The sequence below is a fragment of the Lacerta agilis genome, chromosome 5, assembly GCF_009819535.1.
Source record: "Lacerta agilis isolate rLacAgi1 chromosome 5, rLacAgi1.pri, whole genome shotgun sequence".
NCBI lineage: Eukaryota > Metazoa > Chordata > Lepidosauria > Squamata > Lacertidae > Lacerta > Lacerta agilis.
The window spans coordinates 92159122-92425009 of record NC_046316.1 but is presented as its reverse complement, the minus strand read 5'-3'; the positions used below and the strand labels follow the sequence as shown (position 1 = coordinate 92425009).

The 265888-nt window shown below is 45.9% G+C and overlaps 6 protein-coding genes and 1 long non-coding RNA gene across 12 annotated transcripts; 5 read left to right on the top strand and 2 right to left on the bottom strand.

Moving 5' to 3' along the window:
- The first annotated feature begins 3498 nt into the window (after positions 1–3498).
- On the top strand, positions 3499–9927 carry LOC117046353. Its single transcript, XM_033148148.1, has 5 exons — positions 3499–3799; positions 4636–4740; positions 6529–6661; positions 8271–8380; positions 9523–9927. The coding sequence occupies exons 1-5, from the start codon at positions 3797–3799 to the stop codon at positions 9868–9870; spliced, it is 699 nt and encodes a 232-aa protein (XP_033004039.1). The 5' UTR covers positions 3499–3796; the 3' UTR covers positions 9871–9927.
- Positions 9928–26126: 16199 nt separating this feature from the next.
- LOC117046352 lies at positions 26127–28425 on the top strand. The gene is made up of 2 exons (XR_004426573.1): positions 26127–26168; positions 27750–28425. It is a non-coding gene; the product is annotated as an uncharacterized LOC117046352 (long non-coding RNA).
- Positions 28426–29076: 651 nt separating this feature from the next.
- Positions 29077–60085, bottom strand: MUC4 (mucin 4, cell surface associated). The gene is made up of 12 exons (XM_033148202.1): positions 59961–60085; positions 48069–54533; positions 46670–46803; positions 45329–45493; positions 44781–44936; positions 43184–43314; positions 40692–40780; positions 36720–36899; positions 34383–34535; positions 33225–33344; positions 30968–31018; positions 29077–29257 (listed from the first exon to the last, which is right to left on the bottom strand). The coding sequence occupies exons 1-12, from the start codon at positions 60019–60021 to the stop codon at positions 29253–29255; spliced, it is 7710 nt and encodes a 2569-aa protein (XP_033004093.1). The 5' UTR covers positions 60022–60085; the 3' UTR covers positions 29077–29252.
- Positions 60086–89100: 29015 nt separating this feature from the next.
- Positions 89101–104947, top strand: LOC117047595 (deoxyribodipyrimidine photo-lyase-like). Its single transcript, XM_033150899.1, has 10 exons — positions 89101–89213; positions 91491–91954; positions 93799–93944; positions 95577–95759; positions 96970–97128; positions 98274–98472; positions 100215–100367; positions 101681–101802; positions 103520–103679; positions 103877–104947. Exons 2-10 carry the CDS (start codon positions 91615–91617, stop codon positions 104029–104031), a joined length of 1617 nt encoding a protein of 538 aa, XP_033006790.1. The 5' UTR covers positions 89101–89213; positions 91491–91614; the 3' UTR covers positions 104032–104947.
- A 3869-nt stretch (positions 104948–108816) lies between these two features.
- On the bottom strand, positions 108817–154279 carry RUBCN (rubicon autophagy regulator). Of its 5 annotated transcripts, none has more exons than XM_033150893.1 (22): positions 154125–154279; positions 145641–145794; positions 142848–142931; positions 141899–142058; positions 137551–137657; positions 136461–136614; positions 135804–136355; positions 132934–132978; positions 130492–130587; positions 129926–130041; positions 128676–128877; positions 126432–126533; positions 124703–124777; positions 120618–120678; positions 119525–119657; positions 116504–116649; positions 115378–115442; positions 114214–114452; positions 112517–112578; positions 111195–111348; positions 109554–109647; positions 108817–109464 (listed from the first exon to the last, which is right to left on the bottom strand). In XM_033150893.1, exons 1-22 carry the CDS (start codon positions 154151–154153, stop codon positions 109304–109306), a joined length of 2991 nt encoding a protein of 996 aa, XP_033006784.1. In that variant the 5' UTR covers positions 154154–154279; the 3' UTR covers positions 108817–109303. The 5 variants fall into 5 exon arrangements, with proteins under 5 accessions (XP_033006784.1, XP_033006786.1, XP_033006785.1 ...); XM_033150897.1 differs by having other exon boundaries at positions 109329–109464; positions 111221–111348; XM_033150895.1 differs by lacking the exon at positions 124703–124777.
- A 5558-nt stretch (positions 154280–159837) lies between these two features.
- On the top strand, positions 159838–180920 carry FYTTD1 (forty-two-three domain containing 1). Of its 2 annotated transcripts, XM_033150891.1 has the most exons (10): positions 159838–160049; positions 166902–167033; positions 168022–168167; positions 171550–171662; positions 172003–172099; positions 174523–174584; positions 177625–177699; positions 177773–177775; positions 177972–178095; positions 179415–180920. In XM_033150891.1, exons 1-10 carry the CDS (start codon positions 159866–159868, stop codon positions 179508–179510), a joined length of 1032 nt encoding a protein of 343 aa, XP_033006782.1. In that variant the 5' UTR covers positions 159838–159865; the 3' UTR covers positions 179511–180920. The 2 variants fall into 2 exon arrangements, with proteins under 2 accessions (XP_033006782.1, XP_033006783.1); XM_033150892.1 differs by lacking the exon at positions 177773–177775.
- Positions 180921–183386: 2466 nt separating this feature from the next.
- On the top strand, positions 183387–264886 carry LRCH3 (leucine rich repeats and calponin homology domain containing 3). Its single transcript, XM_033148201.1, has 22 exons — positions 183387–183702; positions 211801–211945; positions 217418–217544; positions 220101–220206; positions 220929–221065; positions 224037–224146; positions 228142–228235; positions 228695–228815; positions 231175–231239; positions 235821–235897; positions 238424–238519; positions 238822–238873; positions 238965–239114; positions 240234–240281; positions 242255–242308; positions 247322–247402; positions 249932–249980; positions 251020–251142; positions 252081–252199; positions 253736–253873; positions 255234–255311; positions 264652–264886. The coding sequence occupies exons 1-22, from the start codon at positions 183387–183389 to the stop codon at positions 264802–264804; spliced, it is 2439 nt and encodes an 812-aa protein (XP_033004092.1). The 3' UTR covers positions 264805–264886.
- The last annotated feature ends 1002 nt before the right edge of the window (positions 264887–265888 follow it).

Sequence of the window (265888 nt, the reverse complement as noted above, 5' to 3'; positions counted from 1 at the left end):
CAGGTAGGATGCAATCATTCCCCCACCCCTCGTTTTCTTTTCCATTCTTTTCAAATGATGCAAGATTATGGATAAAACATTTACTGGGCTGCGGCGGTCTCTTGCAAAATGATTCATTATTTACACAGCCCCATTAGTGTTCGCCGTGTCTTGCATTGTATCATTGTTATACTGCACCCCAATTTCTGAGCGATGTTTCAGGGTTTCCAATGTACACTTAAGGTCAGTTTCCTTCAAATGACATCATTGGAGGTTTGTGCCTATTTTGATCAATGGTATTATTTGCCCAGATCTACAGGCTGAGCATAACTTAACTCCAAAAGATGTCCCAAAGTTTACATATTTAAATAATTTCTATATCATAATTCATAATTCCCTCTAAGCAGTTTACAGATTAAACAGAACATTACGAAATGCAACAACATTACGAAATGCAACATTACAAAAGATCAAATATACCTGTAGAATACAATAAATATGCTAGTGTTTTTTTTTTGTTTGTTTAGTCGTTTAGTCGTGTCCGACTCTTTGTGACCCCATGGACCAGAACACGCCAGAAGTATAATTAAAGAAGTATAATTAGTGTAAACATAACTTGGGGAGAAACATTCCAAATAAAAAGCACATACAGTGTCCAAAACTCAGTCTCTCTTGATCGCTGATTTTGTGTGTCCAAAATCTCACTCTTTCATCCCTTCTCACGTGGACATTATAATGACAAAAAAGATAGGAAAGTATCTCCAATCATTGGCTCCTATGGCAACAAATCACCAACACGACCACCTTCATTCAATGAAATTGAATTTTGGAAGAGTTGGGACAGATTAAAGGAGGCACTATCTTTACACGGCGCACAGTTAAACTATGAAAGTTGCTACTGCGGTCTCTTTTCCCACTGAGGGCCACATTCCCTTCTAGACAACTTTCCAGGGGCCACTTATGAGCTGTATTTGTTGCAGGATTTCAACAGGATGCTCTGTTGGGAATCTCAGGTGAGATCCACACACAATGGAAGTCGCTCCCAGTACCAGTCACCACACGGAAACGGCTTAAGATCCAAATAATTTACTGTTGCAGAAGATATGGCTCACTAAAACAGTTCTGGACATAGATAGACACAGCTTGTAGGCTATTGCAGCTACAGATATGTACAAGTGCAAAGTACTTTAACCCATATTATGTTTTATTGTAATTTTATTGGTGTTAGGCTCCCTGAGCCCAGTTCTGGCTGGGGAGGGCGGGGTATAAATTAAAATTTATTAATATTATTATTATCTCTGTTGCTGCAAATAAACTCCCATCAATTCAAGATGTTACGGTGGACAAGTAACACCAACAGACACTGATGTCTCACATACTAACTGAGCCGACACGCATTAATCACAGATACAGTCGCGAACGCCCAGTGCCTAGGCTTGCTAGCATTCATGAGCCAATATCAACATTCCCCCAGCAGTGCTTTCTGCTAAACGAAACGGAGAATGTTTTGGAGACAGTCATTGCAAGAGCTCAGTGCTGCTACCTGGGAAGACGCCACAAGCTCCGTGTCTACGCCCAAAAATGCAGGTAAGCTCCACTCGCTGGTGGCACAGTCATAGGGTGCTTCCAGAGGGGTGTTCTCCGGTGATGTTCTTCCTCCACAGCTGGAGGCAGCAATGCTTCTGGATACCAGTTGCTGGAAACCGCAATAAAGTGGAGAGCGCTTGCGTTCAATTCCTACTGGAGGGTTTCCTGTTTGGGGCATCTTATGTCCTCATTCTTCAGAAAAGGAACCATGTTTTTGAAATCGCTCTTGAGTCTGCTGCCCGGAGAATAGGTTTGTCTTAATTGCCCAGTAAAGTTGGAGTTCTCATTACAAAATACACTGAAATAAATATAATTAAGAACTCCGGCCGGAAGTTTCAACCAAAAAGATGCGTTTACTCGTGTGTAAATACAAATATAGTACCAATCCTGTTACAAATTACAGTCTTAAATGAAGAAATAGTTTCACATTGAAAAATCCCTTGAAAGTCTTTTAGAAGTTGATGTAAGGGCTTCTACGATGCGTGTCAGATGTATAAGGAGACCAGGACAGGGCCCCGTTTCGGCGTAGACGCCTTCCTCAGCTGGCAATATCAAATAATATTAGATAGTACGGAGTACAACAAGTTTCAGTAATTAAGATTTTACAAGGATCATTATTAAACAGCATCAAGCGAATTGTATCAAGGTTTTAAAGTATCATTCACTAAATAAGATTTAATAAAGGTCATCATTCAGCAACATCAAAAGAATTACAAAAGTTTTAAAGTATCATTCTGATAAATATACCAAAGTAGCTTTTCATAGTATTTGGTTCCTTACCTCGTTTTTTTGAGAGAAGTATATAAAATATATATGGTTTCTATTTCTTTGATTCTTGAGAAGATGTAGCGTCTGTAAATCATGGATAAGAACGATTGTTACATATCTCCCGTTAAATTGTGTACATGTGTACACACGAGTAAACGCATCTTTTTGGTTGAAAATTCCGGCCAGAGTTCTTAATTGTCTTAACTGCCAGCACAAATCGCAACTTTGCACATGGAGGCTTCTTCCACTACGTCGGGGTGCAGAACCTCCAGACTGCCAGAGGTCCATTTTGTCCCATCAGGCCATTTTCCCCAAACCTGTACACCTGCCCTTCAGCTGACAAGATTGGTGGCATCACAGGTGGGAGGGAAAGGTTTAGTTCTGTCTCTGGACAGTTCAGCTGCTCAGAGCGTGGTGCTGATAATGCCAGGGTCTCAGGTTCAATCCCCATATGAGGCAGCTGCATATTCCTTTAGACCAGGGGTAGGCAACCTAAGGCCCAGGGGCTGGATGCGGCCCAATCACCTTCTCAATTCGGCCCCCGGACGGTCCGGGAATCAGCATGTTTTTACATGAGTAGAATGTGTCCTTTTATTTAAAATGCATCTCTGGGTTATTTGGAGGGCATAGGAATTCGTTAATATTTTCCCCAAAATATAGTCCAGCCCCCACATGGTCTAAGGGACGGTGGACCGGCCCACAGCTGAAAAAGTTTGCTGACCCCTGCTTTAGACGCTTGCTGAAAATTTGTCTGTTGTTTAATTGTGTTCCATTGCTTTTAGATGAGTTTAGCAGTTTTTAAATATTTTAAATTTGTTTTGTTTTGTTTATAATTTATTTTTTTTAATACTGAAGTGTTTTTTGTTGTTGTTTTTGCTCCTTTGGGCTCCTCTGGGAGGAAAGGCGCAGTATTTACTTATTAAATTAATAAATCTTTTTTCAGATTCGCCAAGCTCAGACTCCTCCCAGACAACATTTAGTTCTGCAACTTCTGAGGGAGACATGAGGGCTGTCATGCGCTTCATGCGCCAGTTTCTACACAAAAGCCACCAGGTAGCTGCACCCCAACCCTGCCCTCCCTTAAAAATGGGGGGGGGCGCCTTTCTTCCTCCAGTCACATAATTCAGGAGTACTGTACTTTGAATTGGGCTCTAACCCAGCAAAGTAGGCACGGCCCTGGAATAAAACATTCCCTGCGGAAAGCCCCCAGAAGAGTCGCAGTTTCCAAATCTTTCCGGGGGGCAGCCCCGCAGAGAGCATGTTGCGGTAGTCAAGATGGCTTGCCGCTTTTGCTAATCCTTCTTGAACTCATCTTCCTGTCCTTGGTTGGGGAGGCTAGGAATTATCCGAGAAAGTCAAGTTCCTGGACTGCGTAGATCTCATCAGCGCAAACCTCGACAGCAGTAAGGTGGCCTACATTGGTCAACATCACTACAACCCGACCCTGATAAGAGAAACTCTCATGGTGAGTTTGCCGACCCGTGTCCATGTGAGTGCAAACGATGAAAATAGCCCTAAAAAAATATCCTTCTAACGGAGCCCAAGGAAAGATTAGCACTAGAAGCCCACAACTTTATGGTTTTCCCGTTTTGATCCTGCCTTGGGCTCTTTAAGAATGACTTGGTCTTGGTACTGTAATTGTGTCTCTGTTTGGCTATGGGAAAACCATCATAGGAAAACCTCATAAAGGGTATCATTGAGATAGGGCAGAAATGGCCTAGGGATGGAGCCACTCCCCTAGGAGGAAAGGTTACATCATTGGGGGCTCCTTAAACAAAAGATGCTAGCTTAGTCGGTAGAGCATGAGACTCTTAATCTCAGTGTTGCGGGTTCGAGCCCCACGTCGGGCAAAAGATTCTTGCATTGCAGGGGGTGGGACTGGATGACCCTTGTGGTCCCTTCTGACTCTACAGTCCTATGATAGTATAAGTATAGGGGGAACTTGTGCAGCCAAAACAGCACCACCCATTCATAGAGAGAGAGAGGTGTGTAGCCAAAACAGCAGCACCCATTCATAAAGAGAGATGGAAAAGCACAAACCAAAAAACACAACTCCACGAGGGGGAGAACCTCTCAAAAACAGCCCAGAATAGGCCGGGCATGTTCAAGGGCTTTGTAATGCTTGCAGACCTTGTGGAGAGAAATGGGGAAGCAGGTTGGAGGGGGAATAGGAGAAAATGCCCTAGAGCCCTTCACGCTGCAACTTTGGGTTGCAGCTCCCACTTGCGCCCTACAAGAATGCGTCTCATGAAACCTCCATGTATTCTGCTGCAGTACGCCGTCCTTTCTTTGCCGTTCCAGTTCCTTCTTCCTGAAACGGGCTCCCCGTTCGTCGAGGAGCGGATCATGGCCTTGTCCAGAATCACCAAGCTGGTCTGCTGCATCACGTCCCATTGCACACCCAAAGTGAGGTTCAGTCGCCCATTCCCAGGCTGGCTTGGTTTAGCGAAGTTCGTGGAAGTAGTTCAGAAAACCTCCAAACTACACCAGTTCCCATACAGTAACTGCTGAACAATTCACCTGCAGTTTTTAGGGTTGCCATATTCTGAAGAGCAAAAAGAGAGGGCACATTTGCAGATTTCCCTACTCTTAGCTATGGATCGCTATGGCGACTCATGAAAAAGAGGACGTGTCTGGGAAAAGAGGACATATGGCAACCCCAAGTTATGTGAATTAAGTTCCTTTTGGGGGAGGACTTTGAATGATTCCTGGTTCGAAGCTTGCGTTTGTTTTTGACTCTTCAGACTCTTTGGTCCTTTCATCTGCTGGGGGGAAATAAATGGAGCAATTCACTCTCTGCACGTGCTTTGAGATACTTTCTCAGTGTTCTTGGGTACAGTTCTATGCTTCTATGGTTTTACACTCCAGCCCAGAAGCTTTTAACCTTCTGCGTGGCGGGGATTATTTGAACTTGAACAGTTTGTCGAATCACAGAATCAGAGTTCGACATGAACCAAATTTGCTCACTTTGTTAAGGGACGGGCGTGAACGGGAATAAGTTCATTTTGGGATGTGCCAAACTTCGGATTAGAACTAGTTCCTTTTCAGAATGAGCTTTCTGAGCTCAGTTGACACCAGTCATCAGGATTAAAATGCCCGTCATGATGACTGACAGTCTGTGGGGGGGTTGGGGGGGGAGGAATTTATATATATGTAAGGAGTGAGGACTTGTTTAGTGCAAAGATTGCCTGTGGCATTGAGCTGTACCCCCATTAGGACGTGCTGGATTTTTCAACTTTCAAATTCCCCAAATGAGGGGTGCTAAAAAAATTGTAACATGACTTAGGAATTCAAAAGATATTTTGGTTAAATTAATATAATTTAGTTTTGCTTGGTGAGTAAAATGCGTGTAAAATTGCATAGAAATCATTAGAAATGATTGCCAAGTACTTGCAGTTATACTATATATTAATATTACATTATTATTATTATTATTATTATTATTATTATTATTATTAAGAAATACCTGGAATTTTCAGAAGGTAAAATTAAAATTCTTTGGTTTTCCAAAAGCCATTTATATGTTTCTTCCTCAAGTTAAATGTTGTCCAGTCACAAAAATAATAGCAGATTTGAATTCCTCACACCCAAAACTATTTTTTAAAAAGATCCCTCACTGAAGGAATCTGCAAAAAAATTCACCCTGTAAAATAACACACTCTAGTAGCCCATGTCAGTGTGCCACCTTCACAGGAAAGAGTAGCCTAAAGGGGTGCATTTGGGGATATCATGGCAGCAGGGTCCAAATCCAGAGGGAGATTGAATAAGGCCTGCTTTTCTTTGCACCAGAAAATGGTTGCTGTGGGGTGCGTGGCATGACACAAAATGGCTGCCGTGTGGTGCGTGGCATGACACAAAATGGCTGTCATGGAGTGCGTGGCACAACACAAAATGGCTGCCGTGGGGTGTATGGCATGACACAAAATGGCTGCCGCGGGGCGCGTGGCATGACACAAAATGGCTGCCATGGAGTGCGTGGCACAACACAAAATGGCTGCCATGGGGTGTATGCCACGACACAAAATGGCTGCAGTGGGGTGCGTGGCACGACACAAAATGGCTGCTGTGAGGTGCGTGGCATGACACAAAATGGCTGCTGTTGAGTATGTGGTATGACACAAAATGGCTGCCGCACTTGAAGAGGAGTAGAAAATGAGGTACTGCAGAATGAAACCCCCTCCCCCTCTCCTGCAGGGAATGAAGGACTTCAAGATGGGGAAGCTGGCGGGGCACCTGGCGCTTTGCAGCAAGGACTCCAGCGAGAGCGTGTGCCACTGGGCGGCCGACGCGCTCCACTGCCTGTACACCCTGATCCTTCACCAGAAGAGTAAGAGCAAGGCCTTCCCCAGGGCCGTTCATGGCGGGGAAAGGGAAAGGGGTTGGCATGTTCTTCGCTTGGGCAAGGGGGGCTTCGCCATCTCAGCCTGCCTGCTGGAGGCTTGTTTCATGGCTGCTCCTGCTATTTCCCCAGGCTGACTGTCAGCCCAACCCTGCCCTTCTGAGGGCCAGGTGGGGAGCCTGGAGGGCCACCTTCCCTGCTGGCTGGCCTGAAGGAGTCTTGGGCAGCCTCCTTTCCCTCCTCCATCCCCTCTCCGCACCCTGCTTAGGGGTGCGCATGACCCTTGAGCTGACCCCCAACTCCCCCAGCTCCACTTCCTTTTGGGGTGACACACTGGGGAAATCCGTGTCACGTGGTCCTTCAAAACCTCCAAAGGCCACCATCGTGGTCGTGCAGATACACTTCATGGTGAGTATTGGCACCTATTTTGGGGGGCAGTGGGTAATTGTATATCTATATACATCTCTCTCTATAGATAGATAGACAGATAGATAGATAGATAGATAGATATACTGTATATATCTGAGTTTCTTTGTATCTATATCTATATATTGCTATCTATCTCTCTAGCTCTCTGTCCATATATAGATATACCAAATATATCTGAGTTTCTTTGTATACAGGTGAAACTCGCTAAATTAGAATATGGTGGAAAGGTTCATTTCTTTCTTTTTTTTAAAAAAAAGATATTTTATTATTTTCGCATTGAACAACAATAACACAATACATACACAAATAAACAATAAAAAAGAAAAACATAATAAACATTTTAAACAAAAACAACAAAGAATAAAAGAAAACTTACCTACATAAACAAGAACAATAAACTATCCTTATTCAATTCTAGTTTCTATCTTCTTCAAAAGGGGGACTTCCCCCGCTCCCTCAACTGCGTTCAATATCAATATACTTTAGTAACTTTGTATCTTTTTTCTTAACATTAACCATTCTTCTTAATAGTCTTTGGGACATAAATTATTCAAATATAATTCATTACTTAAACAACCTATCCTAAAACATTCGTAAACATTTAAATCATTCATAACAATACTTCTTGTATACAATTTTATCTAACATCAACTAGCTAAAGCCAATTCACCAAGCTAATTCTGCTCAAATGTCCAATTTTACGGAAAGGTTCATTTCTTTCAGTAATTCAACTTAAAAGGTGAAACTAATATATGAGATAGACTCGTGACATGCAAAGCGAGATATGTCAAGCCTTTATTTGTTATAGTTGTGATGATTATGGCGTACAACTGATGAGAACCCCAAATTCACAATTTCAGCATTGGGGTTTTCATCAGCTGTGTGCCATAATCATCACAATTATAACAAGCAAAGGCTTGACATATCTCGCTTTGCATGTCACTAGTCTATCTCATATATTAAACTCCAGTAGCTAATGAAAACAATTGCTTACATAAATGGACTTTTCCACGATATTCTAATTTTTCAAGTTTCACCTGTATATCTATATATTGCTATCATCTATCTATCTATCTATCTCTCTATATATAGATATACCGAATATATCTGAGTTTCTTTGTATCTATCTATCTATCTAATCTCTGGGTTTCTTTCTACGCTTCTTGAGGCATGATGAAGCCTGAGAATGACACAGAATTTATGGAGCTTATGCAGGATTGGAAAGAGGAAAAGATCTTCTGGCTGGCTTGGTTCTCTGACATCAGCACCACCACCATGGTAAACCTTTTTCACCAGCTCCAACAAGTGTCTTCTTCACACCTGGCTATTTTGGGCATGGACCTGTTTTACAGGTGCAGCTGAAACGAATGTAACCAACACAGGAGTTGGGAAACCCATCCAGTTAGTCTAGATTAATAAAATTTTGTTTTGTTTTGTTTTTTTAAAAGGAAGCACATCCATTTGCACACAGGCACATGCAGAGAGGCATGGTGTTTACCGTGCAATCAAGGGCACACCTGGGTTTTGAGCTGGTGATCGTATAACTGAGCCCAGGACTGTGCTTTGACTGCCAGTGGCTCTTCAAAGGTCCTTCCCTGCTCCGCTGCTGTATCTGAGATCGTTTCAATGAGAGAGTTTTTAAAAAGAAAGAATGCGCATGAAAAATGCCCGGCACTCAGAACACTGAGTGGGGGGGGGGGGCAAGCAGGGATAAAAAAACAGAGGGAGAGAGGATGCAATGGAGTAGTATCCAAGAAATGGCCCGGCTGTCTGACTGTCAAGTTGGAATCCTGAACAGGACCATTTAATACTGTAGATTTTTAATTCCTGGTCCCAGTCCCCACTCAGAGGGCTCATCCACACATCCACTTGCCCCACAAGTAAAACCGATTTTTACTGCTGAATCAAAGCAGATGTCAATTGGTTGGCCTCCATTTTTAGCACTGGTTGGAAGTGTGGACGAGCCCTAACACTTCACTGTGGTCTTTCCTATACATGAGGAGAGCACTGCGACCTTTCCTGCAGCATCAGAATCATAGAATTGGAAGGGACCACAAGGATCATCTGGTCCAGGGTTTCCTAAACGTGGGTCTCCAGCTCTTTTTGGACTACAACTCCCATGATCCTTGAGCACTGGTCCTGCAAGATAAGGAAGATGGAAGCTGTAGTCCAACAACAGCTGGAGACCCAAGTTTGGGAAACCCCGATCTAACCCAACCCCCTGCACTGCAAGAATCTTTGGCCCAAAGTGATGCTCGGACGCACAACCCTGGGATTAAGAGTCGCATGCTCTACCGACTGATCTTAAGGAGGGTCCCATAGCGAGTCAGCTGATCCCAAAATAGGATCCCAACCAGGGCGGATCCCAGCTCTTTGGTGTAACCACCACCAGGCTTCCAATGGACCCCCTCCGTTTTCAGAAATTCAAAAAATGCCTCCATGCCGACGAGCAGATGGACTTCCTCCTAGCTGCCATCAAGGGCATGAGGGACGACAACCTTTACCACACGAAGGCTGCCATCCTGATGATGAAAGCCATGCTGAGGGACCCCCAGCCTGTTTTCATAAAGGTACGCTGCCTTGGAGCCTCCTGTTCCCCCTTCTCCTCTCTCCCCGGTCACCTCTTCCCACCTCTTTCCCCCCGCAGGTGCCCAAAACCACCAGGCTCCTGTATTTCAGTCTGGAGCACATCGGAGACCCACAGGCCCGCCTGGAAGTCTTCAGGTACCTCTTACTTCTGGGGAAGAACCGCCCTCAGGATGTGGTGAAGACCCTGCTGGCCTGCTCTGTCCAGTGTGACAGGTGAGCGGGATGGAGAGGGGGATTTTTAAAAATCGACTTAAAATCCTTTTCGTACTGGCTAAACCAGTGGTTCTCGAACTTTTTTCTCTCGGCCACACTTTCAGAATAAAAATTTGTGCCTGCGCCACACCGGTTTTTTGTCGATAAAAATATATTGGGAAACAAAAAGAAATAACTCCTAGCGGTGTTTGATTTATAACACAGAACACAACTACTTTGTAATATGATCATGGGATGTCCAGAAAGTATCAAACAATGCAGCTATGTAAGAAGGTGATGCATTTCCAAAATGTAATCATAAACAAGCATGAAACTTAAGTATGTATACAAACTCAGTGAGAGGTGTGAGCTTGCGTTTACCAGGTAATCTTATTTATACCAGGGTGGAATCTAGACACACATTAAAAAAACACTGTGAAAATGCTTTTTTTTAAAAGCGTTTTGAAAAATATATTGAATTTGCCATAAGCTCATCACTGCCATCTAGTGTCATGTTTGTATGATTCAGGTAGGTAGCTGTGTTGGTCTGATGCAGAAGAAATATATTTTAAAAATATAAAAATTGTCCAGTAGCACCTTAGAGACCAACTTAGTCTGTTCTTGGTATGAGCTTTCGTGTGCATGCATCATTTCTGAAGTAGTGCGCATGCACACGAAAGCTCATACCAAGAACAAACTTAGTTGGTCTCTAAGGTGCTACTGGACAATTTTTATGTATTTTTTATATATTTCTATGTTTGTATGATGCACTTAAAACGCACTTAACACGTTATATTTGCAGTGTATAGCTGAGTCCCGGGTCCAATTTGAGACAAGCAAACTCTCATCTCATCAACGCAGGGACGCCTTTCTCTTTTCCGATCTCTCATATTTGTCAGAGCTGAAAATAGGTTGTGGAGAAGAACAGCCAATGCTCTTTTCCTTTTTAAAAAAATTTAAAGCACATTTATTCACAAGCTACACTCCATCTTTCTCCACTCCCAAGGAACGATCCCTCCAGTCCTAAGTCCCACATCACTGCCTAGCCAGTGCTCTTGAAGAGAGGGGCACCACACACATACTGGTCTAAATCGCCTTTGTCTTGTTTCGCCAACGCATTTCGTGCGCCAACCGAAGCCCCTGCTTCTCCCCCCCCCCCACAGCACCGCCTCCACCATGTGGAACAGCTTAACCTGCTTCTCTGACACTTCGCAGAAGGTCCTCGGTGTGATGCAGTCCATCCTGCAGGAGCAGCCTATCTACTGGGATGGCCACAGGGTTAAGGCCTCCTTGAGATCCTTGGCAGTAAGTGCTGGCAGGACTCTGCCCGACAAGAAAGCACCCAAAGAGCAAATCGGCTCTGTGTGTGACATCACCAAGGCCCATCCCCGGGGCCGGCCTGCCCACGAGGCAGAGGGAAGCCACCTGCCTCGGGCGGTGGACTTCCACGGGGCAGCACCCCTGCAAGCGCAGCACCCACCCCTGCCTCTGCTGGGTCATGCAGTGGCAGCAGCTTCTGGCTTCCTCGCCCGAAGCCGCCACACAACCCCAGTAAGGGAGGTAAGGTGGGGGGACACCCTTGCCTCAGACGCCAAAATGACACAGAGCCCAGAGATGCCCCTTTGGCCTCCAGGTGGCCATTTGAGGCACCTAAGGACGTGGCCGGGAAGGGAAGTGGGCACGGAATTCCTCTCCTTGCTCAGGTACGATCAGGTGCCTTGTCTGACCTCCCAGGCCATCGCAGCGTTTTACGAGATCTTGAGGCGCCCGTCCCCAGCCTGCCGGGAGGTGCTGAGAAATATGTTCACCACCCTGTCCATAGCGGTCCTCTGCCAGATCTCCTTCACCGTGTACTTTACACCAGAGGAGACGGATGTCTACACGAGGGCCTGCATCCGCCAGGAGATTGACACCCCTCCTGCTCCTTTCAGGTGTGCTTCCTTCGGCTCATCCCAGACTTTCCCTGTTTCTCACAGGCAGGGTTGACTGACACTGCGGTAGCCCTGTAGCCAGGGCAGCCGGACGCACACAGCTCCCTGCTGAGCCGGACTTCGCTCCTCGTCCGGCCCAAGGTTGTTTTTTGGGAAATTGTCTTTTTAATTTGTGACATGACACACAGTGATACCCTCAACTTAAAGAATGGCAGCTTCTGCCTTGTTGTGCCAGGCTGTGCTTTCGCAAGTTTCTAGTCCTCAAGGCTGCATGCAGAAAAGAGCTTGAAAATGCATGGGTGTTTTCTTCGAAATGCTTAGCGGCGTGGGGTTCACATGCGAGTGACAGCGGCCAGGATTGCTGTGATCAAGGGAACAACTTCAGCACAAGTTGGTATCCACACCCCAACACCTGTGGTGCCCGGGACTCTGTGGGAGCCAGCTATCTTTTACCAGCATAAACTATGAGGCACAATGGCCTGCCCAAATTACTGAGGTAATGCATCCCACCCTGTGGAGGAATCGCTGTAAACCCAGCGCAAGAAATCCATTCTAATACGGCTTTGGCTCTGCGTGCAGGTCTGCCTTGAAAACTTTCAAAGGCCTCATCAGGCGTGCAGGAGATGAGGACCACATCCTCATCATGAACAAGAGGAGAGGTTCAGAACTCCTTTTGCATCGCAGGACCCACCTGAAAGGTCTCTCTCTCTTTGCCAGGTAAGCACATCGCTGTTAAAAGGAGCAGCGAGATCTGAAGATGTTCCGAAAACCTTTGGGGGAGATCCCTAACGTGTGGCACTTCATATCAGCCCCATAGGGGGCTGGGTGGCATTGAATGTGGACTAAGGGGGCAGGGGACCTGGCAGCCAGGTGGGAGAGTGAATGGAAGCAAGCACCTTGGAAGGGACGAGGGAGATAGCAACTCTGAGGTCTAAAACCATCTCCTTGTCGAGATAGGTCGTTTCTCAGTTTGCACGAAGAAGCCGTTTTCAAGTGTCTCCAAAATAGGAGCTGCCCATAGACTCTGATAGGGACCCAGGTGGCGCTGTGGGTTAAACCACTGAGCCTAGGGCTTGCTGATCAGAAGGTCGGCAGTTCGAATCCCTGCCACGGGGTGAGCTCCCGTTGCTCGGTCCCAGCTCCTGCCCACCTAGCAGTTCGAAAGCATGTCAAAGTGCAAGTAGATAAATAGGGACCGCTCCAGCGGGAAGGTAAACGGCGGTTCCGTGCGCTGCCCTGGTTTGCCAGAAGCAGCTTTGTCATGCTGGCCACATGACCCGGAAACTGTCTATGGACAAACGCCGGCTCCCTCGGCCTATAGAGCGAGATGAGCGCTGCAACCCCAGAGTCGGACACGACTGGACCTGATGGTCAGGGGTCCCTTTACCTTTACCTTTATAGACTCTGATGGAGAAATCAAATATTTAATCATGACTGGGGTTGGGCCACTAGCATGTCCAGTCTCACCCATTCAGCGAGAATGGGATCCACTCTGCAACAGTTTGCTGCAGGGCCTTCCTTGTGCTTCCCAATAGCTAGCTCAGGTGGTGCGTTATGACAGCTCTGTAGTCAAAGCAGGAGGGCTGAGAAGCAAGAGGGGGCATGGAACAGAATATCGGGAAGATATTGGCTGGATCATGGGAGAAGAACACTCCATATTGCGATGCTTTGGGACACCCAGTGTTTCTGTTTTTCAATGACAAGAGAGATAGTCAGGGGCGAAGGAAGCGAAATGATATTGCCTTACTTGCTGGAGATTCTGGAAAGCGAGGGGTACCCGAAACACATCACTGTGATGCCTTTCTTAGTTGAGGTGAGCCTTGTTTCATGGAGGTAGGTGGGTCTGATTAACTGTACAGCTAATAATCCGCCCCAACCCCTCTCAGACTCCCGCCTGCTTCCCCTCAAGAGCATCATAGGCACCCCAAAGCCATGCCCCCGACCCACATTTTTGGCAAATCAAGCTGTGCGCGGTTGTTTTCAGCGGACTGCAAAGGCTTCCAGAGCCCAGCGCACAGCACCTCCCAAGCCACACAACTTAGCTGTGGTCACCTGTGCTTTGCGAGCCCTGCGTCTCGGCTGCTTGAAGGAGTTTGCAGAGACCAGCGCAGGGAGCTTTGCAAGCCCTGACGCCACATATTTGGCCCTTGTGGGCCAAACAGGGAGGTCTGGCAAGCAGAGCTGCCCCCCCCCCATGAGGCACGGTGAGGCAGTCGCCTCAAGATGACACACAGCTTGCCACCTCTGTTCCTCTTTGGTCTGATCCAGCAGGCTCTTCTCATGTTTTCATGTTCAAGGCCTACTGCTGCCAGTTCTGCATATTCTTCTTCTGTTCCAGCTCCTTCGTAAGGAAGCCTTAGCGCCAGCTATGGAAGATACCATCATTGAGCAGCTGTGCCGGCAGGTGAAGGCCAGCCGGTTGGAGCTCAGATCCCTAGCTCTCGACGGCATGATTTGCTTTTTGGATCATCAGGAGAAGGTGAGAGAGACACAGTGATCTACCAGTAGGTCTTCCCAGTGGGTGGGGAGCCTACCATCCTCTAGATCAGGGTTTCCAAAACTTAGGTCTCCAGCTGTTTTGGGACTAAAACTCCCATCATCCCTAGCTAGCAGGACCTGTAGTCAGGGATGATGGGAATTGTTAGAGATTTCAGAGTTGCCTACGTGCAGAAATGCAGCTGTCTATCTCCAAGCAATTAAGCAATTAGCTAGTTGGCAGAAAGCCCAGATCTGCTCTCTCTCAGACCCTTAGCAACGACCTGTGATTGGTCAATGAGTTCCTGATAAGGTGAGCTCTGTGTGAGAGCTCTGTGGTTAGTGTGTGGAGAAAGTGGTCAGTGTAGAGAGAGAGAGGAAAAGATTTTATGTTTTGTTTCTTTTATTTTGTAAAGTCTGTAAATAGTAACTTATGGATGCTTGTTGCTTCAATCAATAAATACTGTATATAGTTATCCAGTGAGTTGCTGAGTTCCTGCATTGTGCTGTCCAGTCAATTACACAACAGCCAGAAGCTTCCAGAAAAGTCTGCGTCTAACTCTGCGGTGTCCAGGAATACGTTATACTCCTGACACTAAATCTTAAGAGGAATTGTAGTCCCAAAACAGCTGGAGGCCCCCGTTTGGGAAACCCTGATCTAGATATTGATATCTAGAACCACAAAGATAAATAAACAATAACAAAAATTCAATAATTTATCCAACTAAAGGCAGGGCATGCAAAACCTAAACGAATTGAATAATAACACACAATCTAAGATACTGACAGCCTCATTTCTCTAGAGGGCATGGGGATAGATACCTGTAAGTCTGAAACTAACCTATTTGAAATAAAATCCCTCCACACAGAGTAGAAATGACCAGAAATATTCCTGTCCATTAGAAACCCACAGCTTATGTGTTACTTTTTCTGATGTAACTAAATTCCAAAGATTTTTATACCATAATGTCTTCATGGTACATGTCCACATATTTAGTAGGGAAAATGGAGGAGAAATCTGAATATGTGTTTTGATAATATTTGGTATCGCCTGATGAATTAACTTCCAGAATAAAGCAAGCTGTGGGCATTCCCACCAGAGATGGGGAAGGGAAATCCCTTTGTTCCCACAAACTCTCCAACAATTTGGTGAACAGGTGTGGAATTCATAAGGAACATCTGCATGTGCAGATGCAGATTTTTTAATGGCGTGGAATCTGAAGTACTTTCTAGCCCGTGTCCTCTACACCACCATTTTAATCTTTTTGACAAGGGAGGTCCAGAGGAGGGCAACCAAAATGGTCAAAGGCCTGGAAACAATGCCTTATGAGGAACGGCTTAGGGAGCTGGGCATGTTTAGCCTGGAGAAGAGAAGGTTGAGGGGTGATATGATAGCCATGTTCAAATATATCAAAGGATGTCATATAGAGGAGGGAGAAAGGTTGTTTTCTGCTGCTCCAGAGAAGCGGACACGGGGCAATCGATTCAAACTACAGGAAAGAAGATTCCACCTAAACATTAGGAAAAACTTCCTGACAGTAAGAGCCAGTGTGGTGTAGTGGTTAAGAGTGGTAGACTTGTAATCTGGGGAACCGGGTTCGTGTCTCCGCTCCTCCACATGCAGCTGCTGGGTGACTTTGGGCTAGTCACACTTCTTTGTAGTCTCTCAGCCCCACTCACCTCACAGAGTGTTTGTTGTGGGGGAGGAAGGGAAAGGAGAATGTGAGCCGCTTTGAGACTCCTTTGGGTAGTGAAAAGCGGGATATCAAATCCAAACTCTTCTTCTTCTTTGACAGTGGAATTTGCTGCCAAGGAGTGTGGTGGAGTCTCCTTCTTTGGAGGTCTTTAAGCGGAGGCTTGACAGCCATCTGTCAGGAATGCTTTGGCATCTGTCAGGAATGCTTTGGTGGTGTTTCCTGCTTGGCAGGGGGTTGGACTGGATGGCCCTTGGGGTCTCTTCCAACTCTAGGATTCTAGGCGGGGAGCCAGCCATGAGGTTTTGCTTCTCTGCAAACCTCTTGCACTGTGGCATCTTGTGTTCTGTTCAAAGCTAAAGATTCCCCGGAAGAAAGACCTCCGCTACATACCTGTCACTGTTGTTTCTCTGGAGATCTGTGACTCAGCCTTTTGTGTCGCGCAGATGAAAAAACTGAAGCCTGCCTTTCCAGATATTATGGCTAGGGTGCGCGAGGCCGACCGAGACATCAACGTGAAGGCTCTCAAGCTCCTGCCAGACCTCCTGAAGAGTCAGAACAGGGACATGAACTCCCTCACCGTCGATGTGGCCACCAGCGTGATTCCACTTTTTGACGACGTGAGTCAGGCCAGGTGCAAGTGGGGCAGCACCCATGGGTGCAAGGCAGGCCCCGGTGGTTGGGGGTAGAGTTGGTGGGAATGATCTCTCGGGGAGCCACCCCATGTTTGTGTGTTTCTACAGCTTCCCCCTGCCATTTTGTGCTGCACTTTCATCCTAGCACTTTGATCAAGATATGAGCACCATCACCTTGGGATTCCCCCCCCCCCGAAATGCATACATATCTCTATTATCTATACTTTGGGGGGCTGGGAGTTAAAGGAGCCGGAACTGGTTGGGGAAAGTACAGCCAAGTGTATCTTCATAAGGGTTGGGAGTTATTTCCTGGTGTATTATTTCCTGCTCCATCTGTTTTGCTGCCTGGGATGAAAATTTATGACGCCCGACTGAGCTGGATAGCTCAGTCAATAGAGCAGGCGTAGGCAAACTCGGCCCTCCAGATGTTTTGGGACTACAACTCCCATCATCGCTAGCTAACAGGACCAGTGTTCGGGGGTGATGGCAGTTGTAGTCCCAAAACATCTGGAGGGCCGAGTTTGCCTACGCCTGCAGTGGAGCATAAGACTCTTAATCTCAGGTCCATGGATTTGAGCCCCATGTTGGGCAAAAGATTATTGCATTGCAGGAATTTGGACTAGATGGCCCTCGGGGTCCCTTCCAACTCTAAGATTCTACGATTCTCTCCCCACCTTTCCCTTCTCCTGCCGCTGTTGTGTGCAAGGCAGGATCAACAGTTCTTCCTCATGGATTTCCATCCCTCACCACAAGCCTTTTTCTGTGGTCCATACATATTCTAGCCCAGTGTTTTTCAACCTTTTTTGGGCAAAGGCACACTTGTTTCATGAAAAAAATCACGAGGCACACCACCATTAGAAAATGTTAAAAAATTTAACTCTGTGCCTATATTGACTATATATAAAGTAATTTTTCAGTTTTTCCCACGGCACACCAGGCAACATCTGGTTGAAAAACACTGTTCTAGCCAAGCAAAAGCAGTGTGAAGCAGGGCCAAGGAGGGGGTGTGGCCTGTGGAAGGTGGGTGTGGCCTGCAGAGAGTTCCCTGGACAAAGCAGCCTGGAGAGCCAGAGCTCAGGGCCTGCGGTTCCTTAGCCCTTCCCTGGAGATCTGGGAGGAATTGTGTTTCACTCCTGAGGGCATTTCATGATCCTGGAGAACTCATTGGCTCTCCCGCCCCCAGCCCCATTGCCCCCCACTGCATCCGAGCTTGGGTTGGCCCTTGAGGCAGACAGCAACCCTCCACTTGCCTTGACGGCATTCCTCCCCCCCCCCTTCTCGGCACAGGCGTCCAACAAAGTGAGGCTGGCCGCCATCTCCACCTTCAGCCACCTGTTTGAGATCGTCCGGTGGGGAGGCAAAGAGCAGATGAAGGAGCTCGTTCTCCAGAGCCTGGTCCCCCTGATGGTGCATCTCCAGGACAGTGTCCCAGTGAAGCAGGTAGGCTGATGCAGTGCATTGGAAAGCAGCAAGTCCTGGCTAGTAAAGGTAAAGGTAAAGGGACCCCTGACCATTAGGTCCAGTCGTGTCCGACTCTGGGGTTGCGGTACTCATCTCACTTTACTGGATGAGGAAGCCGGCGTACAGCTTCCGGGTCATGTGGCCAGCATGACTAAGCCACTTCTGGCACAACAGAAACCCGAAACCAGTGCAGCGCACGGAAACGCCGTTTACCTTCCCACCAGAGTGGTACCTATTTATCTACTTGCACTTTGACGTGCTTTCAAACTGCTAGGTGAGCAGGAGCTGGGACTGAGCAATGGGAGCTCCCAACCATCACAGGGATTTGAACCGCTGACCTTCTGATCAGCAAGCTCTAGGCTCTGTGGTTTAACCCACAGCGCCACCCCCATCCCCACCAATTACATGCCCTCTTAAACAATCCAGTAGTAAAATCAGCAGTAACCTGGCCCTTGACAACCTTCAGAAACCTCTTCCTAACAACAAAGGGACATGGCAAAGGGATGGTATCTGCAATATACAAAATACTACTACAAAATCCTACAAACCTGCTAGACTAGGGGTCAGCAAACTTTTTCAGCAGGGGGCCTGTCCAATGTCTCTCAGACCTTGTGGGGGGCTGGACTATATTTTGAAAAAAAAAAAAAATGAACGAGTTCCTATGCCCCACAAATAACCCAGAGATGCATTTTAAATAAAAGGACACATTCTACTCATGTAAAAACACGCTGATTCCCACACTGCCCGCGGGCCGGAATTAGAATGCAATTGGGCCGCATCCAGCCCCTGGGCCTTTGTTTGGGGACCCCTGCCCTAGACGTAATAAAAAAAAGGGGGGAGGACAACATAGGCTATGAGATTAACCCCACCCAATGGACTAGAATGTGGTCTAACCCTCCCTTTAAATCCATATCAGCGAAAAGGAAAGAACTTGCTCTGAAACTCACAGGTGGTACCTAACACCACGGAAACTAATGCTAATACACCCAGGAGCCTCACCAAAATGCTGGAGAGGGTGCACCTCCCCAGGCACATACCTCCACATGTGGTGGGAATGCCCCAAAATCCAACTCTTCTGGACAACAGCCATAAAAGAAATATGCAAAGTAACTAAGCAAGTATTAGAAGTCACCCCAGAACTGGCCCTCCTAACCATCTTCCAAGACAATAATGCCCACTCACAACCAAGAGCTCATAACCCGCCTACTCCCAGCAGCCAGAAGCATCATAGCCAGACACTGGAGAGACCTGTCAGGAGTAAGCATGGACCAATGGTACCAAGTAGTATGGGAAACAGCCTTATTAGAAAAAACTAACCAACAAACTGAAACTGACACAGGGACAAATAGAAGATGCCTTCACCCCGGTATGGCTCCCCTTTAACACATACACAACCCAATAAGACAACGATATGAATCCGCCAACAGCACACAACCCGATTCAAACACACACACACCCCACTCACACATGAGAACAAATTTCACTAGAGCCAAAGACAACCAACCACACCCTAGACCACCACCAACCTCTCTCACCACTAAAGAAATTCAAGCAACTAGTAATGAGAACCCACACAAGTGACGCTGACACAAAACCCCACACTAAGTAGAATAGAAGCATTGCCCCCGGACCCCACCCCACCCACCATTCCCCCCTCCGCCTCTTTCCCCCTTTTCTTCCTAATGTAACACTAATGTCTCACAAGAAATGGAACTGATCTGTAGAAAACGGAACATGAAAAAAGAGATATTGCACATACTTTTATAAACCGAGAAATCTTTAATTAAAATGTAAAAAAGAACGCAGCAAGTCCTCTCGGCTAGGATGTCAGAAACTGGTGTCCAAGCCCTCGTTCCATTAGCGCAGTGATTTAGTTTTGTCAGTTTTTAGTTTTTGATTTAGTTTTGTCAACGGTAGAGCTAGCCACTTGGGCACCCGGACCGGAGATCCGCCCACAACGGCCAATTGGCGTGTCGCGATCCGGTGGGGGGCCAATTGTGGTGCGATCCTCCTGGTAGGGTCTGATCACGGTGCGGTTATGCGATCATCCCGGCAGGTTTTTTTTAAAATATTGTTATTTTTTTGTTTTGAACCTCCCCGAGATTTATGCAAGTTGTTGTTGTTCAGTCATTCAGTCGTGTCCGACTCTTCGTGACCCCATGGACCAGAGCACGCCAGGCACGCCTATCCTTCACTGCCTCCCGCAGTTTGGTCAGACTCATGTTGGTAGCTTCGAGAACACTGTCCAACCATCTCATCCTCTGTCGTCCCCTTCTCCTTGTGCCCTCCATCTTTCCCAACACCAGGGTCTTTTCTAGGGAGTCTTCTCTTCTCATGAGGTGGCCAAAGTCTTGGAGCCTCAGCTTCAGGGTCTGTCCTTCCAGTGAGCACTCAGGGCCAATTTCCTTGAGAATGGATAGGTTTGATCTTCTTGCAGTGCATGGGACTATCAAGAGTCTCCTCCAGCACCATAATTCAAAAGCATCAATTCTTCGGCGATCAGTCTTCTTGATGGTCCAGCTCTCACTTCCGTACATTACTACTGGGAAAACCATAGCTTTAACTATACGGACCTTTGTCGGCAAGGTGATGTCTTTGCTTTTTAAGATGCTGTCTAGGTTTGTCATTGCTTTTCTCCCAAGAAGCAGGCGTCTTCTAATTTCGTGACTGCTGTCACCATCTGCAGTGATCATGGAGCCCAAGAAATGAAATCTCTCCCTGACTCCATTTCTTCCCCTTCTATTTGCCAGGAGGTGATGGGACCAGTGGCCATGATCTTAGTTTTTTTGATGTTGAGCTTCAGACCATATTTTGCGCTTTCCTCTTTCACACTCATTAAAAGGTTCTTCAATTCCTCCTCACTTTATGCCTCACTTTATGCAAGTAGGGCTGTATATTAGTAGTAGTAGTAGTAGTAGTAGTAGTAGTAGTAGTAATAATAATAATAATAATTTTATTCTTCAATATTCTGCCTGAGTTTTCAGCAACTGCAGTGGCAGAAGCTGTTACTCCCACCCTCACTTCTTTTACAGATGTGTTGGATCACTCTGAGAAGAGCCGACAGGTTTCTGAAATCCTTCATGCAGTCGTCGATCCAGGAAAACGAAACCTGGAACTTCTGCAAAAGTCTTGTGAGCGCCTCTGGTTTGTGTTGTTTTTCAGGGAGCCCACAGCCGGAGAGCGATGGGGAAGAAATTGGGTTTTGATATTACTGTTGTTGTGTATTTTGTGTTTTTATACTGCAAACCACCCTGTGATCCTTGGTTAGCATATAAATTTAATGAATTAATAAAAAATAAAAAGCACATATTGGTGGAAGTAGCCTGCATTGTACAGCAGGAAAGTGGTTTGGGGGAAAATGTTTGTGTGAGGCAAAACTGCATACAAATACCGGTATGTGTCTATCTGGGCTTGGGCTGGGTGTTCATCAGTATGCGGATGATACCCAGCTCTACCTCTCTTTCAAATCAGAACCAATGAAGGCGGTGAAGGTCCTGTGTGAGTGCCTGGAGGCGGTTAAAGAATGGATGGTGGCTAACAAATTGGGGTTGAATCCTAACATGACAGAAGTACTGTTTTGGGGGGACAGGGGGCGGGCGGTTGTGGGGGACTCCCTGGTCCTGAATGGGGTAACTGTGCCCGTGAAGGACCAGGTGCGCAGCCTGGGAGTCATTTTGGACTCCCAGCTGTCCATGGAGGCGCAGGTTAATTCTGTATCCAGGGCGGCTGTCTACCAGCTCCATCTGGTACGCAGGCTGAGACCCTCCCTGCCCGTGAACTGTCTCGCCAGAGTGGTACATGCTCTGGTTATCACCTGCTTGGACTACTGCAATGCACTCTACGTGGGGCTACCCTTGAAGGTGACCCGGAAACTGCAATTAATCCAGAATGCGGCAGCTAGACTGGTGCCTGGGAGTGGCCGCCGGGAACATATAACACCGGTCCTGAGAGATCTGCATTGGCTCCCAGTACGTTTCCGAGCACAATTCAAAGTGGTTGGTCAATACCCTGCTTGCGGGTTTCCCAGAAGAGGCATCTGGTCAGCCCCTGTAAGAACACGATGCTGGCCTGGTCCAGTACGTTCTACTGATGTTCTTGTGCAGGACTGGTAAGCTTGGGTCGATACTGCCCAGGCTCCATCCTTGGTCGTGAGGAATGGCATGCATTGGAAGGAAGGGAGAATTTCCTCACACAGCTCCCTTCTCTTTTGGACCAGGTGAAGCGCTACAGAGAACAAGGGGAAGCCATCCTTCTGGATCAGGCCTTTACTTACCTGGAAAACCCCCGAACCACTTTGAGAGATGGAGCCATCAGGCTGTTAGGCAAGTTATGTCTATTATGAAATTATTCATTAGTAATGGACATAGTGCTTCAAACAATGTTTCTGGGAAACAACAGCAGTTCCCTACTCTTTAAAACTTCCAGACCTCCTGCTTATTAAGCATGTGTGGGGAGTGTGTAGTGCTGCCCAGGGTTTTTTAAAGAAACCCTAAAATATTGTGCTTTTTAAAAATGGATACAAAATTTTTAAAAAAATCTTCCAGTAGCACCTTAGAGACCAACTAAGTTTGTTATTGGCATGAGCTTTTGTGGGCGTTCTCTAAGGCGCTACTGGAAGGGGGGGAAATTATTTTGTTTCGACTATGGCAGACCAACACGGCTACCTACCCGTAATTAAAATGGATAGTGTGATTTGTGAGATTCGACCCATCACATCATAAAGCAGGTGAAGCCACACCGAAGTTGGTCTGCCATCTTTGATTCAAAATGGTGCCCAGTGTCCACAAAAACTGCCGCACCCGCCTCAAGAACTCTCACGGCGAGTTTGGCGGCAATATCTTGAGAGCTGGCCAAACGTGCCAAACAAGCAGGTACAGTCAAGGCAAAGTCACATTTGGGTCTCTGCCATCTTGATTCAGTATGGTGCCTGGAGCCTAGACCCCTCATGTCAGGTTTGGTATCCCAAGGCGTCAGAATGCATAGAAAACAGGCAACGTACAAACCATTTTCCATAATTATTATTATTATTATTATTATTATTATTATTATTATTTCCCCAGCCACTCTGGGCAGCTTCCAACAGAGATTAAAATACATGAAAATATATAGCAGATTCATCCTGATATATTTGCAGCATGGTTGGCTATTTAATAAGCGCTTGTTCTGATTTAAAACAAAATAAAAAATTCTTTCCAGTAGCACCTTAGAGACCAACTAAGTTTGTTCTTGGTCTCTAAGGTGCTACTGGAAAGAATTTTTTATTTTATTTTGTTTTGACTATGGCAGACCAACATGGCTACCCATCTGTAACTTGTTCTGATTTGTTTGTGAGATGGTTAGATGACGTTGGGTCAATGCAGGTCATCTCCCACACTTTCCAGTTGCACTTTTCCTTACTGCAGAAAGTCCAATATTTTGGGAAGGAGGGTTTGTTGCACAAATACTGTAGCTGCACAACCTGAATTTACCAAGCACCAGAGGAAGAAGGGACAGAAAATCCAGTCTCACATTCTTAGCCTTAGGTTTTAGCTGAAGATGAATGATGGAATCGTAGTGTTGGTCATTTGGTTCAATCACCTGCAATGCAGGAATCACAAGGGCAGGATGAAGATGAAAGAATATGTTTTCCATAGTCATGTACAGCTTTCATTTGCCCTGTCAGTGGCTATCCTAAATGAGTCCATGCTGAGCCAAGCCGTTGATTTTTTACTTGCCTCTAGAGCGAGTTTGGGGCAGAATGTGCCAGGGAAGTGAAAAAAAGCTCTAACCATGCTGCCATTTCCGAAATAACGTGGCTAAGCGTTGTGACTTCTCCTAACTGAACCCGCCGCCTTTGGCCTGCGGAGACATGTGCTCTGCCATTGGGCTACTGCAGTTCCCTTGGTGGTGCTGGAATGGGGAGCAAGGATTCGGCTCCCTTAAACTGTATTTACCCCTGTAGCCCCTGGCAAAACCTGTTGCTGGCATCTCTCGCTGCTTCAACATTTGTTCAACATTTGTCAATCGGGGAGTGGCAGCCCTTTCTGACCAGGCAAACGGTGGGCATTTCTATCCCTAGAAATCATCGCTCAGGAGTCAAAGCGCCAAGGAACAGTAAATGCCATTGCAACCGGTGAGTAGGAATGATATTTGGATGCCTCTGCCCTGCCCAATTCTGGCTCTGCCACCTCCTTCTATTGGCAAAATAATAATAATAAAAAATCCTTCCAGTAGCACCTTAGAGACCAACTACCGGTAAGTTTGTTCTTAGAGAGCCAGTGTGGTATAGTGGTTAAGAGTGGTAGACTCGTAATCTGGTGAATCGGGTTCGCTTCCCCGCTCCTCCACATGCAGCTGCTGGGTGACCTTGGGCTAGTCACACTTCTCTGAAATCTCTCAGCCCCACTCACCTCACAGAGTGTTTGTTGTGGGGGAGGAAGGGAAAGGAGAATGTTAGCCGCTTTGAGACTCCTTTGGGTAGTGAAAAGCGGGATATCAAATCCAAACTCTTCTTCTTCTTCTTGGTATGAGCTTTCGTGTGCATGCACACTTCTTCAGATACACTGAAACAGAAGTCACCAGACCCTTATATATAGTGAGAGTGGGGAGAGGGGTATTACTCAGAAGGGTGGTGGGAATGGGTGAGTGGCTGGTAGGTGTTTGGAACCTGTTGATAGGTGTGGAAAACCTTCTATCGGGTTTCTGATTCTACTTCTTCCTTTTTTGCATTGGATATATACTCCACCTTTTTTTCTCCAAGGAGGTCAAGGGGGCGTTTGTGGTGGTCCCCCTCCTCAATTAATGGTGACAACGGCCCTGTGAAGTACAGTAGGTTAGGTTGAGAGTGAGTGGCTGGCCCAAGGTCTCTTGAGCAGAAGATTGGGGGTGATGATATGCACAGGGTGGTGGGAGGAGCCAGGGGGTGAGGCCAAATGCCGCAACAGTACGGATTGTTCTCAACATTGAGGGGACCTGGCTCCCCAAAAAAATTGTATTTGGGGGGCCCAAAGGAACCTGGGCCCCTTAGAGTTGGTATCTATCCTTTGTATACATGGTCTTCAGAGCAGGAAGTTTCCTTATCCACCTTTTCACAACTAGGTCCCAGGATGGGTTACAGCAATGTAACCAAGTAGTTATAAATAAAAGGAAAAGCGTTTCAGTTATAAAACTGTGCATATTTCTTTAGTGTCTTGATGGAATTATTTTACTGTGCATCTTGATTATGAATGTGTTATGTACTGTTGAATAGGATCCAAAATGCAGCAGTCTGATTGGTCCTAGAACAATAGGATTCAGAATGCAGCAGTCTGATTGGTCCTAGAACAATAGGATTCAGAATGCAGCAGTCTGATTGGTCCTAGAACAATAGGATTCAGAATGCAGCAGTCTGATTGGTCCTAGAACAATAGGATTCAGAATGCAGCAGTCTCATTGGTCCTAGAACAATAGGATTCAGAATGCAGCAGTCTCATTGGTCCTAGAAGAATAGGATTCAGAATGCAGCAGTCTGATTGGTCCGCAGGAGCCACCCAATCCAGCTCCAGGTGGAAGTGAATCCGCAACCCGATTGGCATACAGGAGTAGCCCGGAATTAGCCAATCACGTGGGGCCCATTGTGTAAATAGTGTATATACATCAGATGTTTTGGGGGAACTGCATTCCTCACTACTATGAGCTGAATAAAGAGCATGAAATTCACACTTGACTCCGGGTATATTTCAGAATGTATGTACATAGCTGTATCTAGATAGATATATCATGGCTTAACACTTGTAAACTGTTTAGAAGCCACCTTGGCAACCAAGATGTGTGTAAAAAAACCCGCAAATAATGCTAATAATATATTTTTAAAAGAAAAAGAAAAAAGGAAGCAGTGAAAGTGTCTCTCTGTGGCTGTTCTCTGTGTTTTCCTTTCCCTCCTCGCTTAGTCCTGGATCTTGTGAGAGTGGAAAATAAACCATCCAACCTCAAAATGGTGGTACCCGACATGGCGGAGGCCTTGGGGCAAGAGGAACAGCCTTCAGGAAACTTCCTGGGAAGATGCATCAGCCGACTCACACTGATCTGGAAGAGATAGAAGATTCTGCTCTGGAGAGGCGTGGGGGGAAAGGTAAAAGTTGGGCAGGGGATGAATCACTTGGTGGGGGCTGTTCTCTCTTCCTTCCCCCCCAGCAAATTTGGACTAACTGTTGCAGGCAGCCATCTTTTTTAAAATAAAAACCAAAATAAAATAAATTTTTATTGGTTTTTTAACAAATACAATAACCATGAAACATCCAGCAAGTGTTTGTTCTATCCATTGACTTTAGAGATAAGCTCACACATTTAGTGTTCAAACCTATTACTTAAAGCAGTGTTTTTCAACCACTAGTGTGCCGCGAGATGTTGCCTGGTGTGCCGTGGGAAAAATGGAAAAATTCAAGAGAATTACTTTATATATAGTCAATATAGGCACAGAGTTAACTTTTTTAACATTTTCTAATGGTGGTGTGCCTCGTGATTTTTTTCATGAAACAAGTGTGCCTTTGCCCAAAAAAGGTTGAAAAACACTGACTTAAAGTAACCTCCCCACGGAGAAGGCTGAGGAGCTGTTATAATAAGGTCTTGTTATTCCTTTATTTCCTTGGTTTTGATGCCGCCCTTCTTCCCAAAGGAGCCCAGGAGAGCAGCAAACGAAACAATTTAACAAATGAATATTTTAAAAACAGCCTGGCAGACAGCAAATGATGAATTCCTGAATGAGCTACGGAAGAGCGCCTAGTCTGGCATCTGCTCATGTTGGTTTTCACAGCCTCTCCTTCCGCAGACCTTGGGGGTGTGGGAATGATTAGGAACGTGGATGGGGATATATTGTCAGATCTATCCTATCCCAGCTTGTGTTAGCAAGCTCCAAACTTAGCAGAGTTTCATTCCCTTTTAAAACACACATACAGCAGATACGCTTGCACAGGCTTGCTAAAGCCTAAAATAATATATATATTCCTGGTATAATTCCCCTATATCCCTCTTAAAAGACTGCACACGACACAATGTATCTTAAATGAATAAAAAGAGTTTACTCACATTCTTCCTGAGTTACACAGCATTTCTCAGAAGGCAGGCTTGCTCAGTAAAAAGTATTTACATGTGGTTGCTGCTCCCATAGGGAAAAGTAGCTCCCTTTGTTCTCTTGGCTGAGAGCCAGGAGAACATGCTTGTTGCTCCTTGAAGAGACGAGGAGAAAATGGTGACTGGTCTTGGGATCTTGTTCCCAGGTGAGACCACACCTGCTTCTGGTCACAGAGGAAGTTAACTCAGTCCAAGTAGCAGGAAGTTATGCCTGGAGGACTGAGTTACCTTCATGTCCACTCTAGCAATGTTGAGTTTGACTGCTCTCTGTTTACATCCCATGGGGCGGGGGGGGGGCGGGGGAGCTTTGTAGACTCCAGTCTAGTGGTGCTCCCCTTCTCCCATGCCTTCAGTTTGGATTAGGCTGGTTTTTCAGACAGTCCTTCTCGAGGGCTGAACCCCATCAGGACCTGCCACTGTACAGTTTTGACCACCACCTTTCAACCCAAACATCCCCTCCCCTACAATCCCGGCTTCCCAGCAATCGACTCAAATCGCAGGGGAGCTCAAGGTCTGGAGGGGAAGGGACCAAACGTCCCACGGAGTGGTCCACATACAGTGTCCTTTTCTCCTGTAAATCCAGGTACCTGTGTCTTCTACTCCTGCTCGCCTGCCCCACCAGACCTTGTTCAGCCATGACTTGTCTCCATCTCAACCTTGACTCACCCAAGCTATCTTCCATCCCAGGCCTGCTCCGCCAGAAACCAGCTCCATCTCAATCTAGTAGCCACCACCACAGGTTTGTTGCTGTTGGTTTGCCAGGACGGACTCCCTGTTTCCACTTCCTGGGGTTTGACCAGGCCAGTTGTTCCTCGATGCCCGCCTTGGCGTTTGGGTTTGAATCATGCTTCTGAGCCTGCCTACGGCATCCGTATCCACCCCCACTCCAAATTGCTACTGGGTGTTTTAATCTCCTCTGCCTTCCTCAGGTTCTTCTCCCCAACAGCACCTCATAAAACTCCCTGACTTTGCTCTACTTACAGGTGTCTGTTCAGCTAGCCCAGGCGAGAAATCGGCCATTATTCTCTCTAAGAACTTTGCTCAGCTCCCCCTAATAATCCATTTGTGCTTTTCGTCCTCTGTGGCGTCTCAATTCCAATGAAATTTCTGGGATATGCTTATCGTGAAGACAAAAGCTTTTCATCCTCAAATCCCTCCATTATTTTATGTATTTATGTGTGTGTTGCAGTATTGATGTCCTGCCTTTCAATAGCAAGGCATGTTCAAGGTGGCCTACAAAATAAATGATGTGAAATTAAGCTGAAGTGTAGTCTCTGGTTTTATGTGCTGGCACATCTCAGCATGTGACCTTTGTCGCTCCATCTTCACCACCCAGTGGTCTCCGGCAACCTCAAAAGACTCTGTCCTCCTCCTCTCATCCACAAGGCCTTTGGCACAACCCCTGTAGCAAAGCTTAAGGATGCGTAGCTGAAATGGTTATGCGTTCTTCCCATTTACTAGGGATGGTGGAGGAATTCGCTTGGGATTTTAACATAAACCACATATTCACCCTCCACAGAATTGTGTGATGCCGTTCTCTAACCAAATATTTTGGAGGGAGGAATGTGTATTACGGGAAAGTGTCCCCCAAAATGCATCTATTAGTGAACATCACATATAAAATGTGTCACACTGGGAGAAAATGCTTGCAAAAATGTGTATATTAGGCAATATTGCATTGAAAATATACACTAAGATGTGGACTGAAGGTTTTTACGCAGAGGTTGTGGGGCTATTTGTCATGGATGCATTAGTTAAGATTCCTGCATTGCAGTGGGTTGGACTAGATGGCCATCGGGGTCCCTTCCCGCTCTACGATTCTATGATTCTACGAAGATGCTGGTGAATTTTCATGAGGACTTTTTTCCTTCCCAGCATTATGACTGGGGTAATAACTGCAGACAGAAGTAACGAGGCGTTGAAGGCATTTTATTCAGCAAAGTTGATCATTTCAGCCTTAACGGATTTGGAAGCAGTTTCCCCATTCAGCTCCTACATAAAACAGAGGAGCAAAAAGGATTCCGATGGGCGAATCATTGACGTTGATCTGCGGCAAAAACAAGGTCTGGAGGAGGAGGAGGAGGTCTCAATCTGGAAGGTAAAGAAAGTAGCAGCATTATCTGCTTCTATAGAAACGTCAGCATCTCTGCTTTATGACAGATACCATGGTGATGTTGACTAACTGGAGAAAGGCAATTGATTCTATTTCTGGTTCTCAGACTTTTTAGGGAAATCTTTGTCTATTCCGTTGTGTGTTGCTGATGACCCCGGTACAGTTTTGGCAAGGTCTGCAGTACCCCCATGAAGGGATGTGGGTGGCGCTGTGGGTTAAACCACAGAGCCTAGGGCTTGCAGATCAGAAGGTTGGCGGTTCGAATCCCCGCGATGGGGTGAGCTCGCGTTGCTCGGTCCCTGCTCCTGCCAACCTAGCAGTCCGAAAGCACGAAGTGCAAGTAGATAAATAGGTACCGCTCTGGCGGGAAGGTAAACGGTGTTTCTGTGTGCTGTTCTGGTTCGCCAGAAGCGGCTTTGTCATGCTGGCCACTTGACCCGGAAGCTGTACGCTGGCTCCCTCGGCTAGTAAAGCGAGATGAGCGCAGCAACCCCAGAGTCGTCCGCGACTGGACCTAGTGGTCAGGGGTCCCTTTACCTTTACAATGCCTCCATGAACCCTGGAATGCTTTCCTGGAGCTGCCCTTTGCAGCAGAAGACCAGAAAGCTGTATTTCAAGGAAGGTTGCCTGCCCTCACCCCTCTTTTCACCAAAGCAACAGAATATAGACCAAGGTGATTTTCTGAGAGTTAACAACCCTGAGATGGCAACCGCTGAGTCCTGTATTATGCCAACGAAGTCTCCTTGCTTAGGGGATCCTGTGCTCTTTCACAGCTCCTGTTCGTTTCAGCGGGGCTTGTTATCCTTATGGCCAGCTTGCAATCAGCCCCAGGGCACTTGTGCAACCAGACGGAGCTTGGTCTCCACCACCAAAGCAAATCTTAGGTTGTTTGTAAGATAACAAAGTCATTTTGGGAATTGATATACAATGAATTGGGGGGGGGGATGTTTAAAATAACATTTGTCAAAAAACCAGAAGCCTTTGTATTAGGAATTACAGGTGCCGACATCCCCAAAGACCAGAAAAGACTGTTTATGTATGTATGCAACAACAGCTGGATGGATGCTACTAGCCCAAAGGTGGAAGGAACCAACTGTCCCGACCAAGGAAGAATGGCAAGGCAAACTGCTGGACTATGCTGAAATGGCAAAAACTGGCTGGGAGACTCAGGAATCAAGAAGATAATGACTTTTTAAAAGAATGGGGGGAATTCATAACTTATTTAGGAGACCATTGTAAACAAATAAAAACGTTAGCTTTACAATAACTTGTAAAGGAACGAAAGACATGGATAATTTAGAGAGATGAAGACTGTGGAGAACATAATGATACGTAGTCTTAGAAAAAAGTATTTTAAGGACCCACGCAGGGGACGGGGGGAAGTCAGGAGATTCAGAGAACCTCATATATGGATAAGTGTTTTTTTTTTTTTTTTTTAAATTTGTTCTTGTAAAAACCAATAAAAATATTTTAAATAAAAGGTTCTTAACAAGCCTAGGTAAAAAGGTGCTTCGCCCTTAAATAAGTTGAACTGCTTTGCTTCTTCATAAAAGCTTTTTCTCACTGTGTGCAAACGTTCTGTACACTTGGAAGCAAGAAAAAATGCCACACACGAAGCACAGGCCATGTTCAAAAATGTGCACACACACCGAATCCCCTGTATTCCTGCCCACCCCACTCATTCTTACCTCTGTCTTCCTCTGATTTGCTGTCCGCCTCCTCTTCCGATGAAGTCGCTGCTGTTCCCAAAAAATAAATAAATCAAACATTAGTTTATGCCAACTCCGTGCAATATATCCACCTGATCTGTATGTTGGTGACAGCAGAGGGTTCACCAACGGGAATAAGGATCAGAAGGCCAGCCCCACATATTGGAGAATGATGGTCTTCTCTGCAGAGCCACATGTGCGGCCAAGTGCATTCAGTAGGGCAGGGCTAGCCAGCCTAATGGTGCCCTCCAGTCCATCTGGAGAGCGCTATGTTGACTACCCTTGCTGACAAAGGTCCGTATAGTTAAAGCTATGGTTTTCCCAGTAGTGATGTAGGGAAGTGAGAGCTGGACCATAAAGAAGACTGATCGCCGAAGAACTGATGTTTTTGAATTATGGTGCTGGAGGAGACTCTTGAGAGTCCCACAGACTGCAAGAAGATCAAACCTATCCATTCTGAAGGAAATCAGCCCTGAGTGCTCACTTGAAGGACAGATCCTGACGCTGAGGCTCCAGTACTTTGGCCACCTCATGAGAAGAGAAGACTCCCTGGAAAAGACCCTGATGTTAGGAAAGATGGAGGGCAGAAGGAGAAGGGGACGACAGAGGATGAGATGGTTGGACAGTGTTCTCGAAACGACTGGCATGAGTTTGGCCAAACTGCGGGAGGCAGTGGAGGATAGGGGTGCCTGACGTGCTCTGGTCCATGGGGTCACGAGGAGTCGGACATGACTGAACGACTCAACAACAACAACAACAACAACAACAACAACAACAACAACAACAACAACAACAACATGTTGACTACCCCTGCATTGGGGCCTTTAACTCATGCAGAGAACCATGTCTGGTTTGGAGGGAGGAAATGAAGGATCAACTTGCCCTTCAGCCATAACAATCTCCGGCTGTCAGGGAATGGTCTGGATCTGAAGATTGGGGAATGCAGTCGCAGGCGGATCAGCTCCTCTCAGAAGAGGAGGGGGAATATTTGCGTGCCCCCGCCTCCAGAAGCAGAGAGAGAGAGAGGCAGACACAGATTTAGAAGCTGAACAGATTAGGGAGGAGTTACCCAGCTACAAGATAATGACAAGAGATCCAAAAGTGAAGGGGGGCAGCTGCAAGACACATCAGTTGAAAGTATGGGGGAACCCCCCCTCCCCATGGACTCAGAGGTCCAAACGTATCAGAGATCAAAAGAGGCAGAGAGGGGGAGGAACTTCCGTTGGAGTACTCCTTGCTGCGGAATGAGGATTCAGAGTAGGCAGCTGATCTCCTTGCGGAGGGTTGTAAAAGGACTATAAATCTATCAGCTGCTTGTTAATTCTTATCTGTGAGCTACTGAAGGGAGAGGGGAACTTCCATGCTTGACACTGGCTGACCTTGCTCAGCCGCTGAAACAAAATGATGTTGTGCATTGACATGCTTTGTTGATATCCTTAATTTTTATGTCACTGTTTATGCTTGTTCTTGGTACTGGTGCAGGAAAACTTAAAAACTGTGCATGAGAGAGAGAGAACACCCCCCCCAAATAATAATAATAATAATTGCACACATCCAAACCATAGCTGTCAAGTTTTGGATTTGAAAATAAGGGATCAGCAGTCTCACCTATCCTGGGGACAGTCACATGTCAGTGGTGGGCGGAGCCAGAAGCAAAATTGGGTGGAGCAGCAATATAAACTCCAAGCAGGCTCGGCCTCGGAGCGGAGCAAAGAGGAGGGCAGCCAGCAATGAGGAGGGCAGCCATGTGCTCTGCGAGATGGAGCCCCATCGTCTTCTTGTCTGATCCCATCAAAACAGGACAGGAAGCAGCAGCCAGGCTCCGCCCGCCAGCTAACCCTATTGGCCGGCTGAGGGGCTCAGCGGCAATGGATAGGGGCTGATGCAGGGGGAGGAATACACCCCCCTGTAAGCACGGGAAACGGCTCCCACTTGCTTTGAGGGCTGAGGCTTTTCTCTCCAAGTAGGCGAGGTCTTCCCACCCAGTCCCTGGCCAGCAGGGGAGGAGCTGCTTCCATTAAAAACGGGAAATTTAAGGGAAATAAAAAATAAGAGAGAGCAGCGGGAAACTGCTTGAAATAAGGGAGAATCCCGGGGAAAACAGGATACTTGACAGCACTGATGCAAAGATGTGTGCAATCCATTTTGCATCCTGCGGATATGGCAGAATGAATGAACGCCATCTGCTACTGATCCCAGGGACTCTGTCCCTGCCTTGCAAAGATCGAGTGCTCACCCCGGATTGGAGGCCTGTATCCGTCACAGCTGATCTTTGGCCTTTTCTGGCTGTACTTATCACAGAACTGGAGGTTTCCGGTCTGGTTACAGCACCAGTCATATAATTTCAACTCTTCGTCTGCAAACAGGAATTGCGAGAAAGAAAGGAAAGGAAAGGAAATTATCAGAGCCTGATTTGGAAATATTTCAGACCAAGAGCCTGACTTGGACAGAAGGTGGGAGGTTCTGCTGGGAGATTAATAAATAATAATAATAATAATAATAATAATAATAATAATACATTTATTGTCAATGTACAACCTGTGTACAATGAAATTAACCAAGTCATCAATTGATAATCATAAGGTTATCAATGACCACTAGTCATGATGGCCGTTTTCTACCTCACAGTCAGAGGCTCTATGCCGCACAATATCTTTTGCTGGAAACGGCAAGAGGGCAGAGTGCCCTTGTGCTCAATTCCTGCTTGCTGGTCTCCCACAAATATCTGGCTGGCCACTATGAGAACAGGATGCTGGACTAGATGGAGCATTGTCCAGATCCAGTAGGGCTTCTCTTGTGTCCAGCTTCATGTAACCAACTTGCTAGTGCATGAGGGTTAATACTATAGAGTAAGCTGTCCTGCCAGGCTTAGCTAAGTCCATTCCCTCTCACCTTGGAAGGTCTCCCTTATGAACTCAGTTCTCACAAGCCATCCTTGTGTTCCTATGCCCATAATTTAGGAACTTTTACCACTTTCCAACTAGGTCAGGTTTTACTGCCTGTGCAACTTTTCTGACTGATGTATGGAAAAGCACATGAACCTGACCTTTGAAGAGTTTGTAAGTAAAACATTTTTTTTTTAAACTTACAAAACGTGTGGTCTTTTCCTATGCTGGGGGAAGAGGGAAGTTTTGGAACTCACAAGGGCATAGTTTAAAGGTCTAACAACCTATAGTTCCACACTTTGTGATTTTGAATCTCTGCTGTGGGTTCTCTCACCCTAGAGCACTTGCCCTAAAACTGGATCTTGTCACCCAGGGAATTCTCCTTTTATAGATTATATATTACATTTCCCCCTCCTCCTGCACCAACACCTACAACCTGTTGTTAACTTGAAAACTTGTGGGTCTCTTCAGGCAGATCTCCGTTGCACAGCCTCCAAAGTACAGCTTACCGCTGTTGGGGGAGCTTTTCCTTGAACCCTTCCAGACTCTTTCCTGGTGACCTTCCACAAGCTGGTTTTTGCTGTTATAAAGACACCGGATCCCAGCGCCGAACTTGTTTGGGGCAGAGGAATACAGCATGGTTAAGCGAGAGTCCAGCAAACCTGCAAAGGTTAAAGACGTTAGTTCTGTGTTGCAGATCTTCAGGAGGGGACGGGTGCGCAGGAGAAGAAAGTCACCGTTCTTAAACCCTTCAAATTTGCCCGGCTGAAAATTCCCCTCTTGTACACCTCTGTCCTTGCACCATGGATAACTGCTTCAAACGTCCCCCAGCTCCATTATTATGCATACTTTTTCACTTGTTGGATTCCTTTCGCTGGCTTCTGAAGTCTCCTATGTCAGTAAACTGATCATTATGTTTCCTTTTTTAAATGGAATGCTGAATCTCACAAAGCATCTGGATAATCAGAGGATAGCTCAGTTGGTAGAGCATGAGAATCTTCATCTCGGTGTCATGGGTTCGAGCCCCACGTTGGGCAAAAGATTCCTGCATTGCAGGGGGTTGGACTGGATGACCCTCGGGGTCCCTTCCAACTCTACAATTCTATGATCATAGTTATCGTGGAAAAGCTGCCCTTTTCCGAAGAAATTCAGCAACTTGCGACTTTTATTTTGTGGGTTGTCAGGGACGCCTCTGTGTGTGCATGTGTGCAGAAAACAGAGGCCATCTCTGGTAAACGTAGAGAGATCTGGAACGCACAAATCTCCAATGTAACTTCTTGGCAAGGAGTAAGGTCTCTATCACAATTTCCCCCTTCTGATGCCTTCCAGATGTTGTGGGCTACAATTCCCATTACTGCTAACCACTGGTAATGCTAGCTGGGGCTGATGGGAGTTGTAGTCCAAAATTATCTGGAAGCACCATGTTGGGAAAGGCCGATCTATGGCCTGCTTTTCTGTGGAAGGTTCTACACCACCTTCAGCTTCTCCCATTGGCTAAGCTGCTGTGACATTATGGAATGTCCCCAAACATTCTAACTACTCAGGGTGAATTCCCCAGCAACTGAAAGACGACAAACTTTGCAGCTTCTGTGAAGCAATTGGAAGTTTTGCTGTAAAACATTACACAAAGTGTAAGGACAAGCTGAATTCACAGAATCATAGAATCATGGAAGGGACCCAAGGGTCATCTAGTCCAACCTCCTACAATACAGGAATCTCAGCTATTAACACACAGTTTTATCTTGTAGAACCACCCTGAGATCTTTTGATGAAGGGCAGTAAATAAATCTAGTAAATTAAATAAGGGAGAAAGTGAGGGTTTCTTTGACCACTGGTCTTTAATTCATGTGTATTGTTATTTGACGTCTGGGTCAAGTAATTACTTCACACCAGCTCTGGATGAATCCTGTATCACGGAAAGAAGAAGAAAGTTTGTCAAGTTCACACTTCTGCTTTCTTATATCTGACCACTGCTGGAGGCAGTATGCCTCCGAATACCAGTTTCTGAGGTAGAGTGCTCCTGCCTGTGGATTCCCCATAGGCATCTGGTTGCCCACTCTGAAAACAAGATAGTGGGGCGAGATGGGCCTTTGGCTGGATCCAGCACGCTCTTTTTCTGTTCCTTATTAGTCCATTCAATGCAGACCACAATCTGGCCTCGGGCCAGTATTCCTGAAGGAGCATCTCCACCCCCGTCATTTAGCCTGGACACTGAGGTCCAGTTCCAAGGACCTTCTGGCGGCTCCCTCACTGCAAGAAGTGAGGTTACAGGGAACCAGGCAGAGGGCCTTCTCGTTGGTGGCGCCCGCCCTGTGGAACGCCCTCCCATCAGGTGTCAAGGAAATAAACAACTCTCTGACCTTCAGAAGACATCTGAAGGCAGCCCTGTTTAGGGAAGTTTTTTAATCTTTGGTTCTATTTTTAATACTCTGTTGGGAGCCACCCAGAGTGGCTGGGGAAACCCAGCCAGATGGGCCAGGTTTAAATAATAAATAATAATTATAATTATTATCTACAAGGCAGGAGGAACCATGTAGGGGCATCAGAAATTACGAAATGCAGAGAGAAATGGATGGGAATGCAAAGCTGCCTTACACTAAGCCAGAACACTGGTCCATCTCACTCAGCATTGTCTACAGTGGTTCCCCAAGGTTTCTTGCATTTCGCAGGGGGTGGAAGCGTACGTTACTCTGCACGAAAACGTGCTTCGCCACGGACCTATGGGGCCGACGTCATTTGAGCCACACAGCAGCTGAACTGGAGAGCTGCTTTCAATGCATTCAGAGGTCCGAGATTGGCTTAAATCCAAGCACTGTGTCCGAGTCACAGGGCTGGCGGCCACGCACCTTTGTTGCTGCGGGAGAAGCGATCATCCGACAGCCCCTGTTGCAGAGAGCAAGGGCACGGAGGCAGGTCCTTGTTCCAGGCAGACGGCTGCCGCTCATGGCTAAGCCAGTCGAGACACCTCTGCCTGTAGTTCACACGGATGCGGCTGTCCAGCTTGTATACCCAGAGACCACGCACACCTGGAAAGAGGGTGCAAGAAAACAGGAGGGAAATCAAAGCTGTGAAGCTTAGTTTACGTACATCCCACCCCGCCTAGCTGCCCTAAGTCTATCGAACTCCTTCCAGATCTCTGCCATCATCCTGGTATAACGTAATGGAATAATCCAAACAAAAAAAAATTTAACAAAAAATTCCTTCCAGTAGCACCTTAGAGACCAAATACATTTGTTCTTGGTATGAGCTTTCGTGTGCATGCACACTTCAGATACACTGAAACGAAGTCAACAGACCCTTAAATATAGTGAGAGGGTGGGGAGGGGTATTACTCAGAAGGGTGGTGGGAATGGGTGGTTGGCTGATAGGTGTGGCAAACCTGTTGACGACTGTTAACGACTGCAATTGGTCTTACAGGAAAAAGCAAGGGGTGAGGTGGCCAAAAATAGCTTTATCATGTATAATGAGATAAGAATCCAATGTCTCTATTCAGACCAGGTCTCTCCATGGTTTTAAGTTTGGTAATGAGTTGCAATTCAGCAACTTCTCTTTCCAGTCTATTTCTGAAATTCCTTTGTAATAAGACAGCTGTCACAGGAAGAGGGAGCAAGCTTGTTTTCTCCTGCTCCCAGTTGGTCTCTACTACTGGAAGGAATTTTTGGGCCATTCCAACCATTTTTTTTAAAGCTAAAGACAAAAGAAGTTTAGTTTATGGACCTTCTTTTCAAAAGTCCACCCACATAGTCTTCACAGTTGTGTTCAAGTTAAAAGTTTTCTGATGGTTGTCCCACCCGTGACAGCATTTTTTCCTTGATTTTGTATCGTAAAATTTCCTAAACTTAATTTCTGATTGCATAGTTGTAACCAATAAACATTGGTTTAAACAGATATGCTGAGTTTATCATTGATTCACCTCCCAACTCACAGAGTTTTTCCATAAATCAAATTTATCTCAAGCTCCATGTCCTTTTTTTGTCCCACCCGTGACAATACTTTAACATTTAATAAAATTGTCAAAAATATCCATAAAAATAATTTAAAAAATTAGTAAAATGTTCAGTATCTTATTAAGAACATAGTTTAAATTTTGGTTGTTAATTTTTATGTATATTTACATTGTTACACATGTGTGAATACCCAAAAACATTTTCCAAGTGTTCCACCCGTGACAGTGGAATGGCCCTGTTTTTATTTAGTTTTTATTTTGTTTTGACTATGGCAGATGTTATGTACTGAGTTGAATAGGATCCAAACTGCAGCAGTCTGACTGGTCCCAGAACAATAGGACTGAGATTGCAGCAGTCTGATTGGTCCGCAGGAGCCACCCAATCCAGCTCCAGGTGGAAGTGAATCCGCATTCCGATTGGCATACAGGAGTAGCCCGGAATTAGCCAATCACGTGGGGCCCATTGTGTAAATAGTGTATATAAAGCAAACGTTTTGGGGAAACTGCATTCCTCCCTACTATGAGCTGAATAAAGAGCATGAAAGTCACACTGGACTCTGAGTATATTTCAGCAGATCAACACGGCTACCTACCTGTAACTGGAATAATCCAAGTGTGTGTTGAGACTCCCACCCTGACCTGGGCTACGAATTTAGTGAGAAGCTTTTAACTGCTCCGAAAAGTTTCAGAAGAGGCCAGCCAAAATGATCACGGGGATGGAGCAACACCCCTCTGAGGAACGGTTGCAGCATTTGGGACTGACAGAACCAGAAGACAAAACCGCAGTTTGAAAGAGGGTAAAGGCTGCTTAGAAGCTTCCTGTTTTCAGACCCTCCAAGTGTCTCTATTTTCTTTTTTTTTTTAAACATATTTATTGATTTTCCAACATATATTTCCAATTACCAAACAAATTACAATGCCAAATTAATTATACAATTCCAATTATAACAATTCCAATTATGCCAAATTTTTAACTTGTGAATTCCCCATGTCTCGGACTCCGGAGCGCTTTCTTATGATCTTTTCCAGTTGCTTCATAAAGTCAATATTTTCACAGCCTCTGATAAATGCCAGCAAGCAGACACTCTTATAGTAAATAATGTCTCTGTGTGGAAAAAGCCATCCTCTCCCAATATCGCATTTCGGCTGACGCCATCTTGAAAGTCTCTCATAAATCAAACTTGTAAATCAAACTGCGACACACCAATTTCTTCCCCTGTGAGCCGTCCCCACTCCTTTCCGGGAGGGCCAGACCCTCGTAAATTCCACTATCAATCGTCCATCAAATCCGGCTTCTCCCTTTGAAGTGGTGTACAGCTCCACAGGCTATCATCAGCACTCGGCAGTTAATTCTAGCTGCGTCACAGCCAGCCGAGGATCCTCCATTTCTGTTGAGTCAAGTCCAGATCAAGTTTCACCTCCACACAGTTTATTTTTGTAATTTCCATTCTAATTTCCATTCTGTCTTTAAAGTCCACTTGCCATTTGCCTGTGAAAGTGGATTTTCTAGGGGGAGGTTTCGCCCGTGTTAAGTAGATATTGAGGCAAAACAAACGGAGATTCCAGAGCTTACCCCCCCTTCTTTTCCCTCCTTCACATACCAATGTAAAGTCCGCGTCTTCTTCCAATCTTCATTCTTAATCACTCAGGGCTGCAGTTAGCAACATTCTTCCCACTCCTTTGTCCGAGACATGCCCAAAATCTTTAAACAAATTTATATATCCAATTAAAGGGAGCGTGCACGAACGGGGCCGGCTCCAGGAGCTGCATCTGAAAACGAGCCCTATGTGCCCAGACTCCCCCACCGGTCCCGAAGGACCCAAAGCGGGTTAAGGAGTACCGCGGGCAAAGGCAGCCCTCCCCGTCGTCCCGGGGAGGTGGGAGGCTGCTTACTCCCATCGCAGCCGCCAAATTAACTCGTGATAGATAGCAAAGATGTTAAAGTCCGCCATCCTCCCGCTGTGCACGCCGGGAACTCCAAGTGTCTCTATTTTCCAGGGACAGTCCTGGATTTACAGAAGCCGTTCTAATTTCTGATTTACTTTTCCTTAGGACGTCCTTATTTTCATCTGAGAAAACGTGGAGGGTATGGAGTTACACGACCCCTGAACCAAGGAGATAAGAAACTATGCAACCTTTAGAAGACATCGGAAGCCAGCCCTGTATAAGAAAGGTTTGTTTTTAATGTTTAATGTATTATGTTTTTATATGGGATACAGGTGGCACTGTGGGTTAAACCACAGAGCCTAGGGCTTGCTGATCAGAAGGTCGGCGGTTCGAATCCCCCCGCAATGGGGTGAGCTCCCGTTGCTCGGTCCCAGCTCCTGCCCACCTAGCAGTTCGAAAGCACGTCAAAAGTGCAAGTAGATAAATAGGTACCACTCCAGTGGGAAGGTAAACGGCGTTTCCGTGTGCTGCTCTGGTTTGCCAGAAGCGGCTTAGTCATGCTGGCCACACGACCCGGAAGCTGTACGCCGGCTCCCTCGGCCAGTAAAGCGAGATGAGCGCCGCAACCCCAGAGTCGGACATGACTGGACCTAATGGTCAGGGGTCCCCTTTACCTTATTTTTTAAATATGTTGGAAGCCACCCACAGGATTTGGCTGGGACAATCCATTCAGTTGGGCACAGTATAAATAATAAAACTGCTATGATGATGATGATGATGATGATGATGAGAAATGTCGGAAGATACGGATTTTGCTGTCTGCAAGCACAAAGGAGCTTTCATGCCCCTGACAGGATATCATGGGGAGGGAGCAACCTTCAGGGGGCCACATGTCCCCTGGGTGGAGCTTGTGTTTTGTTCCAGCAGACAGACAAGAATCTGGTTTGTTTGTGCCAGTGGGTTTCTTGCGATGTGTCGACCGTACCTGTGTTGTAGCCCTCGGTTTGATCTGGCCGGTATTTCTCAGCTGGCGTTTTAGTTATCAGGTCGTCGTTTTTAAAATATCCGTCACCACTGTGGGAGAAAAGAAGAAGAAGAAGAAAGCGGATTTTTATCTTTCCAAGGATACACAATATTTTCCTTTCTCAAACCAGGAGATCGTTCAGATCTCATGTAGCTGAATGCAATCCTTTCAGAGAAGAGACCATCCCCGCATTACATTTTGGGAGAGCTAGCCTTCCACATGCTTGACCTCTCACAGTAGTCATAACCAACTCATGCACCCCACCCCACCCCTTGCTGTTTGTAAAGAAGGCTGATTGCCAAAGAATTGATGCTTTTGAATTATGGTGCTGGATGAGACTCTTGAGAGTCCCATAGACTGCAAGAAGATCAAACCTATCCATTCTTAAAGAAATCAGTCTTGAGTGCTCACTGGAAGGACAGATTCTGAAACTGAGGCTCCAATACTTTGGCCACCTCATGAGAAGAGAAGACTCCCTGGAAAAGACCCTGATGTTGGGAAAGATGGAGGGCACAAGGAGAAGGGGACAAGAGAGGATGAGATGGTTGGACAGTGTTCTCGAAGCTACTAACATGAGTTTGGCCAAACTGCGGGAGGCAGTGGAGGACAGGAGTGCCTGGTGTGCGTCGGACACAACTAAATGACTAAACAACAACAAAAAGCAGCAGTTGGGATCAGGGCTGGATTTAGGTTTGATGAGGCCCTAAGCCACTGAAGGTAATGGGGCCCTTTATATGTCCAGCTGTCCTTTGTCGCTGTTTTTTGTGTTGAATATATGCTATATGGTAATTGATGGACCTAATAGGTATCTAGAGCCATTTGCACATAACAAAATATGTATTTCATCAAAGTAATTGTTGAACTTATCTTATATTTTGGAAATGTACATCCAGCTTTTTTCCCCTTTATATTATTTTGAGGCCCTCAAGATCACGGAGCCCTAAGCCAGTGTTTTTCAACCTTTTTTGGGCAAAGGCACACTTGTTTCATGAAAAAAATCACGAGGCACACCACCATTAGAAAATGTTAAAAAAATTAACTCTGTGCCTATATTGACTATATATAAAGTAATTCTCTTGAATTTTTCAATTTTTCCCACGGCACACCAGGCAACATCTCGCGGCACACTAGTGTGCCGCGGAACAGTGGTTGAAAAACACTGCCCTAAGCTATACCGGTAGCTTGTTTAGCTTATACGTATCTCTGGCACTGGTTGGGACTTTCGACAAGAAATTGGTGAATATGTAGTTTGGCCCCATGATTTCAAGTCCATGTGCAGGAGCCAAAGTCTCCCTCTTCACACACACATAGATATTTTAATTGGCAAATCTGAAAATTTCCCATTCAGTCCAATGGAGGAAGCAGTTCCAGGTGTACATTCCTTTGCTCTCCCACTATCCAAAACATAAACACATTATTTCAACGTGCACAGATCTCTGAATCATGGCAACGGGGGTTGACCACCAGTGACGAAGTCCTCCTATTCCTGGCTCGCTCGCCGCCCCCCCCCCATGTCTCTTTGGTTAAGTTACAGGTGGGTAGCCGTGTTGGTCTGCCATAGTCAAAACAAAATAAAAAATTCCTTCCAGTAGCACCTTAGAGACCAACTAAGTTTGTTCTTGGTATGAGCTTTCGTGTGCATGCACACTTCTTCAGATACACTGAAACAGAAGTCACCCAGTGGGGAGGGGTATTATTCAGAAGGGTGGTGGGAATGGGTGATCAGCTGATTGTCAACAGGTTTTCCACACCTATCAGCTGATCACCCATTCCCACTACCCCTCCCTCACTATATATAAGGGTCTGCTGACTTCCGTTTCAGTGTATCTGAAGAAGTGTGCATGCACACGAAAGCTCATACCAAGAACAAACTTAGTTGGTCTCTAAGGTGCTAGTGGAAGGAATTTTTTATTTTGTTTTGTCTTGGGTTAAAAAATTGATGCTTTTGAATTATGGTTCTGGAGGAGACTCTTGAGAGTCCCATGGACTGCAAGAAGATCAAACCTATCCATTCTCAAAGAAATCAGCCCTGAGTGCTCACTAGAAGGACAGATCCTGAAGTCGAGGCTCCAGTACTTTGGCCACCTCATGAGAAGAGAAGACTCCCTGGAAAAGACCCTGATGTTGGGAAAGATGGAGGGCACAAGGAGAAGGGGACAAGAGAGGATGAGATGGTTGGACAGTGTTCTCGAAGCTACTAACATGAGTTTGGCCAAACTGCGAGAGGCAGTGAAGGATAGGCGTGCCTGGCGTGCTCTGGTCCATGGGGTCACGAAGAGTCGGACACGACTGAATGACTGAACAACAACAACAACAACTTCCGTTTCAGTGTATCTGAAGAAGTGTGCATGCACACGAAAGCTCATACCAAGAACAAACTTAGTTGGTCTCTAAAGTGTGAGTGGAAAGATTTTTTTGTTTTGTTTTGTCTTTGGTTAAGGAACTCCACATACCTGGTCCACCCGATCAGCACATTTGCAGGAGAGATTCTTCTGTAATCCCATTGCATTCCACCGTTTTGATAAAGGAACAGCGTGTATGTTCTGTATCCATCAGTGGTTAGGATGGCTTGGTAAGTGTTGGTCTGGAAGATACATAAATAAGAGGTGAGACAGTTTCCCCGCCATACTATCCAGGTGCACATTCAAAGCTCAGGAGGCAATGTTCGTAAAGTGGCGTTTCTTAGTCTACCTTCACATATAAAAAAGGAATAGGGAACTCCATGCACATTAAGCAGCCACCACAAGTCAAATGCACATTGCTGCTTTAAAAGAAAGTTCTCTCCCTCTCCTTTCGACATCTGGAGGGCACCATGTTGGCTAATCCTGCTCAAGAATGACTCTCTCTCTCTCTCTCTCTCTCTCTCTCTCTCTCTCTCTCTTTTTGCGAAATCTCCAAAAAAAGAAGAATGAGGTTTTGAGCTATTTTTTAGGAAATTCGCCAAAGAATCAACATTGGCTGCCATACAACCAGGTTTCCCCAGACATTTTAACCAATTTTTGTAATTTCCGCCTGGACGCTATTTTCAATAGACGAATCCGCGATAGGTCCAGAAAATCCCAGACGTATGGCAGCCCCATGAAATATAAGAGGTAATATGTCCCATGGAAGAAGGAGCAAGATTGTTTTCTGCTGCTCCAGAGGGCAGGATCTGAACCAAAGGATTCAAGTTACAGGAAGGGAGATTCAGACTCAACATCAGGCAGAATGTTCTGACTGTAAGAGCGGTTTGACAGTCAGTGGAATGGAGTCTCCTTAATATAGGAGACAATTCCTAGGGGCCAAGGCCCCTCCCTCCCCCCCCCAAAAAAAATTGAGGTGGCTGCCCCCTCCCAAGTTGATGGGCATCACATTTCAAATGGTGTACATCAGGGGTCAGCAAACTTTTTCAGCAGGGGGCCGGTCCACTGTCCCTCAGATCTTGTGGGGGGCCGGACTATATTTTTTTGGGGGAAATGAAATAATTCCTATGCCCCACAAATAACCCAGAGATGCATTTTAAATAAAAGCACACATTCTACTCCTGTAAGAACACCAGGAAGGCCCCACAAATAACCCAGAGATGCATTTTAAATAAAAGGACACATTCTACTCCTGTAAAAACACGCTGATTCCCGGAACGTCCGCAGGCCGGATTTAGAAGGTGATTTGGCCGGATCCGGCCCTCAGGCCTTATTTTGCCTACCCATGGTGTACATGAACCACACCATGTGATCAGTTATGTGGGGCAGGACTTACCTGACACCCCCCCCCCAATATTTTATTCAAATTGGCACCCTTGCTCCTTCCTTGGAGATATTAAAGCAGAGGTTGGATGGGTCTTCTGTCAGGAATGCTTTAGTTGTGATTCCTGCATTGCAGGGGGTGGACTGGATGACCCCCCGGGGCCCCTTCCAACTCTGCAATTCTAGGATTCTACAAAATAACGAAACAGGCTGCCACGGAATATATTTGCAAGGCTCCTGAATATAAGGCACTTGTGTTACTTGGATCTTTCTTGGAATACTGAAGTACAGTAATAGCAGTGTTCTATTGCTGGAGACAACTCACTCTGCCGTTCTGTCCCTGCGCTGGGTAAGGCTGCGCTTTCACCCAGGTGATCTTGAGTGTCCAGGTAGCTGAATAGGAACACTTCAAATATTGGCGAATCTTTGCTTCCACATCACGGACAACGGGGTGTTTCGCAGAGGTCTGGGTAACATATTCCTGCATGCAACAGAGGAGTGTATTACAGATAGGAATCTCACGCACGCGTTTAGACTTAGGTCACGGAAATAACACACAAGGACACATGTAGCTCCAGAACCACTTCTGAATTTATCAATTTTCCACCTATGAACACTTAGGAGCATTTTAGTATATACAGTTGTACCTCGGGTTAAGTACTTAATTCGTTCCGGAGGTCCGTTCTTAACCTGAAACTGTTCTTAACCTGAAGCACCACTTTAGCTATTGGGGCCTCCTGCTGCCACTGTGCCGCCAGAGCATAATTTCTGTTCTTAACCTGAAGCGTCATTTCTGGGTTAGCGGAGTATGTAACCTGAAACGTCTGTAACCCGAGGTACCACTGTATATATTAAACCACCCCAAATACTCACATGGTAAAAGATGGTTCCTCTGCCTCTGGAGAAATCAGCATTGTCCCAAAACACGGCTATCATCGGTACTTTCTCGCGGCCATTAAATCCTTTCGCAGGTGGGTTAGGATAGCTGGAAACATCTTTATCAGAAGCTGGGAAAATTATTTGTCCGTTGTCCGTGAACTAAATGAAAGGAGAGGTGCAAATGAGGTCCGGCAAGATGCAGCAAAGTAGATGAAGTTCTGCTTTCAGGATTGGGTTTTTCTGGCAAATTCTAATTGTAAATGTGTCAGAAATGTAAGCTTCTGCTTTTGTGCTGGTTGTTGCTTACATTAACTCTGTAATGCACCATGGGCATTTGTGAAAGTTGCCTGATTGCGGCTTAGTTGATCCAAATTGTGTTCCAGCAACCAGAGCCTGGACCACAGGAAATGTTGCTTATATTGTCAGGATGTCCTACACACGAGTAGGACCTTGGCAAAAACACATGCCCGACTGGCATGTTCCCTCCCTCCTGTGTGATCGTTCGGGAACTTCAAAAGCATTCCTCAGCCCGAATATCACAGCGACTGATGCTGGAAGACATCAGCACACTTAGGGATCCGCAGAGGTTTGCGCAGTTGCGTGACAGAACTCAGCATTTAGGCTAATCTACTTTATTTACATATAAATACACAAGGAGCTCTGCAACATGGCTCCATCTCTCTCTAGCATCAGACAGCAAAGTGAACGAACAAAGGACAATAGTCCCACTGCAGGAAACACAGTAAGACAAACATCCTGTCTTCGTCACATCCCATTCCTGTGGAATCAAAACACATAACCAGTCATGTGATAGACAACAATCCCATGACTGCACACGAGGAATGAATCTCCAACATATAAGTTTGTGCTGCTGATACCAGGGATGCACACAGGAAGTTGCAATGCTAAGAAGCATCTCAGCCTAGAATGCCTCGATTTTTTTGTGTGTTTAGTATGTGTGTTTAGTATTGCCAAGTTTATCCAAACTTGGGTCCACAAACCCCCCTGGTGCTACAAAGGTTAAACAGGTAATATATGTCTGACCAGGTAAGCAATCTACCACCTCCCTTAAAATATTCTGGAAGTCCTTCCTGGTTCCAAGTGGCAGCCAAGCAAATTTGCCAGAGAGCCAAGGAGTGTGGCATCATCCTGCTTCCCGTCTGCCCATCCAGACCCTCTGCCTCTTTGAAAGACGCGGCGAAGATAAATGGGGAGGGTGGCTCAATGCCTTCTCCACTCAGGATTTCCCTTTACCAGCCCCCCCCCCCATACCGAAGATATTGGTCTGCGTGCCTGGTTGTTAAAATGGATCCCAGCAGTTTACTAAAGACTCACATAGAGGGAGGTGCGCAGTGTTTTTCCCAGCGGGATTCCAATCTCGGGCTTGAACAGAGGCGAAGTGAAATCCACTTTCCTTTGAACGTATTCTCTGTCGTTCGCACTTGCTCCGTATGGAAAGAGGGACGCCGCTGCACATCAAAACACAAGAACATTACAAGGTGAGTCTTCTGGCGAGGCCTTCCCATCCCTCCAGGGTCTACCTGGCCTTCACCTCTGACTACGACCATGTCTTATGTCCTCTGAGACTGAACTAGACAATTGGTAATATCACTCAGTGAGCAGACTCTGTGAGCAGACTTCTCCTGCTCCCCCCTGCAGATCCACATGAGAGGGGGGCCCAAGATTTGGGGGAGCGGCAGGCTGGAGGGACTGTAAAGTGGGGAGAGGATGCGGGTCCTGATGCACAAGTGGAAAGCTCTCCCTCGTGTGGGTGGCAGTATATTGTGGTGTTTTTATATTTTGTTAGATGCCGGGGCAACCCGGTCAGATGGGTGGGGTACAAATAATAAAATTATTATTATTATTATTATTATTATTATTATTATTATTATTATTATTATTATTATTTGGATGCCACACATTGTAGGAAGCGTGGAACTACCACCAGTCGGAGGGGTCTTTCCTGTCACCTCTGCTATAAAACAATGCATGTTGGTGACACCATTGCATCTCCCCAACTCTGTGAACTGCATTCAGCTAAGTCGCACAAGGACTTCTGCTAATGCAATGGGGCTTTTCATCCCTCTTCTCCTTCTTCTCCTTCTCCCACACCCATGCCCCCCCCAATCAGCTTGGGAGGGGGTGTCAGGAGACCTCCTGGAACAGCATGCAGGGGGAGGATGGGGCAGGTCGTTCCATCAGGGTAGCAAATGCTTACACTGGCGAAGTGATCTGCTTAGTGCTCCGTTGAATCCCCCCTAGTAGGCTGCTTGTCAAATACTACTCCTGCTCAGAGTAAACCCATTGAAAATGACAGGTGTGACTTGGGCCCGTTAATTTTAATGGATGTGCTCTGGGTATAACTCGGTTGGCTACAACCCTATGCCTCTCAGACTTTTGTTCTTCAGCTGGTGAGTTGGGATGCACAGCTGGATCGCACAGCCTGACCTAATGCCACCACTGTACACATGTACATAAAAATAAATAAATACATAGCATTAAGAAATGAGTCCCCAAATTCATGGTTGGGCTAAAGATGGGTCCCTGGTCTTGTAATGGCTGAAGACAACTGTCTTAGCTCATCCCTGTTTGGCAGAGCCAAGTATTTGCAGGGGGTTGGACTAGATGACCCTTGGGCTCCCTTCCAACTCCTCCGTTCTATGATTTTATGATTCCAGTTTAACGCAAGGAGACGCTTTACCTATGGCAATATTAAATGCACTTGCCAGCTCACCTGGTGATGATGCAGGAACTGGAACCGCAGGGACGCGGCCTGACTTTTCTGAGTTTCCATTGGCAGTTGCTGCTTTCCTGTCCTTGGAATTTTGGGATCTCGAACTCGGCTTCTTCTCTGTCTTGCCGGTGGCTTCTGAGGATTTAGTAGCTCCTGAGGCGGCAAGGCGGACCTCCGATTTCCCCTTGCTATCAGCAGGTGCAACTTTGCTTACGCCGACAGACGGCTTTTTCTGCGTGGAGGAAGGAGACAGGGATGAGGTGCCGGAACCGGTTGAAGACCCCGACTTTGTGGGCTTAGAAACTGGAGAGCTGCCGCCGGATGTTGCAAGGGCAGAGCTGGGTGCTTTCCCTGCGGAGGAGGGTGTTTTGCTGTTGTCAGATGTGTCTTTGCTCACACCGACAGCCGGCTTACTCTTGGCGGAGGAAGGAGGCAAGGATGAGACGCCGGAACCAGTGGGAGATGCTGGATTTGGGGGTGGCTTAACACTTCCTGTGACTTCAGACTTGGAGGACAGAGGAGACACCCCTCCTTTGATCTCGGGTCCTGATTCTTCCCCAGAAGGCAGTTTCAGGGTATTCGCTGGACTCAGTTGCGTGCTAGACAGGGAAGGACTTGTTCCACCAGCAGTGGATGTGGTGGCTGGACCCTTGTCAGCTGCCGAAACCGAGCTGTCTGCATCGCCTCTCCCTTCGGACGCTGTGGAAGAGCTCAAAAGCCCATTGGGTGAGGGTCTGGATTCTTGGGTCTTTGAATCAGAGGGGAAAGAGTCTGTTTTTCCTGCTTCTAAGCCAGCTGGTGCCTCCTCTACCTCCTGAGAAGATGAGCCACCAGCAATGACATTTCCTGTGCCTTTGACATATGAGTTGGCGGGTCCAGAGGGCAGTGGGTTACTGGGAGGTAATAAGGCAGAAGGAGATTCCTCTCTATTCAAGGACCCTGGACCATTCCCCAAATCTCCTCTTAGAATCTCTGTGCTGACTTCTGCCCCTGGAGAGGAAGAATCTGACCCACCCAGAGCATCACTGTTAGAAGGAGCAGGCTGTCCACTTACAGACTTTTCTGAACTTCCTGTGTTATCAAGACCTGCCATGTTGTCACTAACCTCTCCACTCCCTGGAGGTGGTTGTGAAGACTCTGTAATGCCAGAGACTTGGTTTGCCCCTGCATTGGTGGCCAAGCTCTCATCAGAATATGCAGAAGCAGAAGGCAAGGTTCCTCCTGAAGCTTTGCCGATCATTGACCCGACCGCAGAAGAGGGTTGAGGGAAAGATTCTGCACCAGTTATTGACCCAGATTTCTCTTCTGGCTGCTCTGCTACGTTTTCTGGGCTCAGGACTGTCTCTGTGGAAGAGGTGGATCCCTTGGTGGCTGTTGATCCCAAACGGGCAGCTTCCACCTCTTCAGTGGGAAGGGATGGTTCTCCATCACCAAGTCCTCCAGAAACATCTTCACTTGTCAATGTTCCCGGGGATTGTGATTCTGTGGACAATGCATTCAATGTTGCGTCCTTCCCGCTCATGCCCTCCTCAGAAGCTCCTGCTGTAGCTGCATTGTCCGCAGATGGTTGAGATCCTGCGTTTGTTGCTGTCCCCAAGCTGGGTGTTTCTACCTCTTCAGTTGACAGAGAGTCTGATGGTGACTCTGCAGCCAATGGAGCCGATGATTGTTCCTTCCCACTGGACACTACTGTTGCTGCATCATCTAGTGATGGTTGGGGTGCCTTGCTTGCTGCTGACTCTGAGCCGGCTGTTTCCACCCCTTCAGTGGTGAGGGAGGAATCTCCATCACCAAGTCCTTCAGAAACCTCATTGCTTGCAGATGTTCCAGAAGATTGTGATGCTGTGGACAATGCATGCAAAGATGGCTCTTTCCCACTCACCGGAGAAATGTCTTCTGATACTCCTCCCTCCTCAGAAGCTACACCCTCTGCTGCACCATCTGGTGATGATTGAGATCCTGTGTTAGTTGCTGGCTCCAAAATAGGTGTTTCTACATCTTCAGGAAGGAGGGGGGATTCTCCAAGCCCTCCAGAAACATCTTCACTTGTAGGTGCTCCAGAGGATTGTGAATCTGGTGACAATGGGGCCAAAGAGGATTTATTTTCACTTATTATTGATTCTCCTCCCTCCTCAGAAGCTACAGCCCCTGTTTCCATACCTTCAGGGTGGGTGGAAGATTCTCCACTGCTAAGCCCTCCAGAAACTTCTTCACTTGTTCCAGGGGCTTGTAATTCTGTTGATGTTGGGGCCAAAGAGGATTCTTCTCCCTCCTCAGAAGCTACTGCCCCTGCTGTTGCTCCACGATCTACGGATGGTTGAGATCCTGTGTCAGTTGCTGGCGCCAAGCTGGGAATTTCCACCCCTTCAGTTGACAGAGAGTCTGACTGTGGCTCTGCAGCCGATGATGGTTCCTTCCCATTGGACACCCCTGCATCAACTAGTGGTGGTTGAGATCCTTTGCCTTCTGCCTTCTCAAAGCTGGCAGGATCCAGCCACTCAGTGGAGAGGGAAGGTCTTCCTTCAACAAGCCCTTCAGAGACCTCTTCATCTGCAGATGTTTTCGGTGATTCTCCAACTGATGAACCCAAAGGCGTTTCCTGCTCATTTGCGGCAGAAGAGTTTCCCCATTGTTCTATGCCTTCAGAAGCTCCAGATCCTGCAGCATCTTGAGATGGTTGAGATCCTGCATTGGCTTCTGATTCAGAGATGGCAGTTTCCATGCCTTCGGTGGAGGCAGTTGCTGATTGTAACTCTGTGGCCAATGGAGAGAATGATGGTTCCTTTCCACTTTCAGCGGAGGTGTCTTCTGATTCTTCTCCCTCCTCATAAGTGACAGGTCCTGCTCCCACTGTATCACCTGGAGACAGAGGAGACTCCTCGCTATTGACTGGTGGTGATCCATCAATTTGCACCTCTTCAGGGGAAGAAGAGGAAACTGGTGGCTTTGAGGCTGATGGAGCCAAGTATGTTTCCTTGCTGCTGACACTGGAGGAGCCTTCAGATGGTTCTGCTCCCTCATTTGTTGCTGTTGTAGCATCTTCTGGAGAGAGATGAGACTCCTCACTACCTGCCAAATCTGAGCCAGTGCCCCCTATCCCATCATTGGAGGGGGAGGCCGATGGTGACCCTGTGACTACTGGAACCAAATCCTTTCCTTGCACACTAAAAGTATCTTCCAATCCCTGGGCCTCCTCAGAAGCTGCAGAGCCTGGTTTTAATGCAACATCTGGAGACAGCTGATAGGAGACTGGAGAGCTAGTGGACCCACTAGGCTCAGCTCCTGATGGCTCAAAAACAACGGAAGGCAGGGATTTTTCACTTGGGATGACTAAGGGAGATTCTTCTCCTGAGGCCGTGTTTCCTACTAATGTCTCGCCATCCTCTACAGGTGGTTGACTTGGGGTTTCTCCATCAGCCACAGCTCCTGGTGGTCCTGCAGGCAGCTCTGATCTTTCGGTGGGGCCAATATCTGCATCTGAAAGTGGGAGATCCGTTCCGGCTTGGCCCTCGCTGTTGGTTGTCCCAGCTACTTCGTTTTCAACCAATCCAGTGCTGCCCTCACCATCCCTGCTACCTTCTAAAACATCAGTGCTTTGGGGGGAAGGACCAAGGCTGTCAGAAGCTGGGCTTGGGGAGGCTTCTCCTTCTTCGTCTTCTGCACTGAAGGACCCAGAAGAAGATGAAGAAGAAGAAGGGGGGTTTTCTGATGACTCTTGAGCTTCCGTTGATTTTCCAGCACTCTCAGGAAGGGGTGTAAGATCTCCAGATTCTGCATCTGTCACCTCTGCAGAGCTAGGTGGACTGTTCTCTGCTTCACTTCCTGGACCTAGCTGTGGCTCTGGGGGCAGAGTGTTGACTTCATCCAGAAAGCTGCTGCTATCTGAAGGGGATTCCACATCAACTGCTTTCTCTGAGGTGGCTCCTACTGTCTCTTCTCTGGAGGGTAAGGCTGATACCTTGCCTAGGTCTTCAGAAACATTTCCATCCTCAGCAGGCTCTGTTTCTGCAGGAGCCAGTTCAGGCTCTGCGGTGGACACTGGGGAAAGAGATGCTTCCTCCCCATTCACAGCAGCAGAATGTCCTAGATCCTCTGGCCCCGTGGTGACCTCTGAGCCTGCCCCCAGGTCATTGTCTGGGGTTAGGTGGGAGGAAGATGGAGAGCCAGGTGGTCCATTTGATGGAGCTTCCATTGCATCTGTAGCAGAGGGACCAGAAGGTGACTCATCAGGAGATGTGGAAGGAAAGGTGGATTGTCCTCCCGATGGATCTGTTACCACCATGTCCTCTGCAGGTGACAGACCTGAAGATTCTTCAGTGTCTAAGATCTCTGATCTTCCCACAGGTGGGATAAGCTCCACGCTGGAGAGTGGGGAGTCTGTCTCACTCTGGCCTTCGCTGCTCGTTTCTGCGACTGCATCAGTTGTGGCTGATCCTGATGCAACATCTGGTCCTGTAGCTGCCTCACTGCCTTCAGGAGAAGAACCAACCTTTCCAGGTGCTTCGCTGGGGGAAGTCTCTCCCTCCTCCTTCTGAGAAGGTGTAACACTGAGAGACATAGGAGAGGGTGTTTCTTCAGATGACCCCTGAGCTTCGGATGCTGTTTCATCCTCCAGGAGAGAAGGAGGGGATGTTTTGGTGTCGGGCAAAGTCCCTGGTACCTTCTCTGCTACCCCAGCTGAATTTATTGTGGTCATATCTGAAGAGGGCTCACTCTGCGTTGATACTGTGGGCTGCTCATTCTCTGCCACCTCTGAACTATCTGTTTCCACACCGGGATTCAAGGGGGAGGTTGCCCCACTGGCAAGGTCTGCAGAAACTTCTTCTCCAGCAGGGGCATCTGTTCCTGAAGAAGCTGGTTCTTGCTCTGGAGACACTGAAACAAAAGATGCTTCCTTGTTGCTGTCTGGGCTTCCAGAATCTTCCTCTGCCTCTTCGTTAGTTGTGGAAGATGCCTGGGCCTCACCATCCTCAGGTAACTGTGAAGCAGAACCCGACCCCAATGGGAGTCCAACAGGAGAAGACACTGTGGCATCAGAATCCAAATCTGAAGGCCCAGAGGGAGCATCACTGGGAGATAAAATGCCGGGTAGACTGTCTAGCGTTGACTCATCTACTGGAAGGGAACCAGACGATTCTGAACTCAGCAGGTCTTCTGATTCTCCAGTGGGCACATCGGCTGTGTTTTCAGGGCCAACTTCTGGGCCTGCAGAAGAGGGAATTGCAGTTGGCTCCATATCACTTTCGGGCTCTCCTGCTGACAGAGAGCTATCTGCATCGCCCCTTCCTTCTCCAGGAGCAGATTCTACATCCAGAGCAGCTTCACCGACAGGAGGCAGTTGAGTGGAAACTGCAGCAAGCTCACCGGGTTCTGATGACTCCGCAGTTGTGTCACTGGACGGCAACGAACCGGATGGGGGCAATTCTGGCGGTGGCGTTGCAGCATCTCCCTCTAGAGGTGGCAGAGGAGAGCTTCCACCAGCAGGAGCATCTCCTGCTTCTTCTACAGGCAGCTCTTCTGTGTGGCTGGAAGGGTCTGCTCCTGGGCTCAAGGACGGGGCTGCAGGATCACTGCCAACTTCTGGAGAAAGATCTGGAGTCTCCTCGCCTGGTTCTGGGATGACGCCTGGCGTTTCCTCCCACGAAGCTACGGTGGAGTTGAGCTGGAAACCCACATTGCTTCTCCCGGTGTCCGTGTCCATTGCCTCCTCGTCTCCAGCAGCCGGTGGCAGAAAACTCATTTCGCCGGAAGCAACGCTATTTGCACCTTCCTCGGAGGAAGATGCCTGTACCCCTTCACCACCGGTCGCGCTGGGAAGAGATGCGTCCGTTGCGCTGGGGTACCACTCTGTTAGAAGCTCTGTTCCTTCAGGCTGTTCATCAGGAGAAGCAGAAAGCAAGATGGGTGCTGTGGCTGTTTCTTCAGTCCTCTCTGCGGGAGATTCAGCTTCCTCTTCTTCCTTAGAAATCAAAGTGACTGGAGTGGCTGCTTCCTTAGACACCACTGCAGCTGTTTTAGTTGTCCCTTCTTTCAAAGAAGAGTTCGTCTTGGCCGGGAAGGCGGCCTTTTCTTCGACATAGACTTCTGTCGTTTCCTTGGCGTTCCCTCCTGGGGGTGTGACTCCTGGTTTCTTGGACCCTTCGGTGGAAGAAGCCACGTTTCCTGCAGGAGTGGAGGCCGACTGAGAACCTGATGCTTCTTCCTCCACAGGACTGGAAGAGTTCGCTGAGCTAACAGAACCCAGGTTTCCTTCTGGTTTCCCAAGGAGAGGGCTAGGTGTATAGAATTCTGTGGCTTGGGTTTCCTCCGTGAAGGCAGGCGCCTCCTCTGTGGCCAGAAGCACGGTGGGCTCAAAATAGTCACTGTCTGTGCCCCAGGAAAGGCCATCACTGGTGGTGGTGAAGTCGCCCAGGTCTTCTTCTTCCCATTCCGTGGGAAGTGGGACGGCAGCTGTTCTCCCAGGCGCTGCAAGGAGTTGAGAAAAATAAGATTGAAAGTTACACATTTGCATCAGCAAAGGACTTGTCTATCAGTCTAGATAGACTTGTCTATCAGTCTAGATTGACTTGTCTATCAGTCTAGATTGCTTTGTAAAACAGTCAGTGGTTCCAGACCCTCCAAGTGTCCCTATTTTCATGGGACAATTCCGGATTTACAGAAGCCGTTCTGGTTTCTGATTTGATCCTGGAATGTCCTGCATTTCCTTAAAGTGTCCGACTCTGGAGTTGTAGCGCTCATCTCGCTTTATTGGCCGAGGGAGCCGGCGTACAGCTTCCGGGTCATGTGGCCAGCATGACAAAGCCGCTTCTGGTGAACCAGAGTAGTGCACGGAAACACCGTTTACCTTCCCGCCGGAGCGGTACCTATTTATCTACTTGCACTTTTGACGTGCTTTCGAACTGCTAGGTTGGGAGGAGCTGGGACTGAGCAACGGGAGCTCACCCCGTCGCAGGGATTCGAACAGCCAACCTTCTGATCAGCAAGCCCTAGGCTCTGTGGTTTAACCCACAGCACCACCCATCCCTATTTTCATTGGAGAGATGGGAGGGGGTGTGGAGTTATGTGACCCCTGAGCCAATGAGATACCTGTAAGTAACTATACAACTTTTAGAAGACACCTGAAGGCAGCCCTGTATATGGAATTTTAAAAAATGATTTATTATGTGTGTGTTTTGATAATTTTTATTAATTTTCCAATTATAATCCAATCATAGCCTCATTATAACAATGCCAATTTATAATACAATTACTAATATCAGTCATTCAAATACCAAATTATATAATTTAGACCAGGTGGTCCCCCATGTCCTAGAATTGACGATTTTCTTTATTTCTGCATTCCAAAACCTTATTGATTTCAATTATATTCCACTCATAATAATAAGCCCTTATACAACAGCTGCAATACTTATAACATCTATTCATGTTGACACATATTTTTCATGTCCTTGTAAAATGTTATGTCTAACTTTTCCTGTTTGCTACTGTTGTCCGTCATGTTTTTATCTATGTTGGAAGCTGCGCAGTGTGGCTGGAGCAAACAATTCAGATGGGTGGGGTATAACAACAACAAACAACAACAACAACAACAACAAATAGGACAGGCATGTCCAACAGAGGATGAGATGGTTGGACAGTGTTCTCGAAGCTACTAGCATGAGTTTGGCCAAACTGCGAGAGGCAGTGAAGGATAGGCGTGCCTGGCGTACTCTGGTCCATGGGGTCACGAAGAGTCGGACACGACTGAACGACTGAACAACAACAAGTCCAACAGATAAATCGTGATCTACCGGTAGATCACTGGACGTCTGCGGTAGATCACTGGTAGATCATTGGCTCCCCCCCAAAGAAGCTCCTCAACATTTTACCTCTCCCCCCCACCAAAATGGGCCTTCCTCCTTCCTAAAAAAGCTCAACAACTTTGACCTGAACCCCAAAAAAGGGTGTAGATCACTGCCAGTTTTTAACTCCATGAGTAGATTGCATTCTCTTGGGAGTTGGCCACCCCTGGGAATAGGACAACCCTGTTTTCATCAGAGAAATGTTCGAGGGTATGTGGTTTTTATTCAATTTAAATGCAGATTCCATTTAGCTCAGAGGTTTCCAAGGATGAATCTACTATGAAACTAATGAAGCTTAAGCTTCAGGGCCCTGAATCCCAAAGAGGTCCCGGAATAATAATAATAATAATAATAATAATAATAATAATAACAACAACAACAACAACAACAACAACAACAGAAGCAACTATAGTCCACATCGCTTAAAATTTTTGGGTCTAGCATACCCAATTTGAGTTGCAACTGTTTGCATCAAAATTATTGATTTTTTGGGGGGGTTGTATATATTACAACAATCCCAAAATATGAGAGTCAGTAGCACAGATGATGCAAAGGTGTGGCGATCTGTCCTGGAACGGCCCCATTGAGGAAGGTAACAGTGGTTACCCAGACCCCATTGCTGGTTGAGAAGGGGCCCCTATGATAGTCCAAACTACAAGGGGCCCCAAATGTAGGTCAGTCATTTGCAGTTCCCAGATTTTTTTCAGGTTACCCCCCCCCCCGGTTCCATAAACTCAACCCCAATGTCCCCTACCCCAGTGTTTTTCAACCTTTTTTGGGCAAAGGCACACTTGTTTCATGAAAAAAATCACGAGGCACACCACCATTAGAAAATGTTAAAAAATCTAACTCTGTGCCTATATTGACTATATATTTTTCAATTTTTCCCACGGCACACCAGGCAACATCTCGCGGCACACTAGTGTGCCGCGGAATAGTGGTTGAAAAACACTGCCCTACCCTATGAAAATAGCATTATTCCCAAAAGGAGTTTGCATGTCCCACTGAAGAAGACAATAACGCAATAAAATTAAACATTTAATTGCATGGCTGTTTAAAATACAGTCCAAACCACTGAGTGCAATTAATTCAACAAAACAGATGGACTTGATCCAGAGACAGCAGCTTTTCAAATTCTGGTAGTCATTTACACCCGTAGGTAATCCCACGGCCCCCTTTGGGAACCACTTGCTGTCAAAGTCATTTAATGTTACATAAAATGGTGTGTAATTGTAATTGCATTTAAGTTACCGTGAATAATGTATGATCGTATGATGAAGGCTTGTGTTTTTCCATTGCAAAGGTGGGATGGGCTAGGTTTTATGACTGAGTCACGGGTTTTTGGATAGGATTCCCAAGGACACAAAACTGTTTTTTTCCCCAAGGACACACAGATCTCCCTGCGCATTAGCCAAAATTCAAGCAAGCTGTGAATTATTATTATTATTATTATTATTATTATTATTATTATTATTATTATTATTATTATTATTATTCTGCTCTTCCTCTGAAGATCTCAGGGTGGTTCACAAGATAAAAATACAGGATAAAAAGAGGAGTCATATTTCTTTTGATTTTTAGCTGGAATACTGGTTTTTTGGCAAAGATGTGCTATTGAGGCTTATACTTAAAAATTCTATAAAACTTTTTAAAATCTGCATATTTTTAATTGTAATTTTATTAAGCAGATACCAATTATATGAATTGGACTGTACAGTTTTCTTGCTGGTCTTTGACCGTATTAAAGATTCATTATTACATCATAAGAGGTTTATACTGGGATCAATCTATGTAAGAATGGAAATAAACAGCCGAGGCAATATATCGTTTATTGTTTTTGCAATTATTAAACCAAGGTATTTGCAAGCAAAGCTTTAAAACCTTTGTTGTTGTTATGAGAATTTATTTCTACACAGAAGGTCAGATCCTTAGTGAACTGTGCAAAGTGCTTTTTATGAATAATTTTTGCTATAGGTTAGGCGGGGGCACGAGGGATGTTTTTATGGAGCCAAGGAAGGGGGCAGGGGCTTGAAAAAGTTTGGGGACTGCTGGCTTATACTGAATCAGACCCATGGACCAACTAGCTCAGTAGTGTATAGTGAGTGTAGGATTCCTGCCTTGCAGGGGGGTTGGACTAGATGACCCTCAGGGTCCCTTCCAACTCTACAATTCTATGAAATCACAAATTATGAAAACTAAAACAGCAGCAAAAAAGGGGGGTGGGCAAACACACAAACACTCACAATGAGTACTTGAAGCACCAGACTCACAATCTTGTTCAGAAAGGAGAGTTTCCAATTGCCGGCAAAACACAGATACAGAGGAAGATTGTCTCCTATTCGTATTTTTATTACCTCAACATGGTGGGAGGAGGTGGTAAAATCTTACTTCATTTTATCTTTGCAATAATCTTAGCCAGCTTCCCTTCTGACAGCGTATCATTGCAAGAGCTGCTTCCCTGAACAAAGTTGCCAATACACAGTCATTTTAAGTTAAAACATTCATCTTCAATTAGACTCTTCTGAACCCCAGAATACGGATGGATGAGACCTGCCAATCTCAGCCTCTCATTTTCCCCATCTTGGATTCCGTTCTCCAGATTTCCACAGAGAGTTTGTGATTTATTTTTTATGACAACTCATCAGTGCAGTTTCCCCTGACATATATGTTATATGCTTTTCTATGTACGCTTTCCTCCGACATGTGTACTTTTGTGCACATCACGCGGTTGGAGGACGGCATTGCGGAAATCGGAGAAGTGTGCATAGATAATTGTGTTTCACTCCGCGTATTGGTTCAAGAAGTGAAGTTTAGGTGCTTAGAGCCAGTGTGGTGTAGTGGTTAAGAGCGGTGGACTCGTAATCTGGTGAACCGGGTTCACGTCTCCGCTCCTCCACATGCAGCTGCTGGATGACCTTGGACTAGTCACACTTCTCAGCCCCACTCACCTCACAGAGTGTTTGTTGTGGGGGAGGAAGGGAAAGGAGAATGTTAGCCGCTTTGAGACTCCTTCGGGTAGTGATAAAGCAGGATATCAAATCCAAACTTCTCCTCAAACTCCTCTTTCATGTTAAAATGCAAGCAGAATCAAGCTTCTTCCTCCAGCCCTCCCTCGGGCACCTTGCCTGACTTTCTCCCTGGTCCAAGTCCATTTTCTCCACCTATTTCTATATCAAGTTCACTAAGTAACTCTTAAGGAGTTACTTGAAGGAAGGAGGAGGAGGAGGAGGAGAGAGTGTTGTGCTGTTGCTCTTAGGCATCTTCTGTTTACTACACAGCCATTGGGTTGAACAACTTCCACCCAAACCAGTGCTTTTCCGCAGTGATGCATAACGCTGAAACTGTCAAGAGGAACTTGGACTTGGCACACACATTGCCAAAAGAATACAAAATTTAGCAGGAATTAATGAAAATAATTCTGAGGTCGTAGTACATCCCCAGACCGCAGCTACGTGTTTTTAATGAAAGGTGGATCCTGACTGCCACTGCTTCTTGGCAGGGATTCGAGCGCAAAGCAAATATGACTTAAAAAAAAAAAAAAAAACCAGACTGTTTGCTGGTAGGAAAGTGACAGTGAATGCACTGGAAAGTTTGGGATGGAGAAACGCAAGCAAATCAGGACAAATGCTCAATGCATTCCTGTATAATCACCCCATAAGCAAATCAGAATGAATGTGCAGTAAAGATCGGACATAGTCTATATCCTAATAATAATAATAATAATAATAATTTATTTGTACCCTGTCCATCTGGCTGGGTCTCCCATAAAGCATAGGCTTTGTGCAAGCAAATCCAGTGGATGCCGAATAAACAGGAGCCCAAATAAAGTTGGGAGAGAAAGAGGGGAAAAGGCAGCACCATGACACCAGAACCTGTGGCCTGTCATTGCTGGTGTGTGGGTGCAAGCAGAAAGTTCTCCTCTTGGCCCAGAGGAAAATGTTTCACTCTGCATCACCAGCTTAATATCTTAGGCTGGCTGAGCTCGCCTCCACCTCTTGATCCTAATTGGAGCACATTCACAGACAGAAGCCAAAAAAAGGAATAAACTCACCGCACAGAAGCCATGCCCAGAAACCTGCGAGGGCCCAAAGCATCCCTCTCTGACTCCCCATTTGCCCAGCAAATCGAATTTGTTAAAGGGGGCTCAGTCCTTCGGCAGGACTTGCGTGGACTGCCTCTCAGGAGATTCCAGTCATTTATAGGATATACGTGTGTGGGTTGGAAGCCCTTGACCACTCCCATTCTCTCCCCCCCCCCACCCTCTTTTGCAGGAAGGCTGGAAGGGGCTGAATTTAATAAGCCAACCTCCTCCTCCTCCTCGACCCCCCCCCCCACCTGCGAGACCTTCACTTCCCAGTCATATGCAATGCATATCAACCAAAATGACACAGTGCTGCAAACAAAGAGCTGGAACAAACCAGGTGCACCTTGCTAAAGGTGCCTGCAAGAGACAGAATATGCGATATGAAGTCAGATGGCCAAAACGCAATTGCTCTCAACGGCAGGCCCCTGGGAAATGGGGGAGCAGAACCACCTCTTTAATTTGGCGAGGTGTCTGTTGTTGTTGTTCAGTCGTTCAGTCATGTCCGACTCTTCGTGACCCCATGGACCAGAGCACGCCAGGCACCCCTATCCTCCACTGCCTCCCGCAGTTTGGCCAAACTCATTTTAGTAGCTTCGAGAACACTGTCCAACCATCTCATCCTCTGTCATCCCCTTCTCCTTGTGCCCTCCATCTTTCCCAACATCAGGGTCTTTTCCAGGGAGTCTTCTCTTCTCATGAGGTGGCCAAAGTACTGGAGCCTCAACTTCAGGATCTGTCCTTCCAGTGAGCGCTCAGGGCTGATTTTTTAAAGAATGGATAGGTGTCTGAGTAATTCCCAAATCGTGTCTTCATCTAGCATCTGTTTTTCGTTTTAAGAAAAACACAACATTATTTTATTATTTCCTCACACGTAATGAACATGATTTAAACTACAATAAACGACGACAGTAGCACACCTAGTCTGTTTCTTGGGAAAACGCATAGCTTAAAGTTAAAGGTAAAGGTAAAGGGACCCCTGACCATTAGGTCCAGTCATGGACAACTCTGGAGTTGCGGTGCTCATCTCGCTTTATTGACTGAGGAAGCTGGTGTACAGCTTCCGGGTCATGTGGCCAGCATGGGTAAGCCGCTTCTTGAGAACCAGAGCAGTGCATGGAAACGCCGTTTACCTTCCCGCCAGAGCGGTACCTATTTATCTACTTGCACTTTGACATGCTTTCGAATTGCTAGGTTGGCAGGAGCAGGGACCGAGCAACGGGAGCTCACCCCGTCGCGGGATTAGAACCGCCAACCTTCTGATCGGCAAGCCCTAGGCTCTGTGGTTTAACCCACAGCGCCACCCGCGCTTAAAGTTAGACCCACATCAAAGACTCTAAGTTTCTCCAGAGGTGTCTGTGGGTCTGGGGAGTCTGCCTTGGTTGACTGCCGTGTCTCATACAGGAGATGAATGGATGGCAGGTGTTGTAGAAGGATCGAGGCCTCATCCTGACCTGGCAGGTCAGTTTCTCGGCCAGAGCAATGGGCCACATCTGAGCACACCGTGAGTCTATTGGAGAGCCTGTGGCAGGGCTCGCATATTGGGAGATGGCATGGCACAATTGGCACATTTCCTTCTCTCCGCATGGATTCCTAAGTGCCTCAACATGCGTGGGTTAATGCCTGCTGATATAACATCAGTTTGCCTCTCAAGAAATACTTGGAAGCCTCATGGAATAAAAAAAAAACCACCATGAAGTTGCGCAAATATAATCCTTTCAGGAATGCATGGTCAGAGGCAGCAATACTTTGAAATGCCCGTTGCTGCAGACCACGGCAGGGAAAGAGTTCTTGTGCTCGGATTGGCCACTGTGAGAACAGGATGCTGGACTAGGCAAGCCACTGGCCTGATCCTGCAAGATTGTGCCAGAGAAACCAGTCTGCTCACGGTCCATAAGCACCTAGAAGTGGCAAACACATCCCTTGTTGGTTCTGGAGCCTTCCATCACAGACAGGTGTCACTTAGGGACTCTTTGTGCTGGCTTGTGTGTCAAGCATCATAAGAACAAAGGAAGCTGCCTTATATGCAAGCCATAGAATCACAGAATGGTAGACCTGGAAGGGGCCCCAAGGATCATCTAGACCAACCCCCTCCAATGCAATAATATGCAGTGCCCGGTACGGGGATCGAACCTGCAACCTTGGCGTTATCAGCACCGCACTCTAACCAACTGAGCTATCCAGGAAGGATATAGTCTCGATGCAGCAATAATATCACCTGGTGTAAAAGCGGAGAAGAAAAAAGCTTGCCGTAGTTGCAACCCAGCCAGATGGGAGGCATAGAAATACTGTAATCAATTATTATATTATTATAATGGACGGCTTTTGTAATTCTGGGATGTCCCGGTTGAAACGGGACGGTTGAGGGGGATGAGATGGGCTTTTGGTTTGATCCAGCAGCCGGGCTCTTCTTGGCTTATTTGCCCCACTTGTGGGGGCCTTCCCAGAGACGTGGGGTTGGCCATGGTGTGAAATGGGATGCTGGATCAAGAACACCCTTTGGGTCCTGATCCAGCAGGGGCTCTCCCTGCTTTCTTAGGGAACCCGTGAGCAGGGGCAGACTTTGGTAACATGGAGCCCCGAGCGAGGACCAAATCGGGTGCTCCCCCTAAATATTTCTTATTCCCCAGTTTACCCGGAGAGACAATGCCCCTGTGATTCTGGACATATAGAAACAATAGAGCATGTGCTTCTGCAGTGCCTGTATTACAGAGACATCTCCCCACTACTCCGTCAGTACCCAGGGCGCACGGGACAATTCTATACCTCCTGGCTGCTTTGAGATACCAACCCTTCTACAGCGCACAATGTTGCCAGGATCTGCACAGCAACGTTCAGAACTCGTTGGCTGATGACATGCGCCACAAACTAGATTTAATGAACACTCATATTGGAGCGCTTTGTAAATTGTCAGCTATAGCCTTTCATATACTAACCTTTTAGGGAAGCTTTTAATGTTTGATGGATTATTGTATTTTAATATTTTGTTGGAAACCGCCCAGAGTGGCTGGGGAAGCCCAGCCAGATGGGCGGGGTATAAATAAATCATTATTATTATTATTATTATTATTATTATTAATGCTCTTCCACATCCGTTTAATGCTCCTAACCCTTCTTTTATATTCGATTCTTACAGTCTTTTTTATATACCTTCTGTTTTAATAATTTTAGCTTTCCAAAACGTTTTACAGATTTTAAATGATTGTACCCCAACCTACTTATGCTGCTCTATGACCGTAATAAAGATTTGATTGATTGCTTACTCCCACATTAACTCATTTTTTAATTTCGTTATTGTTTTGCGCCCCCTGAGCTCTGCCCTAAATCCGTCGCTGCCACAAGATGCTTCCAAGGAATCCAGTAGCCAAAGGGGTTGGCAAAACCAGTCCCCACCGGGGGTTCAGGGGGCACTAAAATCACCTATCAGACTATGGGGTGTATGACGCATATGTGTACCCCCACTATCGCGGAATGGTCAAATGCAGAAACTTCCCATCCTTCTCACACCGCATCACAAAGGCGTGCAATTTTTCCCGCCTTTCCTCCTTGCCTTACCCTAACTCCGGACGCTTCAAGTACTTGGGTCTTGTAAAATGTAGAGACATCTCCCCACTACTCCATCAGTATCCAGGGCGCACAGAACAATTCTATACCTCCTTGCTGCTAATTTCTAATTTGGCTAGTGGGGCAAAGTGATTTTTTTTCTGTGTGTGTGTGTGCGTGCCGATTCAGCTCCTTGCCAAGCGACCCTCGCTGCACCTCTGCTGATAATTCCCCAGGCGCCGCCCCCCCGCCAAAGCCTGCTTTAGCGGGAGGTGGGGGTGGTGGAGAGGCAAGAAGCAGCTTCTCCACTGTCCGGGGGAGAGCGCGGGTGTCGCAAGCACCAGGCCGCCTGTGGGGGCGGGGGGGGGAGGCCGCCGCCGGGGGCGCGTGGCTCCCCCCACTCACTGCGCTTGAAGACGGGGCTGGGTGGCCGGCTCATAGCCCGCCCGGGAGCAGCATGGGCGGCAGCAGCTATGTCGCCGGCGCACGGGCCCCCTGCCCATGGGGGCAGGTTGGGGAGGGGGCATCCGGTATGCTGCCGGGCTCACGGGGGCGCCCCTGGTGGGGCCGGCTCCCTGCCGCACCGCACCACCAGCCCCAATGGACGAGACGGGGCTGGTAGCCCATCCCGCCCAAGCCTGGCCAGCGCCCCCTCCATTTTGGCGCCCTAGGCAATTGCCTAGTTCGCTGAACTGGACGCGCCGGCCCTGCCAGGACGTGGTTTCCAAACTGCTAGATCAGGCGTCGCGTTTTGCTTTGGAACCCTCGAGAATCCCCAAAATGCAGGAGGGGGTCTGGGAAGACGCAGCTTGGCACGCATGCCAGCCGCCAGCCTCTCCTGCTTGCAAGCATCGCCCACTCCAAGCGGGCGAGGAATGTTCAATGAGCCTCTGGTCACACTTGAGGAGCCTCGGAGATATAAACATGCTAATTCCGCCCATGCCCACACGGCCCATTAACTCTGCTGATGAGGTCACAGACCGTGGGTCACTAAGGGCTCTCCGCTCAGCTGGAACAAACGCCTTGGCCGAGTCTTGCAAAGGGAAAGAGAGGGCATTATGTCACCAGCCAGTAAAAGGCAGCATCACTGATAACAGGCACACCTTGTGAGCAGGCCAAACGTCACAGCAGCGCCTCGCTGCTATCGAAAGAATCTTGAAAGGTTTAGATCGATGGAGATATTCCTGGCTTTTCAAATGCTGAATCCCGGCTTACACTCGCGCTCCAGGTTCATAAGTTGCCCCTTTTCCTTTGAGGTCCCCCATCTCTGCTCTAAGCTGCTAGAGAATAGAACAGGCCGGTTTCCTTTCCCTTCTTTCTCTCCTCCTGGTTTTCAGTTTCCATTTTTCAGCTGACACTCTGGCTGGGTTTCCCAGAGACACTCTGGGCTGCTCCAATCATCATCATCATCATCATCATCATCATGGGCTTGAGGGCATCCTGATCAAGTTTGCAGATGACACTAAATTGGGAGGGGTGGCTAATACCCCAGAGGACAGGATCACACTTCAAAATGACCTTAACAGATTAGAGAACTGGGCCAAAGCAAACAAGACAGCCATCTGTCAGGAATGCTTTGATGGTGTTTCCTGCTTGGCATGGGGTTGGACTGGATGGCCCTTGTGGTCTCTTCCAACTCTATGATTATATGATTCTATAAGATGAATTTTAACAGGAATAAATGTAAAGTACCACACTTGGGCAAAAAAAATGAAAGGCACAAATACAGGATGGGTGACACCTGGCTTGAGAGCAGTACATGTGAAAAGGATCTAGGAGTCTTGGTAGATCATAAACTTGACATGAGTCAACAGTGTGATGCAGCAGCTAAAAAAGCCAATGCAATTCTGGGCTGCATCAATAGGAGTATAGCATCTAGATCAAGGGAAGTAATAGTACCACTGTATTCCGCTCTGGTCAGACCTCACCTGGAATACTGTGTCCAGTTCTGGGCACCACAGTTCAAGAAGGATACTGACAAGCTGGAAGGTGTCCAGAGGAGGGCAACCAAAATGGTCAAAGGCCTGGAAACGATGCCTTATGAGGAACGGCTTAGGGAGCTGGGTATGTTTAGCCTGGAGAAGAGAAGGTTAAGGGGTGATATGATAGCCATGTTCAAATATATCAAAGGATGTCATATAGAGGAGGGTGAAAGGTTGTTTTCTGCTGCTCCAGAGAAGCGGACATGGGGCAATGGATTCAAACTACAAGAAAGAAGATTCCACCTAAACATTAGGAAGAACTTCCTGACAGTGAGAGCTGTTTGACAGTGGAATTTGCTGCCAAGGAGTGTGGTGGAGTCTCCTTCTTTGGAGGTCTTTAAGCAGAGGTTTGACAGCCATCTGTCAGGAATGCTTTGATGGTGTTTCCTGCTTGGCAGGGGGTTGGACTGGATGGCCCTTGGGGTCTCTTCCAACTCTAGGATTCTAGGATTCTATGATTCTATCATCATCATCATCATCATCATCATCATCATCATAGGTAAAGTTAAAGTAAAGGTAAAGGAACCCTAGATGTTTAAGTCCAGTCAAAGGTGACTATGGGGTTGTGGTGCTCATCTTGCTTTCAGGCTGAGGGAGCCAGCGTTTGTCCACAGACAGCTTTCCGGGTCATGTGGCCAGTGGGACTAAACCGCTTCTGGCGCAACGGGACACCGTGACAGAAACCAGAGTGCACGGAAACGCTGTTTACCTTCCCGCCACAGCGGTACCTATTTATCTACTTGCACTGGCGTGCTTTCGAATTGCTAGGTTGGCAGGAGCTGGGGCAGAGCAACGGGAGCTCACCCCGTCGTGGGGATTCGAACCACCGACCTTCTGATCAGCAAGTCCAAGAGTGGTATAGACATCAAACATTAAACACTTCCCTAAACAGGGCTGCCTTCAGATGCCTTCTAAAGGTCAGATAGTTGCTTATCTCCTTGACATCTGATGGGAGGGCGTTCCACAGGGCGGGCGCCACCACCGAGAAGGCCCTCTGCCTGGTTCCCTGTAACCTCACTTCTCACAGTGAGGGAACCACCAGAAGGCCCTCAGAGGTGGACCTCAGTGTGCATGTTTTAGAGCCAGACCAGAAGGCTGGGAGAATTCTCCTGAAGGATGGCAGAGGAGATTCTTACTAGGGGGCACATTCATCTGTTAAATGCTAGTCTCCAATTTATTTTCACCTAGCGCCAGATTGGTTGATTTGTTTGTCATATTCTGTGGGGGGGGGGGATTCAAAACAACTTACAACAGGAAAAAGCATCTTAATGCAATTCATAACCAATATGTCATTTAAAAACAGCAATAGTTAAATGTGCCTCTTTTGCTCTCTTTGATAGAATTTGGCTTTTCAAAATTGGCTCATGAAAGAACTGAATTAATAATAATAATAATAATTTTATTATTTGTACCTTGCCCATATAACTAGGCTTCCCCAGCCACTCTGAGCAGCTTCCAGCATATATAAAAACATAACAAAACAGCAAACCTTAAAAACAGCTGCCTTCAGATGTTTCCTAAATGTTATATAAATACTCATCTTCTTGACATCTGATGAGAGGGCGTTCCACAGGCTGGTTGCCACTACCAAGAAAGCCCTCTGCAGGGGTGGAGCAAGGGGAGCGGGGGCCGGCCACCCCGGGTACCGCCCTGGGGGGGGTGACACTTGGGGTGGTGCCCTGCCCCCGCAATCGGCAGCGCCGGCGCACAGCAAGTTTTAAGGCTGCAGCGTGCGAATAGCAGCACAGCATCTGTGCTGCTGTTCACGCGCTGCAGCCTTAAAACTTGCCGTGCCACCGCACGGAAGGGGTGCCAACCGCTCACGCCCGCCACCCAAGATGCGTGCCTTAAAACTTGCAGTGCCGTCCCACGGTTGGGAGGAGTGCCGGCCGCTCATGCCCGCCATCTTGGGTGGACTGCCCATGTCCGGCGCATGCACTGTGACGTCAGGGTGCACGCGCACGCTAGGGAGCGGCCCCCAGCAGGGTGCCCCCCGCGTTTGCTGCCCTGGGCAGCAAAGCGGCTCCCTACGCCCCTGGCCCTCTGCCTGGTTCCCTGCAGCTTCACATCTTGCAGTGAGGTTAACGCCAGAAGGCCCTCGGAGCGGGACCTGAGTGTCCGGGCTGAGCGATGGGCGTGGAGACAGTCCTTCAGGTATACAAGGCCCAGGCTGTTTAGGACTTTAAAGGTCAACACCAACACTTTGAATTGTGCTTGGAAATGTATGGGGAGGAAATGACCCCATAGCTGTCGACTGAGACAATGAATCTAAGTCCACAGCCCGCAAGCGTGTGAGTTTCCCTATGGGGAATATCCCATGCAGATATTCCCCTGCCTCTTCCCCATGGAAAACTGTAGGAATCCCATGACTTGAGGACCTTCTGTGATGATGTTCACTGATTTAGAATCATAGAATCCTAGAATCCTAGAGTTGGAAGAGACCCCAAGGGCCATCCAGTCCAACCCCCTGCCAAGCAGGAAACACCATCAAAGCATTCCTGACAGATGGCTGTCAAGCCTCTGCTTAAAGACCTCCAAAGAAGGAGACTCCACCACACTCCTTGGTAGCAAATTCCACTGTCCCACGGCTCTCACTGTCAGGAAGTTCTTCCTAATGTTTCGGTGGAATCTTCTTTCTTTCTTGTAGTTTGAATCCATTGCCCCGTGTCCGCTTCTCTGGAGCAGCAGAAAACAACCTTTCTCCCTCCTCTATATGACATCCTTTGATATATTTGAACATGGCTATCCTATCACCCCTAAACCTTCTCTTCTCCAGGCTAAACTTACGCAGCTCCCTAAGCCGTTCCTCCTAAGGCATCGTTTACAGGCCTTTGACCATTTTGGTTGCCCTCTTCTGGACACGTTCCAGCTTGTCAGTATCCTTCTTGAACTGTGGTGCCCAGAACTGGACTCAGTATTCCAGGTGAGGTCTGACCAGAGCGGAATACAGTGGTACTATTACCTCCCTTGATCTAGATGCTATACTCCTATTGATGCAGCCCAGAATTGCATTGGCTTTTTTAGTTTGGGAAGCCTCTCTCGGATATCTTCCCTGAGCTTCTTTTCGAAATCTGAAGCTGCCACCACCAAAGCATTTGACTTTCCTCCAAGGTGACATTTAACCAAATTCAGCTGCACAAAGGTTTATTAGGCTGATTTTACCAAGCTGATTAAAGAGTTAATAGGTGACTAAGCTGTTATGCAACCTGGCATTTGGCGAGGGGGGGGGGGGCACAGGAGCGGAGGATTGCCTTCAAGCCCTCCAAACAGCTTTCCAAGTTAATGAACTGGATACTTGGGGTGGCGTCACAGAGTCAGCAAACTCCTGAAGCGTTGAGCTGGACACTAATGGCCTGAGGTGTTAGAAGGATTTCTAATAAGGAAGAAATTACGAGATGGGACACTGAGCTCTCTGCGGTCTTCCTGAGGCGACTCTGCGTGGGTCAGCTGGTCCACACCTGCAATTGTCACAAAAGCGTCTCACCTTGGTGGCTTCTTGGGTTGAGGGACGAGTTCAATTCAGTTTGAATTTCCACCCGAAACTACCTAATTTGCAGCCCTTGAAATTGCTGGGCTGAAGTGAAGCTGCCTTTTAAAATCTGCAGCGCTCCTAAATTCTCAAACAAAAAAATGTGCACTTTTTATTTTATTTTATTTTATTTTTGTTAAAAGTAAGATTCTGGCATCTGATATGTGAGGCAACATGTGAAAGCGCTATTTTCCTCATTAGTTTCACCAGAAACTAGCCTTCCCTCGCCTTTCAACATTTTGGCCAGTGGAAGGAGACATAGCAGTGACTGAAATTTAAGAGAAGGGATCATCATCTAGCCGATTTGAGATCTAGCCATTTAAGAAAAAGGATCTAGCCAATTAGAAGCAAGGGTGTGGTTGTTTCTGAAGGATGGGCACAACATAGCACCCCAAACAACTGATGCATTAAAGATAAGGGGCTTGCCTCAGGACCCCTGGGGAATTCATGGCAGGAGTGAAATTTGAGCCAACGGCCTTCCGGATACGTAGCTCAGTCTCTTCACCGCAGTGCTATGCCAACCCTCTGGTCCATTTGCAGATAAGCATAAGGAGCAACCTCATGAGAAGAGAAGACTCCCTGGAAAAGACCCTGATGTTGGGAAAGATGGGGGGCACAAGGAGAAGGGGACGACAGAGGACGAGATGGTTGGACAGTGTTCTTGAAGCGACTGGCATGAGTTTGGCCAAACTGCGAGAGGCAGTGGAAGACAGGAGTGCCTGGCGTGCTCTGGTCCAGGGGGTCACGAAGAGTCGGACACGACTGAACAACTGAACAACAACAACAATAAGGAGCAAGTTTTGCAGGCAAGGGGTCTGCACTTAAGAGATATCCATTCATTCGTATGTGGTGGAAAAACAGAATCAGTTCACACTCTTGTATCAGAACTGGAGCTCAGCTGCTACAGAATCTCTCCTTCTCCTTTAGTGGGGCGCATTCTGCCTTCATTTCTGATCAGCCAGCGGCTGCCGTGAGTCTTTTAGAGCTTTACTTCACCTGCTCTATCCATTTCACAATGAAGGCAGCACAGGGGAATTTGGCGTTCAGGTCGTGACGCAGCTGGAGAGGGAAGGACAAACACAGGGGTGAGGGTGGTGGGGAAATGAATTAGATATATGAATTCATGTTAAGGATATCAGCATTTCAAGATGACGTGGTGGGTTCAGGGGTGGGTGGGGTGGGGTTCAGTCTGGATGAGGTCCTGAATTCTTTCCAGTTATTGGGATCCTATACCCAGGGAGGGTTAGAATCTAACAGAGGAGTTTACGTGATGGACCCCCATCGCGATCGCGCCAATGAGGGCGGAGTGCACCCATCGCCCCCACCTTCCTCCGCTGAGAGACTTCAGAGAAGTGTGACTAGCCCAAGGTCACCCAGCAGCTGCATGTGGAGGAGCGGGGAAGCGAACCTGGTTCACCAGATTACAAGTCCACCGCTCTTAACCACTACACCACAAGGAAAGAAGAATACATCCTGTAATCTTTTGGCTTGGATGTGATCCCTTACCTCAAAATTGCTTACACCCCACAGATATTTTGAGACTGTTTAATAATAATAATGGTAATAAAAAGCCCTACGAAGTCCTAAGAGAAGGAATGGTGACTGATCCAAACAGAGCTGATATTATGGTTACCAAGCACTTAAAATCGCTCCATGTTAAATCAGAAGTTGCATGGAGGACTCCGTATGATAATAATGAAGTCTCACCTTGTTCAAAACCATCTCTTGGGTTGTGTGGTCCGAGATATTCAGGGAAGTGGTCAAGCCCATTGACAAGATGACCTGGGTCCCACCTGCCAGCAGAGGAGAAAAATCACACACAAAACACCACATTTGTTTCTGCATCAGTTCAGCCACAAGTCCCAGTATTAGCAAACAGGAAGAAAACCTTCACATCCTGTGTGTTCGTATAAACACCTATCATTTAATTGCTTTACTTATTTAAGACATTTATATCCTGCTTTTCACGAAGGGCGGCATTCAACTACCCCATGTCCCGTCAGAAATTGCAAAGTCAGGTGAGAATTAGGAACAGCGACACAGGATGGTGCTTCAGTCCCCGGATGACAAGAGCTTACCTGTATCTGGAGGTAGAGAAGGGCAGGAAGGCCTTGGCGTGGTCCTCTTGGTTCCACCTGGAGCTGCTGAAGAAGCTGAAGGAGTCGCAAGAACACAAGTCAGCTCTTGAGTTGAATTAATTAATTAATTAATTAATTAATAATCTATTATTTGTACCCTGCCCATCCGGCCGGGCTTCCCCAGCCACTCTGGGTGGCTTCCAAGAAAGATTAAAAATACATTAAAATATCACACATTAAAAACTTCTTTTAAAAGGGGCATTGCCTGGTGGCATTGCAGACAGTGGGGGCAACAGCTTTCCTGGCAAAAGATCCAGCCCCTCCCACATAAACTTGGCCCCATCAACCAGCCCAGGCCCTGAGACGAGGGAGAGGGGCTGCTTGTGGGGAACATGAGTAGACCCTTCTCTGTGGTACTGCCCCGGTTGTGAGACTCCCTCCCATGCAGAATAATAATAATAATAATAATAATAATAATAATAATAATAATAATAATGTATTTGTTTGTTGATATATCGTAAGTTGCTTTTAGTTACTTACCTTGGTAAAAAAGCGAAATAATAATAATAATAATAATAATAATAATAATAATAATAATAATAATAATAATATCAATTTTGATAAAGACCAGATGTAGTCTGACATCCGTTTATGTTCTGTGCGAGGTGAACGCTCAATAAACCCACTTCTTAGGGTTTGGATAATTATGTTATGTACTGAGCTGAATCCTAGAACAATAGGATCCAGAATGCAGCAGTCTGATTGGTCCGCAGGAGCCACCCAATCCAGCTCCAGGTGGAAGTGAATCAGCGACCTGATTGGCCTACAGGAGTAGCCTGGAATTAGCCAATCACGTGGGGCCCATTGTGTAAATAGTGTATATATAGCAGACATTTTGGGGAAAGATTCATTCCTTGCTATCATGAGCTGAATAAAGAGCATAAAATTCACACTTGACTCCGAGTATATTTCACCACCCTTATTTGTTTGTTTGTTAAATTTATATACCGCGGGGTATATGTTATCTCAGGGCAGTTATCTCAGCCTACAGACACTTGCATTCCTTCCAGCTCTGTCGCCTAGATCAAAATGCATACATGTGTGCCTAGGAGCCAACTCCTAGGGGCCAAAGTCCCTTCACACACACCCCAAATGTTTGAGGGGGTTCCCCCCCCCCACAAGAGTTGATGGTCACTGCCATTCAAATGGTGTGTGTGAGCCACATCATGTGAACTTAACTGCCCCCCCCCAATATTGTATTCAAGTTGGCACCCCTGCTTGTGTGAGTATTCCCTGTTCAGATGAATGTCAAAGTCAGTATGCTTACCTTGCGCTGAAATTGGATGTTTAATAATTTTGGTCACCGTTGTTGACAATGTGGTGGTTCCAGTTGCCCTTCTGACATTTGTAGTTAGCGTGGTAGCTTGCCGTGAAGCGGTGGGTTTCGCGGTGGAATTTGCCTTTGGTACTGTAGTAGTGAGACTGGGGCTGGTTGTGGTTTTGAGCAGCGAAATGGTGGAAGAAGCAACTGTTGAAATGACCTTGGCCGTTTTACTGGTGGTAGATGAAGCTTCACCTCTGGAGGTGGTTGCGAAGGTCATCTGTGGTCCTGAGGTGAGGCCAGGGGAGCTTCCAGTTGTGGTTGTGTGCTCAGTTGTGGTTGATGTGGTCTGTTTTGGCGATGTGACAACAGGGGTGCTACTTGCACCCTTGGTTGCAGCTACGGATGGGGAGAGGAATGCTGTCGAATTGGCTTGATAACTTTGGATAAAGGTTGTGAGCTCAGAGGTGGTTTCACCAGGATGGGAAGAAGGACGAACTGTTGTTGGGGTGGCGGTTTCTTCTGCAGATGTGGCTTCTTCTGGACTGTATGATGCTGGCAGCCTTGAGCTATTGTCTTCTACTGCAGTGCTGATGGAGGTGGAGGAGTCAGTTACTATGGTGACACCCGTGGTTGGCAATGTGCTTAGCAATGGGGTGGTGGATTGGGATGCTGAGTTTGGCATTGGTCCTGTACTAGTGCTTAGCAATGGGACAGGGGTGGATTGGGATGCTGAGCTTGCCATTGGTGTTGTACTAGTGCTTAGCAATGGGACAGGGGTGGATTGGGATTCTGAGCTTGCCATTGGTGTTGTACTAGTGCTTAGCAATGGGACAGGGGTGGATTGGGATGCTGAGCTTGCCATTGGTCCTGTACTAGTGCTTAGCAATAGGACAGTGGTGGATTGGGATGCTGAGCTTGGCATTGGTTCTGTACTAGTGCTTAGCAATGGGAGAGTGGTGGATTGGGATGCTGAGTTTGGCATTGGTCCTGTACTAGTGCTTAGCAATGGGAGAGTGGTGGATTGGGATGCTGAGTTTGGCATTGGTTCTGTACTAGTGCTTAGCAATGGGACAGTGGTGGATTGCGATGCTGAGTTTGGCATTGGTTCTGTACTAGTGCTTAGCAATGGGGTGGTGGATTGGGATGCTGAGCTTGCCATTGGTCCTGTACTAGTGCTTAGCAATGAGACAGTGGTGGATTGGGATGCTGAGTTTGCCATTGGTGTTGTACTAGTGCTTAGCAATGGGACAGTGGTGGATTGGGATGCTGAGCTCGCCATTGGTTCTGTACTAGTGCTTAGCAATGGGGTGGTGGATTGGGATGCTGAGTTTGGCATTGGTCCTGTACTAGTGCTTAGCAATGGGACAGTGGTGGATTGGGATGCTGAGTTTGGCATTGGTCCTGTACTAGTGCTTAGCAATTGGACAGTGGTGGATTGGGATGCTGAGCTTGCCATTGGTCCTGTACTAGTTCTTAGCAATTGGACAGTGGTGGATTGGGATGCTGAGCTTGCCATTGGTTCTGTACTAGTGCTTAGCAATGGGGTGGTGGATTGGGATGCTGAGTTTGGCATTGGTCCTGTACTAGTGCTTAGAAATGGGGTGGTGGAATGGGATGCTGAGTTTGGCATTGGTCCTGTACTAGTGCTTAGAAATGGGGTGGTGGATTGGGATGCTGAGCTTGCCATTGGTTCTGTACTAGTGCTTAGAAATGGGGTGGTGGATTGGGATGCTGAGTTTGGCATTGGTCCTGTACTAGTGCTTAGCAATGGGGTGGTGGATTGGGATGCTGAGTTTGGCATTGGTCCTGTACTAGTGCTTAGCAATGGGGTGGTGGATTGGGATGCTGAGTTTGGCATTGGTTCTGTACTAGTGCTTAGCAATGGGGTGGTGGATTGGGATGCTGAGTTTGGCATTGGTTCTGTACTAGTGCTTAGCAATGGGGTGGTGGATTGGGATGCTGAGTTTGGCATTGGTTCTGTACTAGTTCTTAGCAATGGGACAGTGGTGGATTGGGATGCTGAGTTTGGCATTGGTCCTGTACTAGTGCTTAGCAATGGGGTGGTGGATTGGGATGCTGTGTTTGGCATTGGTTCTGTACTAGTGCTTAGCAATGGGGTGGTGGATTGGGATGCTGAGTTTGGCATTGGTTCTGTACTAGTGCTTAGCAATGGGACAGTGGTGGATTGGGATGCTGAGTTTGGCATTGGTTCTGTACTAGTTCTTAGCAATGGGACAGTGGTGGATTGGGATGCTGAGTTTGGCATTGGTTCTGTACTAGTGCTTAGCAATGGGGTGGTGGATTGGGATGCTGAGTTTGGCATTGGTTCTGTACTAGTTCTTAGCAATGGTGTGGTGGATTGGGATGCTGAGCTTGCCATTGGTTCTGTACTAGTGCTTAGCAATGGGGTGGTGGATTGGGATGCTGAGTTTGGCATTGGTTCTGTACTAGTGCTTAGCAATGGGACAGTGGTGGATTGGGATGCTGAGCTTGGCATTGGTTCTGTACTAGTTCTTAGCAATGGGACAGTGGTGGATTGGGATGCTGAGCTTGCCATTGGTCCTGTACTAGTTCTTAGCAATGGGACAGTGGTGGATTGGGATGCTGAGCTTGGCATTGGTTCTGTACTAGTTCTTAGCAATGGGACAGTGGTGGATTGGGATGCTGAGTTTGGCATTGGTTCTGTACTAGTTCTTAGCAATGGGGTGGTGGATTGGGATGCTGAGTTTGGCATTGGTGTTGTATTAGTGCTTAGCAATGGGACAGTGGTGGATTGGGATGCTGAGTTTGGCATTGGTGTTGTATTAGTGCTTAGCAATGGGACAGTGGTGGATTGGGATGCTGAGTTTGGCATTGGTTCTGTACTAGTGCTTAGCAATGGGGTGGTGGATTGGGATGCTGAGTTTGGCATTGGTCCTCTACTAGTGCTTAGCAATGGGACAGTGGTGGATTGGGATGCTGAGTTTGGCATTGGTTCTGTACTAGTGCTTAGCAATGGGGTGGTGGATTGGGATGCTGAGTTTGGCATTGGTTCTGTACTAGTTCTTAGCAATGGGGTGGTGGATTGGGATGCTGAGCTTGGCATTGGTTCTGTACTAGTGCTTAGCAATGGGGTGGTGGATTGGGATGCTGAGCTTGGCATTGGTTCTGTACTAGTGCTTAGCAATGGGGTGGTGGATTGGGATGCTGAGTTTGGCATTGGTTCTGTACTAGTGCTTAGCAATGGGGTGGTGGATTGGGATGCTGAGTTTGGCATTGGTTCTGTACTAGTGCTTAGCAATGGGGTGGTGGATTGGGATGCTGAGTTTGGCATTGGTTCTGTACTAGTGCTTAGCAATGGGGTGGTGGATTGGGATGCTGAGCTTGGCATTGGTTCTGTACTAGTTCTTAGCAATGGGACAGTGGTGGATTGGGATGCTGAGCTTGGCATTGGTTCTGTACTAGTTCTTAGCAATGGGACAGTGGTGGATTGGGATGCTGAGTTTGGCATTGGTCCTGTACTAGTTCTTAGCAATGGGGTGGTGGATTGGGATGCTGAGTTTGGCATTGGTTCTGTACTAGTTCTTAGCAATGGGGTGGTGGATTGGGATGCTGAGTTTGGCATTGGTTCTCTACTAGTTCTTAGCAATGGGGTGGTGGATTGGGATGCTGAGTTTGGCATTGGTTCTGTACTAGTTCTTAGCAATGGGACAGTGGTGGATTGGGCTGCTGAGTTTGGCATTGGTTCTGTACTAGTTCTTAGCAATGGGACAGTGGTGGATTGGGATGCTGAGTTTGGCATTGGTTCTGTACTAGTGCTTAGCAATGGGGTGGTGGATTGGGATGCTGAGTTTGGCATTGGTTCTGTACTAGTGCTTAGCAATGGGACAGTGGTGGATTGGGATGCTGAGCTTGCCATTGGTTCTGTACTAGTTCTTAGCAATGGGGTGGTGGATTGGGATGCTGAGTTTGGCATTGGTTCTGTACTAGTTCTTAGCAATGGGGTGGTGGATTGGGATGCTGAGTTTGGCATTGGTTCTCTACTAGTTCTTAGCAATGGGGTGGTGGATTGGGATGCTGAGTTTGGCATTGGTTCTGTACTAGTTCTTAGCAATGGGACAGTGGTGGATTGGGATGCTGAGTTTGGCATTGGTTCTGTACTAGTTCTTAGCAATGGGACAGTGGTGGATTGGGATGCTGAGTTTGGCATTGGTTCTATACTAGTGCTTAGCAATGGGACAGTGATGGATTGGGATGCTGAGCTTGCCATTGGTTCTGTACTAGTGCTTAACAATGGGAGAGTGGTGGATTGGGATGCTGAGCTTGCTTCTCGTGCTGTAGTAGTGAGACTGGGGCTGGTTGTGGTTTGGAGCAGTGAAATGGTGGGAGCAACAGGTGAGGAAGTGACTTTGGCTGTAGTGCTGGTGGTAGGAGAGCCTTCACCTGTGAAAGTGGAATGGAAGGTTACCAGAGTAGACCTCGGTGGCCAGGTGGTGGTAGCATAGCTTCCAGGTGTGGGTAGAGCTGGTGAGGTGTCTGGTAATTCTTCTGTGGACATTTTTGCTTGGGAATGAGTGGTTTCTTCTGCAGGGCTGACAGTCCCTTTTGAAATAGCAGTGGTGGTCGTCTCAGCTGTGATCTGAACAGCACTTTTACCTGCAGAAGAAGATGGGTTAGGACTTGGGACACTCCCTGTTGTTGAGGTTGGGGTGGAACCAGCAGCTGTTGTGACTTTTGTACTTGGCAACGTGCTTAGCAACCGGTTGGTGGATTCCTCTGATGAGTTTGTTTGTGGTGCGGAGGTGAGACTGGAGCTCGTTGTGAAGGTGGAGTGAACTGTGGCTGCACCTGGGGAGGAAGAGAAGCGAGATCGAGTTCTGCACTGTGGCACAGAAAGTGCTCACCTTCTCCAGGAACTGAAAATTTCTTTTAGAATTCCATACTTGGCTAGACAGACAAGAATTCTGAAATGGGATAGGGCAGCATCCTTCACACAGTTGGCACCCCAGCTCAGCAACTCTTTTTTAAAGATAGTTTTCTTTGGAAAATATTTATGGATTATAAGCATCTCTTTGTGTCTCTCACTGGGCTCCCCTGTAGTTTAGCACCTCTCTCCCTTCCTTCAAAACTCCCCCTAAAACCCACATTTTCCTGCATGGCCTTTGGCTTATCCTCACAATCATCAATCCCTCAGTTTCTCCCCATTTGTCTGCCTTAAACTGTGAGCCAGGGGCGTAGCAAGGGGGTGCGTAGGGGGTGGACCGCCCCATGTTCCATAATGGAGGAGGTGACAAATTATCAAAGAACAATTACTTTGATACTTAAAATACTTTATTTTAAATGCCTGCTCCAAAGGTCTTATCTTACTATACTAGGGATTATATAGCTATACTGTATATGAAATTTCATGCATATTGGTTAATATCTTGACCCTCCTCCACCAAAACAGCTGTTCACTTGGCTGTTTTCCTATGTCGTGAAGGCTGAAATTTCAGTTCAGTGGAGCACTTACTGTTCCCAACCCTAACCCTGTGGAAAGCCATCTAATTAGACTTTAATTTGATTTTGAGATGTTTTTAGGAGGTAATTTGATTATTGTTTGATTTTATACCAATGTTACGTATCTGATGTTAGCCACCCTGAGCCCGACTTCAGCCGGGGAGGGCGGGATATAAATAAAAGTTTTTAAATTATTATTACTTGTTATTATTTCTTTGTAAGAAAATATGAAATAATAGAAAACCATTTTTGCAGTGGGGGAATCATTGGGGGGGGGGAGTGACAATAAATTTTCCACACCGGGTACCACCTGACCTTCCTACGACTCTGGGGGGGTTGACAAAAAATCTTTTGCCCCCAGGTACCAATTTACCTTGCTATGCCCCTGCTGTGAGCTCCTTCTGGGCAGACACCTGTTTGTCTATTTCCTATGAAACACTCATGGTTGTATACTGACATGTTAAAAAATCACCACCAGTAATGCTAATAATAAAGATTTCTGCCAGCATAGCTTGGGAACGAGCGCAGCTGAGGGTTAGAGAATCCGCTTCGCATTCAGAAGCTCCCAGGTTCAATCGCTGGTGTCCCCAGGAAGATCTCCGAGGGATCCCAGTCTGCAAGCTGGAGAGCCACTTCCAGCCAGTGTAGGCAGTACTGAGCTTCATGGATCAATTGCTCTCTTAATATAAAGAAGCCCCCTATGTTCTTAGCTTCAGTTGTGCTACAGCTACTATTGTTCTTTGGGCATTTGCTGGATCCCAAGGTCAGCAACCAGCTGAAGGCGAGGGCCGCTATTAGGAAGGGATGATAGAGAGACACAGGCCACACCTGGGTTATCCTGCTTGGATTTCTAGCGAATCCTGGTGTCACAGCTACTGCTCCATCCGCACGCCACACTTGTCTCTGCATTGGCAATTGTGCAGCAGTTGGACAAGTGGACACCTCAAGTGGGGGCAGATTTGGCCCCGGGGCTTCCAGTGTCTGACCCTCAATTGACATGCCTCCCCTCCTCCCCAGAGAACAACTAGAGAAGAAGAAGAAGAAGAGTTTGGATTTGATATCCCGCTTTATCACTACCCGAAGGAGTCTCAAAGCGGCTAACATTCTCCTTTCCCTTCCTCCCCCACAACAAACACTCTGTGAGGTGAGTGGGGCTGAGAGACTTCAGAGAAGTGTGAGTAGCCCAAGGTCACCCAGCAGCTGCACGTGGAGGAGTGGAGACACGAACCCGGTTCCCCAGATTATGAGTCTACCACTCTTAACCACTACACCACACTGGCCAGTGAAACCGATATGAAACTGGCATGCACCCAACTATTCAAAAGTGATTCCTGAAGCTAGCCTTAGAGGCAAGCCTTAAAATCCATGTCAAAGAGAGAAAGCAGCAGCAGTTTCTACAATGTGCAGGGTCCAAACTGCCCTGGGGCCTTGCCTGTTACAACACCCCAGTGTATTTCAACAGCTCCCAGCAAACAAACAAACAAACACTCTGGTGCTATTCAGTTGCCAAAGTGGCTAAAATCCCTAGGGGGCATGGCACAGTGGAAGTAAAATATGCCACAGACAGAACCGAGCCAGGAAGATGGTTCTGTTGTGAACGTGTTTCTTCTCTATTTTACTCCAAATCGCTCAGATGCTGCATTGCAAGATTGTTGTCACTGCAGAAGTATTTCATAGAATCATAGAATCCTAGAGTTGGAAGAGACCCCAAGGGCCATCCAGTCCAACCCCCTGCCAAGCAGGAAACACCATCAAAGCATTACTGACAGATGGCTGTCAAGCCTCCGCTTAAAGACCTCCAAAGGAGGAGACTCCACCACACTCCTTGGCAGCAAATTCCACTGTCAAACAGCTCTTACTGTCAGGAAGTTTTTCCTAATGTTTAGGTGGAATCTTCTTTCTTGTAGTTTGAATCCATTGCCCCGTGTCCGCTTCTCTGGAGCAGCAGGAAACAACCTTTCTCCCTCCTCTATATGACATCCTTTTATATATTTGAACATGGCTATCATATCCCCCCTTAACCTTCTCTTCTCCAGGCTAAACATACCCAGATCATTCATTTCATTCACCTTTTGCTGAAAGCTATGAGCTACTCTTTCCTTGGGGTACAATGGACAAGCTCCCTAGTTTTCCTTGGGGTACAATGGACAAGCTTGCTGATCTTGAGTAATTCTGCATCCACGTTTTCACGTCAACCACAGAAACACACGTTACCATTCCTTTGGTTTTTGCTTTCTTTGGCCAAGGGTTATAAACAGCTGATTCGTGTATGAAGCAACGCAAGGATTTGGCTGATTTCCTCCAAAGCCACCTTTCTCTCCCCCGACACGTCCCTATGCATTAGTCAGTGAGACTTGGCAGTAGTCACTCACCATGGATCCGGGTGCAGCAGGGAAGACACAGTAATAAAACGGCCACCACAGGGAAATGATAGCAGTCCATTCCGCCAATGCTTCTTGCTTGCCCTTCCAATCTGGGACCGGCAGCCTGGTCCGCTCTGTGTGTTGTAAGGCCACAAGTGGTGCTTCTAGAAATCCCTGCTATTGGTTTACTTCCTTGGCATGGTTTCCTGGTTTGAAAGACAGTTGGAGGGTGGAGTGCCCAAAACCTGCTCCTTTCTTTTTCGCTCCAAAGCCTATGAATAGCTTTCTCACTGTAAAAGCTGTTTGACAGTGGAACGGACTCCCACTGAAACAGGGGGGGGGCTCTCCTTCATTGGAGGTTTTTAAGCAGAGGTTGGATGGGACACCTATCAGAGTTTCTTTAAAATAAAATATTTTTTTTAAAAAATCAAAAAATCCTTCCAGTAGCACCTTAGAGACCAACTAAGTTTGTTCTTGGTATGAGCTCATACGAAGAACAAACTTAGTTGGTCTCTAAGGTGCTACTGGAAGGATTTTTTATGTTTTTTATATTTTTTATATTTTTTTATTTTGTTTTGACTATGGCAGACCAACACGGCTACCTACCTAGAATCACAGAATCATAGAATCCTAGAGTTGGAAGAGACCATCCAGTCCAACCCCCTGCCAAGCAGGAAACACCATCAAAGCATTACTGACAGATGGCTGTCAAGCCTCCGCTTAAAGACCTCCAAAGGAGGAGACTCCACCACACTCCTTGGCAGCAAATCCCACTGTCAAACAGCTCTTACTGTCAGGAAGTTCTTCCTAATGTTTAGGTGGAATCTTTTCTCTTGTACTGTAGTTTGAATCCATTGCCCCTTGTCCGCTTCTCTGGAGCAGCAGAAAACAACCTTTCACCCTCCTCTATATGACATCCTTTGATATATTTGAACATGGCTATCATATCTCTCCTTAACCTTCTCTTCTCCAGGCTAAACATACCCAGCTCCCTAAGCCGTTCCTCATAAGGCATCGTTTCCAGGCCTTTGACCATTTTGGTTGCCCTCCTCTGGACACGTTCCACCTGTAACTAGAGATTCTTTAGTTGCGATTCCTGCATTGCAAGGGGCTGGGCTGGATGGTCCTTAAGTGTCCCTTCCAACTCTACAATTCTACAATTCTACAATTCTATCGTAGGGAACTGTCATTTTTCCAATCTGAAGGTCGAGCACAGCAAATGCCTAGCTTAAGCATGGCCAGGAAGCCTCAGAGGTTGTCCTGGTGGAGCAGCTGGTTGCTGAAAAACAGCGACACCCGTGTTCAAGTCTGCCTAAATGCCATATCATCTCACTGGAAGCCAGTCCCCTAAATCCAGATCTGTGTAGAGGGGCAATAGCAGCAGCGGTTGCTCGGTGCTGAGAGGAAATTGTTGTAAAACACACATGGAAACTACTTTGCATTGTTTTTCCCCTTCAAGGGCAAAATCTTGTAGAACTGCTAACACAAGCAGGGGTGTCATTTACCGTCTTATTAAGATTTATTTATTTATTTATTTATTTATTGAATACACACTCCATTTGAGATCCACTGTATAAGGGTAAATCATATTGCAAAAAAAAGTGTATTAAGCAAAAGCACATTCAAAAATGTGTATACTGTATGAGAAATTAGCACTAAAATGCTGATTAATTTGCATGAGGATCCCCCCCTTTCTTTCAATGCAAACTGATGTCGAAATGTGGAGAACTGAAGATTGGAAAAATGAGAAAACATAAATGCTCTGTGGCGTATTGTCCACGGCTTCTCATGTTGCTGAATTCCATATCCAGAGCCCAGACTTGCGTCTTCAGCCGATAGATACGTCAGCCCTGCCTCTGCTGGGACCTCTTTGCCATTTAGCGGGCTCAGCTGATCTTAAGCTCCGAGTTTCAGGAGATTAGTTCTTTGCAAGTCTGCCTGTCACTCAAAAACAGAACCCGAGTCCTATTTGATGCGGAGAGATTAGCAGTGATGAATCTCCTGAGCTGGCCTGACAGCAGACAAATCTCTTGAAATCTAACCAGGTCTCCAGGGACAAAATTCCTTGATAGGAGGAACTGGAGTTTTGGTTCAGAAGGGGTGGGTTGTGGTGTGCATAGAAGGAAAAGCCCCAGTACTGGATCAGACCCAGGCCATGCAAATCCTCAACCCCACCCTCTTTTGTCAAATTGGAAAGTAAAAGCAGGTCAAAAGCCTTTGGAAAACAGAGGCTGTTTTGTCTGAAGCCTTTCTATCTGTTGGCTGAGAGAGTGCCAGGTTTAGTTGGTTGGTGCCATTGACTCAACTGGTGGGGAGAGACGTTCATGGACATTCTAAATTCTCAGAAGTTTAAGGGGAGAAATTGTCGATACAGTTGGGACAGATGGGGCTGGAAGGAGAGGAGAGGACAGAGGAGAGAAGACAACAGGATCAGCAGTCAGGTATTGGTGATATGAAAGGGTGTATGTTATGATACAGAGTTAAACCACAGAGCCTAGGGCTTGCTGATCAGAAGGTCGGCGGTTCAAATCCCTGCAACAGGGTGAGCTCCCGTTGCTCGGTCCCTGCTCCTGCCAACCAAGCAGTTCGAAAGCACGTCAAGTGCAAAGTAGATAAATAGGTACCGCTCCAGTGGGAAGGTAAACGGCGTTTCCGTGCACTGCTCTGGTTCGCCAGAAGCAGCTTAGTCATGCCGGCCACATGACCCGGAAGCTGTACGCCAGCTCCCTCGGCCAATAAAGCAAGATGAGCACCACAACACCAGAGTTGTCTGAGACTGGACCTAATGGCCAGGGGTCCCTTTACCTTACTCCGAGTAAAACCCAGTTGCAGACTATGCTGTGAATTTCTGCAGGTCCTTAGTCGGTCTGTTATTTATGGTTTACATGCAGAACAAAACTGACCAAAACACCAAAGTAAAACAAGCAGATATGTTCAAATATATAAAAGGATATCATATAGAGGAGGGAGAAAGGTTGTTTTCTGCTGCTCCAGAGAAGTGGACACGAAGCAATGGATTCAAACTACAAGAATGAAGATTCCACCTAAACATTAGGAAGAACTTCCTGACAGTGAGAGCTGTTGGACAGTGGAATTTGCTACCAAGGAGTGTGGTGGAGTCTCCTTCTTTGGAGGTCTTTAAGCGGAGGCTTGACAGTCATCTGTCAGGAATGCTTTGAAGGTGTTTCCTGCTTGGCAGGGGGTTGGATTGGATGGCCCTTGGGGTCTCTTCCAACTCCAGGGTTCTAGGATTCTATGATATTACGAGCCACAATTTCCCAAGTGGATTTGCTTATCTTGGGGCCAAAAATGGCTTCCCAAAACAAAACTTCCCCAAGCAGACCCAAACAGGAAGGCCCTTTCTATGCAGGAGAGCCAACTTGAATAAAATATGGGGGGGAGGGGGGACCTGAATGATCAATCACAAGATGTGGTGCAAGCACACCCTCTGAATGGCAATGCCCATCAACTTGGGGGACTGGCCCCTTCAGATATTTTATGGGGGTGCCAAAGGGACCTCAGCCCCTAGAGTTGGCTCCTGTTGTCTCTATGTGTCAGGGGGTCAGCAACATTTTCCAGCTGTGGGCCGGTCCACCATCCCTCAAACCTTGTGGGGGGCCGGACTATATTTTTTGGGGGGGGGAATAGATGAATTCCTATGCCCCCCCCAAATAACCCAGAGAAGCATTTTAAATAAAAGCACACATTCTACTCATGTAAAAACACGCTGATTCCTGTACCGTCTGTGGGCCAGATTGAGAAGGAGATTGGGCCAGATCCGGCCCCCGGGCCTTAGGTTGCCTACCCCTGGGACTCTGCGCACATGTGCCAGTTCCCAATTTAATAATGCCCACCCAGGTTACACTGTCTTCTCAGCAAGACCTCGGCTGTTGGACTAATGAGCAAGACCTGCACAGCTGGGATTTCCCCTCCTTGGAGTTTGTTTTTAGAGACCTCACTTCCTCCCTCCCTCCCGTGTTCCAGTTCATGCACACAAGGCCACCCCTTACTGTAAATCGTGCCCCTGTGCCAGCTTCCTCATTCCAAAGATGGGAGTCATTATGGGCTTGGGTGAATATCCATCTCCTTGCCAGACAGCCTGTTTACAATACTTATTAATCACAGGAGATCAGCAGCTCTTTAGAATAATCAACTGATACAATCTCCAACGCCACACCACCTTCGAACTCGAGCAACCGCATGCCATGTGGTGGCTGTTTAATTGTTTATCTTAGTATGGCTAGCCTCTGACTACACAGTGTGTTACAGGCAGGTAGCCGTGTTGGTCTGCCATAGTCAAAACAAAATAAAAAATTAAAAAAATCCTTCCAGTAGCACTTTGTTGTTGTTGTTCAGTCGTGTCCGACTCTTCGTGACCCCATGGACCAGAGCATGCCAGGCACACCTATCCTCCACTGCCTCCCGCAGTTTGGCCAAACTCATGTTAGTAGCTTCGAGAACACTGTCCAACCATCTCATCTTCTGTTGTCCCCTTCTCCTTGTGCCCTCCATCTTTCCCAACATCAGGGTCTTTTCCAGGGAGTCTTCTCTTCTCATGAGGTGGCCAAAGTACTGGAGCCTCAACTTCAGGATCTGTCCTTCTAGTGAACACTCAGAGCTGATTTCCTTCAGAATGGATAGGTTTGATCTTCTTGCAGTCCATGGGACTCTCAAGAGTCTCCTCCAGCACCACAATTCAAAAGCATCAATTCTTCAGCGATCAGCCTTCTTTATGGTCCAGCTCTCACTTCCGTACATTACTACTGGGAAAACCATAGCTTTAACTATACGGACCTTTGTCGGCAAGGTGATGTCTCTGCTTTTTAAGATGCTGTCTAGGTTTGTCATTGCTTTTCTCCCAAGAAGCAGGCGTCTTCTAATTTCGTGACTGCTGTCACCATCTGCAGTGATCATGGAACCCAAGAAAGTGAAATCTCTCACTGCCTCCATTTCTTCCCCTTCTATTTGCCAGGAGGTGATGGGACCTGTGACCATGATCTTAGCTTTTTTGATGTTGAGCTTCAGACCATATTTTGCACTCTCCTCTTTCACCCTCATTAAAAGAACAGACTTAGTTGGTCTCTAAGGTGCTACTGGAAGGAATTTTTTTATTTTGTTTTTACAAAGTGTGTGTGTTTGTGTGTGTGTGTGTGTGTGTGTGTGTGTGAGCCCACAATTGCCACTATCCCACAAACATCAATATTTCAGGACCAGGTAATGGGAAGTGGGGTGGCGACTCAGGCCACAAATTCCTTCCACTTCCTCTGTTGCAGTGGTGCGGATCCTCCAGATGTTTTGGGGTTCCAGCTCCCAGCAGCGCCAGGGCCACCGAGCAGGGGTGCAAACGGGTGGCATTCCAACAACACCTAGGAAGCAGGCGAGAGAGATCTGGGGGAAACAGCACCCCTCCCCACTCCCTCAGCTACTGGTTGGCATCCCTGTCTCGAGAGACAATGGAGCATGCCTTCAGGGGTGAAGTCAATGCCACTGCATTCGCAGCCCTGATGTGACCTCCCTGGGACACAAGCCTGGGCATTGTGACTGGAGGTCCTGGGCTGCCCAAACGACAAGACACCCCCCCCGCCCCCGCCTCACTGATGTGGTCCAAAGCAAGAAGGAGGCATACAAAGCACCATCCCACCATCTTAGGGCCTCCATTCTGGATTTGTGTAGGGCTGTTTTCTCAACCCTTTTCCGACTGGGGCCCCCTTCTGACCTTGTTTCCTTCTTGTGCCCCCCACCCCGTCCTACCAGCAGAAAGGTAACTGTTTTGTTTGTAAATAGAACATGTTTTATTCATAATTTCTATAATTATATCAATTATATAATTTTACCTGTGGCCCCCTTGGAATATCTGGGGGAGCAGGGGGCCATGTGGCCCTCGGTTGAGAAACACTGGTGTAGTCTACCCCTTAGCCTTATCTTCCTGAAGATGCCCTGCGAGTTTTCCTTCTTCTACGTGAGCTAACTTCAGTTACAGGTGGGTAGCCGTGTTGGTCTGCCATAGTCAAAACAAAATCGAAAATTCTTTCTAGTAGCACCTTAGAGACCAACTGAGTTTGTTCCTGGTATGAGCTTTCGTGTGCATGCACACTTCTTCAGATACACTGAAACAGAAGTCACCAGATCCTTAAATATAGTGGGGGGTAACGTAGGGCCTGGCTATAAACTCCTACCCACTCAAACCTCTCTTGTACCTGCGTTACATTGATGATATTTTTATTATCTGGACACATGGTCAACAGACCCTGGACACCTTCCACAAGACATTCAATGACTTTCACCCCACCATCAACCTAACTATGAACCAATCTATGCAAGAAATACACTTTTTGGACACTACTATAAAAATACAGGATGGACACATAGACACCACCTTATACCGTAAACCAACTGACCGACAAACATATCTACATGCTTCTAGCTACCATCCCAAACATACCAAACAATCCATTGTATATAGCCAGGCCCTACGTTACAGCCGCATCTGTTCCAACTCTACAGACAGAGACTCTCACCTAAGAGATCTACAGCAAACCTTTTTAGAACTAAAATATCCACCTGATGAAGTTAAACAACAGATCGACAGAGCCAGACTGATACCCAGAGAGAACTTGCTGCAAGACAGACCCAAAAAAGAAAATAACAGAACACCACAAGTCATCACATACAGCTCCCAAGTTAAAACAGTACAACGCATCATCAGAGATCTACAACCTCTCCTAGACAATGACAGTTCTCTTTCTCAAGCTCTGGGAGGAAGACCCTTCATCGCATACAAACAGCCACCCAATCTCAAACAGCTCCTTACCCACAATAATACAAAAACAGGACTCAACATGGACACTGGTACCAGAGCCTGCAATAAACCCAGATGCCAACTTTGCTGCCACATAAACCCGGATAACACCATTACTGGTCCCAACAACATCAAACACACCATCTCAGGACTATTTAATTGCTCATCTTCCAACATTGTGTATGCAATCAAATGCCAACAGTGTCCTTCAGCTCTCTATATTGGACAAACAGGCCAAACCCTACGCCAAAGGATAAATGGACATAAATCTGATATCAGGAATCACAAGACAGAGAAACCAGTAGGAGAACACTTCAATCTCCCAGGACATTCTATAAAAGATCTCAAAGTAGCTGTCTTAATACAAAGAAATTTCAGAAATAGACTGGAAAGAGAAGTGGCTGAATTGCAACTAATCACCAAACTTAAAACCATGGAGAAACCTGGTTTGAACAAAGACATTGGATTCTTATCTCATTATACATAACAAAGCCATCTTTAGCCATCTCACCCCTTGCATTTCCCTGCAAGACTAACTGCAGCCGTTTAGAGTCGTCAACAGGTTTTCCACACTTATCAGCCTATCACCCATTCCCACCACCCTTCTGAGTAATACCCCTCCCCACTCCCCCACTATATTTAAGGATCTGGTGACTTCTGTTTCAGTGTATCTGAAGAAGTGTGCATGCACACGAAAGCTCATACCAGGAACAAACTCAGTTGGTCTCTAAGGTGCTACTAGAAAGAATTTTCGATTTTGTTGTGAGCTAACTTCATCACCTTGCTGACAAAGGTCTGTATAGTTAAAGCTATTTTCCCCCCCAGTAGTAATATATGGAAGTGAGAGCTGGACCATAAAGAAGGCTGATCGCCAAAGAATTGATGCTTTTGAATTATGGTGCTGGAGGAGACTCTTGAGAGTCCCATGGACTGCAAAAAGATCAAATTTATCCATTCTTAAGGAAATCAGCCCTGAGTGCTCACTGGAAGGACAGATCCTGAAGTTGAGGCTCCAGTACTTTGGCCACCTCATGAGAAGAGAAGACTCCCTGGAAAAGACCCTGATGTTGGGAAAGATGGAGGGCACAAGGAGAAGGGGACGACAGAGGACGAGATGGTTGGACAGTGTTCTCGAAGCTACTAGCATGAGTTTGGCCAAACTGCGGGAGGCAGTGGAGGATAGGGGTGCCTGGCGTGCTCTGGTCCATGGGGTCACAAAGAGTCGGACCCAACTAAACGACGACGACCTTCCCAGGTGGACAAGCCCCATGTGCCCTTCACTGCTACCGGTAATCACGGGCCTACTGCCCCGGGGGCATGGGCGATTTATGTTCGAGGTGGGGGCAGGACACGCACGTGACGCCATCCTCTGTCTTGCTCTGTGCAGCAGATTCGGAATGAACTGTCCCAACAACAGCTGTTTTGAAAGAGCTGTTTTGAACAGCTCTTTTGACCCCAACCAAGTGCTCAGAAAAACCTGTCAAAATCTTTTTACAATTTTTAATTTTATTTCAGTATTTTTATTTATTTACTTGATTGGGGGGCAGCTGCCCCCTGGCTACGCCCATGCCCGGGGTGGGGGTGGGAGGGGAACGAATGGAGGGGGTGGCGACAAGCCCCAGCGGCCAAGGACCATCAACCTTCTGCAGACTAAGCTTCCCTCCCCCCAAAAAGAAAGAGGTGTCCTTATTAAGGACACCTCTTTCTTTTTGGGGGGAGGGAAGCTCGAGTGGCGCCCCCCTCCTGCGAGATGCACCCATCGCTTGGAGGAAAAGCCAGCGAGAGTCAGGCGCTCCAGCGTTCCTCCCCCCCCCCCCACCGTCCCGCCACGTGCTTCAGGCAACAACACGTGACGTCAGAGGCCCGCGAGTGTAAAATGTTGCAACGTTCCATCCGCTGGGCGGCGATTCATTCACAAAGTGAATCTGCCGCCCCGGGCCGGGAAAGCGAGGCTGCGGCGGCCCCTGGCGGGGTTCCGCTTCCCCGATGCCGGGAGGAGAAGCGGCGGCGGGAGGGGCTTCCCGGTGCCAAGCCCGCCTCTTTCCCCGCCCAGCCTCCGCCGCTGCGTTGTGTAAGCGGGGCCTGGCGCGCGAGTGGAGGAAGCCCACGCGGAGAGCTCTGCGCCCGGTGAGTGCCGGCGAGAGGGGCCGGCCGGTCGCAGCCCCTGTCCGCTACCCCCATCCATGGCGGGTCTTGCCCCCGCCGCCGGCCCCCCTACCGTGGCAGCACAACATAACTTGTCCTGTTGAGGTAGGTAGCCGTGTTGGTCTGCCATAGTAAAAAAAAAATAAAAAAAAATTCTTTCCAGTAGCACCTTAGAGACCAACTGAGTTTGTTCTTGGTATAAGCTTTCGTGTGCATGCAGAAGTGTGCATGCACACGAAAGCTTATACCAAGAACAAACTCAGTTGGTCTCTAAGGTGCTACTGGAAAGAATTTTTTTTATTTTGTTTTGTCCTGTTGACACTACCTTGCAGGGCCGTTGTGCGAATGAAGGGGGCAGGGAAGGCTTGTTCTGTTACTACCCCCCACCCACCCAAAAAAGTGCGGCCAGGATAATAGGGGCTTATCGTTCTTCCCTTTCTTCCCCCAGCCTCAAATCCGGGGAACTCCCCCGTCGATCCCTACAGGCCAAAGAAAAAAAATTGAGGAAAAACAACAGAGCAAAGGAGGAATTGAAGGGGAAAGAGGCGGGGATCAGGAGAGAGAGAAAGGCAGGGGGGAAACGGAGGCGCCTTGCAAAGGATGGGGTGATAAAAGGGTTAACCATCCTTTGTTTCTTCTCCTCTTTCAGAAGAAGTTCCTTAGTCTGGTCCCTGGGCTGGACCGCACAATCATTCGCGTTGCCCGGTTCTCTCTCCCTCTGGCCCACTGCACAGACCTGGTCTAGCTCTGCTCTAGAGTAAGCCTGAGCACAGCAGTCCCGCGAAGAGGCTGAGTGCGCTGCTCTAGACCACCTTCACCAAATTGGCGCTCTAAGGTTTGAACGCAGGAGCTGCCTGAAGTGCTGAGTTCAACTAGTGCCCCAGTATTGCCCACTCTGACTGGCAGCAACTGTGAAGGTTGTTTCTAGGCCAGCTACCTGTGCTTTTCTCCCTCTTTTTTTAAAGCCAGGATTCTGTGTGCAAAACAAACATCACCAAATAACTTAGGCAGGGCTGGATTTAGAGTCGTGTGGTTCCCGAACAACAAATTCTGTTTTTTGTAATAATGCGAAGTTTCAGTGCGCCCTTTAAGAAGAAAAGCAACTGTTCCAAAAAGAATTGTTGTGAAAATAAGAAATATTTAGGGAGGGAGGGCGCCAAATCTTGTCCCTGCTCAAGGCACCATATTTCCAAAGTTCACCTCGGCTTAGAGCAGGGGTAAGAGAACCTCTGGCCTTCCAGATGTTGCTGAACTACAACTCCCATGATCCCTACCCTTTGGCCATGCTGGCAGGGGCTGATGGGAGTTGTAGGCAGAAACTGGGAGGCCACATGCTGGACGAAACCAGCTGATTCTTGCCTCCATGAGGAAGAGGCCAGTGGCCTTGGATGGATGCTAAATGGAGACCCCATGCCCAGAGACAGTGTACCTCTGTATAGCAGATACTGGGGACAAACCATAGGGGAGGGTTGTTGACTTCACATCCTGATTCCCCAAGGCATGCCCTCCAGGTGTTCTGAAGTTGTTGTCTAAAGTACCTGAAGGGCATGCATTTGTTTGTTTGTTTGTTTGTTTGTTTGTTTGCTGCATTTCTATCCTACGCTTTCTCCCAACGAGCTCAAGGTGCTGTGCGGGATTCTTGAGTTTTCTTTTTCAAATCTCTGTGGGGTCGGTTAGGCTGAGAGGAAATGATCTTTGTGGCTGAGTGGAGATTTGTTTTTTTATAATAATAATAATTTTTATTATTTTATACTATACTACAACAAAGAAAATCAAACATACATTCATATACATTTTCCAGTTTTGGCTGACATAGCCATGACTTCCCTCAGACCTTCCACATGGCTTTCAAAATTGTATCTTAGTGTTATACTTCTTTAATCAACCATTGCTTACATTATCATAAACTTCATGCTTACTCTAACTACCCTACTTACAATAATATTTCTACACATTAACTACAAAACTTCTTGAAGTCCTATTAGCGTATTCAATTGCAAATTGTCTTTCAAATAATTCGTAAACTTTAACCAGTCTTTGATGAATTTCTGTTCCCGCTGTTCCCGGATTCTTCCCGTCATTTTATCCAGTTCTGCATATTCCATCAATTTCACTGTCGACTGAGTGGAGATTTGAACCCTGGTCTCTTCCGGCACTCTAACTGCCACACCAACATGGGCTCTAGTTGGAGACTGCTGGAATGGAGGCACCCATAGCCCGATCCACCAATGATGTTCTTATGTGTGTGCTTGCTTGCAGGCGGCTTCTTCCTTCCAACCTGCTCCCCGGGAGGGTCATCGCTTGCGTCTCTCCCCATTCGGGCCCCGCCTGGGTCTCGTGGTTGGCGCGCAAGCTCTCTGTGCTCCCCGGGGCGAGGCCAGCCATGTCCCAGAAGAGGAGAAAGCGGAAGCCAGCCGAGTCAGCCGAGTCTAACCAGGAAGGGGCAGAAGAGGGAGCGCTATTCCCTGATGGGTTGGAGAGCAATGGAAGGCAATCAGGGGCACCGCCTGGTGCTAAGAAGGCAGCTGGGGAAGGGGATGTGGGAAGCAGAGAATCGGCTGCCCTGGCCGAAGCCGTCAAGCGAGCCCGCCTGGACGCGGCGCCCTCCGTCGCAGAGTTCAAGTACAACAAGAAGCGCGTCCGTCTCATCTCGCAAGATCCCGATCTCAAGGAAGATGCTCGGGGCATCCTCTACTGGATGTCGCGAGATCAGAGAGTGCAAGGTGAGAGCTTGGCCGGTGTCTGGAATCCGCAATCTGCCCTGGCTTATTTTTGGGTCTCCGGGGGCCTTCTGGCGGTTCCCTCCCCGCGAGAAGTGAGGTTACAGGGGACCAGGCAGAGGGCCTTCTCGGTGGTGGCGCCCGCCCTGTGGAACGCCCTCCCATCAGATGTCGAGGAAATAAACAACTATCTGACTTTTAGAAGACATCTGAAGGCAGCCCTGTTTAGGGAAGTTCTTAATGTTTGATGCCTTATTGTATTTTTTAATATTTTGTTGGAAGCCGCCCAGAACGGCTGGGGAAACCCGGCCAGATAGACAGGGTATAAATAATAAATTATATTATTATTATTATTATTATTATTATTATCCTGTCCCCCCCCCTTCCCCTCTGTGTAATTGGTGGGATTGAGTGGCTGGGGGTGAAGGCTGGCAAAACATTGGGAAAGAGCATTCTTTTGCCATGTTTAATGCAATTGCATTGTGGCAAATTCAGAAGTGCCGGCTCACTTCCTGATAAAGCCACGCCCCTTCTAAGATTATACAACCTTCCCAAGTTACACAATAATTTTGTAATTATGCAATTATACAGTAATAACAATTACAGGGGTGCATTGCAATAATTAATGCAGGTCTCTCTGTGTTGACTTTCGGCCAGATCTAATATTTTTGTGTGCAAACAGGCTCTTTCTTGTAAAGTTTACTTATTTCATTTTATAATGTGTATGAAACACAAGAGAACAACACACACTCTCCTTCCTTGGAGGTTTCCAAGCAGAGGTTGGATGGCCATCTGTCATGGATGCTTTAGCTGAGATTCCTGCAGTGCAGGGGGTTGGACTAGATGACTCTCGGGGGTCCCCCCCAACTCTGCAATTCTAGGATTCTATAACACTGGATGGAAATTAAAAGATGAAAACTATAAAATAGGCATGTGGGTTAAAATGACCAAGTCGCAAGTAACAGATTATAAAGGGCAGCTGATTTCAAGGGAGCTCCGGCGTTTGGTTCCTGCGTGAATTTCCTGTGAAGTTCCCTTGTATGGAGCAGAACTTGCACACAGTTCCCTTGAAGCCGAAGCACCTTTCGCTTTCAGTGTTTAGATGTGCTAAAAATATCCCCCGTTCATGCCGATTGGGCAGCCCTAGGATGCTGGAGATAGGGACCCTCTGAGACCCAGCTGCAGAAATAGCAACAGGTTTCCAACCACCTGGGGAGGAAGGAAATATGTATGTATGTATGTATGTATGTATGTATGTATGTATTTATATACCGCCCTATACCTGGAGATCTCAGGGTGGTTCACAAAAAAGATCACAGTACATAAAGTCAAAATAAAAACATTAACCCAATAATAATCCCCCCTCCAAAAGAGCCACATTTTAAAAGGGTATATAGGGTGTTGATCAGGTCAACCAAAGGCCTGGTTAAAGAGAACGTTTTTGCCTGGCACCTAAAGGTATATAATGAAGGCGCCAGGCAAACTTCCCTGGGGGAGAGCATTCCACATACGGGGAGCCACTGCAGAGAAGGCCCCGTTCTCATGTTGCCAGCCTCCGGACCTCTCGAGGAGGAGGCACACAAAGGAGGGCCTTGGAAGATGTTCTCAGGGTCTGGGTAGGTTCATATGGAAAGAGGCGGTCCTTGAGGTATTGCGGTCCTGAGCTAACACTGTATGCCACTAGGTGCCCTGCCTTGCCTTCAGAACTGGGGCACTTGCTCCCATCAAGCTGGCACAGAGGTTTGGAGAAGGCCAAATGCTGCATGCCTGTTGAGCCCCCTACACTCTCAGCCACATGTGCTGCAGAGCCGTTCCTTTAAGCTTTTTCCTGCTCTTTCTCTCCCCAGATAACTGGGCCTTTCTCTATGCCCAGCGACTGGCCCTGAAGCAGAAGTTGCCGCTGTATGTCTGCTTCTGCCTGGTGCCCAAGTTCCTGGAGGCTACCATCCGCCATTTCGGCTTCCTGATCAGAGGCCTCAAGGAAGTCGCTGAGGTACCGGCGTTGCGTCGGGGAGACGTTGCATCGGTGTCAGAAGTGGTTTTGGATTGCGGAGACGTTCTAGTGGGCAAACCTTGCCATATCAGCTTCTTCCGTACCAGAGAGCCAGTGTGGTGTAGTGGTTAAGAGTGGTAGACTCGTAATCTGGGGAACCGGGTTCGCGTCTCCGCTCCTCCACATGCAGCTGCTGGGTGACCTTGGGCTAGTCACACTTCTCTGAAGTCTCTCAGCCCCACTCGCCTCACAGGGTGTTTGTTGCAGAGGAGGAAGGGAAAGGAGAATGTGAGCCGCTTTGAGACTCCTTCGGGTAGTGATAAAGCGGGATATCAAATCCAAACTCCTCCTCTTCTTCTTCTTCTTCCCAAATGCTCATCAACTGCAGACATTTGGGAAAGGTTGATGGCAGTCTTTGTCCAAAACATCCTGAGGGCACCAGGCTGCGGCCAGCTGTCATTCGCAGCTGAGTGCCGGACGCTGTAAATACCCTGCAAGCCCAAAGCAGCTGTAGGCAGAGGAGTCTTCCCACAGCACCTCTGCATGATTAACTGCTCTGGCCTTTCCTCTTGGGTCTCTGCGGTCAGGTGTGGCTGGATCGTTCACTTTCCCAGCAGAGCAACCCATTCTCCAAAGAAAATGGATTTTCGGGTCAATGAAAGAGGCAGCACTCTGGGCTTTCCTCTTTCCATTCGAGGGGAGTGCTCAGAGCAGAGACTTGTGCAGAAGCACAAGGGTAGGGGTCCTCTCGCAGCAGAAATACAGGGTGAGTCCTTTAAAAGGGGCCCCGTGGATACAGAGTACACATGTTCTATGGGGCCTCTTTTAAAGGACTCACCCTGTATTTTCTGTGCTCTTATTCTTTTGGATGCTAAGTCAGGCTTTTGGAGATGTTAGCGAAGTGTGCCAACTTCACTTTTTTGTGGTGACTTATGCTTTCTGTCTGGGAAACTTAGGAGAAGTTGGGGCTTCATTTGGGGGTACTTGTGTTGCCGAGCAGGTGTATGTCTGCAGCTGTGCGACAGACTTAAAATAAACAATTGGTACCTGAATAGTTGCACTCGTAGCCAGGATAGTCACGACACAGGCTTGTATTTATAGCGTGCAACTAAAAATCTGTACCTGTGAGAGCTTTGTTCCTTTTTGATGGACACCATAGCAGCTCAGTGGAAGGGCACGTGCTTGGAATGCAGAAGGTCCCAGATTCAAACCCTGGTATCTCCAGGTAGCGTTGGAAATGACCGCTGTTTGAAAATCTGGAGAGTCACTGCCAGTCAGTGTTGACAGTACTCGGCGACAGGGACCACTGGTCTGGTATAAGGCAGCTTATAATGTAACCGGCTTCCTATTCAAATTCGCCCTTCGTTCAGAACAATGAGGACTAGAAACTTGTATCTTTTAGGGGAGGACCATCACTCAGTGGTGGAGCACATGCGTTGCATGCAGAAGGTTCCAGGCTCAGCCCCTGGCTTCTCCAGGTAGACCCGGGAGGTGTCCCCTGCCTGGAACCTTGGAGAGTTGCTGCCAGCCAGTGTGGTAAATACTGAGCTAGACTAACCGGTAGTCTATGAATCGATACCACGAGCTTCTTGTGTGACCAGATATTCTCTGCTTCCTTTTCATGTCTCCTAGGAGTGTAAGGAACTAAGCATCCCATTCCACCTACGCATAGGCTTCGCAAAGGACGTGCTGCCCCCCTTTGTGACGACCCACGGCATTGGCGGGGTGGTGACGGACTTCGCCCCCCTCCGCGTCCCCATGCAGTGGGTGCAAGATGTCCAGGCCAGGCTGCCACCTGATGTGCCCTTTGTCCAGGTAGGGAGGCCTGGAGTCCAGCAGCTGGGGTGTGATCTGGGCAGAGCTGCGGGGCAGTGGGGGGGGGGTGTCTCCATGGTGACACGGATGTCGTGGTTCCCTCAAAGCAGCATTCCACCATCTTGCCTGGATTCCCGAGCTCACAACCTCCGTCACGTTCACTGAATCTGACAAAGGAAGCTTCATCCCAGAAAAGCTGATGCCACAATTAATTGGTGGCTGTTAAGAGAAGTGAGAGCTGGACCATAAAGAAGACTGATCGCCGAAGAATTGATGCTTTTGAATTATGGTGCTGGAGGAGACTCTTGAGAGTCCCATGGGACTGCAAAAAGATCAAACCTATCCATCCTTAAAGAAATCAGCTCTGAGTGCTCCCTGGAAGGACAGATCCTGAAGTTGAGGCTCCAATACTTTACCACCTCATGAGAAGAGAGAACTCCCTGGAAAAGACCCTGATGTTGGGAAAGATGGAGGGCACAAGGAGAAGGGGACGACAGAGGAGGAGATGGTTGGACAGTGTTCTCGAAGCGACTGGCATGAGTTTGGCCAAACTGCGAGAGGCAGTGAAGGACAGGCGTGCCTGGCATGCTCTGGTCCATGGGGTCACGAAGAGGCAGACACGACTAAATGACTCAACAACAACAAAGAGAAGTTGTGGTCCAACAGCATCTAGAAGGCACCAGATGGGCAAGGGCTGCCGTAGAAGTTCCTGGGATCCTTATTTCCCCTGTCTCTACACTTTAACACAATGCATTCTCATGAAATCATGTATTAGGCAAATGTTTGCATAACGAGTCAACAGTTTCCATTGATTCCCATGGGGAAATTTCTAATGCGTTCCCAACCGCGGAATTTTACCCCCAAATGACGAGAAAACCCACTGAAACCTTGCAGAAGGCAAATAAAAAAGGAAAACGCTGTCTTATTTGTCTGATCTCTCCAGCTCCCTCCCTCCCAACATGGTTTTTGGCAAAACGGCTGCCATGAAGCAGCAAAACACAAAAAGTAAGGTTTGTTTTAGGCTGCAAATTCATTTACAGCACTACATGCAAGTCTGGCTGTTTGGATATCTGAATCTGTGGTGTACATAGCAATTCTAGGAGGCTTGGGTATTAATTCCTTGGGTTTGGATAAGTGCATTTTTGTATGACGAGTGTTAGGATAGTGGGAATTGTGTGCAATTGCAGTTTCTCTTGCTTTCCTTCTCCAGGTGGATGCTCACAACATTGTGCCCTGCTGGGTGGCCTCCGACAAGCAGGAGTATGGGGCCAGAACTATCCGCCGGAAAATCCACGACCGGCTGGCTGAGTTTCTCACCGAATTCCCCCCTGTCATCAGGCACCCTTATCCCGCGGAGTTCCAGGCAGAGGTAGCACTCAATATTGGGAGCAGGGATCTGGGTTGTTTTTTCTGTGTTTTTTTTTTTTACATTTGTAATTATTGGCAAACTACTGCAGACATTCCATCAGGTCCCCCTTAGCCCTTCACTGCAGCTGGATCAAACTTGGGACAGAAAAGCTGTGGAAAGTCTGTAGCTCAGCAGTAGAGCATCTGTTTTGCATGCAGAGGGTGCCAGGTTCAAATCCAGACATCTCCAGGAAGCACTGGGAGAGACTCCCTGTCTGAAACCCTGGAGAGCTGCTGGCAGTCATTGTGGACAGTAGTGAGCTATATGGACCAATGGTCTGACTCGGGGTAAGGGAGCCAGCGTGGTGTAGTGGTTAAGAGCGGTGGACTCGTAATCTGGTGAACCGGGTTCGCTTCCCCGCTCCTCCACATGCAGCTGCTGGGTGACCTTGGGCTAGTCACACTTCTATGTAGTCTCTCAGCCCCACTCACCTCACAGATTGTTTGTTGTGGGGAAGGAAGGGAAAGGAGAATGTGAGCTGCTTTGAGACTCCTTTGGGTAGTGATAAAGCGGGGTATCAAATCCAAACTCTTCTTCTTCATCATCTTCTTCTTCATTCCCAGGCATGGCTGACGCTGCTTGGGTAGCTGGAATACGTCAGGCATATAGATAAAACAGAAACCTATCAGTGCTACCATTTCCTTTGTTGTTTTTTGGAATCTGTCTGTCTCGAGAGACAATGGAGTGTGCTTCGAGAGCCAGTGTGGTGTAGTGGTTAAGAGCGGTGGACTCGTAATCTGGTGAACCGGGTTCACTTCCCCGCTCCTCCACATGCAGCTGCTGGGTGACCTTGGGCTAGTCACACTTCTCTGAAGTCTCTCAGCCCCACTCACCTCACAGAGTGTTTGTTGTGGGGGAGGAAGGGAAAGGAGAATGTTTGCCGCTTTGAGACTCCTTCGGGTAGTGAAGAAGAAGAGGAGTTTGGATTTGATATCCCGCTTTTCACTACCCGAAGGAGTCTCAAAGCGGCTAGTGATAAAGCGGGATATCAATGATGCCCACGCTCTCATTAGCTCTGGGGTGTTAAGGATTGCTGGAACAACCTTTGCCTGGAGAGCTGCTCCTTTCTGCCGGCTTTCACCCCTGTTCCTTCTCTGACTCTGCAGCCCGTCGACTGGGACGCCTGCTATGCCAGCCTGCAGGTCGACCGCTCCGTGAAGGAGGTGCCCTGGGCACAGCCAGGGACAGCTGCCGGCCTGGCAGTGCTGGAAGAGTTCATCAAGGAGCGCCTGAAATTCTTCGGCACAGACAGGAACAATCCCAACCGGGCGGCTCTGAGCAACCTCTCGCCCTGGTTCCACTTTGGTGAGTGGGGAGATGGTCCTCTGCAAGGCTTGGGTCAAACCCTTGGCGGGGTTCAGAGGTGGCCAAACCCTGGGTGGGTTGCAGATCAGCTGTCCGCTCTGCCCAAAAACGTTTAGGGCTGGTAGCAACCTTTAGAAGAAGAAGCGGCATATGAAAGAGATCTCCGTTGGTATTAGAAATTGTGCTGGGATAGGAGGAGCAGAGGAAAATATTTAGGGTTGTGGCCTTCTAGATGTTTTGATTACTGCAACGCGCTCCATGTGGGGCTACCCTTGGGGTTTGATACGGAGGCTGCTAGGTTGGCTGTGGGGGCAAACCACCGCCAGCATATAAACACCTTCCTTACTAGATCTGCTCTGGCTGCCAGTTTGCTGCTGAGCAAATTCAAGGTTTGGGTACTGTCAGGGAAAGAGGGACTACTCGGGAGGAGCAGGGAGAGAGAGAGGAGCAAGCTAGAGCTGGGAGGGAAGACAGCGATTCCTCCAGGGAAGGGGGGTCACTGGGCTATAGAGAACAGCCACCCATAATCTCCACAGATTCATCTTCCTCCTCCAGCCCCCGTCAGAAAATGTCTCCGGAAGAGAGGGAGATGCCAGGCCTGGGGATGGCAGAGCGGAGACCCAGCACCGTCAGTCACAGACAGGAAGATGAGTCGAGGGGGGGTAGGAGGAGACGCAGACGTCATTTTAGGGTGCCGAGCCGTTGGTTTCACTCCGAGAAACTGAAACTGACTCAGCAGCCATGGCTGCAGAGACTCTGTAATTCCTTTATGGACAATAAATAGTTTTAGCTTACCTAAAGGCTTGTCGTTACTCATGAGCAACATCCAAGGGAAGGAGTAAATCCCTGTGGCCCTGTTTCCCTGGTCTGCTGCTCCAAAGGAGGGAGTATTGTGGGAGTATTTGGAGGCAGGGGTACCAAAGGATGTCAAAGATGTCGGAGTGATCCTTTCTAGCGCTTACAGCACTAGACTTAGAGCAAGCCAGTCTGCCCGTTCTCCCAGCCTTTGCAGACACGGGACGCACGCCGTAGCAAGGAGATGCTTATCCATACCCAAGGAAACATCCGTCCATTTTTTATACTCCAAGCAGCATGATTCCCTTTGGCCAGGCATTCCCATCGCTTCACCTGCCCAATGAGGGCATAGGTGGCAGGTACCCAAATCTTTCAGATTATTCTCCATTCTGGGCTGAGAGCCCAGCACCCCAAACCCCACAGATAAGGAAAACTTTAAAAGCAAGCCAATTAGCTTATATCAACACACATGAATATAAGCATATATGAGCTCGTTGTTACAACTACCGATCAATAGTGGCATTATCTTGAATATGAAGATGGCAATTGCACAGCTCCAGACCAGGTTACTTGAGAGAGACCCCTTAAGGCACCTAGTACATAATAAATATAATAAGAATAAGAATAATAAATTTATTTATACCCCACCCATCTGGCTGGGTTTCCCCAGCCACTCTGGGCGGCCCCCAACAGAATATTAAAAACACGATAAAACATCAAGCGTTAAAAACTTCCCTAAACAGGGCTGCCTTCAGATGTCTTCTGAAAGTCAGATAGTTGTTTATTTCCTTGACATCTGATGGGAGAACGTTTCACAGGGCGGCCGAGAAGGCCCTCTGCCTGGTTCCCTGCAACCTCACTTCTCGCAGGGTGGGAACCCCCAGAAGATTGCTGTGGTCTGCAGGAGAATCTCAGAAGCCCACTGAACAGTAACTGCCCTCCCACAGGTCAGATCTCCGTCCAGAGAGCAATCCTGGAGGTTCGCAAGCTCCGTAGCCGGTACAAGGAATCGGCGGAAGCCTTCATTGAAGAGGCCGTGGTGCGGAGGGAGCTGGCGGACAATTTCTGCTACTACAACCCGAACTATGACAAGGTGGAAGGTAAATGGGCCAACCTGTTTTTCCTTTCTCTGCTCCGCAAGGACACCTCTTCTGCAACGTTTGCCTTTACACGCGATACGATAATGCAGGGACACAGGTGGCGCTGTGGTCTAAACCACTGAGCCTCTTGGGCTTGCCGATCAGAAGGTCGGTGGTTTGAATCCCCGCGATGGGGTGAGTTCCCGTTGCTCTGTCCCAGCTTCTGCCAACCTGCCAGTTCAAAAGCACGCCAGCGCAAGTAGATAAATAGGTACCACTGCGGTGGGAAGGTAAACGGCGTGTCCGTGCGCTCTGGCTTCCATCACGGTTTCCCGTTGCGCCAGAAGCGGTTTAGTCCTGCTGGCCACATGACCCGGAAAGCTTTCTGTGGACAAATGCTGCCTCTCGGCCTGAATGCAAGATGAGCGCTGCAACTCCATAGTCGCCTTTGACTGGACTTAACCGTTCAGGGGTCCTTTACCTTTTTACCTTTATGATAATGCTGCATTTTGTTGTTGTTGTTCAGTCGTGTCCGACTCTTCGTGACCCCATGGACCAGAGCACACCAGGCACGCCTATCCTTCACTGCCTCTCGCAGTTTGGCCAAACTCATGTTAGTAGCTTCGAGAACACTGTCCAACCATCTCATCCTCTGTCGTCCCCTTCTCCTTGTGCCCTCCATCTTTCCCAGCACCAGGGTCTTTTCTAGGGAGTCTTCTCTTCTCGTGAGTTGGCCAAAGTACTGGAGCCTCAACTTCAGGATCTGTCCTTCTAGTGAGCACTCAGGGCTGATTTCTTTAAGAATGGATAGATTTTATTTTCTTGCATTCTATGGGACTCTCAAGAGTCTCCTCCAGCACCATAATTCAAAAGCATCAATTCTTCAGCGATCAGCCTTCTTTATGATCCAGCTCTCACTTCCATACATTACTACTGGGAAAACCATAGCTTTAACTATACGGACCTTTGTCAGCAAGGTGATGTCTCTGCTTTTTAAGATGCTGTCTAGGTTTGTCATTGCTTTTCCCCCAAGAAGCAGGCGTCTTCTAATTTCGTGACTGCTGTCACCATCTGCAGTGATCATGGAACCCAAGAAAGTGAAATCTCTCCCTGCCTCCATTTCTTCCCCTTCTATTTGCCAGGAGGTGATGGGACCAGTGGCCATGATCTTAGTTTTTTTGATGTTGAGCTTCAGACCATATTTTGCGCTCTCCATATTTTGCTGCATTTTAATAGGGCTCAATTACTTTTTAACCTTTTGAATTATGGTGCTGGAGGAGACTCTTGAACAACACTTTTTAACCATCATCTTTTCTGCCTTGTACCATTCAAAGGGGCTTATGACTGGGCCAAGACTACTCTGAAGCTGCACGCCAAAGACAAGCGACCTCACCTGTACACACTGGAACAGCTGGAGAAAGCAAAGACTCATGACCCTCTCTGGAACGCTGCACAGGTAAATCTAAACTCCAAAGGTGTGTGAGGACCCGTCTTTGGATGGGCATGTGCTGGTTTCCCCGAGCACATGTCTGTCACATGCTTGGAGATCTGCATCTCCCTCTCTGTTGGGTTTTTGGTTTAAACTGGAAAAGCCTCAAAACCAGTTTAGCACTTGGAGTGGTGTCCAGCTACGCTTCCTCTGCATTACTCTGCTTCTCCAGTGCCTTTTGCATTGTTCAAACTTCAAACCTCTTACTTCTTCTTCTTGCACAACGGTATGTGTGCCTTTCGTGCCAGCAATAAATTCCACAACGCCTGGGTTGTTTCAAAGCAAGCATGCTTTATTTACAGACATATAAGTCACGGACACTCTCCCGGAGACACGGACGACATGTCTGCCGCTCCGGTTCAGTCAAAAGTGAAAGTAAGACTGACCAAGAAATAAACGGTGCGTCACATAAATCACAAAGACATTGCATACAGCAGATACCCGGCTGTATGACACATCTTCCTCCCTGTGGGAGGGGCGAACTGTTGAGCTGCTTTAACCCTGAAAGCTCCAAACCTAACACTCTCCAATAATGCTAGAACTCTTTGGAGCAGCAGCTTGATCGGAATGGAAAAGTTACACCCTACCTTGTTAAGTGGTACAAATCTCTGCTACCGGATGTTGTGATGGCTGCTGGATTAGATGGCTTTAAAGGGGGATTAGGGATAGAAATTCCAAGGTGTCAAAAAAAGTTATTTATGTATGCCACTACTGTGGCCCGTGTTTTGTTAGCCCCAAAATGGAAAACGAGCGAGGTCCCAACTAAAGAAGAATGGCAACTTAAGTTGACAGAATATGCTCAGCGTGCCGATTTTACACACAGAACAAGAGAACAAGAAGAACATATGTTTAGAGAAGTCTGGGAAACATTTATTGAATATATGGGAAATAATTCTGTACACTTGAAACCATTGGCAGCATTAAGATAAAGTCAGCAGTGTAAATAAGTTTTGATGGGTGTAATAATGGAAATCTGAATGGTTTAGTTTTTGTAAAATATGCAGGGATTTATGATATGTAAAATGAAACCATGGTAAGAGAAGGGGGGGAAGTCATTGATATTTTAAGGATGTTTAAATGAGTATTTTAAGTCATGAAACAGAAAATTTAAAATATATATATAAAAAATAAAAATAAAGGGGGTTTAAAAAAAGGTCTGTTTAGCCATACTAACTAAATGGGGAGCCTCCATGTTCAGTGGCAGACTAACTTCTGAAGGGCAGTTTCTGAATGTGTACAGTTGTTTTTATTTCCTGCTTGTGGGGTTAAGAGCATAGAACCCACTTCATCCCTGTCATTAGTTTTAACTGTTTTTGATTCTGAATTTAAAACTGTAGTAACCCACTCTGGGAACTGCTGTTGAAGGGCGTGTGAACAATAGCGATGGAGCAGGAAGAGGTGATGGAGAACTTGCTTCTCGCCATGGCCAACCAGCTGCTCCTATGGGATACCCATAAAGTCCCCCCTTTACTCGCCTTTTATCTAAACCAGTGCGCCCCCGTTTTTCGGGCCACCACCCCTTTGGTTCCATAAACACATCCCCATCCACTCCAACAAGGTATAAAAGAACACACCCAAACATCAAACATCGAAAGCTTCCTGATACAGGAAGTCATATGATGGTTTCTCTCTTTGACATCCAATGGGATGGCACTTCATCCATCTTTCCATCCCTCTGCTTCAGCTCCAGATGGTTCATGAAGGGAAGATGCACGGCTTCCTGAGGATGTATTGGGCCAAGAAAATATTGGAGTGGACCACTTCGCCAGAGGAGGCCCTGAAATTCTCCATCTACCTTAACGACCGCTATGAACTGGATGGCCGGGACCCCAATGGATACGTAGGTCAGTCATGGGAAGAGGCTGGGTGGTTGTATCATACGAGTCATAGGGTTGGAAGGGGCCCCAAGGGCCAATCTAGTCCAACCCCCTGCAGAGCAGGACTCACCAGACCTGTGTCTGTGCCAGCACACTGCAAAGAAAGGTGGGAGGAAGAATGCAGAAGCAGAGACCTGTTTGTTCTTTCTTTCCCCTCCCATCAGGCTGCATGTGGTCTATCTGTGGGATCCACGACCAAGGCTGGGCAGAGCGGGCTGTGTTTGGCAAGATCCGCTACATGAACTATGCTGGCTGCAAGAGGAAGTTTGACGTGGACCAGTTTGAGCGCAAGTACAGCCCTCAAAAGTTCTCCCAGTAATCCTCGAGTGGCTAAAGGGCAACGTTTGACGTCTCCTCTTTCACAGCGGCTGAGGCCAGCCTAATGTTACACACGGCTGTAGTGCAAAGAGGCAGGTTTTGCTCACCATTTTAAGATGGTGCGGAACCGGAAGCGACAGTAGGTCAAGCTGCGTTTCTGAAGCCTCGCTCTCTACCTGCTATGCAATCCCCAAGCCGCGTGCCACATAGCAGACAGGTTTTTACAATGCTTCTTCATGGCAGAATGGTGGGCAGTAGCAGGAGATGGCAGCCCAGCAAAGCTAGAGCCTGGAACCTACGAAGGAGGAGGCGTTCCCATGTTCAATGAAAACAGACCGCAAAAACATGCTTATTAGTGTAGTTTATTATGGACGGCATTTCTGTGGTCAACAGCAGGTGGATATCTGGTTTCAACTCCACCGTTAACTCTTTATAAAGAACTTTCACATACCATTTACAATATAGACAGCAGTCATTCTGCAAAACCGTGGGCATACCAGAAATCGATCACAGCTTCATCAGGGTTGGCCATTTATTTGGCTTCCTAACCATTCCGCTGTGCATTACATTCTCGCTTTGTGTGCTTTCCGGGCATTGCAGAAAGGAGACCGCGTAATTATCACGTAAAAGGGGGGGGACCCACAACCTAACGCCCCCCTTTTGGAACTTAGATCAGTGCTTCTAGAACAGCTTTTGCCAACCTGGTGCTTTCAAGATGTTTTGATCTGTTCTTTCCTCATCAGCCCCCAGGCAGCAGAACTGCACCACCTAAGGCTGATGGCAATTGTAGCCCCATAGACAGATGGAGAGCGCCAGGCTGGCAAAAGTCTGTCCTGGAAAATAGCTTTTTTAAAGAGGGCCTTACTGACAAACACAAGAAATGTCATCAACAGAAGTGCTGACAATTATATATAATTTTTTTTAAAAAACCCACCAAATTTCTTCTTAAGTGTAAAGGATTGCAGTGTGGATTTACAATCCTTTGAGACTGTTCGTGACGCAAGGCTGAGGGCTCACTCACTCACCTTCGTTTGACGATGATCACATTTAAAATAAGAAAAAGATACTTAGCCAGGCTGCCACCGTTTGGGAGAGAGAAAAAAATCACCAGGATTCCATATGACTTTTCTGTTCACGGCACATTTGGGGGCAAATAGCCAGGAGGGTGTGATATTCAGTAGAGAAGACAAATTTCAGACTGGAGCCCTATGGTTGCTTTCTGCCTCCCCTCCAGAATAAAAGCGGGCAAGTTAAGCATTCTTCTTTAAGCACATGATTAGCATCAAGTGTAGTTGGGCCCTGGAATAAGTAAAAACTATTTTTGAAAGGCAGGGGGGATGGCAAGGGGGAGCTCCAATCCGCAAAACACAGAGCCATGTACTGGGGGGTTTTTGGCAGTCAAGGGAACTGATGTACATAATCAAGATAACAGATGTTGTTCTTCAACAGTTATCAATGAGAGATGCTCTTAATTGAAGCAAATTAGGGGTTCAAAATGCATGAAATACTCCATGCTGCTGCAAACCTGTCGCTATTGTGTTTTTTAAACCTTAGATCAGGAATTATTTGGGAAGCACTTTCTGTAGAGTTCTGATCTCAAGAGAATAGTAACAGGCTGCTGTAGGAATTGTGAAGGCACAGGAAATGGGAGGAGTGGTCCCACAGTGCTCTTTGAGACACCCCTGTCTTTGGGGGTGGGGCGAGGTGGATGGACCGCCCCACTGCCACCAAACACCAATAACTCTCTCGCCATAATACCCAACCCACAAACACCCAAGGCGTTCAGTCAACAGAGTGCTTGTGGTGTGCCCCCATCTCCATCCTGCAAGCATCCACCCTGCTGAGAGAGTTAACCTGTATTCCTGGCTCCTTGTTCCTTCGCTTCAGCTGGTCCAGTCACCCATATTCCAGACCGCTGGTTCACCAAACCACCGACTTTTTCTGAACATGCCCTAAGTCAATTATTTCAACATTTCCTTTATAAATTCTGGACGTGGGCATACTCTGAGCAAACTACACGTGGAGCTAAAAAACAACACATAGATATTTCAGCCCTGCCAAAAGCAGCAGCCCGGAGGGCATTAAAAGGGTGCCACTGCATTCAGCAAGTGGAAGCCACAGGGCAACACCTTCCAAGGCCGTGTCTGAGCAGAAGGGGGCAACTTCCTGACACTGCAAACACTCAGGTCTTGTTCTTAGAAAAAGCAGGTAGGAGGAATACTACCTTTATATGGCATTCTTTAAGCAAATCTTCACAGAGCATCACTGTGGTCATTTTGCACGCTTGTCAACTGTATCTCCTGCTTAACTTACCTCGGTCAGGGTTTTTCTAGTGTATTCTGAATAGTTTAAAAAAGACAGTAGCTAAAATGACACTACTATCCACCTTTAAAAAATGGGTCTTGCAATCTAGGCCAGCACAAGAGCACATATGCTGCCTCCTGCAGGAGATTCTGTTGTGTGCTAGTTGACTGACCTATGCCAAAAAATGCCACCTCCTCCTTCCTCAGGACATCATGCCATTTCTACCTACAGACCACACTGACCCTCACTAACGTCCACAAACCAACTGCCCTTTCAGACTGGGCCACTTCAAACGTCCCAAGAACCAGCTGCCTTTGAAGGTCTGGTCATATTGCAAGGAATACATACAATCTCCAGCTTCCAGGCAGCAACACGGGAGAGCACTCTGAAAGACCACACCACACAATGCGCTCTCCTAGGAGGTTGTTACGGAACAGCACCGTATACAGAATTGGGTATGTTGCCATACAGTAGCATCTGATAGGAGAAGGCTGCCCCCACAGCCATCAGAGGCCCTCCCATTTTATTCTCCCCCTGCACAGGAACTGCCACATAGAAGAGTCTGGGAGAAGTTTGTGAGGATACACCTAGTTGATAAGGGTGTGAAGTGCTTTCATCATAAAAGGAATACCGGCATCTGCGAGGGGATGAAGTCGTGTAAGATAATCCTGCCAATCACATGGCGCATAACTCAAGTATATGCTATGAGGGCTGCAGGCAAGCAAGAGCAGAGATCGAATAAATGATTGGCTTACGGAGAGAAACGTCGGGCTTTGCAGAAGTATCCACTGAAACTGGCCAAACACTCACCCATCCCCTACAGCACCTGCACACGGGGGGGGGGGGTGTTTGCTGGTGCCTCACAGAAGCCACCAGTTGCACATCTGTCAGGGCACCAAATCGCAAGGGCAACATGGCACCTGGGACAAGATTCCAGCAGCGTTAAAGCAGGGCTGGGGCACAGAATACAGCTAGCAGGCCAGATCCCAAGTTTCTCCACCTCCGCAGGTCATTTTGACAGACGACCCAATGTTGAAAGGGTTCTCTTAAGCGCTCTCAATTGTTTCTTCCTCTGCAGCCTGTCTTTATATCAAAGCCAGACTGCAAAGGGAAGATCCGTGCCAAAAGCAGGGATTGGCTGCACTGCGGAGTTCTGGATCCTGCAAGACTTGCTGCCAGTGATGACAGCAAGCCCCACAGGCCAGATATTCCCCGATGAAAAAGCCTGGAGAGACGAGGTAGACTCTTGGAGATTAAGCAGGGGTGCTGAACACCTCTCTGCTGAGGAACAAGGTACGGGAAGCAGAGGTGGGCAAGAAGGCGCTAGGAGAGAGCGTTGCAAAACAGGAGCAGGGCAAAGAGTATAAAGACTAGTTGGTGTGGAAGAACCCTACATGATTAGAAGCACAGCCACATTTCAAGTACCAAATTAGAGGTATCTGACAAAGAGATTCAACTATTAATATGAGAAAAGGAAGTTTTGTTCGTGTCTGAATGAACCCAAGCTATATTCAGTGCAACTCCCCTTCAGCCCTTAATTCTAGCAGAATGGCTGGTGGTTAACAAGAGAGCACCACCTCGCCAGCATGCCAAAGCCGGTCTTCTCCAGTTTAGCACCCCTTCCAGGACTGCAGCTTCCATTGAGCCTAAACATCAGGAGTATGAAGGCTGCTTTAAGCTCTGCTCTTAGGGACCCTGCCATGCTTCTGCAAGAATGAGGAAATGAACTGCAATCTTCAGCACCATTTCTGCCCCCCCCCCAATCCTACTAAAGAATTGCCCCTTTCCACCCTCATGGCCTGCTTGATCATGAAACCTGACCAGTCATGGGAAATCTCCTGTACTGTAAACAACAAAAGGCACCTACCAATTTACCATCAGACCTGGATACGTCCTAGAGGTTAGGTGTCAAGACAGAAACACAGCAGAAATATCAGCAGGAGAAGCAAGTGCATCGCTGCAAAAGTGTCAGAAATCTTCTCTGATCTAAGGAAGAGCCCAGAGGTTAACTTCCACAACAGGAAAGCCCCGGGCTCTGCCCTACGTAGGCTTTAAACTGGAATCCCTGCCAAAACCAGCATCCTGGAAGGGTACAGTTATTTCTGCAAGCTGCCAATCCACATTTCCCTTGCTAGAAAAAGACTTTTTAGGCAAATTGGAAGAAATGGTGGTAGGGAAGGAAGCAGGAGCCATGTCCTCTCTAACAGGGTGTTGGGGTGTGTGGGCAGATCATTCTGAGAAGAGCTGTGGGAACCTTGGGTCTGCCAACTATCACCCCACCCTTCTCAGCTTCCCCTGCTAGGTACTAGCAGATTTTCCACACCCCCAGTATTTACTGTAGCTAGGCAGCTCCCAACAGAACAAAAGGGCAGGGTTGAATGCCCCTTTCAGTTCTCTGTCTTCCTTCAGGCACAAAAATTTAGGGCCAGATAAATGACATTCAGCAGCAAAAGTATACAGAGTTATAGGCAGTGGTTTTGGCAAAAGAAAAACATAAAAGCTGCCTCTTCTGGCACACAGCAGCCAATACAGCAAATAACAAGTTTCCACGGGGGCCGTTTTCCCTTTAGGAGTGTTTTGGAACTCGGCCAGGAGCTCAGCCACATAAGCCCACCAGCGTCACCCACCAGCTTCTCCCAAGTGGCATGTGGGCGGAGGTACAGGCGCTCAAGGCAAAGCCAGCTGCTGCTTTCTTTGTGGTGGCGGCGAAGCTGGGCTCCGCAGTGCATCAAAGTTGTTGGCGGAAACAGCAAGCAAGTCACTCTCTCCCTAGCCCTGTGGCTCAGACGGAAGGGAAGCGCCGAAACCTCCCGAGGCAAGTGCAAAATAACCCTTTGGGGGACTCCCCACCCCCACCCAAAGGCTCCCATCACGTTGGCTTATTAGCTGTGGAAGAGTCAGCCTGAGTTCTCTTGTCAGTTCAGTCCCTGGAGGCAGAGGCCACGCATCAAGCCACAGTCTCTCATCTGTCACGTGGCTGCTCCTTCAACGGCCTCCTCCTCCTCCTCGTAGTCCGAGATGTCAGCCTCCATGCTCTGCTTGGCCAGCAGCTCCCTCCGCGCTTGCAGCCGCTCGCATTTGGGGCAGGGTCCTGAGCGGAAGCACACCTTGTGGTAGCAGGCTCTGCATTCTGCAAGGGGAGAGGGAAATGAGCAGCTAGCAAAGTCAACTCAACACCTCAAAACACCCAGCCGCAGGGGGTGCGGCTCCCGTTCTCACCTTCGCACGTCCTGCACTTGTTCAGCTCAAAGGGGAAGAGGATGTCCTCCTCGTTCTGGCAGAACTCGCAGATGAACCCCTTGGCCTGGCACAGCTGAGGGGGAGAAAAGGAAGAAGCGGAGGGGAGTGAAGGAGAACAGCCCAGCAGAAGCTGCAACCCTACTTCCGAAGGGACAGAGAAGCCCTGGATCTGTAGCATGTGCACACACAAGGAGAGACACAAACGCCCTTGCCTCGCCCTCAAGCAACCTCCATGGGCATCTGTTTAGCGCTGGGCACTGTAGCTCCACAAAAGTGGCAAGTGATCTCTAACAAGGCTACCTGCCATCTCATTAACTACCATCGCCAAGGAATCGCAAACACCCCAGTGAAAATCTTGCCTCAGGCATTGAGGGCTTTAGGCAAGCAACTTTGGCCACCCAATCTGCAGCACAGAAATAATTCTGCCGCATCTTCACCAGCTATTGTTGTGTGTGCCCTTATATATGGGTTACAGGTCGTGAAGGTTGGGTTACAGCAAGACTGTATGTGATTACATATTGTTGTATCCACCAATGGCACTGCACTAGGATTTGCTGTTGTTGCAATCAATCAATCAATCAATCAATCAATCAAATTATAATTTCAAAACAAAATAAAAAATATAAAAATCCTTCCAGTAGCACCTTAGAGACCAACTAAGTTTGTTCTTGGTATGAGCTTTCGTGTGCATGCACACTTCTTCAGATAAGTGTGCATGCACACAAAAGCTCATACCAAGAACAAACTTAGTTGGTCTCTAAGGTGCTACTGGAAGGATTTTTTTTTTTTTTTTTACTATGGCAGACCAACACGGCTACCTACCTGTAACTGGAATTATAATTTCAATTTATTACCCAGGGTCCAGGGCTGGTCACAACAATTTATAATTCAGTATTTACAACAGCTGAAACAAATTCCAGTCCAAGGAACAGGGTGGATCCTGAAAATACTTCCCATGTGTCAAGAGCTAGGATAAAGAGGGGAAGCTTCAGAATGCCACAGAAACCGTAGAATGAAGGTGCCCTACACACCTCTGTGGGGAGGGAATTACAATGCCATAGAGAATGACTTCTCCTGGGCCACCCCACCCCAACTTCTGAAGGTGATGGAACTACCAAGAGGGTCACCTCTCCCCATCGTAACACTGGCAGTAAGCATTTCTGCTTATGCAATGCAGGGCCCCCAATCTTCGCCAGTTCTCCCACACCATACTGTTCTGCAGGGTCCCCATGCCAACACTCCCACGGTTCTTGTGGGGGTGAAGGGAGATGTGGGGGAAGCCAGAACAGGTACTGTGTTTCAAACGAGCTTCATCCCAGCTTCAGTTTAGCAGTGCAGGTGGTGCTCTATTACAAGAAGTCTACCAAAGTTACCCTCTCCGCTGTGTGCAAGAGAGATTCTAAGTTCCCCCACCGATGTTCCCATAGAGATTGCAGCTCGAGCTGCCTCACTAGGAAGGGTTAAGATCAGCCTCCCTGGCACCCAGAGCACTGCCTGGGAAAATCCAGATCTCCCAGCATGGCTTCTGTGCGAAACTTGACCCAGCGGACAAACAAATACAATACAAATTGGGAGGACGGGAAGGGGCTGAAAGGGGGGGGGGAGTAAAAAGGTACCCACCATGCATTTCTCAACGTGCAGGGTACCTGCCTTGAGGAGCTCTGCCAAGCAAGGAACGAGCTCCCCCTTCTTGGTGGCACTCAGGTCATTCAAGGAATAGAGGTGGAGGTCCTCTGTCAAGTGACCTGGAACGGTGTCAAAGGCATCCAGGAGCCTGCAGGAACAAGTCAGAAATCGGCACCATGACAAAGCAGCCTTGTTCTGTTCTGAATGCTCCTTGCCCTCACTTAGTGAATACTAAGACTAGCTGATGAAAGTGAAGGCTGCTGGCAGAGCTCTTCAATAGCTCAAGCCTACACATTTCCCCTCTATCATCTCACTGCCCTACTGCTCCTTTCCCTCGCAACGGCTATTTTCCATTTACAAGTCGTATTGCTTTTAATATTTTGTCAGGAGCCACTCAGAGTGGCTGGGGCAACCCAGATGGGCAGCATATACAGTGGTACCTCTGGCTGCGAACAGGATCCGTTCCAGAGGCCCGTTCGCAACCTGAAAAGCCCGCAACCTGAAGCGCCACATCTGCGCATGTGTGCGGCGCAATCCGGCACTTCTGTGCACGCGCAAAGCACGATTTAGCATTTCTACGCGCGCCGAAACCCGGAAGTAACCTGTTCTGGTACTTCCGGATTTGGCGCATTCGCATCCTGAAAACGCGCAACCTGAAGCAAGCGCAACCCGAGGTATGACTGTAAATAATAAAATTGCTGCTGCTGCTGCTGTTACTAAGGTTCGTTCCAACAACCCAGCAAGGTCTATGCATCTCTGATGCAGTGTGTGTGTATTGGGGGGGTGGGGGTGTTTACATTCGCATAGTTAGACCCTTGTGCGAACGTCACGCATGACAGTTTGGGCAGCTGAACACTTGCTGACAATTATAGACAGCTGTGCAATCTTCACACGTGACAAGTTGACACTGGTACACAATGCGCACCCCTATGCACAGAAGCAGAGGGAATTATCCCTCAACCCCACTGACCAGGTGGAGTCGGAGGACAGTTGCAACAGACTTCTTGTCTTGCTCAAGCCCAGGCCTAGAGGTTAGCAAGGAGCAGAAGAATGTGTCTTCCGTTCAACGTAGGGAGGGTGGAGCTGCCTGAAAGACTAAAAGTGAGGTACAGAAGTTCTTATGCTGGTGGGGGCGGCCCAGGTTCCTTGTGGTGCAAGAGCATGTCCTATAGACGTTCTGTAGGAGGAGATGCAGCTATATGGGAGGAGATGCAGCCCTGGGCAGTTCTCCACTACTGTTTCTGTGCCGCCGCCCCCACCTCCTCCACCCCCATTGCTGGGCTTCTGTCGTTTTGCTTGCATCCCACAGCACTTACGCTTTTGCTAGGCGGCAGGTCTTGAACATGTTCTTCATGTGGTACAGCTGGATTCTCAACAGCTGAAAAATAAAATGATGATGATGATAATAATAATAATAATAATAATAATAATAATAATACTTTTATTTGTACCCCGTCCTCTCCAGCTGAGACTGGGCTCAGGGCTTCTAACATCAAATATAAGCATTGATATAAAACCAAACAATGATTAAATCGCCTCTTAAAAACAAGTCAGGATAAAATTAAAACCTGAATTAGATGGCTTTCAGCAGGATTTGGGTTGGGAACAGGAAATGCTCATCATGATCTTATATGGGCCTTTGAGAATGCTGGGAGGCCTCTTTCATACTAGTTCTTATACAAAAAGGGAAGGGGAGTCAAGCTGAGCCCTGACCAAAGGCTCCCGCAGAAAGATGTCAAATCCCGCAGGGCCCTGATCTCTTGTGGAAAAGACCAGGAGCTGAACAAAAACCCAGGCCCAGGACTTGGCCCTGCCTCAAAAGGGACTTTTGAGTTTCCCAAACCCAGTGGGATGCATGGCTAAAAAGGAAGGGGTAAACGAAAAAGGGAAATTAAAAAACAACAACTAGGTGCAAGAGCTAGAAGAAATAACAATTGGACGGCCCCAGACAGGTTTGGGTATGCTTTGCTGCTTTAGAAACGCCAGTCTGTGTAAGTGGCATGCAAATTCGCTGCATCTGAGTGTTTTGGCTTAGGTTACTCATTTCTGTAGTTCTGGGGTGGAGCAGAGTATTCTGCAGGGCGCTGTAGCTCCACGCCCCAGAAATCTTGTCCTTTCTGTTGCTCTGAGACTTCACCAGGCTTCAACCACACACTTGCAAGGTGATCTGCACAGCCTTAAGGGTTAGAAACTTTATATAAATAGAAAAAAGCGCTGAGATTCTGAGGGTGCTGAATCCTGTGCTCGGTAACAGTTGCTGCACACACACGATTCCAGGGGTGGGGAAAGCTACTATAAAAATGCAATTTACATCAGTGATAGGTTTTGAGCAGAGGTTTAAAGAAAGAAAATGAAAACAAAGGGGCTCTGCAAATGTGCTTGGGGCAGATTTCTATGCGTAAGGAGGGGGAGTTGAGTGGCAGAGGCGCAGGCTTGGCTTAAAAAATGGAAAAGATGGACCTGGAGGTTTGCACGCTTGGCTCAGATTCAGTAATTTTCTCTCTCAAAAAAGGGATGTGTGCGTGCAAATTGGCCCTGCATGTAGAAAAGGATGACATATTTCCAGATATGGGTGGTGGGGAGTGAGACGTAGCCTAAGAGCATGTATCTGCTCCTCTCCCACACAAAATTGGAACCCAGGGAACTGTGGGATTTGCGGTTCTGAATAGGGATATGTAACAGAATTCTTTCCCACCGCGCACACGCACAAAAGCACAGAAAGCCAAAAGATGCTTATGCAATAATGGCAGGTACAATTCAACGTATGTATATTAAACTAACACATAATTTAGAAGAGCCGTGTTTCTTTCTTAGGTGCAGGCAAAGAACTTTGCAGATCCTTGTTTGAAACATAAGCTATAAAGTCCCACCAGGTTGCATAATGTTCTTTGTTACAGAATTCCCAAGCTTTCTCACAAATCTACAGTTCCCGAGACAGCTTTGGCAGAAGCCCTGACACTTAAACAGGTATAAAACCTACACTTGCGGGCACCTCACACTCAGTCTGCCTTACCCTGACTTGGTTGAGCGGCTTGACCTTGCGGTAGAGGGCAGTGTTGATGTCCTGCACATTGAAGAGGGGGTCGCTCCAGATCTTGCTTAGCAGGTCCTTGGAGAAATTGCTGACGCAATATTTGCTGAAGTCCCACTTGCGCAGGATGCGGCTGGGGATGAGCATCTGAGCGTTTTCATGGCAACACTGGCAGAAGTATTTACCCAGGTACTCACAATAGCGCATGCGTTTGATGTAGTCTGAAGGGATGGGGTTTGGGGGGGGGAGAGAGAGAGAGAATGAATGAATGAATGAATGTGTTCAGACTCCTCCTGGGGAACGGGGGCTGAGCCTATCCACAAGTCATGCCAAAAACAAAAGGAAGGTATCCTGCTCAAGGTGCCAGTTTCAACACCCCCAGTGCAGTGCATGTGTACATAAATATATGGAACGTGAATTTCATCCCTACCAGTTCATTACTGTATTTGAACCACGTCAAAGTTAGTTGGTTGGTTATATTCTGCTTTTCTGTTCAGAACAAAGTGGCCAACAGTAATTAATACAGAGACGCCCCACTCAAATCAAATTAATACCACCCACCACCTTTTAAGACAAAATCTTTGAAGGTTCAGGCAGCGTTGAAGAAACTGCGCTAGTTGCCAAACAGCTACAGGGCTATGTCCAATGACTTCTTCTCATTACGTGAAAGACTGCCTCCCCCTGCATTCAGCCATAAGATCAATTCAGGCCATCTGGGGAAATTCTACACACGGCACTGCACCCTGCAGAATATCTGAGGGTGGTGACCTGAAAATAAGCATTTTTTGCTATTGCCCCTTATTTTGGAATGCCCTTCCCTCTGTCACATGTGAAACAGCAGCTAACAGTTGCTTCAGATGTCTTGTGAAGACTTACCCTTTGCCTGGGCTTTCCCCAACCTGTAAGTTCAGACCTTGCATGAAATGCTTTGAATCCTACAATTCCTCTTTTATATGTCCCCCATATAGTTGTTTTATTGGCTTTACATTGTATTTTTCATTTTAAAAATAGGGTCTTTAAAAATCTTGTACACTGCGTAAGAGATTTCTAAAACATTAAGCTGTCTATAAAGTGCTTTTTTAAAAACCAAGTAACATAAAATAACATAAACAGGGCCTCAAGAACTCTGCCAAATCCATCACTCACCAGGGTCTGTCCTGATGCCACATCCGGCACAGCGATAGTTCTGCTTGGCCACTGCCACCTTTCTCCTGCAGACACACAAAACATGTGCTATGTATGTGTGCAGACAGAGGATAGATAGATCTCAACCTATCTTGGGGGGGGGGCAGTGTCAGGGGACCACCAGGGGTCAGCAGAGAGCACGACGAGGGGGTGAGAGGGGTCTCGGATGCTGAGGTTTCCGAGCAACGCCTGGAGAGTCCAAGCACGTCATGCAACAGCGACGAGCGGGAACAGGGCAGCATGATGGAGGGGCTGTCAGACTCTAGAGAACCCAAACGCCACCTGAGCAGCTCGGGAACAGAGAGGGAGGTAGCAGCCCCGTCGCCTCAACAACGTAGGGGAATCAAATGGAAGGAAGAGAGGAGGAGATTTGGGGTTCCCCAACTACTGTGTTGGAGGCGTTCCCGCCGAGCGCCACTTCTGGGATCTGAAAGTGACTGAATGGACGTTAGAACCTTAGCTCTGACTTATACATATTTGTATAATAAAGCAATACAGATCTTGAGTCGAGAGCCGTTACTCGTGGGAAGCACCACTCCCCCCCTGACAGGCAGGGAGTGGGCTGCTAAGGAAAATGTTATGAGGATTTAACATGCAGCATTTGAATATGCAATTAAAAAAACTCTCTACGTGGCCATGCAATGTTATTATAAAGGACAGAAGACACTTGTCCGTTTCCAAGCCTGTTCTTAAACCACAAGGACCACTAGCTTTCTAAGAAATGGCCTGTGCTTGTAGAATGCCACCACCCACCAGACATGAGCTAGGGAAGAGGCCATGGAGAGGACACTCTCACGAGTCGCTGTATTTTGGCTGGTCATCAAGCAGATCATGAGAAAGCCACCTCCCAGCCACTTTCTCATCCTCTGGTAGATGGTGCAACAGTCTGACTCAGCATAAGGCAGTTTCCTTTGTCAGCAAGGCTTCCATTCTTAAAGACACCTTCTAAGTTTTTGTGAAGAGGGGAGGAAATCCTCTTGCTGCTGTTGGCAGATTCTAGCAAGGGCATGAATGGGCATATTAGGAAAGAGGAAGGGAAAGGAAAGGCAGAGGATGCTGCAGGCTTGAAAACCACCTGTCTCCTTACGTTGGTGCTGGATGGATATTGAAGATTATCTGTGGTCGGGGAGGCGCCCACTCCAAGTTCCCTCGGACCCGGATGCGGAGTTTATAGATGTCCGCGTGTTCCCCATCGTCGGGAGAGATGGGCACAGAATCGGGAATTGGCAAGAGCTGCAAGAGGAGAACAAGACTCACAATGCAAACATGCACCTGGGTCTGGGCACAGCTTCCAGGGTTAGCCAACAAGCAAGATCTGGTTACTGCAGAATCTTCTGGAAATAATTTAAGCACTAAGTAAATGCTGCTTAGTAAATGCTGCTATAGCAATCCCGCGGCTATTCCACAATCCAGTGGTATTTTCCTTACAATCAGCCATTGTCAGGCTGGTACAAATTCCATGTTATTTCTGTTGCACAAGTGCAGAATCTCACGTCACGGTCCCCTCCCTGCCCACCACCCTCGCTTTTCAAATTTCACACGCATGTGAAACTTTGTAATCCCAGAGTACAGACGACCTTAACAAGAGGGCACTTTGGAATTCCTGACTGCTGAAAGATCTTCCTTTTGCCATTACCCAAGAGGAAGTCGACAATCAGTGATCCCTTGTGAATAGAGCCCACTGTCAAACTGAGAATGTGAAGTGGGGAGTGGGTGGAGAGCAACAACAGCCCCAAAACTACAGCAAAAGGAACAAAGCAGCATCTTGCAGAGCAACTCCGGAGCAGAACCACAGGTCAACACTGAAGCACCTTTGTAAAGCCAATGCAGAACTGAACTGCAAGGCAACCAAGGAGTGGGAGAACAGCCACAGTTGGGGCTCACACCGGTGATTGTTAGTCACTTCCAGCAGCGCTGAAATGCTTCACTGTCTTCAGCATAGAGTATCAGCTTTGGGTGGGCCCTTACACCCCACTGAAGTACAGGTGAAACTCGAAAAATTAGAATATCGTGGAAAAGTTCATTTATGTAAGCAACTGTTTCATTAGCTACTGGAGTTTAATATATGAGATAGACTCATGACATGCAAAGCGAGATATGTCAAAGCCTTTATTTGTAATAATTGTGATGATTTTGCCGTACAGCTGATGAAAACCCCAAAGTTGAGATTGTGAATTTAGGGTTCTCATCAGCCGTACGCCATAATCATCACAATTATAACAAATAAAGGCTTGACATATCTCGCTTTGCATGTCATGAGTCTATCTCATATATTAGTTTCACCTTTTAAGTTGAATTACTGAAAGAAATGAACCTTTCCACGATATTCTAATTTTTCGAGTTTCACCTGTATATAAACAGGGCCATTATGCTTGCTGCAATTCCTTCCGGTGTGACTTGCATGACTGCTGCCTCCCTAAAAGGCCTCACTCTCTTACATACTAGCAAAGCCTGTCGTTTGAAATAGACAGAACTTGCTTACTTTCCATAAGAGCGATGCAGAGCTCCGACGTGCCACACCCTGGCCACACACTGCTGCACAGCCTTGGTTTAGGTTCTGGGATTTCAACCAGCACAGCCCATGTCTACTCAAGTTCCTTATAGCAGCTTTAAGGGCTGGAGGCTTTTTGCTTTACATACCAAGATTCTCAGGGTGCTGAATTCTGCATCAAAATGCCCCACTGTGCCCCAGTGTTGTAGGACTGTAAGAATGCCTAAGACACCTTTCTTCCTCCTGCCGTTGACTTCCCGCAAATCAAGAAACTGTCAAATGTCAGCAAAATCACAGCTGAGGTGGAGGTCGAGGCATGCAGCCTGGACCCACATGTTTGGGTGGCTACTGATTGGTGCAATTCACACTGAGCAGTCTTTTGGCTTCAGGTGTGGCCAGCTCTGGTTATAAACCTGGTTTTCTACTGCGCAGCCACAACAAACCACTCTAAACCACGGCCTTCCATGCGGAGAGCGCAGCCACAACACTCACACACCTTGGGCCCCCTTCAGATGGGCCATTCATAAAGGCTGTTAGAGCACACAGTAAACACAACACTCGCTGGGCACACTTCCCATTCGGGACATACCAGCAGCAACTTTTTGCAAAGCTGTCTTTTCTTATACCACTTGGGCCGCTTAAGAAGCCTTTTAAGAGACAGTCTCGGGCCCTGAAAACCAACAGCAAATGATCTATCAAGGTGGCTCCCTGAACAACTCTTCCCTGCTCCTGGGAAGAGAAGGAGGAACAGAGTGGAGGAGGAGTTTGGATTTGATATCCCGCTTTATCACTACCCGAAGGAGTCTCAAAGCGGCTAACATTCTCCTTTCCCTTCCTCCCCCACAACAAACACTCTGTGAGGTGTGTTGGGCTGAGAGACTTCAGAGAAGTGTGACTAGCCCAAGGTCACCCAGCAGCTGCATGTGGAGGAGCGGGGAAGCGAACCCGGTTCACCAGATTATGAGTCCAACCGCTCTTAACCACTACACCAAAGTGGCCAGGTGGGCCTGGTGAAAGCTTTTGGAGGCACTTCAGACTGCCACGCTCCTCCAATTGAAACATCCGATCTTTTGCTCCTTATCTCTGCATGTGGGTGCAGAGCAACCTGTCCCAACACCACAGCTAAATTTCACAGACCACATAGCTCAGTTTTATAAGCCACAGCCCTGGTCAGTGGTCAAGGTACATGAAAGAAAGGGCACAACACCAATTCCCAGCCTCCTTCATCCCGATGTTTCAGACTACAACTCCCATCAGTCCCTTGGCCACGTTGGTTCCTGCCCCCTACCAATCCCAGTGTCAGTAGTATCTCCCCACTGTGTTGCGCAGACGTAGGTCTTGGTGCCCTTGCCACCTGAGCCGCTGGATGGGCTGGCCACATCACCTGGCCTGCCTGAAGTACTGGGACTGCTGCCCTTTGCCCTTTTAATCTAGAGTGGTTGCGACCATGCTTAAATGCCACCACATCCAGCACATTAAGTGTTTGCTGCCCCCTGTCATAAAGTGGCTAAGTTTAGACCACCACTAGAGAGGGGGAAGGGTGGGGGGGGGGCAGAACACAAAATGACTGTTCTGTTCTGGCCCAGGGTAGGTGGGTACTGAACTCAGGCACCCTACCTTCTGCGGGGCGTCTTGCTCCGGCACAAGCCACTCCAGTTCGGAGGCTGCGGGGAGCTGCATCCCTTCGAACTGCTTCAGCAGGCCCATGGCCACAGCCTCCGCCGAGCTGGAATTGAGGAAAGAGTGGAAGCTGTTGGACAAAGCAGCAGAGATTAGCACAGATACAAAGCAGTGGGAAAGGAGGTCTCTCCTGTACATCCCCTTCCATGTTCCTCTTGAAACCCCACATGTCCCACGAAGCCTTGGGCTTAATTCCTCACTCTTTTTACTGCAGGGACAGGAAACCCATGGCCCTCCAGAAGTTGCTTGACTCCCCACTCCCATCAGCCCCAGTCAGCATGCCCAACTGGCCCAGGAGCAGTGGGGATTGTCAGCCAGCAACATCTGCAGAGTGAACACCTGGCTCCCCTTTGTTCCTGCCTCACTTAAAATGTCCTAAGGACACTTTACTGCACTTTCTCACATCTAGCCCTCATTTGTTATTTCTGCCCCTGTCCCAACCAAAATACAGACTGGGGCACACGGCCAGTTGCAGGAGCAAAAACAGACCCTCCCATCAGTCGTGCCTCTGCCTGTGGAAGCAGCCCCTTAGTTGGTCTCCACTGAAGACCCAAACTGGCACCTTTGACACCTCTCTTGGCGTAGAAGCAATAAACCAGCATTTCTAGCTCCAATGTAGTTCCTTTTATCTACTTGGAACCTGCCCCTGGACGCAATATACTGCCACCATCTGCGAGACTCAGCCTAGCCAGAACTTCAGCAACCTGCAACCTGGTCCTCACCCATTCCTTCACACTGGGAAGCCAACCCAGGTGCAGAGCTTTAAATCCTTGTCATCTCTTGGCCCTGATACTACCAGAAATGGCTCCCAAGCAGCCGAGATCCTACTTACATTTGGGCCCCCAACACCCTTCAGATACGTTACTGAGAGAAGAAGCCTGTTTAGACCTTTCTTAAATTTGTCCCCCCCCCAATTGTCCCTTCTTCAACCTTTCAGCCTAAATCTTCCCAGTGTTTCACCCCAAATGAAATGGAGCAGGGGGAGGAATGAGCCATCATGGTGTTCTTACGCTACATCAGAGATACGTACGTGGAGCCTGAGGAGTGGAAGGACTTCTTGCTGGGAACTGCACTCCTCTTGATGTCTGCATCTGAATCACAGCAAAAATGAAGCGGGGGAAGGTTAGACGTGGCAAAGGCCATGCTGAACAGATTCTGGGTGGGTTAACGCATATCACATTTTTACAGCAAGGAACTGATCTACAGCAGAGATGGGCAAATTCGCCTATGGGCCAAGGCCTTCTCACAATGGACCGTTTCAAAGTCTGCCCACTTTCTGCACCATCCACATAGAGTGCCTCAAGAAGGGTGTCGGAGCCTGCGTTTGAGGTTTCTAAGACTAAAGTAAACACAAGCCACATCTGGCGTCTAACCCAATTTTATCTGATCCCCTCCACCCCAATTTGTGCCTGGTTAGAAACATGAGGCATTGATTTGTAGCTGCTTGCATCCTTCCCATTAGGAAGAGAGACTGCTACAGAGACCTCCAAGGTGGCCTCAGTTCCTGAGCATGTTGGCACATACCAGGAGGGAAGAGGTGCTTCCCAAGTATTGCTGCTCCCAAGGCATGGCTTGATAGGTGGTCCTCCCATCAGAAAATGACTAGGTTGTTCCCTAGTTTACCCCACATATTCCCTCACTTAACATCATCTACCACCCCATTTTGACAGAATTCGGGGGGGGGGCTGTTATAACGAATGGCTTTCAAAAGCAACTACACTCTAAATAACTAAATGGCAGATTAGTTTCCCAGTGACTATTAGCCTTGACGGCCCCCATTTCAGAGAGGAGGAGTTATGGACTGCTAGATATTGGTGGGTTATTTATCTATGATGTGGAAGATCACAATCAGGCCCTGCTTGTGAACTTCCACAGGGCACCTAGTTGTCCACCATTGGCAGAAAGGCCATCAACCTGACCTGGTCTGCCAATTCTTAAAAGGTCCCCAAGAGTTTTGCTAGCCACAGTTGCTCACACTGGCCTAATCCTTCTATCAACACCAGCAAGAAGCTAAGAGAGTGAGAATAATAATAATAATAATAATAATAATAATAATAATAATAATAATATTTATTATTTGTACCCCGCCCATCTGGCTGGATTTCCCCAGCCACTCTGGGCGGCTTCCAACAGAAACCAAATACAACAATATCAAACATTAAAAACTTCCCTAAAAAGGGCTGCCTTCAGGTTTTTTCTGAATGTCAGGTAGTTGTTTATTTCCCTGACCTGTGATGGGAGGGCGTTCCACAGGGCGGGCGCCACTACCGAGAAGGCCCTCTGCCTGGTTCCCTGTAGTTTTGCTTCTCGCAGTGAGGGAACCGACAGAAGGCCCTCGGCGCTGGATCTCAGTGTCCGGGCTGAATGATGGGGGTGGAGACGCTCCTTCAGGTATACAGGACCGAGGCCGTTTAGGGCTTTAAAGGTCAGCACCAACACTTTGAATTGTGCTCGGAAACGTACTGGGAGCCAATGCAGATCTCTCAGGACCGGTGTTATGTGGTCTCGGCGGCCACTCCCAGTCACCAGTCTAGCTGCCGCATTTTGGATTAATTGCAGTTTCCGGGTCACCTTCAAAGGCAGCCCCACATAGAGCGCATTGCAGTAGTCCAAGCGGGAGATAACCAGAGCATGCACCACTTTGGTGAGACAGTCCGCGGGCAGGTAGGGTCTCAGCCTGCGTACCAGGTGGAGCTGGTAGACAGCTGCCCTGGATACAGAATTAACCTGCGCTTCCATGGACAGCTGTGAGTCCAAAATGACTCCCAGGCTGCGCACCTGGTCCTTCAGGGGCACAGTTACCCCATTCAGGACCAGAGAATCCTCCACACCTGCCCTCCTCCTGTCCCCCAAGAACAGTACTTCTGTCTTGTCAGGATTCAACCTCAATCTGTTAGCCGCCATCCATCCTCCAACCGCCTCCAGGCACTCACACAGGACCTTCACGGCCTTCACTGGTTCTGATTTGAAAGAGAGGTAGAGCTGGGTATCATCCGCATACTGATGAACACCCAGCCCAAACCCCCTGATGATCTCTCCCAGCGGCTTCATATAGATATTAAAAAGCATGGGGGAGAGGACAGAACCCTGAGGCACCCCACAAGTGAGAGCCCAGGGGTCTGAACACTCATCCCCCACCACCACTTTCTGAACACGGCCCAGGAGGAAGGAGCGGAACCACTGTATAACAGTGCCTCCAGCTCCCAACCCCTCTAGCCGGTCTAGAAGGATGTTATGGTCGATGGTGTCAAAGGCCGCTGAGAGATCCAGCAGAACTAGGAAACAGCTCTCACCTTTGTCCCTAGCCCGCCGGAGATCATCGACCAGCGCGACCAAGGCGGTTTCAGTCCCATGGTGAGGCCTGAATCCCGATTGGAAGGGATCCAAATGGTCCGCTTCTTCCAGGCGTGCCTGGAGTTGTTCAGCAACCACCCTCTCAATCACCTTGCCCAAGAATGGTAGATTTGAGACTGGGCGATAGTTGGCCATATTGGCCGGGTCTAAAGATGTTTTTTTTAAGAAGCGGTTTAATGACCGCCTCTTTCAGCGGGGCTGGGAAGGCTCCCTCACAGAGGGAAGCATTCACCACCCCGCGCAGCCCATCGCCCAGCCCCTCCCGGCTAGCTTTTATAAGCCAGGATGGGCAAGGATCAAGGAGACAGGTGGTTGGTTTCACTCGTCCAAGCAGCCTGTCCACATCCTCGGAGGTAACAGACTGAAATTGATCCCACGCAACTGGACTAGACAGGACTCTGGCACTCTCCCGCCCTGGCCCTGCTCCCACGGTGGAGTCTATCTCTTTCCGAATCTGAGCGATTTTATCTGCAAAAAACTTTGCAAACGCATTGCAGGAGATCTTGGGGTCCCTACCAGGCCCCGATGACGAAGGTGGCTCCGATAGATTCCGAACCACCTGAAAGAGTCTCCTGCTGCTATTTTCCGCAGATGCAATAGAGGCGGTGAAGAAAGTCTTCTTCGCCGTCGCTATCGCCACTTGGTAGGCTCGACGTTGAGCTCTAACCTGTGTTCGGTCGGATTCAGAATGGGTTTTCTGCCACCGGCGCTCTAGCCGTCTCAACGATTGTTTCATCGCCCTCAGCTCCGGGGAAAACCACGGGGCTGTCCGGGCTCCATGCAACCGGAGAGGGCGCTTCGGAGCCAAACAGTCAATAGCCCTGGTTAGCTCCACATTCCAGCGGGAACCGTAGGAAGTAACCGTGGGGGGGTAAGATGGAAAGCTTATAAGCCATGCAGGGAAGTAGCTGCTAGCTGTTTAGCTTACCCGAAGAAACACACACACAGGGAGAAATAAGTTAGTTACGATGTGTTAGTAGAGAGAGTTAGTCACTCAAGAGTGTGTGAGTGAGTGAGTGAGTAAGAGAAAGTGTGTTTTTGTGTGTGTGTGTGTGTGTGTGTGAACACAGTTCAAACTGGTCACTATGCCAGTCAAAATATGACAGTTTGCATTTGATATCCCTGCTTTTGTAGCCTTCAGTGGACTGCAAAAGAAAGGGCTCAGGAAGTCCCAGATAGACTGCAACAGAAATGTCCCTCCCGCAGTGGGGGGTGTATGTTGTACAACTGATAGGTTTTTGCTGCTTTGTCAAAACCGCCTGGTTTAGACCAGACTTTGGCCCATACGGTTTTTGCTTTGTTTTGCTCTCACCTCAGCACCAAAAGGTGGAAATATACATTGACTATAGAAGGAAACTGCATTCTGACTGCTAGGCAAAATTCCCTATATGAAATTATTCAGACCCAGTGATCATCATCCCTTCTTTGTGTGGCAACGGGCCTTTCCTGTGGTGGCTCCCTGTTTGCAGAATGCTCTCCCCAGGGAGGCTTTCCTGGTGCCTTCATTACATATCTCTCTATATAAAACGTTTCTCTATAACTAGGCTGATAAATGTGTTTAGGGGAGTGGGGTTATCAGTGTGCTTTTGCTTTTGTTTTATTATGCGTTTTGTGTTTTCCTTTTTGCGGAGGGAATTCTATAACATGCAAGCGCTACAGGTAAGCACCTAAGGCATGACATGCAATACACCCCAAGGGCGATCTAACTAGTTGTGCCCACGTGACACAGACAGACCGACACGCACAGAGTGAGGTTACTACCTGAAAACAAGGAAGCCATTGAGACAGACAGGCCGTTCTTGGATATTTGAGTCAGGTTAGATCCATCGTTACCATCTGCATGATACGGTGATGACAAAATATTGCATGTCAGTGGAAGAAGGGGGGGGCGGGAAGAGGGGGTAAGCACAACCAGAGCAAGGATAGGAGAGACTCCCAATAGCCCAGGGTCCTTCAAACCAGACCAGTGGCTTTCAAATTTTCTACCCTGAGGGAATTCTTTCCGTGTCAAATTTGTCTGCCAAGTAACCCTTGCACATCACAAAGTATTCTGGAGCACACGTACACACACACACACACAAACAAACACACACGTTGCTGGCCAGGCCCCCACTGTCATCCAAAGTGCTCCAGATAATGCAATTGACACCCCCTCCTTGCAGGTGCAAGCTGACTTCATTGGGGAGCCTCTGAGAGGCATCTGGGGAGTCCCAGAATTCCACAGGATACAGTTTGAAAACCACTGAATTACAGAGTTCAGAAGATCCCACCAACTCGGAGCTCTTGATCCTTTCCCTTCCTCCCTCCCCTCAACACACAGTATTCCAGCACAGCCAGGCCACCCGCTCAACCTCCTCCGGGTCTTGGCTGCTTAGCTATTCCTTGCTTCAAAGTGAGTTTCCAAGTTTCAAACCAGCAATGTTTTGTGGCCGGTGCCAAAAAAGGTAGAATATTTACTTTTGTTTCTCTGGTCTCTTCTTAAAATTTTTGACAGGGTACAAACTTGACTAAGAAGCTTCCACAGCGGTTAGGGAGCATCAACCAGGCTACTCTAAGTCTACTTGTCTAAAGATGTTTGCTGGGCTGGTTTCTTTGCCATGCTCTTCTTTGGCAGGAGCGAGGTAATCATGTGCAGGCAGAATAAGGATTGGCTCACTTCCCTAATGGCCAAACTCCACACACACTGTGGTCTCCAGCCCTGGTAATATGTGCACTGGGACTGATCCTGCACTCTGCACAACTAGCTGTGGCTGTTCCAAGTGCAAGTACCTCCTCCACACTTCCCCACTTTTAAAATTTAGAGCCGATCCTTTCTTTCAAAAGCCAGCCTGATTCTGCCATGTGAACATGCCTTTGGAGGGGATTCAAACAGTAAGCTTCATGTTGGAATAAGCAAGCATGGGCAAACCTCCCCCCCCCATTGTAACAACAGCCTTCAAATTTGGATCTTCACTGGAAGGACCAATCAGCAAAGGGCACTTTCATGCCGACAGGCTAGCAAATGATAATCACAATTATCCTCCCAAGGCCCATAGTCTGTGCTTTTCCAATCCTGTTGTGCCTACTGTTCCGATACTAGAGAACTGTGTCACTCCCTTTTAAGAGCTGGACAATGAAGATTATTGTCTTCAGAGTTGCACACAGAGTCCTGCTGAGAAGGTCCCAGGTTCAGTTCCTGAAATCTGCAGTTAAAAAGGATCGTGGACTTGTGCTGGGAAGCATTTTTGCCAAGGACCTTGGAGAGCTACTGTCAACCTAGGCCAGGCATAGGCAACCTTCGGCTCTCCAGATGTTTTGGACTACAATTCCCATCATCCCTGACTACTGGTCCTGTTAGCTAGGGATCATGGGAGTTGTAGGCCAAAACATCTGAAGAGCCGAAGGTTGCCTATGCCTGACCTAGGCAAACAATCTTGGGTCAGATGGACCAAGTGCCCCAGTATAAGGGAGCTACGTATGGATAAGGCTAATTATACCAATTACATCTTACCTCTAATCTCATACTCGTCAACCTCTTCTGCAGAACCTGAGTCAGACAAGTGTGTCGAGTCCCGGGAGCTGAAGTGGGATCCACTGTCTGTTGCCATAAGACCTGGGAGAACAGCGGTAGAGAAAGAAAAGACTGCAGTGCACGTCAGAATCTGTCTGGTTCAGCCTTGGCCAGCCTGGCACCCTCCATGCTTTGGGCTACAATTCCCACCACCAATCTCGGCCAGTACATTAATTCAAGCCGGCCATTATAATCACAATAAGAAGCAGCACATGACTTCACTTATTTCCTTCTCCATCTCGTTCCCCTGTGGGTAAGGAATGCCTTCTTTTAAAATCTGCGCACATTGCTTAGGAAAGGTTTAGGTGTTTTAAAAAGGAATCATAGAAGTTGCAAGAGAAAAGTTCTCTCCTCACTCAAGTCACCTCATTGATGGGTTTTGCATGATCAAAAGTTTAACTAACCCTGTGCTGAAACAAGGGGAAAGGAAGTTCCTGTGGGTAACTAGAGGCCCTCAAATAATTCACAGAACCTCTTATGCTGAGAGTATAATCACAGATAAACCAGAAGCACAAAAACTTAGGGCCATCTTTTTAATAAATACATGTATGTTAATGAAGTATGCAAATGATTAGACACTTGCCCATTTCACAGCTAATACAAATCCTCAAGACAATAATCCAAACTAAATACACACACACCATTAGACAACCACAGAAGCTCTATCGGGTTGGATCAAAAACAGCTCTATCTTGGGGTAATCCAGGATACACATGTGGTAAGAATTCACTTCTACACCACCTTGTTTGCTACCCAAGTGCAGAACCACCTTTTAAATAAACCGCAGAACTACGGAAACTATTTTCAAGTCCAGCATCCAGGAGGGACCCAACGTTTATTTCTATTGCAACAGGACAGACCTCAATTTAAGTGCCAGCTGAGAAGAGTGTAGGGCTAAACCTGCAGAGTACGAGACCAGCTTGGCCCATGTATAGGTCTTCTTGCCTGCTTGGATTGACCAATCCCTCCTGAGTGAGTCACAGAGAAAAAAAGTTTCTCTTTCTGCCAGAAATGCACATAAAGCCTTTTCCATCTTATCAGACTGCCTCCTTTCGTCCTCATTCACATGAATCTGTTACCATAAGCCTCCTTGTTGATTTCTTTAAAAAGGAGATGAAGGAAGCAAGGGTGCCCTGAGTGGGGGAGAAGTAGATTTCCAGCAGGTCACTTCCTGCTCCAGCCATTGACTCCTATGACACAACTAAAAGGCAAGGTTAAACCCTCTATGTGTTTTGTGATCCTCAGATGCTGCTGTAGTGGAAACTTGCGGAAGATCTTTGTAATCACGAGGAGTCAGGTTGCATATCCTCCTCCCTTTTCCATCCTCAGTCTTGAAATTAGCAAAGTAAAGTTGCTGGTGAGGAAGATGCAATTAGTTGAGAACACCTTCAGCTGCCTATGACCTTAGCCAAGCCACACCCAGGTGCCTGACCAGTCGGGAATGGTACCTGATAGCCAGGTGGAATCAATCAAACCTATTAAGTTAACTATATAAACGAAGGAATGGAGGGGACTGATTGGGCTTCGCCACAGACCAGGTACCGGGTGCTGTGGGTTTCCTGGCGTGAGGGGTCTCTCTTGCTGCTCCTTTGGGGCCCCGGGCGGCAGAAGGGGAGATTGTGCTTGGGCTTTTATCAGGTATGCTACATTTGTCTGCTGCTGATTGTATCTAGAAATAAAAGCATATTTGTTCTTCTTCCATTGGTGTGTTTCATTGGATCCAGATCCCAAAAGAACCCTGCCCCTTGGCAGAACAGCTACACACACAAACAAAGCCGTAATCTGCACTACACTAGGGTGGAATTTGGTATGGAACATAGACATTAGTCGCCGCCACCCCCCTCGCCCCAGGAGTCTCATTTCTATCTCTTTTTTTGTTGCTAGCTTCTACCGAGGATAAATCTGGAAAAAACAACGCCCAGATTGAACCACACTTCCAGGGATCAGGAAAGAAAGCTTCGGTGCAAATCATTCATGCTCTGACATGATAAGGAGCAGAAGAAGGCCATTCATTAATCTTGCTGAACTGGCACAAGAATAAAGGTTTCTTTGGCAAGAGGATATCAAGCTGTGGCACTATCCGGGATCTGCACTCTCGAAAATAGCACCAGGGATCCACAGTCACTTAAATCCCTAAAGAAGCCTTCAACACAGCAAAAGGAAGAGCTGGAAGGAAGCACCCACTGTCTGAGCTGATCTCCCGGTACGGTGGGAGGAGGTGCCGCGTCCTGATCTGTTGTCGGCGGATGCGGATTTTCTGTTGGAGCTCCTGGATCTCCTTGTCGCTGTCCTCCTCTTCCTCCTCCAGCTGCCTGTTCGTCATGTTGCACTTCATCAGCTCAATGGCAGCAATGAGCGACTCGCAGATGCTGAAGTGAGCATTTTCCTGGGAAGAGGAGATGCAGCAGAGTTAAGTTTTGCACAAGACTCAAAAGGAGGAAGCAGTTCTCCAGAGAGAGAGACAATGGGTTTTTTGGGGGCGGGGGGGGGGATAGGTGGCATGACAGCTGTCTAAATATCTTTCAATACTCAAGCCCAGTAAAAAAACAAAAACAAAAACTTTGGCAGCCTTGTGCAAAATCTACACTGTTGTAGAATATGGACATGCACAGAAATCTGTGGCTTGCTTCATTTCCACCAACCTACCGCCAAATATTCTTCTAGCCCTTATGGTTGGGGGTGCAAGTTTTTAAATGAACTTGATGTTGCATTAAAAAAAAAAATTGCCAAGGCCAGAACTTTTCTATCAACCGCATTAGTAATAATTTTACAGTTTAGCTCAAAGTCATAACAAAAACAAACGGAACATTCAAAAGTGAACCACAAAGCTCAGTTTCCTGTCTGCCAATGCAAATAAGGAAACACACAGTTCTCATTATCAGACAGAAAATAAACCAACAGAAATAAAATTCTTCCCGACATTAAACTCTGAGAAATATTTTTCACGAGGATCCTTAAAAAGAGGGCATGTTTAAAACACTGCTAACTTGGGGGCTAGTGTCGATCATTTTATTGTCAGCCCTTCCGTAATTGCCTGTATCACATAAATAGATACTTTGGAACACAAAGAAAATGATCACTATCCTCTCTCCAGCTTACAATTCAATACTGCTGGACTTCAGCCAGCTTATCGACGTAACAGGAATAGAAAGGCCTTGGGGATCAGATGACCGAGATGGTCTGCGGCCCTTCCTCACCCTATCAGGAATCTTATGAGTTGTAAGGAATTGATACTGCCTGAAATAATTGAGTGCCGAAGACATTCCTGTCATCTTACACAAGCAAGAGACCCCAAGCATATATATGGTTCCCAGGCAGTTACACATGGACCCAGGCACTGGCCATATATCCTGGGAGTCACTGCTCTCTATGTTTTTCTCTCACTATTTCATGCAAGCTCCCTGCTAATCTCACATTTCACTTCTACCGCCTACCTTTTCCAAGTCTGCACAGCTGCCAAAATCTTGTTCTGACAAGTAACTTATCAGGGACTGGCCTTCTGAGGGCCTCCGGAACATCCCTTCCCCAGAGCTTAGATACTGCCCGGTATCTGATGGAGAAAGGAAAGTTAAAGGAAAATTACTGTTCCATTCCTATGAACTTTGTCAAGGGGTAGCTCACGCAGGACTAGGGCAGTCAGAATCCTTTGGGAATGGTGGAAGATGCAAAGTCATTCGGAAAACCTCACAAGGTCTGTGCTGGCTCTAGCTCCTGCTTCTCTGTTGTCAATAGGCCTTGGGCAGCCAATGTGGTGCCTTCCAGATTTTGTTGGACTGCAACTTCCATCAGCTCCAGCCAGCATGGCAAATGGTCAGGGATGATGGGAGTTGTAGTCTAATGACAACTGAAGGGCATTTGAAGCTGGAGGGGCACAGCACTTAGCAAAAACCTGCATCAAAAACTGGAAAAGGCTCACACACCATGCTGATGCCCAACTCCAAAGGAGAGCTGAGAAACAGGCAAAAAATAACCCAACAAAATCCGTATTCACCGTGCTCACCGTATTCCATGTAAACAGATCCAGGGGTGCTCATCTGGCTGCTCTGCATCGAGCAGGACATGCTGCCTTGGAACCTGGAAATGTCTCCACCGGACTCTAGGGATAATATAAAGAAAGATGGAGTCAATCGCCATGATCAGAACGAGCCACAGGGCGGGGCATGAACAGAATTGAATGGGACAAAGTGATACATCGTGAAATATATGAAAAAAATAAAGTCAACAAGATGGAAGGCGCAGGAACATTTGGGCAAACAGGAGCCCAGAAGGAACCATGGAAGGCAGGCAGGCAGTGGGGCGAACTTTCATGGACACAGGCAGAAATCATGCATGGGGATATTCTAACAAGCTAGTCTAGATATGCCTTCACAACTGGTGCCAATAGATGTCAGGATTGGATCTTGGAGAGAGTCAGGTTCAGTATCCCAATTTAGACCTGCGGCCCTCCAGTGTTTTTAGGAGACCAGCTTCCATCAGCCTCTTCTAGCCTGATCCATGATTAGGGATGATGGGAGTTCAGCAGCACCTGACAGGTTCCCCATCCCTCCCCTAGGCAAACATAGGCAAGTTGTTGTCTATTGAGTGCCATAATAAAAGCTTTCCTGTGAGACCACCATAAAGCACTATGCTGCAGAGTTTGGCCTGATGATTCTCCAGAAACTTCAGCTACTTACTATGAAGGCCGCTCCAAAATATGCACTGAATCCTTGGCGCACAATTAAACTATGCTGTTTTACATCTATAAAGTGCTGAATGGTTTGGGCTCAACATACCAGGGGCCACCTTCACCCACATGGCCATGTCACATTACCATTTCTGAAACTAAATGTTCCTGGGGATCACCAGTGCTTACCAGTAACTCCCTCCTCTTGCTACCCTTGGAGACTCAAAGGCAAAGCACAGCTCAAAATCTTTTTATCTAGCTTTAGCATTGAGGAGGAGGGTTATGCCAATACAGAAAGAGAAGCTTGACCATCAGTTACATTTCACCTGGATAATTCAGTTTTGGGGTTTTTTTGAACGTAAATATCCTTGTTTCTTAGAATGCTGCACCAGTATAAAATCAACTTACATGCATACTATGGTGGTTATACCTTCCTGAAACATTCCTATGAAGTCACTGCTGAAACTCTGGACCAGGTCGCAAGGCCTTGTCCACAGTGGCCGTTCTCCAGCTTCCTGACCACACACAGAAGTCTGTCCTGACCTAGATTTCAAGTTTAGGAACAAGGCAACCTCTGAGACACAGCTACTATGGGGAAAGGCCTGCATCACTTGGGCCAGAGCATGGGGCTTGACCTCCCCCAACAACTGAAGTTCCAGGGATGGCAGCTGGTTTTGGTGCTTTATCCCAGCTGATAATGGCATGGAAAGAAGGTGATGGAGGGAAATGAACATTTGAGAGTGTGTACATCCAGAACATGCAATGGCAAAGGAGAGGGTTGAACAAGGCAAGGGACACACTGGTGTCAACTTCAATAGCTCAGAAGGTCAGGCCCAATTTAGGGCCACTTCAAAGGTTATATTCCTCCCCCCCCATGTGAAATGCATTTCCATGTAGGAAGCAATGCAGAAGTCTCATGTGACAGCTAGGCAATGTGAACTATCACTGTCCAATATAAGCTACAGGGAAGTTTTCCTCATCTAGGAGTCCTTGCAGAGCTGTTTAGACTGGGTAGAACAGGCATCCCCAAACTGCCGGCCCTACAGATGTTTTGGCCTACAACTCCCATGATCCCTAGCTAACAGGACCAGTGGTCAAGGATGATGGGAATTGTAGTCCACAACATCTGGAGGGCCAAAGTTTGGGGATGTAGAACCACTCTCTAAATCGAAGCTTTTGGCATCATAATCAATTTTGACAAAAGCTCCGAACGCAGACCAAAATCTCTTTATCAAAAAGTTTTGCCACATGGGTCGCACCAAGAAGTGGAAAGCCATGACCTTTGCACTTGGACATCTCGGAGCGTGTCAAAAAACTGAGTGATGGTGGCTTCTTGGGACAAAATGGTTAACTGCAAACTCTGCAGGACACAAAACACCCCCCCAAGACCCTTTCACAAGAACCCCCACATTGAGTAGCACTGAGTAGCTTCAAGTAAGGAAGGTCCATATGTACATAGTGCCCTGAATTCTGACCAAAAGCCACCAGGAATAAATCTCCTTCCTACCACACCTTAAAAATTAGGCAGGTTGAGCTTGCTCACCTTGCAGAAGAAATCCCAGTAACCAACAATGGGCCAACAAGAATAGCTTTAAAAAACAACTCCTTTGTCACCCAGAGAACCTTCATTATGGGGTGAAAATAAATGTAACAAATCAAAATGCTCAAGTTGTTGGAGGCTTCTTGAGGTTGACACCAGAGGGTTTCTATTTTACAAAGACCTTGCAGTCAGTGCAGGAGATGCTGATGAAGGGGTTTGCAATGTGCTGGCTCCCAAACCTGCAACAGGATCTTCTATTATAATGCTGATATCTCTGTGCCCCCCTAAGGACAGGCAGCAAAGCAGAAAAGGGAACATGAAGGAAGAGAGAGAGACAAAGAGAGAGGGAAGTTACTTACCAAGGCAGAATCCTGTCTGCCACACTTTGGAGACTGTTGTCTTTGTTCTCCCTTTAAAGACCCCCAAAAGGTCCCCCATTGCCCATACCATGAACAATACAACAGAGCAGAGATCCCAAAACATTTAGAACAGGGGGTCCCCAAATTTGGGGGGCCCAGGGGCACACTTGAGAATCTAAGAAACTGTTGTGGGTACCAGAATCCCCCCCTCACCAAAACCAGGCAAAACACCTACACCCCCCAAAAAAGCGACTTCCCCCACCCCCGCAAAAAAGGCAACTGTCGGAAGCACCATTTAAAACAAAAAGCAAAAACAATTAAATCCAAGGAGCCATGGTACTAATGAGTGCCACGTTCGGGACCCCAACTTTAGAGTCATTTTCTTCAGAAAGGGGGCCTATCGGTTATTCCAGGCTCACCAAGTTCTTCTGCCCAATTGTCATTGCCTCTTTCTTTGCTGCGGCTGCTATTGGCCTCAGTATTATCCTTTTTTACAGCAGCCCCACACAATCTCACCAATAGGCTCATGCAGAATATTATAAAGAAGCATGGTGATCAAGACTGGCGATCTTGCAGCCATTGCAGGGATCAGGTGCATGACACTGGTGGTGGCCGCTAGGGTGGCAGGTCAGGCTCTGTGAGTCCACCTTGCAGAATTTTGAGCAAAGGAGCAGCTAACTAGTGTGGGATTAACACCTGTGCTAAGCATAGTACATGCGTCCCCCAGTACATAGTTCTGGGCCCCTGTGCGCATAAGTGAAATTGCGGAAATTGGGGAGCATCCTCTAAAAAGCTTCTAAATGCCTATTTCCCCCTGCTCTACCGTTCTTTCTCCAATCCAGACCAAAATATCTAGAATTAAAGCTCTGGGGCTGGACGGAGGATGCGCAGGAAAGCAGCTGCTGCGCTACCCCGCATGTCAGTTATTAAGCGGGGAGGCTGAGCAGCCTAAACAAAGCCCTGCTGCACCTCAGGTCTCTTCAGGGCTTCCTCTGCCCTCATTGGCGTCCTCTTCGGGCTCCAAGGAGTGTTTCCTCACAAGCCACAAGGTCTCTCCAGCTCTCTTCCACTGTTTCCTGGTATGATTTTATTTATTTCCCGCGGTCACAGAGCAGGGGTCAAGGAATTGGGCCTGCTATTGTGTGTCGCAGGTTCGATCCCCATAAGGGAGAGCTGCAAATTCCTGCATTGCAGGGGGTTGGACTAGGTGATCCTGAGGGTTCATTCCAACTCTACAATTCTATGATTCTAGCTGCAGTGCAGGAAAGGAGAAGAGGCAAAGTTGTGTTAGAAGGTGATCGCACAGCTGTGGTTAGAAGACCAAAGCCACAGGCAGCTCTGTAAATGGAACCAAGGGCAGGAGAAAAAAAAGGGAAGAGCAAGGAATTTCTGCTGGAAATAAAAAGGGATGGGAAGGCAGCCAAGGAAAGCATTTGAGAAGGGGCATCACAGGAGATCCGAGGGTGACTCTGGCAGATATGGGCAACGGTGGGTTCATGAAATATGGGTTACCCTTTAGTGCAGCTTCAGCCATGAATTTTAACCACTTGTTTTGGGAGCTCCCTATCTGCTTTTCTCTGAGAGATGATTATAACAGCTCATCTTCCCAGCTTAATCAACTTCTACAGCACTGCTCCCCTAAGACCATCTATGAAGTATGCCACAAATTAAAGGGAAAGGTGAGCCAGGATGACTGACAGGGGCAAAGTGGGACAAGGAGGGGGGATTTTAAAAGGTATTGAGAAGTGACACACAGCTGCAACTTTCTGTTCACCTATTTTCTAGCTTCCTCCTCAAGACCCACTTCTTTAACAAAGCCTTTCAAAACTCAGTTCAGAGTTAGTCTTTAATACAACACCACAGGAAGGGAAACAGTTCAGTGGCACAACATCTGCTTTGCATGCAGATGTAGGGCTTGGAAAAACCCCGGTTAGAAACCCTGGAGAGCCGGCAGTCAGTACGTAGACATTACTGAGCTGGATGGACCAACAGTCTGAGTCAATATAAGGCAACTTCCTCTGTTTCCCATGAGAAGGGCTTCCTATGTTCCACCCACAACAGGAGATGCTGTAAAGCAGGGGTAGTGAACCTCCAGCCCATGAGCCAATCAATCCAGTTTGGCTCACAAAGCCATTTCCCCCCCCCCAAACCACGCCCACCTGCCCATCAGATGTCAGCTGATGGGCAGGAGAACAGGGCTTGATGCTACATTGGCTGCACAACGCTGTTCCAAGCAGGGAACAGGATCCTGCAGCCAAGGAAGCAGGATTTAATCTCCACTGATCAGCTTAGCCTTTTGCTCTTTGGAGCTGGAGCAAGGCTGAAAGGTGGGTGCGAGGCACTTCAGAGTGGTTTACAAGACGCTTTGTGAAACACCTGCCCTCACCTCCATTTTGACATCGCACCTGAAAGGGATTTTGACAGGCGGGTGGTTCTGAACACCCGTCAAATTTGGCTCACGAAGCCGATTCTGATAAGGACCTGGCCCATGGAACCAACCAACGAGATCCCCCACCCCCACCGCTGCAAAAGCCTGAGCTGTAGCAAGTGTGGGTGGGAGGGTAGGGCTTGGCTGCCTTGTACATCACTTCTGCTATTCATTCATTGTAACCTCTTTCACCCAAACCCTGTCTTTTTTGTTAGTGGGCAGGTACCATTACAGAAGTTGAAAGTTTTTCCAGAGGCAGCTGAGTCTGTGCTCAACAGCAGCAGTCGTAATATATCCGCCAACTCTTTTGCCCACACCTTACCGTGCGTTTTCCCAGAGGCCACATTGGTGTCAGAATGGGAACGTACATGGCTCCTCTTGAGCGCCCCATAGGAAGCTGATGTCTGACCCTCTGAGAAGCTGGACCTACGGAAGAGGCTCATCCCTCGGCTGCCGCTGCTGCTGCCACTTGCTCCATGCTCTCCCAAGGAGGAAACCGACTCCTGCTTTTGGGAGCTGCTGGACGAAAACAGGTTGGAGGTGCTGCTCTCAGCACTGTTGCTAGTGGATGTGCCAGACTGAGCTGGGCTACCACAAGACCGACTCTGCCGGCCCAGGTTCCCAATCGCCAGGTATTCTGGCCCGTCTGTGTCATCCTGGCTGGCTGCCCACGGGTCATCGTTGGCCGCGGTGCTGGTGCTTATCTCGCCAGGAAGGCAGGCATCTTTCGGGGGAGAGACAGTGAGGTGCGGAAGAGGAGCGGCTTGCCACTGGGGGGACCTGCCCTCCGGCTGCCAATGAGATGAGGCACACTGGGAGTTTTCCTGAGGCTGGCTGGTGCCGCTGCAAACCCAAGTGTTCGATGGTCTCCTGCCTGGAAAGAGGTGGGGAAAGAAGGGGAAGCGGGACTTGAGTATTTTAAGAAACAGAAATGGCAACAGAAAAGCACAACCCAAACTACTGGTGCTGGAGCTTTTACCTTGAATGCTGGCAGAGGCGGAGTAAAGACCTGAGAAGGAGCCAAAATACCGGTGGGTCGTGCATTCCGCTGGAGGGGTACATATGGATCCAGGAAGCGCTGTGAGACTTTGGCTCTTTGTCACAGGCACAGAGGACTCGCTCTTCCTGGCAAACTGAAAGAAGGACCTAGTTAATGCACAAGGAATACACAAGGAAGTAGAGCTATAGACCCAGAAATGGAAGGAATCCAGTGGATTATCTGAATCAATCAATATTCAAGGAACAGGGTCCACATTTATTTAGCCTGTGAACCCCAGATCAGCTGCCGTGGAATCCCTGGGTGTTGCAAAGGGCACATTCTAGGGGCACCAGCATGTCAGCTGTGCCTCATCAACACTGTTGTCTCATGTTAAGTGTTGCCCTAAGAAAGCTCTGTGTTGCAGGGAAAGATGGGCAAGCAGCGTTTCAGAGACGTTTGTGAACCGTTGCTGACCATCTTACTGAGGAACTCCCACTTGACTGCTGGCACCATGGTTGGAAAGCCACTCATTAAATCCAACAGCTGCCCCAAGGTGACATAGCTAAAGCACATTCACTGATCCCTGGGCCAAGCTTCTTTTCAAACCTCCAAGAAAGAAGAGTCACCCACAACTTCCCCAGCAGCTATTTCACTGACAGCTATTCTTTAGAAGTAGCCCAGTAATTGCCTCATGTCTTATCCACTGTGGCTTCAGGAATGGCTCTTTCTGAAAGCAGGCCTGGAAGCTAAGTGGAGCAGCTAATAACAAACCCTGAAGCAATGGAGAAAATCCCCCAGGGTCCAGTCTACCTGACAGATGCTTCTGAACCAGCACTGCAATCTGCCTTCTCGCAGATATAGCTGGCTGAGCAATTTCCTCCTGACCAGCCATTTTGCAGAGCTACAGCAAATGCTTTGGGGCATTTAACCTCTGGGGTCAAGCAGTCAAGGCACTTCTTCAAGGGTCCCCCGTTTGCTCCTGAATGAGATATTGTGCGCAGGACAACAGCAGAGCAGCATCTGGGAGGAGGGAAGCAGTGAGCAAAAGGGGAGGGGGGCACAAACAAGAAGAAATGAGGACCCTTCTCACCATAGATGCATCTATCTGAGCTAGCAGCCGGGGGTTGTTCTGTTCGACAGCCTCCAAGCACTGTAACATGGCTGTCACATGAGCATCACTGAGCAGGAATGCTGAGTCTGAAAAAAGGAAAACTCGGGCTGATATAATAATAATAATAATAATAATAATAATAATAATAATAATAATAGTAATAATAATTTATACCCCGTCCATCTGGCTGGGTTTCCCCAGCCACTCTAGGTGGTTTCCAACATAATATTAAAATACAATAGTATTGGCTTATTGTTCCTTTACATGGTAAAGCATACAGGGTTTGCATTCTTAATGTCCCAGTCCTCTGGGCTTCATGCTCCAAGGGACTTTCAGAAGGAAGGGAGGGACTTCCTACAAGCTATGTGTTACTTAGCTTTCTATTCTTTCCCAAGGGTGCTGAGCAATTCTAAAAAAAAAAAAAAAGTAGCCCTGAACTACTAAAACCCAAAGTTGACTGTCTTACAGTCCTTCTCAGAAAGCATTCAATGCCCAATGAATTCACAGAGAAAATATTTCTATGGCTGTGGGGCAGTCTTCAGAAGCCTCTTGCAAGTTATAAATGGGACGGCCATCTGGAAGGTGTTGGGACAAGTATCCTTGCACCTCTGCTTTTCACTCACTTAGCACTTCCCAGTTGACATACAATCAGGGAGTTGCCCAGGTCAGGTGTCATCTAGTCCAAACCCTGCTGATGCAGCTTCCCTGCACACTGGAAATCTATCGTGTCAAGCAGGGGAATTCTAGGCTTGCCTTCTCCGCAACTTAGTAGTTTGCACTGCAGTGCAGCAGGGATGGGTTCCTGTAAATCAGTGTTTTTCAACCACTGTTCCGCGGCACACTAGTGTGCCGCGAGATGTTGCCTGGTGTGCCGTGACTTAAAAAGTGGGCAGCGAAGAGAGTGTGACAAAAACCCACCCCGGGATCTGCTCAAAGGACCAGCTGTGCCTCCCTCCACTGTGACGAGATTGAATGGAGTGGGAGAGGAGACGGCAAGCCGCTCGGAGCAGGGAGCCGCCGCTCAGCCAAGCCCGCGCGCCAAGGGCGCTATAAATAGGCGAAAAACCCGCCCCCCCAGCCAGCCAGTGAGCGAGGCCTGCCTGCTCGGCGTGCCCGATTTGCAGCGGGCAGGCAGGGACCCCTGTTGCCTGCTGGCTGTGCGCAACAAGACGGGCTTTCGCCGAGCGAGGCGGCGCTGACTCAGCCTGGGCCGAAGGAAGCGCAGGGCAATGGCGCTCAGCACCCCCCGAGAGGCAGCTGGGCCTGCCCGAGCCCCCGAGCCCGGCGGCGCCGCCGCCACGGCAGCACCAGGCGGAGGACGAGGCCGACCTCGACCCCGACCCGCAGCAGCAGCTGAGCGGCCTGGAGCCCGACGCCGGCGAGGGGATCCCGCTGCACTCGCCGTGGACCTTCTGGCTCGACAAGTAAGTGCGGAGCTGCCGGCACACCAGGTGGGGAAGGCGAGCGGCAGCGGGAGGAGGAGGAGGAGCTTGCGGCCTGGAGCTCGCCTCTCCTGCGCCGGTAGGGTGGTAAAAGGCGCGCTTGAATGAGGCGGCAGCGACGGGGGTGGGCAGCGTAGGACTGGCCTTTGTTCGCCGCCGCCTCCTCTCCTGCTCTGCTCGCTCCTTCCCCGTCCCCACGGCGAATTAATTCCCTTCTCCGCCGAGGGCAACGAAAAGGGGGGGTCTGTTCTCCAGCCCCACAGATTGCTTCACTATGCTTAAGTATTTTATAATTTTTCATATTTCTGTTTACTTACTATTTCATAATAAAGTAATTATAAAATACTTTCTTTGTGTTTATTTGATTCCTATTCAAGAGAATTACTTTATATATAGTCAATATAGGCACAGAGTTAAATTTTTTAACATTTTCTAATGGTGGTGTGCCTCGAGATTTTTTTCATGTAACAAGTGTGCCTTTGCCCAAAAAAGGTTGAAAAACACTGCTGTAAATGATTCTCGTGCCACATCCGTCACCAGAGAGTCCCTAGAATTAGACACAGCCAGTGACACGGAAGAAGCTACCTTTGCAAGAACAGTCCCCTAGTATGTTCCTCGACAGTTGCATCACCCATGGACACTCCATCTCAACAGAAGAATTGCAAACATGGACTCTGCAGCTGTGTTACAACAACAAAGGCCTCTTGAATGTCTTCCTTCATGGCATGCCAATTAGGACAAGGGACCGCCCCCTCCTCCCCAGCCTTCATGGTACAAGCTCTACACACTTAAGGCTTTGTATCAACAGGCTGTGATCATAAGCATGCGGGGGCTGAGGATACAAAAAAGCACCAGCAAGGGTTTGGGAATTAAGGAAGTAGGCCCAAAGGAAAGGGCCCATTACTTTGTAGATCACATGCTTTGAATGCAGAAGGTCCCAGGCTCAGTCCCAGTTAAAAGGATTTCAGATAGTAGGGCTGGGAAAGACTTTTCGAGATGGCCTTGCAAGAGCCACTCCCAGTCAGAGCAGCTAATTCTGGCCTAGCTTCCTTTGCTCCTGGGCATTTATTCTTTCCACTCTTTGCCATAAAAGCAGAGCCCCATAGGCCTAGTTCTCACTTAAGTGGTAAGCGTGCTCCACTTCAGACTGCAGATGAGGGCTCATGCAATGGAAATATCCCCTGCACACTGAAAACCAGCATGTCAGGAGAAGGCAAGACTAGAACCCTTGTCTTTGACGCTGTAGTATTCTATGCGGATTTTTGTTCGTTTTTTGGTATCAAAGAGTTACAGCTCAGCAAGAATTAAGCCTGGGTCTCCCAAGAGAAAGCCAACAGAGAAGACTTCCTTCTTGACTGAGATGCAGGCCTTTTTCTAAAGAAATTTAGTTACCTAAAAGTGTTTAACTTTAGTGCAGGAGTTTGAGGTTTCCATGTCTATCCTGTTCTTGACTTTCAGTGTTATCCATATTACGTGCTCTGTACACCGGCTCTTTTTAGGCAATGTGCTGTGCTGCATCTGGACTGCTATCATACTCAACAGCTGAAAGCACAAGACAATGCACTGTCCCCACGGCTTGGGCAACTGCTTTCCTTTCCTCTTGCCCCAGGAACCTCAGCACACCCCAGACAGTGTTTCAACCTCCCTGCAGGCTACAGGATCAGACCAACCAAAGTACCCAAGAGTGGTGAACGACACGTGAGTGTCCATTGCGAGAGGCCACTACAGAATTGTTCACACAGTGTGTTCATACATGTCATTCAGATATGGCATGGGCTGCAAGAGAAGCTAAGAAGAGCCTGCAAGATCAGGCTAGCAACACATCGTTCTGTTCTCACAGTGGCCAACCTGATATTTCTTCGGAAGCCTGCAAGAAAGAATATGAGCACAACAGCACTCTTTCCACTGGGGAATCCCAGTAACTGGTTTTAAAAACATATTGATTCTGAGAAAGAAGATAGAACACAGCCTTGCCATCCATAAATTGCCTAATCCTCTTTTGCTACCTTTTGAGTCACTGGTTAAGCTCCTAATTTTTTTTTAAGCCAGTTATACCTTTTTGGCATTTTCCCATTTTTTATTGCTTAGTTTTCCAGATATATTTATTAGTTTGCATTTGTATGTGCACATACATAATATACAGAGCGAAACGAGACATCAAACAAAAATATTAGGCGGAGGATTTGCACTTCAGTAATACGAATTTAGCCAGGTCATCCATGTTTAAAAGAATATGAATATGAAACACAAAAAGAGGATATGAAAACTGATGAACTGCCAGATAAATAAGGAAGCAGCTTTAATAAACACACAACAGAACAGCTACAAAAGACATGATGTGAAACAATAAACGAGGCAGCACAGCTCATTGCTTTGTTTTTTTCCCCCAGGGATGAGAAACCTTTTTCAGCCTAAGAGGCACATTCCCTCCTGGGAAACCTCCAGAGGAGCACATGCAAAACTCTGAGGAGCAACAAATGTGACTTTTTCCTTTGCCCTTTTATCCAAAGATCCCAGGGCGGTATTGTAGTATTGTCTACAATGCCCAGCAGTGGCTCTACAGGGTTTCAGGCCTATGTGGAAATGCTGGGGATTGAAATTGTGATCTTCCACATGCAAAGCAGACAACCTACCACTGAGCCATGACCCTTCCACATCCTTTAAACAACATTTGCCAACATGGCCAGCCTGGGACTTTAAACGCAGTTTTGGGGAAGGGGGAGGAAGAAAGAAGCCACCTGTGGCTGTCTAAAAGCTGCCTTTTGTTTGCAGGCTGCCAAGTGCTGACCACAGAGTACCACATCTCAAAGCAGGCTCCTTGGCAGGAGAGATGACGACCCAAGAATGGCACAAGAAAGAAGATGAAGAGCGCGGTTTCATCTTACCTGCATAGAACTTCCTGGTGTACTGTTTGTTCCCAAGCAGAGGCTTCAGCTGAGCTGACAGGCAATGGAACTGCAGGCTGTGCTGGAGCCACGCCTCTGCAATGGCTCGATCGCTGACGCCGTCGGTGTTCCGCTGTCCGTTCTCATACAGGCTGATAAACTGGAAGACAGATGGTACTTCCTCTGAAAAGCTGGCAGAGACGAGCAGGTAATGGACAGCAGCGTCCCAGGAGATCCCTGATTACATACTCTTCTAAGCATCTCTCTCAATTTGCCACTGTCCCTGAAAGTGTATGTGGGACTACTGCTTGAGGCACCAGCTGACAAATGAGAGGCCACTCTATATCAGCATCAGTTCCCCATTCGCACAACAGGGAAAACGATGGCCTCACTTTTCAAGTCCGAGATGTGTTATAACCCTTTGAGAAGGAGGAAGCTGTCTGCCCTTAGCAGACCCTATTTTCTGGCCTGATTATTCTCTAAATGAAGACTGTAGCAGCAGTCCCAATGCAGCACACCTACATATGCTTTCCACGACAATCATGCCAATCTCCCCGTTTTATATCACGACTCTCGCCATTGATCCAGTGTCAGAACTTGAGCTGCAGCAGGTCCCAAAGGGAGCTTGATCGAAATTCAGTTATAGTTCAGTTATAAATCTGTTGTTGTTGTTGTTGTTGTTGTTGTTGTTGTTGTTGTTAAACTTTCTTCAGGTCTGAAGCTGCTTGCATTTCCTCACCATCCTTGGACTGCAGGTAAGAGCTTCCCCTCAGCTCCCTCCCACCTACTGTCAGAACTTCCTGCAAACTATCCCAGCAAGATTTGCCTTTCAGACCTTCTGTAAAGGTTAAAAACAACAAAGAGGCAAGTGACTTCTGCTCACCTCGACAAACTTGTCCCCTACCCCCTGGCAAAACCAAGATCTTCTTTCCCCAAAACCTGAGCTCACCTTTTCAATGTGGTGGGCAGCATGTGGGCTCAGCCAATGGAGGTCCTTCACAAACTGCCAATAATCCCTCTGCCTGCAACACACCTGCCCAGGAAATACATAGAGTTAAAATTCCCCTGGCAGTGCCAACTCAATACATGATCAGATACCAGATTCATTAAGAGGAAGGCTTAGAAAGGGGAAGGAAATTAACTCCTTTACCGCTGTCATTTATGAACCATGGACCAAAACATGTCAGGTGGTCTGAAGTGCTACTTCTGTAATAATCTCTGTTACAGCTTAATTTGCATCTTCCTTCTCTCAAGCAGTTGCAAAAAGTCAGAAAAGAACAGAGTCAAGAATTCAATGCCTTCCTGATATCTGGAACATGCTGCATTCAGGTTAAGCAAATCAATCACCTGGTTGGTACATAATGCTAAATCATAGTTTATCAAACTATGTTTTAGTGTTATGTGTGTACCCTGCCCAGCAGCTTCCCTATTATTTATTGCCAAAAACCGATTGTCTGAAGTCATGGGTTTTTGCTGGCTTATGAAACTTGGCTTGTTTTAAACAGGGCTTGACATTACATGTAAATTTAATACTTCTCCTTACCCATGGTTTGTTTGAAAAACACACACACACACCCCAACACTCACCAAACTACAAAGGCTTGAGGCAAGAGTAACTGTTGTGCCATCAGCATATTGCTGACAATGTACTCCAAAACTCTGGATGACCTCACTCAGCATATGGGATAAAACTGAACCCTGAGGAACCCCACACTGAAAGCTCAACGAGGCCAAAAAGCACTCCCCAATTATCACCCTCTGGAAATGACCATCCAAATAGGACCAGAACCACTGAAAAGTGGTGCCGCCTACCCCTAACTTGGACAGTCACTCCAGAAGGATACCATGATGGAAAGCCGCTGAGAGGTTGAGGCGAATTAATGGGTACACACATTTCCCCTGTCTTCCTCTTAACAGAAGTCATACAGGGTGACCAACGCAGTTTCTGTGCCCAAACCGGGCCTGAAACCCTATTGAAATGGATCCAAAAATACCTGTTTCCTCCAACAGTGTCTGGATCTGGTCTGTGACTATCTGCTCAAGAACTTTGCCCAAGAATATAACATCTTAATTACACTGTTATGGCCCAACCTTTCCCAGGCAACAAATTATATATTTTTAAATCGGGAACAGTTATATCCTACCTTTCTGATTAAAATTATCAAGGGGGCTAATATATATTAAGAGCAGCTGTATGGATGGAGCAGACAATGAATGGTGCAAATACAAATGGAACTAAATTAGGTTAGACAGGAAGGCCAAAGCAAACACCACACTACACATCCTGACAGCTATAGTCTTATAAACAAGAACACGTTTTCTAGAGCAGCCAACATCAGTGTATTTTTGAAGTGCCAATACCAAGGCTTTCAAGATACCAGATTTTGCATGGATTTAGGAACCTTAAGATGTGTGCATTCATACTCTTGTTTCACTGTGCCAAAATTCCCAAGATGCTGATTTCTTCTCTCTATGGAGAAAATGCACTGATCACTAGTAACTTTTGTTAAAGCTTATCCACTACAGGCGATGATTGTTTAGTGCATGTTCAAAATACGTGCGACTGTGCACATATGCATCGCCGCAACCCATAAGTGCCCGGAAAAGGGGTGGGTCGGGGGCATAACAAGGCAGAGAGGACTTACACGAGCTCCACCAATGCGTGCAAGGGTCAGGAATGCAAACCCCGCACAAAACGGGTGTAGTTGCCAATATTGCAACAAACTACCTGGTTTTATCTCTGGAGGACTGCAAAAGCCCTACAGAACAGATTATTACTAATTATTATCTCAAAAGGACAATATTCCATTCCACAAGATGATAAAGGCAAGTTAATGATTTATTCTCGCAACTGCAGCAGAAACTGTTGGTTGTTGTGGGAGGGAAGGAATTAATGCTGTTCGACATCTAACGGCAGCACAGCTAGGGAACTGGATGTCTAGGCTAGAGGACTAGACCAATTCATAGAGGACAAGGCTATCAATGCCACAGTGGCTATATTCCACCTCCACCGCAAGAGGCAACATGCCTTGAATACCAGCTGCTGGGAATCACAGGTGGGCAGAGTGCCGTTGTGCACATGTCCTGCTTGCAGGCTTCCCACAGGCATCTGGTCAGCCACTGTGAGAACAAGATGCTGGACTAGTTGGGCCATTGGCCTGGTGTTCTTGTGTACATGCTCAGAAGTACCACTACTCTAAAAAATGTGTGTGAATGTGCAGGGGAAGCATGATGGAGCTTTGTAAAACCATGAAGAGTGTGAAGAGAACAAAACCTTCCAGTTCAGAGGGAACCTGTTTCCCAGGGGATCCTCATCAGGGAAAGCAGGAGCTATCACCCTGGAGACAGGAAGGGCTGAACGCTGAAAATGACTGCCGATGGGGAGACAAAAGGGATGCCTGAGGTCACCTAGGAAAGGAAATATGATCCAACTAACTCTTGGATCACAGCTCTACTATACCTGCTCTCCCCCCCCCCCTTTTTTTATTACAAAAACAAGCACTAGTTGGCCCAGGTCTCAGTCTTGCCTCACTTCTTCCCTAGCATCTTGTTCTGTGGATGCAACCAACTACTAACATTCCTATCTATTCTTGTCCAAGACATGATATCTAGGTCAGATTTTAGACAAGATGGTTAAGGGATCCATTTTATGACTGTTGTCCCAGGTGAACATCGATCAAGATAACCACCTGTTAAAGCAGCAGTAAGTGTATAAATTCCAGAGAAAGCCGAGAAAGCCTACCTTGTCTGGAATGAGCCCATGATACAGAATGCTGTGCATGTCCCTGCAGAGTCGCTCCAAGCCACCATACTTAGACCAGACGTTGGGGTTGCTTATAGACACCAAACCTTCCACTGTCGTCTTCAGGTTGCCCAGCAACTTCCAGTGCTCCTTCCTGAAAAGTGCAGACCATCAGTTCTGTTGCGCAGGCAAAATTTCCTCGCTGCTTTGTGACCCTTTACAATGTCATCATTGTGGAAAAACAGTAACATAAGCAGGATGTGGTGTCACCAGTTCAAGTTCAACAGAAACCCCATCCATGCTGTTCCAACACAACTGCTTATGCCAGTACAGATGGCGCGACAGCTCCTCTGCTGCAGTCCTGGTTGGAGAACTTCCTCCCAAGCATTTTCCCTTGTGACATCCACACTTTATCAGCATTTCTTCTTCTTTCTTTTTTTAAAAAGAACACTTAAAAGGGTAAATTATAAATTATAAACTTTATAAAGGAAGATTTTTATTTTATTTTACACGAATACCATTACATTAAATTGGGGTGAGGAGTCGAGCAAATTCAGTAATGGAAACTGGGGAAGGGGGTGCAAGAGTGAGAGGTCATGGCATGTATGGTGTTCTGGGAGGGTGCTCCAGACAGGGAGCCAAAAGTGTTTAAACGAAGCAGGGAGCTTTGGGGCAACTGAGGGTGGTGGAGTTTAGGGTCAAGGGCTTTGTAAGCCAGAGAACAGAAAAGAGGGCTGGCAGGCTCTGAGCTCGGACTACATTTAGAAGCTTCCTCCTGTTTTTGTCTGCACCAGAGAACCTGCCTTGCATATTAAGAATAGAACTGGACACCCCTGGACACACACAAAAACCCAACCGAAGCCCAAAAAACCCCCCGAAGGCTGCCCTAGGACAGGAGCTGCATTTGTTCATTGCTTTTATGAATGCTCAAAACACCACAGAACACATGTAACTGGCTTTTAAGTAACATAACATTATATATAATAAAACTGTAATTTAATCGTCATATCAAAAAAACTGCAAAGCACAGTTCCTGATGGAAAAACATATCATATTACTATTAACCTTCTATATGTATTATTGTCGTAAAGTCCAAGGATTGTCAAGTCTCAGGCTCATGAAAATCAGAGTAAAAATTTAACCACAGGGAAGATATCATGTCTTTCCTGCAGAGCTTTTTAAAAATTGCAAGAGCATGTTGTAGGAAAAGCTTATGCAGACTCCACCACATCCTGAATGACATGAATGAAGAGCTCTGGTATTTTGCTACTTTCTTATGGCAGATAGGAATTGCTTTTGAGTCAGTCTCTTATCTACAAATGCCACACTCTTATGACTTCCTTAACAGTGTTCTCTTTCTCCCAACGACACACATGGCCACAACAGGGAGAAATCGTATGAACAGGAGGTAAGTTTGGGGTCCAAATGCTCACAACCACAGTTCTGGGCTAGCTGTGCACATTTCTGCCATACACAAGCTATAACCCTTTATGCAGAATGATTTCGGCCACTCTCCCTTGGGTCCCGCAACTCCACCCCGGAACACCTGAACCTCCTTACAAGATTGCTGCTGTGTTCCAATTACTGCTACCAATATATGTTCAAATACTGAGCTGGCAATTATCAGCCTGAGAGCCCAGGACAAATGGTGAAGAATCAGGGCAGGGCAGCAAGAGAAGGGAGAAGAGCGGCAGGGGGTGGGGAAGAGAATCGCTTCCTCAGCAAGTCCTTGCAAAGAACAGCAACAGATCTGTCACATTCCTACAAATGAGTCACTCTACTACACTGGAATGCCTTTTTCTTTTTCTTTTCCAAGAAGGCATCCAATGCATCACTGAGCCAAAATTGTATTTAATGTTCGCTGTATTTATGAAACCATTTCTACCCTGCATCTTCCACCCAAACTGGGTTCCCAGAATGACTTACAAACCGGGAAAAGCATAATAATAATAATAATATCAAGTAAGCAGCCTCAGCAGCAAAACAACAATACACACAGAAATGGCAGGGTGGTACACAAAATGTGTGTTCAAGCAAAACAGTTGTCACTTGCTGTCCAAATGTGTTCACATATGAAGAGCACCGAAGTCCTTGGAATTCACTGTGCCAACATCTGGCACAGTGAATTCATGTGCCCCTATAAGCTGCATTTCAGAGCAAGGGGGATCAGAAGAGCCTGGAAATGGCCGGAGGGGACAGCCCTGTTGGTCTAGGATTCTGCTTGCAGGGAGCACACAGCCATCTGGCTGGCAACTGTGAGAACTGGATGCTGGAAAGATGGGCCTTTGGTCTGATCCAGCAGGAGTCTTATGTTCTTAAGGCCTGCAATGTGTGGGATACACAAAGTCAGAACATACAGACCAAGTCCACATCCAGAACTTCCCAAGGCCTATGGCTATTTTTACAGTGAAAAATAACATTATCCTTTTTGGTTCACTTAATTGTTTCTGAAAAGGACTCTCATCCAAAATCTTAGTTGGTCTCTAAGGTACTACTGGAAGGAATTCTTTTATTTTTTTATTTTGTCTCATCCAAAAGTTGCTATTGAGGGACTCCCACCAGGAACTCTGAAAGGGCCGTTCCTGCTTGTCTCCCAACTTGAAAAGGTTGCCTGAAAAGCGAGACTTAAACACAAACCTTTTTGAATGCAAGGGTTTGGTTTCCAAGACAACAAGCAGCAAATTGGCTTATGCCATCAAGCCTATTCCTCCCATAAAGCTGGTTCTCCTGGGAAATGGAAACAAAATCTTAAGGCAATGATCTAAGTTGACAGATGACTCAGCTCACTTTCCTTCCAAACAAGTTGGCATGGGGAAAGAGAGAGCTGACAGACTGGAAGAAAACAGGCCCTAAACCAGCATGCACAATGCCTGTGGCACACATTGGGGCAACTTTCACCTTAATAAAACCCTGAAATTATTAACTAGCACGGTCTCTGCAACAGGGCAGGAGCTGAAGCAACGAGGGAGTGGGTGAACAGGGTCCTTTCCTTATGAGATGGGCAAGAAAAGCCTCCCTACGTCAGACCTAGTTATCTAGCCCAGCTTCCCATTTCCCACACTGGCCAACCAGATGCCTACAGGAAGCCCTTGAGCCGGGACACGCTGGCCACAGCTATCTCTTGCTCTTGTTCTCCAGGAGCTGGAATTTGAAGGTATGCAGCATCTGAACCTGGAAGGTGCATTTTGCCATCATTAATAGCAGCCATTGTCATGCCACTATTTCTAAAATGTTGGTTTGGAAGAACATTACTGAGTAGGACAGTTTTCACATTCCTATAGGGCTTCTCTCAATCATGGGCACGAAAAGATGCAGGGCAAAAGTTCATTTTCAGTCATCGATAGCATCATCTTCATGATGAAGAACTGGGAAAGGTCCAGAATTGAGGCCCACGTTGGATGATGCTTACTGCATTGTAGGGGGTTGGACTAGATCAGTGTTTTTCAACCTTTTTTGGGCAAAGGCACACTTGTTTCATGAAAAAAATCACGAGGCACACCACCATTAGAAAATGTTAAAAAATTTAACTCTGTGCCTATATTGACTATATATAAAGTAATTTTTCAATTTTTCCCACGGCACACCAGGCAACATCTCGCGGCACACTAGTGTGCCACGGAACAGTGGTTGAAAAACACTGGACTAGATGACCCTCATGGTTCCTTCCAACTCTACGATTCTATGAAATGCAGGGAATTGTCACCCCTGTTCTATGAAAGACAGCCACCTTCCGTAACATCCTTCCTACACTCCAAAGGAGAGGCTCTTCTCTGTGTTCCAACACAGGCAGAGGCAAAATTCCTGGGGAAGTTAAACAGGGCTTTTTCTGTGGCATTGCCACACTTAAGAAAACCATCAGAGTCTGGTTGCTGGATCAGGATACAGTGCCTTCAAGCAGTGGAAAATTAGATGTTTAAGTGAAGCCTGCAAAGCAGGATGTGAGTGCAACAACACTCTCCCCACTTGACCGTCTGCGGGCCAGACTGAGAAGGCGATTGGGCCGCATCCGTCCCGTATCCGGTCCGGGAATCAGCATGTTTTTACATGAGTAGAATGTGTCCTTTTATTTAAACTGCATCTCTGGGTTATTTGTGGGGGCTGCCTGGTGTTTTTACATGAGTAGAATGTGTGCTTTTATTTAAAATACATCTCTGGTTTATTTGTGGGGCATAGGAATTCGTTCTCCCCCCCCCCCAAACAAAATATAGTCCGTCCCACCACATGGTCTGAGGGACGGTGGACCGGCCCATGGCTGAAAAAGGTTGCTGACCCCTGTGCTAGCTATTATACTGACTGGTTTTTAGTCTGACATGCTGCTTTTTACACCTTTTTTTACTTTCACTTGTGTGTTGTTGTTTTTACTTGTTTTAATGAAAGAGTTATTCAGCACCTATGCTTTTAAAATTTATTTTATATCCTGCTGGCCTCAATATCTCACCCCTATTGCCACTAATTGGCCCAGATGAAGAGATAGGTATTTAGCTAGCACTGAATGGTGTCGGTGCCAGCTGCAGTTCAGGGAGGAGAGCATACCATGGTTCTCCCGTTTAAAAAAAATGGTAAGGAAGGATACTAATTATTTCAAAACAATTAAAATATTTCACACACCCGAAGGACGCAAGAGGCATGCATTAGGTTAATCTATAAATTGGCTAGGTTTATGATTTAGTGATATTATACACCTAGGAAAAAATCCAGACTAGTCACTAAAGCTGCAATTCTTTTCACACTTAACGGATCCAGGAGTAAGCGTCACTGAACTCAACAGGGCATAATTCTATGTAAACAATGAATATTGCATTGTAAATTGTCTAAATTGAGCTAACAGAGATGCAAAAGGTCTCTCTACAAACAAGGTCTGACGTCTGTCTTCACCTGCACAGATATGCCAGAGCTTGACAGCATTGGCGTCATGGAGGGTAGATATAAAAGTCATCAAGCTTAGCAATGCAAAGCAGGTGAGTTTCAAGGGAGGAAGCACTGCAAACAGTCTCTTAATAGGCAGATCCAAGCTAGGTCCAGCTCTCCCCCACCCCCTTGTCCCTGAAATGAATGAATGATCAGCCAAACTACCATAGGTAACACAACAGCAGCCTTTGATAGGCCTGCCTTCTGCTGGCCTGTAGCCCTGTGCAAAATTTTGAGATACACATAACTCTAGAGCAAAGTTTTAATTAGGCAACTGTTGAAAATGACTAAGCCCTTATCCCTTTTATCAAGATTTAGGAGCGCTTCACATTTTAGTGTATACCTTTGACACACAGGTGTCAGGGCAGGGAGAGAAACAATCATAGCCATTGCAAGTGCTTCATAGTGTTCTGTATTACTCAAAAGCTGACACCCAATTGGCCTGCTTTTTCCCCTCTTATATTCTGAGAAGACAATTTTCACCAAAAGGAAAAATTAAATTCATACCTTGCAACATAAGTCTGCTCTTTCCCAAATCAATCTTCTATCTCTCAGAAATATTCCACACACATATTATTCTACTTGTTTAATGCAGGAGATCCTGATAGACTTACTCTGAGGTTGTCCATAAAGGCTTTTTTAAATGGTGCCTTTCCAACAAGTCAGAGTACAACTATTTGAAATTAACAGCCACCAAATTTCTACCCTCCTGTGTCTTCTTGTGTTCCACTGCATGACTAAGATAGCAAGTTTCTAGTCCTTAAGCATGCAAAAAAGCTTGAAAAGAAAATTATCTAGTGAAAGTCAGATGATGAGACTGAATTTCCACTGAGCAGCAAAAGAATACCCTTTGATATTACTTCCCACCCACGTACACACAAACCCTTTGCTAGTTCCTCTTATATCTATTATTGCCTGGTCCTAATCTCTGTTCCTAAACCCCACTGATCCAAATTGGAAGACCCCACAATTCAGGGGTTAGGCACATGCTTTGCAATTGCTATTATCTCCAGTTAAACAATCTCAGCCTGCAGGTCTTGAAATAACCCCAGCTTGAGATCTGGGAAACCTGATGCCAATCAGAGCAGGCAATGCTGGGGCCGATGAATCAATTATCTGACTCTATGTAGGGCAGAAATGTACAGTATATTCTGGCGTATAAGACTACTTTTTAATACAGGAAAATCTTCTCAAAAGTCGGGGGTCGTCTTATACGCCAGGTGGAAAATCTGTGGTTGAGTATATCTCAAACTCTATATTTTAACTGGAAAAGTTGGGGGTCGTCTTATACGCCCAGTCGTCTTATACGCCGCAATATACGGTATGTTCAAAAATATATTTTGTATACTCCTTTAGTGTATACGGGTGGCCCTATGGTTTGAACACAGAGCCTAGGGCTTGTCGATCAGAAGGGGCGCGACAGGGTGAGCTCCTGTTGCTCGGTCCCAACTCCTGCCCACCTAGCAGTTCAAAAGCACGTCAAAGTGCAAGTAGATAAATAGGTACCGCTCCAGCGGGAAGGTAAACGGCGTTTCCATGCGCTACTCTGGTTCGCCAGAAGCAGCTTAGTCTTGTTGGCCACATGACCTGGAAGCTGTACGCCGGCTCCCTCGGCCAATAAAGCAAGATGAGCACCGCAGCCCCAGAGTCATCCGCAACTAGACCTAATAGTCAGGGGTCCCTTTACCTTTACTGACTTCACCCCTTCCCATGAAAGTCAAGTTCTTTGACAACTTAGCTACCATAAGCAAAATATTCTGGTCTGCACCATTTATTGTTAACGGCATGAGAATACCACAGGAAAACGATGGAGTTTCTGCCTACTGCACAGCAAGCACCAAACACATATTGGGCATTATATAGCTCTTAAAACGTACATCAGTAAATAAGCAACATCATTTCTGCCCCAGAAGAGAGATGTAAATAAACTAAATATTTATGTGACTGATGTCCTTTTGCAATGGGCCTCAGTGGCTGCCCTGTCATCTACATACCCAGAGAACTTCACATCACGTAGGAGACATGTGGAAGTTTTTAAGTTCTATAGAACTCTTCTTCACGCAAGATTCCAACCATCAGCTTTGCTTTGTTTTTTAATGTGAAATAAAGCATAGTTCTTTACTTACTGGCATGAATCTTGTTTGGCCCCAACGAAGTGTTTTCCCCCTCCTTTACAAAAAAATTAAAACATCCAGCCTGACAAAGAGTCTATGTAAGAAGCCCTACTCGATTAGATCAATGGCCCATCTAGTCCAGGACTGTCCTCATAAGCGGCCAGGAGATATCCAAGGATAGCCTGGAAGCAGAATGGGAGCATGACAGCACACTTCCCAACTAAAATTCATAGCAAATACAACATAGTCATCAGGGTTAGCAGTCACTGATAACCTTATCCTCCATGAATTTTTCTAATCCAAGTTGGTGGACATCACTGCCTCCTGTGGCAGTGAGTTCCATAGTTTTAACCAGGCACTGTGTGAATAAGTACTTTCATCTGTCCTGAATCTTCCAACATTCAGCTTCTAGTAATTATTATTTTATTATTTATACCCCGCCCACCTGGCTGGGTTTCCCCAGCCACTCCGGGCTATTTACAGAATATATAAAAAGAAAGCATCAAAGATTAAAAACTTCCTGATACAGGGCTGCCTTCAGATGTCTTCAAAAAGTTGCACAGTATAGATATTTATCTCCTTGACATACTAGTGTTCTAGTATTACGAGAGAAGGAGAAAAACCCCTCTACGCACTTTCTTCACACCATGCATAATTTTATACCGCTCTATAATGCTCGCCCGCCCTCTTTCATTTGCCTTTTCTCTAAACTTGTGAGCTTGCAGGGAAATTCTCGCCGCAGTAAGTGAATCTGGGTCAGTCCTACACAACCTTTCCATAAAAAGCCCTGCTGGATAGACCTCGGCACACACCTCCCAGTGACACAACCGCACCCCCTTCTCCATCCTCCTCCTCCTCCCGATGCCACCCCGTACAGTATGTATCAGTACAAATGTTACATCAAGGCAGAAACAAACCTATGGCACTCATGCCCCAGTGTCACCCCAGGTCCCACCCCAAAATGGGCTATTTCCCATTGCCACCCTCTCCAGCCTTTAACTCCCCACCCCGCATTGCCTCAGCGCCCCCCCCCCGCAGCAAACTCCCCTCTCCCCACAAATAGCCCCACCACCGTGGGCTCTTTCCCGGCCCCACAACTAACTCCCCACCCGCAATTCCTCAGCCCTCCCCCACAGCAAACTCCCCTCTGCCCCAATTAACACCCCTCCCAGCACCCCATTGCCTCAGCTCCCCCTATAACTACCCATACCCCCACTTCACTCACTTAGCGTCCCCCCATTAACCCCCCAAATATCTCCCCCATCCCCTCAGCTTTGACCCCCCAACTGACTCCCCCCCCCACTGCAAGTCATTTCATTTCCCTCAGCTCACACCCCTTTTCAATTAATTAGCTCCCCTCCCCGCCCCATTGCCTCGCCTCCCGCCCCCCCCAACCAGCCCCACCCCCGGTTGCCTCAGGCGCCCCCCTTCCCGGCCCTGCTGCCCCCCTTCGCCTTCTGACCTGCTCTCCTTCTGCCCCGCAACCTCCATCCCTCGGAGGGCGAGGCGGCGGTCAGAGCCCGGCGGCCTCACTCCCCGCCTGGACGGCGACGCCCCCTCCGAGCGCAGCCCCGTCTCCTCCGGCCATCTCACCCGGGCCAGTGCGGGACAGCGCCGCCTTCTCTCGCCCTCCCTCGGCTTCAGAGGCGAGGAACTACGAGTCCCAGCGGCCCCCGCGCGCGCCTTCCGCGTCGCCACGCAAACGCGGCTTCCGGCGCGCGCTACGTTCACTGCCGCCCAGGAGGTATAGTCAGGCACGCCTCCGGAAGCCCCGCCCACCCGCCGGAATCCTTCGGGAACTACGGCTCCCAGCATGCCCCGCGCTGAGCAGCTGCTCTCGAAGCCTGTTCTCCCTCTCCTTGGATGAGGGCGATTTTGAATTTAGACTTTTTTATGGGGGGACAGGGGGAGAACGGGGCTAAAGAGGGCGGGCAGTAATATGCCTTGATAATGTTGGAATTATCTGCACGGCAAATGGGCGTGCATGCACTTAATGGCTCCGGTGACTATAACAAGCGTTGAAAGACTCTGCCGATAGGTTATATATAAATTAATGAGCAAGGTTTACTCAAGGAACAAAGCCGCTGCCCTGATCTCACTTACCTGCGGGTGAACCTTGTTTAATTCTACAGGGCCATGAGGAGACATGGTTGGGCTGTGCTGTGAGCCATACCTGTTCCTGCTGGCTTTGCTTTTGCTCTCTCGTTGATTAATACAAAATAAAAAATAATAATAAATCCTTCCAGTAGCACCTTAGAGATTTTTTTATTTTGTTTTGACTATGGCAGACCAAAACGGCTACCTACCTGTCGTTGATTAATGATACCCTCTCTTTTGTTTGCAAGGAAACAGGGACCTATTTGTGATTAGCCAGTTTGCACAATGAGCAGAAGAGGAAAAGCCTTTCCTGAACTGTGCTACAACAGGTTACAGATAGGAATGATAAGAGGACTTATTCATGCATGGAACTCCCTCCCTCATGAGGCAGTGATGGCCACCAACCTTGATGGCTTTAAAAGACGGTCATGGAAGAGAGGACTATCAATGCTACTAGCCAGAATGGCTATGCTGTGCCCTCCACAGCTGGAGGAAGCAATGCTTCCAAATACTAGTTGCTGGAAACCACAGAAAGGGAGAGTGCAATTGTGCTTGAATTCTGCAGCTGCTTGCTGGTTTCCAAAGGACATCCGAAGGACTGTAAGAACAGGATGCTGGACTAAATGGGCAATCCAGCACGCTCTTCTTATGTCGCTTGCATGTACAGTGGTTGTTGTTGTTGTTCAGTCGTTCAGTCATGTCCGACTCTTCATGACCCCATGGACCAGAGCACGCCAGGCACCCCTATCCTCCACTCCCTCCCGCAGTTTGGCCAAACTCATGCCAGTCGCTTCGAGAACACTGTCCAACCATCTCATCCTCTGTTGTCCCCTTCTCCTTGTGCCCTCCATCTTTCCCAACATCTGGGTCTTTTCTAGGGAGTCTTCTCTTCTCATGAGTTGGCCAAAGTCTTGGAGCCTCAGCTTCAGGATCTGCCCTTCCAGTGAGCACTCAGGGCTGATTAAGGATGGATAGGTTTGATCATTTGCAGTCCATGGGACTCTCAAGAGTCTCCTCCAGCACCATAATTCAAATACAGTGGTACCTCGGGTTAAGTACTTAATTTGTTCCGGAGGTCCGTTCTTAACCTGAAGCGTACTTAACCTGAAGCACCACTTTAGCTAATGGGACCTCCTGCTGCCACTGCGCCACCAGAGCACGATTTCTGTTCTTAAGCAGAGTTCTTAACCTGAAGCGTACTTAACCTGAAGTGTACTTAACCCAAGGTACCACTGTATCAACTTCTGTAGGGTGGGGGGAATCTGTATACAAAATACTAACATGTTAGTGAACCTATTAAACTGTTCCAATATTAGCACACTGCAATCTCTATTATCACAACAGCAGCCCTTTCTTTCTATCAGTTTCCTATTTTTTTGCAAATGTGTCAGCTGGGAAAAAAAGGTTATATTGATTGTTGCTTTATTTCATCATTGACCCTCAATTGACTTTTGCCATATGGGGGACACCCAAAGGGTGATGCTTAAATAGTTCTTTTATATGCTGGTGTTTGTTCCATTTTCCTTTGCAGATGTCCAGTTGCAGGCAGCTGCTTTCTTGGCCTGGATAATAAAAGTTGCTGCTGTCTCCTCCACCACCATCTGTCTGTGTTTGGTCTGCTTTGCACCTGTTGTCTGGACACAGAGCATCTGCCATCCTTCATTTTGTTAAATTGGTCCAGGGATTAAGCAAAAGCATTTTAGCCTTTATGTCGGTATGCTGACAATATAAACCAGGGCTCCAAACATCAGCATTTCCCCATATTAGTGCAGGAATTGGGTTTTAAAAACCATTGCAGTACATGAGTTACCAGAATTTTATTTGTTATTCAGACATAAGATGCTGCTACCTATACATTTTAACCACCTTTGATATTATGGGTTGTAATACAAAGCAGACACGCAGCCTCCTTTTGTGCATCTTTATCGCATTAAATTCAATGGGATATACCCATCTAACTGACCTAGGACCTAAATATGATAATTGCTAACATGGAGATATTTATTTAGGAAAAATATTTATATGCTGCCCAGTACAATAAATCTCAAAGCAGTGTACAAACACATTTAACACTGGTTTTATACATTCAGTGTGCAAACACAAAGAAACAAAAAATCATGATACAGTAAATAAGGTACAGGTCAGGCACAACTAACTAACTCACCAGAATTCAACACCAGAAAAAACTATGAGCGTACAAGTGCTTGTGGGAATATGTTTTTTAGGTACCTCTGTACCTGGTTATTTGTGTTTGTTTGTATTTAATTGATGATATCCTTCCGCTCTGGAAGGAATGATAAAAAGGGGATCCGACGGGCAGTTTACCGCATGGATCCCTTCGCGGGAGAAAAAGGCTCCAATTTTAAATGTAGTAACGGTTGTTAGTCTTCTTCCCGCCAAATGTTAGCACGGTAACAGTGCTGTGATTGGATGTTATGTTTGTTGTGTCGTCACTTTACTGTTCAATAAATAGCTGCCGCTCCCTGTTTGTGGTGTGGAGGAAGCCGAGAAAAGCAGAGGAGAAAGCGTGGAGAAAGGTGTGAAGGGCGAGGCAAGCAGAGATAGAACGAGGTAGCGTGGCAAGCCCAGAGAGAATAGACCCACCACGCAGGGTAGCGGTAGGCTCCTTCACCAGACTGCAGTCTCCGTTGTTTTATTTAACTTCGTTTTTTACTTTAAAACCTTTTATTTGGCTACTTGGTTTTTGGCCATAGTTTATTTAGCTCTTTTTCTCCGGAGTCTTTTTCTGGAACCTTTTGTAAGTTTCGATCGCTAGCAGAGAACTTCGAGGCAACCATTCACGAACTCACAACTCAGAGACCTTCAGACAGCAGCCGGCAGACCCCTTCTTCACGGCGCAGTGGGAACAGGCTCCAGAATTACCGGCCGTCCCATCCGCAGGCTGCCCCATAGCTGGTGCCCGATTGGCATCGGCTATCCCAACAACTGGTGCCCCGTGTGAGGCAATACACGTGAGGCATCGGTTATTCCCACAGGTGCTGTGCTTTTCCCGTTAACTAAACAGCAGTAACTAGGAAATTAAGAAAATTAATTACCGGTATACAGCAAGGATACTTAACATGGACACTGGTACCAGAGCCTGTAATAAACCCAGATGCCAACTTTGCAGCCACATACACCCAGACGACACCATCACTGGACCCAACAACATCAAACATACCATCTCAGGACTATTTAATTGGTCATCTTCTAACATTGTGTATGCAATCAAATGCCAACAGTGCCCTTCAGCTCTCTATATCGGACAAACAGGACAAACCCTACGCCAAAGGATAAATGGACATAAACCTGACACCAGGAATCACAAGACAGAGAAACCAGTAGGAGAACACTTCAATCTCCCAGGACATTCTATACAAGATCTAAAATAACTTCAAAAATAGAGGTTGCTGAATTACAACTTGTTGTTGTTGTTGTTGTTGTTGTTCAGTCGTTCAGTCGTGTCCGACTCTTCGTGACCCCATGGACCAGAGCACGCCAGGCACGCCTATCCTTCACTGCCTCTCGCAGTTTGGCCAACTTATTACCAAACTTAAAACCATGGAGAGACCTGGTCTGAGTAGAGACATTGGATTCTTATCTCATTATACATGATAATATGATTTTTGGCCATCTCATCCCTTGCTGTAAGACCAATTGCAGTCGTTAACAGTCGTCAACACTAACATTGGCTCGGGTAAGTGGATACCATGCATCATACTGTTTCCTCTACCCAATATAGAATCAAATAATTGCCAAAATTAAACGGTTTGACAGAAATATGGCTAATTACTCCTCTGGAAGAGGGGAATCCAGGTGTCCCCTGCCTCCATAATCCCTTAAGCATAAGGTCACAAACTCCTTCCCCTTCCACAAGGTGTGAACTTAGCCTCACTATAGGAGGCAGGAGGCAGTCAGGGGCAGCACATACCCCAGGCAGAAACCCATCAGGATAGTGGATTGAATCCTGATCCTTTCAAAGGAGAAGCACAGGAAAGCATTGCAACTAGGGGGATGTGTACTTCTATTGTTCTTTGGGGAAGAGGGTAGTTAAAAGGTTTCAGGAACTGGGGTTATTGGCAGGGGTGGGTGATGGGCTTATTTTTCCACATGCCACATCACTCCTACACTGTGACATATTTGTGATGTATAGATGATGCAGATGGCGCTGTGGTCTAAACCACTGAGCTTCTTGGGCTTGCCAATCAGAAGGTTGGCGGTTCGAATCTGCACAACGGGGTGAGCTCCTGTTGCTCTGTCCCAGCTCCTGGCTACCTAGCAGTTCGAAAGCACGCCTGTGCAAGTAGATAAATAGGTACCACTGCAGCGGGAAGGTAAATGGCTTTTCTGTGTACTCTGGTTTCCGTCATGGTGTCCCGTTGTGCCAGAAGCGGTTTAATCCTTGATATAAGAAATAAAATTCTTATAACATCCTGTTGGCCACATGACCTGGAAAGCTGCCTGTGGACAATCGCCGCCTCCCTCAGCCTGAAAGTGAGATGAGCACCGCAATCTCAGTCGCCTTTGACTGGACTTAATTTATCGATGATGCTGTTGAAAAATGTATGATGGGAAACGGGGAGAGGTCTTAAAAGGTCACACAATCCCATGCTTGGGGTTCCTACTCTTTGTGCGTTTAAACCTTGTTGCAACAAATAAAGATCAGGTCTTACTGACCACTGTTTGCTTCTTCAACTTGGCTGAAGACTCCTTCTTTTGCTGACCAGAGACCCACGGGGAGTGACAAGCTGGACAGCGGATTAAATCCGCACCCCAGGATTTTCCCTTTTCAGCTTCATTTATATTTTATGCGCATTCTACTGGTGTTTGTTTTGATCTTTTGCTTTTAACTTGTTCTTATCTCTTTACGATTTCGTTGCTAGGTTTCATGTTGCGAACCGCCGCGGAACACGTTACGGTACCTCCTGCTATGCGCTCAGCTCGGCGAACTACGGTACTCCCCGGAGCGTTGCCGAAGCCGCTCGCCTCGCGCAGGCGCGGCAAACTGGCGAAGGCGGACCCCGCCCCTTTCCCCGCCCCATAATCTGCTCTCGAGCCCGGAGGAGGCGTTGGGTTCTGTCACGCGGGAGAGCGCGAGCGCCGCGCATGCGTCAAGCGCACCCGGCGCATGCCCAGAAAGGAGAGAGTGAGAGAGGAGCTTCTGTGGTGCTGCTATCCTCGCTCTCGTCTTGTGTTTTGGGAGCGGCGGCCATGAGCGGGTTCGGCGCCGGCGGAGCCCCGCCGAGGAGTGTCAGCAGCGAGACGCTGGAGAAGATCGACATGTCGCTGGGTGAGGGAGGCCGGTAAAGTGGGCGTCGGCGACGGCCGGCCGGGGGAGGGGGTTTCAAAATGGGGGCGGGGCTTGAGAGCGGTGAGCAGGAGCCAAGCGAGGGATGCTCGGACCGAACCATGTGTGCTCTCTTGGGAGGTGGGGAGGAGAGGGGACCGAACCAAAGGATGCAACGAAGGAGGGGGGGAGGCAGTTGGAAGAGTTCGGCGGGCGGAGGAGCCTAAGGAGTTAGGGAACGAACGTTGGGAGCCGCGGCAGGTGACGTGGGCGGGGCTGGGAGGCGCCAGGTGATATCGGTGGAACCTCCAGCTGCAGGAGCAGAATCAGTAGCATTGGTATTTATTGATACTCTGCCTTTTCCTCCTGACAGGGACTCTGGTAAAATAAAAGCAGCTTAAAAACCATAAAAGGGAGTCAAGAAAAAAAAACGATTAAACGTTAATTGAATTAAAATGATATACGTATGTACCTCTACGTAGTAAATAAGAAAAACACAGCAAATGGTTACAATAAAAGCAGCACAGTGCCAGCACTTTAATTAAAAGCAATCGGTTCCCCAAAGCCTGTTGGAACAAGAAGGTCTTCACCTGCTGGGAGGGAGCCAGTCTAGCTTCTCTAGGCAGGGAGTTCCAAAGTTGTTTAGGGGCAGCCATTACCCAGAAGGCCCTCTCCCAAGTCCCTACCAAGAGTGGCTGTGGGGGTGGCAGGACCGAGAGAACGGCCTCCCCCCAAAATCTCAGAGCCTGGGGACTTTCGTATGAGGAAATGCACGTTCATAGAATTGAGGTGTTGGACCCCAAGGGTCATCTAGTCCAACCCCTTTGTAATGCAGGAATCTAATTTTTAGAATAATATAATGCTTTCGAATAGGTTTCTGCTGTTGCTGCTATGAGGAGGAGGAGGTAGATGAGAGAGTGCCATCTAATGCTATCATTAGTACTATTAATTGCATGTATATCCTACCTTTTCCTCCAAGGAGCTCAAAGTGGTGTACATGGTTCTCACCGCCTCTTCTAATCCCCACAACAACCACCATGAGAGGTAGGTTGGGCTAAGAAGTCACCCACTGAGCTTCATGGCCAAGCAAGCGCTTGAACCCTGGTCTCCCAGGTCCTAGGCCAACCTGCTAACCACTGCTCCACATTGGCTCTCTATGTGCGTGCCACTATTGAAAGTATGAGAAGACAGATCTCTGTCCTCAGGCACTTAAAATATGTAAATCAATACAGCTAAGAGAAGGAGGAGATGGTGTTGCATGTAAGAAGAGAATGTGCTTATTTCGTAGCTGTGTGCTTAAGGGTGTGTGCCAAAGGCTTTGTGGCACTTGTATTGCATTTTTTAATATAGATTTGTTTGTCTCTTGCCCAGTAATTACTTATTGATGGGTGGCCCTGTAAACATAATAAATAAGAATAATAAAATCTGAGTGACATTTGCTGGAGGGAGGAACTGGGTGAAGGCTGGCACCTTAAATGCCCCATTTGTATGATTAATAATTATAGATTTATAGGCTTCCTGGAAACACCTGCTTGAAGCTTGTAGCCTGCACTTTAAAATGTAAAGTCAAAATTGGGTCTAGATAGAAAGAGGCAACCAGTGAAAATGATGCAGTAATATGCTTTTGTTGTTGTTATTGTTGTTCAGTCGTGTCCGACTCTTCATGACCCCATGGACCAGAGCACGCCAGGCACCCCTATCTTTCACTGCTTCCTGCAGTTTGGCCAAACTCATGCCAGTCGCTTCGAGAACACTGTCCAACCATCTCGTCCTCTGTCGTCCCCTTCTCCTTGTGCCCTCCATCTTTCCCAACATCAGGGTCTTTTCCAGGGAGTCTTCTCTTCTCATGAGGTGGCCAAAGTACTGGAGCCTCAGCTTCAGGATCTGCCCTTCCAGTGAGCACTCAGGGCTGATTTCCTTCAAGATGGATAGGTTTGATCTTTTTGCAGTCCGTGGGACTCTCAAGAGTCTCCTCCAGCACCATAATTCAAAAGCATCAATTCTTCGGCGATCAGCCTTCTTTATGGTCCAGCTCTCACTCCCATACATTACTACTGGAAAAACCATAGCTTTAACTATATGGACCTTTGTCGGCAATATAATATGCTACAGTCTCTTAAATTGCTGATAGTAATCAGGCAGCAATTGAACTTCCTGGATTGTCTTTAAAGGCAGCTCCACATAAAGAACTTTATAGCAGTCTAGCCTGGAAGAAACCAGGGCATGGATAACTAAGGTCAGGTTTGAGTTCTCCATGTAAGGCTGCTGCTGGGACATCAGCCAAGTCTGATTAAAAGCATTCCTTGCTATAAACCAGGCATGTCCAAAAGGTAGATCACTGGACGTCTGCGGCAGATCACTGGTAGATCACTGGCTCCCCCCAAAGAAGCTGAACAACTGTGGCTCCCCTAAAAAAAGCTCAACATCTTATCTCCTCTCTGAAAAAACTCAACAACTTTGACCCGAACCCCACAAAAATGGGCCTTCCTCCTTAAAAAAAGCTCAACAGCTTTGACCTGAACCCCCAAAAAGGGGGCAGATCACTGCCAGTTTTTAACTCTGTGAGTAGATCACAGTCTCTTGGGAGTTGGCTACCCCTGCTATAAACCACCTGGATATCCAATGTTGTATATCTGTTTCTTCAAGGAACAGTATCAACAACAAGATGCATGACCTTCTTGGGTTGGCAATCTCCAAGTACCTCCATAATGATGACTCCTTGGCCTTCATAGACTCTCTTACTGTAACTAATTCATAAGGAAGGGATTATCAAGCTTTTCCTGTGAGCATATTGGCAAACTGGAGAAACTGTCACACCAGGTACCACATGGGCACAAACATACATACACATTGTAACCAAGCACACAGAACCCACAACCTGCTCCTTTGGCTGCAATAGAATGCTTCTTACAAGCGTAATTCCAGCGGGCACAGGAAACCCTGTGGGTGCTAGGGAAGGCGATCTGCAATGTACTATGTATGTATGTATGATTGTTGTTGTTCAGTCGTTCAGTCGTGTCCGACTCTTTGTGACCCCATGGACCAGAGCACGCCAGGCACGCCTATCCTTCACTGCCTCCCGCAGTATGGCCAAACTCATGCCAGTCACTTCGAGAACACTGTCCAACCATCTCATCCTCTGTCGTCCCCTTCTCCTTGTCCCCTCCATCTTTCCCAACATCAGGGTCTTTTCCAGGGAGTCTTCTCTTCTCATGAGGTGGCCAAAGTACTGGAGCCTCAACTCCAGTATGTATGATACTACTGTATATTTTTGTATATAATGAGATATCTCCATTGACCATTGTAACCATAAATCATTTAATGATAAATGCAAATCTTCTGTGATATTATTATATATTAGAGGAGTTGCATAAATGCATTGAGTTGATATTCCACCTCTGTTGACCTAGAACTAAAAGCGGAAGACACCTTTAAAATACGGCATCATACCTGGCTGTAGTGTCCTGTTGAACAAGTTGCTGATGTGTGATTATATTCCATCATGGCACAATCTCCTGTTCTGCAGCAAGAAGCTGTGCAGGGTCAGACCGGTGTCCCTCTCACTTCATAGGATTACTTTGCTAATGGGCATATCCTGGTTTTTCAGTGTTTCATACTGTAAAGTGTGTTAACAGGAGGTGCAGGATGGGGGTGGGGATGCTGAAAGACACATGGATTTGGGAATGTGAAACTTGCACCTGTGGGGACTTTTAGCTGACATAGAACCAAGCGCTGCCTTAGTTGTGTATCCAAACGCTCTGAAGTTTCTGAGTGCCCTCACAAAAATTCACACAAAAGAATTTCTTATAAAGCATTAAATGTAATTTTTGTAATAAAGTGCAGCAGCATGCATTTATAGTTTTAGCACAACCACACTTCTCAGTTAAAGAAATAGAGAGTTCTATTCTAAAGGGGGAATATCTCTGAAAGTGGAGATAGCTGCTCCTGAAATGTTGTGTTGTTCTAGGTGATAGAAGAATTTCTGGTTGATGGAGGAAGCTTGCCCCTGAGCTACATGTAGAGGCTTTTAGGTGCAAAAAGCCGGCCTTCTCATTTTCCTGTCATTTTCCTTTATTTCCATTATTGCATCCAGGCTTCTTGGTTCATCACTCTGAACTTTCTGGATTCTCATGGTCTCGCTGGCAAGAAGGATTTGCATAGATACAGTAAATTAGAGAAGGTCAAGGCAGAAAGCTCATTTCCAATGGTCCTTCACTTTAGCCATACCCATCTTTGGTTGACCACTGAACACAAACTGCAGGCTAGCAGCAAAAGCATTGCAAGAAGTGTCATTGCTGTGTTTGATTCCTTACTCCTCAAGATGAGACAAAATAAAAAATCCTTCCAGTAGCACCTTAGAGACCAACTAAGTTTGTTCTAACTAAGTAGAACTAAGTAGGTATCTGAAGAAGTGTGCATGCACACGAAAGCTCATACCAGGAACAAACTCAGTTGGTCTCTAAGGTGCTACTGGAAAGAATTTTCGATTTTGTTTTAAGTAGAAAATACCCTGATGTTGGGAAAGATGTTCTCGAAGCGACTGGCATGAGTTTGGCCAAACTGCAAGAGGCAGTGAAAGATAGGCGTGCCTGGCGTGCTCTGGTCCATGGGGTCACGAAGAGTCGGACACGACTGAACGACTGAACAACAACAACAAGTTTGTTCTTGGTATGAGCTTTCGTGTGCATGCACACTTCTTCAGATACACTGAAACTGAAGTCACTAGACCTTTATATATAGTGAGGAAGGGGTATTACTTAGAAGGGTGATGGAAATGGGGGATTGGCTGATGGGTGTGGAAAACCTGTTGATGACTGTTAAGGACTGCAATAGCCTTGTCATGTATAATGAGATAAGAATTTGTCTTTAGCCATCTCACCCCTTGCTTTTTCCTTTAGGACTAATTGCAGTCTGAGTAATACCCCTCCTCACTCTCTCACTATATATAAGGGTCTGGTGACTTCGATTTCAGTGTATCTGAAGAAGTGTGCACGCACACGAAAGCTCATAGCAAGAACAAACTTAGTTGGTCTCTAAGGTGCTACTGGAAGGAATTTTTTATTTTTAATTTTTGTTTTGACTATGGCAGACCAACACGGCTATCCTCAAGATGAGTTAATCTGAAACTATGCCCTTGTGACTTTGGTTGCTGTGTGTAGCAACATCCACTGGAATCCTCCCTACCTTCCGAAACAAACTTTGTGCCAATAGTATACCAGTCAGAGGCTTCCTCCTGCGGTGTGATATGTTCAGCTGGTCTACAGTTTAGAGAGCATGTGCGGTAGTGCAAAATGACCTTAGTGAGAGAGCCAGTTAGTTCTCTTGGGAGATGTGTATTTGTCTTGGGGGCTGAGGGTGGAGCTAGTCTTCTTGAATATGATGGTGGGGGGATATTTATGGGGCAAGGAAAGTATTGGTTTTGGGAGCAGTCAGGTTATGTGTGCTTGCTGGCTTCAAATTTGACTTGGATCTGAATTTGCTGAATCCCCTCGGACATTTTCGCTAGACTCTGTTCCTCTTTGCAGGATTGTTGTAAGAATGATACTGTTATACAGCAGTTTCACTGTAGAAGGGATTGCAATGACGACTCCTCCTGAACTCTGGGAGTTAGTTTCTAATTTTGAAGTTGAATCAAGTGCATGCTAACTATGTGTTTAGGGATGAAGTAATGGTGCTGAATGAATTATAGGAACTTCTGTGAAAAGAAAACTGGGGCATTCTGAATTACTGACAGAATTCATTATCTTAGCGCTTGTAGGTGCAGTATATGTTCAGAGATGTGGAAGGGCACTTGGTTTAAATTTTAATGGCCATGTTTTTGCAAAGGTTTTTATTTATTTGCTGTTAGATTGCCGTACTGCAACCTTCAGCACTTTCAAGGCAAATGAGAATTCAGAAGGGCCTCAAATGGAAGAAATAAAAGATTCTATTGTGTCACCCTATAGATTCTGCAGTGTACGTCGATGTGTAAATCTTTATACAAATCATGGGATTGAAGCAGGCTTCTAAAAGGAGTTCAGTTTATCCCAGATATGTGATAAATGCAATTTTCAGAGTTCTACCTGGCTGTGTAGCACTCTGGGCAATACACTGGGCTAAACCAGCAACAGAACTCACCTAACCCCATTTTAAAAAGAGCAGGTGTGAAGAGCAGGGATCACAAGACATATGAAGCAGCCTTTCATTATCAGGTTGCTGACCGTCTGGACCACACTTAAGTGGCAGGTCCCCAGAAGAGCATCTTCTTCTACTGTGAGGTTGAACCTGGGAATTTCTGCATGCAAGGAGCATGTGCCGTCACTGTACTGTGGCCACTCCTCAGATGGAGAGATTGTGCTTTCCCACAAGCATCATACATGGCAGTGGATGCTACATTGCTGCTAAACCTAACTTTGTATGTATAGAATCATAGAATAGTAGCATTGGAAGGGACCACGAGGGCCATCTAGCCCAACCCCCTACAATGCAGAAATCTTTTGCCCAACATGGGGCTTGAACCTATAAACCTGAGTGCAAGAGTCTCGTGCTCTACCGACTGAGCTACTTGGCAGAGATAAAGTATGTATATAGCACCATCTATGCACATGGCTCTCTACAGAGAAGTGTGGCAGACCCAGGGCCCTGTTGAAACAAGGGAGGGAGGCTGGCTGAAGACAAGGACTCAGTTAACCCCATTACACAATTCCAGAAAGGTTCTCAATTCCAGAAAAGTTTCTAAAGGTTTACAGATCTATTCTGGGAGTTTAAGTGAAAACGTGAGGTTTTTTTAAAATAACAAATCACGCAAGGGTTCCTGTTTTTATCCCCCACAGTTAGAAGTGTTCAATACTTAAATTCTCACTATTTGTTTTGCAGATGATATAATTAAACTGAATAAGAAAGAAGAGAGGAAGCAGTATCCTCCCAGAATGAAGAGGGGGCTTCAACAGGCTGGCAAGCGGCAATTCCGGATGAGGAGAACCAAATGGGGAATCCAGGAGTACACAGGTAAGTAATTTTGCTTGCTTTTTTTCTGAAACATCAGGGACATATTTTGTAGCGGGACAGTAAAACATTTCCCTTAATATATACTCAAAAGCAGAACATCCAGTACAGGTTTATGCGCTAAGTAATACATAATGCATTTTGTCCTCTTAAAAGAGTAAAGTATTTTTTGGAACATTTTTACCCTGTCCCTTAGCCAGTCTTCCAGAGTGACTTACGCACCATCAGTCAAAACAAGACAGTCTCTTGCCTGCGGGCTTACAATCTGCCTGACACAACACAAAACAAAAGAGGGATGGTTAGGGAGAAGGAAAAAAGCAGACCCGCGCACCAGTTTTTCAAGTTAAATAGAAGTTCTTATAATGATCTGGATTAGAAGCAGTGTGGGATCAGGAGGACCACAATGGAGTTTGTCTTGTTGCTGAACTTACTAAATGGCTCTGTCTCCCATTCCTGTATAAGAATTGTGATGCACTGTCAACCCAAGTTATTTTTTTCAATATTTTTGATACTTGCAGCAGCTAGACAGATGTCTTACAAAGGTTCACCGGCAAGACTTGAGACATAATCCTCCTTTGGTGTTAAGCCCCAGCATCTGGTATTGGGGAATGGAATCCCTTTGATAATGAAAGCTGTGTTTTTTGGTGGTGTTGCTATGAGATGAGGATGGAGCTGTTCCCCTGTGTGCCAATTTATCCTCTTCAGGTATCTTTGCTAGGGAGCCACAGACCTCTGTGGCAACGATTTCCATATGCTGACTTGCTCCAGGATATGTGCCTGTGATGCATACAAGTTTAGATCTGATAAGAAAACGAGAGTTTTTATTGATTTCCTCCCAGATTTTTTCTAAAATAAATATAGAAGGGGAATCCCTCCCCCAAATGTATTTTTAAAAGCTCTGCCGGTGTTCCTTCACTAGTCTTGACCGAGGCATGCTTACTTGCTTCCATGCCACTGGCCCACATTTTGCCTCCTATTTATGCCATTTCAGGTTTTGGAAAGAACCGTTTAGGACGCAGAAAACGGGTAGCTGGAAAGAGACCTCCCTATGGAGTCAAAACCGGGCTAGCGGCAAGGAAAGCCTTGGGCTCTCTCAAAGGCATCAGCCCCCTCAACAGATCGCCTCTCAGTGAAAAGGTATGTGTGCAGACTTTGGGGCGAAAACGTACCCATCTTTTTTCTGGGCAGCAGTGTAAGAATGCCTCTGCCTTGAGATGGGATCTAATGGAGTTCCTCCACTCTCAGCACCCCTTTTTCCGAGAGTGCAAGGCTTCATCTGTGAATGGAGCAGCTGCGCTGGGTCCCATTCCATGTATTCCGCTCTCTTTCTATGGGCAGAGGTGATCTCACCTCCCATAACACTCTGAGGCAAGTGACTACTCTTTCCAGCTGAAAGTATGTGGTTTGCACCAAACTATGATGGGGTGTTTTTCTGAGCCAAAGGAAATCCCGAGGGGCTAAGGTGAGAGCCAGTTTCCTTTCCTGGAGGGGGGAGGGGATCCTTGCATTGGGTGATCCACTTGCTCTGCTGGCAGTAAGTTGCAATTGGGAAGAGGCCATCCGAGTGGGAGAGCTTCTCCCCAGGTGCACTTCCTGATTAGACTGCAGGAAACCAGAGGGGGGGTCCCAGCCACACTTGGCACTGTAGGGGACCCCCGAGGCGGCTGAAAACAATCATATGCCAAACATCAAAACAAATATAAAAATCCAATAGAAAGAAGGAAGAAATGAAAAATGCAAAGCAAAAGCAGGACACCCCCCCAAAAAAACAACAACCCAGGCTGCTGTGTCCATACTCATTGCACCTCTGGTGGGCTAGAGATGTTCTGACCCTTGCCCTGGCAGGTGGAGTTGGGGAGGCAGGACATTTCACAGAAGTTTGTGTTCTCTAAGTTGTAGGCAATCAATGAGTAATATGGCAAGCTTGAATAGATGGGCTAGAAAAAACAATATTGTGGCCTAGCAATTCTTTCAGACTAACTTACAAGGATGACTTAAGCATGCTGTAAGGTCCGTAGGGTGGTTCCTCGCAAGTAACCAGGCAAGACTCCAAACCGTCTTTTAAGAGGTTTATTGTGCATGCTATTTACAGCGCAGAGCTACAAGTTCATGTCTGTATCAGTCACTCGCAGAATGTGCGAGTGGCCCCTTCCGGCTCTGACCCCAACATAAGAGTTTCGGTATCCCAAATCTCTGCCCCCCCTCCTTGTGTTTCACCCCTCTGTGCACTTGGGGCACCGGAAATGGCATGTCTCCCTCCTCGCCCGCTGAGCGTGGGGAGTGCAGGGTCTCTCCAACATCCCCAGAGGCTCTGCTCTCAAGATCCGGAGCTGCCTGCACCTCCCCACTGGAAACCTCGCTGTTTCCTCCGCTGGAAGAGGTGGTGCTGCTGGTCAGGTGGGGCAGGGGCTCTCTGTAACATCTCGAGAGCCCTTCCACCGCACTGCGCTGAGCCGGGGACAGTTCCCTGACCAGTGGCGGAGTAAGGCTCCGCGGTACCCGGGGCGGCAAAGGAAACGCCCCGGGGGCGGGTCGTCGTGACATCACATTGTGACGTCATGACGCTCCGCCCCCAGGGCGTTTCCGGGGGTGCCGGCGCCGCTTCTGCAGCCCTCTTTTAAGCCGAAGAGCTTGCTTTTAAGCTCTCCGGCTCAAAAGGAGGCTGTGGAAGCGGCGATCCGATGACAGAGTGCGCCTGCGCGTGCAGGCGCACTCCGTCGTCGGGCCGTGCGCTGCCGCTCCCAGGGTGACGGAGGGAGCGGCAGCGCGTGGGAATGGTGGGAGGGGCTGCCTCTTGCCCCCCCCCACGTGCCGCCGTTCGCTCCGTTGACCCAGGAGCAGCAGCACCGCACACACCGTGCGCTGCTGCTCCCGGGGGGACGGAGCCAGCGGCAGCGCGTGGGGCTGACAAGCGCCGGCCCCTCCTGCCACTCCCCACGCTGGCGGTCACCCCGGGAGCAGCAGCGCTGCACGGACGGGGTGCTCCCTCGGCCGTGCGCTGTTGCTCCTGGGGTGACGGAGGGAGCGGCAGCGCTTGGGAATGGCGGGAGGGGCTGCCGCTTGTCACCCCCATGCGCCGCCGCTCGCTCCGGTCGCCCCGGGAGCAACAGCGCACGGCCGAGGGAGCACCCCGTTCGCTCCCGGGGTGACCGGCGTTGCCTGGGGAGTGGCGGGAGGGGCGCCGCTTGTCGCCCCCACCCGCCGCTTGTCGCCCCCACCCGCCGCTTGTGGCCCCTGTCGCCCGGGGGCGTACCGCCCCCACCGCACCCCCCTAGCGACGCCCCTGTCCCTGACACATGCCTTTCACTTTAAATGTTTCCTCAGCTTTTGTGAGCTGTTGGAGAATCGTTCACATAGTAAGTGTCACGGGCTGCTTTTATTTTTGGACTTTGACCATGCCACCCTGCACTTGTCAAGGAAGCTTCTGAAGTTTACAAATAGTAAAAAATCACCGCCAAACCAACATGCCTGGCAACAGATTAGCAGCAGATGAACTGCAGATTGAGATGCTAAAGCAGCTCTGCTGGCCAGAAGCAGATTTTCGAAAGGCAGACTAAACAAACTTTGAAAAACTGCTTAATTTCCGTACTTCACCCCAGGATGGAGAAACAGCACATTGAGTGAGTAAACGTAAAGGCACAAAGATGCATCGACGGTACTTCACCCCATCCAAAACAGAAGAGACTTTCTGTGAAGTCCTATATCCAGATACAAGGTGCCTTGCTCAAAATAATGAGGTTTCAGTGGCCCAGATGGAGAGCCGAGATGTCCTAAAGGCAACTGGAGAAAACTTCTAGCAGGCCTTATGAAATGCGTATATACACGTGAAAGGCCATAGGTACGTGTGGGGTGTGTGCAGTTCAGGCACCACCACAGAGAAGGCTCTTTCTCTGGCCCCCATCTGCTTAACATCCACCATACTTGGGACACAGAGAGGGACCCTCCTCTCAGATATTGGAGCGGGGTAGGCTGGCAGGGGAGAAGGTGGCATTTTTATGCTAACTTTATTGCTCCTGTTTTACGTTACCCTTTGTTCAGCTGCTTTGTTTGGATATTGTTTTTTAATTTAATTGTGTTTGCGTTGTGAGCCATCTCAAAGAAAGGCAGGGTATTAATATATTAATGAAACAGAGAACCTGGTACCTGTCAGATATTGGATTACAACTCCTATCAGCCCCAGCCAGCATGGCAGATAGAGTCCGAAACAATCCGATTTGCATCAGGTGCCAGAGACAGTTTTTGGATGAGAGTTACCATTTGTCCATTCTCCGAGTAGACCCGTTGCAGTCAGTGAACATAATGGCTCTACCCTAGTTGGATATCACACAGAGGCTTCAGTCCTAATCCTACACACCTGGGAGGAAGCACCATTAATTTCAACAGCACTTGCTTCTGAGTAGACATGGTTAGGATTATGCTATTAGCTAAGCAGCTCCTAAACGTCTTGAGGTTTTTGCTGCAACAGACTAACACTGCTAGAAATGCATGGACCTAATTTTTAACGTATCTCTTCCCAAAGAACATACAGCGGAACTACTCTGTTTTGAAAAGGAAGACCACCATCCAAAGACAATCAGAGTTGCAGAGAAAGCAAGGAGCCATTCTCAGGAGGCCTACTTTGTTAAACAGAAGGTGAGAGCCATATGCCGTTTGCAAAGGTCTTGTGGTCTGCTCTGCATGTGCCTTGAGTGCTTTACCTGCCTTTGCCTTGAACGCTGACCGTGCTGCTTCTTTGCCTACAAAAATGGAGGATGGGGAGTGGCATGTGGGGAAATGAGCATTGCTTGCTCCATCTGCTTTTGTTCCTGATCCTCCCACCGCTGGCATACGGCCCTTGGAAGGTTTCCTGGAACATAATGCGTCCCATCCCTGCTTTAGATTGTGATCTCCTCGGGGCACGGCACTTGCCTGTCCTGGTTGTGTCATCCTGTAACATCGATGGTGCTGACAATTCTTTTTGGATCTTTTACAGAACCAACATACAGTCTCCTTCTGCCAGGATCGGGAATAAGCTCTACCAGCAGAAAGACGCACGCCAAGCCACTTTCCTTTTTAAGAGGGGCCTGAAGGTACTGTAGGAGGCAGAGCGAGAGTGCTGTACTCTTCCCCTGCACCTCTCTGTTTGACATAATCTGACCATCTGGATAGAGTTTGAAGAAAACTTGGCTAAAGTTGTGTGTTTTATATATAGCCATGTTCTCCTTCAGATGCTACTTTTCATTAGATCTTAAGGTTTCAGTCATTGGCACTAAAAGAGTTGTGTACATGCCTCTGTGCTATTTGTCGTGACTGAGCCTTCCGACAGCTGTATTAAAAACATTGGTGCAGGAAAAACTCGGCCGTGAGCTAGTTTTGATAGAGAGCAGAAGCCCTGTTCTCACCGAATCAGGCATCCAGCTCTGATAATGCAGACATACTTCTCCCCTGAGATCGTGACTTGATTTCTTTGCATGTGTAAAGCTAAGGCTAGGAAATGCCTCTATAGAAGCCTGTGTAATTTATAGGCCTGCAGACTCCACTTTTGTGGGTTCCCCTGCAACCGCTGTTGTTCTGACCGAGTAAAGCTGTCTACCAACATCACAGTGGTGTGTTTATTGAAGAAATCCATCCCAGAGCCTTCTTTAGCCAAAAGGCGTGATGGAATGCCAGAGATACAGTACCAGGACCAAACTTTCGCACTCTTTGTGGATGCAAACTTGGAGAGTGCAGGGTGTGCATAGACACGGCTCGCAGTTTAACAAGTGTTCTGAGCCAAAAAAAAAGGAGTACGAATTGGAGTACGTCTCGTTTCTACAGCCAGCGAAAGACTCGGAGTTCTCTGGAACGCCAGATAAGTTTGCAACAACAGTGGCTGTTGAAGGGAGCACAAGTGGTTCTCAGCCTGCCTGCTTGGAACAAAGCTGGAGAATTGTAAAGTGAGGCAGGGGGTCACATGCAGGGAAACGTGAGTGGTTTGAAGAAGCAGTTCAGGCAGGGAGAACGAGGGTGGGGAGGCTCAAAACCGTTTTTGGGTGGGAGAGCATCTTAGGCAGTGAGTTACCAAGCACACAGCTTAGCTACATATACATGGCTGGAAAGAGCAAGAGGCAGAGATGAAGCCAGTCCTTCTGGCTTGCAGAAGGTGGGACCCACAGTGGCTGATGCTGGCAAGTTGGGCATGTTGCTTTTTTCAGCTTTCAAATTCCAAAACTGAGGGGTGCTAAAAAGTTGCAACATGACTTGGAAATTCAAAAAAAAATTCGGTTAAATCAGTGTATAGTCCTGTGTAGTCTTATCTCATTATACATAACAAAGCTATCTTTAGCCATCTCACCCCTTGCCTTTCCCTGCAATACTAATTGCAGCCCTTAAGAGTCGTCAACAGGTTTTCCACACCTATCAGCTGATCACCCATTCCCACCACCCTTCTGAGTAATACCCCTCCCCACTCCCTCACTATATTTAAGGATCTGGTGACTTCTGTTTCAGTGTATCTGAAGAAGTGTGCATGCACACGAAAGCTCATACCAAGAACAAACTCAGTTGGTCTCTAAGGTGCTCCTGGAAAGAATTTTCTATTTTGTTAGTCCTGTGTGGTAACTAAAATGTGTGTGAAATTGCATAGAAATAAATAAAAATGATTGCCAAGTACTGTACTTGCAGTTATTTTATGCATTAGTAGTAGTAGTAGTATTTAAGCATTATCTGATATTTTCAGAAGGTAAATTTAAATTTATTTGTTTTTTTCATGAGTAGTTTATGTACTTTTTAATCAAACATAGATTTACCAAGCTAAAGGTTGTCCAATCACAAAATAATAGCAAATTTGAGTTCCCCACAACCAAAAACGTATTTTTAAGATTGCTCACTGAAGAAATTTGCAAAAATTAAGTTTCACCCCCTAAAATGACATGCCCCACTGGCCGGGTTTGGAGGCAGAGTGTAGACAGCACTTGAAGAAGCAGCACTTCAGAATGGGATAGAGTGGGGAGGGGGAATCTCCCACCAGTTGGCTGACTTTTGGGAAAAAGAAGTGTGCATGCACATGAAAGCTCATACCAAGAACAAACTTAGTTGGTCTCTAAGGTGCTACTGGAAGGAATTTTTTTATTTTTTATTTTGGGATCCACTAAGCTTCTTTTAAGTGTTCGTTCTGGATGAGTATGTTTTGTTTGTCATTTTATTTTGAAATCTTTATATTGCACTTTTTGCTATTTGTATTCAAAATGGCTAACAATTTTGTTAAATCCCTATCACAAAAAAGAGACGTAACCCGTCATGTCACAGTGCCAGCAAGCTTCGTAAATGCCCGTTTGCCATGCAAACCCTTTTATGAATCTCTGTAGAAACACTCACGCCCAGAAACCCCAACCCTGTTGGAATGTGTTGGTCAGATTCCAGTGACCTAGACTAAGTCTATAGTTGTCTCCTGAATAACTCTTCCCTCCCCACCAAAAAAAAATCTTCAGCTTTCTCATTTTCTCCACCGGTGTTTTCTTTCCTACTACGGCAGGTGCAGGCCCAAGTCCATCCAGAAGATGACCTAAGCGCCCAGGTCACAAACAGAACTCGCCCGTAAGTGTTCTGATTTATTTGGCAGAGCAGTTGTGGAGGCGGCAATGCATGTGTGTTGAGACTGTGGCTTTTTAGACCACCATTGGCCCCTGCAACCAAGTATTCATGGGGCGTATCAAGGGCGCTGGATGCCTTTCTGATTTGGGAGGTGGCCTTGGGGTGTTGCAGAGCTGGGAGGCAGGTGCCGTGGCCTGCTACAATGGTGGCGGGGAAAGGGTGGGCTTCCAGTGTAAATCAGGGACAGTCTCATATTCTCAACACACTGTCATAATACGATATGTCACCTGTTCTGAAAATGAAACAGTTGTATGCCTGCCACTTGCTTTCCAAGTGGGGAAGGTTTTGTAGACATCCTCCATACACTTTTACTTGGGAGCAGGCCCCATTGAATTTCTGAAGCATGCATAAGATCAGACAGTATGCTACTCATCCCCAAATGTTGAATGAACACCCTCTAAATGGCTGTGGAGAGCTTTGCAGATTGGGACCGGGCTGCTGGCAGTGAGAAGCAGAGCGTTTGTAGGGAGGAAAGTTGGTTGGTTGGGCATTGTAGAAAGCAGAGGTCTTAATGCCCTGGTTTCTTCTCTGACTGCTATCGGATCTGTAGCATATGTGCTGTAAGCAGCCCAGAGCAGCTGGAGAGACCCAGCTAGATGGGTGGGGAATAAGAATTAAGAATAAGAATACCAGCAGTCCAGTTTAATGGGCAGTGTTTTGCTCAGTAACTGGTATGTCTCTGTTAACTAGATGCCTCATACCCAGCCTTGCAGAGGAATTTTAAGAAACAAAAAAATCAGTGCCATTTTGAAATCAGTAGTTTCGTTGTGCTTTGTGGTGTACAAGTGAGCAGGTCCCTGTTCCTAGGAGCTTACAATCTATCACTTGCCGCAGGACAGGCAACAGAAGAAGAAGGGGAAGGAAGCAGGAGGCAGTTGTCAATAGGTAGAGAATGTGGAAGGGGTTGTATCAAACAGTGTTTCTTCTGATGGCAGAAGAAGAAAAGGGAGGAAAGTAATTTCAGCGATGCACCATCTGCTCTGGAAGATCCCCCAAACCCGCAGAGCGGATTTATGGGGGTTGGGAGGCTGCAAGCGTTAGGGAGAAGTCACAAAAAAATGCTTCCTGCCCCATTCCACTGTTGAAAGCCTTACCACAAGCTGAGCAGTGCCACTTGTCAGGGGGCTGCCCTCGTCGAAAGGCAAGGAGAGTTGCCAGGGCTTTTTCAGTATTGCGAGCCCCCGCCTCAACTGCTGAGCAATTCGTCTTCCTCCAGTGGGGAAGGCAGTGATCCCTCCAGTGGGGAGGGAGAGATGGGACTGGGAAGTAGGAGTCAGGGCTCTGACAGGGAAGGAGAGCCCACGCACCAAGCAGAGGCTGGAGGAGAGGCACCTCTTCCGTCTCCCCACTTGCGCAGGGGGGATAGACGCAGAGGGGGCAAGGAACCGGAAGGGGCCATTCCCGGACTCTGGCGAAGGATGAGCTGGACGTACTTTTTGTTGCTGCACTGTCCATATCTGCACAATAAAGAAACTTAGTTTTAGAAACCTCGGAGTCTGGCTGGTTACTCATGAGCAACCACTGAAACCCTAACACCACCAAATTTAGCCCGAAGGTTTCTGAACTCCTGCTGATCGTGACTACCAACCAGCCTCTTTCGCTCAAATGGTGGTAGCTTAAAATTGCAGTCTAATTTGCTTTCTTATAAAATGGGACTTTTTGCTGTGGCTACTTCTGCATTCTGGATGAAGCTACCTTCCTTATTGGACTTGTTTGTAAGAGGAAACAGCAGCTGCTTCCAGAAAAAGGAGAGTCCCCAAGTGCTCTAGAGCATGTGCACATGCGTGTGTTTAGGGACAGCAGCCTCCCACATAGGAAAAGATGGTGCAGAACTGCAACCTTTTTGAAAGAAGCGTAAGAGCTCGCTGGACCAGGCCAGTGGCCCATCTAGTCCAGCATCCTGTCCTCACAGTGGCCAAGCAGATGCCCCAACGGGAAGCCTGCAAGCGGGATCTGAGTACCCACCCTGACTTTTTGATTCACAGCAGCTGGCATTCAGACGCAGGGTGCCTCCAACAGAGAAGGGAGAACATAGTCATCATGGCTAGTCGCCATCAGCAGCCTTAACTCGTTGAATTTGTCTAATCCTTTTTAAAAGCCATTCTTTTGAAAATCACTCTGCTTTTAGAAACTGGTGGCCTAGCATCGGTGGTCTGGCTGTTGGGTAAGGAAAGCCCTACATGCTAGGCCAGCTGTTGTCACATGTTGTCCCAAGGAGCAGCCTCGAGCAAAGGGGAAAAAATGCTCAGGCCTTTGCTGGTACAGCTTTGGGCAAACCGCTGAGCTCCTGAAAAGGGTACTCACATCTGAGCCCAAGGTGGATTGGTTAAGGCAGCCAGGAATGCAAGTAACCTATAAAAAACGGGTGTTGCTTTTATAAGTCTCACCTTTTGCACTATCAATGAATTTATCTAAAGTGGGGATTTGAAGCAAACTGCCTGTACAACTGGTCTTTTCAGAACACCCTTTAGCTCCGTGCCTGGGAACCTTTGGCCCTCCAGGTGTTGCTGAACTACAACTCCCTTCATGCCGCGCTCATTGGCCATGCTGGTTGGGGCTGTTGGGAGTCCAGCAACATTGGAGGTCCACAGATTCCCTCGTCCTGCTTTGCCTGGAATCATAAAGTTTGTTTTATGACCCATAGTTAAAACATCAGCTAGTGAGAAATGAGTGCTTGTATAGCTTATGGAAACTATTTTGAATGATTTTTGACCATCTTCCACATTAGGACTACCCTGGTACAAGTTTAAAACTAGTTGTTCCTCCAAGCCTTCGGGTCTTTAAAATTGATGCTGATTCTGGAGATTATTATCTTATGGCTCCAATTTGTGCTTATAGTATGTGCATTTTCAATTTTGTGGTGCGTAGTTTATGTTATGAGACACACTGTGTTCCTGTGTTGGATGAAAGGCAGGATAGAAAAACTATGTGATCTTAGCAGAGGATTTACTGGGTAAACTGGGTCTTGTGCTTTCCCAAACAGATGGCGAACATCCACTACAAATGGAGGGATTTTGACTGTATCCATTGACAATCCTGGCGCAGTCCCATCCCCCATGTGAGTAAAAGCAGCTTCATCTTGCACTAGAATCTCCTGGTTGATGGGAATAGGGGTGGGAGCTAAGGAAAAGTGCGTGGCTGGTGAGAAACTCTGTTCATCACCCAGGTCCAGCCTTGAAACCGTAGCCTTACGTTAATCCACCCCCTTGCTTGCCGTGTTGTTATTAGCTTGGAAGTAATGGGTAGGGTTTGTCTCCTCTGCTTTTACAGTTTGGTGAAAATTGACATTTCCGTTGTCCCTGTTCAGTGTGCCATGTGTTTTTTCCACAGTTTGAAGCCAAGGCTGACCAGCACTCCCGTGCCTCCCTTCCTCATGAAGAGGGACCAGTCGGAAGAGAAGAAGATTCCCAAAGGGGTCCCGCTGCAGTTTGATATCAACAGTGTCGGAAAGCAGGTTGGTTGCTTCCAGATAAAATGGGTGTGCATTGTTGACAATAAAACGGGCTCCACGGGTTCTTTATTGGACTTTGGATCTTGTCGTGGAATTGCGGAGCAGCCGAGTTCCTATCTTGGACTGGCTGGATGCAGAGGACTGGTGGAAGGACCATCCACGGAGCTGGATTGGAGTAAAAAAACACTGTTCACTCACTTGGAGCCCCTGCTTGGTGAGAGGCTGAACAAACTGCCAGTCAGGCCCTGCAGGGTCAAGAGGAGGAGACCATGGGGACTGTTTGGTTCTTCCAGATAGTGACCCAAAGCATAGGAATGCGGTGTCTCCTCTGCTGCTTGCTGGGTTCCTCTTTGCGCTTTCTTGCGAGCAGTGTTAGAAACTGGGATGGAAGAGCTAGGAGCCAAATGGCTTCTAGGACCTGGGTTGTGGGTGCGAAAGCAGAACATCTAGTCGCCACTGGGGGGTGGGGGCGTTGGCAACACTTTTTATTTATTATTTTGATAACCATGAAGTAATACACAATTCATGTAAGCGACACATTGTTAATATCACATTTTTAGCAGAAACGGTTAATACATGTTTAATTTGGTGCTTGCTATAAAAATATTGGTACAGTGGCACCCTGTGTTACGCATGCGATCCGTTCCGGGCTACGTAACAGGGGCGTGCGTAACGCAAACGCCCCCCCAACCCCCGAAAACCCCGAAGTAGCGCGATTTGAGCACCTTTGCGCGAAGTGCGCAGAAGCGTTCTGTGCATCCGGGGGTCGCGTGCGCTCCGGAATCGCTTCTGGGTTGCGGGCGTTCTTAAATCGAACATACACAACCTGGGGTGTGCGCAACCCGGGGTTCCACTGTACCATACTTCAGTTTTCAAAACACTCTACTCTTTAATGTTAAACTCCTTAACATACTGTCTATCTTTAACATAAACTTCAAGGCTTCAAAGCACATACATTTCAGTGTCAGCCAGGCACAAAAAATGGCACCCAGACTTTTTTAGGTGCTCACAAATGGAGAATCTCTACGTGCAAAATGCGCCTGGCGCCCTGCTAGTTTTGAACCCTGCTTGCAAGTGCTCCGAACACCTTCAGAGACTCCACACAATTAGATCACTACTCTTTAATTTCTATTTTCTCACCTAACCCACCAACCCGTATCTTCTCCAAGGTTCCCCACTGTAGTTGACGCTTAGCATACGTGTTAAATGTGTTAGGGGAACTGGTTGAAATATTAACCAGGCACCATAATTTTGTTTCCTTGTCCCTCTGGCCTGCTTGATGGGTGACTGCTGTACTGATTTACATCCTCCTTTGTTCACAGACGAACATGACCCTCAACGAGCGCTTTGGGATCCTGAAGGAGCAGAGAACGGCTCTCTCCCAGAACAAAGGCAGCCGTTTCGTGACTGTGGGCTAGAGGGCCTTTTCAGGGGAACCCCATCTTTCTAAGAAACTGAACTAGCAATGGGCCGAAAAATAAGTTGAACTTTGTGTCAAGATACTGATAAACTGAATTTTGTTTTTAAACGGCTTCTACTTGAATAGTTAAAAAGAGAACACCCTCACATGATAGTGGACCATAAAAAGAGAAAATTCAGTGTTGCTTGGAAAACAGCATCCTGTTGTCTGGACTGCAAGGGTCCACATAAGTTCCTGGAGGAGGGAGGGCAAAGCCGGTTGTTCTTATTTTGGTTTCTTAAGCAGCCGACAGAAGTGGTGATCAATGCAGGGGTAATTCTTTGCTCCACCCGCTCTTGCAAAGCTGTGTCATTTCATTTTGTGCCCCTGGCTGCCGAAATTTGCTTAAAACGTTTGCAGCGGACAGCACTTGGCTGCCGCTGCTCGTCTTTCCGTTACTTTGGCTCACTGATATTTCTTTCACTCAAGCTCTGCAGTTCATCTGGCACTAGAAGCTAAATTGTTTGACAACCGTGGCAGCAAGTAAGAATCCAGCTTTTTTTTGGCGTTGAAAAGGCGTAGCGGTCATTCTCGTCCCCTTAAGTGATAGAACAAGGCCTCACATGAGGCCACAGCAAGAACCTACTCCACATCCTCGAGAAATGACCATACAGGGTGCATACAAGCTATTTCCCCCCTTTCTTTTTTTAAAGCTGTGAGTTTGCTTCAGATATTCATCGGCTGAACCTATGCTTTGATGACCATTCAATGTTACCGGATCAATTATTTCGGTTGTTGCTCTGTTGTGTTGTACAAATGTGGCACTTTTGTGACTCGTATACCTAGTGGCAGACCCAACAGGTGAGCATTGTGAGGTTCAAGGCACCTTCCTGTTGCTTCGAGGGATCAAAAGTTGTGGCGTCGCCATAGGAAAACACACACACACACACTTCATGTGCGCTGGATTTTGAGTTCAACATAATTGCCTGTGAGGACACCTCCTATTTCCTGGATTTAAAATTTCTATAGTGGGTGTGTTGGGAGGCACACCTACGTAAAAGGATGCCAGGTTTGCTCAGTCTCAGAAACCTGGTATATGTAACTTGATCTTTGTTTTTCTTTGACAATTCTTTAAAAAAATAGTTTATTGTGGAGATCAAAACAAATACTTGGCAGTAGCAAGGCTGCCTTTAGAGCAGTTTTTATGTAGTCATGCCTCCATGACAATTTAATGCTCACCATCTTCTGTTTTTAATTATTTGAAATATCTTCTATACCTTTGCAATGGGAAAAATGGAATATTAAAGTTCCTCCTTTTGTGTTGTTGTTTTTTTACTCGGTTAGTAGGAATTCTGTTGAAGTCCATTAGAAATGAAGTAGATAAATATGCTTATGATCATCCTGTGTTTGGTTTCTACCAGGATGTACTAAAAAAAAAACCTTTTGCATCAACATGGATGCAAAACATTGATGCAATGCATCTCGAGAGAGCTAGTTTGTATTTAAGGAGAATATGCTTTAAACTGTACCTTTGGGTATTTTTTTTTGGAGAAGTTAATACATTTGGATCTATTCTAAAGCTGTTGGACTTTTTAAAAATAAAAGTGTTACAAGTTTACAGTTGTGTGTACTTAGATATGAATTTTGCAGCTCCATATTCTTCAACAAAGGGCAGCTTAGTACTTAAATCAGAAATACCGGTACATGTTTAACACTCCACTCTTCACAATGATCTTAACTAATGACCTGTGCCAGAAAAATGCAAAGAATGTTGTAATGACTGGTATACCATAAGCATTACTGCTTTCAACTGTCCCCTTATTCCCATAGCGACTGATAAAATTCATGGCACTACCAATGACACCTTTGGGATTTTAACATAAAGCTTAGACCTTAAGATCAAGGAAAGCCCTGCTGGGTTAGGCCAACGGCCCATCTAGCCCCACATCCTGTATGTACTCACAGTGGCCAAACCAGATGCCTGTAAAAATCCCCCAAACAGAACTCAAGTGTAACAGCACTCTCCCCTTCAGCAGTTCCCAGCTGCCTCAGAAAGTGGAGGTACCTTACTGGTGGTTGGGTCTTTAAAAATAATCTGCAAAATAACATGTTCCCACCTCCTGATTATTGCAAAGACAAACCTTCATGGAGAGAGGAGTGCCAGCATCTCTACCCAAAGCAATTGAGAAGGCAGCACATTTAAAGCGTGGCCAGTGTGAAAAGCCCTTTGATGGTTTAACCGCATGCAAATTCCCAAAATGAAACAGCTAACCAAGGAGGATCATCATGAGAAAAGGCTAAGGGACAAGGTGAACAGGTTGTACAGGGGTGAGCCAAAAGGTTTAGGCCTTTTCCCCTTTTGGGGGGGGGGAAATCATAGTTTTTGCTTTATCAAAGCTAATGCAGAGTTGAATCCCAGTTGGAGGGTGACATTCAAATGCAATAAGGTAGGCTCCTGCTGCTGCGCTGGCTGACCTTGGCAGAGGGAAAGCAAGCCTTGAAAATAGTGATATGCACAAGTCACTTGACTAAGATGAATGGGTTTAGGGATTCTCTCTGGTCCGACCACTCAGACCTCGTCCCAGTCAGCGGAGCAATGTTAACAGTATGCAGAAGTATTTTCAGCAGAGTGAAGGTTGGCGGCTTAATGCAGGCTGAGCCAGAGATCTGCATCCTAAGCTGCTCATCCTGGCAGATCTTGCCATAGGATTGCCCGCTTATTCAATTAAATCCTGCAAAGGGATGCAGCTGTGCCATTCTTGTCACATTTGACACCTCTCAGGTTAAGTGGTATAAGCCTTATGATTACAAGGCTTTTTATTCACAGTGATTGTAAATAACAGTTTTCTGGATAAGGGTGTCAGGGTTGAAACAGCTGCAGCTTTTTAATATATTCCCCTCAACTGTCGGCCCACACTATGAGGTCAGTGGGGAGGTGCTCTTTGTAGTGCCACTGATGGGCATAGTTCATGCAGAGTAGGGCTTTCTTGGTGGTGGTGCCTCATTTGGTAATTCCCTCACTGGGGAAGTTTGGTTGGACTCCCCCATTGACCAGGTTCCGTCGTTGATCGAAGATGCACTTGTTTGCCCTGGGACATAACTGGAAATAAGGAATTCTTTAAAGTTCCAATATTATTGTCTGCTGCTTTCTGATTTTTTTGTTTTAGGCATTTTAATTATTGGTGGTTATTTTAATTATTGGTTGTTATGACTATATTTTTATTTTTGTTGTACATTGCTTTGAGCTCCAAAGGGAGCAAAATGGTTTACAAAAATAAACAATAGACACAAACACAAAAAACCCAAATAACACAACTATTTGCACTGTTCAAAATAATACACCACTTCGCTTTTTATTTACTTAACTTATTTTGTGATTGCATGGAATTGCCATGGCCTTTGGCTAATACAATAAACTTTATTATTATTATTATTATTATTATTATTATTATTATTATTATTATTATTATTATTATTATTATTATTATTATTATTATTATTATTATTATTATTATTATTATTATTATTATTATTAGCTTCTCCCCTATCTATATACTGCCAGAAAAATGAGCTTGTGGGACTCCAACTCCCATCAGCCCCAGCGCAGCATGACGGGAGTTGTAGTTCAGCAGAAAGGAAGAAAGAAAAAACTCCGAAGACGCCCTTGTCAGTCGCCCCGCCCCTTTCCCTGTAGCCGCAGCCCCCTTTTTTTTCCCTGCCCCGCCCGGGTCCTTCCTCCGCGCAGGCGCGTTCCCCTTCCGTGTCGCCCTGAGCGCGCGCTTCCGCCCTCTCCGCCTGGCCCGTCTCCCCTCCCTTTTCCCCGGCCGGCGGCTTCCGCGGAGCATGCGCAGCTTGGCGGGGCTCCTGAGGGAGGAGAGCGCGGGGGGTGGGGGAAATGGCGGCCGCGGTGCTGGCGGCGGCGTCGGAGGGCGGCGGCGGCGCGGGCGGAGGAAGCAGCGGCTGCTCCGGCGGGGTCTCCGGGGCGCTCATGCCGGGAGGAGGAGGAGGAGGGGGCCTAGGTTCGGGGGGCTGCCCTGGCGGCGGAGGCGCTGCTGCCTCTTCGGCGGGCCCGTCGTCGTGGACGCGCTCGTTGGAGCGGGCGCTGGAGGAGGCGGCGGCCAGCGGCGCCCTCAGCCTGAGCGGCAGGAAACTGAGGGACTACCCGCGGGGCAGCGCCGCCAGCCACGACCTCAGCGACACCACGCAGGCCGGTGAGGAGAGGGAAACGGGGGGGGCGGGGAGAGGGAGGGCTGCGCCCCCGAATATATTGGCGAAGGAGCCCCCAAGCGCCTCTGGGGGCGGGAGGAGGGCAAGGGGTGCTTCCCCCTAACCCTCAGTGTGTGTGGGGGGGCAAGAGGGTCCCCTCCAGGGGCGATGGCCGAAATGGCCCTCTTTGCGCCCCGGCACTTATTTATTTCCTTGGCTGAAGTGGTTCTTTGGTCGCGTTCATAGCCCGCCTTTTAATCTGACGGTGGGCATACCTGGTTTCCTCTCCCCACCCTCCTTCCTCCATCTCCACAACACCCCTGTGAGGTAGGCCAGGCTGAGAGAGACAGTGGCTGCTTCCCCCCCCCCGTCACACTCCGTGAGCTTCATAGCAGAGTGGGGGGACTCGAACCCAGGTCTTCGTCACACGCGTCTTTGGCTATTCTGGATTTGGCTCCACCTGTTCTCCGCACCAGAGATTAGGATCCGTCGTCACAAATATATCCCATATTTTTCCTCTGTGGGTTTCATGATAGGTCAGTCGGGTCATGGGTTTGAGCGCCATGTCGGGCAAAAGATTCCTGCATTGCAGCGGGTTGGACTAGATGATCCTCGGGGTCCCTTCCAACTTTAGAAGTCTATGATTCTATGACTCGAGGGCAAATGTGTATTGTTTTCCCCTCCCCGCCTCTTCAGTTTACCCCCACAACAACCCAGTGGGGGTGGGTTGGGCAGAGAGGCTGGCAGGCATCCAAGGCCACCCATTGAGCTTCATGGCCAAGTGGGGATTTGAACCCTGGTCTCTCCCACGTCCTAGTCTGACACTCCTTAACTACTGCAACACACTGGCTCTCTCATTTTTTAATCCTTTCTTTCCAGTGTGATGCAGCAGCCAAAAAAGCTAATGTGATTCTAGGCTGCATCAACAGAAGCTACAGTGTCCAGATCAAGGGAAGTTATAGTCCTTCTCTATTCAACCTCGGTCAGACCCCACCTGGAGTAACATGTCCAGTTCTGGCCCCCACAGTTTAAGAAGGTTGTTGACAAGCTGCAACATGTGCAAAGGAAGGTGACCAAGATGATCAAGGGTCTGGAAACCAAGCCTTGTAAGAACGGTTAAGAGAGTTGAGTATGTTTAGCCTGAGGAAGAGTAGACAGAAAGGACATATGATAGCCATCTTCAAGTATCTGAAGGGGTCACATGGAACATGGAGCAAAAACATGCTTTGATGGTCTTTCCTGCTTGGCAGGGGGTTGGACTGGATGGCCCTTGTGGTCTCTTCCAACTCTGTGATTCTATGATTCTAACATTAGGAAGGACTTTCTGACAGTGAGAGCTGTTTGACAGTAGAATGGACTCTCTTGGAAGGTGCTGGGTTCTGTTTCACTGGAGGTTTTTAAGCAGAGGTTGGATGGTCATTTGCCAGGGATTATTTAGCGGTATTGCATGGGGGTCGGACTAGATGCCCCTTGAGGTCCTTTCCAATCCTACAATTCTATGACTCCTCCTAGGAGCTCAGTGTGGTGTATAGAGTACTCCCCTTCCCCATTTTATCCTCACAACAATCCTGTGAGGGTGGTCGCACTGAGAGTGACTAGCACCTAAGGTCACTCATTGAGCTTCATCAATGAGTAGGGATTTGAACCCTGGCCTCCCAGGTCTTCATCCGACACCCTTTACCACGATGTCAGAAAGGCTGCTTTGTAACTCTAATCAGAGTGTGGGAGCAAGGCAAAGGCTGTGTTCCTTCCTAGTTGGTTGTGTGTTTGTCTGTGTTGGTGAGCCCCAAGAGCCAAGGATGCTTCACAGTGCTGGTCAAAATGCACAGCCATACCTGTAGACCACCCTGGTAAGGCTGCTAGAACCCTATCCCAATTTGCTGGGGAGTATGCCCAATTGATCTCACTGGGACTTACTTCTAAGTAAACATTGTCCTGCTATTCCACAAAAATTGTGTGGATTAGTGAATTGTTCCATGCCAGTTTGCATAAATTGGGATGTTTGCAAATAAATAAGTTATCAGTATTGAGGTTAATTTCAGATAGGTGTTGTTATGATTGCAGTCTTCATAACACTTACTGGGGAGTAAGACTCATTTGAAGTCAGTATACTGATCTCTGAGTAAATATGCATAAGTTGTGGGCTGCTTATGTGTGGATTTTATATCTGTAATACAAGCATTTGTATATTACAAACAACCTGCATTGGATGCCAAAGTGGATTTGAATGTATTATGTGGTGTTATGAAATATTATACCTTTGGGATCATACAAAATGAGAAAATGATCCTGCAAAAGTAGAATGGGGGAAATGTGTACTTAGATATTAGATTGAAGGTGATGTCTCTGCTTTTTAAGACAGCATCTTAAAAAGCAGAGGCATCACCTTGCCGACAAAGGTCCATATAGTCAAAGCTATGGTTTTCCCAATAGTGATGTATGGAAGTGAGAGTTGGATCATAAAGAAGACTGATCGCCGAAGAATTGATGCTTTTGAATTATGGTGCTGGAGGAGACTCTTGAGAGTCCCATCGACTGCAAGAAGATCAAACCTATCCATTCTTAAAGAAATCAGTCTTGAGTTCTCACTGGAAGGACAGATCCTGAAGCTGAGGCTCCAGTACTTTGGCCATCTCATGAGAGGAGAAGACTCCCTAGAAAAGACCCTGATGTTGGGAAAGATTGAGGGCACAAGGAGAAGGGGACGACAGAGGATGAGATGGTTGGACAGTGTTCTCGAAGCTACTAACATGAGTTTGGCCAAACTGGGAGGCAGTGGAAGACAGGAGTGCCTGGCGTGCTCTGGTCCATGGAGTCACGAAGAGTCGGACACGACTGAACAACAACAAAGTTATTAGATTTATTAAAAACACTTAGAATCATATAATTGTAGAGTTGGAAGGAACCCCAAGGGTCATCTAGTCCAACCCCCTGCAATGCAAGAATCTCAGCTAGATCATATATGACAGGTGGCCATCCAACCTCTGCTTAAAAACCTTCAAGGAAGGAGAGTCCACAACCTGCTGACGGAGACCGTTCCACTGTCAAATGGCTTTTACTGTCAGAAAGTTTTTCCTGATGTTGGATCAGAATCTCCTTTCTGGTAACCTGAAGCCATTTGTTCGAATCCTACCCTCCAGCAGGGCAGGAAAAAACAAGCTTGTTTCTTCTTCCATGTGACCACTGTTCTAACCTGCCTTTCTGTTCAAAGGGACCCCCAAGATGGCAACATTGCACCATCAGTTTGTTTATATGTACAGAGAGAGGAGCAAAAGGCAGGTCCCTGCCCCAAGGAGCCTTACAGTCTAAACTTGATCAAGGGGAGAAGGAGAGCTTTAGCTAACAAATGATTAATATGAGCAATTGCACACACGAAGGCTTTGATTCAGCTGAGGTTTCCTTCTTTTCTACCATATGAGTGTGAAATGTGGTGTACAACAGCCACTCCCTCCTCCACAAATTGAAATGATTCAAAATAATTTTGAAAGCATAATGGGTGGTGCTGAATAAGGGTCTTGATCACTGGAGAATTAGGGAGTCCCCAAGGAACAGGAAAACCCCTACAGTAGAATAGTCCACCATCTGTAACTCTTCCCTCTTCTCCCCCTACCCTGACTTAAGTGGGTATTTCATGGGCCCCTGTAGGCTGGGAGAACCTGCTGGATAATAGATGTCAGCATTTCAAGGGTGGCATCTAGGGTGGGTACTGGTAGAGCTAGACCCAAAGATCTGAGGAATTGAAAAAGCAGGACACTTTTTTATCGTGGGGTAGTGAAGAATTGGATCCTGGGAACTGGGCAGGACCTCTTTCACTCTGCAAAAAATGCTGTCGCATGAATGTGTATTTGTTCGTTGTACAGTTGAATATTCCACTCTAAATATGGGCTTGACGGCCTGGTAACTGCCAATTTCATAGTACGCTTACACAAGCAAATGGAGTCCAATTGTGGCAGCCTGCATTTAGGATGGGTAGAATAATTCAAAGTAGATTAAGTATTTACAGGGCTGTATAAATGTGAACAAGCTGTCAAACTGGACTACAGTATGTGGGATAAACAGAATGCAGATGAACCCAGATGAATAGTCAAATAGCCAAGAAAGGGGGGGAGTTCAGTGAATGGAAGTACAGTACAGTGTTTATTTTGTATGATTTGACATGTGACTGTGTCTAGAAGTGTTTATTGTAATTACAAATACTATGAGTCATCATTGTGAAATGTCTTAATCTCCATTGTTAGATGCATTCAGATGCTACCATCTGTGGCTGCAAACTTTTGATTGTGATACAACTTTTTGCAAAAATTGTGTGATTTGAAACAGGTTTGCTAGCAGAAAAAGTTTAAGTTGAAAGATTTCTGGATGTGAAACCTGTGGAGCCTGGGTTCAAAAGTCTGCCTGTGGACCTGCAGAGTGATCTTGGGATGGGTCAGCATTAAGTTGTGAATAATAGGGTGTAAGCTGTGAATAACAGGGTGTACAGATCAGATTTCCTCAGCAGGAATGCTGTACTACATCTTTTCATGTTAAGAATACTGCAGACATTGTGAAGATAGTAGAACCAATCATATATTTGTTGTGGTATACTTGATTTTTAAGGGATTTTTTTTTAAAAAAAACCTGGCTAAAAATAATATTTGAGAAATGTAAGACTGTTTTTAAAGTACTACAAATCATATTTCTTTGGATAAAAACCAACAGTCCTGCTTTCCCCCAAGTGCTCCGATACATTCTCAGTAATGCCATCAACCCTGTAGGTTGGGCTAGAAGTATTATTCCCCTATTACTGATGAGGGGTGAAGCTGAGAGAGAGTGGCTTGCCTAAGGCCACCTAGTGAGTTGAGCTGGCTGAGCTGTGATTTGATCTGGGGCCTTTCCGGTTCATAGCTCATGCTCTTAATGACTACTGCAGTTTTGAAATGGGAATGTGGCATGTGGCCTCAGAAGCTTAGAAACAAATTAAATGAGCCTACAGCTGTAAGCCCTGAGCATGCTTACTTAAAAGTAAACTTGCTGTATTTAGGCTGGAGATGTAGATTGTCTGACTTCTGTTATTCTACTTTCTTAAGATGCTCTGCTGTGGTTTAGCACTTGTGGTTCACAGCACAATGCAGTACAGCTTAAAATCCATTCCTGTCTGTTCTCATCCCTTCATAATCAATAATTGCTTATGTTTTTTCATTCTCCATGCTGTTTGGGACAGGCAATAATGTTACTTACCACAATCCCTTCTCCATATTTAAAAGTCAGCTGTCATTAGTGCTGCCAATTGTGAAGTAAGGCTGGAAACAGCTTTTATTTAGCACTTTTGAGAAGATCAAGCCCTTTCACCAGTTTTTGCCCCTTAGATCCTCTTGTTGGAAAGCCAGAGCTGTGAAGTGCCACACAAAGTGATGCAAAGGGCTGATAACAATGTATGTCAGATGTTTATATAGATCTGAAGTATAAAGCAGAATATTATTCTGCATGAAGAAAATTAGCTGCTGGAGTAGGAATTGTTTGCTTACAAGATCTTGTTCCAACCTTTCTATTTTTGTGGGTTTTGCAGTATCGGAGACTGAAATAAATAAATGCTGACAGTGGGATAAAACTAAGGGGGAACATTTAATGAAATGAAACTTTCCTGAGCAGAAATATAAAATGTAGACAAGCCCTTAAGATGCAGTAAAATATAAGGAACAATAGTTAGCTGTGGCATCTGTTCCTTTTAAAAAGCATATTTGGAGATAGTGTTGAGAGATGTTTAAAAAGGTAAAGGGACCCCTGACCATTAGGTCCAGTCGTGTCCGACTCTGGGGTTGCGGCGCTCATCTCGCTCTATAGGCTGAGGGAGCCGGTGTTTGTCTGCAGACAGCTTCCGGGTCTTGTGGCTTGCATGACAAAGCTACTTCTGGTGAACCAGAGCAGCGCACGGAAACGCCGTTTACCTTCCCGCTGGAGCGGTCCCTATTTATCTACTTGCACTTTGACGTGCTTTTGAACTAGCTCACCCCGTTGCAGGGATTCGAACCACCGACCTTCTGATCAGCAAGCCCTAGACTCTGTGGTTTAACCCACAGCACCACCTGGGTCCCCGAGAGACATTTAGTTAGATTTAAATAAATAAATAAATGATCTGAATGTCATCAGACACTTACCTAAAACAACTGTTAATCTAATGTCTTTCCATGCAAAAACGTCTCATTATTCTATTCCCTGTCAGTTTACATTTAAGCCTCTTACCCTCATTTTTACTACTACCTTGTCAATCCCTGGCCTCAATCTTTAAAAAGAAAAAAAAAAACCCCAATGTAGGTTGAAACCTTGTTGGGTCTGTATAGTACACAGCATGCAGTAGCAGAAATGCAGGATTCAACATATTGGAGTGAATGAAGTGTTCATTGGATGAAGCTAGAATGCAGGCCTTAAAACATGCGCAGTATCTGCTTTGAAACCCTTTAGACAGCTCAAAGCAGTTATACTGGGCTATGGATCATCTTTGTAAAATAGTTGTTCACGTGGCCACTTATGTGAAGGAAGAATTGTCTTCAGGCAGAGAAGCTCTAAGAACGTAAGAAGAGCCTTGCTGGATCATGTCCAAGTCCCATCTTGTCCAGTCTTTTATTCTAGGACCTGAGTGCAACAGCACTCTCACCACTGTGGTTCCCAACAACTGATGCTCCATGTCATACTGCATCTGACAGTGGAGGTAGAGTATAGCCGTTGTGGCCAGTCTAGTAGCCATTGATAGCCTTGTGCTCCATGAATTATCTAACCCCCCTTTAAAACCACCACATTGGGGGGGGGGCATGACTGCCTCTTGTGGGAGTGAATCCCATAGTTTTAGCTGTGCCCTGTGTGAAGAGGTCCCTCTTTTTGTCTGTCCTGAATCCCCCAACATTTACTTTCATTGGATGACCCTGAGTTTTAGTTTTATGAGAGAGGGACAGAAACTTCTCCCTGTCTTACTTCTGCATTATGCATAACCTTGTACACCTCAGTCATGCCCCCTGCCTTACTTGCACTTTCTTTTTAAACTAAAACACTCCAAATGTTGTAACATTTTCTCATAGGAGTTACTCTGTTTTCTGAACCTTTTCCAGCTCTGCAATATCATTTTTGAAGAGAGGTGACCAGAAGCGTACACTACAACCCCAAGGTGGTCTTCCTGGTCAGTCCCAGCTGGTTCAGACCCCATATGTGAAATTAGGATTTCTAGCCCCAGTGTGCTTGCCACTTTGGCCTTTTCTAGGCCACAAATGTCTAGCGAATAGGTATGTGTGCTCTAATGCAATCTAGGCATGTTATTCTAGTGGACTTGTTTGCAAGGTTATTGCTGGATAGTACATAGATCAAGCCCAGTAGGGCTGTTACAATGTGAAGCTATTCAGCTGCATTGTGAGTTAACAAACGCGGAACAAAGCATGTTGCATACATGGACCTTTCATAGAATCTATGGTAGCTGTTTATTGCTGCTGCCACTGTGAGCTTGTAAAAATGGATAGCACCAAGGTCCTGGAATGACCCTGTTCTACAGTTTTCCTGACTGCAAGAAAGCAGCTGTATGCACAGCTTTATTTTCTAAGCTTTTAATCATTGTTTATGATCATCTGGTTGTGATAAGATGGTATTTGCAGGGAAGCAGATTTTGGCTCAACATTAGGAGAAACATCCTAACGGCAAGAGCAGCTCAGTAAAGGAGCAGACTTCCTGCAGATCTGGTGGGCTGTCCTTGTGCCATTGCCCTGTCCCAGCTCCTGCCAGTGTAGCAGTTCAAAAGCATACCAGCGCGAGTAGATAAATAGGTACCACCGTGATGGGAAGATAAATGGCATTTCCGTGTGCTCTGGCGCTTGTCATGGTGTCCCATTGTGCCAGAAGTGGTTTAGTCATTCTGGCCACATGTCCCGGAAAAGCTGTCTGTAGACAAACGCCGTCTTCCTTTGGCCTGAAACTAAGCAGAGATGAGCCCATAGTCGAATTAGCTGCCAGGGGTCCTTTGAAATTCCCTTTTACCTTCTCTAAAGATATTAAAGCAGAGGCTGGATGGCATCTATCAGTTACGTTCTACTTTGTGCAGGAAGGTTGAACTAGATGACCTCCAATGTCTCTTCCCCCTCGTAGGCTCTTTGCTGATTTCTCATATCAGGTTATTTGACTTACCGGTAGTTTTTCCTTAACCCTCTAGTTACAGGTAGGTAGCCGTGTTGGTCTGTCATAGTCAAAACAAAATAAAATAAAAAAATTCCTTCCAGTAACACCTTAGAGACCAACTAAGTTTGTTCTTGGTATGAGCTTTCGTGTGCTCAGACCAAGAACAAACTTACTTAACCCTCTAGTCACTGTCCTTTCAGCCCAACCTATTTCACAGGGTTATTGGGAGGATGAAATGAAGTGGGAAGAGCTGTGGATGCTGCCTTGGGTTTGTTGGAGGAAAGTTGGATGATAAATATAGAAAATAAATAATCTTAGTAATGTTCTAAAAGTAAAAAGATCTTAGTTCATCAGAACCATGTGTTCAGTGTTGTTCTCTGTATTTCCAAGGCAAATACAGCCTTCACTGATCCATGGATGAGTGGATTCAAAACAAGGTTGTGGCTAGACAGTGCTGTTAACCTGTGTATTGCAGGTTCAGGGAGTCAAGACCCTGTGCTGCCTTACCATAAGATGAATTAAATTGTGGTTACACTCCTTTTACCATTTGTTTTCGAAATATGTCATAACATAGCCCTGTCAGGTTAAATACTTTACAATTAACTTGAGGGTATCCTTTTTTGTCCCAGCTGCTGTGTCACAGATAGCTTAACTTTTCTTATCCTAACCTTGTAGTTAAAAATAAGAAAGACTAAGGTTATTATTAGAATAAAATCAAGATATAAAATGACAAAATACCTAATAAAAATAAAAGAACAACCCAATAGCCCCCCCCCCCCCCGCAAGTAAACCACATTTTTAAAAGGCATAGGATGTAAATCGGATCAACCAAAAGCCTGGTTTTAAAAAAAGGAACATTTTTGCTTGGCACCTAAAGGTGTATAATGAAGGTGCCAGGCAAACTTCCCTGGGGAGAGCATTCCACAGATGGGGAGTCACTGCAGAGAAGGCCTGTTCTTGTGTTGCCACCCTCAGAAGATGATCTCAGGTTCTGGTTGGGCTCATATGGAAAGAGGCGGTTCTGGTGGAACTGTGTCTTCCATCATGATTTACTAGAAATGTCCCTGTTTTCATACATCGCAGGTTGATAGCTTGGCAGGTATTTGTTCCACATCCAACTCCTTTACCCTTCATACTGGCTCTGAAATTGATCTTCATACCAAACAAGGCTACTCTCTTTGGGAAATGTTTCTAGTCTTTATTTTATTTTTAGAATCACCTATACCTTGCTTTGGAAGAGCTCTTAAGTGATAACACATAAAATAATAAAAAACGATTGTAAAAAAAATACATCAATAAAGTCAGCCACAATTTAAAATCAAGCTTGTGCAACTAAATTACATTTCTGGGCATAAAGTTTTTAACAGGCATTTAAAACAGTATAGCAAAGGTACCTCCTAATGTTAATGAAGCAATTCTGAGAGAACACTTCTCATAGGCACATGATAGAAATCATCTGTATAATGTCCTCATTGCATTGAATGATTAGCTGGTTAGAATTATAAACAATAGTCCATTTGTTCTCTATTGTCTTCATTAAGGCTCATTGTACTTTTACAGTAGTTTGTGGGAATACTAGCTGTCACCCAGTTCCCATCCATTCTAATTGTTCAAGAATTGCAGAACACATTGGAGGCAGAAAAAGTTTGGTTTATTTAAAATATTTGTATTCTGCTTAACAGTCTCCAAGCGAGCTTACAGTAAAAGAGAATTTAACACATGTTAAGATATTTTTATTTTAAAGTAAAAAGGCAATGGTAATTGAAAAAGTTATTGTGCTCCAACTGCTGCTTTTAAAGAGTTTACAGTGAGACATGGGGAAATAGCCATGATTGCATTTCTAGGCTTAATGTAATATTTTCTGCTTTGATTAAATCACACTTTGCTGTTTAATTCCAAATTGGCAAACTATGGTCTGCAAACCTCAGTTTGATCCTAGTTTAGAGGACTCACTCAAACTACAATTTGATAATTTTGCAATGGCAAAATGTATCTTCATCAAACCAGGAAACATTATGTTAACCGCAAGTGCATGAGCACAGTTCTCCAAGTCATGGCTTGGAAGATTGAAGAACTTGCCATCTTGTTTGTGGCTGAGCAATGATTTGAACACAGTGTTTTTAGTGAGATAAAATTGTAATCACCTGAGTTGTGATAGCAAGAGGCAAATAGAAATAGTAGCAAAGTCAGCTACTATACATGTTGGCAAATATTTACATGGCTGCTCAGCCCATCTTCTGAAAGAGGTAGGCTTAACTAATCAAATCAGTTTGTAATCCATGATAAATCTCTGCATGGAGTTGATTGACTCTTTATGAATTCTTGTTCATTAATTGTCCCAGAATAAAAAGCAGAGGGCTGTGATGATTACTTCAAATAGTTCTTTACTTCACTTTTGAATGGTTAAAGCAGTAGTAAAATGTTTCAGGTTGTGTTAGAGGCTAGATGACCCTTGACTTCTTTTAATGTTTTTAAAGAATAGCTGAGTATCAGTATTTTCATGTTTGCTCACTGGTAGGTTGTGGGATTTCCAAGTAATAAAATACTGAAAACTTGTTCTCTTTTTTCCTGCTTGCATGACTTTTAAGATATCATTTAGTGTTGTTTTTTTAGAGAGGCAGTGATGCTTTCATATCTTTTAAGAGCTAGAGCACTGAAGATGTGTTTAGCCTGTTCCTCAGTAGACATTTTTTTTTAAAATTGGGCAGAATCTGCACAGATGGTTAAAGGGTGAGGAGGAAGGGCAGCAGTAGCTAAAGCTGTAATCAATTTAGTAATAGAAGGTTGGACAAAGTGGATTTGGAAAAGAGATTTGGAAAAGCAAAGGTTTTGGCATATGGCGGGCTGCATTTTAAGCATTGTAATCAGCATTATTTCACACCAAAGTAGGACACCCTGCTCAGAACTTTGAAGCCACATTTCATGTGGTCTCTAGTGTCTTTGTGATCCCTTTGAAGAAATGCAGTGCAGCTACTTGTAGCCAACAAAAAAGTGGGTCTGACAACTCTAAATAAATTGAAAGAGGTTTCTGAAACCTGCAGGAGTTTTCGAAGTGGGTGAACAATTACCCTGTTCTTATGGAAACCATTTGATGGGAATGTCATAATGAGCTCATTTGATCTCTACTACAATTTTGCAGCCTTATTATCATAATTTTCATATATTAATGCATGATGTAAGATGAGGTAGTAAAGCTGTACCTGAACCATACCACTTCTAGTTACATGAGTCCCATCTGGAATCTCAGTTCTCCTCCATACTCCCCATCCTACACACATAGAAAACTGGCTAAATCAGAACACTTGTCTCTGAAGTACCTGTTTTTGCTTTACATACAAGGAATCTCTTCTTTGGACGAGCTTTCAGGCATGTGAGCTCTCACCTGCACTCTTAGGGTTTTATGGTGTTACTGATTTAGTATACAAATCAGGTTGAAGAAAGCCTTTCCGCTCCACTGTGCAAGGAGGGAAGGGACTCTTTGGCCTCGAGGAGGCATGCAGGATGCAGCAGAGAATCTTAACTGAGGCCATAATACATCCTGATGCCATGATGTCATGCAGCACAAACAGAGCTTAGGATGAAAGTGAGCAAATGGAATAGCTCACTTACTTTAACCAAAGACCCTGGTCTTCTGGTGGAGGCAGAGAGTGATGGCATTGTACATCTTAGCCAGGTGCAGCCTGTCCTTTAAGCAAGGTGGAGCCATTTGCTTCAGGTGTCTGATCCGATCCCTGCTCCCACATTGCCTTGCTGCCAATCCCGTCAGGGCTTTGCCCACACTGCCAACACAGCCACTGCTGCTGCATTGTGGCAGTAGTGGTGGTGTAGTGGCAGGTGAGGGTACAGTTGTGGTGATGGCAGCAGTACGGGGGGCATAGTGGGGACCTGGATTTGCAGGGGGAGGGCATAGAGGGGGCGTTTCGCCTGCAGTGGCAAGTGTCTTGGGCCAGCCCTCATAACAGACATATATTTTTGTGATGTAATTATTATTATTTGTTAAATTTGTATACAATATACAAAGCACAAAATATATAATAAAAATAATCAAAGCACAAAATACATAAGAAAAATAATCAAAACAAAAAATTTATCAAAACAATTAACAATACAAATGTATACACACTAATAAACAATACACTCCCCAACAAGTGCTCCTAAACAATACTCCAGCTCACAAATACAAAAATCCAAATTAACAGATATCATTTAGCAACATTTTAAAACAACCCCAGCCTCCAGATAAAACAGCACCCACTGAAGTTAAAACCCCATCTCTGTTAAAACAGTAATTTTCACACAAGGGGGCTGTCCCACGCCCTCGTTCCACCCCCCCCAAAGTGCTGCTATCAAAGGGATGACACCTCTTAACTCTCTGTGCAGATTCTGCTCAATTTAAAAAGAAGTCTACTGAGGCACAGGCTAAACACATCTTCAGGCAGTGCTCTAGCTCTTAAATATATGAAAGCATCACCACCTCTCTTAAAAGACAACACTAAATGATATCTTTTCTGTTCTTAAAAGTCTAAACAGCAGTAATGTTAGCTCAGCGTCTGTCTCTTGATAGTTTGATTATAAAGTGAATTTTAGCATATATATGTGTGTGTGTGTGTGTGTGTATATATATATATTACATAGCATTGTAGTTTGGGAAACTTGCCTGCAGCAGTAATAAAACACCTCATATTCAGATTGAGAAAAGATAAAAATATTCAAATACGTAACAGCTGCTTAAAATTTAAAAGAACTCTGCAAACTATTATTTGTCACCTCTGCCAGAATAATAAAATGTCAGAATAATAAAATTGCTGTAACTTGCTCATTTCCCACATACTATTCCCTCGCAGTCACAACTAAATCAGATTATTTCCATTTCTAGTGCTTTCTCACACCCCCACCTTCTTAAAGGTGTGTGTGTTTGTGTGCTGCTGCTGCTGCTGCTACTACTTTTCCTGTTTCTTGATACATTCTTCCGTTTTGGTGTTGATAGGTACATCCTGCTTCCTGTTTGCTGATGCTCTGACAACTGGCCCATGTGTTAAATGTACAGTCATTATTTTGCTTTTGAAACAGAAGCTTCTTTAGATTTGTCATCTTCAGTTTCTGCAGTTAGAGAAAAATTAATGTAATTAACGGCTTATCAAGAGGATATCCAATTATTTTGGGTTCATGTGCCCTGCAGTTTTCCTCACCATATGGTAAAATATAGTGGGTCTGGACCAAGAGTGTTTGAAGACCCCTTTCTCCCAAATTGACCTTTTCATTCAGATATTTATTGGACTGGTTCTTTTCTGGGGCACCCCCATCTCAGAGCAAAGAAACATGGTCCTCACAGAGGTCTACCTAGTGCCTTTGTTACATTCAGGCATCAGGGAAGACCTTTATATTTCCTTTTACCAGTTTGTTCTGCTCTAGTTGATGAGCTGTTTTGAGCATGTTTTGTGGAAAAGTGGGTTGCTTGACTACTTTTTGCTTGTTTCTCACATATATAAATATAAATCTACTGAATAATAGCTGTCTCACCTCAATGTATAGTGTGACTTAGCTTTGGATAAACAGATAAAAAGCTGACTAATGTTTGGATGAGATGACAGCCAAAGTGTTGCAAGACACAGCCTTTGTGAAATTAGGTGATGCGACTTGTGTTCTTCACTGCTGCTATGAGCACAAGACTGTAAGAACGTGAGAGTACGTATTTTCAGTTAGGGAAGAAATTATATATGCACATTTTATTGTAGGTCACTTGCAATTCTAGAGCAGATTTAGGAACGAAGTAGAGGTTTCTTGATTCAAAGTGCTGCCTTCCCTAATACCAAAACCAATTTTGTTTATAAGTAAAAAAAAATGACGTAACTACTTTCAAGCATAAGCTAATGTTGCTTGTATGGCCTACAAGAGATGAAAAGCAGCAGAGACAAAAATGTGGTGCCTGTTTTCGGCTTTTGGGAAGAGGGCTGTTTTATCCAAGAAAATTTGCTTGTTTTCCTTGTGCTTGTCCTTGTTGCTGTGATTAATTTACCAAATAAGTCTTGCCACTTGGCTCTTCTGAATGAACAGTTCTTCTAAACAGCTACCTGCAGTGCTTATCGCACAGACACAAAAATCTGGTCCTGACTAATCCCAGCTTGGATTATGACTTTCTCCCTGTCGGGCACCACCAGCCTCAAAGTCAGTGGGATGCAGTGTTCATCACTTCCTGTTCAACAGATGTTTCAAAATGCTTCTGCGCTTTTTTCAAAAAGTTGCTTCCAACCTGCATATGATTGCAGTACAGGAAGGGGGAAGAGAGTGCAGTGTTTGTACAGAAACATTTCAGTTGAAGTTCCTTATACAAAAAGTTGTCTAGCAGATGGTTACACCTCTGTTTGTTTTGCAGCTTGGTAAAGTACTTGTTTTGGTACTCAGGCCTCCCTTTGGCACACAGTATATGTGGCTGCAAACTTGTTTCTGGGCTGTACCTTCTCAGTCCTCAGGTGTGGGCTTATATGATTCATTGCAACTATGTAGAAAATCAGGGTGCAAGGGAGAAACTGCTGAGCCTAGTCTCCCTAATATGCTGATTTTTATGTGCACTAAAGATTTTTTGTTGTGCAGAGAAGCATTGTGAGCCCTTGCTTGCAGTTTGCAGTGATGTCTGCTTTATTATTTTACTAGCTGTACCCGGCCACGCGTTGCTGTGGCTTAGTGTGTGAAATTGAAAAGAAAGGAAAGAGAAGGGGATGTTTTGAAGTTGCAGAATGTCATAATACCGGTACTTGAGGGTAGACCAGTGCTGTCAAGTATCCCGTTTTCCCCGGGATTCTCCCTTATTTCAAGCAGTTTCCCACTGCTCTCCCTTATTTTTTATTTCCCTTAAATTTCCTGTTTTTAATGGAAGCAGCTCCTCCCCTGCTGGCCAGGGACTGGGTGGGAAGACCTTGCCTACTTGGAGAGAAAAGTCTCAGCCCTCAAAGCAAGTGGGAGCCGTTTCCTGTGCTTACAGGGGGGTGTATTCCTCCCCCTGCATCAGCCCCTATCCATTGCCGCTGAGCCCCTCAGCCGGCCAATAGGGTTAGCTGGCGGGCGGAGCCTGGCTGCTGCTTCCTGTCCTGTTTTGATGGGATCAGACAAGAAGACGATGGGGCTCCATCTCGCAGAGCACATGGCTGCCCTCCTCATTGCTGGCTGCCCTCCTCTTTGCTCCGCTCCGAGGCCGAGCCTGCTTGGAGTTTATATTGCTGCTCCGCCCACTTTTGCTTCTGGCTCCGCCCACCACTGACATGTGACTATCCCCAGGATAAGTGAGACTGCTGATCCCTTATTTTCAAATCCAAAACTTGACAGCAATGGGGTAGACTATGTTTTGGATGCGGCCTGTCTCAGTGTCGGAGTTGGCGGAGGCGACTTTGGGGCCCGGCCTGGCTTTCGAGGCGGGGGCGAAGGCGTTGGAGGCGGGTTTTGGGGCTGGGGTGCCTCTCGAGGCGGAGGCGGCTGAGGCGGCTTTTGGGGCCGGCCTGGCTCTGGAGGCGGCATGGGAGTCAGCAGAGGCGGGTTTGGGGGCCACCCTGGCTCTGGAGGTGGCGGCAGAGTCGGTGGAGGTGGCTTTTGGGGCTGTCCTGGCTCTCGAGGTGGTGGCGGAGTCGACGGGAGTCGGCTTCTGCACCTGGCCTGGCTCTGGAGGAGAGGGTGGGGCCGTTGACTACGGTGGTTTGTAGGAGGAGTAGGGGGAGGGGGTGGTGACGTAGGAGGAGGAGGAGGGGGCGGGGCGGGCGGGGTGTGGTGGTGAAATGAGGTGACGTCTGTGGTTTTGACACCCACTGGAGGGTGCTATATTGTTTTGCATAAAATCACGTTTTTACCAGTGAAAGGTGTGCTACCTGTACAATGTAAGTACGCACAAACACTCCCATATGGCTATGGAATGTTGTGTCCAAATTTCAACCGAATCGGTCAAGTGGTTGCAGAGAAAGGTGATCGGTCACAAACATCCACCTTTTATATTTTTATATATATAGATTCTGCTGTAAGGCTAGATTTAAATTGGCCCTCTGGTTTTGATACATGCTGCATGACTTGTGGTGGTGATAGTAACAAAGAAAGCTCAGGTAGGTAGCCGTGTTGGTCTGACGCAGTTGAAATAAATAATAAATAAATAAAAAATTGTCCAGTAGCACCTTAGGTAGCACTAAATGTGTTAGTTGGAAACTTGTTACAGGTAGGTAGCCGTGTTGGTCTACCGTAGTCGAAACAAAATAAAAAATAAAAAAAGTCCTTCCAGTAGCACCTTAGAGACCAACTAAGTTTGTTCTTGGTATGAGCTTTCGTGTGCATGCACACTTCTTCATATGCTTCTTCACACTTCTTCAGTTGGAAACTTGGCATCCCCGATTTCACATACGTGCCTTGATATGGTGGGGAAGCAGCAGATGGAGAGATAATAGGCCTCGGAGCTCGACTGTGAAGGTGACATAAACAATATATTCTTATATAGTTGCACATCTGATCATAAAGTTGAAAAAGTAGTGTTTTGTTTACACATTTGCATTTTTTTAGGGGGGAACCATCAATAAACCACTCAATATGGTTTGAATGTTTGAATGTTATGGTCAAATATACTCAAAGCTTTAGTTGGAAATAATTTTATTGGAATATTTGTAAAATACGACAATTTATAGGATGCACTTCTTTTGTATTTACATTTTAAGGTACAGTACTCACCTTTGCAAGCCCCAGTGAACTATGTATTCAACATCTGGACATTTACTAGGTTTAGTTTATCTGAAATGGAACTAATTACAATGTTGCAACTGCTGGATTTGACTAGAGATGTGAAGACCTGGAGGGGAATGGAAAAGTGGGAGGGGGGCACAGACTTACAAATCTCTAGATTTGACTGGTATTATATCCATTCATTATGTTGGTGATTAATTTTATCAAACAACATATTTTTAGAAATTGTTATTTGCCCCCCCCCCAAAAAAATACAGAGCATCAGAAAAATTTCCAGTATGAAAACTTTTTTGCTCCACAATACTGTGTTGCGAAAGTTTCATGTAGGGTTTCTGTCAAATCAGAAAGATTAATTTAGTGGGAAGGTTTCTGGTCTCTTTCCAGACCTTCCACTAGATGACCCAAAATACTTGGGATTCTGGTTTACCAGTAATTTAAGACTCACAACAGTTTATACCGAATGGATTTTTATTTGTAGATGATTAAGATTAATATCAAAACATTACTTGCATACAGCTGTTTTTAAGGCGCTGAAAAGTGTTTGTCTCAGCTGTAGCATTTGAAAAGCAGATACAGTTTTGAATCAAGCCAAGATACTTGTAGCTATATAACTAGCCATGCTCCTTTAGTTCCAGCTTGAATTTACCGTGTATTCTTCAGTATGAAGTTGACCTTTTTGACTTGCTGTGTCTAAATTTAAACTTTGGGGAAACTATCTAGTACTGTACTTTATTCTTTGTATGGTCTCTTAGACTTGGTTTTCTGAAAGCTTGCACTGCATTGTTAATTCATGTCTCAACATTGATTTATCTTGTACTGAGCCAGTAAGCTGGCACCATTCCAGTTTTTTTGGTAGAAGTCTGCTAATTGTCGTATCAGAAATTGAACATGGGAGGGGGGGAGGGGTGACTTTAATGAAATCTATTTGTTAAGAATGATATCAGCAAGAAGGATGGAGTTCTTAAAAGAACATTAGACTTCAGTCCACCAATGCTTCTTTTCAATGGATACTGTTCTCTTAAAGACATTACGTAGGGTCTACAGTGCAGCAACGCAATTTGATGACCTTGCTGTGTCACCATATATTGCTGTATGGAACCATTGTATAATGTTAGGGAATGAAATTCCAGTGTCATCTGCAGCCTGTCTGTTCATTTACAGTTTTATGCATCCACATATTTGAGGAAATGTAGGACTATAAAGCAAGTTTATTTAGTTTTTGATACCTGAAGCATACTTTTTTTAATGGTGGTTGTGTCTAGATTAAATTTGGAGGCACACTCAGAAAATAAGCAAACTTTTTTTTTATCAGCTCCCCAGCACAATAGGCAGGCATCATCCTTGCAGCTGTGGGATAGCACAGTTGATTTCCATAACTCATGGGTGGGATCCTTTTTTGAGGGTAAAAGCAATGCTTCTGTGATTCCCCCTCACCTGTCAGCTGTGTTGTGGGCTGTGTCAGAGACTTCTCCTTACTACTTGCATTGGGATAGTGAAAGATTTTGATTGGGTTGTTCCCATTGTAACTTCTTAGCCACAACACACACAAAAAAATTTCCAGCTATAATTATATGATTCTAGAGAATTCAAGTTGCTCCTCAAACATGTTAAATACATGTTATTTAGCATTACAGAATGACTGTGTTCTTACCTTTCAAGGTGACTGCAAGGGCAAATCAATACATATTCTACATTTTGTTTTCTAAATTGTGATATATGTGCAGGTGTATATATTTGCTTCCTTGGAATTAAATATAGTTTTCAAGTAGACATGAAATGTGTTTGTTTGTTTGTGTGTGTGTGTACGTGTGTGTGTGTGTGAAGATGTACTCTTCAGGATGGAAAGGGAATTGAATGATGGGGTAGTAGGCAAAAGGTTAATAAAATGGGGAAATGATTTTAAATAAGGTTGTGATTCTTTAAATAAAGAGATTTGTGTTGTGCTTGGGTGTAAGAAGAGAAGTGCAAAAGGTTTGGGGGTTGCCTGGGAGAGGGCATTTTCTGTGGCAGCTCCTAAGTCATGGAATTGCTTCCCCACAGAGGTGCACCTGGCACCTTCATTATAGTGTTCCCATCATATGCTGAAGACACACTTTCTTTACCCTGTCATTTGGCACTTGAGATGCATATTTTTAGAACCTACCCTATTCTTGTGATGTAATTTGCTTTAAACTTTTTAATATGCTGCACCCGCCCTGGGACCTTATGGTGTAGGATGGGTAATAAATTATCTCTCTCAAAGCAGGTGGAAATAGCACTGGGACTGAATATTAACAAGTTCCTGAATATATGCAAATGGTCCGTGACATACATTCAGCTTTCACCAAAAAAGCCATGATGTATCATCCTGGGAATAAACCACAGTTAGCCTCAGACTCATACACTCTTCTTTCCTCCAGTGCAGCTTTTGTTTCCATTGTTTTTATTAACCACAGTTCAGTGTTGCATCTGAACCCTAAACAGTGGCTTGTTTAAACTATGGTTTGATTGAACAAGTCAACTTTGTGACCCATGAGAAAACCTCCGATCTTGCAGCTGTGTCCACAAAGTAGTGAGGAATCTGAAACTAGTTCCTTTCATAATGAACCATAGTCTGTTGTGACATTTGGACTGGCCCAATATAAGGCAGCACAGGGAGGAGGAAGGCAGCCAAAAGCATTGGCCACCCAACATGGGGTCCTGCTGCTCCTGCATTACCCAGACCGACTTTTCATTTTATTTGGCAGTGGCACCAACAGCACATCTTCAAACCAGGCAGCCATTGCTTCTGGCTGTCTTCCCCCTTCCTCTTGCTGCTCTACCTGCCAGCACCTTACCTGGGTCAACTTTTCATCCTAATTGACTGCAGCTGCAGCAGCAGATCCCCAGGCTAGCCAGGTAGGAGGAAGGCAGCCAATCGTGGTGCAGGCCACGGCACCTGGACCCTAGGGGCAGAGGAGTCATAGCAGCAGGGTTGGGGCTCGGGGTCTGCTGCAACCTCTTCTGGCTCACTTGGCCTGCCCATCCACCACCTCTTGTCATGCTGTAGTTCACGGTGCCTTCTGTCTAACCATATGGATTGCAGCATCGTGACACTTAGTGAAAATGTATATACAGTATATATGTGATCACAACTGCAATTGGTGGTTTGTATTCCGTCTGTATAGAATTGCACTCTTCAACATGCGAACAGTCCTTCAATCTAGAGATGTTTAATGTATTGAAGAGATGCTTATTAAACTGCTATACTTCAAGAGACCATATTCTCTCTGGTCTCTCTGGCGCAAAATATGGTCTGAAGCTCAACATAAAAAAACTAAGATCATGGCCACTGGTCCCATCACCTCCTGGCAAACAGAAGGGGAAGAAATGGAGGCAGTGAGAGATTTCACTTTCTTGGGTTCCATGATCACTGCTCTTCCTCTGCCGTTCCTGTTGCTACTGTGGATAACTTATGCATCTTTGCTAATGAGCCCTCACATTTATCCATGTGTAACAATGGCTGCCATATGACACAGCTCACATGGCAATGCCATATTAATTTCATATGACTGGTTTTTAACAGTACACACGTACATTCATGAGCAAAGCGGAGGATGATGTGGTGATTAGGACTGGATTGCTAGCAGTTACTGGAAGCAGCAGGAATTTGGTGCAGCTGATGTCTCAAGGGTTGGACATAACCTAGCCAACAATTTGATTATGAAATATTGCCCTGCATGTTTACATAGATACCCTGAACTTCCTCTCTAGGAGTCTCTGTTCTCTGAGAAGTTTGCCTCATTCATTTATGAATACAGTTGAACTCATGAGTCACTTCTAAGTAGATTGGACATAGCAGTGGGTGATTCAAGCCCATCCATATGTTAAAAAAATCCTGTTGCACTTGCACACACATTGAGGTCCTGGGTTATTTCCATGGTGTAACAATTCCCTTTCCTTTTCTGCAGAATTCTTAGCAGTAGCAGAGACTGACTTTAAGCCTGTTCCCTAAAACCATGAACGCACTCATTTTAACCAAATTTTGTAAGCCAGCTGAGATGTCTAATTCACTCCTCAGCATAACTGTCTCGCAACATTTATTTATTTAGTTCAGCTTATTTTAGCCAGCTTGGCTCAGTACTTTCCCCTTGCTTGAAAAAGAAACTTACTTAAGCTGTTGGCAAGGAGCCTATACTAAAGGGGGGAAATGAAGGATGATTCAACTGTTGTAAGGGAGAGGGGTTTGCTGGAATTTTGCAAAGGGCAGGAGGGAGAGAGTGAATCCTGGAAAGTACTAGGACCCAAGACCAGTTCTAGTATAAACCACACAGGCTTTCTTTCCTGTAACTATTTCTCTTGTGGCATTTATGTGTTTTTTGGGGTGGGGGTAGTTCCATGAAAATATAAACTTACAGGCTCATGTCTCATTTGCATATATAGTTAACATGTTCTACACCAGGGGTCAGCAACCTTTCCAGCCATGGGCCGGTCCACCATCCCTCAGATCATGTGGTGGGCAGGACTATATTTTTTTTGGGGGGGGGGAAATCAACAAATTCCTATGCCCCACAAATAACCCAGAGATGCATTTTAAATAAACACACTGATTCCCGGACCGTCTGTGGGCCGGATTGAGAAGGTGATTGGGCCACATCTGGCCCACGGGCCTTAGGTTGCCTACCCCTGTTCTACATCATTTAAAAGATAATTTTCCAAGTTTCATTACCTGGGAACAGTTTTCCAAAAATGGCATTTTACACATGAGTAAAATAAATGTGGATCTCTATCACAGACTCATAGTCTCATAGAATTGTTGAGCTGGCAGTGAATTGTCAGATGTTATATTGATCACGTTGCATTGGTCACAGGTCATTTGCAAGAAAACCTTTTCTCCACCATTTCCAATAAACACTACTGTTTGACATTTTCCCATGAAACATTTGGTTTTTTATGTATTTTGCTGCAGATTCATTTTAGAAATCCATTCCTATAGAGAAAATGCATAGCCAAGTTACAGATACTTGAGACTGAAAGACTGCTAAATTAGTCACAAGTTTTGAAGCACAATTTTAAAAAAGCAGTTAAACTATCTGTTGCATACTTCTTGATTACCGGTATTTTTGTGCGGAAGACAGAGGCAGTCAGCAAATAGTTTCATATTAATTTCAGTTAAATAATTTTAACTAAAACACAATATATGATTTAAAAAACTTACAAATGTTACATCAGGCATAGGCAAACCCCGGCCCGCCAGATGTTTGGAACTACAATTCCCATCATCCCTGACCACTGGTCCTGTTAGCTAGGGATGATGGGAATTGTAGTCCCAAACATCTGGAGTGCCAGAGTTTGCCTATGCCTGTCTTACATTATTCAACAAGGGGGTAGAACATCACTTCTGGCCTTCTTCCTAAACTAGGCTTTAAAAGTTTGGGCCACACCCCTTCCTTGGTGATTAAATTAGCCTGAAATTAGGTGTGGGCTGTAAGATGTGGGTCAATTAGTGGTTATTAATCAAGATAACTAAACATCAGATTCAGAGGGCTTGGCCTAAACCCCCCCCCCCATGTCAGTATTACCTTTGCCTCTTTTTAAATCAATAGGAATTGGATGCAGGTAGCTCTCTGCTGGGTCCTTTTATTTCACTTGACATTCATCCATAATTCACTTTAAAACATTCTTGAGGAAATTTTTGGAGATTAAGCACATACTGCTAACGAACAAATAATTGTGTTGCTATATAGGAGGAATTTTGCGAGTGGAGTTGCTATGAATTCAGCAACACATGACTTTCTTTCTGCTGTAGCAGTAAAAATTGGAAGCCTATTAAAAATAGTCTTTTCCATATAAGGACCACTGTTCATGCTTGCCTGCTCTCGTGATAGCAGACAGAACAACCACACAGCTCCGCAGAGTCCCTCTTTTTGCTTACCGTATATACCCGAATATAAGCCGACCCGAATATAAACCGAGGCACCTAATTTTCCCACAAAAACCTGGGAAAGCTTATTGACTCGAGTATAAGCCGGTTCACCTTTGCCGCTGTGGAGGAGGAGGAGGAGGAACGAGCAGTCCTTCCTCTTCCTCCTTTGGCAAGTTTGCATTTATGCGAGCAGTTCAGGAATAGAACAAGCTGCCTGGGGAGAGTAAAGAACCGCCGTTCTTGTACACTTCTTAAGGAATGGTTGACTGGGGAGAGCGGGTGGCAGCACAAGCGGAGAGAAAGGGCTTCTTTCTCGCCGCCCCCACCACCCGCCTCACTCAAGTATAAGCCGAGGGCAGCTTTTTCAGCACAAAAAATGTGCTGAAAAACTAGGCTTATACTCAAGTATATATGGTATTTTAACCAGCAGGGATACTTTTATTCTATAAAAAGGAATAGCATTTCCACAAGACATTCAATGACTTTCACCCCACCACCAACCTAACTATGAACCAATCTATGCAAGAAATACACTTTTTGGACACTACTATAAAAATACAGGATGGACACATAGACACCACCTTATACCGTAAACCAACTGACCAACAAACATATCTACATGCTTCTAGCTACCATCCCAAACATACCAAACAATCCATTGTATATAGCCAGGCCCTACGTTACAGCCGCATCTGTTCCAACTCTACAGACAGAGAGACTCACCTAAGAGATCTACAGCAAACCTTTTTAGAACTAAAATATCCACCTGATGAAGTTAAACAACAGATCGACAGAGCCAGACTGATACCCAGAGAGAACTTGCTGCAAGACAGACCCAAAAAAGAAAATAACAGAACACCACTAGTCATCACATACAGCTCCCAAGTTAAAACAGTACAACGCATCATCAGAGATCTACAACCTCTCCTAGACAATGACAGTCCTCTTTCTCAAGCTCTGGGAGGAAGACCCTTCATCGCATACAAACAGCCACCCAATCTCAAACAGCTCCTCACCCACAATAATACAAAAACAGGACTCAACATGGACACTGGTACCAGAGCCTGCAATAAACCCAGATGCCAACTTTGCTGCCACATAAACCCGGATAACACCATTACTGGTCCCAACAACATCAAACACACCATCTCAGGACTATTTAATTGCTCATCTTCCAACATTGTGTATGCAATCAAATGCCAACAGTGCCCTTCAGCTCTCTATATTGGACAAACAGGCCAAACCCTACGCCAAAGGATAAATGGACATAAATCTGATATCAGGAATCACAAGACAGAGAAACCAGTAGGAGAACACTTCAATCTCCCAGGACATTCTATAAAAGATCTCAAAGCAGCTGTCTTAATACAAAGAAATTTCAGAAATAGACTGGAAAGAGAAGTGGCTGAATTGCAACTAATCACCAAACTTAAAACCATGGAGAAACCTGGTTTGAACAAAGACATTGGATTCTTATCTCATTATACATAACAAAGCCATCTTTAGCCATCTCACCCCTTGCCTTTCCCTGCAAGACTAATTGCAGCCGTTTAGAGTCGTCAACTGGTTTTCCACACTTATCAGCCTATCACCCATTCCCACCACCCTTCTGAGTAATACCCCTCCCCACTCCCCCACTATATTTAAGGATCTGGTGACTTCTGTTTCAGTGTATCTGAAGAAGTGTGCATGCACACGAAAGCTCATACCAGGAACAAACTCAGTTGGTCTCTAAGGTGCTACTAGAAAGAATTTTCGATTTTGTTTTAGCATTTCCAGAGTTCTTTTGGGAAGTTTGCCCTTTCTAGTTTGTCGTATTAATATAGGTGGTCCGGCACGTTAGTCTAAAACGACATTGCAATGTTAAGCTACTGCTTTGCTTCAGATTGCCGCATGCAGTGTGTGACTTGGGTGCAGGTCTAAGGAAGACATAGTCATGACTGCTTAGTCAGGCCTTCAGGCCCACTTGATTTTTCAGGCATTGGTCAGAAGTGGGTTAGGTGAAACTGGACCTTTTAAGCTTCCTTAATATATTTGCCACATGGAAACATTATGAGTTGGTCTTGCACTGGAAATGTGATTTTTGTACACAGGTTTACTAGTTTATGGCCTGTCGGCAGATTTCTTCTGAAGTTTGCAAACTTGTCACAAATAGGATTTTGGTAAAAGCATCTTAATTTTCACACTTTGTGTTTCTGAAGTCCAACTGTGTGCCGGGAGTTCTTGCTGAGAATTTCATTTCACAGAGCAGGGCAACAGTGCTAGATATACCGTATGCACTTATATGTCTGCTATGACAACTGGCCATTGATTATTAAAAATAGTGATACATTTCTATACTGCTTCTTGAATCTAAAAGAGTTCCCAAGATATTTATTTATTTAATTTATTAGCTGCCATTCTGAATACAATATTTTCCCGCAGCAACTGAATCACAGCTGTGATAACAAGTAGTAACGCATTTCAGATCAATTTATCAAAGCCGGCCATATTATTATTATTATAAGAACAAAAAATGTAGGCTACGATGGTTATTTGATTTAAAATAATCTTCCATTCTTTGTTTTGAAAAATAAATGATAAATAACAAAAACATTCCATCCAGTTCTCCCAGTGACTACCTTCATTTTTTGATAAGAGTAATTTAAAAGTTGCACAATTGTAACACACTACTGGCATGGTGTTATATTTATAATATTCAACCCCAGTGTTAATTTATTTTCTGCTGTTTGGTTCTTTGTTTTGCCCTTAGCACTTGCCCTACAACTGTGAATGCATACAAGCTAGGGACGCAGAGAGTTGAAAACTCATTCTTAAGCTATGCCTTGTGGGCAGGAGAGATGGTATTGTTTCACAGGGGTTGTTACGATTTTAAAATAAACCAAGTTCAAAAAATACTCCTGCCGTGGTCAGCAAGGAGGAAGGCATGAGATCATCCTACCCTCCTGTTTCAGGAAATCCTCCAAGCATGGAACTAGCAGTATTTATTACAAACCTTACTTAAGTGCTTGAAGAGGAAAACCTGCAGCCAGATCAAATGCTTCCCTGATTGAGCCTGAGATTTGTTCAGAGGCTGATGGTTTAAGTGATTTTATGATGTTAATTATGTTACGTGCAAAAACAAGGTAATGGCAAAACATAATAAACAGAAGTATTAAAAGAATTATCATAAGTTACATAAACCATTTCTGATGGACAGTATAGAAATCTTTCAGTTATAGATATAGATACAGACACAGAGTGGGGAAATATTTAATTCCATTTTACTGGCCTGCCATATCAAGTTCCCAAGATCAGTGGCCAGTGTGATTGGGTTTTTGTTGCAGAATCCAAGCAAAAGCTGCTTTGTAGGCTCTTACTCAGGCTTCCTCAACCTCGGCCCTCCAGATGTTTTTGGTCTACAACTCCCATGATCCCTAGCTAGCAGGACCAGTGGCCAATGATGATGGGAATTGTAGTCTCAAATCATCTGGAGGGCCAAGTTTGAGGAAGCCTGCTCTTACTCCTCCAGTGTTATTTTTTTTAAAACTCTGTAACATACTTCAAACACCTTTGCCGTTGCTCTGCTTTTTAAAATGATTTCCCCATGCAATATTTGAGGCTGATGTTAGGGAGAAAGGAAGTCAAAGCACTCTTGGGCACATTAACTGGGTGAACAGATCTGGGACATGGATGAAGGCGAGGGCTGAAGCATCAGGCAGGTTTAATTATTTAATACCACAAGAATAAGGTGCTTTAAAGAGTTTCAGAAGTAGGGGGGGCAGGTCCATGTCTGCAAAATTTAAAACAAGAAAATGGGTAGGTAGCACAGCAAAAAGATGGGGGTGGAGGTAGCAAGGCAAGGGACAAAAGAATTGAGCTGCATGAATGCATGTACTTCACAGATTTCCTCATAAAATTAGGATGTTTTTGTAGAAATGCAGCAAATGCAGTTGAATCATCTTGTAAAGGTGACTGCATCAAATTAGTCTAGTTTGGGATTATTTCATTAAATATTTGTGTATACATAGTATATTAAAAGTTTGGGGGGATTTTTTTAAACACAGACAGTTGGCTAGAGAATTTTTTTTTCTTTTCTTTCACCCATATGATATTTCCTCCATGGATACTGCCCCCCCTCCATTTTTTCTAGTAAGGTTTAAGTTTTCCTGTAGACTTGTGGAAACAAGTAATTCTGATTCCCGAATGCCAGTCCAGAAGAGCAATTACACTCATTCCCAAATCAGCACCAGTGTGATTTGAGCACCGTTCTTCCATTTTATAGAAAATTATATGCTGTGTAAAACTTGGTTGTTGATTTTTCTTAAGTTAAAACATCCCAAATGTTTGAGGCACGGTGAAGAACCTTCACAGTCTCCTCCTCCCACCAAGCTTCCAGGAAGGCAGGGAATTTCCGTCTCTGAGCTCACTTTATTGAAGGTAGAGACTTCAGGGAAGGAAACTGGGCAGCTACAAAAGGGGTGTGTAGAGGCTGTGTACATGCACAAGCGGCTGCACTGCTGTTGTTTTTTTTGTTTTCCACTACTGCTCTCATATTCCTCTTCCTAAACCCCCATTCACAAATACAGAATTCATTTGTAATTGTTTTGGCTTGGCTTGGCTTTGCAATTGTTTTTTAAAACTGGTCACTGCGATTGCAAAATCTGATAGTTCTGAGGAAAGGAGTCAAGCTTGCTTGACTTCAAAAGAGCTTGGCAAGTGGCACCACTAGAGAAACCTTTTCCTTTTATTGTCCCTTTCAGCTGCTATTTACGAAATAGCTTATTTTGAGCCACACATCGCTAATAATTTCCAGAAGGGTTGGCCATGTTAGTCTGACAATTAGTGGCAGTCTGTTGCATCAAAACCAGGAGCTTGATGGCACCATAAAAGAATAGCAAATTTATTAGGATGTAAGCTTTCGTGGGGGGTGCGGGTGGCGCTGTGGGTTAAACCACACAGCCTAGGGCTTGCCGATCGGAAGGTCGGCAGTTTGAATCCCCATGATGGGGTGAGCTCCCGTTGCTCAATCCCTGCTCCTACCAACCTAGCAGTTCGAAAGCATGCAGTGCAAGTAGATAAATAGGTACCACTCCGTCGGGAAGGTAAACGGCGTCACCGTGCGCTGCTCTGGTTCGCCAGAAGCGGCTTAGTCATGCTGGCCACATGATCCGGAAGCTGTATGCCGGCTCCCTTGGCCAGTAAAGCGAGATGTGCACCGCAACCCCAGAGTCGTCCACGACTGGACTTAACGGTCAGGGGTCCCTTTACCTTTAAGCTTTCGTGGGCTAGAATCCATAACCTATATCCACATATCCTACATTTACTGTGTTCTACAGATAGTAGTCACCTGCTTTGTTTCCTGATTCATTCAGTCTCATGTTATGTATTGTTTCTGTTTCAGATTTATCGCGGAACAGACTCTCGGAGCTGCCAGCAGAAACTTGTCTCTTTGTTTCCCTTGAGAGCCTTAATTTGTACCAGAATTGCATTCGCTATATTCCAGAAGCCATTCTGAACCTGCAGTCCTTAACGTTCCTGAATATCAGGTAACCGTGATATAAAAGTAGCAGTGCGCCCAACATTATGCAACTCTTGAAAAGCTCAAGCCAAAGGGACGCAGTGTAGGGTAAAGTGTCTGTGGGGGGAAAGCAAGCAATTCTTCACATTTCTACCATTCAGTGCTGGGGCTGAACTTGAATAAAAACACTGGCTGTGATTCAAAGAATTCTGCATGCATGATGGGACTCTCTGGATTTCCTGTTCTGACAGCATCTCCTTGTATTGCGGTTCGAAAGCATGCCAGTGCAAGTAGATAAACAGGTACCGCTGTGGCAGGAAGGTAAAACGGCATTTCCGTGCGCTCTGGTTTCCGTCACGATGTCCCGTTGCTTCAGTAGCAGTTTAGTCCTGCTGGCCACATGACCCGGAAAGCTGTCTGTGGATAAACACCGGCTCCCTCGGCCTGGAAGCGAGATGAACGCCGCAACCCCATAGCCACCTTTGACTGGACTTAACCGTCCAGGGGTCCTTTACCTTTTTACCTTTTAGCAGAGGGTCCTCTGATTTTTAAGGCCATGTTATTTGTAGTAAAAGCTGCTTAGCATGAAATATTCAAGTGTATGGTAGTAGAAACTTGAATTTCTGCTGACTTGATAGTAATAGGCTATCTTATTCATTGTGTCCTCTGTAGTACCCTGTGTTAAATCAAGAAAAGTGCTTTAAGATGTTTGTGCAGAGATAGAGATGTTTTTATTCAGGCATGCTTTGGGCTTTATAAGCTGACCTTGTGCCCTTTGTAAATACGTTGCATTCTGGTTGACGGTTCTTTTTATTGGATTTATTGATAGGCAGTGATGTATTCAGTTGTTACCTTGTATATTTTATTCTCTCTCTGACCGCTGTTAGCTGCTTTGAGCACCGTTTGGAAAGGCAGGATACAGATTGAACTAGTAAATAAATAAAAGAGTGTAAAAATAAGTAATAGGGTTTGCTTTGGCACTATCCTCTAGCCAATTCAGTTTTGCCTAGCTTCCTTGATTTTTTTACAGTGAGTCTTTTTTTTATTTAAAGGATGTGAGTCAGAGGATAACTTCCCATTGTTGTGCATTTTAAAATATTTATTATGTGCTGCCAATTTATGTTGGACAGTCTATGCTGCTTGAGGAGAGGATTTTTCAGTAGAAAGATTAGGCTCCATGCATTAAGAATAACCACCCTTCTCTCTAGGCAAACTAAAGTATTTAGGAGCCACACAGAGTGGAGCAACTGCTTGTCAACAGTGTGCTCCACTAAAAGGAAAGAAACATTGAACTGAGGATTGATTTTCTTTTGGAAGGAAGGTATCCTGCCCCACCCATCCTGCTTCTAAGTCCTTGCTGTTTAAAGAAGAAGAGGAGATACAGTGGTACCTCTGGTTACGGATTTAATTCGTTTCGGGGTGCCATGCGCACGCCGAAAAATCCGTAACTAGAGGTGCTGCTTCTGCGCACGCGCGTGGTGCGATAGAGCGCTTCTGTGCATGCGCACAGAGTGATAGAGTGCTTCTGCGCACGCACACGACATGCAGAGAGTTTCTGTGCATGCGCGAGCGGCGAAACCCGGAAGTATACACTTCTGGGTTTGCCGCGGACATAACCCGAAGATTCCGTAACCTGGAGGTTATGCAACGCGAGGTACCACTGTACTACTCCAAAATCCCACAATCCCCCTCAACATAATCAAAAACAATGGGAGGACGACACAAGCCATGAAATTAACCCTACCCAATGGACTAGAATGTGGTCTAAACCTCCCTTTAAATCCATCTCAGCTAAAAGAAAAGAACTCACCCTGAAACTCACTTACAGATGGTACCTGACACCACTGAAACTAGCACTGATTCACCCAGGAGCCTCACCAAAATCCACAGGCACACACCTCAGTATGTAGTGGGAATGTCCCAAAATCCAACAAGAATCCACCAACAGCATACAAATCAATCTGGTTAACCTTAGGATTGCCATACATCTGGGGGGATTTGATGGCCGGGGGGAATTTCCAAAAGGCGGCACTTTGTTTTGGATCTTAGGCAATTGAAAAATTGTGGGTTTGGGGGTGTTTTTGTAAAAGAAAGCTCAACAACTTTGGAGTTTTGGGGGTCTTCCTTAAATCTTAAGACAAATGGCAAAGACAACCAACCATGCCCTAGTCCAGCTCCAACCTCTCTCACCAAGGAAATACAACAAGCGAATGGAAAGAGAACCCACAGAAGTGACGCTGACACAAAACATCACACATACACTAAGTAGAAGAATAGAAGCATTACCACCCCACCCCATGCACCCTCCCCGCCCTTCCCCTCTTTCCCCCTCTTTTCTTCCCAAGCTTATACTGCATGCAACACTAATGTCTCACAACAAATTAAACTGATCTGTAGAAAACACAACCTGAAAAAGAGACAATGCATGTATTTTTGTAAAGTAACTAATAAAATTATTATTATTCAGAAAAGACCAGGAGGCTTTCAAGTTTCCAAGAGTTTTAATCAGTGTTAGTTGAAGCCCTTGGGGTGGCCCTCTATATTGTCCATTTTCCCTGATTCTGCATGGCACCTGTGTTTCATGGAAGTCTCCACATTGTAGTGCTGCTTAGCATTGCACTCATGAGATTTGAGGTTTGTAGCATGTTAGAATTCTTTGCTGCAGAACATTCCAAAACTGAGGAATCTCTTCCCACCAGAAGGCACAAAAGCCATTTATATTGCTTTGCCTTGAGCAGCCGGGAGGAGCAACCCACTGCAGGACTATCTTCTTCTGTTGAAAAGAACAAACCTTCAAGGCCAGTGTTTCTTTTTCCAGCACTTGAGGTAGAGAGCTGTAATCACCAGCCTTCCACTTGCATCTGCTCATTGTAATTACTGTTTGCAAACACCGTATGGTTAACCTATTTCATCGTGCCTGATTCACTTGGTTACTATTTCCCCTTTCATGACAACGTACCTGAATTCGAGCAGAGTTTTCCGGTACAAGCCATTCCGTTGCTCCATTGCAGAGTTTACATGTGGGTTGTACATCTCTCTTGAACTGTTTATAGTTTGCTTTGTACTTGTGTTTTCTTCTGTTTCACTGTTGGGCGTGCTCCTTTATGTGGGATTTAGGGTCAAGTTAATTAATGCTAGAAAGTCCAGCTGCAGTTGACTGTGGTTTCCTTTTTAGATGCTTCGCTGTATAAGATCCTCAGGCTGCCAGCTTTAGCCACATGGTTCCCTCCTTACCCAGACAGGCATAAAGACTGAGATCTTAGATAGTGCAGATGCACTTGGTTACCCAGATGACTTATCTCAAATATTAGCCAGTTCTCACCAATTTACACCCAGCAACGCCATATAAATCCTTTCCCCATTCTACACAAGCTTTTTCTTTGTAGTTAATAAAATGTGTAACAGCTGTTTTCTGATCCGTGGATGACCCGAGGCAATATTGCAACCTATGGATGAAGACCCATTGATTCCAGACTTCAGATTTCTAAACTGTGGATTCCTCGATTTCTGTCAGCGGCTGGTTTTCACCGACTTTTAAGGTCATAATAATAATTTTATTATCTATATGCTGCCCATCTGACTGGGTTTCCCCAGCCACTCTGGGCAGCTCTGAACAAAATATTTAAAAGCACAGTAAAACACCAACCATTATAAACTTCCCTGGTGCCCAAAGGTAAAAGACTTCTGGGGAAAGATTTATAATGAAATGAAAAAGGTGTTGAAAAACACATTAAAAAAGAAACCAGAAGCCTTTTTGCTGGGCATCCTAGGCCAGGAAATCCCAAAATGTGATAGAACTTTATTTATGTATGCCACAACAGCAGCCAGAATTTTGATAGCTAAAAACTGGAAGACAGAGGAATTACCAACGATTGAAGAATGGCAGATGAAAATGATGGACTATATGGAACTTGCTGAGATGACCGAGAAGCTTTGTGACCAGAGGAGGGACGACGCGGTAGGAGAAGAATGGAAGAAATTTAAATTGTATTAAAAAAATTATAGTAAGATTGAAATTTAGATGTAACTTGGAAGATAAGTTAGACTGCAGATTTAGAATTGTGTTAAGGAACTTTGAGACAATGAATTAAGACAATAGTTTAAAAAACTATTTTAAAAAATAGTTTTTTTATTTTACAAAAAAACTACAAAATAGTTTTTTTGTAAAATAAGGTTTATACAATGTAAAGAAATTACTAAAGATGAGAGACAATGAATGCAGGAAGGGCAGACGTGAGGAAGTCAATCCACAATGTTAAGGAAAGAAGCAGTTTAAATGAATAATTTTTTATTTTTTATTGTGGTTTGTTTGTAATAGTTGTATTGTTGTGTATTTGTTTGTTGTATGTATTTTGTTGATGTTTTGAAAAAGTTAATAAATATATTAAAATACATATATAAACTTCCCTGAACAGTGCTGACATAACAGGGTTATGCAAGTCTAAAGCTATTTCTTAAGGTTAACTATGTAACATAAAGAGATGGGCATTAATATTCAACGCAGGTTCACATACCACAGCTTGAAGAAGAAAATGCAGGTGACTGTCTTTCTGGCCACCTGAGCCTCTTTCCAATATAAAGCTTTCCATTTTTCCATTCTGAAATCAAGGGATTAAGGAGCAGCGCTAACTTTTTTCTCTGCATGGAGGTCCATCAAATTCCCACCATACATTTCAGGAGTAGTTATCCAGAAAATATGGCTAGGACTTAAGTTTCCCCCTTTTTGCCTTCACACAAGCTACCTTTTCCCATTCCCCAACCTGTGCCATAGGGTAGTCTGGACATCAGATGGAAAGCAGCAAAGGAAACAAGTATTGCTCTAGGCTTTTTCCAATGCTTTTGTTCCTCCTAATCTTTGGTTGAATGGCATTGACAGAAGACTGAAGCATTTTAACTGTATGATAGCTGTTTTTATCATGTGATAACTGAGCTGTGTGGAATTAGGGTTGATTCTCGGTTAGCAGGGATCTGTCAAGGAAGAAGAGTTGATGGTGAAATAACTCTCAAGTGATGTGATGGTGGTTTTCTTTATTCAGGGAGGCTAGTTTTGACAACTTGGTTCCATAAGTATGAGACTTCAAAGAGCTTGTGGGCATTTCTGTCTTGTGGCATAGCAAGCAAATTTGAAAAGCAATAAACTGTTTAATGCATATAGAACAGGACTGTGCAGTTCTCTGAATCACAGCTTGGTGCATACACTGGAAGTTCTTCCAGTATTGCCTTTTAATTTCAACCCCAGAATTCAGTTCAGCTTGTCAGAAATGGATCCTGTACATCCATGATTTTTCTTCATTGTCATTTGACCCCGTGGATATATAGCAGGAGATCCCAGCTGTTGATTAATGTGCCCAAACTGTCCTGTTCTTATATTCTGATAACAATGCATTTTGATTTTCTCATGCTGCACATGAACTGGTTATATGTTTCATCTAATGTTCTGACTACTTGCCTTTTTGTGTGTGTTTTTTGTGTATGTGTTTTTCCTCGTCTTGTTGAAAAGCCGGAATCAGCTTTCAACATTGCCGGTTCACTTGTGCAGCCTGCCTTTGAAAGTTTTGATAGCAAGCAATAATAAGCTCGTCTCACTACCTGAAGAAATTGGGCAGCTAAGACACCTGATGGAGCTTGTAAGTTTATTTAAATCCTTAATTGTCAATCTTTTCTCGAGGAAGCATCAGCTTTCCCCCCAAACTGATTGTTAGGTAGACACCCTTTATGAATCAGGGATATCCAGGGATGGTCACACTCTACTAAACATATGTTGAGTAATCAGGATAAGAATTCCAGTATAAACATCCTGATACATCTTGAAGGTTATCCAAACTCTGATGTGTCCCAGAACACACATTTTAACATGATAGTCATGACTGCAAACATAGCTTGGTGAATGCTATTTATGCACTCTGTTTTTAAAGCTTGACATGCTTTCTTCAACCTTCCTAGAAATGAGTTGGATAGGTGCCAAATTCTTGTGGTTTTCGTTTAGCTTTATGGTGAGTTGCTAAAGAGTGTTGAATTTGTTTAAACAATGAGATGTTGACACATTGAGAGCCACAAGTGATTTGTGTGTGTGTGCGCGCTTACATCCTTTTGACTGAATCGTTAGAATTATGGAGGTTATCATTGTATTATCCACTGATAGCCTGTGGGCTTTCTGGGTTCCCCCCCCCCCCAATTTTTTTTATTGATTTTTAATATAAGACAAATAAAAGCACTACACAAAAACTACACAATAAAAAACAATATGACCAAACAAAAAACAAAAATACCTATTTAAACCTATCTAATTTTCTATATAACATTGCAGGTTGACTTCCTCTCGTCCTCTCTGGCTGCTTTCCTTCAGTAATTTCCTTACCTTTTTATATTCTAACTTAAAACTCTAAGCAACTTATCTTATTTTTACTGCCTTATCATTACTTCCTCTATTACTAAATCTAGTCTAACTTCTATATCTGTAGCCTACCTATTTCTACCTGTCTGCATTTAAATACTTAAGCCTGTGGGCTTTCTGATGTGTTTAATTAACGTAGTAGCTATAATTAATTAATATGTTTGTTTGCTTCATAGAATTTATACACCCCTTGATTGTAAAAATCCTAAAAGCGGTTTACAAAAATATTAAAACAATAAATTTGAGAAAAATTCACAAGCTTACTTTACAACAACTTTAAAAGTTGAACTACTGAAACAGATTAAAATTACCTCAATTTTCTAAGCATCCGGGTAGGTTGTCTAAACAATGATGTTTTTAGCAGGCACCGAAAAGAGTACAGTGAAGATTCTTGCTTGATCTCAATAGGCAGGGAGTTCCAAAGTGCAGGTGCTGCTACATTGAACAATTGAGTTCTTACAAATGGGTACAGTGGTACCTCGGGTTACAAACTTAATTCATTCCAGAGGTCTGTTCTTAACCCGAAACCGTTCTTAACCTGAGGCGTGCTTTCGCTAATGGGGCCTCCTGCTGCCGCCACGCCACGCCACCGGCACACGATTTCCATTCTCATCCTGGGGCAAAGTTCACAACCCAAGGTACTACTTCCGGGTTAGCGGAGTTTGTAACCCGAAGCGTTTGTAACCCGAGGTACCACTGTATTATGTGGCACCTGTAGCAGTGCCAGTCACGCCGATGGAAGCAGATGAGTGGGCACATGTAAGGTAAGGCAATCTCGCAGATAAACTGGTTCCAAGTTGCTAAGGGCTTTGTATACTAGGAGTAGCACCTTGAACTTGGCCTGGTGGCAAATCGGCAACCAATGCAGACCTCTGAGCACAGGTATTACATGCTGACAAGGCCTCACTCATGTCAGCAGTTGTGTTGCAGCATTCTGCGCTGTGTGAGGGAAGCCCCACATAGAGAGCATTGCAGTAATCCATTATTGAAGGCTTTCCTAATGCTAGAATGGTCATCACTGTTGAACCAGCTGCGATTCTAGCCGCTGAGGCTGCCTGAGCCTCCAATGGCACAGCTGGATTCAGAAGCACCCCAAACTCTGAACTTGCTCCTTCAGGGGGAGTGCAACCCCACTCAGGGTAGGCAACTGACATGGGAGCTACTCACCCACAGTGCCTCCGTCTTGCCAGGTTTCAAGCTCGGCTTGTTTCTCCTCATCCACTTCACCAAGCTATCTGAGTGACATTTATTATTTTAATCTTTCACAATTTTGTATTGACAGATGTTTTGGAATGCATTTTTACAAAACTCCTTATTAGCTTTGATGTTTTAATATTACAGGACTATGCATTTATTACTATATTCCTGATTTGCATTTCTGGGCTGTACATTCTGTTGTTTCCAAAGTATGTCTCTACTAGTAAATGATTAGCATTTTTGGTAGCCTACTTCTTGCTGTTTTTAATATGCATGTATGCATCCCTGACCTCTGTAGTTTGCAGATTGGATATGATTTGGGATCATGTCACCTGGCTTGTTTTTCTGACTGGTAGCAGCACCTTAGATGCTGAGAGGCTGGTGACTATTGTACATTCAAAGGATGCTGGGTATACCATTGAGTTATTGATCCTCTCCAAAGAGGAGGTATCCTGCATGTGTACAATGGGCTTAAATCTCATGACTTTTCATTTACAAAACAAAGCTTTGAACTACTGAAATGGTATTTATATCATGGTGCACATCATTAAAATCATTAAACCACAATTCACTCCTCTTCATGATTTTTTAGGATGTAAGCTGTAATGAAATACAGACAGTTCCATCACAGATTGGCAGTTTGTATTCTCTACGGGACCTGAATCTCAGAAGAAATCACCTGGTGCATTTACCTGAAGGTGAGAAATGGTCTACAACTGCTCTTATTTCCAAAATCAAATTGTTTGCTACACGTAAATGTCTTGTTTTCTTCTGCAATAACCGTATTTTTTGCTCCATAAGACGCACTTTTTTTCCTCCTGAAAATTAAGGGCAAATTTCTGTGCATCTTATGGAGCGAATGGTGGTCCCTGGAGCCGAATTGCCCAGGGGCCAAAAGCAGATAGTGCTTTTTATTTTACAAAGAGAAAAAGGGGTGTTGAAAGGACCCTGCTCAGCAGCTGATCAGCAAGAGATCGGGAGCGATAAGAGTCCCAGCTCCCTTTCAGCCCCGCCCTCCATTGTTGAATGTGCTGCAGAGGGAGGTTGTTTGTTTCCCCAGCGACATGTGACTAGCTGATTAGATTATCTGTCTGGAAACAGTAGAAATGGCTCCCTTTCCTTCAGAAGCTACAGAAATGTGAGTTGAACCCGATAAAAAATGTGGGGCTTTTCCTCTTTGCTTTCCCCCCTTTGCAAAAAAGCTGCAAAACTTTTAGCTGATCCTCAAAAAAACAGGGTTTTTCCCTTTGCAAAAAAGCTGCAAAACAGGGCTTTTAGAGGAGGAAAAACAGAAAAATATTTTTTTTCTTGTTTCCTCCTCTAAAAACGAGATGCGGTCTATGGTCCGGTGCGCCCTAGGGAGCGAAAAATACGGTAATTGACTACAGTGTTTTTCATCCGTGTGTCTTTTCTCCTACAGAGCTTGCCGAGTTGCCTTTGATTCGGTTAGATTTCTCCTGCAATAAAATCACAACAATCCCGGTTTGTTACCGTAACCTCAGGCACTTACAGACAATCACCCTAGATAACAACCCACTGCAGTCACCCCCTGCACAGGTAATGTATCATCTAATGTTAGAACACTATTCTCAACCAGAATACACTTTCTCTAAGAGTAGTAAAGAAGTCCATGGGAGGAGATCTTTTACTTTTCTGCTTAATGCAAGCTTTGCGTAAGGATTGCTAGAAGACTGTCCTTGATGTGCTCTTTGTGAGCAAGTTGTTTAGGACACAGTTCACTCTGGAAAACGAAAAATCATTGGAAACAAATCACACATGCTGTTTAAACCTTAGCGTTGGGAAGCTGGCATTCACATGCATTGCTTGATTTTACTGTTGCTATGCTAACTGATGCACAGTACACAAGCAAATACCCTGTTTCTCCTAAAATAAGACATAGCCATAAAATAAGCCATAGCAGGATTTCTATGCATTTGCGAAATATAAGCCGTTCCCCAAAAATAAGCCATACCCCGAAAATAAGCCATAGTGACGTGGTACCTCCCATTAAAACAGCCTGGAGAGGTGTGGCTATGCAGCGTACCGATGCGACACGGTTAAAATAAGACACCCCTGAAAATAAGCCATACTGTGTTTTGTTGAGCGAAAAAAAAATATAAGACGGTGTCTTATTTTAGGAGAAACACGGTAATGGTGCAGTAGATAGTGTGTGCAAACCACTACAAAAAACAAACAAACAGCTGCTTATGTGTATATACACATTGCACCCTCTGTGTAAGAATGCTGGCCAGAAATGATTGCTTCTGGGGGAAAAGTTAGCGATCTTAGGAAAGATAGGACTAAGTTGCATGGGAGAGGACATATAATTCATACGATGTGTGTTTATATATACGCATTTGCTGGAGGAGAAATACTAAGCAGACAGCTTCATAACTGCAGAATGGTTCAGCCCAACTTTGGATGGGGGAGGCAGGCAAGTCACATGAAGGCTATAAAATCAATGCCAGAACAGCTGCACTGCCTGCCCATGAACTTCCAGGAAGTATTTAAAGGTGTTGGTTTTATTGTGTGGAGCCATAAATGGCCTGGGAACATCATTACATTGTGAGCCACAGACCTCAGCACACTAGCGTGTGTGTTGTGTTGTGTGTGTACTAAAAGGCTCTTGCATAACTTCCAGAAGACCTTTACAGTTCCTTACCTCACTCACTGAGGACGGCATTTCAAATCCTTGGGCAACAGTGGTAACAGCCCTGCTCATTGCAGCTGATGGTTTTAGTTCTCATAGTGAAGGCAGTCAAATCCTCCCCCAACTCTTAATTGCAAGAACAGCATGGACTCGTATAGGGACAGCTCCCCTAACCCTTTGTAGAATCATAGAATCCTAGAGTTGGAAGAGACCACAAGGGCCATCCAGTCCAACCCCCTGCCACTCTCACTTAATTGAATAATGGACTCTGTTTTATTTTAATAATAATAATAAAATCTTCCCCAAAACACCTTCCCCAGAGAAGCCTGCCAGAGCCTGACGCTGCAGTCATCTGAAGGAGTAAAAGGGTTATTGTTAAAACCAAAATGGGCCTGCAACATTCAACCAAAATTAATTTTTATATCTGGTTTAATGTGAATTGAGTGAGCGTGTTGGTGTATATTGCGCAGACGTTCCCGGTTTCATCCTTCCCTGGCTCCTGTTTTCGAAATGCCAGGTAGGAAACAAACCAAGGGCTGGCTTTCTGTTACATGCAAACCGGCACCTGTGGTTTGCTGCTCTTCAGACAAGCCACAAGCTACAGCCAGGCTTTGTCCTTGGCTTATTGCTCGTGGTTTGTTGAGCGATCTAATAGATAGGAAGAAGAACTCGAAGTGCAAAAATGTAGTTTGTTTATAAGGGCAATAGGCATTTTGGAAAATTCATTCAAGGACACAGCATAAGGATTAACAGATACAGAATTTTCTAAAAATTATCATAAAATACAAATAATGAATGTAGAGAATGTATCATCATAAGCTCACAGTAGCCAAATAAAAATTATCAATTTTCTTTTGGTAATGTTTACCGCAAACATTAAAATATAATGGCATATATGTTAATCTAACAACCAAATTAAAAATATATTCCTAAATAAAAGATAATCCCCCAAATACATCCTTTCAAACTGAGAAAAAAGCCTGAATAATAAAAAAGCAATGATAAAAATATATATAATCTAAAGTTCTCTGTAAGAATTCAGAATTATCATGATAACCAACATAGATAAAATGCCCATTTTAAGCAATAATTCTTTCACTCGGGGGATATTAACTCCTGTTGCATGAAGGATCCAAAATGAAACTTTTTATATCCACTTGAACCAATTGCCTGTGGAGACATGTGCTGCCAAATAGAGCAGAATTGGAAGGGGGAAATCTTCTTTCACCAGATGAACTGTTAAAGCCTAGTCAAATGAAATGGAAAGAGAACTTTAACCCCTTGCTAGCATAAAAGATCCTGAACATACATGAAGAGGTAGAATAAAGAACCTGGAAACAGATGGCGAAACAAAACAGAGAACAGCAAAAAGGAACTCCTGCGAGTGCATTCACATCAAAGAGAGGAAATCCATTTTCTCATTGAGCCCTTTTCGGATTTGTCTGTGCAGGGCAAGGATCCAATACGGCTCCCTCTTTAAGAACAACCTGACATCATGCTGATGGATCATCTCAATGACCCAGTGTGTTTTCTCTCCTATGCCTCTTTTCAAAGCTCTTATGATCTGGCCAGTGCAGATCTTTTCACATGAGCACTTGAGGTTATTGTGTGCATTAACTTCAAAGGGTTTACTCTGAGTATGACTGGCTACAATATCTATTATACTGTTACCCTGTTTTTCCTCTAGAGTACTCAGCTTAATTGTGGTTTGTAAACAAATCTTTTGGACTGGCAATTTGTTGGGGGTTTAAAATATTTTTTTTTAATATAAAAAAATCTAATATATAATATATTAGTTGCAATAGATAGCAGTTGTTTGTGTATCATTTCCAAATATTCATGATGGTTTTCCCACCCTCCCACCCCTTTTTAAAAAAGATATGCATAAAAGGAAAAGTCCACATATTTAAGTATCTGAATATGGAAGCATGCAAAGTAGCACCAGATCTTCCAGATTACGACAGGCGGCCAATGGGGTTTGGTTCTTGGTAAGTGTGCACAGATTTCAGATTCACTGTTTTTTAAAAGAATCTTTGTGGATAATTTTTAGTTTCCTGTATTAAGATGTTAGTGGGCTTTGCTGTGGGGGCAGAGAAATCTCATTGTGCTGTATGTTTAACCTTCTGTGCATGGTTGTCTTAAGATCTCTGGTCTAACCACAGGTGTAAATGTTGATCTCCTTTCCCATGATAAAGCTGTGTTGCTCTTGGCAGAGTCTCCTTTTGGCTTAGCCGGGCAACATTCATCTCTGAGCGGTCAGCCGCATCATGAGTTGCTAAATTAAGGTGATGGGGGCTAGGAATGCAGCTTGTGTTTATATCATGCAGTACTGAGTAATGCAAGTCGATGAAGCAAGGCCCTGGAGGAAGGAGAGAGAGCACTGAGCACTCTGAACCACAGACAGTTTAAGGCAGGGCACGGAAGTCAATGAAATACAAGTTGGGAGAACCATAAATGCATAAATAAGAAGCAGGCTAGTCTGGTTGTGGCCGGGTCTCAGTGAAAAGGGGAACTTGAGCAGCCAGCCAGAGAGTTCCTTCTCTAGTCTGGTTCCTGCATCCAAAAATACATTTCATTACAAAGCCAGTGGGGGCATTTTGGGGTATTCAGTTTGTTTTTTCAGAGTCTCGGTTTTTAATGTTAAAGCCCATGTGTGTGAATGAGAGACAGAGAAAGAGAGAGAGAGAGAGAGAGAGAGAAGGGGTGAGAGGGAGGTGAGTATATTAATATACATCAAAATTGCCAGTAGGTTTTCCCAGGGGAATTATCCACCCCTTGCTTCCAACCTTGCTGAATGGCAGCAGAATGCCCTGTGCCGTGGAAATGGAAACTGTGTGACCTTACGCTCTAGAAAGGGCAATCTCAGCAGGAGAGCTGAGTGAGTGAGACAGGCAGATGTGTTTGGCAACATCTGTGTAGTGCTTCCTTTTCCTGCCTGGTGCAACCTTGCTGGTCGGGCCAGGCAGAGCACCAGCAGATAAATCAAAGGGAGGAGCAGGAGATGGTGGCAAGATGAGTATGCAGCACTGGCTGCTACAACAATTTTGGCTGCCCCTAAGGTGAATTTCTTGGCCTGGAGACAGTAAAATGCAGGAAGCTCAGCCCTACAGCAGCTGTGCTTGTGGCGGCCTCTGTTTCTGGTTTTTAGTGCAAGGCTTCCTGTGACTGAGAACAAACTGCCCCCTGCCCTAGCTAGGACATGTAATAATAATAACAACAACAACATGTAATAATAATAATAATAACATGTAATAATGTAATAATAACAACAACAACAATAATAATAATTAATAATGCTGCCCATAAAACAATTTGGATATCCAGTGCAAGGGCAGCAAAAATAATTAGCAATTAAAGTAGGTCTAAGCAAGTTGTTTATTAAAATCTCTAAAACACTCCATGCTCTAGTCTACATATGAAGAGCAATGTATTCCCTGTGCTGAAAAAGCAATAACAATGTAGTTGAGTTTTTCAGTAGTTGTTGTTGTTAATTTATTTATTGTACCCCACCCATCTGATTGGGTTGCCCCAGCTACTCTGGGTGTCTTCCAATAAAATATAAAGGAACACACCAAAACATCAAACATTAAAAGGTTCCCGAAACAGGGCTGCCTTCAGATGTTTGCAAAAAGTCATATGATTGTCTCTTTGATATCTGACGGGAGGGCATTCCGCAGGGCGGGCACAACTACCAAGAAGGCCCTATATATTATGCCAGCTAAGCAAATCGGCTTATATTTGCATATTTTATTCTTCTGATAGTCCTGGGAAAGGGGGTGGGATTATGTAGGGTACCGAATAACCTCCCATGACTACTTGAAATCCAGTTCAGTGCATCATCTGTCCACCCACTCAAGAAATCAGAATTTCAGCTTTTGGGACTTGACCAGGTATTGCCCACTCGCTTCCAGACTTACCTTTGCTCAGAAGTTGCTGTATTTTAAAATGGAAGTGTTGAACTCTGTGTTCTTCAGCAATTGCATGGTGCAGTTGTAGAGTACCCACATGCTACTTAATACAATTGCATGGAGAATCAGTTGCACATGCTCAGCTCTGTTGTCATCATTAATCAGGAATAGTCTAACACTTACATATACATGCAGAGAAGAAGTGAGGCATGCAGATATATTAATGGCAACCTGCCGCTCCTGACACATTGGCTGCCGTCTGGCTTGAAGTACTTAATGCCAGCAGTCCTAATGTTTGCAACACACTTCCTGTAAACATCTGTTGTTGAGCTCTGCCCTCTTAGATTGCAGCTCTCTCACAGCGGAGACTCTTCTGCACACATGGTGCCACATAATTAATAATTACAAGTTGCATTCCAAGCAACTGATTTTCAATGCAAGTGACAACCAGCCGCAGCCTAATCAGCAATTAGCAATGCCTGGGTGGAGCCGTCCATTTGCTGAACTTCCCATTTGCCCATTATTGCTGTCTTGCTGCAGATTTCCCTGGGGCATCTAGTGCCAGTAGGACAGTTGATTCATTGTTAAATGCCCATTTGCAGTGGGCCAGGCAAGCCTCATTGTTACGTCTCTGCTGTCTGTGGCAGTTTCCATATACTGTATCTGTGTTGGCTGCAGTATTGAACTGTCCAGTCACTATGTACATTTAGAGCAGAGATAGCTTACTCTATGCTCTGTATCCTCTTGCTGAGTTCCTAGTACCATGGCAATAAATTAATTGCATAAAAAAACTTCCCTCAACTTGCTTCAAGGCTGATTTGAAACACATTCAAAATCTTTTATGAATTAATAATGGTTAACTTTTTTAAAAAAGTAGGATAGCACATGCATTATTTAATATTTTGAGTGTAACCATGTTCCAATTTTTGTAAACCATATTGAGTTCAGACATTTTGGGTATAATTCAGCATTGCGCTACTACTGACATTCTGTCTGCACAAGCATATCAGCTTGCCAGACTTAATCTTCCTGCCTCTCTGCACACTGTTCTGGGGGTTCTCTTTGACAGCTCCCCCCCAGTCAGTTTCAAGGGTACATGGGTAGAGGAGACATGGGAAAGCCCTGTTTTGCAGGGGGAAGCCCTTGCGGAGGGTTTCCACCGATGGGGCTCATTAGGCAAATCCTACTCTATGTGAATAACATATCTTACATGCCCTTAAAAGCATTTCATACTGGGTTTCTGCAGGGTATCCCATATCAGTGGCTGCTGCTTACATGGAAAATGATGGTATACCAACATTCTAGTCCATCTCCAACACAAACGAGGGCTGTGTACATGTTGTACCTCGAAGCACAATTTCCCCCTCGAAGAATTCTGGGCATTGTCATTTACCGCTTACAGAGTTACAGATTTTTTTTTGAGGGGGGAAATGTGCATTGAAATGTAGTTGTTTTTTCTTGGATGGAGCCTTTCAGCTGAAGCACCAGAGTTAACCCCAAATTAGTATTTATGTATCTTATTTTAATTAAATCCCATTTTTTCTTGTCTTCCATGAAGCCCCAAGTGACCTTTAAAGGGCTACTCTTATTTTGTTTTTGTCCCCAGTGTTCTGAGTGCTGTGCAGCCCGTGGGCATGGCCCTTATGTTTTCTGGCTGAAGAACATGCTTGCCCATTAAAGTTTAGGCAAAGATGGCAGGAAAGATGTGCCACAATAAAGGAGCAGCAAAGGTTCAGCAGTGGCTGGGAGACTTTGGTTTGTACAGGAGCTACTTTTGCCAAGATGGCAAGTTGTACTCTTTTGCAGTGCTTGAAAATTGTTTTGGTAGTGGCTGAATGCTTTGCAGGCCAAGGCAACTGATCAGCAGCCCAAACAGTTGGCTAGCAGAAAGGAACATTTCTCAGTCTGGAAGAACAAGACCTCTTTAGCTGGATCACATTATGTATGGAAAAATGCAGTATGACTAACAGGTTGAATATGTCCCCCGGTACTGTCTGGTATCTAATTCCCCCCCCCCCAAAAAAATCTCCTTTGCTTTTTGCAAAAAAATAACTAACATTTTATCTGCTTGACAGCCATGAAGAACTATACTCCAGCCGACCATATGGAGCACTGGATTCTGGCTTCAATAGTGTGGATAGTGGAGACAAAAGGTGGTCAGGAAATGAAGTAAGTATACTTGTTTTGCTTCTATTTGGTGGATAATTGTAGCATATGTGAAAAGGAAAAAAACAGGCGGAACAGCCGTGGAAGACTCAATTGCTAAAACGCATAGGGCTGCAGTTTTGCAACAGCTTATTCCGCAGTCATCCAAAGATTGAGGCCAGTGTGCCATTTCCACATCTGAGATTATTTTCAATCTGATAATGGTGATGCAGGAAAGGACTTGCAAGCACTGCTCTTTGTTCCACATTTCATTTCAAAACTCTTTAAATTGAAAACACGAAAAACTCACAAAAAGTGTCCTTTGTCTACATGTGATTCAAATCACCGGAGTGACTTGAAGGAGGAGCTCTTTCTAACATCATATTGGAGTGCTGCAGATCTTGTTTTCGGAAGCTGGATAAAAATGGACGTATTTCACAATCTTTGTTTTCTTAATTGTCCGGTGTATTTTTTTCAATGAAGCCTACAGATGAATTTTCTGATCTTCCTCTGCGAGTGGCAGAAATCACAAAAGAACAAAGACTGAGAAGAGAGAGTCAGTACCAGGAACACCGAGGGAGCATGGTTGTCACCAACGGTGGAGGTAATTGGCACTCATTTGAGGAAAAAAGCCATCAGTGCATATTTGGTTGCTCCCACGTTGCATGACAAGATTCTGGTGCACTTTTTGGAGCATCATCTATGTCCAAGAAGTATCTTTTCAGACCTATTTTATTTCCCCCCTTTGTCTTAAAAAGCTCTATATGCAGCTTAACTGGAGGAGCCAAATGGCATTTTTATGCAACCAGGATGATGGAGGAATCTTTATTTTAGTTTCTCCTTCAAATAAGTGGAATGATAAGTGGAATGACTGCAAGTAGCTTCTAGGAGAAGAGAACCCAAATAACACGTGGTTCCACTACCACAAGAAGCTGTAAAAGATTGAGGACCAGGAAACAGTAACCTTTAACTGAGGAAAATTGGGTCTCTTTGAGTTTGATTTATCTTCCAGCATAGCACCTTTAAAAATAATTAAAAACCTGTTGACTTGCTCCTTGTGTAATTTGCTTCTTATCTGCACTATTCTAAAGGATAATAGTTCAGTCCACAGCCCATCGGGAACAAGAACCCATGAGGGATTTTGGATGCTTGCAGTATTTTCATAAGGTTTGCTGCAACAACAAAATAGCAAAGCCTCATTGGGCTTACAGAAGCAGTGATGAATAAAAAATGCCCCAGTTAACATAATGAGTGGAGGGATCAATGAGAGCAGACCTTTCTGAGCTTCATGCTCTTGTTGTAGGTTTCGTACACTTCTGAATGGGTGTGAGTCCCTCCCCCCATTTTATTCCTTTTACAATATCTGTACCCTTTCCTCTTAACCTTCTGCTTTCTTAATTTCACATTTTATATGTGAAGGTAGCCAAAATAAAATATAATTGCAGGCTTGACTGCAAGCATCATCTTTGGTGTTTGCAGAAAAATCTAACAAACCAAAAGCTGTTCTAACATGTCGTTTTACAGATTCAAGTTGGTGAGAACAGTATTGCTTTGCATGTTAATGTGCCTGTCTCACTCACCAATTCACAAAGGCGCTTCAGAGGTTTCTGAGTTTGCAGATTGATTAGAAGCCAGAAATACACGTAACTTAAATCACTTCTTCGGATCTGCTTAGCAAAAGTCTTAAGCAACTTGTGCCTGCAAAATACAACATTAGATGGAATTGGGATGCAAGATTACCTTAACAGATTGGCCAACTTGGCTCAAACTAGCAAAATGAATTTCAACAGGGACAAATATGAGGTTCTGCACTTAGGCAGGAAGAACTAGCTGCACAAGTATAAGATGGGGGACATCTGGTTTGCCAGTAGTACATGTGACAAGGATTTAGGGGTCTTAGTAGACCACAAGTTTAACATGAGTCAACAGTGTGATGCAGCAGCAAAAAGAAAAAAAAGCTAACACTGTTCTAGGCTGCATCAACAGAAATATAGTGTGCAGATCAAGGGAAGTCATACTACCACTCTATTTTGCCTTGGTCAGATCACACCTGGAGTACTATGTTTAGTTCTGGGCACCACAATTTAAGAAGGGTGTTGACAAGCTGGAAGGTGTGCAGAGGAGGGCAACCAAGATGATCAAGGGTCTGGAAACCAGGCCTTATGATGAATGGTTGAAGGAGCTGGGTATGTTTAGCCTACAAGAGGATACTGAAAGGAGATATGATAGCCATTTTCAAAGAGCTATCACATTTGGAAAAAGAATCAAGCTAGGAAGCTGGGACCTGAACCAATGGATTCAAGTTACAATGAAGGAGATTCCAACTAAACATCAGGAAGAACTTTCTGATGGTAAGAGCATCTTCAGCAGTGGGATGGACTCCCTCGAGAGGTGGTGGACTCTCCTTCCTTTGAGGTTTTTAAGCAAAGGTTGGATAGCCATCTCTAGTGAATGCTTTAGTTGAGATTCCTGCATTGTAGGGAGTTGGACTAGCTGACCCTTTGCATTCCTTCCAACTCTACAATTCTATGGTTCTATAGTCTTGAGAGACTAATATTGCTACTCACCACTAATAGATCATTCTTGGCAAGTAAGCCAAAGTGCAGGTGGAAAAGAGTTTTTCAATTTAATGTGTGTTATGTAAGTGAATTGCTGTAAACTATTCATTTCTGGTTACATTAGTGAGCAATAAAACCCTAGCATGGTGGGATTTTTCTTTGTCTATAATGCATTTTAAAGTATGAAATGGCTCTTTGTTTAATATAAGTTGGAAATCTCCTCCCAATCAGCAGTTTTTATAAAGAACTTGATCTATAGTTTGCTCGCTGATTATATGAGCCACTCTGCAGCAAGAGATTTATTGAATAAATATGGTCAAACCTGATGGAGCTGTTAACTCTCTGTGCCTCCCCCTTCCCCCAGCTGCTTATCTAATTACGGTCCTTCTCTTTGTATATGCCAAGCGGAACATGATCTGGATCAGATCGACTTTATTGACAGTTGTGTCACCGAAGAGGAGGAGGAAGAGGTGAGGCAATCCAAGTGCATGGAGTCAGACAGCCTCAGCTCACAGTTCATGGCATATATTGAACAACGGCGAATATCTCATGAGGTGGTGCTTCCTTTTAATTTGTGTGTGTGTGTGCCCCTGTGAAATTCCCTTTCGTTTATGTTGTTTCTCATCCATAGTCGCTATTATTGGTTGACTTTTATATCTGGAGATTCAAGAGTTTTTGGAGCAGTCCCAATGCTGTGCTTTCAGCTACTGACTCAAAGCACTGTGCTCTGGGGTCTTGTAGGTGTTCTGGGTGCTAGTTTTGACTGCAATAGAGTCTCCATTGATATCTGCTCAATTGGCCTTTCTCTCCCATGTGCTATGCCCACGGTGGTCCGTGCAACAGAATCTGAGAAGTATCCAATGGGATGTCGCCTTACTTTCCTCCTCTCTCCACCCCCCCCCTTACGTGCCCAAAAATCTGTTCCAGATTTTGAGGCTGCATGGGTCTGCAGGAGGGAGGAGAGGAAGGTGAAATCCCATTTATGTGAGCAGAAGTCTGTTCTGCTTGCACAGAGACAGTTTTCCAATGCTGTATAGCCTCACCTCCCATTACCACCCCACTTCTAAATCCAAATTAGGGTGCTGCAAGCAAAGGGGGGGCAAGCAAGGGCTTTTTTCAGAGGTACTTGGATGTGTAACAATCTTTATATGGTGCTTTGCTGTCCTTTTATTATAGGCAGTTTTATGCCACTTCATTGTATACATCAAATCCTTTCTGATCTGCTTTTAAGAGTTTTCTTTTAGCTAGTCTGCATTTGCATCCTCTCTTTGGGTGGGTGTACCTCAGATATTGTCTCATCAGCAACCAGAGTGTGGATCCAAGTCCATCCACTAATCTCAGGGGAGGGGGGGTGCAGGCCTGTTAGCACAAATCCACCCCTCCCAGTATACTGTCATTGCAATTTCTGATGCCCCAAGAGAAGGCAAAAATAAAAGGTCAAGCATCTGTAAAGTATGACTTTTCTGGATTCCTAAGAAATAAAGACATTCAACAAGTTTTGGGATTTATTCTTGGAACATAAGATTGAACAATGTACAGCCTGTGTCCTTAAGAATTGTGCTGTTTTAAATCTGCTTCATGGTATTTCAACTGAAAGGTTACAATTAAGAAATCCAGGCTCATTTCCTTGTACCAGCATTCTCACTTTAGATTCTCCAGTTTTTTTTTTTTGTGGGCCAGCCTAAAGGAAGCATCTCTTCCCCATAATGAGAAGAGTAGGGAGATATTTTCTTCATTTCATATAATTAGATGCATAGCTTTACAGTAACAAAAAATTAATAAAAATTAGGTCCAGAAAATAGAACTGAATCCCCATTGTTCTCTTACATTGTGCCTTCTGGTTTTTCAAAATTAGACCAGTTTAGTTTTTTATGCCACAAAATGGAGCGAGCTTCTTGAATGAATGAGCTCAGTCGTTTTGGGATGGCATGCTCCTTGATATAACAGTGTGGTTTTTCAACCTTCTTTTTGAGCATGCTTTTTATAGGGCCAGTTTGAGAGTTACATGGTTGTTCATTCTGTCATACTCTGCAATAATCCTGAATCAGTGTAAACAGGTCTTGGGGGGAACGTATACAATTGCCCTTCTGTGCCACTATTCAAGTAACACTGCAGTGGCTACTTCACTTTAAAAAAACAAAACAAAAACAAAACCAAACACCTCTGGTTGGAAGCAGCTAAATGGCTGTAGTTTATAGGCAGGTAAATGCTGAGGCCGGTTGCCTTGTGTTTAACTCAAAAAAGTGCATCCGTCGTTGCAATTCTGAAAACTTGATGAGATTTCCCTCTTGACTGTGCTCTGCATGTGCCACCTGTAAAGAAAAAGTACAACACACTGCGTATTTTGTGGCTGCCCTGCAGCTGTGCGAATCCTCCTCCGAACTAGACATGCTTGTCAGACCTTCTATTCAGGCTGGCTTTTTAATAGATGCAGCTAAGCTGGCACAGGGGCAGTTTGGGATTTTGATGGGTTCAGTGCTATGCGCGAGAACATGCCAGTGTATTTTTGGATGCATGTTTCCAATCTGGAGATATATTTAAATTAATAGAGCTGTTAAAATGCTCTCCGAACGTTGGAGTGTGTGCTTTGTTTAAAGCTGAAATGCTTGACTGATTCAAAGTAAACTTAGCAACCTTTGGAAGGGTGCTTAATGGAAGTGCGCGATATAATATTGGCTCTTTCTTTGCGCTCTTAAGTGTCTCCTTTAAAACTAAGGGCAGTGGGGGTAGAATTCACTTTGTTTTTTGGCCTTTTAACTGCTGCGGGCACATTGAGGGGCAAAGGACCCCCTCCTGTTACCATCTGGACTGTAGGAAAGGAAGGGCTCTTAATAAGCCTAAAATCACTAGGAAATGATAAAGTAATACATTTACTCCTGCATGGCCCCTAATCTAAACCTTTCTGCATAAGTCTAATGGGAGGCTCGAAACAGTGGGCTGCATCCCATGTGTGCAGGCAGCCTGTGCGGGATAATCTTCTACTTTGCTTAACAAGTAGCGCATTCTGCAATCGGATTACAATCTGTGCCTTCACATATATGTTACAATGCGAAGCTGGGTTGAAGCGCATTTTGTTTGGCTTATTGTTCTCCCAGCGTCCCAGTGATCTCTTCCACTTTATATCCCACGCATATGTACTTGGGGGCCCAACATAACCGCCATTATTCTCTTAAGGCTAAGCGGCAGTGAGACTTGCAGTTCCTTAATTACCGGGATGATCTTCCAATTGAGTGCACTGGGGTTTCCCCGGGGGGGGGGGGCTGAATATGCTGCTTTTGTGTACTGTGGGATAATACTGCCATGTCTGTGGGCCAGCTTAATTGCTATTTGTTCAGTGGTTGGCTAAAAAGGTCCTTTATATTTCCCCCCAATTTCCATTCTTGAAATTGCAGTGGCTCATATTTCTTCTGACCGTATATTAGTTCCGCAAGTCCAGTAATGAGACAAGAAGGATCACATTGCTGCCCAAGGCATAATTCAGGAGGAGACCCATAGGCTGCTAAAATTCAGAATTCTCTTCAAAGTTAGCGAGGGGGTGCCAGCCCTTAGTAAAAATTAAATGTGTATGTGTATGAACTCAAACCACTTCAAATCACAACAGTATTTTGGGCTTGCCGATCAGAAAGGTTGGTGGTTCAAATCCCCATGACGGCATGAGCTCCCGTTGTTCGGTCCCAGCTCCTGCCCACCTAGCAGTTCGAAAGCATGCCAACGTGCAAGTAGATAAATAGGTACTGCTCCGGTGGGAAGGTAAACGGCATTTCCGTGCGCTGCTCTGGTTTGCCAGAAGCGGCTTAGTCATGCTGGCCACATCACCTGGAAGCTGTACGCCGGCTCCCTCGGCCAGTAAGACGAGATGAGCGCCGCAACCCCAGAGTCGTCCACGACTGGACCTAATGGTCAGGGGTCCCTTTACCTTTACCTTTAAGAACAAATGGATCATTTATAGATTTTGTTTCAGTAAACGAAATTGTTAGTTTGAGAATTAGTGGCCTTTAAGATATCTAGATCAAAATTAATCAATGCAAGAAAAATACTAGACAGGAGGAAGTTAAGGATTTTGCTCTAGGAAAATGGGTTAATTTACATTCAGTGGACGTCTTCATCTGCCCCAGCTGCAATAGAACAGGTATTTTCAGCCACAGCAGGCACCGTAACTCTCCAACGGTTTGGCTTTACCTCCGATGGCTCACTCTTCCATTGTCTCTCAAGACAGATGGATGCAAACAACAAGGTTAACAATGGTCAGTGATGGCACAGCCATTATGGAATTTCCTCACCTTTAGGTTCAGCATAGGCTCAATGTTGAACTAAGGTCAGGGCTAACTGTGGTTTATTACTTTAATCCCAGTTAGGAGTTTAAAAGTAGAATAAAACTGTAGTTTTCCTTGCTGAGGTAATCCCTATCCTTGAAGGGGTTTGCTCAGGAAATTAACAGCTTGAGCTGCTTGTCGCCTTGCAAGCAGAGAGGCAGGAAAACTGTCTTGGTCACGATTTAATCTGTGCGGATGTAGTACTTAGGGCAAGCCATGATGTGCAAACCCAAATCCTGGCTTTTGGACAACCCTTAACTGCTGTTTAGGTATTCACACATTACATTAATCCATGGTTGATTGTTTTGTCTAGAGTGGGGCATTAGCAAACTTGTTGAAATTTTGCTGGCATGTGAAAATTCATGTTGTCCTTTTTAAGTAGTGTACCTCATTAGAAAAGTGGGTAATACATTTAAAAATAGCTCTTTTTCATTGAAGCTGGCAGATTTGAAAATCTAAACAAGACAACACTGAGGTTTATAAAACTGACAAGGACCAAATACTAAAACCAAATACTAAAAATTAACCCATTTTCTTACAGCGCAGTGCTTCACTTCCTCCTGTCTAGTATTTTTCTCACACTGATTAATTTTGATCTGGACAACTTAAAAGGCCACTAATTCTCAAACTAGTTTGGTGCGATTGGCAGACTTGCTCTGGCAAAGGGAGGTGACATTTGAACCATCCACAATGCACTAGAAATAATTATTTTTGTATCACATTTCTTCCTTCACTAAGGGTTCACCAGTAAAACCAACACCCATCAGGGAATTCCACAGGTCAGAAGATGCCAGAAGATACTTGCATCATAATAGGTGAGTACTTTTGTTCCATACGCTCAGAGCTTTAGGAATCAGCAAGGTTAATCATGCTGCAGTGTGAGGAACATGTCACCTGATAAATTGGGTGCCATTTCTTTAGTTTTATGGTCACAAAGTTTTGCATTTTTAGCACAGGGTCTCAGAGTCTTTGCATATATTGCCTTACTGTTACACTTGGGCCGAATGCAAACATAATGTTTCTGTCCTTGTAACCATGGTTGAGAGGTCAGGAGCCCCTCAGTGTGAGGGGTTTATTTACTCCTTGCCCCCCTAACACATGTGATTCCCCTCCACCATTCCCTTTCCATAGCAGTGTTGCATCTGCACCTATGTTAGCAATCACCATACTTAAAAGTGGGGGTTGAAAAGTAATTTGTTATAATGATGGTTGCCATTAATTTTCAGTGTATACATAATGTTGTTTAGTCGATTAGTCGTGTCCGCCTCTTCGTAACCCCATGGACCAGAGCACGCCAGGCACCCCTATCCTCCACTGCCTCCCGCAATTTGGTCAGACTCATGTTGGTAGCTTCGAGAACACTGTCCAACCATCTCGTCCTCTGTTGTTCCCGTCTTTCCCAACATCAGGGTCTTTTCTAGGGAGTCTTGTCTTCTCATGAGGTGGCCAAAGTACTGGAGCCTCAACTTCAGGATCTGTCCTTCTAGTGAGCACTCAGGGCTGATTTCTTTGAGAATGGATAGGTTTGATCTTCTTGCAGTCCATGGGACTCTCAAGTCTCCTCCAGCACCATAATTCAAAAGCATCAATTCTTCGGCGATCAGCCTTCTTTATGGTCCAGCTCTCACTTCCATACATTACTACTGGGAAAGCCATAGCTATAACTATATGGACCTTTGTCGGCAAGGTGATGTCTCTGCTTTTTAAGATGCTGTCTAGGTTTGTCATTGTTTTTCTCCCAAGAAGCAGGCGTCTTCTGGTATACATAATACCAGGTCTGAAAAGGGGAATGGAGGGGCATGCATGCAAGAGAAGAAGGAGAAGCATATGCAAATAGCCATCGTTAAGAATCTGATAACACTATGTCTGCACCAGGTTATGGTGTGTTACTCATTATAATATAATCCTTTTATTGGGTTGTTGGATGCAGAATACATGGTCGGTGTCAGCAGTAAGTCTTCACTTTTCACCATTTATGGCAATAATGCTCCCAGTTTTTGTTAAGCCTAAGCAGTGTTGCTTCATAAATGAAGCTTTGCAGCTTGTAAGGAACCATTTTTTCAGAACAGAAAGAGGAACCTGCTGGAGTATTATACACCATGGGATGTTACAGAATAATGCCCTTTGAAATCCGAGTCTTTAAAAGGGTTTCCCCTGCTCCGCCCCCGGTTCCATAGCTGATCCAAATGTAGCAGGGACTGCTAAAACAAAGTAAACGTATTTTTTTGAAGAGTTTGTGTGCTTGATAGATAAGCTTTTAATTACCTAACCAAAAATGGGCATGATGGAGATGAGCCTGACCTGGGACCCTGGGAGCTTAAATTAGAACAAGGCACCCGAGTGGGATGGTGCCTCAGACTGCCTCATGTTAACAAAATCACTATTGTTGGTTATCAGGATAAATATAGATCTGGTTAAATTCATGCCAACTTAAACTGCCTTATTCATGATATTCCAAACCAGACTTAAGATTCATGGATAGAGAGCAGGAAACGGTTCGTTGGCTGCTGGTGGGGACGCTGCTAATGAATGCTGCTCGCTTTGGGGAGAACTGATGCTGCTCTACAAATTGTCATTGTCCGCCTGGATGTTTGCCTGCTCTGTTCCCCCATGCTCAACTCATCCTTTGTAAACAAGCAGATACTACAGATCAACGAAGTGCGGCAAGTCTCCAGCACACTCTCCCCATGAGAGAGCTAAAACCCTGTGGAAGACTGGCCCTGGCGCTTCCTGGTGCCCAGTGAAGTGGGGGGAGCGCAGGACAATGTAGTTCATTTAATCAGAATGTCATCAGCTGCAGCTAAAGCGAAGGATCTGCCAGCTTTGATAAATCTGTTTCTCCACTTCGCCTCGAGTGGAAGCTTAGTATGCAGGCCTAGAAGAGAATCTCATTTTCTTCAGAGTAGCAAAAAAGAGTATGTCACTAGAAATTTAAAAGCAAGATATCCAAACGAAATTTGATGCTTTGTGGTATACATTGAAAGTGCAAATAAACTTTTAGAGCTGAACTTGATCTTGCCATTTATGTTCTCTCTCGCCCAACCTGATAATTGTGGTTAAGGGTGATTAACTACATCGGTTTTGTTCAGTGTGAATGTTTTTATTTCTGAAGAAATCCTATCTTTCTTCATCTTTTCAAAATTCCATTGCCCAAGGCAGCTGATTCTGCACTCCACTACCCATATTGAATTTAGTTGCTGTTTAGCCCGAAAACATGAACATTTTAGGCCTGGTTATCTTAATTTAAAAGAGTTTGCTCTGTCTACTCATATGCTGTAACATTTCTTCCATTTTCTCTGGGTCAATTACCACTACCACCCACTGTGTATTTGTGTTTTCAGAGATGGAGATGAATTAAGACGACCTGAAAGTCTGAGCTTGACGCATGACAGAGACCGACAGCAACTTCTGAGGAACTGCTTAGACCGAGCAGAAAGGTAAGGCTGTGAGTGATATGTGGTGCCCCTCATTTAAAATGAAGTGCAGGTCTGGCCCATCAGTAGTTTGACTGTGCAAATAAGCTTTCTTTAAAAGCAGGCAACAGCCTATGCAAAATTGGCTGCACAGAGCATTTACTGTTGCCTATGGCTTAATCACTGTGTGCATGTTGCCCCAACAAAAATGTTTATATAATTAGGAAGAGGAGCTTTATTATGTTAGCCATCTTTTTAGAGCATTATGCACAGTGAAGGGGAAATATTTATTTTGTATCCAACAATGTTCTGTTTTGCCCCCCCAGAGGTTCTGGCGACTCATCTTGCCTTCTTTTGCTGTCCGGCACCCATAATCAGGTAATTTGTGTTGCACATTGGGAAGTGTGCTGCTTAGTGTGTAGCTGGTTGCTTTCTTTCTGGCGCACATTCCAAATTAATGTTCTTCCAGGTCTCTCACTCGGATGCAGATCTACACAAAAGGCGTGAGCATTTAGTGGAGCGTACACGGAGGGAAGCCCAGCTTGCTGCGCTACAATACGAGGAGGAGAAGATGAGGACAAAACAGATCCAAAGGGAGGCCGTCCTCGACTTTGTCAAGGTAGGTCAAGTTAGGTTTTCAGGTTTAGTGTGCAATTCTCCAGGGAGAGCTGGTGATGGTCCCATGCTTTCCAGTTATACAGAGGCCTCTGTACTGCCTCTCTTGCGACTATATATTTAAAAGCCAGACCATCTCCCAACCCAGAAGAAAGTTGCAGGGGTTCACCGCTCCAAACATAGCATGGCTAGCTGTGCATGCACACACCTGTACACTGAGCACGATAGGAACCCTCCACCACTCTGAATTAGTCTGCATGCTAAATAATCCTCTTCTAATTGCTGCACAGAGTCCGGCATTGCTGTTAAGGTCCACATATACTGAGGGTGGGAGACAAGTGGTATTGGCACCATGTTCTGCCCCACCCCTGATTCATTTATCCATACAGGGCTTGCCACACCCCTACCCAGGAGCTGAATCTTGCCCAGATTTTGTTTTTAAGAAGTCTAGCAGCTGGTTACATGGTTTGGCAGCAGACGTGTAATAAGATACAGGCTACTTCTTCTGAAACCTGACAAATAGTTCTGAAAGAGTTTAAGGTTTTACACAACTGGTTGTTTAATGATAGGCCCTGCTGCTTGCTCTGTTTTACTGGAAATTAGATTGCTTTCGTCACCTTTGGGGTTTTCATCACCCTCCACACAGTGAGCTCTTTGAGGACAGTCACCCAGAGCACAGCACAGCTGCATCAGACTGTGGCTGCACATTAGGTGGAAGAAACGTATCACAGAAAGTGGTGAAGATCAGGAATGATTTGGGGTATCGTTTGTTTAAAGGGGTCTTCCAACTTCATACTTTTGTAACGGATTTATTGTCATTATGATGCAATGTAGTGACACACGCTGAGATGGAGGAGTTGTAGACCGACCCAGCTTTACAGTAGTAGATTTAGGAGAATGCTGATGTATTTGGTTCCAAAACTGAGTTGCTTAAGAAACGTAATGCCAACTCTAACCTCTTTCTCCTAGGCAGGTAGGTTCTGTTCACAGGTCAATAAAATGGTTCAGCTTAGGAACTGCTTATTTTCGTGGAACAGTTCTTGCCCATCTTGGCACCTTATTTCCTATTTACTTGAGCCTGCGTGCTTTCCCCTAGTAAATTGCTCCTTTTCATTCTTCCAAGCAAAAGGCATCCCAGAGCCCTCAGAAGCAAAGCCCTCTGGATAGCGAGGTAAGAACTGAAGCTATCTTCTTGTCATTTCCTAAGCTCTTTATGGGGGTGTCCCTCTTTTACCGAGGCTACAATCATGAGCGCACTTGCTGAGTAAAACTCCACTTGTGGTCACTGGATCTGACTTAAATCTCTTCAGGACTGAAGTGTAAGCGTAGAGTTTAAAGATCACTACTGTGCCACAGCAGAGAGCTGTCTCTTGGGTTTGCCTTCCCCCCCACCCCCGCCCCTGTGTTGACGTTGGTTGGACTGTGGATTTGTCCATGCAGTCTGTGTCTTGAAAATGTGGCAAATGTATGTAAATAGACCTATTTATATCTGTTCCAAGATCTTTCTTGAAACAGTAGAGCTGACGTGAGAGCAGATAATATATTGGGAATATATTAATTAAAAAAGCACTTTTGGAACTGCTGGTCCTTCAGCCATGTCACCATCAATCAAGAACTAAATCCAGCCTGAACTTCCAAGTTGTCATTGTACTGGTGGGTTGGCCACCAGATCCAAGGCTTTTTGCATTGCTTAACATCACTGAACAGTCAAGCTCTGCTTTTGCACACTTGCTTCTTCTCTGCAAGTGCACTTGCGTCAGAGCACAGGTTGGCTTCGCGGCATGCTCTGTTCGCTGAGTTTTAGCAATTGCACCAGTCTTCGCTCGCTGGGCACCCTCCATATGTTTTGGACTACAGCTCCCATCACCTCATCTTAAGAAGATACTGTAAATCTGGGAAAGATTTAGAAAAGGGCAACCAAAATAATGAAGGGGGTAGGGGGGAAAGTCACAATATTTGGGGCATTTTAGTCTAGAGCAAGGGGGAAACATGATATAGGTGTATAAAATTATGCATGGTGACGAGAAAGTGAATAGAGAAAGTTTTCCCTCTCCCTCTCGTAACACTAGAATTTGTAGACATCCCTTGATACCGAGCGTTGGAAGATTCAGGACAGACAAAGGAAAGTCCTTTTTCACCCAGCGCATAGTTAAAACTATGGCATTCACTCCCATAAAAAGTAGTGATGGCCACCAACTTGGATGGCTTTAAAAGAGGAACAGGCAAATTCATGAAGAATGCAGCTATCCGTGGCTGCTAGGCATGATGGTTGTGTTCTTCCTCCACTGCAGTCTGCCTCTGATGGCCAGTTGCTGGAACTCCCAATGGGGAGAGGGCTGCTGTTACGCACAGGTCCTGCTTGTGGGCTTCCCATTTGGACATCTGGCAAGTCATTGTAAGAACGGGATGCTGGATTGGATGAGCCACTGGCCTGATCCAGCCAGCCACGCTGGCTGGGGCTGATGGGAGTTGTAGTTCAAAACATCTGGAAGGCGCCAGGTTGGCAAGGGCTGAACTTCATGCTTGTAGGGTAGCCAGCCCTCAAGGCCGATATTGGTGACTTGGAACAGAATTTTGGTTGGTTCTCAGCCTCCCTCACATTGGCATCTGTCTTTCCCCACAAGAAGGTTTTATACACCACCAGGGCCAATTTTCTTGTTTTGCTAATGGAAAATAGTTTTTACTTCATGATCAGCCTGTCATAAGACACAACACAATATACCACAAATACATAGGAAAGTGTTTTCCAGTAGTCTGCTTTCTGTGACTCTGGACTGCTTCCAAATAGTTCTGTTCTTTTTATTTGATCTTTGTTTCAGTTCCTCCCAGGCTGTGTGTGTTCTTTGCTTAATATTGCAGCGTTCTCCACTGGAAAGATCCGCATACCAAATCCTGCTCTTTCTTGGACTCGGCAGCTGAAAGCAAAATAGCTCCTGAATCAGTTGCAGATGTTTTTAATGCTGAGATCATTAAGAGACTTAATAGGTTTCTTTCCCCTCTCCCCATTGTTTCAGTTGTACTTTACTGATTCCCTCCATGTGCCTTCTGCGTTAAGAACCCTGTCAATTCCAGATGTCTGTGTTTGTCTGCATATTTTGTGGTGGTCTCATGTTTCTGATGTTGCCATCTCTCCCGCATCCCCAGTGTCCCTTCCCATCCAGAAGGTCTCAGCACACTGATGATAGTGCCTTGCTGGTGGTAAGAATCCTGCACGCAATGGCCTGTTTATGTGTCAGCCTCCTAGATCATAGTTAGCATGTTTTCTATGGTTTGCTGAGATTAGGCAGTCTAGTACTACTCCTAAATAGCATAAAACATGGCTGTCTTTTAATTATAATAGCAATTTTGGTATAAATTGCTACTTTACCCTCCATCCTTCTGCCTTGGAACTGATTGCAGCTGATGTTCACAGCTATGTGTTCCTGAACTTCCTGTTCTGATTTAGTCCCCGGAACTCATAAGATAAGTGGTTGGTGCAATTTGTGGAAACATTAAAGGTGTGAATAAGCTTTAGGGGGTGAAATCACCTAAGCAGGTTCTTAGGTTCCTGCCTGGCCTACTCATCCACACACCAGCTATATAGATAACGCATTACAATGCCCTAAAGTGTTCCAATAAGTTCCAGGTGTTATGTCAAGAAATGGTACCTAAATTTTGCATTTCCATTTCCTTGCTGAACCAGTTCAGTATCATGACATGGAATCATAGATTTCAAAGAGGCATGATGTCACCCAGCCTTGTCAATCCAACTGCAGGATCCCTGTGGCCTAAATCATACATCACAGATACTCACCCATGATTTCCCCTGAAGAACTACTTCTGCAGTTGTTTGGAGCATGGCCCTTTGAATGGCCGTTGGTGATCCATTTTAGTATGTTTAGTTAACCATGACTAAACGCTTTGTTTTTGCTCCTCTGTTTAAATCAGTGGAGGTACTTTTACATCCCTCAAGTATGAATTGTCTATTAAAAAAAAAAGTTGTCAACATTTCATGTAACACCATTTCCATGTTTTATGCTATTTCCTTCCTCTGTTGGTATCTCAAAAATAGCGATTGCAATCCATTTTCATGTTCTTTCCTGGCCTGCTTTGCATGATTTGCATGCCTCCAGTTTATTTGCTCATTTATATTCTCATTAGTTAAGTGCTTGAGGTTTTATATGTGCAGACACATTGCTGGCTGAAGAGGACTGAAACTTCACCTAGGTGTGAAGCACAGACCCTCCCCGACCCCCCCCCCCCAATCCTGGATGTTACATTCGGGCATTTCCCTATTTGTGACAGAGTACAGGGAAGGGAGAGGCCAGAAAATGTGTTTAAAAGTGTTTCAGTGTATCTGAAGAAGTGTGCATGCACACGAAAGTTCATACCAAGAACAAACTTAGTTGGTCTCTAAGGTGCTACTGGAAAGAATTTTTTATTTTATTTTGTTTTGACTATGGCAGACCAACACAGCTACCCACCTGTAACTTTAAAAGTGTGGTTGAGAGAGAACTCTGCTTAATGTTTACTATGGTTAAGGTTGATGCCAAATTAAACCTTTTAAATGGTGGGAGTAATTCGTGTTGGAGTGGAGATGGGGGCACACAGTTCTGCAGCCCATTCCCTTAACTTGTCTTGTTCCTCAGTTCATGTAAGGACAACTGGTGATTAGAAATAGGAAAACGGAGCATTTGACCTTTTCTGATTAGAGAAACCTCTGTCTCTTGAAAATTGTTGTTCAGTAGTAACCAAGCTAGTGAGTCGGTAGCAAACATGTGGCACACAAGTTGTTGTTTTGTGTCCCTGTTTCCAGGCATTCTTAAAGTTGTGGATGTAAACTGTTTCTGTCCCTCTCATTCTAATTTCCGTAAACACCCGGAAAGTGGGATTTATATGGATGGGTAATGGACTTGCTTGGTCTATATTTCTTTCTTGCCTTGTCCCAGGACTTGGAGTGAGCTTGTTATCTCAGACATGCATACTTCCCTGTTTGTCGATTTAGGGCACGGTCCGGTTTTAATTCTTTCTGTCGAATCACTGCTGCGATGAATGGGATTTGGCCAATTCCAGCCATTACCATCATATGGTTTATGCATCTATTTCTGACTCTCTTGAATTGCACTTGCTTACACGGCGGCAGTTTCTTCCACAACATAATAGAATATTGTGTAGAATTCTAACGAAGGCCTTTTGTTCAGCACTTCCCTTATTACATCACAGTGCCTGTTCAGCCAGGACTGCTTTTTTCTTTCTTTCTCTGAACAATGGTGTTAACTCCAGTATAGGGAAAATGCATGGAAATAGGTCTGACAAACAGGCAGTATGAAACTACCCGTGCCCCTCGCCCTTTTACACTTTTGTTGCTTGCACAAAAGTGGACTTGCAGCCTCCCCCCCCCCCATTTTGTTTAGCAGGCTTTCTAGTTGCCTGCTGCAGTTTGGTTGCTGCTGTGTCTGACTTTGTTTCTGGAGCACTGTATGCTTCCAGGTGTGATTAAGTGTTTGCCACCCCCAGTTTATGGAAAGCAGGCTGGTACCACCATCAGTGTTTATTCAACACTAACAGTTTGCATGTTTTCCCTTCAAATGCATGTGTTGAAGGAGAGAGCGATGGAGGTGGGTTTGAGAGGGGCACTGCAGTCGGGCTCCGGAGTGGCTCCAGAGCACAGCGGGCAGGGCTGTCCGCAGGGATGGCTAGGCCGGGCACGACGCAGGGCTGCCAAGGCCCTTCCATCTCTGTGCAAGCTGACAGGTTAGGAGCCTCCCGCAAACAAGGCGCAAGGGGCCTTTGCAGGGGGTGGACACAACTCACTTTCAGAGGAACAAGTAGGCTGCTTATTCCCCTGATTAGATTTCACATATTTTATATTATTTGTAGATCACCTTGAGTCTCCTGAAAAGGGCATCTGGGAAAGAACAAAAAAATCTTAGAACTGTAGAGTTGGAAGGGACCCTGAGAATCATTTAGTCCAACTCCCTGCGATGCAGGAATATGCAGCTGTCCCAAACAGGGATCGAACTTGCAACCTTGGCATTATCAGCACCACACCAACTGAGCTATCCAAGCTCAGTAGTAATTACTCAGCTATCCATTACTGAGTAGTAATAATATTTGCTGTGTCTATGAAGGCTTAAATTCATGAGCTCCACCCCCTCAGAGTCACTGGATGGCTTTGGAAATAAGTTTAATGATATGTACTTGAAATCATAACATAGCCAGCATTAACTTCTCTTTGTATTTATTTACTGTTACTGATATCCTAGCTTTCAGGATGTAAATCCCTCCTAGGTGTCTTAGGTGAAACTGAAATACATTTTTAAAACTACAGTGAACAGTATCAACATACCAAAAAAATAAATAAAAATGAATTCAGGATTCTCCTCACCAAGCACTTGGTGAGGTAATGACAGTAGTGAGTAAGTGACAGTCCAGCTAGAGCAGGCTCTGAGGTGGCCCTCACCTCCCTGTCTCCCTCTCTCTCCTGGAATCCTTCTCAAAGGACAGTTGATGGTAGATGGTTCTGCTGAGGAGTGGCCTTTGGCAGAATTCCACCCATTTTCCAATTTATTGTTGCAGCATGAGGATGGACATTGGTTAAGTCACGATAACCAACATGGTGCCCTGCAGAATGTGGACCTGAACTCCCATCAGGCTCAGGCAGCATCGTCTGTGGCCAGAGATGATGAGTACTAGTCCCGTAGCATCTGGAGAGCACCATGTTGGCTGCCCCTGGGCCAAGCATGCACGACACTTTACACAATAACAAACGACAGGACCGAGGGATCTAGTACTCTAAATTTCACCAGTTATACATAGTTAGGCTTCATTTCAGGTGGGGTGGGGGGAATGATGGAAGAAATACTTGTCAAGTCATGGGCCCCACAGAAAAGGAAGGCTTTCATGGATTTGGAGAAAGAGGTTTTTCCTAAATAATCCTCACCCATCGTGTTTGAAAAATCCACTGATGTAAAATCTGTACAGTGACACTTGTTACTGGACAAGCTTCTGGGATCAGCACTGTGCCAGTTGCCTTTAAAGCTCACCGTACCAACAAAACTGCCGTGTACCTTCTCACATGGCTGCTTCGTCTGTAAGCAGAGTGGCTGGGGAAACCCAGCCAGGTGGGCAGGGTATAAATAATTTATTATTATTATTACTATTATTATTATTATTATTAGTTACCTTTCTCCTGTGTTTCTCTGCACTTCTGATCCCTATGTCTGCTTGTCCTCTTTCAACTTGTACTTCAAACTCTTTGGCATGAGATAATTCTAATTTTGCATGCAAGTGTCAGATACAACCCAATGCAGCCCTGGGTGGTCTTGGAATACAAACAAGTGTGGTTGGTTTTTGTTGTGCATAATTTCTGGCATCCTTTACTCTCGTGGACAGCATTTTTTTTTAACTGTAATGAGTTATTTTACACGATGCTGCTGTTCCTAGTTTGTTACATTCCCAAGAGTTTACTAATTGAGCCTTGAGGACCAAATCTTCAAGCAATCCCCATAAACACTGCTTGCTCAGTAAGAGCTAGCAAGGGGGAAATAAGTCAGTGGCTAAACCCAGGAAAGTTCACTGTATGGGGGCTGCCCTTTGCCAATGTTCCCTGCATCTCCCCAAAGGTGGTAACATCTCCACAACATGCAATATGGATGCTGATAATAGAAGGAAATTTTTCCAACCCCTGCAGTGCAGTGATAATCACAACCTCGGCATTGGCAGGGCACTGTACAGTGAGCAACATCTTGACACTCGCGGCTATGAGAGTGCATAGTTTGCCAGTTGTTTCTTCCACTTAAGAACAGACTTGGTGGGGAAATTTAACAGGAATTGCTTCAAGAAAGACTGTAGCGTTACTTGAAGCAAGTCTTGGTTCAGGTAAAGAGAAGAGGCCATAGCTCAGTGGTACAGCACATGCCTCACAAGCTGGTTCCATGTTCAGTCCTTGATTATCTCTATTTAGAGGGGTCGTGGTTAGCAGGCCTGAAAGACACCTCCGCTTGGCACCTTGGAGGGCTGCTGCCAGTAAGGACAGCCGTTGCTGGACTTAGATGGATCAGCGGCCTCACTCTGAATAAGGCAGCTCCATATGTTGATAGGCCCTTCTGAGACTGTTGTCAAGGGTAGTCTGTTGGATTCTTCTGCTTTGCACCTTCTGCCTTCTTCAGGTGATTTTCTGTCTTCCTCCCTTTCTTCTCCCCCTTCTCTCTTCTCTGCCCTCCCTGACAGAATGGTTTTGAGCCTATCTTAGTGTTTGAGATTGACAGTAATACCAACACCATTAAAAGGAGGCCGGGGACACTCAACCAGGTGAAGAGCATGCAGCGTGTGACTGTCTTGGCTGGATTTACGTTTCCTGCTTACCTGCTACTGAGGGCAGTGTTGATCCCTACTCTCGGCCTGTCCTGTCATGACCTGATTTAAAGCGGAGCTCGAGGGAGAGCTTTCATGTCCATCTAATGGAGCCAAGAACCACTCTTGCTTAATGGATGACTCTGCAGAGAGTTGGTGGTCCATGTGCACCATGTCTGGAGGAGTTAAGCTGGGGGAGGCCACGCAAAATACAATAAACTAAAAATGTAAGAGCAGCCTTGCTGGATCAGACTGAGAAGGTCCATCTAATCATAGAATCGCAAAGTTGGAAGGGACCACACGGTCATGTAGTCCAACCCCCTTCAATGCAGGAATTTTTCACCCAAGGTGGGGCTCGAACCCACGACCCTGAGATTAAAAGTCTCATGCTCTGCTGACTGAGCTTCCCCAACAGTTGGCAGCCAGTTTCTTCTGTGAGGCCCAAAGCAAGAGGACACAAAAGAAAGACCTCTGTTGTTGTTCTTCCTCAGCAGTTCAGAAATATGAAGGGTCCATTTAGCTATCACGGACCCTCCTCCATGAATGTGTTTAGTCCCATTTCAAGGCTGTCTAAATAGGGGGCCATCATCACATCTGGCGGCAGCAAATTCCATGTGATAACTCTCTATTGTGTGAGGACGCTCTTTTCTCCAGTCTGTCCCGAATCTGCTACCCATCACTGGGTGACTCTTGAGTTCAAGTATTATGAAAGAGGGGGGGGGGAGCTCTTTCCACTTTCTCCATAATTGCATGCAACCTTCCATCATATTTCCCCTTATTTGTCTTTCCCCCCATTAACTAAAAAAAACCCCACACATGTTTTAGCTTTTCCTCATAAGGAAGACGCTCCAGCCCCTGAGTCATTTTGGTTGCCCTAAGTCATTGCAAAGACCACAGAATTTTGGTTTCTGCATATTAAATCCCATCTGTACCACCAAGATCCACTCCTGGTGCAAATTTGTGGTTTGCCATATGAATGAGCCAGAATAGGATTGGCAAGTAAACGAGTGGTCAAAGAAAAGCAGTTTTATTCTGACATGACATGATGTCCAACCTGTCTGCAGTAGAAGCTGATAATGAGCCTGTAAAACTCTTCTGGTTTGCAGAATCTTGGGCAGCGGATGAAGGCTGTCCTTTCTGGCCACTAAAATAAACCGCATATGCACACCCATCACTGCCTGCCACTTTTCGTCTGATGTTTTTGGTGCTTTGCAGACTTCTTTTTGCAGAGGCCATTATGATTTTTCATTGTGAAAATGATCAGGTCCTGTGCTTGCTTAATTTCTCATTAGAATCATTTCTGACAAAAGTGAAAATAAATAAAAATGAACATACTCTATTATTATAGAAGCTCTGGTTATCTGTCAAGCTGGAGAGAGGGCAGAGACATGGGTGAAGGCAGCCTCTCTTCCGTTCACTCAAACAAGCAGGCCTGACCTAGAAGCCATTGGAGAGGTCAGGGATATCATTTGACTTCCTCTCGCCTGCTGTTGTTAAATTCTTATTGCTGCTCTTGCTGGTTTCTCCTCTTGGTGAGAGCCTGGGTGGTGGAGCACAAGCAGAATCCATGGCTGACATCCTTCAGGTACCAGAGTGAGGCCCTCAAATAGGCTTGTGGGCTGTTCTCTGTAACTTGCTTCTCCTTGGTGACACTTCACACGAGATGGTGATTGTGGGTCACTCTCTTCCACCCATGCAACTCTTCTAAAACCTGGTCCTGAGTTTGGAGCCCACTGTGCCTCCCTCCGATAGCAGAATGAAGAGGAATAGAGGAATATTGGTAGATGGGCCGGTACACTTGCTGCCCCACTCACCTCACAGAGTGTTTGTTGTGGGGGAGGAAGAGAAAGGAGAATGTTAGCTGCTTTGAGACTCCTTCGGGTAGTGATAAAGCGGGGTATCAAATCCAAACTCTTCTTCTTCTTCTTGTATAAAATGGAAGTACTGCTGTCTCCTTAACGTGAACTGAAAAGTCGCCCTTTTGTGCTTGCATTCCTTAATAAGTTCACTTCGCTCGATTAGTCTGATTATCTTGTACATACATGTTGGAAACTGTAATCAGTGATAATAAAGAGTCCTCACAGAAATTGCAAAATATGTCCAAGAACCAGAGATATTTATGCAGTTGAATATTCACTTCGTACTAATTTGCCTTTGATTGAAGATCTTTACATATAATCAGTTTTATCTCTCCCCACCCTCAAATTGGCTAGCTTAGTGGCAGCCTTCTTTTTTGTGGCTCTTGTCCCAAATACATTTAATCCTGGCTATACTATTCTCCATTATTATAGTCCCAGAAGTGTTATGCTCTTTTTCTAAGAGATCCTTTTTATGGCATGTAAATCTCCCCCCCAAACCGCCTGTTTCCCCACACCACCTTATGCTCCACCTTCCTACCCCTAGAATGATATCCTAGATGTGTATTGTGTTTGAATAAAGCTTATTTCTGCTGCGTTCTACTGCTTCATCTTTCTCCTTTATCCACAGAGTGATGACAGATCCACCATCTCGCCAAATTCACCCACAGCTCAAACAGGTAAACTTGGGGGAGAAAGCAAAGGGGGAAACAGATGCACCACTGAGATGCTGAAAAGGTCATTGGTGTGCAAGCTAAGCTGACAGGGGTCTTGGCCATAACCTGTGGACCAGTGTAGCACCACAACCAAGTGCTGTGCCAACACTGCAAGCCAGTTGTGGATGTTGCACTTAGACATCAAGGTGGACCAATACAGAATCCTTTCCACCAGGTAGTTTTATAGGTGTAATAATTGTCATACTTTTGAGTGTTCAGAAGACTTCACACGCATTGTAATGACCCTTGATTTGTAGGATTGGCCAGCACCGTTCTTCTCCTTTCCTAGATTGGGGGGTCGGTGGGTGCTGAGATAGCAGTGCCATCCCTACAGCCACCTAGTGAGTTCATGGCAGAAGCAAAACTTGACCCTGTACCTTCCTGATTCATAGCTCATTTGTTTTACTGCCATGCTACACTAGCTCTCTCTCAATTCTTTGACTCAGCAGAGAGATACAGCTCTAAGTAAAGTCTCTAAGGCAATAAAAAAGTTTGGCTCCAAATGAAGCTAGGTTCAGAAAACTCCATAATCAATTGTCATGGTTAAGTAATGGCACACGAGCTTTTCTCCCACTGATACATCTTGCCTGTGATGTTGGGCCAAACCAAAATATGACCACAACTGGAGATGAAGAGGCTATTATGCTGCAGCTGTGAAAATCAGTTGTACTGGGAGAAAAACCATTTTGTATGGGTTCATAAATGCAGGACTATTGTAGCCTGAGCGTCAGTCGCATTGGTAGGGCTGGGAGCTTCATCGCATTTGTTTTGTTTTTCTGGACTGAGGCTCCTTTGGACATTCCTCAGGTTGTGAAACGGTAATAAAATAGAGAAGACTTTTTTTCCAGAGGGTTCTGAGGAATGTTCATAGACATCTAGAACGGGCTGGTCTTCCCCTCACATCTTTATAACACTCAGCGATAAGTTTGTCAGTTTAAAAATGTGTCCTTCCAATTATTGATCTGCTGAGCTCACAGCATGTTTTTTGCATGTCCACATTCAGTTCACCTGTCTGCTCCATATCCTGGTCCAGCTGTTGCTGCTGCTCCTCCTTCCTACAGAAATCCTCCCCAGCGTCCTGAGAGCTTCCTTTTTCGAAATGTTGCCAGGGATGAAGTGAGCAAAGGTAGGCTACACAAATTGGACCTGTGAGGGTGTGGCTCGGTGGTCTCCGTTAGCCCCTTGGCCCATCTAGTCCAGCATCCTCTAAGATGCCCATGGAGTGTCTGAGCTAAAGAATACTGAGCTAAGTGGAGCATTGGCCTGACTTTGTACAAGGCAGTTCCGATGTAAGCCTGAGAGCAACAGGACTCCCCCATCCTGCTCTTTCCAGCAACTGGTATTTTATGACTGAATATAGTGGCTAATAATAATAATAATAATAATAATTTATTATTTATACCCCGCCCATCTGGCTGGGTTTCCCCAGCCACTCTGGGCAGCTTCCAACATTAAACATTAAAATGCAATAATCCATCAAACATTAAAAGCCTCCCTAAACAGGGCTGCCTTCAGATGTCTTCTAAACGTCAGGTAGTTGTTTATCTCTTTGACATCTGAAGGGAGGGTGTTCCACAGGGCGGGCCCTCTGCCTGGTTCCCTGTAGTTTTGCTTCTCGCAGTGAGGGAACCGACAGAAGGCCCTCGGCGCTGGATCTCAGTGTCCGGGCTGAATGATGGGGGTGGAGAATTAAACCAAGTCAGGTCATTGGTCCATCTAGCTCAGTATTGCCTACCCTGACTGGTAGCAGCTCTCCTGGGTTTCAGCCCAGAATCATTCCCTGCCTGCAGATTGAATTCAGGACCTTTTCCATTTAGAGCATGTGCTCTGCCACTGACCAGTGGCTCTTCCCCTACATTGGAGCCAAGTTGTGTTGCGCAGAGCAGTTGCTTTGTTAACTAGGCCGAAGGGTATGCTCTAACAAGCAGCAGATGAAGTGATTAACCTGTGACTGGGCTTTCCCTCTTCGGAATGCAAAGTGGAGGGGGCTGTGGGGCTTATGTGGCTGAAGGATGGCTCCCAGACGCTCCATATCGTCCTTTATTATATTCTTGTCTTTTCTAGCCACTGCATCACTGTCGCCTTCTGCATCGACACCTGCTAATAGCACTGAGGACCATAGTGAAAACCACAGTTCCAAGCTGCAGGAAGAAGAGGTTGAGCTGATAGAGCAACTGCGGAAAGTATGTAGCAAAGTTTTCTCCATTGCGTTGGAAAGATGGGCTTGCTAAATAAGTTCAAGGCGAATCAATTCCAGGGGTAGCCAGCCAAATGACCACCAGATATAATAATAATAAATAATAATATTTATTATTTGTACCCCGCCCATCTGGCTGGATTTCCCCAGCCACTCTGGGCGGCTTCCAACAGAAACCAAATACAAAAATATCAAACATTAAAAACTTCCCTAAAAAGGGCTGCCTTCAGGTTTTTTCTGAATGTCAGGTAGTTGTTTATTTCCCTGACCTGTGATGGGAGGGCGTTCCACAGGGCGGGCGCCACTACCGAGAAGGCCCTCTGCCTGGTTCCCTGTAGTTTTGCTTCTCGCAGTGAGGGAACCGACAGAAGGCCCTTGGCGCTGGATCTCAGTGTTGTTGGACTTTAACCCCCATGAGCTCTAGCCAGCATGGAATCCCTAAGGAATGCTAGAGATGTCCGTGGCATTCTGGAGTTTAAAAAATATTGCATGTCACAACTTGTTTATTTGGCAGATCTGCTACATTTCATTACTGCACTGTGGGCTGAATCCTGTGTTGTGGTGTTTGTACACAAGAGTGTTCTTGCAAATTAGTCTCATGACTAAAAAGTAATGTGAGAAGGGTTTATAAAAGTCTACTCATGCAGAACCACTCCCAGTTTCTCAGCACACTTCTTTCTGATTTGTTGCAAATCAGGTTCCCAGATAACTTACCGGTAGTTTAATTGTAGGGGGGAAACATTTGGGGGTACAGGATGTTGCCCTTGGCTGCATTCAGACAATTGCATCTTGGCTTTAATAAGCTGAGGTATAAATGAGCCATGGGGATGCTGTATGCAGCGGTTTTGCTTCTCCCTTTATGCAGAAAAGCCAGGGAGTCTTCAGTTAACTATGGTTGTCTGCAACATTAGAACTGGGGAACTGTGGTTTGTAACTTGGGAGGAAGCCAGGATATGAAACCAACTTCAAACTATGGCTTCTTATCCTGGCTTGTTCCAAAGCTGTTAACCACAGTTTCCCAGTTCTAATGTAACTGGAAACTATAGTCTGCTCGCTCATGCAGAGTAAGGAGCAAAGTGGCTGCTTGCAGAGCATGAGATTTACTAGTTATTTTGCTGAGATACAGTAATCCGAACACAGCCATATCCTCAGACAGCCAGTGTGGTGTAGTGGTTAAGAGTGGTAGACTCATAATCTGGGGAACCGGGTTCGCGTCTCCACTCCTCCACATGCAGCTGCTGGGTGACCTTGGGCTAGTCACACTTCTCTGAAGTCTCTCAGCCCCACTCACCTCACAGAGTGTTTGTTGTGGGGAGGAAGGGAAAGGAGAATGTTAGCCGCTTTGAGACTCCTTCGGGTAGTGAAAAGCGGGATATCAAATCCAAACTCTTCTCATCTAATGATGTCTGTAGGTTGTACTTTACAGATTTCTTGTGACCTATTTCAAGTTTGTCTCTGGGTAGCATATATTGTGGCAGTGGCAATGAACTTGAAAGTTTCTCTCCTCTTTCCCCTTTTCCAGAAAATTGAATCACGGTTGAAAGTGTCTTTGCCCAGCGACCTTGGAGCAGCACTGACTGATGGCGTGGTGCTCTGCCATTTAGCCAATCATGTGCGGCCTCGTTCTGTTCCTAGTATTCACGTCCCATCGCCAGCTGTTGTAAGTATCCCATTAGCAGCGCTATGGCTGCTTGATAGAATCCGTACCTGTTTTCCAAATTTGATTCTGTCTTCTGGCTTGAAAGGCCCTCAGGCAATAAAACAGCGGGCGACTGCTAAAGATAAGCAAGACCGGCAGTAGTATAAAATGAGAAAAGCAGAACAACAGATTTGTTTTGTTTTTTGTATTTGTATTTGTTTTGTTTTGTTTTGTAATTGTTTTGTTTTGTAATTGTTTTGTTTTTTGTATTATTGATTTGTTTTGTTTTTTATTAACTTTGTATACCACCCTTCATCTGAAGATCCCCGGGGTGGTCCACAACAGAAAAATAGCAAAATTAGAATACAAAAATAAAACAAAGGCAAATCAATAACCCCCTCCCACAAATACATAGGAGCCAAAAGGAAATTAGCTGAACAAAATTCCCAGCATATTCTGGAGAGAGGTTGTCTGCTGCAGGGAAGACCTTGCACCTTAACAGAGCCTGACTTCTGATAAGGAAACAAGCCCCATCCCAGCCTCAAAGATCTCAGTCTACAGAGATAACTCTCTAATTTCTTCAAATTTCTCTTTAATGTTCTTACAAACAACCGTTGATCTCTGTGTCAATAATATTCAAAAAGACCTGCAAACACCTATGACTGCTGTGGCAATCACTGCAGTTTTGCATTGTAAGACCCCCCCGAATCTTGTGTCAGCTGCTTTTGGCATGCAAATATTCCATGCAAATCCAGACCTTAACTAATATTTCTGGCTGTATAGGCAGCTGCTTTAACTTGCAATTTCTGGCTGACCAGGATAGTGGGGTGAGAGTAAGAGAGGAGTTTGGACCTCAGGGAGCAAGAGGTGCACACCTAGAGACAGCAGTAGCAGCTGTAATAATAATAATAATAATAATAATAATAATAATAATAATAATAATAATAATAATAATAATAATAATAATAATATTTATACCCTGCCCATCTGGCTGGGTTTCCCCAGCCACTCTGGGCGGCTTCCAACAAAATATTAAAAATACAATAAAACATCAAACATTAAAAACTTCCCTAAACTGGGCTGCCTTCAGATGTCTTCTAAAAGTAAGATAGTTGCTTATTTCCTTGACATCTGATGGGAGGGCATTCCACAGGGCGGGTGCCACCACCGAGAAGGCCCTCTGCCTGGTTAAGGGACAGCTGGCAGAGAAGTATGTGTGGGAAGAGCCGTGCTGTCATTTGTACTATTTTTCTTCCTAACTGAAATTTCTAGGGTCCCACCCACACTATTGACTCCTAGCACAAAAATATCTTTAAGCATTCTGGTTTATCTGTAAGGCATTGCTGAGTTAAGAATGACACGGTCCTCCTTTCTTCTGCAGCCTAAATTAACCATGGCCAAGTGTAGACGGAACGTGGAAAATTTCCTGGAAGCTTGCCGAAAGATTGGTGTGCCTCAGGTAAAAGAGAAAACCTTCTGTCTTTATTTTGCACTGCATGGACTCATTTGATATTATTGAGAGCCCAACATTTCATAGCACCAGTTCCTGCACGGGGTTGGGGGGCCACACTGGAACTAAATGCCTAGAGATGTAGCCTACCATATCGCAGCCGATCAAGCCACTCCAGTAATAAGCACCCCTTGTCCTTCAATAATGCCGATAGGAAGACTCGCATTCAGAATAGGCTCAGCGGAAAGTGTGTTAATGAAAATGTAGCAAAACAGGAAGTGAAATCATACTCCTCTTTACTCCAGTTCATCTAAGTGCCTTATCAGGGCTTGCCCAGTCTTGCTCAGTGCATTGAGTAAGATGTGAGGTGTTGCGCTAGAAATCAGGTTTAGTTCTGCTGTTGGCTTCTGTTTATGAAGAAGGAAGGCAGAGGCAAATAGAACATTGGGTACAATAAATATAATTGTATCTTACAAGTCTGAGAAATCTTGTCACCAATCTCATTAGTGTACCTATTTTATACCTTCTGGTACTTGTTCTTGGAGACTGTACTCAGGATGAAAATTCAGCTGTATGAAAGATTTGAACCATTGGCTATTCAAATGGGGCTCTGTGTTCTGAATCATTCCCATGCCCTGATATATACTTGCCCAAGGAGTTGGATGTAGGTATGCCCAGGAGTGGTCCAGAATATCATACTTGATGCTACTACAGGCAGAATTTGTCTGCACTGTGTAGTTGGGGGGGGGGGGTTGGTCTGGAGAGAAACTTTGGGGACACTCCAACGAAAACCATAGTCCCAAGATTGCCCTACTATGGTGTATGGTATTTGAGAAGAAGTGGAAGGACTAGCTGACTGTATTTCACTTATTTAAAGTGATATGTTTGCAGCTAGATCCTGTGACAGTTGACCTGGTCTCTGATGGTAGGTATCCAATAATAAATTTCTATATTCAGCAGTTGACATCCTAATTTGGACGCTGCGATAACAGTTTTTGGACTTGACACTTCATCTTCCCAATTGCTGCAGGTGCTGGCTTTAGGCAGAGGCTCTTCCAAGGCAGCACTGCAGACGTTCAGCACACCCTAGTCCAGTTGTCAGCTCCTTTTGCTTCTGGATTCTGCTCACCATCCTTCAGAGAGCAGCCCAGGGGTGCAAAAAACGAGGCTTGACTTTGTGTGCTGCAGATTTTTAGCACAGATACTTTTCAGTCGTTTGGTTTCATTCTATTGCATGTGAAACGTTAAGTCTTCAAGTACTGTAATACTGTTTCTGGTGGCAATGGTCCCCTCTCCACCTCATGATGATAGCTGAGTCATAATTGCTACAAGCAGCTGCTTTGCCAAGAGATCCCTAGATCTTTACCGTGAAGAGCAAGCAGTATTGACTGTATCTGGTTATTACTTGTCTGTGTTTTGAATAACCAGCATTTGGCAGGTGTATAATTGAGATGCCAAAGTCTCACACTCCATAAGTGGCATACAAAATCCACCACCAGCCAAGGACTTAAAGCCTACTGCACAAACCTCCCACCGAAATCCCCTCTCGACTCCCCCCACCCCACATGTTACCTGCTATCCCCTTTACCTGCTGTCTTCAGAGAGGCCCAGATGCATACCACTAGCCCCAGCCTTCCTTGTCCCCTGCGTGGCTTGCTTGCACTCTTTCTCCTCCTTCCTGTTGTTGCCCCTCTTGCATCCACCATGTGACACTAGCCATCACCTGACTATTCCCTGTGGGCAGGACAAGGAAGAGTGGAAGCAGGAGCTGTGCTTGAACTAGCCAGGATCTGCAAGCAACTCTCGGGTTGCAGTTTGCCAGGCCCGTGTGTTTTGAGTTTGGAACATAGCAGGAATAAATGAGTTGTCTTCTGCTGCCGCCTTCTGTGCATCTTTTCCGTATCCCGTTTTGCCAGCTGAAATGCCTTCATTCTCATCTTCATCGTAATAGCTCTTGGAGTTAGCTGCCTCTGGGAGTTAACAAAAGGCCAAGTGAAAGAGCTCAGCAGCTCACCCAACAGCACTCTCTGCAATCTGACAATTCAAGATGAGTCGTGGTGGTGGCTGAGCTGATGAGGCTAGAAGCCATTTTCTTTGCTTGCCTTTTCATTCAAGTTCTTGGGGGAATCTGCTTCTGTTTGGCTTTGGTGCAGACCGGACAGAAGCAGAAGGTTGTGTAGACCAGGTTGAAGCCGAAAGTGTCAAGTAAGTTCAAGTCAAGGATGTTGCTAGGGCTCAATGGGTGACCTGAAGGAATTGTTGGTGCTAGCCATCACAAGGAAGAGCAAGAGTCATGCTTGATGGACCCAAGACCATTGAGTAGGAGCGAGGACAGGGGTTGGGGGGATTGGTGGGAGACACCCAGGAGCTAGAGACCAGCCATTGCTCTGATGTCTGTGAGTTTGTGGGTTGACACCAGTATCTAGTACTTTGCCCCACTCAGCATAACAAAGGATGCTTAAGGTGAAGTCTGGCTGTTTTGAGAATATAACACCCAACAGTTTTGAGGAAGCTTAATTAAGTATGGTTCTTATAGCCAGGAATACACATAGGGTGGGATTCAGCACTGCACCCTTCCAATCTTTCCATCAGCACAAGCATTCCACCTTGCTAAGGAGAACAATATTGCATCGCTTCCCCCTCTCTCCACATGCTGTTCTGGGGGTTTTCCTGACCACCCAGAGCCAATTTCAGGGCAGAAATGCCTTGTTGCACAAGTGGAAGTGCTGGTGCACAGTTTCCTGTGACAGGACTCAGGAGGTGAATGCCACCCACAATCTGTGCAATTCTGACATAACTCAGATCCTGCACCTAGAGAAATGGGGATCGTTTATCCTTTTAAAATAAAAACTGCTGCTGCTTATAGTTTATGGGGACCCTGAAGCACATGTAGAGCAGAGCTCTACGGAAACATACTCTTCATATCAAGCAGTGATGGCAATAAGAGATGCTGCCTGCACCAAGTATCTCTCTCTCTCTCTCCACACACACACACACACACATTGTTGGACTTGGGTTTGTGTTGTAGCAGTAATAAAGAGAAACGTGTTTGCATGGTCCTATGTAGAAAGACTTACCTTTCGAGAGGGCAGATGAGATTCCTTTTTAAAGCTGTTCTCTAAAGGTAGCATCTTGCATAGAGCCACATTCCCCTTTTGCCGTGCCAGCATGCCCATGTTTAGCTAAGTGGTTTAAGTGGGCACAGTGCGACAGAAACACATTTGGGGGTTGATGTGCCTGGCACCCTCACAAGCATCCACCACCTCTGCCGGGAGAAAAGTGAAAAGTCCAAAAATTGCAAACTTTTTTAAAAAAAAAATGAAAATGAAACGTATTGCGTGATGGTACACTGGTTTACCTATGCAGGATACTACACTCAGAGACCAACTTTGCATTCCCAACCAAAAATGGATGCACTTTTGGGGGGGGTGTTTTCCATGCACCACGCTCCCATTTTAAATAACACCCCTTCCTGAAAAATGAAGGCCTGCTTGTGCCAGTATATTTTATGGCTGTTTTCTTCCAATTGAACAGCAATGTAAGAATAGAGGTAAGAACACTGAAGGACCCTTTGTGAAAAATGGATGACCCTGGGCTTTCTTGTCTACTTCATGGATTCTTGCATGACTAATGACTGACGCTAATTTTTTTCTGTCTGTTTTCCCTTCCTGCTCACACTTTGGACAGGACAAACTCTGTTCCCCTTCTGACATTCTCCAGCTAAACTTCAGCATTAAAAGGACAGTAGAATCTCTTCTTTCTCTGGGGGCAGATTCAGAAGAAGCGAATCTTGTCTCCCTTTCCACCCAGCTGTGTGGCTTTGCGGCATTTTACTGTGCTCTGATGCTAATGCTCTGTGTGTTCTATCGCTGGGTCTGTTTCCTCTAGCTAAAGCTCAAGGGTGCAATGGACTTAACTCCAGCTCTTCCAAGTGGTTGGTAAACGGTCTGTGTTTCGGTCGAGAATTTTGTATGTGTACGTTGTTCCTGATCCACCAGCAATCTGCTCTGTGTGATGTGAAAAACTTTCTTGCTGATAATGACCTAGTCAGGCAGAATTTGCTGTTAGATAAGTGAAAGCTCCCTTATATTGTGTGGCCGGAATACTTTATGCAAAACAGAAGGGGGGGTTACACTCTGTAGAAATCTATTTTAATTGCACAACGGTGGATATTTTTGTAGAACAGGAAGTTCACCCACTTCCTTTGGGAGGGAGGGAGGGAGGGCTGGTAGAGACAGTGATGGACATTTGATTCTTGGAACTCATGGAACACTTGAAAAACCGGGATACAGTGTTGAAGGGAGACACTCCCTCACCATAAGATTTTTCCATCTAGACCTCCTTTGGTTTCTTAAGGATTAAACAAACAATGAAATGCATCTTCACCTTTTTCTCCAAGTGCTAGGAATATCACCATCGTGGCGATTGTTCAGGATTCCTCAGAAACCTCAAGCCTAAGCATCAGGGGCCTTATTTTCAAGCAGTGCTGTTGGGCAATATTCCTTCCTGTCTCCGGGGCACCGCTGGATTTGCAGAGCAGGCTGTGTTGCACAGTAGAATGTGGAGATTGCAGGTTTTTACAGCCAATGCAGGTTTTATTACAAGTGGCGTTATCCACCCAAATAGCAGTTTGCACTGACGGTCTACAATGCAGGAGGGGCTCATGAAAAATGGCTTCTCATCTTCTTAGACCAGAAAATCCACAGCATGCCATTTTTTTCCTAGTGATCTCTATTTTGTTTAGAATACTTACACAAGTTCTCCTTTGCTGTTACATTGCTCCGTCTGAGCAGACCGCTAGTGTGAGCAAATACCTGTACCAGCAAGTCTGCTACCTTAATCCTGTCTTCAGCAGCTGTTAGCCTTGTCTTCAGCTACTGGTGATGTGTAGCGCTGGAGAAATGCAACCTTTTGCCTTGCGTTTCCTCACCTCCTTCTGGACTCACGTTCATATTTGCACACATGTGTGCCAATGTCACAAATGTATTCACTTGTTTATTTCACCGTTAGGATTTCTCAATTGATCTCTGCTGTCACAAAGAATTTTAGGCCACGTCTCTAGAGCGGAGGCGCGCACTTCCTTAAGAGTGAGAGGCATTCGTCTTTCTAGCAAATGCACATGAGCAAGTTGTTGAAATCCTCAGCTTTAATACCAGTCCTGTAGCTTTCCAATAAATAGTGACAGCACTTTTAAGGAGCAGCGCCTTATCGAAAATACCGTTCACACTGTCATTTATTAACTAGGTGCTTTCATGTTTATAGAAATACTCAGGATAATGTGTAACGGTGTTCAGCAAGCTGGACAGTTCCCATTTGGGTCTGATGGCATTTGTCCTTGTTGTGGATTGGTGAAGCTGGGGTCCAAATATTTCTGCTGGTGCTCAGCCTTGAAAGGGTCTAGTGGGGAAATAAAACCAGGGATGGAGAAAGTAAGTTAACCCACTGAAACTCTAGCCACTGGAAGCCCTGCTCAGTCTGCCGTCTGGCTTCTAAGATTTCGCCAGACAGTTGCCTGCCCCCACCGCCTAATTTAACAGCTCCCTCTCCCCTTGGATGGAGCAGCGAGGCTTCGTTCCACCAGCCTTACAGAATGGCTCCTTGACTCCGCTTGTTTTGTGTAGCTCAGGTACCAGCCAGGTTGATGCTTCCGCCCTTCTTGCCTCTCCATCCCTTCGGCTCCTGCCTTTCTCAGGGAGACCTTTGCTCTTAAAGCAGATCTCAAAGCACAAGCGTTTGCCCTTCTGCCTTGGGGAGGTGTACCATTGGAATTGCCTCAGCCTGGCAGTCTTCAGTTCACACGTTTTAGGATTTGTCCAGCTCTGGTTTGGCTGGGAGCCAAAAGCTCCACAAAGCAAGAACAAATTCAGTTATGTTTCTAAGAATGTGCACATTGTAAGTACTGCTGTAACCAAATACAAAGTAGGGGGACATCTTATGCCTAGAACGAGTGTCAGAGCAGCAAGTTGCTCCCCATACGTGAAAATAAGAATATGAAAGTTGAACACATGAACAGACGCATCATGCTCTGACCTTGTTGCATGCGTTTGAATCGTTTTTGAATTGGCCTCTTCTGTCAATTAATGACTGGCCAGAGTGCTTTATGACTGTTCATTCCTAAATGGGAAGGCTCCTAGCAAGCAGAACTCCCGCCTTTGTGAATTCTAGAAGACAGTGTTCCCAACAGACCTTTCTCCACTTAGAATGAATGAGTATTATTTTTGCGCTCACCCTCCTTGTCTCAAAATGTTTGATCCATTATTGCAGGTGTATTAGCTGGCCTCTGCCTCACTTTAGGCTAACCCAAGTTAGGTCTGGTGTTTTTTTACCTTTTTCTGATCCCCCTTAGACCATGTTTATGGTGGCATTTTGCTGGATTCAGGTAGCGTTGGGGCTGAGTGCCTGGTTTGTCTGCTCTGCTTGCCAGAAATCCCAAGCTTTCTGCATCTCCTTGTGTACGTGGAGGAGCCACCATAGTCACACCAGGTGTGCTGACAGACCACTAAAATTGCAGATACCAAAGCAGGAATCCGTGTGGGATTCAGTGTCGTTCTGTTACAAATGTTCCACCTGTGCAAGCCTAGCGGCTTGTCAGATGGAACTACACCTCCTCCCCTCCTCCACAATGTTCTGGGGTTCTCCTGACCCCCCCTTAAGCCAATTTTAGGGGACGGGTGGGAGGAGTGAGCTTCGGCTGACAGGGTTCATTAGGTGACCTCTCTTCTGCGATGAAAAGAATTAAAATTCTGCACCCAGAATTCTGCAACTTATATAAAATTGTGTGCATTGAAGAGGCTTGCATAATTTATTCTGGTTTTGCCAGCCATGGGGAAAGATTTGTACATGGCACTGATGCCTTGCTGACTGAAATCTTACTCAGCCACCCTCAGAGATTTCCAGCAGTCGTTTCCCAAAATGTATATAGAGTTGCAACATGTGCAGTGATTGCTTGCATCCAGTTTTTGCAAACCTCCTGATCGCTGAGATAATCCCCGCTATTCCAAAGGGGTTGTCAGGATTTTCATGGGTGCGCCAGCCCATGCAGAATAGTTTTGCATTTAAGCCACCTTGCGGCCTTTGCCAACCTGGTGCCCTCCAGGTGTTTTGGATTACAACTCGCATCAGTCTAGACCATCATATCTTCTTCTTTTTTAAGAGGGATGGTGGTGCTCCCATACCTTTTAAAATGGTGCCCTTGACCGTCGATTAGCCAGGATGCCGGTGTTTCAGCTTTAGCCGGCTGATTCACAGCATTTCCCCACAATGAGCTCTTACGTTTTGTGCAATAATCACAGAGCTAGAGGCTCTAAATGTCACGAGCGCTTGGGCAAATTCTGCTCTCAGCCGCCTCCTATGTGGCACATCCATCAAGCCTCTTCCACTGCCGCCTTTAAGAGTTTCCTGGGTGCCCACTTCCCCCCACAATGCCTTCCTTTTGCCCCTTCCTAGACTGGGCAGCGTCTGCTTAGAAACTGTCTGGCTGTGGAATATGATACTCAAGCGTAGTTTGAATTTTACACCTGACAGTTATAAAGCAGGTTGTGTCCTTCAGAAGCTGATACCTCAGTAAATGTTAGTCTCTAAGGTGCTCATGCACTTTCTGCTGCTACAGACTAATGCCCCTGCTCTTCTGGAGTGAGTGTGTGTGTGTGTGTGTATTTGACCGCAGGCCTGCAATGTGTTCTCAGAGGAGTCCCACAGCTTGCCTCTTGACCTGTCTGAAATAGCAGTTTCCCAGCCAAGCAAGGATCAGGGGGTACAGGAGTCGACCCTGAATTAGTCAAGCAAACAGAGCACCTCAGTTACGTGGATAAAATGCGTGTTGGGTCACTGTAGTTCGTATGTTTTTTAAAAGCTGTTTCTACTGGGGGTAGTTTTAGGAGTATTTTAAAAGAAATGAGTGCCTGTGAAAATAAATGGGCTGCTCGATCAAACTGGCTTTCTTAGTTGTGAATTGATTGAAGGGAGAGGGGAGATGTCGCCATGCTGGAAATGCATAAAGAAAAGCATTCCAAACTCTTGTATTGACTCCCCTCCAGTCTCTCTGCTTGTTTAGCCATCACCTTTAAACAGGTATTAACTAGTGTGTGAGAAAAGGGTTATTTTTTCCAAAATCCCACCATCTCTCTTCATTCACATGTTATGCAAACAAAAAGTGCTTCTCTGGCTTGTACTCTTTGTACCAGGTTTTGCATATAAAGTGTATGTCTAATGCCATCCAACTTCAGAAAAAAAGTACTTCCTCTTCATGTTCACCTTTATAATTCTCCTTTTATATATGTGTGTGTCTTGTTTGCGGGGGACGGGTTGATTGTGGGTTGCTTTCTTTTTTAACATGTTGATTAAATAAAGTTCCTGTCCTGGAGTCTGGCTGGCTTGTTGTTCACTATGTCACACATGCAGCTGTTTGTCCGATCCAGCGGTGGGCAGCTTGGAGATGTGTTTCCTTAGGAATGCATCCTGAAAAGAAGGGCCTTGGCTGGCATGCATGTCACATGCCACATTTGCACGCCACTTCCACGTTCATAAAGTACCAAACTACATATTGCATTTCTGCCGGGATGGCCCAGTGATCGCCTTCAGCTTTAAAAAAGAACCAGCCGTTTGATTGCCGGGTTTGGGGTGGGGTGGGGTGGACAGATAGTGTCATACTGGCTTAGAAACTGTGTGCATTAGAAACCACAGTGATTGCATTTTTCATCCTTTAGTGCTCGGGACCGTTGCGTTTCTCAGGTGTAACCTCGAAGGTCCCAAAATGAATGTTAAGATTCTAATAAAATCCCACAGTTCTCCCCCCAAAAGGCATGCTGAGAGCCAGCTTCTCAATTGCTGCCACAGCTGAGAGGCTTGAACATAGGAAGCCTCCTGGGTCCTAATTCAGAGTATTGGTCCATGTTAAGCCGGCTGTGTCTAGGCTGAGCAGCAGAGAAGATAATAATAATAATAATAATAATAATAATAATAATAATAATAATAATAATAATAATAATAATAGATTTGTTATTTGTACCCCGCCCATCTGCCTGGGTCTCCCCAGCCACTCTGGGCGGCTTCCAACAAATATTAAAATACATTAAAATATCACAGATTAAAAACTTCCCTAAACAGGGCTGCCTTTAGAAGTAGAAATGCAATGGGCTGGACGTGGGAGTTTTTCTGCATGCTGAGCATGTGCTCCACTGCTGACCTTCACCACCCTCTCATTTTACAACATTCCATTTTTGGCACACGCACACACACACACACACGTTTGCTTTAATTTGGTTTCCTCTCTCTCTTTTTTTCTTTTTGCGTTGTTTTAGTTTTCATCCCTTTTTTTTCCTTTATGTCTTTTTTGTGTTTTCCCATGTAGGAGCGATTATGTTTGCCTCTGCACATATTAGAAGAGAGAGGGTTGACGCGAGTGGCAGAGACTGTACAGGCACTTCTGGAGCGGGCCCCCCCAAAACAGCACCACCAGCAGCAACAGCAGCAGCAGCAGCAGAATCAGTTGGCTGCTGTGTAGTGACCCCCCCGAGACCTTGTTGCTTTTTCCTTGGCCAAGCCGAAGAATGCCCGGACTTGACTGCTGGGCCAGCGTGTCCAGACACAGGCAACCTTGCGTTCGAAGGAGGAAATCTGTACCCGGGATTCCTGAAGGGAATAATTTTTTGCTTCGTTTCTCCACTTTTTTTGGAGGTCACAAAAGTTTCCATTGAACTTCAAGAGAAAAAAAAATCTTTGTAAAGTGAGTTTTGCCTGCACATGTGGGAGGGAACCAGGGGCAGATTTGACATCCTCTCTGTTTCTTTTCTAAGTAAGACCACAGTTAAATTGGGGCAGCAGGTGGGAGCCTTTGAAACTACCCCCCCCCCGGAAAAAAACACCATATGTTTAAAAAACTGTGGGGTGGCTAGTATGTCGTATTCAGATAGGAAATATCTTTTGGTTTTTTTGCAATGCTCTCATTCGTTTCAGCACACAGGGCATTTCTTGTGGATTAGACCCACCTGAACACACACATACTCCTCCGCCAGGACTTTGGAAGCGTACATCTAAGAGTTAGGTTATTTTCTAGCTTGCTTCAGCATCACTCCCATCGGACGTATGTATAGGAATACTTTTTGACACAGGTTCTTCCTCTGGCATTCTGTGTCCCAGCACAGCGCAATAAATTAATTGTAGCATCAGTCTACTCGTAACTTGGTAACCCGCAGTTTCCTGAAAGAGCAATTCCTGGTACGACTTTTAACTTTCATTGTCAAAATCATCCTACAAAGAAACTGCTGTTTGGGGGTAAAATAGCAGAGCCCTTGACCTGTGCTTTTCAAAAATGATCTGTTCACTGGGTAGGAAAGTGGATTATTGAAGTAACCGGAGACCAGTGGCTCTGTTGCGGAAAGAGAAAAAAGTGCTCTTTGGTGGATTTGAAAGAACGGTTTTTAAGGATAATTCTTTTCATGAAGATGAGTTAATCCAGCATTTCCTTTCCTGCATTCTTCTGCCATCTACCCTTCCCCTTTATTCATTGCTTCTCTCATGTGTTCAAAACCTGTAGCTTTGGAAAGTGTGCAGGGGCAGATGAAAACCATGTTAGCAGTTTCTGAAGA

Coding starts and splice junctions, on each gene's coding strand:
- LOC117046353 (XM_033148148.1), top strand. Junction 6,662..8,270: donor CCTGATCCTTCACCAGAAGA/GTAAGAGCAAGG, acceptor ACGCTTCTTGAG/GCATGATGAAGCCTGAGAAT. Junction 8,381..9,522: donor ACATCAGCACCACCACCATG/GTAAACCTTTTT, acceptor CTCCGTTTTCAG/AAATTCAAAAAATGCCTCCA.
- MUC4 (XM_033148202.1), bottom strand. CDS start 60,021: ATGGGGAGTCAGAGAGGGATGCTTTGGGCCCTCGCAGGTTTCTGGGCA. Junction 44,937..45,328: donor GAGGAACCATCTTTTACCAT/GTGAGTATTTGG, acceptor TGTTGCATGCAG/GAATATGTTACCCAGACCTC. Junction 34,536..36,719: donor CTTCTCCCGCAGCAACAAAG/GTGCGTGGCCGC, acceptor TAACCTTTGCAG/GTTTGCTGGACTCTCGCTTA.
- LOC117047595 (XM_033150899.1), top strand. CDS start 91,615: ATGTCCCAGAAGAGGAGAAAGCGGAAGCCAGCCGAGTCAGCCGAGTCT. Junction 93,945..95,576: donor GCCTCAAGGAAGTCGCTGAG/GTACCGGCGTTG, acceptor CATGTCTCCTAG/GAGTGTAAGGAACTAAGCAT. Junction 101,803..103,519: donor CTCTCTGGAACGCTGCACAG/GTAAATCTAAAC, acceptor CCTCTGCTTCAG/CTCCAGATGGTTCATGAAGG.
- RUBCN (XM_033150893.1), bottom strand. CDS start 154,153: ATGGAGGTTGCGGGGCAGAAGGAGAGCAG. Junction 132,979..135,803: donor GGCCTCTGGGAAAACGCACG/GTAAGGTGTGGG, acceptor GCCTGTCCTTAG/GGGGGCACAGAGATATCAGC. Junction 109,648..111,194: donor TGCACGTTGAGAAATGCATG/GTGGGTACCTTT, acceptor TCTCCCCCTCAG/CTGTGCCAGGCCAAGGGGTT.
- FYTTD1 (XM_033150891.1), top strand. CDS start 159,866: ATGCGTCAAGCGCACCCGGCGCATGCCCAGAAAGGAGAGAGTGAGAGA. Junction 168,168..171,549: donor GATCGCCTCTCAGTGAAAAG/GTATGTGTGCAG, acceptor CTCTTCCCAAAG/AACATACAGCGGAACTACTC. Junction 171,663..172,002: donor CCTACTTTGTTAAACAGAAG/GTGAGAGCCATA, acceptor GATCTTTTACAG/AACCAACATACAGTCTCCTT.
- LRCH3 (XM_033148201.1), top strand. CDS start 183,387: ATGGCGGCCGCGGTGCTGGCGGCGGCGTCGGAGGGCGGCGGCGGCGCG. Junction 228,236..228,694: donor AAAGGTGGTCAGGAAATGAA/GTAAGTATACTT, acceptor TTTTCAATGAAG/CCTACAGATGAATTTTCTGA. Junction 255,312..264,651: donor GAAAGATTGGTGTGCCTCAG/GTAAAAGAGAAA, acceptor TTTCCCATGTAG/GAGCGATTATGTTTGCCTCT.